The 243,793-nt window shown below is 43.0% G+C and overlaps 2 protein-coding genes across 2 annotated transcripts; both read left to right on the forward strand.

Annotated features, from left to right (window-relative positions):
• Positions 1-22,156: 22,156 nt before the first annotated feature.
• Positions 22,157-80,975, forward strand: LOC124622960 (cytochrome P450 4C1-like). The gene is given in 12 exon segments (XM_047148751.1): positions 22,157-22,322; positions 45,088-45,194; positions 47,062-47,152; positions 47,232-47,417; positions 52,048-52,117; positions 58,705-58,831; positions 63,117-63,189; positions 63,274-63,383; positions 67,636-67,704; positions 67,781-67,949; positions 75,328-75,507; positions 80,773-80,975. Coding segments are annotated over 12 exon segments (1,551 nt in total).
• A 29,404-nt stretch (positions 80,976-110,379) lies between these two features.
• Positions 110,380-242,711, forward strand: LOC124622099 (cytochrome P450 4C1-like). Its single transcript, XM_047147701.1, has 12 exons — positions 110,380-110,590; positions 146,814-146,920; positions 171,390-171,480; positions 179,444-179,629; positions 191,075-191,144; positions 192,005-192,131; positions 195,082-195,145; positions 195,229-195,338; positions 201,705-201,773; positions 224,867-225,038; positions 226,050-226,229; positions 242,430-242,711. Exons 1-12 carry the CDS (start codon positions 110,425-110,427, stop codon positions 242,585-242,587), a joined length of 1,500 nt encoding a protein of 499 aa, XP_047003657.1. The 5' UTR covers positions 110,380-110,424; the 3' UTR covers positions 242,588-242,711.
• Positions 242,712-243,793: the final 1,082 nt, after the last annotated feature.

Raw genomic sequence — 243,793 nt, forward strand, 5'->3', positions numbered from 1 at the left:
TATTGAAACCACAATTTGCATGGATACATATCAATATTGGCCCACTGAATCCAAGGGTATGAGAGACAACGATAGGAAACAGGAGAACAAAAAATAATTATCTAAATGAAGTACTTCTTAATATAGCACGTTAATGAAACAGATTAACCAGTATACAATAATTTCTCCTAGCCCCGTGCAGGTTCCTGAAATCATGCAGATAGATCAGAAAATTTATATTTGTGAAATTTCAGTAGCTATGAATGTACTTGTAAAATTTAAAACGAAAAACCTAGGCGCAAGCAATACATAGTCAATGCATGAGTATCCCATCTAAGTCACTCACAGTTTTATTGCCCTTGCACTGATATTTTTCTCTGTGACAGCTACTCTCTACACTCCATACTGTCATGTGTTACATGCATCCCACGGTTTTCGTTTTAAATTTTACACGTATTTTCATAGCTATTAAAACTTCACAAGCTCAAATTTTCAGGACTGTCTGTATGGAGTTAAGAACCAGTAGGGGACTAACAGAAATTATTTTATAGTTTGCAGTCCGTTTGAAAAAGTGTTACATTAACAAAAACAGTCGTAAAAATAAATATGCTTTTATGCAACTGGTGCCCCAATTTAAGTATTTTAAATGGCAGGAGAAAATCTTAACGGTGGTCACATTCCATAGTTCTTTAACATAGTGTGGAAAAAGGTGATAAGCTTAGTTCTGTGCGTGTGAAATTTATCAATCGATCTCAGACATTTGATTAGATTACAACCAAGAAAAGTGGTACATTTGAGGTTTATTTCAGCTTTTCTTCAACTGAGTCAACAAATACATTTCTTGCCCCTACGTGAATCTCGTGGAAACACCGTGGAGGTAGTTATTACGGAGTATCAATCGCACACGGAGGCTTAAGAGCAACGGTTGTTGGCTTGAAACATTCACGACTGGAAAAGGTGAAATAGCAGTGGTCCACAAAGCACCCCCCACCACATACCAGGCACGAAAGCCAGTTAAATACTACATTGTCATCCAGTTCTGAGCTAATTTATGAACTCTGTAGCTCATCAGAAAGTTATTTTCTACATGTGCATCAGTACTCTGTGTGGTGTCACCGCCAGACACCACACTTGCTAGGTGGTAGCTTAAATCGGCCGCGGTCCATTTAGTACATGTCGGACCCGCGTGTCGCCACTGTGTGATCGCAGACCGAGCGCCACCACAAGGCAGGTCTCGAGATACGGAAGAGCACTCGCCCCCAGTTGTACAACGACTTTGCTAGCGACTACACTAACGAAGCCTTTCTCTCATTTGCCGAGAGACAGTTAGAATAGCCTTCAGCTAAGTCCATGACTACGACCTAGCAAGGCGCCATTAACCGTATCTGAAGATAGTCTTATTTGTATTATCAAGAGCGATGTACCACAAGGATGGAATAAAGATAAGTATTCGAGGAGCTGCATATTTTTCTTGTTAGAATTCACTACTTATCCTGTTCCAGAATACACGCCCGTCTGCTTAGATAGCGTGCATTTAGGCCGCCTCTATCTACAAGGTGTTGGCACATTTACCAACACATCACTCTGCAAGCCATCTAACCGTGTGTGGCATAGGGTACTTCTGGTACCACTAACTGATCCCCTCTTCTCTTTTCCACTGGCGAATGGCGAGAAGGAAAATTGACTGTCGGTAAACATCCGTGTCAAATCTAATTTCTCGAATTTTCTCGTTGTGGTCGTTTTGCGAGACGAAAGGGAGGAGGAAGAAATGTGTCTCCGACTCCTCCCTGAACGTACTCCCTCGGAACTTCAATAGGAATCCACACTGTGGTCCACAACGCCTCTCTTGTAGTGTCTGCCAGTGAAGCTTGTTGAGCAGCTCTATAGCACCTAGTGCCGACTGAAAGACCCTGTGACGAAAGGCGTCGCTATTCTTTGGATCTTCTTTATCCCTTCTGTAAGTCCTACCTGGTGGGGGTCCAAGAGTGATGATCAATACCCAAGAATCAGTCGAACAAGACTGCTGTAGGGCACTTTTTTCGTGGATGAGTTATTTTTCCTTAATATTTTTCCTATGACTCTCAGTCTAGCCACTACTTCTCCTACTACCGTATTTGTTTTATGTGGTCATTCCACCTAAAGTCGCTCCTGAGGCACGTACTATTTCCAGTAATTTTTCATCAATTGTGTAGATGTACAGTATTAGATTCCTTCTCCGATGTTTACGCAATATTTTATATTTATTTACGTTCAGGGTCAATAGCCGGTCCCTAGACTATATCAACGTCTTGCAAATCGCTAGTCTTTTGGAGTTGCTCCCTTTGCAAATCTGATCCGATACTCCGTTAGCTAGTATTTCCTTCCCTAAACGGCAGTGCGATACGCTAAAATGAATTGCAAAATTTGTACCGAACAGACAAACAGACAGAAAAATAAAGTACCCTCTGCCACACACCATACACGAAAGAGAGTTGCATTGTTATCCAGTCATGACCTACGCTGAAAGTTACAAATCGGTAGCTCATCGGGAAGTTAGTCTAAAATTAATTGCAAAATTTGTACCGGTAACACAAGAAAGCGATCTAATAAAAACGCGTTCGTTAAAAAAAGGCTTACTTCTCAACTCACACTGAGTAATCAAGTCTGTCTTAAATGAATGTAGTTTCCTAGTTTTCTGTATTAGATCTACATCAATGGACGGAAAGTTGCAGATATTTAAGAAAGTAGAGATCGTTTCTTACAAGTAGGAGCGAAAATGTGGCAAGCTATCGATTCAAGATAGTTGAACGCAACTTACGCAATAGCAGATAGTGAGATTACTTTATCACTGGATAAGTTTTTGACTTTCGGTTCTTGTCAATAAACTATGTTATCAAAAGTATCCGGGCAACTAAAAAACATGTTGTTGTTGTGGTCTTCAGTTCTGAGACTACTGTATCCTGTACAAGCTTCTTCATCTCCCAGTACCTACTGCAGCCTACATCCTTCTGAATCTGCTTAGTGTATTCATCTATTGGTCTCCCTCTATGATTTTTACCCTCCACGCTGCCCTCCAATGCTAAATTTGTGATCCCTTGATGCCTCAGAACGTGTCCTACCAACCGGTTCCTTTTTCTTATCAAGTTGCGCCACAAACTCCTCTTCTCCCCAATTCTATTCAATACCTCCTCATTAGTTATGTGATCTACCCATCTAATCTTCAGCATTCTTCTGTAGCATCACATTTCGAATGCTTCTATTCTATTCTTGTCCGAACTATTTATCGTCCATGTTTCACTTCCATACATGGCTACACCCCATACAAATACTTTCAGAAATGACTTCCTGACTCTTAAATCTATACTCGATGTTCACATATTTTTCTTCTTCAGAAACGCTTTCCTTGCCATTGCCAGTCTACATTTTATATCCTCTCTACTTCGACCATCATTAGTTATTTTGCTCCCCAAATACGTTTTTCAATTAGGTGCTTTGTGCTGCCACCTACTGCCAGGTACTCCGTATCAGCGACGTCAGTAGTCATTAAACATCATCAGAGAGCAGAATGCGGCACTCAGAGGAACTCACACACTTCGAATGTGCTCAGACGATTGGGTGTCCCTTGTGTCATACGTCTGTACGCGAGATTTCCTCACTCCTAAATATCCCTAGGCCTACTGTTTCCGATGTGAGAGTGAAGTGGAAACGTGAAGGGATACGTGCAGCACAAAAGCGTACAGGCCGACCTCGTCTGTTCACTGTCAGAGGTCGCCGACAGTTGAAGGAGATCGTAATGTGTAATAAGCAGACGTCTATCCAGATCATCACATAGGAATTCCAAACTGTATCGGCATCGACTGCAAGTACTATGACAGTTAGGCGGGAGGTGAGAAAACTTCGATTTCATGGTCGAGCCGCTGCTCATAATCCACACATTACGCCAGTAAATGCCAAACGATGCCCCGCTTCGTGTAAGGACCGTAAACACTGGACGATTGAACAGTGGAAAAACGTTGTGTGGAGTGACGAATCACGGTACACAAAGTGGTGATCCGATGGCAGAGTGTGGATACGGGTAATACCCAGTGAACGTCATCTGCCAGCGTGCGTAGTTCCAAAAGTAAAATTCGGAGGCGGTGGTGTTATGGTGTCGCCGTGTTTTTTCATGGAGAGAGCTTCCACCCCTTGTTTTGCGTGGCTCTATCACAGCACAGGCCTACATTGATGTTTTATGCACCTTTTTGCTTACCAATGTTGAAGAGCAATTCGGGGATGGTGATTGCATCATTCAACACGATCGAGTATCCGTTGAAAATGCATGGCTTGTGGCGGAATGGTTACACGACAATAACGTCCCTGTAATGGACTGTCCTGCTCAGGGTCATGATATGAATCCTATAGAACACCTTTGGGATGTTTTGGAACGCCAACTTCGTGGCAGGCCTCACCGACCGACATCGATACCTCTCCTCAGTCCAGCACTCCGTGAAGAATGGGCTGCCATTTCCCAAGAAACCTTCCAGCACCTGACTGACCGTGTGCCTGCGAGAGTGGAAGCTGCCATCAAAGCTAAGGGTGGGCCAACACCATACTGAATTCCATCATTACCGATGGAGGGCGCCACGAACTTGTAAGTCATTTTCATCAAGGTGATCCGATACTTTGCACGTCCTCTGCACCCGTTTTTTACGTTTATTTTTCACTCGTAATTTAATGGCACAATTTTATCTACCATCCTTTTCTTAAATTTTATAGGTTTTTCCCTTCAGCTAGTTTATATTTTAATAGATGTAATCTAACCACCTGTGAGTGGTTTATGAGTTTTTAATACCAACATGTCAAAGGTGTAAAGATGCTCTGAAAATCGGCTGCTCAGTGCATGAATCAGGCGTTACATTATTCATTTGTTCGTTATTTGGCGTTAATTAACGCCTCATTAATTAACGCGACCCATGAAACGTTCCTCCTCGTCTTTGCTCTCGGAGTTTCCGTACTGTCGTGCAAATTTCCACTCCCGGCAGCGGTCAGATTCCACGTTGTCGTAGCGCAATCCGGTGAGCTATTGCTCCACTGACTTCCTCGGAAACGTTTGGCGGATACGGATTAATTGTGTGTACCACTAACCGTGTAGTACCAAGCTTAATAAGATCCTCCAGCCTAGCTCCAACCAGCGAGACAGCGTTATTATAGCCACTAACCAAAACCCAACAACACTCCAGCTACTTTCAAAAGACTAAGTTCATAAAACAAACAGAAGTTCACTAGAACAGCCAATTTCTCGTAAATTCGGTTCATGTTAACCGTGAACATGCGTCTAATTACGTAAAACAATCAGACTAATGTATCTTCTTCTGTGTATCTGAAGGAGACCAGACTAAAACAGGATTCGAAGCACGGTTCTCTGAACAAACAAAATAGCAAATTGTACAATTATATTAAGCAATACGGTCTCCAGTTGAAATCTAGCACATAATTACAGCACAAATAGTAAACTCTTTGACATTCCTGGATGGAAGCTACACGCTGTATCTTCCTTAAGTTTGGTTATCAGCTATACTTTCTTTACGTTTGGCTATCATAACAAGAACAGAAGAAGTTCTAGCATCATCATTTGCGTTAACAACGCATCATTAATAGTACACTGAATGTTTTACACTAACGTGTGCTAGCTGGAAGGCAAACAACCTGCGTGTTCCTTAACTGTCAGTACTGACAAGCGACAGACGAAGTGTCGTATGGGGCCCGGAATTTAATATAGTGCCTTGATTTGCTTTCCACAAAACAGTACCTAACGTAGTTGATGAACATTAACAAAATATTCTCAGACATTTGCTTTAGGAGCCAAAGGCCCACTCGTGTACGTTTGATGGCTCAATGACACGAAGCTTTACGCCTTGCCCGGGCCCGTCAATACAGATTTTGGGCTGTTAATGACTGGAAACATGTTGCCTGGCCGGACCAGCCTCGTTTCAAATTGTATCCAGCGGATGGGTGTGTACAGTCATCGAGACAACCTCATGAATCAATGGATCCTGCATGTCAGCAGAGGACTGTTCAAGCTGGTGGAGGCTCTGTAATGGGGTGGCGCGTTTGCAGTCGGAGCGATATGGGACCCTTGATACGTCTAGTTACGATTCTGACAAGTGAGACATACGTAAGCATCCTGCCCGATCAACTGTATCCATTCATGTCCATTGTACATTCCGGTGGACCTGGGTAGTTCCAGCAGTACAATGAGACACCCCACGAGTCCAAAATTTCTACAGATTGGCTCCAGGAAAAACAGTAGGCCCGTAAATTGGCATACTGCATCGACTATTCTTCAACACTTTTCATACTCAGATTTATATATTAACGGAATTATTTTTAAAAGCACTACTCTGAGAAATATTCAGTAAAGGCATTTATGATATGAAAGTTGTAATTATCATTTACTATAAAGTGCAGGATTTGAAACAAGCAGAAGAAGTGGTAAAAAATGTTCTTAACAGTGTCATTGACTGGTTTTCAGCGAATAGTCTCGCTCTCAATTTTAAGATTACGCAACATATTCAATTATGCACACCTAGGAGTACTACACCAATGATAAGTGTACACTTGGTGACGAAATAGTAAATAGGGTGCAATCTTTAACATTCTGAGGTTCCATATTTGCGAGAACTTAAAAAGGAAAATGCACTTTCTGTAACTCTTGGAGCAAATTAATTCAGCCACATTTGCAATCAGAATCACTACAAATCTTGAAGGAGGAACAAATCAGAAAGTTTTCAATCAATAACATCATGTGGAATAAATGTTCTAGGGTAACCCAACTTATAAAAAGAAAGCCGTCAGTGCTCAAAACTGTGATGTAAGAGTAATATGCGGTGCTCACACAAGATCGTCTTGTAGACATCTGTTTATGGAGTTGGAAGTTTGTACTACTGCTTAACAGTTTTTTTATTCCCTCCTGAACTTCGTTGTAAATAGTCCACTGCAATTCAAAAGGAAAAGTGATGTACAAAATTACCGTACCAGAAGAAAAACTGACATTCATTGCTCCACATTGAGGTTCTCTTTCACACAAAAAGTGGTGTACAATTCTGTAACTCAAATATTTGATCACTTAACAGTGACATAAGACGTCTGAGAGACAGTAAAGTGAAATCTGAAAAGAAACTGTAAAAGTTTCTACTTGACAACTTCGTCTATTCCACAGAAGAATTTCTGTTATTGTAACGTGTAAAATGTGGTGGGTAGGAACTAATAACTCACGTTCGTATATTTAAAAAGAATACAAATTATAAATATTGAGCGTCATATTTACAAATTAGTTTCCCATGTGACTAAAATTACTCGTTCCACATAATTACGATTTGTCTTGCACATGACCCATAGAATCTGAAACCAATTAACCCTCTGATTCTATTACTAACTCCTCTTAAGAATTAACGTAATTAATGAAACGCTTTAAGTAATGTTTTAATAAGTACTTGCACTTTAGTGAAATCTTTCATTTCGTAAAGGAAAGTATTGTATACTTAACGCAGGTAATACAAACCAAATGACTAAAGTGGACCTGACACAAATAAGTTAACTTTCATGCGTATAATACGCAAATATTACAAAACAGTATTTCATGCTGATGGTATAACCCTAAAACATACGTAGTCTGAAAGTAGACGAAGTACTGAGATGCTTTGGCAGTGGTGCTGACAATGACCGTGCCAACGCGGATCTTCCAGTAATATGCTCTATTAACCTCTTCTTACAGTCGGAATACTATCCAGAGCATGTAATTAAATACCACGTTGCTGAGGATTCCCATCAGTTGCACGCGAGGCCAACTTGGAATCATTTATGAGCAGCTTAGCCTCCGTTGTTAACTTAGATGGTTCTCCCTCTGATGCTGGCCAGGAATTAGTAGTCTTTCTTCTACAACTGGAGCGCTCTCTGCACTTCATTTCAACTTTTCAATTCCACGCTCGCTTCCCAGGCTCTGAGGGAGTTCCTGCTTTCTTGTTCCTATCGATTACAATTTTAATACCACAAGTACGAACTAGTGAGATTACACAAAATATAATTTTCAGATTTATATACACACTCAAAACATACTGCGTCAAATACATTAAAATACATCACAGAAAATATACAAAATCTTTATGTAAGCAGTAATATATAGAAAAAAATTGATAAAAAATGTTAAATGTTACCTTTTATAAATACAGTATAGGTATTACAAGATCCGACCGCTGGATTTGAAAACGAACTCTACAGGTTTCTCGAATCGGTTTCCAGCATCTCCTTCACCAAGAACACAGGATCGCATTCTAAAGTCAAAAATGGTAAGGACACACACAAGATCTCCACTCTCAAATTTACGCTCTAGAAAAATGGAAATTGTTATTATCATAATTGATTTTTCTGCTCTGTTCCCGTGCTTGCTGAAATTAACAGTGAATTAGGGCCTAAAGAGGGTTCGCCTTTTTGCAAAATGAGAATTTTTGTTTTATTTAATCCCCAAACACGTTACACCACAGAAGCATCGTTTTCACTTCTTCAATGTTTTCTTTTTCTTTTATTGTTTCTGAAATATATTCAGGGCAATTTTATACAGGATAGCACTATATTGACATAAAATTTTGCTGTTGTTCAAGCTGATTACATATTTTGCTTTCTTTTACAGAATGTGTACATTTTGGCTCCCACCAAAAATAATCAGCCACAACTCTGAGTTGGTATTGGATGTAATCTGCAACACCTGTATTTTAGGGCAGTTTAGGAATTGAATTTTTGTGTACAATGTAACTTCTAACTACACTCCTGGAAATTGAAATAAGAACACCGTGAATTCATTGTCCCAGGAAGGGGAAACTTTATTGACGCATTCCTGGGGTCAGATACATCACATGATCACACTGACAGAACCACAGGCACATAGACACAGGCAACAGAGCATGCACAATGTCGGCACTAGTACAGTGTATATCCACCTTTCGCAGCAATGCAGGCTGCTATTCTCCCATGGAGACGATCGTAGAGATGCTGGATGTAGTCTGTGGAACGGCTTGCCATGCCATTTCCACCTGGCGCCTCAGTTGGACCAGCGTTCGTGCTGGACGTGCAGACCGCGTGAGACGACGCTTCATCCAGTCCCAAACATGCTCAATGGGGGACAGATCCGGAGATCTTGCTGGCCAGGGTAGTTGACTTACACCTTCTAGAGCACGTTGGGTGGCACGGGATACATGCGGACGTGCATTGTCCTGTTGGAACAGCAAGTTCCCTTGCCGGTCTAGGAATGGTAGAACGATGGGTTCGATGACGGTTTGGATGTACCGTGCACTATTCAGTGTCCCCTCGACGATCACCAGTGGTGTACGGCCAGTGTAGGAGATCGCTCCCCACACCATGATGCCGGGTGTTGGCCCTGTGTGCCTCAGTCGTATGCAGTCCTGATTGTGGCGCTCACCTGCACGGCGCCAAACACGCATACGACCATCATTGGCACCAAGGCAGAAGCGACTCTCATCGCTGAAGACGACACGTCTCCATTCGTCCCTCCATTCACGCCTGTCGCGACACCACTGGAGGCGGGCTGCACGATGTTGGAGCGTGAGCGGAAGACGGCCTAACGGTGTGCGGGACCGTAGCCCAGCTTCATGGAGACGGTTGCGAATGGTCCTCGCCGATACCCCAGGAGCAACAGTGTCCCTAATTTGCTGGGAAGTGGCGGTGCGGTCCCCTACGGCACTGCGTAGGATCCTACGGTCTTGGCGTGCATCCGTACGTCGCTGCGGTCCGGTCCCAGGTCGACGGGCACGTGCACCTTCCGCCGACCACTGGCGACAACATCGATGTACTGTGGAGACCTCACGCCCCACGTGTTGAGCAATTCGGCGGTACGTCCACCCGGCCTCCCGCATGCCCACTATACGCCCTCGCTCAAAGTCCGTCAACTGCACATACGGTTCACGTCCACGCTGTCGCGGCATGCTACCAGTGTTAAAGACTGCGATGGAGCTCCGTATGCCACGGCAAACTGGCTGACACTGACGTCGGCGGTGCACAAATGCTGCGCAGCTAGCGCCATTCGACGGCCAACACCGCGGTTCCTGGTGTGTCCGCTGTGCCGTGCGTGTGATCATTGCTTGTACAGCCCTCTCGCAGTGTCCAGAGCAAGTATGGTGGGTCTGACACACCGGTGTCAATGTGTTCTTTTTTCCATTTCCAGGAGTGTATGTATATCGTTAAAATAAAGGCATGTGCCCATTCTTTTTACCCTTGCCTTTGCTACGGTTGACGCTTCCTGAACAGTACTTGGTTATAATTTACCTGCTAAATATGTTGTTACTGTTTTTATGTATAAAATGTCATGTGGACATCAGTCAAATTTCGTGATGTTTTGTTTCGTAAGACTGTTTGGTATGCTCTGCATTTTATAGAATGTGTTACGGATTTTTAGAAGCATCTGCTAACGTTTTCTCGGGATTAATGGTGAAAGCGAAATGTTACTATGTTTCTGTTACTTAGGGACACTTTTCACTGGTCATTTACGTTTCAGATACGCTCTTGATAGTCCTTGGTTGCACAGTCTTCTTTTCAATTGGGGACCGCGAAGTTTTAATTTGTGCTGATGTGTTTCCATTTTATTTCTTTGTGAATGTGTGAATACGTGAATGTGTACGCGCACGCACACGCGCGAGAGTTTTATTGTACGTTATTTGATAGCTCGCTTAGAGCGGTGACTCATGTTCTGTTGCAGAGTGCTGTTTCATTTGACGCCTCTTTTGCTCTGCTCTTTGGATGTGATAATTTTCCTCTGTTGTCAATAACTGGTACAACTGATTACTGTATTTTGAGACCTGTAAGTCTGTCTCCATGCTAACTAAGGCCGGGGCTGCTTTCAGTGAGTGGTGTGCAAATGTAGAATATGTGCTGTTGCTTTTCAATGCTGTTAAATGTTGACCCATCTTACTCTGAAATTTCTACGTTTCTGTCCGACGTACACGAAATCACCATCTTTGTAGGTTAACTGGTACACATTTTTTCTATGATAGTGTTGAGTGGTTTTAATATTTTCTGTAGTGTACTGTTTTTTCTTCTCTATGCCACATATATTCTTTGTTTCCTATTCTGTGAGGAATTATTTTGTCAAATGTCAATGTGCACCATGTTTCCCTGTAGTTTTTGATTGATTTCTCAGCCGCGGGAGTGGCCGCGTGGTTAGAGGCGCCATGTCACTAATAGCGCGGCCCCTCCCGCCGGAGGTTCGAGTCCTCCCTCGGGCATGTGTGTGTGTGTGTGTGTGTGTGTGTGTGTGTGTGTGTGTGTGTGTGTGTTGTTATTAGCATAAGTCAGTTTAAGTACTGTCTAAGTCTAGGGACCGATGACCTCAGCAGTTTGGTCCCTTAGGATTCACACACATTTGAACATTTCGAACATTTGATTGATTTATGTTGACAGCTAAATGGCACATCTAATGTGAAAAAGGAGAATTACATATGTAATCTAAACGCCAGCAAAATCTGGTGTCAATAAGCTCCTTGTCTATATAAAAGTGTGTGTATATTTCAGAAGCAATTAAAAAAGGTACTACTGACGAAGCCATTGCTGTGATGAAACATATGTGGGGATTAAACAATACAGAACTTGTTTTCTTGCGAGAAGGCGGATCTACTTTAATTCAGAATTTATTATGTTCTGTAAGACCTCATCAAGTTAGCTACCGTCGTTGAACGTCACTTCCAGCCACGCCCTTCTCTGTAATGTCTCCCTGCAGACTTGCTGTACGCATACAAGACAGCAACACCCGCTTTCAGGACACACGAACGACTAAGACGAAACCTATACGGGCACATGGGAACACAATCGAAAAATCTCGCGAAACTTTCCACACGCAGCGAACCACTTTATCACTATTACCAAATTCCAGATCACAGTTCGCAACACCACAGTTGTTTGACATAAGATGGAAATACCAAAAATACATTACCATGCCTAATATGGTGCAGGAAATCCGTTGTCATTCAAAACAGATTCCAGTCCTCTCGGTATGGGTAAATACAGGTTCTTTATGGTTTTCAAGGAAATCCTATACAATTCTTCCTGAAAAATAGTGACAAGTTGTCCAAAGAAGACCACAAAGGCTCAATAATATTGAGGGGAGATGCCACAGTTCACCTCGTGTTTGCAAAACCAGTCCTTGATGATGCCGGTTGTGTGAACTGGGGCCCTGTCTTCTTGGAACACAGCATCACTATTTTGGGAACAAATAGTGTATCACAGTTTGGACCTTATCCACAAAGTTTCTCACTTAATCCTTGGCAGTAATGCGATGTAGCAGAGTAACCATGGGGTCCATGGAATACTGGAATACTACATGGCTGCTCAAATCACCACCGAACCCCACCCTTGTTTCACTCTTTGGACTTAAACTCGGCCATAAGTTGGAGACAATGTGAAATAAGACCCATCCGACTAAATGACTTTCTTCCACTCCTCCGTAGCCTAGATATCATGGCATCATGTTACGGGCATTTGCATCACTGATGTGTGGTTTTCAAATTGCGCGTCGCCTTGCAGTTCCCTGCTTCTGAAGCTCCTTTTCGCGTTGTTTTATTATTGACAAGGTTCGCGAGTTAGACATACAGTTCTGCAGTGGCTTTTGCAGCTATTGTCCTCTTCAATGACAGTCCGTCACTATCACCGAGCTCACAGTTTGAGTCTGCGGTATGAGTTAGTGGATGACGTTCTGCGCTTTACCTGTATGCATTATAAATCATCGATGCGGTGAAACACCAAACACTACAGGTCTCTTGGTTACGGAAGCACCCACCACACAAGCAACAACACACCACGTTAGAATTCGCTTAGCTCCGACATAATGCACTTGCAACTAGACAGAACGGTGTACTGATCACGAATGACACTTGAAACATATTGAGCACATCGCACAACTGACGCTTTTGATCAAATGCAACAGTGAAACTTTCAGGCCTGGTTAAAATCTGAATGTTTGCTGACGCATGCACTTCTCCTAGTGTTTCCATATTTTTCTCCAGCCCTTCTATCTCTGCTTCATCAGGCACAAGACTAGCCTCGCACGACGAACAGGCCTGCTGGCCACCTACTGATTTCCAATCGATTTCGGTCATTCAGCCTCCAGAGCAGACTTTGGCATTCCAGTTTGTCATTTCCTGCTTAAGCTCGTTGCGCTTGCTGTAAGGTGCTGCTTCCTGGCGACACTTTCAGGAATCGCTTTTCAAAAAAATGGTCCAAATGGTTCTGAGCACTATGGGACTTAACATCTGTGGTCATCAGTCCCCTAGAACTTAGAACTACTTAAACCTAACTAACCTAAGGACATCACACACATCCATGCCCGAGGCAGGATTCGAACCTGCGACCGTAGCAGTCGCGCGGTTCCGGACTGCGCGCCTAGAACCGCTAGACCACCGCGGCCAGCTCGCTTTTCAAAAGTGTATCAGAAAACCCCGGCCATCCTGTAGAAATCAATCGCCTTCGAAGACAACAGAATCACCCCAGACCACCACACATTTAGCCTGATTAGGTTGAGACTGCAGATTAGTCCGCGTGCCCTAGGAACCGGGAAATCCGCACTGGCGTTCACAAGAGCAAGTGACACTAGCCGACGGTCGTGAGCAGGAAGTGATGCGTTGCACCAGACCAGGCTGAGATCTATGCTCCTGGTGTGCAAAGACAACCGTGCTCCGCGCGCCGGCTTCCCCCGCTGCTGCGATATTCCGAGCAGGTGTGTTACACGGCTATATGCTGAAGGCTATAGACACGGTAAGCTTAAGGACAATCTGAAACTTCTGGGCAGATTTAAGCTGGGTGCCAGACCGAAACACGAACTCGAGACCTTTACCTTTCACGGGCAAATGGTCCTCCAACTACCCTACCGAAGCACAACATTAGACCCGTCCTCACAGCTTTATTGCGTTCAGCACCTAAACTCCTTCTTTCAAAACTTCACAGATGGTCTCCTGCGAAATTTTCTGGACTAGCACTCACACAAGAAAGGATATTGCTGAGACATGGCTTAGCCATGGCCTGATGGACGTTTTTACTCTTTCGCAGCAGCGGTTGTGCACTGATGTGAAACTACCGGCAGATTATAACTGTGTGCCAGACTGACACTCAGATGCCGCACCTTTGCCTTTCGCGCGAAAGTGCTCTACGAACTGAGCTACTGATGCACGATTCATGACCCATCCTAACTTGGAGTACTGGTGGAAGTTAAGTCGTATTTGGGTAGTTCAGGTGAGGAACTGAGCAAGTGAAGCGATCAACTACAAGAAACCGTTCGAGTACAAGACCGTGGAAAACAGAACGGATGCAAAGCCAGCAGTAGAAGCTTTTTTACTTTTTATTTTGTACGTAATTTTTGAGTTTTTTATTTGTTAATTATACTTGTGAGTTGTTGAAGGATGCTGGAGGCGACCCCACCTTGTTATCTTCCTGCTACGTGATCGGAAGGCAGCGGGTTCCTTCCAGGACAGTTATAAGGTTATCAGACCATACTAGGGTTTTGTGAATAATAATGTTTCCGGTTCCTCCTACTTTCCTATACCCAACACGCTCGATGGCGGTGGCGGGGACACTGCAGCCAGACCTTCAGTTCGACCAATTGAACTCCAACTGGTACGTAATAAAAAAAAATGTTGTTGTTGATGTGGTCTTCAGTCCTGAGACTGGTTTGATGCAGCTCTCCATGACTGTATAGCTGCATGCCCTCGGGAAAAATTACGGCTGTAGTTTCCCCTTGCTTTCAGCCGTTCGCAGTACCAGCACAGCAAGGCCGTTTTGGTTATTGTTACAAGGCCAGATCAGTCAATCATCCAGACTGTTGCCCTTGCAACTACTGAAAAGGCTGCTGCCCCTCTTCAGGAACCACACGTTTGTCTGGTCTCTCAACAGATACCCCTCCGTTGTGGTTGCACCTACGGTACGGCTATCTGTATCGCTGAGGCACACAAGCCTCCCCACCAACGGCAAGGTCCGTGGTTCATTGGGGGGGATACAATAATAAAAAATAGGAGGCACAAAAAAAAGAAAATAGGGATAGAGCGCTAGTCTGTGGAAAGCACAGGCCCAGAGTTCGAGTCTCCGTGCGACAAATAATTTTAATGTGCCAGATAATTTCGTATCACCCCGCCGCACAGTGAAAAATTCTTTTCATAAACTACTCTATAGGTGGGGCAACCACAGCTAAAATAATACATGACTGATGGAACTGAAAGTTTCATACCATAATGCTACGCAACGTGTTATTACCAAGTTAGAATTAAAAAAGAGTGAAAGTCCGTATGACCGCATTAACTGTTTATTGTAGTCCTTTCAAAGACCCGTGGCTGGTTTCGCGTCTTAAAGGTGCTTCCTGAAGGGTACTTAAGTAATCACTTCATGCGGTCATCTGGACATTCATTCATTTTAATTCTAATTTGCTAGTAACAACTTGCGTAATATTATGGTATCAAAGTTACAATTCTATCAATCATTTATGGAATATGTGTTTGTACCACAGTACGACTATTTCTAAGACGCAAATACAGCAGCATATTTATTTCATCATGATTTCATCAGTAATGTTTATTTTTAACCTTTTCCTTTTTTTAGAAAGCAGTGGCTTTGTTACTTAGTTAAATAAGCACACTAGATAGTGCTAATAAGGTGAGCAAAACTACAAAAGGTATTACGTGTAACTACACTCCTGGAAATGGAAAAAAGAACACGTTGACACCGGTGTGTCAGACCCACCATACTTGCTCCGGACACTGCGAGAGGGCTGTACAAGCAATGATCACACGCACGGCACAGCGGACACACCAGGAACTGCGGTGTTGGCCGTCGAATGGCGCTAGCTGCACAGCATTTGTGCACCGCCGCCGTCAGTGTCAGCCAGTTTGCCGTGGCATACGGAGCTCCATCGCAGTCTTTAACACTGGTAGCATGCCGCGACAGCGTGGACGTGAACCGTATGTGCAGTTGACGGACTTTGAGCGAGGGCGTATAGTGGGCATGCGGGAGGCCGGGTGGACGTACCGCCGAATTGCTCAACACGTGGGGCGTGAGGCCTCCACAGTACATCGATGTTGTCGCCAGTGGTTGGCGGAAGGTGCACGTGCCCGTCGACCAGGGACTGGACCGCAGCGACGCACGGATGCACGCCAAGACCGTAGGATACTACGCAGTGCCGTAGGGGACCGCACCGCCACTTCCCAGCAAATTAGGGACACTGTTGCTCCTGGGGTATCGGCGAGGACCATTCGCAACCGTCTCCATGAAGCTGGGCTACGGTCCCGCACACCGTTAGGCCGTCTTCCGCTCACGCCCCAACATCGTGCAGCCCGCCTCCAGTGGTGTGGCGACAGGCGTGAATGGAGGGACGAATGGAGACGTGTCGTCTTCAGCGATGAGAGTCGCTTCTGCCTTGGTGCCAATGATGGTCGTATGCGTGTTTGGCGCCGTGCAGGTGAGCGCCACAATCAGGACTGCATACGACTGAGGCACACAGGGCCAACACCCGGCATCATGGTGTGGGGAGCGATCTCCTACACTGGCCGTACACCACTGGTGATCGTCGAGGGGACACTGAATAGTGCACGGTACATCCAAACCGTCATCGATCCCGTCGTTCTACCATTCCTAGACCGGCAAGGGAACTTGCTGTTCCAACAGGACAATGCACGTCCGCATGTATCCCGTGCCACCCAACGTGCTCTAGAAGGTGTAAGTCAACTACCCTGGCCAGCAAGATCTCCGGATCTGTCCCCCGTTGAGCATGTTTGGGACTGGATGAAGCGTCGTCTCACGCGGTCTGCACGTCCAGCACGAACGCTGGTCCAACTGAGGCGCCAGGTGGAAATGGCATGGCAAGCCGTTCCACAGGACTACATCCAGCATCTCTACGATCGTCTCCATGGGAGAATAGCAGCCTGCATTGCTGCGAAAGGTGGATATACACTGTACTAGTGCCGACATTGTGCATGCTCTGTTGCCTGTGTCTATGTGCCTGTGGTTCTGTCAGTGTGATCATGTGATGTATCTGACCCCAGGAATGTGTCAATAAAGTTTCCCCTTCCTGGGACAATGAATTCACGGTGATCTTATTTCAATTTCCAGGAGTGTATATAACATTAAGTTGTATTGTTTGTAAGTTTATATACATTTCTACTTTAAAATAAGTAACACATTCGGAACTATGGTCCGTGAAACAATGGTACGCACGGAACTAAGCAGATTAGAACTGGTTAAACCAGAACGCTGGTGGGACTTAGTCAAATTCATAAGGAACAAACAAATTCGCTCAGCTACGATGAACCAAACATAGAAATTAATGTAACGGGTTGTCTGTACCGCCGAGGACATTACTCTTTGGAGTACCGTTTTGGAAAAGTCTTCTAAATTCCTGGACGGGAGAAAGAGGTCGTTGATACGATGCTACACTGTACGTCTGTCACCTCAAGATGGAGGTAATGAGGTACATCAGCAGCCAGAACCGAGAATGGCCTAACAGATAAATCAAAGTTAGTCTACAATCGTTCAAAATCTTTGACTCCCTTTGAGAAGTCACGATAAAATGTTTCAAATACTGAAATGTAGCCGATCATGTCTAGTCCACAGATAACTGACTCCAGTGCCAGGAAACGTTCCATGTCATGAACTTCGAGATGATTTTTCCATTGGATTAATTTTTGTTGATATCATCAATCTCTTCCAACATATCCGTTACCAACTGGTTCTAACCTTACGTGAACAGACTAATGAATACAATGTCGACCATAAAAGATCTTGTCACTGGCTTACTTTCCATTAATATTTCACTAATGGCAACCCTTAAGTTCAGGCAGCATTCACTATCTTTCGTCAGAAGATAAGTGCATAATATCCGTACACATGAGACAACATGCGCTACCTAATACATTCCAAAGCGCCGTGCATAAAAACGGGTTGTATTGGAATTCAAGTATTTTGGGTAACTCTAGGGCTAGGGACCATTTGTATAACTAACACAGGGATCATTTTACTGCACCTATCCTAAGAACAGGGAATCAGTGATCATAAGGCCGTTGCAGCATCCCTGATTATGGAAGTTAGTAGGAATATAAAAAAAGGGAAGAAGGTTTATCTGTTTAGCAAGAGTAATAGAAGGCAGATTTCAGACTACCTAACAGATCAAAACGAAAATTTCTGTTCAGACACTGACAATGTTGAGTGTTTATGGAAAAAGTTCAAGACAATCGTAAAATGCGTTTTAGACAGGTACGTGCCAAGTAAAACTGTGAGGGACGGGAAAAACCCACCGTGGTACAACAACAAAGTTAGGAAACTACTGCGATAGCAAAGAGAGCTTCACTCTAAGTTTAAACGCAGCCAAAACCTCTCAGACAAACAGAAGCTAAACAATGTCAAAGTTAGCGTAAGGAGGGCTATGCGTGAAGCGTTCAGTGAATTCGAAAGTAAAATTCTATGTACCGACTTGACAGAAAATCCTAGGAAGTTCTGGTCTTACGTTAAATCAGTAATTGGCTCGAAACAGCATATCCAGACACTCCGGGATGATGATGGCATTGAAACAGAGAGTGACACGTGTAAAGCTGAAATACTAAACACCTTTTTCCTGAGCTGTTTCACACAGGAAGACCGCACTGCAGTTCCTTCTCTAAATCCTCACACAAACGAAAAAATGGCTGACATCGAAATAAGTGTCCAAGGAATAGAAAAGCAACTGGAATCACTCAACAGAGGAAAGTCCACTGGACCTGACGGGATACCAATTAGATTCTACACAGAGTACGCGAAAGAGCTTGCCCCCTTCTAACAGCCGTGTACCGCAAGTCTCTAGAGGAAAGGAAGGTTCCAAATGATTGGAAAAGAGCACAGGTAGTCCCAGTCTTCAAGAAGGGTCGTCGAGCAGATGCGCAAAACTATAGACCTATATCTCTGACGTCGATCTGTTGTAGAATTTTAGAACATGTTTTTTGCTCGAGTATCATGTCGTTTTTGGAAACCCAGAATCTACTATGTAGGAATCCGGAAACAGCGATCGTGTGAGACCCAACTCGCTTTATTTGTTCATGAGACCCAGAAAATATTAGATACAGGCTCCCAGGTAGATGCTATTTTTCTTGACTTCCGGAAGGCATTCGATACAGTTCCGCACTGTCGCCTGATAAACAAAGTAAGAGCCTACGGAATATCAGATCAGCTGTGTGGCTGGATTGAAGAGTTTTTAGCAAACAGAACACAGCATGTTGTTATCAATGGACAGACGTCTACAGACGTTAAAGTAATCTCTGGCGTGCCACAGGGGAGTGTTATGGGACCATTGCTTTTCACAATATATATAAATGACCTAGTAGATAGTGTCGGAAGTCCCATGCGGCTTTTCGCGGATGATGCTGTGGTATACAGAGAAGTTGCAGCATTAGAAAATTGTAGCGAAATGCAGGAAGATCTGCAGCGGATAGGCACTTGGTGCAGGGAGTGGCAACTGACCCTTAACATAGACAAATGTAATGTATTGCGAATACATAGAAAGAAGGGTCCTTTATTGTATGATTATATGATAGCGGAACAAATACTGGTAGCAGTTACTTCTGTAAAATATCTGGGAGTATTCGTGCGGGACGATTTGAAGTGGAATGATCATATAAAACTAATTGTTGGTAAGGCGGGTACCAGGTTGAGATTCATTGGGAGAGTCCATCAACAAAGGAGGTGGCTTACAAAACACTCGTTTGACCTATACTTGAGTATTGCTCATCAGTGTGGGATCCGTACCAGATCGGTTTGACGGAGGAGATAGAGAAGATCCAAAGAAGAGCGGCGCGTTTCGTTACAGGGTCGTTTGGTAACCGTGACAGCGTTACGGAGATGTTTAACAAACTCAAGTGGCAGACTCTGCAAGAGAGGCGCTCTGCATCGCGGTGTAGCTTGCTCGCCAGGTTTCGAGAGGGTGCGTTTCCGGATGAGGTATCGAACATATTGCTTCCCCCTACTTATACCTCCCGAGGAGATCACGAATGTAAAATTAGAGAGATTAGAGCGCGCACGGAGGCTTTCAGACAGTCGTTCTTCCCGCGAACCATACGCGACTGGAACAGGAAAGGGAGGTAATGACAGTGGCACGTAAAGTGCCCTCCGCCACACACCGTTGGGTGGCTTGCGGAGTATAAATGTAGATGTTGATGTAGATACTGGGTCGAAGTTTGACTATTACTCATTTCCTCCAGCTTTGGACCGAATCGGTTGGTTCTTTTTACTTTGCATGTGATCTAAGGTGCGCCTTAATGAGCTTAAAGATGCGCCATTTAGTTCGTAGTGGGTTCCTGAGAAAATCTGGAAAATATGTTATTTTTTGGTACCAAAACCGAGTCACGAATTCTAAGACGCTATGCAAAGGAAGTTAGTGTAATTTTCATGCTATGTTGCTAAGCTCTCGATTTCCATGCACTTTGAAAATGTAATTCTGGAAGTTACTCTACTTGTCACGAATAACAGGCACGCAAAATTCTGTGCGAAGTGAAAACGCATTTCATAAAGTGACGTAGCCCGGAGTAATATGCTGTAAAGCGTCTCCTTTATCTTCAGAATCATTCTAGTAACCCTGTGTTATTCTACTGCTGGAGCACATGCAAAATTTTTGGAACAAAAAAAAAACCGGTCTGAATGTAAAATTATATAGCTTTGCGTTATTTCTGTTTAAAATAAATTTTGCTGATTCATAAAGATAAGTGACTTGCTCTGGTGTAGCAGGTGAAAGACAGAAACCAGCGGAAAAATTCTCCTATCGGAGCACAAAAAGGGAGAAGATGCTCCTGTTTAAAAGACTGCCAGTAGCCTAATTCTACCATCGTCAGTACCGTTAAAAATATCTCCAAAAATATTGGCACGCCAATATATTCATACTTTTTTATGCTAAGGGAGAAGGAGAGAGTGGCACTGGAGAAAAATACGGAAGAGTAATTAATACCGGAATGTTATAGAAAGAACAGAGTAACAATGGCGTTATGAGACAAAGAGAGGAACACAATGACATTGGGATACAGCTGACAGTGGCAGAACAGTGCCAGGAAAAAAAGTGAAGAAGACAGTTTCAGTAAGAGAGGTACAAAGGAAGAAGAAAGTGGAAGTGAGTGAGAGCCAGTGATAATGAGAGACAGAGTCTATGACTGAAACGACAACGAGGGAGAGTTGGATAGTGGCAGAGAGAAGTGACACCAGCAGAGGGAAGGAATGAATGAGGTAAAAGTAGTAAGAAACAGAAAGAGGGAGACAGTGACTCTGAGCGGAGACTATCAGGACAGAACGAAGCAGACTATGACTGTTAGATAAGGAGACAATGACAGGAAGACACCGACGATAAGTTGGGCTGAATGAATGAGTGACAATAGGCAGGCGGGAGTGGGTAAGTATGAGTGACTTACTGCGATGGACTAGAGGTTGTGAGCGAGTTACAGTTAGGGGAGATTGTTGGAGTGAAATTTGAACTGGATGTTAAAATAGCACGGATATGTTCACATGCCAAAATTTTTGGGAAGTATTTTGAAGGCGCCGAGGAAGGTAGAATGAGGCAGCTGGTAAACCCACTTTTCAGGCAGCCTTTTAATTGACAGGAGATTATTGGCCCTTTTTTGTGCTCCGATAACAGCATTTTTATGCTGGCCATCTTAATGACTAGTTTCCCAATGAGGTTCCAGTGAGTGTTTTTCCTGCCCATAGTAGTGCGATGGCATATTAATCACTCTGAATTGCCATCAAACTATACGAAAAGAAAAGCAATTCCAATTCCGCATTGACTAATGTACCTTCACCACCCATTTTTCTTTTTATTGGGGGGGGTGGGGGGGGGGAGGTCCATTCTCCTCCTCACCCTGATTCTCAAGCCCACCTGCGACCGGTGCGCCCGCGCCCGTGGAGCGCTATCTGGCCAGGCCTGCGCGTGGGTTTGGGGAACGGGAGCGCTCACCGACGTGGTTATCAGCAACCTGGCCAGCGCTCCACCGACGTAAGCGTTTCAAGAACGTGTTGCTCGCCGAGAGCTGGACTCATAGCATAAAGCGCTGAATCACTGGCCAATTTAACTACCGGACAGATAAGATTTCGGGCGAACTTAGCACTTTGTGGGACAGAGACCAGTGTGAGGTACGGTCGCCTCCGGTGTGGACTCGCTGTAACTGAAGGCTCCGGGATGCTGGAAGTCACGGCGCTCCTGGCGGTGACTGTGGTGGTAGCGGTCACAGCCGTGGTCGTATCCAGGAAATGGCGCCTCTGGAGCGAGATAGACAAGCTCCCTGGAGCGGTGGCCATACCCTTGCTGGGCAATACCTACAACGTTCTCTTCCTCCCTCGTGAAGGTAAGGGACGCATAGTGTGGCGGGATACACAACGTCTTTTAATCATTTTATGCCCTATCCTGATCAAGTTTAATATATTTGTATCCCGTTTTCTCAGGAACCATCCAAGGTAACAAAACAAAAATTTACCAAGGTATAGAGTCATATGTAATACCCTCACTAATCTACTAAAATACATCTAATCAGAATATGAATATTTTATGGAGGGTATTAAAATTAACGTCATTTTAAAAAATATATTTTTTATTATCAAACTGTGAATGCTATCTCCAAAGCCTTAGCTTAAGCAGTTTCTGACATAATGGGAAACATCTGCAAAAAAAAGCAGTTTTTCAGAAATCGCACTTTAAAGCTGAAGTACAGAAAAACTCAATATTGAACGAAGAGACAGTCTAAAACTCCACAGATTTGTGATCTTTATTTTCTTGAGGATCAACCATATCAGTGTCTAGGGATCATGCGACTTGGGTCGTACTTTTTACCACAATTTCTGCCTTGCAAACTCGCTTCTTGTAGGATTGCTTCTGCATTTTGGCCAGACTTAATTCGAAATTACTTCAGAATATTTATACTGCCAGCATTTTCATCACTGATGGTGATGACAGCATTATTGACCGCCGTCTTCAGTGACCAAATACACACAGGGTAAGGTGCAATGCGTCTTACAAAACGTGGATCATACCATGCATTACAGCACAAACAGGAAGTGATATCACAGCAACTAATGTAGCCAGGCTGTGCAGCAGAATGCTTATTGTAAATCAACATAAATCGCCGCCTTCTAGAGCAGTTACCGAGATACCTTGGCGTAACTGAACAGGGTCTCATGGAACCTGTAGAAGTTAATTGTGCTGTAAATTATTTCAAAATAACTTAAAATACTTACAGTCATCCAAAATTAACGAAACAGACGTCAAACTAAAGACAAAACTCCAAAGAACAGTTTTCCTTAAAAAAAGTAAAAATCGACATTTTATATCCACAACACATTTTGTACTCCACTCAACTCAGAGGAGCATATAACAATCGGAATTATACTGTCGTGATTTGTTGAGGACATCCACGGCTAAGACTAAAACGAAACAAACTTTTGGAATAAGAACTTGTACAGAGTTAAAATTCTTTATTCCCACACTCAGTAGGCAGATGAACCGTCAATAAAAATAAGAAAGTAGGTTAGAAGAATAATAATCGAATTTTCCTGTATATCGAAAAAAAATTTGTTTTACTGAAAGTCCATCAGGAGACAGTACAGCATGCTTAGTTCCTATACCAGATGGCTATTTCGTTTCGCGGAAGATGTAATTGTCTCTGTTAGGACGTACTTATTTCTTCGAGCCGTTAAAAGTGAATTTTAACATTTCACTAGGCTGTAGAGACGATCACAACTCATATGGGTTCAATTTTGATAAAATTTTAATAAAGTGAAGTACACATCTTATTACATGCGTAACTTCAGTTAATATCCTTCGTTCTTCCAGGAGCTTCTGTTCCAACTCTATGAATATGTTCCTTCTTTGACATAAATATGAACAGTCCTACTAAACGCCTTACTACAGAACAAGTTTTAAGAATTATTTTACACTTGTTACAGAAACATGGGAAGCAAGCTACCTTTACAACGATATCTTTGTATTTTGGGTAATGCTATGAAAGGAAGGGGCAACTACTCAAAAAATAAACTGGTCCCCAACCATTTCCCGATAAATAATGAAAACCTTAAATGGTAAACAGAGAGAGAGAGAGAGAAAACATTTACAAAATTATAACAGTTCCAACGTCAATGTACGGTTCCGAAATGTTGCCCATTAGAAAAGCTGCCAAGAACATCCGATAGCGGAGAAGGAAGTCTCTTAGAACAGACACCAATTTACGACTAGCAGAAAAGCTGGATATAAAATCAAAGCTAAAAATGATCTCAGGAAGTAAGTCACGTTGGCTACAAATAGTACATACTATGAGAGAAGTAAGACTCTCTAAAGCAGTAACAAGATATCAAAGGAAGTATCAAACCATGCAAGGTTGAAATCGGAAACAGCCGGAAGATGATAATTACGAGGTTTTCTGTGCAGAGGTCAGCAGTATACTTGATGACCATGAGGCTTTCGATCTTTACCTTCCCTGCAGCTCACAAACATTCCACTCATAGTAATCTGCTGGTCGTGTCGTATGCATCTCTACATCTATATCTATACTCAACAAACTGTCTTACCCCTCATGGTATTTCTGGTACCAGTATCTCCTCCCCATTTGTCTCTGTTCATTCGCGAATGCCACGTAGGAAGAATAATTGTCGGTAATCCTCTGTATTAATTTCACTTTCTCTGATTCTCCCGTTGTAGTTATTTCATGAGCTGTTTTGGGGGGAAGTAATGTATTGACTGACTCCTCCCGAGACGAATCATATCTAAATTTTAATAGTTAACTGCTCTTGAGATTTCTGATTATATCCGTAGTGCTTCGCTCTGACTAAAATGTCCCGTGACGAAATGCGTCACTCTTCAACAGATGTAGTCTGTTTCTACTGTTTATCCCACACTGACGCGCAGCACTCTAAACCTGTCGAACAAGAGTTTCTTAAACTACTTCTTTAGTGTATGAGTGACATTTCCTTAATATTCTTCCGATGAATCTCAGTCCTTTACCTGTTTTACCTGATTTTGTGTGGTCATTCCATGGCTCCGGATGGTCAATACCTTGTATTTCAAGTAGTTACTGTTTCCAAGTACGAGGCGTGTTTTTTAATTAAGCACCGTTCTGAAATTTAAAAAAAGACGTGCTAAGAGATCTCACTAATTTCATTTTTACATGAAAGCCTGTACCTTAATCTACGCACTGATGCCAATACAGTCTGATTTTTCCTTGTTTACGTTGTGTACTGATTGTTTAAGATGCCTCCGATAATCGTGAGTGCCGCCGACTGTGAAGTGCGGGCTGTTAAAAGGTTTCTTAGTGCTAAAGGCCTAAAAGCGATCGTTATTCATCGTGAGATCTGTGCAGCTTACGGAGAAAACATTATGAGTGATGGAATGGTAACAAAGTGGGTGAGAGCATTTAAAGATGGCCGCGCAAATGTGCATGATGATCAACGGAGTTTGCGTCCTTCGGTCGTTAATGAAAGTTTGGTGTAGGAAGTGGACAATAAGGTGAGAGAAAAGAGACGCTTTACGATTTCTTCCTTGTGGGATGACTTTCCTAATGTTTCTCGTAGAGTTTTGTATGGCATTGTGACCGAGCACTTGAATTACCGAAAATTGTGCGCACGTTGGGTACCCAAAAAGTTGACGGATGTGCACAAAACTAAACGTTTAGACAGTGCATTGACTTTCTTTGAGCTGTACCACAACGACGGTGATGATTTGTTAAGCCAAATTGTTATGGGCGATGAAACATGGGTGGCCTATGTCACACCAGAATCAAAGCAACAGTCCATGGAAGTTGAGGAAGGGCACCGTTTTACTGTAAGACAATGTCCGTCCGCATGTGGCGAATCAGACGAAAGATCTCATCATATCTTTTCGATGGGAAACTCTAGATCATCCTCCGTACAGCCTCGATCTTGCCCCCAGTGACTACCGTCTGTTACTGCACTTGAAGAAACACCTGGGCGGTCAGCGTCTTCAAGACGATGACGAAGTCAAAACAGTGGCGATGCAGTGGTTAACAAATCAGGCGCCAGACTTCTACGAGGAGGGTATTCCAAAACTGGTACAATGTTATGACAAGTTCCTCAATATTGACGGAAATTATATAGAAAAGTAGATTAAGGTACAGGCTTTCATGTAAAAATATTTACTATTGAGATATCTTAGCACGTCTTTTTTTTAATTTCAAAACGGTACTTACTTAAAAAACACGCCTCGTAATTGTACAGCAGTGCATTTCTTGGCTTACTTATACTATTAGCTGACGACGTTACGTGGACAGTACGAGGGGCGTTAAGTAAGTAATTCAACACTTTTTTGTGTGGTCATTGCATGGCTCCGGATGGTCCTTACAAGGTATTTCAAGTAGTTTACTGTTGCCAACAAGTAATTGTACAACAGTGCATTTCTTGGACTACTTATTCTATTAGCTGACGTCGTAACGTGGACAGTACGAGGGGCGTTAAGTAAGTAATTCAACACTTTTTTCCTTTCCAATTTCGGTTGAAAAAATGCGGAATTTGTTGTGGGATATAGTGGAAGATCCGCGCTTCATGCCCTACAGTATCACGAAGTTCCTTACATGTAGACTTCAAAATGACGTTCCAGGCAGAGAGCTGTCACTGAGTTTCTTCTGGCGGAGAACCAGAGCATCGATGATAATCATAGGCGCTTGCAGAATGTCTAAGAAGACCTGGCAGTGAACAAAGGCGGGGTGAATGTTGGGCGAGACGTCTGTCATCGTCGCAACAAGATCACCCAATCTTGTCCGGTCTCCCTCGTGCCGGCCCGCCGCACACAGCTGTGACTGGATACTCTCATACGAGGTGATCGACAGACCACAATCAAACACCTCGCGGCACAACCGGACGTCTCCGTTGGTAGTGCTGACACACTCGTCCACTTGTTCAGGTACTCCAGGAAGTGTGCAGGCTGGGTCCCTCACCGCCTAACACAGGACAACAAAGAGCAAGGAAAGATTATCCATGCGGAGTTGCTTGCGCGTTGCGAGGCTAATCGTGACATTATTTATAGAACATCGTCCCAGGCGGTGAAACATGGATTCACGACTTCGAGCCGGAAACAAAACAGCAATCCATGGAGTGGAGCCTCACCGTCTCTCCTCCAAAAAAAAAAAAAAAGTTCTATGCCGCACCCTCTGCCGGTAAATTCATGGTGGTGGCTTTCTGGGTCTCTGAAGGGATTACTCTGTTTCATGTACTACCTCGTGGTGCAACGATCAACTCTGTAATGTACTGTGCTACTCTCAGTAAACAGAAGAAATGGCTTCAGCGTGATCGTCACCACAAAAATGCAAACGAATCTACACTACTGGCCATTAAAATTGCTACACCAAGAAGAAATGCAGATGATAAACGGGTATTCATTGGACAAATATATTATACTTGAACTGACATGTGATTACATTTTCACTCAATTTGGGTGCATAGATCCTGAGAAATCAGTACCCAGAACAACCACCTCTGGTCGTAATAACGGCCTTGATACGCCTGGGCATTGAGTCAAACACAGCTTTGATGGCGTGTACAGGTACAGCTGCCAATGCACCTTCGTCACGATACCACAGTTCATCAAGAGTAGTGACTGGCGTATTGTGACGAGCCAGTTGCTCGGCCACTATTGACCACACGTTTTCAATTGGTGAGAGATCTGGAGAATGTGCTGGCCAGGGCAGCAGTCGACCATTTTCTGTATCCAGAAAGGCCCGTACAGGACCTGCAACATGCGGGCGTGCATTATCCTGCTAAAATGTAGGGTTTCCCAGGGACCGAATTAAGGGTAGAGCCACGGGTCGTAACACATCCGAAATGTAACGTCCACTGTTCAAAGTGCCGTCAATGACCGAGACGTGCAACCAATGGCACTCCATACCATCACGCCGGGTGATGCGCCTGTATGGCGATTACGAATACACGCTTCCAATGTGCGTTCACCGCGATGTCGCCAAACACGGATGCGAACATCATGATGCTGTAAACAGGACTTGGATTCATCAGAAAAAAATCACGTTTTGCCATTTGTGCACCCAGGTTCGTCGTTGAGTACAGCATCGCAGGCGTTCCTGTCTGTGATGCAGCGTCAAGGGTAACCGCAGCCATGGTCTCCGAGCTGATAGTCCATGCTGCTACAAGCGTAGTCGAACTGTTGGTGGAGATGGTTGTTGTCTTGCAAACGTCGCCATCTGACGTGGCTACACGATCTGTTAGAGCCATGCAGATAAGATGTCTGTCATCTTTGCTGCTAGTGATACGAGGCCGTTGGGATCCAGCACGGCGTTCCGTATTACCCTCTTGGACCCACCGATTCCATATTCCGCTAACAGTCATTGGATCTCGACCAACGTGAGCAGCAACATCGAGATACAATAAACCGCATTCGCGATAGGCTACAATTCGACCTTTATCAAAGTCGGAAACTTGATGGTACTCATTTCTCCTCCTTACACGAGGCATCACAACAACGTTTCACCAGGCAACGCCGGTCAACTGTGGTTTGTGTATGAGAAATTGGTTGGAAACTTTCCTCGTGTGAGCATGTTTTAGGTGTCGCCACCGGCGCCAACCTTGTGTGAATGCTCTGAAAAGCTAATCATTTGCATCTTCTTCATGTCGGTTAAATTTCGCATATGTAGCACGTCATATTCGTGGAGTAGAAATTTTAATGGCCAGTAGTGTACCTTCTCCATGACAACGCAAGCCCTCACACAAGTCTACTCACCCGAGAGGAGCTCACAAAACTCCATTGCACTGTTCTTCCTTATCCATATAACAGTCCGCAACTCGCATCTTCGGTTGTCCATCTGTTTGGCTCAATGGAGGATGCCTACCGCGGGAAGCAATACGTTGATGTTGGGGAGGTTACTGATACAGGAGGACGTTGGCTCCGACGTCTGTCCTTTTTGGCATACAGGCCTTCCTGGTAACGTGGCGTAAGGCCGTCGCATTGGACGGAGAGTATGCTGAAAAATAGGGATTTGCATCAAAAGAGTGGTGCATTATTTGGTGTATTGGAATGCTGAATGAAATCAATCTGTTTTTCAGAAAAAAAAACGTGTTGCGTTACTTATTGAATGCCCCTCGTATCGCGGATTTGGAGATACCTTAGATAAAATGTGATTAGTGACTATCTGGACATCCGAAGAATATAATCAATCTTTATCTGTAGTAACACTGGGCAATTCCCAAGGTTCTCAGATCGTATCACAAATGCGATATTTTTCTCGTCCTCTCGAGGACTTTGGCCTTGCCGATAATGTTATACGCTGACTGCCTACTTATCATGGATAACAGCATTATCCACTACGACGTTATCTCCATTAAACTTCACCTACATTTTGATACAAAATTCATATCTGAAGCGACTACAACAATAGGCATCAAACACAGAAAGTAGAACTTCTTAATTTTACGTCAGCTGCCATACGAACAAATCTGTAGGTTCTTTTTTGCATTCCAAAACAATTTATCCACAGCATTATACATGTTACCACCATAGTTCTCAGTATTACTCACGAATTTCAGTTTTTGTTTTACTACTGTACCTTTTGAGTTCCACTTTCCCTTGCTTTCAGTTTTTCAATCATATGACTTATTTTCTCGGTTTATGTGTACAATTAGTTTTTTGAGAAAGTTACGTATATTATGATCCTGATACTGCCCCTTAATGTGTAACAGAGATGTTTACTATTGTTTATTATGGGCTTTAAATGCCAAAGACAGTATTGTGACTCAAGAATTCTTGGACCGATATACTAGTTTTTTTCTTATTTCAGCCTTCAGTCACTAAATATAAGCTAAAATTATTTCGTATGTCTAACTAATGAATAATAGGTCTCTTGAAATGAACCTTCCAACTTTTTGCTTACGTCACTTTTCCAGAAATCAAATATCGCTTAGGAGTGTCATATTATTTGTATATCCCACTTAAAAGTTATGAACTACATTCGAAGGCGTTTTTTAATTACGTTTTTTGTCCCCATCACGTACACTGCTTTATTGGCAATCGTGTTTTGTATGTTTCGTCCAAGCAGAGCAAACCTAGATTAACTGATCTAAAACTATGTGTCGTCACTTTTATGGACTTGTTTCTTTCAGATAGTCAACTATTTCTTTCCATTACTGTGCTCTTGATGAGACACCTATCACTGGTTTCCAATATGATTTTTTTAAACTAATGACTTTTCTTTCTTGAAAGCGTTTATAATTTCCAGCATTGAGCTTAAGTTGTTACTATAGCTATTTTATATTAAAGGTCTTCGTATTTTTGTCATTTTTTGCGGTCGCCAAATAATTCTCCATAAGTGTAGACCAATTAGAACAATTGATATTATTTCTATTATCCAGTGGCAATCACTGTATTTGTCGTTAACAGCCACACTTACCTTTCGATGACTACTCCTCCAAGACACTTATCGACCAAATACACAATGTTAACCTTTCTATTCCGAGTGTACCTCTTAGTATGAACATGATATGGCAGTAGTACTGCATTTAACACGAGATAATTGTTTTCATGCGGTGGATTACTATCGACGTTCAGTGAACTTGATGGATGACAGGCATTGGATGAAGCTGGGAGCAGACAACACTGGTGAAAGTAACGCATCGATTACTAAATGTTTTTATTTCTGTTGGTTGTGTTTGGGATCCTCGACATCGAGTTAATTGGTAACCGAATGTATGGGTGTTAAAAAGTATCAAATATCATGAGTAATGTTAATAGGGAAGCACTTCACGCCATCAAACAAATGCCAGTTATGAAAGAACTAGATGAAATGCCTACTGTGGAAGAACAAAGTCGAACAATAGATTCCCTTACTAATGGAAAAGCTCCAGGTGAAGAAGGGATCCATGTATAGGTTATGAAGTATAACAAGTCTGTCCTTCTCAAACATGTACACTCTCTTCTCACAACTAGCTGAAAAGTTAGTTACGTCCCTCTAAGTATGCGGAATTCGAAGATTGTTACTTTGTGTAAACAGAAAGGGAATTAAGTGACTACAACAATTACCTAGGTATTTTACAGCGAATTGTAGCCGGGAAGGCATATACAAAAGTCATCCGAATGCTGTAATGAGTCCCATCTTGCAGAATATACCCAGAATCTCAATGAGGCTACAGTCCTGCCCTATCAATCGTGGATATGACATTCTCTCTTCGACAGAAGCAAGAGAAGTAACGCGAGAAGCAGGGACACTTTATATTAATTTTAATGACGTTGTTAAAGCATTTGATTTAGTGAGCAGAAATGGGCTCTTCAACAAGCAGAAGAAGATTGAATACCCAACTAAGTTACTATAAATAACTGTCTCCTTCCATGAGAAAACGCGAGCGACAATCTCCTGCGATGGTAAAACATCGGAAGAATCCCCTGTTAACAGCGGTGTAAAGGAGTGGTATGTCTTAGCCCCTGATCTACTTGAAATCTTCCTTTGCTTTCTGTTGGGATTGACTTTGGAGACTGTGAGAAGACACTGTATTTACCTGCTAGGTCTGACGAAAATCCTTTCAAAATTACCTGCCTCAAGGCCAAGACCAAAGTAAATACTGTTGTTATATCGCGTATATACAGTCAGACGATGCAGCTCTGGTAGCAAACACAGATGAGCTGGAGCATCTAATTAACAAATTATCACACGCGAGCGAAAAATTTGGTCTTATCATCGACTTCCAGCAGACTAAGATTATGGCGCAAGGCACCACCAATCATCCATCCATCAGCGTTGACGGCTATTATCTGCAGATATTGATGACTTTACCTGCTTGAGATCTACAATATGCAACAACTTGTCTGTGGACACTGAGATTACTAAGCATTATCTATGGTGACAAAAGCATTATCTATTACGGCTAGATTGAAAAAACAAAAGTATGGGACAGTGGACTGCTCACACACAACTACTGCTAAGCACGAATCTCAACAGAATAGCGTTCATCTCCGCTGTCTCCGAGGGTCCTTCAGATCTCTTGGAGAGATAGAGCTCCCAGCACCAAAGACTTACAGCTCGCTAGTACAACTAACAATTATGCACTCCTGACCCATCGACGTCAAAGGTGGCTGGGACATATCGGGCGGACGAATCCAGAGCGAATACCGAAGAAACTGTTGTACGAACCGAGTGTGGCCAGAGAGAAAATCACACCTTCGCTTCAAGACTGTCTGCAAGAGACAACTGCCCAAGGCTAGTATTAGTCCAAATTGGTGGGGGAAGTACTGCTGATAACCTAGTCAAGTGGCAACTAACTGTGCGAAATTGGGCCAAGGTTTCAGAGGACGAACGCACACAAGTTGAAAACAGGAAGAGGACGAAATGGAGTCCTTCACGTTTCAAGCGCCAAACTGCAGTAGGATCTGCCACTCTCGAGTGGAACTTTTCAGCGACAGCAGACGTTGCAGACTTTGATCCAAGTATGCTACACCATCATATAATAAACATGGGTCCGAAAGCCCACACCTCACTTCTAACTACTTGTGTATAGGATTGGCTCGATATGACGTCGGTTCCTTTCAAAGGACACGGCCGATTTCCTTCCCCATCCTTCCCTAACCCGAGCTAGCGCTCCGTCTCTAATGACCTCGTTGTCGACGGGACGTTAAACAACACTAACCTAACCTAACCCTCTATATGACGTCGATTCATAACACCTTTTAACAGGAGATAATCAACTGACTACCATCCATAACACTGCATCCGCCGACACTTTGGTAAAAGGAATTGTGCTATACACATGAAGTATAACAGTCGTTCTCAAAGAACCGCTCGGACAAAGATTAGATTAGATTAAGTATGATACACACATTCCTGTAGTGACAATCGCCATGCATCGTACCCCGAATTTTCCTCCACTACATGCAGCTCACACTGCTGCGTCTCAGGCTTGCTACGTGGCTGTTTTACTTACATTTGCTAAACCATAGTAGAAAATAATGTCCGCCTTATCGTATGTGGAGTAGAAGGCTTCTATTGTTGACAAGTGGTGTAAGAGAGAAAAGAAAATGTACTAAACAGTTTGCACACACAACCAGCATCATCTATTTAAGTTGTTAACATTCTAATATGAGTTGCGAGTGATGTACAGTAACTAGCAGTTATAAACAAATCAACCGCACAACTGACTGCGGAGTACCTGACTTCCAGAACAACGTGCAGCTTGATGCACAGGATACTGTGATGGAAAAAGATATCAAAACACACTGTTGAACAAGTTGACGGAGGCGTCAGTGCAGCGACTGTGTCCCTATGCAGAATAAAGTGTACACAGTACATTCAAACGACGTAAACAACTCGATCTAGGTAGTCCCGCTGCGTCCGGAATGTGTTTAAATCAGGGTAGTTTGGTGGCCAGTGCAATGCGGTAAACTCTTGCTGGTGCATTTCGGACCAGGCACGTCCACTGCGAGCTATGTGACACGTTACCTTGTCCTGACGATAAACGAACTGCATGCACTGGTGTACAAGACACCACAGGATAGATGCACACTTGTGTTGATCCATTGTGTCTCACCGAATAACGAGATCACCCAGGGAATTCCACGAAAACATGCCCTGGGCCATAACTGGTGCAGGGTGACAGGGTGTTTTCTTTCACATGTTTCACGTTGTACGCGTCAATGGCCATCTGACCGATCGAGTATAAAACTTAATTCATTTGACACATCACTCAGTGGACGTTCATTTGCGGTGTTGTTGTGGCTGTGGTCTTCAGTCCGAAGACTGGTTTGATGCAACTCTCCAAGCTACTCTATTTTGTGCTAGCCTCTTCCTCTCCGAGTAGCTACTGCAACCTACATCCTTCTGAATCTGCTTACTGTATTCATCTCTTCGTCTCGCTGTAAGGTTTTTATCCCCCGCGCTTCCCTCCAGTAATAAATTGGTGATCCTTTGGCGTCCCGGAATCTGTCCTACCAACCGATTCCTTCTGCTAGTCATGTCGTGCCACAAATTTCTTTTCTCCTAAATTTTATTCAGTACCTCCTCATTAGTTACGTGATCTACCCATCTAATCTTCAGCATTCTTCTGTACAGCACATCTCAAAAGCTTCTATTTTCTTTTCGTCTAAACTGTTTATCGTCTACATTCCACTTTCATACGTGGCTACGCTCCATGCAATTACTTTCAGAAAAGAGTTCCTGACGCTTACATCTGTAGTCGATGTTAACAAATTTCTCTTCTTCAGAAACGTTTTTCTTGCCGTGGCCAGTCAACATCTTATATACTTTCTGCTTCGGCCATCACCAATTATTTTGCTGCCCAAACAATAAAACTAATTTTGAACTTTAAGTGTCTCGTTTCCTAATTCAATTCCTTCAGTATCACCTGATTTAATTCGACTATTTTCCATTGTTCTCATTTTGCTTTGTTCATGATCATCTTCTGTCTTCCTTTTAAGACACTGTCCAGTCGGTTCAACTGCTCTTCCAACTTCTTTGCTACCTCTGATAGAATTACGTCATCAGCAAACCTCAAAGTTTTTATTTATACTTTCTGCACCTTAATTCCTACTCCAAATTTTTGTTTCCTTTCCTGCTCGCTCTGTGTACAGACTCAATAACGTCGGGGGATAGGCCACGATCTTCACTCATTCCCTTCTTGATCACTGCTTGCCTTTCGTGCCTCTCGACTCTTATAAATGCCATCTTGTTTCTGTACAAGTTGTAGATAGCTTAGCGCACTCTTTATTTTACCCCTGCTAAGAATTTCAAAGAGAGTATTCCAAGTAACATTGTCAAAAGCCTTCTCTAAGCCTACAAATGATATAAACATAGGTTTGCCTTCCCTCAACCTATCTCTATGAGAGTCACTATTGCCTCGCGTGGTCCTATATTTCTCAGGAATCGAAACTGATCTTCCGTGAAGTCACCTTCTAGCAGTTGTTCTATTCTTCTGTAAAGAATTTCTTTTAGTATTTTGCAACCGTGACTTATTAAACTGATTGTTCGATAATTTTCATATCCGTTAAAACTGCCTTTTTCATTGGAAGTATTATATTCTTCTTGAAGCCTGAGGATATTTCGCCTGTCTCACACATTTTGCTCACCAGGTAGAAGAATTCTGTCATGGCTGGCTCTTCCAAGGCTATCAGTAGTTCTAACGGAATGTTGTCTACTCCCGGGGCCGGCCGGGGTGGCCGATCGGTTCTAGGCGCTACAGTCAGGAACCGAGCGACCGCTACGGTCGCAGGTTCGAATCCAGCTTTGGGCATGGATGTGTGTGATGTCCTTAGGTTAGTTAGGTTTAAGTAGTTCTACGTTCTATGGGACTGATGACTTCAGAAGTTAAGTCCCATAGTGCTCACAGCCATTTGAACCATTCTACTCCCGGGGCCTTGTTTTGAGTTAAGTCTTTCAGTGCTTTGTCAAAATCTTCAATCAGACCTCTTGTCAGCTTGTTGCATGAGAATGCTGCCCTCAAGAAATGGACGTACACAGAGATTATTTTATCACTTGAAATATGTTTTTCGATAAGCCGTTAAATTTTTGTTTCGGCATTTTAGTAACTTTACACCCATGGACAAACGATAGCGTCTTTGATTGATAATCAAACGTCCTCGGTCCCGGGTTCGAGCACCTCCACCGCTTAAATTTTGAATAAAAATCATCAGCAATGAGGGACGACTTCTGGCATAAGAATTCACCCTCATTCAGCCAACGGCCTTGTCAAAGGCGGCGGAGGAGTGGACAGAGGTTCAGGCACGTTGGGAAACTCCCACCAGGAGCGGAAGAATTAGCAGTGATAAACGGTATGAGGATACGAAGTGTAAGGATGATCTCTCCATTCGTAAAAGATTACAGCTGAGTCCTCCTTTCGGATTTCTGGGAAGGGACTGCCAAGTTGGAGGTGACCATGAAAAAAAGATTGAATAACCAACGAAAGGATAACGTTCTACGAGTCGGGGCGTGGAATGTCAAAAGCTTGAAAGTGGTAGGGTAGCTAGAAAATCTGGAAAGAGAAATGCAACGGTTCAGGCCAGATATAGTAGGGGTCAGTGAAGTGAAATGTAAAGAAGACAAGGATCTGGTCAGATGAGCATAAGGTAATAACAACAGCAGCGGAAAGTGGTGTAACGGGAGTAGGATTCGTTATGAACAGGAAGATAGGGCAGTGAGTGTGTTACTGTGAGTAGTTCTGGGATAGTGTTATTCTTAACAGAATGGATGGCAAACCAACACCGACAACGACAGTTCAGGTATACATGCCGACGTCGCAAACTGAAGTTAGAGAGACAGAGAAAGTACATAGGATACTGAAAGGGTAATACAGTATGTAAAGGGAGATGAAAATCTGATAGTCATGGAGGACCGGAATGCAGCTGTAGAGGAATGAGTACAAGAAAAGGTTACAGGAGAATATGGGCTTGGGACAAGGAATAAGAGAGGAAAGAGACTAGTTGAGTTCTGTAATAAATTTCAGCTAGTAATAGCGAATACTCTATTCAAGAAACACAAGAGGAGGAAGTACACTTGGAAAATCCCGGGTAATACTGGAAGTTAGACAAAGATTCCGAAATCAGCTACCAGATTGTAGTGGGTACCCAGGAGAAGATATAGACTCAGGTCACAATGTAGTAATGATGAAGAGTAGGTTGAAGTTTAAGAGATTAGTCAAGAAGAATCGGTACGCAAACAAGAAGGGTACTGAAGCACTAAAGAATGACGAGATACGCTTGAGAATGTCTAAGGCAATTGATACTGCAGTAAAGAGTAGTTTAGAAAGCAGTACAGTTTGACAGGAATGGACGTCTCTAAAAAGGGCAATCACAGAAGTTGGAAAGAAAAACATGGTACAAAGAAGGTAACTGCGAAGAAACCGTGAGTAACAGAAGAAATACTTCAGTTGATCGATGAAAGCAGAAAGTACAAAAATATTCAGGGAAATTCATGAATACAAAAATCCAAGCCGCATAGGAATAAAATAAATAGAAAATGCACGGAAGCTAAGACGAAATGACTGCATTAAAAACGTGATGAAATTAAAAAAAATGATTGTTGGAGGGAATGACTTGGTGAAATTAAAAGCAGGGCTGGTAACATAAAGAGTGCAAGGGGAACTCCACTGTTAAATGCAGAGAAGAGAGCAGATAGGTGGAAAGAGTACACTGAAGGTCTCTGTGAGGGGGAGGATTTGTCTGGTGTGATAAAAGATGAATCAGGAGTCGATGTAGAGGAGATGGGGTCCGGTATTAGAATCAGAAGAGAGCTTTCGAGGACTTAAGAAGGAAGAAGTCAGAAGGGATAGAAAACATTCCATCCAATTTCTAAAATCACTGGGTAAGTGGCATCGAAATGACTATTCACGTTGGTGTGTAGAATGTTTTAGTCTGGCGACATGTCACCTGATTTTTGAGAAAAATATCGTCCACACAATTCCGAAAACTGCAAGAGCTGAAAAATGCGAGAATTGTCGAACAATCGGCTTAACAGCTCATGTGTCTGAATTGCTGACAAGAATAGCATACAGAAGAATGAAAAAGAAAATTGAGGACGTATTAGCTCACGACCGGTTCGGCTTAGGAAAGGTAAAGGTACCAGAGAGGCAATTTTGACGTTGCGGTAGATAAGAGAAGCCAGACTACAGAAAAATCAAGACATGTTCGTAGGATTTGTCGACCTAACAAAAGTGTTCGACAATGTAAAAGATATTCTAGATTCTGAGATAATTAAGGGTACGCTGTAGGGACAGATGGATAATATACAATATGTACAAGAGCCAAGACGGAATTATAAGTGAACGAAGAACGTAGTGCTCGGATTAAAAGGCGTGTAAGACAGGGATATAGTATTTCACCCTCATTATTCATTCTGTGCTGTGAAAAATCAATTATGGAAATACACGCATCAAAAAAGTTTTACATCACCCTGGTTCCTAAAACTCCTGAAGATAGATGTTGACTGTAGACAATATATCACAGACACTGTCCCTTTGACTGTTCAGAGATGTCATTAAACCCGCCCACATATTTAAACAACCACGCATGAGCAGTGCCTATTAGACGGAGGGGTCCGACAAGCGAACAGTTCCAGTCATTCCACCAGGTAGGAGGAACACGGCCCGTGTTGTCTGTAGTTCAACCATGTCTAGACGGTTAATGCCGCGGTTCGATCCCGTCCGCATTGTTATTTTGTGCCAGGAAGGGCTCTCAACAAGGGAAGTGTCCAGGCGTCTCGGTGTGAACCAAGGCGATATTGTTTGGACATGGAGGAGATATAGAGAGACAGGAACTGTCGATGACATGCCTCGTTCAGGCTGCCCAAGGGCTACTACTGCAGTGGATGACCGCTACTTACGAATTATGGCTCGGAGGAACCCTGACAGCAACGCCACTATGTTGAATAATGCTTTTCGTGCAGCCACAGGACGTCGCGTTACAACTTAAATTGTGCGTAGTAGGCTGCATGATGCGCAACTTCACGTCCGACGTCCATGGCTAGGTCCATCTTTGCAACCACGACATCATGCAGCGCGGCACAGGTGGGCCCAACAATATGCCAAATGGACCGCTAAGGATTGGCAAGCATGTTGTCTTCACCGATGAGTGTCGTATATGCTTTCAACCAGACGATCTTCGGAGACGTGTTTGGAGGCATCCCGGTCAGGCTGACCGCCTTAGACACCCTGTCCAGCCAGTTCCCTGCTGTTTTGGAGTGGCATTATGTGGGCCCGACGTACGCCACTGGTTGTCATCGAAGGTGCCGTAACGGCTGTACGATACTTGAATGCCATCCTCCACCACATGGGCAGCTTATTGGCGAGGCATTCGTCTTCATGGACAATTCGCGCCCCCATCGTGCACATCTAGTGAATGACTTCCTTTAGGATAACGACATCACTTGACTAGAGTGTCCGGCATGTTCTCCAGACATGAACCCTATTGAACATGCCTGGACTATATTAAAAACGGCTGTTTATGGATGATATGACCCACCAGCCACTCTGAGGAATCTATGCCGAATCACCGTTGAGGAGTGCGTGGTTACAATCTTGACAAACAGTGCCTTGATGAACTTCTGGATAGTACGCCACGAAGAGGACGTGCTACTGGCTTTTAGAGTTACCGGTGTGTACAGCAATCTGGAGCACCACCTCTGACGGTGACGCTGTATGGTGGTACAACTTGCAATGTGTGGTTTTCATGAGCAATAAAAAGGGCAGGAATGATTTTTATGTTGATCTCTGTTCCGATTTTCTGTACAAGTTCCGGAACTCTCGGAACGAAGGTGATGCAAAACTTTTTTTTAATGTGCGTAAATAAAAGGGTCAGGAGTGCAAATAAAATTCAAGGTGAAAGAATATCCATGTTACGATTCGGTGATGACATAGCTGTCCTGAGTGAAAGTGAAAAAGAGTTAAATGCATTTGCTGAATGGAATGAACAGCCTAATGAGAACAGAATATGGATTGAGAGTAAATCGAAGAAAGATGAAAGATATGGGAAGTAGGAGGAATGAGAACAGCGAGAAACTTGAACATGAGAATTGATGGTCACGAAGTAGATGAACTTAAGGAATTCTATTACCTGGACAGCAAAAGAACTAATGACAGACTGAGCTAGGAGGACATCAAAAGCAGACTAGCACTGGCAAAAAGGAAATTCCTGATCAACAGAAGTCTGCTAGTGTCAAACATAGGAAAGAAGAAATTTCTGAGAATGTACGTTTGGAGCACAGCATTGTATGGTAGTGGACCTGGGCTGTGGGAAAACCAGAAAAGTAGAGAATGCAAGCAGTTGAAATATGGTGCTACAGACTAATGTTTAAAATTAGGTAGAATGATGAGGTGATGAATGAGGAGTTTCTGCGCAGAATCGAAGAGGAAAGGTATATGTCGAAAACACTGACACAGAGAAGGGACAGGATGATATGACAGCTGTAAAGGCATCAGGGAAGGACTTCCATTGTAGCAGAGGGAGCTACAGAGGGCAAAAACCGTCGAGTAAGACAGAGATAGGAATACATCCAGCAGATAATTTAGGATGTAGGTTGCAAGTGCTACTATGAGATGAAGAGGGTGGCACAGCAGAGGAATTCGTGGCGGGCTGGATCAAACCAGTCAGAAAACTGCTGAAGAAAGAAAAAAAAAGAGTTGATTGAAACGGGTTGATATGAGGGTACATAAGGCAGAGCATATAAAAACTCAATTTAACAGTAAATTGCCAAAATATAAATTGAATAGCGTTTTATTATTACGTGTGCTCAACACAACAAATCTACACTACTGGCCATTAAAATTGCTACACCACGAAGATGACGTGCTACAGACGCGAAATTTAACCGACAGGAAGAACATGCTGTGATATGCAAATGATTAGCTTTTCAGAGTATTCATACAAGGTTGGCGGCGGTGGCGACGCCCACAACGTGCTGACATAGGGAAAGTTTCCAACCGATTTCTCATACACAAACAGCAGAATGACCGGCGTTGCCTGGAGAAACGTTGTTGTGATGCCTCGTGTAAGGAGCTGAAATGCGTACCATCAGGTTTCCGACTTCGATTAAGGTCAGATTGTAGCCTATCGCGATTGCGGTTTATCATATCGCGACATTGCTGCTCGCGTTGGTCGAGATCCAATGACTGTTAGCAGAATATGGAATCGGTGGGTTCAGGAGAGTAATGCGGAACGCCATGCTGGATCCTAACGGCCTTGTATCACTAGCAGTCGAGATGACAGGCATCTTATCCGCATGGCTGTAACGGATCGTGCAGCCACGTCTCGATCACTGAGACAACAGATGGGGACGTTTGCAAGACAACAACCATCTCCACGAACAGTTCGACGACGTTTACAGCAGCATGGACTATCAGCTCGAAGACCATGGCTGCGGTTACCCTTGACGCTGCATCACAGACAGAGCGCCTGCGATGGTGTACTCAACGACGAACCTGGCTGCACGAATGGCAAAACGTCTTTTTTCGGATGAATCCAGGTTCTGTGTACAGTATCATGATGGTCGCATCCGTGTTTGGCGACATCGCGGTGAACGTATATTGGAAGCGTGTATTCGTCATCGCCATTCTGGCGTATCACCCGGCGTGTTGGTATGAGGTGCCTTTGGTTACACGTCTCGGTCAGCTCTTGTTCGCATTGACGGCACTTTGAACATTGGACGTTACATTTCAGACGTGTTACGACCCGTGGCTCTACCCTTCATTCGATCCCTGCGAAACCCTACAATTCAGCGGGGTAATGCACGACAGCATGTTGCAGGTCCTGTACGGGCTTTTCTGGATACAGAAAATGTTCGACTGCTGCCCTGGCCAGCACATTCTCCAGATCTCTCACCAACTGAAAACGTCTGGTCAATGGTGGCCGAGCAACTGGTTCGTCACAATACGCTAGTCACTGCTCTTGATAAACTGTGGTATTGTGTTGAAGCTGCATGGGCAGCTGTACCTGTACTCGCCATCCAAGCTCTGTTTGACTCAATGCCCAGGCGTATCAAGCCCGTTATTACGGCCAGAGGTGGTTCTTCTGGGTACTGATTTCTCAGGATCTATGTACCCAAATTGCATGAAAATGTAATCACATGTCAGTTCTAGTGTAATATATTTTTCCAATGAATACCCGTTTATCATTTGCATTTTATCTTGGTGCAGCAATTTTAATGGCCAGTAGTGAATTTATTAGGAACGTATTTGTTTTTGATTACGTACGTTCTTATTGCCCCTTTGTTGGTTTTATTATTTATTACTGTGGGTCAAATCCTTCTTTTCTTTTACGATTGCCTCATTCGAAGTTTACAGAATACTAGATTAATGGGCATACTGAAAAATTTTAATGGCCAGTAGTGTACATTCTACTTTTGTCAAGGCAGTGTTCTTTAAAATTATCGATTTCATGTTAAGTACATCAATTTTTATGTGAAATTAGTTATCGTGAATTATATTAGAATGTTGTATATGTGAGACATTTGATGAAAGTGAATTTGAGAATTCAGTTGTGAAAAATTAAAATAATACACAGCTGAGGTAACGACATATGAAGGAGCGGAGAAGCAATATCTAGAAAAATCTGTTATCTACAAAAATAATACCGCCTTATAACATGGGCAGCCACCAGTGCTTTACCTCGTGACAGCCGACTACGGGTGCCTCATCCCCTACGGTATTCGGCCCAATGTTCTGCCTGTTATCATTTGTTGACGACTTTCCCTCTTCATGGGGTTGGATTATGTGACTACGAAAGCTGGGGGTGTCTCCATGTGCTAGCCTATGTGGCACTACTAACCACCTGAAGATGCTTCCTTACCGCAGCGAAACTGGTTGTACATAAATCATCACTTAACAGCATCACCATGCAGCATCGACAACCAGGTCTGATGGTCTGCGGTGTCACTTCTTTTCAGAGCATGACCCTTTTAGTTGTCATCTGCGGCACCCTTGGAGTACAGCGGTACGTCGGCTATATTCTACGCCCCGTTTCGCTGCCCTTAGTGGGAAGTCTGTAAGTAGGCTGTTTAGGTTTTCTTATTGGTAACGCCACGTAGCGCTCTGTGTGAAAATCACTGGCTGTGCTGTGTGCAGTCTGTGGCTAGTTTGCATTGTTGTCTGCCATTGTAGTGTTGGGCAGCGGCAGCTGGATGTGAACAGCGCGCAGCGTTGCGCAGTTGGAGGTGAGCCGCCAGCAGTGGCGGATGTGGGGAGAGAGATGGCGGAGTTTTGTAATTTGTCATGAACTGCTACATATATTATGACTATTAAGGTAAATACATTGTTTGTTCTCTATTAATATCTTTCATTTGCTAACTATCCCTATCAGTAGTTAGTGCCTTCCGTAGTTTGAATCTTTTATTTAGCTGGCAGTAGTGGCGCTCGCTGTATTGCAGTAGTTCGAGTAATGAAGATTTTTGTGAGGTAAGTGATTTCTGAAAGGTATAGTTTAATGTTAGTCAGGGCCATTCTTTTGTAGGGAATTTTGAAAGTCAGATTGCGTTGCGCCAAAAATATTGTGTGTCAGTTTAAGGACAGTCGTGTAGAAATTGTTCTAAGGGGACGTTTCATAAGTCATTATCAGAAAGCTAGTGCCCGCCTGCACACGGCTAGAATATCTACTGCTTGTTTTCGTGCTTGCCAAACCCTACCTTAGCCAACCTGTTCACCGTATCTCTCCCTAATTGAGAATGTTTGGAGCATTACGGGCAGGGCCCTCCAACCATCGAGGGTTTTGACAACCTAACGCTCCAATTACAAAGAATTTGACTTGTTATACGTCAAGAGGACATCCAACAACTCTATCAGTCAATGGCAAGCCGAATAACCGGTTCTAAATAACCACGTATGAATCAATGCGTAATTAACTTGCTCAACTTGTGAAGGTACTTGTCTGGAATAAATCGTTCAGTTTTTCAGAAATAATAATCATTTGTTTCCAGTACATGTACAACACATCTACCCATTTCCGCCCCATTCGTATAATTCCTTGGAGGTACGTCTCCTTTTTTTCTCTTTTTCTCGCAGTACATTGCAGCTGTTGCTTTCTCTCTGAAGGAACTTATTATAATCATACAAGCGTGAGTCAAATGAAAACCTTAAATTTGTAATAACAACTCGAAATTTCGCGCCGTTATCATGTAAGTTGGTAAGCGTGCTACAAACAGCGTACAGAATGACCTGTAGGTGGTAGCATAGTGCAGATGCACACATACCGTCGCAGTATCAGTATAAAGATTGCCGCTCCACTTACGATTTGCACCAGAGAAGAACAGCGTTCTGTTATTCAGTTTTTGCGCAGTGAAGGTGTGAAACCTACTGAAGTTCATCGACGAATGAAGGTTCAGTACGGTGATGCATGTTTGTCACAGCAGCAAGTCTACGCATGGAGTAGGAAGTTCGCAAATGGTGTGACTTCAGCGGAAGATGCTCCTCGTCCAGGTCAAGCACAACGAGTTGTGACTCCACAGAACATTGCAGCAGTTGAAGCCATAGTGAAGGAAAACCGCCGAGTGACACTGAATGACATTACAGCGAGTTTACAAATTAGTCATGGGTCAGCACACCACATTGTGCATGATGTGCTCCACTTTCACAAAGTGTCTGCAGCTGATTCCTGAAATGAGAGAACTACGTGTTGATGGTTGTGGAGAACTTCTTCGGCGCTTTGAACGAGAAGGTGATGGCTTCCGTGCAAGAATCTTTACTGGGGACGAAACCTGGGTTCACTTCCACCAACCGGAAACGAAGAGACCGAGCACGGAATGGCGCCATTCCTCATCACCAAGTGATTTCCATATGTTTGGACCACTCAAAGACGCAATGGGAGGAAAGAAGTTTCGTTCTGATGAAGAGGTGTGCCAAGCGGTGCATGAGTGGTTGCGCGGACTACCAACAGAATTTTTTTCTGCGGGAATTTATGCACTTTGTAATCACTAGAGGACTTGCATTGAGCGTGAGGGAGATCATGTTGAAAAATGATACAGCTTTGTACCGCTTCTGTGCAATAAATAATATTTAAAAAAATATTTAAGGTTTTAATTTGACTCACCGTCGTAGTATCGTTTGCAGTAAGTACCAATTCTGCCTCTAGCATGTTAAGTGGAAGGTCATTCACATATACTAGGTGAAGTCTAATAAAACCGAAAAATTCCAGGGACAACAGATTCCTGATTGGAAATGGAGGAAAAAAGGTCCAATGAACAGAAGTCCGGAAACGAATAATTGTCGTGGTTGATGGCGTTGACGAATGAAAGTTCCTCTGACCACGTGCCGTGTGTTCCTTGTGTGTTGCAGGCTGTGTGATTGGTGCAGCGTGCTGTAAGCAGCAGAATTATCCGGTATTGTGGAACAAGCCGAGATGGTGTTTGTGTACGGCCAAGCAGATGGAAACGGTCGAGAGACAGCACGGCTGTACCAAAATAAGTACCCTCACAGACACCAACCACATGACGAAACATTTCAAGCCCGTTTTTGGCGTTTATGTGATCAAGGGTCCATTTACAGACAGGAATCCGTCCCTGCAGTTTGTCAGTTCGGTTAATGTTCACCGTGTACAAGGAATAGAGTGAAGAACTGGTTACAAAAATACATTCTACCACAGCGTATTTGATTCCTTTCTGAACAAGTTAAAAAATGACTGCATCCGCAGTACCGTGTGAATTTTTGTTATAGATCTAATTGCTTTCGCGGACGAACAAACCAAGAAGTACTGGCCCATACATCGGACATGGATTGGTCCTAAACCGGAAGTCCACATAAGCAAACCAGAGCATCTTGAGGTAAGTAGTGCTACAGAATCCAGTCCACCTTAGCAAACCAGCCCAACTTGAGGTAAGGAGCGCTGCAAAAGCCAGAGACATGCGAAAAGCAAATAGCGTAATGGTTACGTGCTGAGACAAAGAGTCACATCCCTGACGCAGAGGAGTTTTGATACAGGTGTCCATAATTAAAATAACGAAACAACCAGTTGTCGAATCTGATGCTGGTAAAACCAAGCTGGTGTACAGCAATGGCAAAGAGTCATAAGAGCAAAACCGAATGTATTCGAAAGTGGAAAATGTTTGAAATGCACAAAATGCTTTATATCTCAGTAATGTGACTGCAGTGGCGTAAGAAACCAGATAACAAAACCTCAATTTCCTGATTAACTGCTCTGTGGTGCCTCAGAACGTCTAGTATCAGCCTATCCATTCCTTTATTAATTCCTGCTACAGTACCCCTTCATTAGTTAATCTATGCCCCTAGTCCTCAGCACTCTCCTGTAACGCTACATTCCAAAAAGTTCACTGCTTAACATGTCTGCACTGTCCATATTTCAGTTCCATATAAAGTTGCTCTCCAAACGCTCTTGCAGAAGATTTCTGAAAACCCAAATTTATACGCAATGTTAACGTAATTCTGTTTTCCAGAAAAGTTTTGTTTGTTATTGCCGGTATGTGTTTGATATTATCTGTAGCTCCACCGACATCAGGTATTTTGTCGTCCAAAAAGCAAGATTCTTCTACTGCTTTCAGTCCTACTAATTTCCCCTCATACCATAACTAAATATGAAAATGCTCTTGTTTTACATTTACTTATATTGATATTCGTTCTATAGCCTTTCCACAAATATCTATCAGTTTCCTTTAGTTGATCTTCCTGATCCCATAGTGTCTCGGACGCCATTACAGTGTCTTCGGCCACCGTGAAAATTTTACTTTTTCGTCTTCAAGATTGATTAATTTTCCTAATTTTACCTTTGCTCCTTTGATATTGTGGTCGGTGTGCAAAATTGTGAGGTCACCATTGCTGTATCTTGATCAACATGAGAAAAAATACAGCCTCTGTTAGGTGCGAAAAAGAGGTAGTTTGCATCTATGGACCCAACAACGAATTCTACGATTGCTTTTTTCTCAGAGCGAGCTAATGTGGCATTCCTTAGAACACACAGATGCCAGGGGCATTCACTCGGAGAAAGTAGTTGAAGGGAAGCCAAGAAGTGCACCAAATTTTAAGGTCGGGTGTCGGTAGAATATTGAACAGTAATTTGCATCTAGGGAAGGCTGTCCAAGATTAAAGAATTCAACGAAGTTGAAATTTTATTCGAGTGTCTTGGCATGATAACATTCGACAAAGCATATAATAATTCGTGGCACGTCAATACAATATACTTAATGAACTTCATCAAATAATACTAAAGACGAAACGCTCCATCGTCGACAAAGTGAGGAGTAAACATCAGCGAAGTCAGCAGCCAGCAGGAGTCTCACGAAGCGGATACACTGCGACGCTGGCTCTCTGCCTTTCAACTGCGTCCTCTATGTCATGTCCTGCGACTCTTGTAACTGCAATTCGATTTCTGCTGGAGTTGCAAATAAACTTCCACTTCCTGTATTTTAACCCTGAAAACTACTTTTTTTTTCTTGAATGCCAGAAGTAGGTAGTTTAAAAACTAGTCCAGTTCCATCCAGTAACAGAGAATTATATAAACATTGCTGGGTCATACTAATATCTAAATAGTATGTTAAGATAAGTCTGTTGCCATTTGGTTTAGAACTCGATGTTTTAATCTACGTGTTTGTTCACAAAAAGCATTGAGCAAATTTTCTTCACTTGAAGCCATAGCTCAAAACATTGTCGTAATGTTCTCTTTGCCCTATATTTCAGAAAATAATGACGAGCAGCGAACTGATAACTAAAGCAGACAGCTACAGCTTCCTTCACCCGTGGTTGGGGGACGGCCTTCTCACTAGCACAGGTGAGACTCTTTCGATATATGGTGCCAATACGCTTCAACTGCCTGCAATAATCTCTCATGCTACTTGTAAACTTTTCAGGGAAGAAGTGGCATTCTCACCGCAAGATGATAACGCCCGCCTTCCACTTCAGCATCCTGGACAATTTCGTAGAAGTATTCGCAGAGAAAGCTGAGGTTTTGGTAAACTTACTCAAGTCGAAAGCTGACGGGCAGTCGTTCGACATTTACCCCTACATCACACGCTGTGCTCTCGACATAATATGTGGTGAGAATTGGTTTTAAGGTACTTGGGACATAAAGAAAATTTGATAATATCATCTCACTTCGCCTTCCCGTAACACAGATCTCACAATGTGATCTTATGCTTCAAGAAATTCGTGAAGATTTTATTGCAGTGTAATAACTGTTTAGCATTCATTCTATGGGATGCAGCTTGTAAGCAAGTCCATCCCACCAAAAGACGACAGCCTGCTGAATTTTTGACAGAGAAACCCACCGTAATGGCTGGGGATTCCTTGGACCCATTAATACCGAACTGTTATTCCTTTCCTCTTTTTAGTGAACTTCAGCAGAATTCTGTCTCTATTTCCAATAATCTTTTTTTTACCTTTCATTTCAGTGTCGTTGCTTCTGTGTTCCTAATGTGGTGAGAGATGAGGCCATCGTCAATAGTAAAATTTGTTATAAAGCATAGTACTTTACTAAGTACGATACGATTGGCATGTCTTCCTCCGATTTTAAAGATTCTTACTTAATTATGAGGGAACCAGCGGTTTGTTAGCGACTCCTAACATCTATTTATATTTTATTTTGTGTGTCCTGGGCTTAGTTAATACGAAATAATAACAACCATGGGTCTGTGCGAAATTTTCGCACTTTTATAATTTTAAATAATGGCAGTATTTGGAATAAATGTAGTCGCTGGGATAAGGGTAGTTGTAGGAATGAAGAGGAAACATCTTTAAAAATGAACCGAACGATGTGAAAAAATAATCATGAATTTGTGATACATTTTAGTGTTCACGTTTTCATGAATATAATTTTCAACAAAACTCTTTACAGAGCATTACAGTCCCTCTGTTTAAACGGTATTCGAGATAAGAATGTGGCTTTCGTTTTTCATTTTCCTTAAGAGATAAAAAACGTTAGTTGATTTAGTTTCCCTTGGAGAGCTACATATAGTTGCCCGTAACTAAAGAATGGATTTGGTAAACAGATTCCTTCTCTTTGAAGGTTTGTCCCTGCAACTTGTTTATAGCGATCGCAAAAGCAATCTTAATAGGAAAGTTTCTGCTTGTCAATTGACAAGGCATGTTTCGATCAGATGGTGTTAAGTTTAACAGCTGTATTACAATAGTTTTCCCGATGTCAATAAGCTGAGGATTAATTGTAAACAGGGCACCTGTGCGAAACTGTCACACTTGGATAGTAGTAAATAATGACGTTATTTCGAATAAGCGTAGTCGCTGCTATAACAGTTGGCGACAATGACAATTTTGTTTCTCGTTTGCGAAAGTATATTTGTTTAGAAAAGTCAACTTGCACGAAGGCAGATATAATGGACTACCGCAGTGATCACAATTATTATCTATCGCAGTATTGTATTCAAATTGTACAGTTAATATGTACTTAAAAACAAATAAAACGATATCTGTAATAAGATCATATGAAAAAGGAGTCCCTTGCTCTTGGTTAATCAGTTAGTTTCCTAAAATATAGGTATGAGGCAGAGCGTACATGATGTCCATTTGCTTGTGATAGTTAAAAGCGGCCTCTATGGGGCGGGGGGGAAGACGTCTGATGACTTGAAAAACAGGAGTCGGTATAGAAGAGAAAGAGAATCCAGTATTAGAAGCAGAAATTAAAAGAACATTGGAAGACTGAAGATCAAATTAAACAGAAGGGATCAATAACATTCCATCAAATGGTTCAAATGGCTCTGAGCACTATGGGACTTTACAAAAAAATGGTTCAAATGGCTCTGAGCACTATGGGACCCAACTGCTGAGGTCATTAGTCCCCTAGAACTCAGAACTAGTTAAACCTAAGGACATCACAAACATCCATGCCCGAGGCAGGATTCGAACCTGCGACCGTAGCTGTCTTGCGGTTCCAGACTGCAGCGCCTTTAACCGCACGGCCACTTCGGCCGGCATGGGACTTTACATCTGAGGTCATCAGTCCACTAGAACTTACAACTACTTAAACCTAACTAACCTAAGGACATTACACACATCCATGCCGGAGGCAGGATTCGAACCTACGACCGTAGCAGTCGCGCGGTTCCGGACTGAAGCGCCTAGAACCGCTCGTCCACCGCGGCCGGCCACATTCCATTTGAATTTCTAAATTAATTAGGGGAAATGGCAACAAAATTACTATTTGCGTTGGTGTGTAGAATGTATGAGACTGGCGATATGCCGACAGATTTTCGGAGCAGCATCATCCACAAAATTCCGAAGACAGCAAGAGTCAACAAGTGCAAGAATTATCCCACAATCAGCATGAAAGCTCATGCATCCAAGCTGCTGACAAGAAAATACACAGATGAATGAAATGGAAAATTTAGGATGTGTTAAATAGTGATCAATTTGGTTTTAAGAAACGTAAAGACACTAGAGAGGCAATTCTGAAGTTTGGTTGATAATGGGAGCAAGACTGAAGAAAAATCAAGATACGTTAGGAAATTTAAAATGGTGCAAGCTGTTCGAAATTCTGGGAAAAATAGGGGTAAGGCATAACGAAAAACGGGTAATATACTATACGTACAAGAACCAAGATGGAACAATAAGAGTGGGAGAAGAAGGTCAAAGTGCTCGGATTAAAAAGAATGTGAGACAGGGATGTAGTCTTTAACCTCTACTGTTCCATCTGTACATGGAAGAAGCTATGGCGGAAATAAAAGCAGTTTCAAGAATGGAACCGAAATCCAAGCTGAAAGGTTATCAGTAAGAACGTTCGCTGATATCATTGCTATCCTCAGTGAAAGAGAAAAAGAATTACAGAATCTGTTGAATGGAATGAACAGTCTAATGAGTACAGACCGAGAGTACATCGAAGAAACACGAAATTAATGAGAAGCAGCAGAAATAAAAACAGCAAGAAACATAACATCGGGATTGTTGGTCAAGAAATAGATGAAGTTAAGGATTTTGCTACCTAGGCAGTAAAATAACCCATGACGTTCGGAACGAGGAGGACATCAAAAGCACACAAGCAGCCGGCAAAAAGGGCATTCCTGGCCAAGAAGAATCTACTACTAACAAACTTAGACCTAAATTTGAGCAAGAAATTTCTTGGAATGTAAGTTTGAAGCACAGTAGTGAAACGCAGACAGCAGAAAAGATGAGAATCGAAGCATTTGAGAAATGGTATTACGGAAGAATGTTAAAAATCAGGCGAACTGATAAGGTAAGGGGCCGGCCTGGTGGCCGTGCGGTTCTAGGCGCTTCAGTCCGGAACCGCGCGACTACTACGGTCGCAAGTTCGAATCCTGCCTCGGGCATGGATGTGTGTGATGTCCTTGGGTTGGTTAGGTTTAAGTAGTTCTAAGTTCTAGGGGACTGATGACCTCAGAAGTTAAGTCCCATAGTGCTCTGAGCTATTTTTTTGATAAGGTAAGGAATGAGGAGGTTCTCCGGAGGACAGGCGAGGAAAGGAATATATGGAAAACACTGACAAGAAGAAGAGACAGATGATAGGACATTTGTTAAGACATCACAAATGACTTCCAGTATACTAGAGGGAGCAGTAGAGGGTAAAAAATGTAAGGAAAACAGAGACTGGAACACACGCAGCAAATAATTGAGGACATAGGTTGCAAGTTCTACTCTGAGATGAAGAGACTGGCACACGAGAGGAATTCGTGACGGGCCGCAACATACCAGTCACGAGACTGATGATCTCAAGAAATTAAAAGACTTTTTTATGTTAAAACTTTCCACAAATAGTAAGTTTTAGCGCAAAATCATCATTTAACGCCACAAGTCGGCTTAAAAAAACCTTTCTAACGAGACCTCACACATCCGTGAACGATTAGTATGTGTTGAGAAAAAGGGATGTTGATTTGAGAAATAATATAATAGTAAAATGCTGCCAGTCACTGTTCATTTTCTATTAGATGGACCATAAGTTCCAGAATATCTCTACGTTGCTGGCCTTATCATTCTCTGCATGCAGATTTTCTGTGGTACAATGATCGGGCAGGTTTCAGCAGACCATTATATGTGGATCATGCAGGTCACCACACCCTTCAGCCACGAACCTCTCTTTCTGAGGTACGCCCTGCATCATGACACTCCTCTCCCCAGTCGTATGTTCCTCTTTGATGTTCTCCCAAACCATTTGTGTTGCTGAATTACTCAATAGATCTGTTGGGCGACATCGCCTGATGTAAATACTGATGTTGTGCGCCTGATGCTCTTCCTTGATTTCAACCTAGGATACACCAGCGTCTTTACGGAATTTGCTTTTAGATTGTTATTATCATAATAATAATGAATTAAGGATGGATCTGCCTTTTTGCAAGTACACGAATTATTGTTTTGTGTTTTCACCCAAACATAGTTTTGGTGTCCTCACTCTTTTTTTCGGTATTTTCCTTTTATTTTACATTGCGCGTGTCCTGTGGCTGCCAACTAAAATTAGTCACAGTTCTAAATAAGTACATCATCTCATAACTGTAGTACTCTGCTAGTCCCTAGCTGTGACGTGATCGTTTTTATGTACGGAACGTGTGTTTGTACCGTTGAGCTTAACGTTTTCTCCTGCTCGCTTGTAACTATTGCGTCCTGATATGTCGCTGTGACGTACACACACGTTTCACCCTCAGTACAGAGTGATTTCTATTACGCTACCCTACTAACAACCATATCCTTCCTTCTTTTTTTAAATAGAAACTGCTATGGGGACCTCAATCGACGCACAGCACAACATCGATTCTGATTATGTAGCAGCGGTGTACAAGTAAGTTACTTAAATTACAGAGTATACAAAGTATTGTTTGTAAAAATTAATATATTTTTAAGGAATGTTCAAATATATTAAATTCTGATACGATATGAAATATGAATATTGATAGGATATGAAATTACGGTCGGAGGAAGGCAATGGCAAACCACCGCGGCTAGGACCTTGACTAGTACGGTGTGAGAGTCCCCACATCGTCCCCTACGCCCTGTCAAGGAGTATGGGGCCTCATTATCATCATCATCATCATCATGATTATCATGATGAAATGGTCAACCCTGATGCAGAAAGGATGACTGAATTTTCAGAGAAATAAAGCCACATTACCTGCCAAAATGAGTGTTTGGAGAAGCATGAAGTACTGTTGTTCAATCCTCTACGCGTGGGGCACTGAACAAAAGAAGAACTACTGTATTCCTAAGGAAATAAGTACTTGCTGCCAACTGTCCGAGTCTCCAGGCCATCTTTGTCGGCAGACGGACATCTGAAACGACTGAGGAAAATCTAGATCCTTCAGTGAGCTACATTTCAGCAACTTGAGGGGCCGATGATAAACATCTCTATCACTTTTTCCAGCTCGTGGCCTAGCGATAGAATAAAAACACGAATATGAGCTGCATAAATGATAGCGTCTTAGGTTGGAGAACTTTACATTGTAATGGGCAACAGCAGTTTATTGTGAGCAGCCGTTGTTGCCCATGTTACCAAGTGCGACCCAAAGGTGGTGCACCATACGTAGAACGTTACTGTTGCGAAAGCCAAAGCGGGAGCGCCACTGGTTTGTGATACCAAAGCGTCAGCAACTAAGGTTCAAATGGCTCAAATGCCTCTGAGCACTATGGGACTTAACATCTGAGGTCATCAGTCCGCTAGAACGTAGAACTAACAAACCTCAGGACGTTACACACATCCATGCCCGAGGGAGGATTCGAACCTGCTACCGTAGCGGTCGCGCGGTTCCAAATTGAAGCGCCTAGAACCGGTCGTCCACTGCGGCCGGCAGCAAATAAGGGCACGGTACAAACTATCACTACTTCAGACGGCCCCCATGAAAGACGAATTATCGTAGGACAGTAAAACCTGGAAACATTTGTAAGGACATGCGGTAGAGAAATAATTAATAAGCAATTGAAAGAAACACATTTTAATTTCCACATGGGAGATAAACATGTGTTGATTCCCTACCTGTTTACGTCCCAGGTCACAAACGTTGCTCAGTGTGACGACCAAGTGCATCCACGACAACGTGAACCTCACTTACTGATTGATCTACTGATGCGGGAAACAACGGTGGACCACGGAATGTTCAGCTATCGTAACACAGGTCGTGCTGAGCTTGGAGATCTCACATCAAAAAGTGGCTCAATTAGCCGTCGACCCCTCACAGGAGCATATTCCTAAATCGCCACTTAATTCCAACATTCGAATCACGCTCGTCAACAACGGTGCGGAAGGATGACCTCTCCGTATTCCTTTAACACGTCGACACTCATGAAGAGCAGCAGCACTATTGCTGTAGCTTTGATAAAACAGTTTTACGAGTATGGCCCTGCTCACCTTGTCCAGACCCACGTTGACTGATGCTTGTGTTTCAACCCTACGTCGACTTACCAGTACCGGCGCCTGATGGCAAGTCATGACACCAACATCACTATCAACGCAAGTCCTCCATGGCACAGTCAGAAAATTTGTCCTATAAAGTGAGGTACCCACACAGTAAATAGTTTTCCGTGTACACTGAATCAAGTAGCGAAAGTTTAATCATGCACTGATCAGCCAGATGATTGTGACTATCTATCTAATAGCCCATATGTCCATCTTGGCACGGATAACAGTGGCGACGTGTCGTGGCATGGAAGCAATGAGGCCGTGCTAGGGCGCTGGAGGAAGTTGGCACCACACCTGCACACACAATTCACCTAATTCCTGTACATTTCGAATAGGGGCGCGATGAGTTCTGATGCCAAGTTCAGTCACATCCCAAGTTTATTCGATCGGGTACATATCTGGCGAGAGGGGGGGCCACCACATCAACTGACCCACCACTGTGTTCCCTGAAGCACTCTATTCCGTCACACTCCTGGCCTTGTTACACGGCACATTACCTTGTCGAAAAATGTCACTACTGTCGGGAAACATGATGGTCTTCAACCAGCGTACGAAACTCGTTGGTCGTCGTGGTGCCCTGCATGAGCTCCACTGGACCCATGGAAGCCAATACGACTCTTCCCCGGAGCATAATGGAGCCGCCTCCAGCTTATCTCCGTCCCACAGTACAGGTGTCAAGGAGTTGTTCCCCTGGAAGACGGCGGATTCGCGTCCTCTGATCGGCATGATGAAGAAGGCTTTGGGGTTCATCATACCATGCCACGCTCTGGCATTGCGCAACGTCCTTTGCCGATGATAACGTGCCCATTTCTGTCGTAGTTGCCGAGGTCGTGGTGTTGGCATTGGCACATGCATCGGTCGTCGGCTGAGGAGGCCCAACGTTAGTAGTGTTCAGACTAACATATAATCTGCCCGGCATTAAAGTCTGAATTAAGCTCCACCACAGTTCGCGGCCTGTCCTGTTTTACCAGTCTGCCCAACCTATGACATCCGACATCTGTAATGAGGGATGGCCGGCCAACTCCCCGACGTCTGGACGTGGTTTCACCTTGATTTCCCCACGTATCGAAGACACTCACCACAGCACTCCTCAAACACCTGACAAATCGTGAAATTTCCGAAAAGCTCGTTCCAAGCCTTTAAGCCATCACAGTCTGCCCTGCACAATCTGCCCTCGGTCAAACTCATGTCGCTTGCCTTCCCCCTCTAACACACGGTCAGTGCGCTAAATGATACTACATGCACAGTGCATGTCTGACTAGTTGTAATTCCATGCCATGGAGGCGGTGCTTTGGCCTGGATGGGTTTATATCGGTAGTAGGTCGGTGGTCATAATCCTCTGGCTGATCACTGTAACCATCCTACAGTTTTCAGAGCACTAATCGGTCATGAGTGCGCCAACGTTCCGTTCACATGCGTAGTCAGAGTGATCACGGTAAGGAAAGAAGATAGTTGATAATGCACCTGTATTTAAAAGCAGACACCCACTGCAACGAAGAACGAATTAGACGACACCTGACGGATATTTCTTCTCCCTCTCTCACTGTTATATTTCCTTCATAGACCATGATACGCTCGCTAAGCCCGCGGGGCAGAACAGGTGATTTGGATTGTTGAAAGGGCCAAATAAGGTGGCGCTCAGTTTCACTTCAAAATTGTAATTTATTGTAATTTAACAACACATTCAAACAAAAACGGCACATAGCTGAACCTTTACAACTACTGGTTTCAAAATCCAGTTCTTTCATGGCTAAAAGTCTCCAAACAAGAAATCTTAAAAATCAACAAGATTGCCTCAGAGCAAAAGTGGATAGGACAAACATGAACAAGGTGCAATACAAACGGCTAAAGGCCACAATTAAATTTCAAATTTTTAAAATATATTACCATAATCTTTTAAGGTAGAAGGCCGCAATGTGTTCGCTTAAGGGGAAATTTTAAGAATAAGGCATTAAGTGGCTGAAGGCCCACAGATTATTTTCCAAAAAATCAAAAAAAACTTCAACCATTAAGTTTTAAGTGGCCGAAAGCATACTAAATGAAAAGCAACGCAACTAAATTTAAGAATAACGTTTTAAGCGGCAGCAGGCCCACGCCTGATTTTCCAAAAATTCAAAATACCTTATACCTCTAAGTTTTAAGTGGCTGACAGTGCACTAAATGAAAAGATCGCACAACAACCTTCAGCAAAATATCCACTTGCCAGAATTCAAACTTACTTATATGGCCTGAAGGCCTTTAATTTACATAAAAAACAATATTTTTTTTGTAAGCCTTGGCTATAATAGATTACCAACAGACCATTAAACATCCATTAAAAGGATATTATAGACAAAGGCACTCAGGTGCCTCCAAGGGAGCGGGGGGGAGGGGGCTGGGCCTGCCCTCAAAACATTAATGTTTACTTAGGTGAGACAGGTGGTGGGCCCAACTACACTTGATCCGTCGGTAACCCAACCAAGAGACAGTCCTGGACCTACCGACCAAAAACTTACTAGCCACCAATCGTATATGAAAACTCAAAGGCCAAACTATTACGGACGTGATTATCCACAATGAAATACGTATTAAGCTGTCAAATTTACACACCGTGTTGGGCACCGACAACAGGTGAGGAAAGGACACTGCCTGAAATTACATTAGTGGCCAGGGCAGGCAACCGGAACACTAACGGCCACAAGGCAGAAAATTCCGCTGGTGCACTTGAATTGTAGTGGACAAACATACTTAATTCCAGCGCACGGCGGCTCAATAACACCACTACGGCCACTCGGTGTTGCTCACAGGAAAAGCTCCCCAACAGCGAATCACCGAAATGAACGACACAACATGAACAGAGGTGGCTTGGGTACTTAAGACACCACTCAACGTTGACGTCCTGGGTCGGTGAGCCACGAAGTTCGTAGCGATCGGACAGCTCCACACACGCTCCTACACTGCGCAGGGACCGCTAGCTGACCCAGCCGACTGCGCCGCACGAAGATAACCTCCCTGGTCCGCACCAACAGACCGACTACCCTAAGAATGCCGACATCTAAAATAGTCGTCAGTGGATATAACGCCAACTACACACATAACCTGACAAACACTTATACCAAGTTTCCTGGCAGATTAAAAGTGTGTGCCCGACCGAGACTCGAACTCGGGGCCTTTGCCTTTCGCGGGCAAGTGCTCTACCATCTGAGCTACCGAAGCACGACTCACGCCCGGTACTCACAGCTTTACTTCTGCCAGTATCTCGTCTCCTACCTTACAAACTTTACAGAAGCTCTCCTGCGAATCTTGCAGAACTAGCACTCTTGAAAGAAAGGATACTGCGGAGACATGGCTTAGCCACAGCCTGGGGGATGTTTCCAGAATGAGATTTTCACTCTGCAGCGGAGTGTGCCCTGATATGAAACTTCCTGGCAGATTAAAACTGTGTGCCCGACCGAGACTCGAACTCGGGACCCTTGCTTTTAGCGGGCAAGTGCTCTACCATCTGAGCTACCGAAGCACGACTCACGCCCACTACTCACAGCTTTACTTCTGCCAGTATCTCGTCTCCTGATTTCCATGTCGATTTTCGTTCCCTCTCCCAGGTTTCAGCTCTCGGAGCTGCTGTCAGCTCCTATGGCTACATTTGTGTCTATAGTGACGGGTCGCGGGGTTGTCACGCCTTTTGCGGATATAAAATTGGTGTTTCTTTAACATTATATCTATATATTTTTTAGCCTAAACTGATATGGGCCTTAAGGCCTTCTCTTACACCTGGCGAGGAACAGTGCATACAAAAACATTACATAACAATCATGTTGCCCGATTACATTACTGCAACATTAAACTGATGGAGCTGGTTCGTTTGTTAATATATTAAGTCACTGGCATTTCCTTCGAAAATGATGTATCACCAGAAGTAAGGAAGAGCTTTCAAACATCTCCTTGACTAAAATTCATTATCTATTAAAATGAACCTGTTTAATCGGCCTTGTTTAAAAAAACATAAACATAACCTTTGCCTTCCAAATAACGAATTTTATATGCATACAAGCTAAATGACTGCTCATTTTTTCCCACATACTTCAGTCAGTGCAATCCCCTAGGTTGAGAACAATGCCAGAAGGTTGTCCATTCTTAATGTGCTTATGGACAGACACTGACGGCTACTGCTTCTGTTCACCCCTCAAATTAAGGGAACTCAACCCTCTATTTTCAATGAGCCAAAACGCAAGTTAGATAAAATTATACTTTAAAACTGAACTTTTGTTTAACGAAGCGGGGTTATAAATTAGCTTTCCATATTATTACGTTAAAACATCACAATTTAGATTGGTACTTACAGGTAAGGTTAAAAATAAACAAATCGGATTTTTGTCGTAGAGTGAACAAAACATCAATTTATAGTGCTGCCGACGTTGAAATTTGTATTTCTCTATTACGTTGCTTCACCACCAACCTAACCATACTAATCTATGAGTGATATTACCATTTGTCTTTCGACGCACTAGCACAGAACTTTTTTGGAAGTTCCGGTTCTATTCGCTCCATTGTTTGTATTCGTCCCGTTTTACGGCATGAAGCACGCGTATAAAACAATGAGTCCTCTTAATAAACCTTCTGTGACACTGGTCGCGTACTATTTACACACGTACAGGCTATTCTCTTTTCATTCTTATATCTCGAATCTATTCGGATCTATTAACATTTCTAACGTCAGCTCAAGACACCGCCGCTATATAAGATTGGAATAATAGAGTATTTTGAAGGTCGTTCGATGAACTCTCTGCCATGTATTTAAATGTGATTTGCAGAGTACCCATGTAGATGTAGATGTAGAATGGTATGATTTAAGTCAGAACACTGTAGCGTGTCTTACACACCAAACAGTAATGCAACAGAATAGTCTGTGTACCCAATGACGATAATAGTTTGCATAAAAAGAACCTACACTGTACTTGAGAGAGATTTACTATGTGTATTTTTATGTTTCGTTTCAGTATTGCCGAGCTTACGATTAAGAGAGTCGTCAGGCCATGGCTTCTGAGTGACTTCATCTTCCGCTTGTCTCCGACGGGGAAGAAGTTCTACAAGCAGCTGGATGTTCTACACGGATTTACCAGGAAGGTAATCCTCATTAACATACAGAAATGGTTGAAACACACAATGAGCCAAGGAACAGTTGAAATACTTCTGTTGTGGAATTTGTTATGTACAATGCAAAATGGCCGGCAACATTCGAAAGCTTCAGATCCATGTGTCGAATAGGTTACACTGTAGGGATAATGTGGTACTCACGAATCCTCAAACCACACACACACACACACACACACACACACACACACACACACACACACACACTATGTAGCTCAAGGATCTGACAGGAAGCCTGTTATAGTGTGTCTCACCTCACTGTTTTCGCGGGGACAAATAGGGCACAACAATTATTGTTATCAGCGGTTAGTAAACTTCTTGTGAGTAATAAGATTAAAATTGCGTATGATATCGTTTCATATGGAATATCGAATCTGTTAGCGAAAGCTGGAACAACGGCTGCTTTGTAGAATGGCCTCATGCTATGTACTATATGCAAGATTAGACGGATGTGCGAAAAAGGTACTTCCGGTAGGCTACAAACAAAATACTGGAGTAGTTAAAGAAAATTTACTTAAAAATAAATGTACGTATCTGTAAATCTTTTGTCCACACAACTTTCATTCCTGCTAGATACCGTATTTGTTAAATAACCGAAAAACTTCCGCTTTGCAAACCTGCTGACTGTGGTCGTGTTCAATCCATGACACTGTCTTCTAGTTATCCGTCAGAGTTACGCCATTGGGAGACAATTTACTTTTCCTCTGTGGAATGAGGAAGAAATCACTTCGACACAAGCCGGGACAAGATTCAAATGGCTCTGAGCACTATGGGACTTAACATCTGAGGTCATCAGTCCCCTAGAACTTAGAACTACTTAAACCTAACTAACCTAAGGACAACACACAGACACCCATGCCCGAGGCAGGATTCGAACCTGCGACCGTAGCGCCGGGACATGAGGTGGGTTCTCAGATGTCATTTGAGCTGAGATATCAGATCGCGAATCCTATCCTGAATGGCTCATCTCAGTTTTGTTAATGTCACACCGTAGGATGCAGCACATGCCGTTCCGAGTTCAATAGAAAATGTTCAAATGTGTGTGAAATCTTATGGGACTCAACTGCTAAGATCATCAGCCCCTAAACTTTCACGCTACTTAACTTATCCTAAGGACAAACACACACACCCATGTCCGAGGGAGGACTCGAATCTCCGCCGGGACTAGGCGCACGGTCCATGACTGCAACGCTTTAGACCGCTCGGCTAATTCCGCGCGGCAGTTCAATAGAAACCACATTCAAAATTCCTTTAATTCTCCAAAAATAACTACAGCCATTCTAGCTGGAAAAATGATGTACTCTTTTTTCCGCTTGCTAGACGAGGGGATGGCGTTTGAGCTTATTGATCCCCCTCCCCCTCAACCCCCGCTCCCAGTTAGCGTAGAAAACTCATATCTTATCGCGGGTCGCTAATTTGTTTTGTACGCCTTCCCCTCCTGCAGCGTGATGAAAGTTAAAATTCTTAGGAGTAGTCATCGGTTGAGTTTCTTGGCTCTCAGATGGTTGTTTTGTAACCCGTCGAGCACGGAAGTTGAGACATTGTAAACGTTAACTCATGATATCATAAAAAAAACTTTTAACTAAAATCTGTATAAAGTTATTTGAAAGTTTAGATGTTCTGAAACGAACTGGTTTGTTAACTACGGCTCGTATTAATATCTCTCTGACAGATATCCGTAAGCCAGAAGCCCGATGGCAGATAACGAATGCACCGCAGTCTGATACGACTGAGGTGCCGCGTCGGCAGAGCTCCGAAGTGCTTCCTAGCACTCACGTCGGCAATGAGATTCTGACCCGCCTCAAACCTACTACCCCTTCTGCGATGATTGCGTAGCCAAGCTTTGCAGACACGCTGCAAAATTATACAACGTGTTCATTCTACCTTATAGGTCACTAAACAGCAAACTATCCCTGAAAAACTTCGTGCGGATACGAAGGACCAACGGATACTGTTGCTCTCATTACACGTCATATTCTGCCTATTATGTTTTGATAAAGCTGACACTAGTGAAGCTCAAGAAGCGTCCCCTTGTGTCCAAGTATGTTGATAATAAGTGTGGTGGTCCAGATTGCTGTACACACCGATACCTCTAATACTCAGTAGCAAGTCCTCTTGTATCGATGCGTGCCTGTACTCCTCGTGGCATACTATCCACAAGTTCATCAAGGCACTGTTGGTACAGATTGTACCACTCCTCAACGGCGATTCGGCGTAGATCCATTGCTGTGGGTCACATCGTCCATAAACAGCCCTTTTCAATCCATCTCAGGCATGTTCGATAAGGTTCATGTCTGGTGAACATGCTTGCCACTCTAGTCGAGCGATATCGTTATCCTGAAGGAAGTCATTCACAATATGTGCACGATGGGGACGTGAATTGTCGTCCATGAAGACGAATGACTCGTCAATAAGCTGTCGATATGGTTGCACTATCCGTCGGAGGACGGCATTCACGTATTGTACAGCCGTTACGGCGTCTTCCATGACCCCCAGCGGCGTACGTCGGCCCCACAGAATGCCACTCCAGAACAGCAGGGAACCTCCACCTCCCTGCACCCGCTGGACAGTGTGTGTTAGGCTTTCGGCCTGACCGAGTTGCCTCGAAACACGTCTCCGATGGTTGAAGGCATATGCGACACTCATCGTTGAGGAGAACGTGATGCCAATCCTGAGTGATCCATTTGGCATGTTTTTGGGCCCATCTGTACCGCGGTGCATGGCATCGTGGTTGCAACGAAGGACCTCGCAATGGACGTCGGGAGTGAAGTTGCGCATCATGCGCACAGTTTGAGTCGTAACACGACGTCCTGTGGCTGCACGAAAAGCATTATTCAACAGGGTTCCTCCGAGCCGTAATCCGTAGGTAGCGGTAATCCATTGCAGTAGTAGCACTTGGGCGGCCTGAGCGAGTCATGTCATCGACAGTTTCTGTCTTTCCGTATCTCCTCCGAGACGCCTGAGCCCTTCCCTTAGCCCTTCCTGGCACAAAGTAACAATATGGCCACGATCGAACCGCGGTATTGACCGTCTAGGCGTGGTTGAACTACATACAGCACGAGCCGTGTGCCTCCTTCCTGTTGGAATGACTGGAATTGATCGGCTGTCGGACCCCCTCTGTCTATTAGGCGATGCTCATGCATGGTTGTTTACATCTCTGGGCGGGTTTAATGACATCTCTGATCAGTCAAAGGGACAGTGTCTGTGATACAATATTCACAGTCCACGTCTATCTTCGTGATATAATATCCACAGTCAACGTCTATATTCAGGAGTTCTGGTAACCGGGGTGATGGAGAACTTTTTTTGGTGTGTGTATGAAAATACAAGTGAAACTGGCCACACCAATATTCTAAAAAGGTGCAAAATAGGTAAACATAAATGGCTAGAGGACAAGTGTAAGTCTAGCGAACTGCGGGAAAGATAAATACCGCCCTTAGGAAAATTTAAGAGGTTTTTGGAGAGAGGACAAGCAGCTGTAAGAAACTCATAAGGTCAGATGGAAAACCAGTACTAAGCAAAGAAAAGAAAGTTGTAAGGTGGATGAAGAGATAGAGGGAATTTACAGTGGAAACGAACTTGTAGACAATTTTATAGGGAGGGGAGAGGTTGTAGATGAAGATAGTATGAGAGATATAATATTGCAAAAAGAATTTGGCGGAGCGCTGAAAGACCTAAGTCGATACAAGGGCCCGGGAGAAGAAGAACTGCTGATATCCTTGGGGAAGCCAGCAGTGAAAAAACATTCCACATGCCACAATGAAATTTTCACCCTGCGGATGAGTGTGCGGTGATTTGAATCTTTCAGGCGGATTAAAACTGTGTGCTGGACCGAGACTCTAACTCGGAATCTTTTCCTCACTGTAGAGTGAAAATTTCATTCTGGAAACGTCCCCCAGGCTGTGGCTATACCATGCCTCCGCAATATCCATTCCTCCACGAGTGCTAGTTCTGCAAGTTTCGCAGGACAGCTGCTGTGAAATTTGGAAGGTAGGAGGCGAGATACTGACAGAATTGAAACTGTGCGGACGGGTTTTGGATTGGATATGGATTGCAGGAGTTATTCGGAGATGGAGAGGCTTGCGCAGGTTACAGTGTGTCAAACCAGTCTTCGGAAAAATGGCCACAACAACAACTGTCATAGAATTATATTTCATTGATATCGACATGGCTCATAATGGGAATTAGATACTGGTAATCTGCTTTACAACTCCACTGTATCACTGCCGAGTGCATAATCACCTGGTTTCTTTTGCAGGTCATTCAACAGAAAAAGCAGTCGAGAAAGACCCAAAAAAGTGACGAAAAGGCGGCACAGTACGATGATCTTGGTACGTGACTTTGATTGAACAGGGAGGCTTCTTATTGTTGTTGCACTGTGTGCATCACCTCTGTTGTGGTGTCAATGTTCGCAGGGAGAAAGCGGCGTGTGGCCTTCTTGGACATGCTCCTCGTCGAGTCTGAGGATGGGCAGAAACTAACTGACAAAGAGCTGCAGGAGGAAGTGGACACTTTTATGTTTGAGGTGAGCCCGTTCTGCCGGTGGGAATTTATCTACAGAATACAGTTACCAGCACAGAGTTTTCAGACAATCGCACATCAACTCAAAACACCAAGATTGAAAACAAGTATCATTGTTGTAAATTATTCAAAAGGTAAGGAACACCATTCCTTTAGCTGTGATGTTTCTCACCACGCTGAGGAAATACGAGTATTTTCTTCTGACTCGTTAACATACATCATTACTAATAAAATTATCTCGAAATTCCAGTCGCATCATTTGACCATTACCAGTCCAACATTTCGTAATGAAAGTTAGCATCGCTCAAAAAATGAATATTTCAACTAATTTTTGTTATATCGTCAAACAATGGAAAATCTAGGATGGAGTGTAATAATATTATGCAAAGTACAGTTGCTACTCACCATATAGCGGAGATGTTGAGTTGCAGAGAGGCACAACAAAAAGACTGTCACCAATAAAAATTCGTCAAAAATAGACAACAAATACAAGTACACACACTCACGCAGACGCAACTCACACACACATGACTGCACACTCAGGCAACTGAAGCCACATATAGTGTCGGATATTAACGTGAGATCATTAGGTACACGTAAAGTCCTTCCGAGAACAGAACGACCTTTTGAATGATAGCTGGCGCAGTGTACTGCGACTGCACATGTATCACGCAATGGTGACACAAAAATGGACATTTTTGATTCTTTTTTCATATACAGTCGGATGTTAATGTGGGATTATCGAGTGCATGGAAACTCCTTATGAGAACAGTATGACTTTCACTAAAATAGACAGCTTCGAGTATTGCGACTGCAAATGTGTAACGTAACGGTACATTAGAAACTATTTGCTTCGACGGAACAAAAAACAGGCATAAAAGTCAGCGTTTACAAGACCAGTTTCGGCACACGATGTTGTTAATACATTAAACGGTGGTCGGCACATCCCTCTCCTGGGTATTTTTTAGGTCCAAGTGACGCAGTACAACATTTGGCAATCAGCGGGAAAAAGGATACATTCGATACAGCGTTAAACGAACATAGTAGTTACCTATAGTAACAGATGTGGACACGTATTTCTCATTTTTAAGATTTAATAAAAAGCACACCGTATTTGTTCTAGTGATTTTTGTTTATTCCATGCTATTTTACCGGCTTATTAGGCCATCTTCAGGAAACAACTGACAAGCGTCTTGAAGGGACACCAGTTCTTTGGTAACCAAACATTATAAACAAAGATACAATCCACTTAACATTTTCTCAGCCAATGTCAAGACCCCACAGACTTAAGCATTGTAACCATTTAACCTGTAATATTGTGTAGTTTAATTATTCCTTGAGCTTAATTTTTTGTCCGTTGGGTAAAGCGTAATTTAGACGTTATGAAATAAGTATGATACACAATACCCTATGCAACTGGATTTTACCTTTGCTTATAATTTTTGGTTACCTCAGAACTAGTGTCCCTTCCAGACGCACTCAGTTTTCTACATTAAAATGGCCCTATAAGTCGAAAACTAGTTTGAAATAAGCAAAAATTAATACAAAAAACAATTATTCAACCTTAAATATCCAATTGTATTATCGCGAAATATGGGAGAGAGTGTCACAGAAATGATACAGGATTTGGGCTGGAAATCGTTAAAAGAAAGGCGTTTTTCGTTGCGACGGAATCTTCTCACGAAATTCCAATCACCAACTTTCTCCTCCGAATGCGAAAATATTTTGTTGACTCCGACCTACATAGGGAGGAACGATCACCACGATGAAATAAGGGAAATCAGACCTCGTACTGAAAGATATTGGTGTTTATTCTTTCCGCGCGCTATACGAGATTGGAATAATAGAGAATTGTGAAGGTGGTTCTATGAACCGTCTGCCAGGCACTTAAATGTGATTTGCAGAGTATCCGTGTCGATGGAGATGTAGATGTAGAATTTTTCTACCTAGAAATACCTGAAGAATCAATGAAAAACATCGTACTCAATTTTTTAAAAGAAATCGCTTGCCACTCATATATCTGCAAGGCACTGTGCTGGATTGTCTTGCATTCTCATATTGTGACGCCGCACGCGATCATCATAATTTTCTATATCGTCCACTGTGCCTTTATCAACAACGGAGGACAAACGTATGTAACCTAATCAATGTATATCACCACTCTATGCCACCCCTGCTGTTTTTTTTTTTTTTACTTATCTCATACTCTATATTCCCTGCGAACATTTTAACTGTTAGTGTAGAGGTTTCTGTTTTTAAATGTTTACCCCGTCCACTATATTTCTTTTTATCTTTCCACTTTGATACCAGCATAATTTTATTACACTAAACGAAATAAAGTACTTTTTTCACATGAATGTATTTGCCAAGTGAGCCGTTTTCTTGTACGATTTTTAAGCCTAATCTGTTGGAAGTAATATATGTTAATTGTCGAACAGTTTCAAATAATGATTATATTCTGCGAAATGGTGTCTGCTACGCACACGCACGCACGCACGCACGCACACACACACACACACACACGCACACACACACACACACACACACACTCCCACACACACACACACACACACACACAGTCAGACACACAGACAGACAAACACATACATGCTCGTAGACACAAACTATGCACTATATAGATATAGATCACGCACAACACGATGTGCACTTTGACCTCTTAATGCTGTTTGTTTCACATTTGATCCATCGTAAATATTTTACCTTGTTTACTTTCTATACGGACACCGCTCATCTACGAAATCTAACAAGCTTGTTTTCCCCGTTCTTGATTTCTGATACCTTTTTCATGTTGTGATGTTTTGTAGTTGTGATGCTATAGTTGTGAACTCATCGTTTTACAATAAAGATATAGGTACAACTTCACACATTCTTCAGTTTTATACACTAAGATATTAAGTTCGAGATTCGACTCTATGTTTGTCGCTTACCAATGACGTACCAAACATATATGATACAAACAGTTATGTTATGTCGACGAAACACGTCTTGACATTTGTACGAAAAGTGTCTGTGCTGGTGCTCATATGAGGCACCAGCTTTGTATATAAGTATCCGCGTCTCCCACGTTACTGTTCGTATAAGACAGAGGTATACTATTAAATCGTATCAGTGTTACAGTATGAGCTTTTATTTACTGACGGATATTTGAAATTTTCTCACGCATTCAAGCACATGTGATAATCATATGAACAGGTCAATACAGTATGATTTGTTGTAAGCATTACATGGTTCGTTTCCCTGGTGCTTCTGGCTAGATGTGGCATTGTAATGTTATTGTCTTCAAAAGCACTTTGCCTGTGAAATACCTTATGTTTTAGATGATTACTGTTGACGAGAGGGCTGTGCACAAATATTCTTAGCATGCGATTTTTTTTTAAGGAAGTGACAACGATGAGTCGCTATAGGTAACTAATATGTTTGTTTGAATCTGTATCCAATGTAGTTATATCACTTTAACGGTTTTGCTCTCTTCTTTTGTTATGGTGATTGGTACATTAGTTAGATGCATTTGAAAATGAATGGTGTCTGAAGGTAGTAGTGCAGAATAATTTAAAACATAGAATCGTGGAATCACGTCATTTTTCAAGAGTTATACAGTCTCCACACCGAAGCTCATGAAGGCAGATTATTACCATTGATGTCATTGTTGTTTGTCGAGAACGACTTTGTAACTGTCGGGACGTCACTGTTTCTTTGGACGCGGCGATTTTGTGCCATGAGCTCTTCTGTCGGCCTTAGTGATGATAATGTAAAGTATGATTTTCCTCGTGAAGAATATTAATTAAGTAGCAACAAAGAATGCGTAGGATGTACCTCCTCCTACCTCTGGTTGTCCATTGATTCAGCATTTTTTCTCTCTTCATGATGGTAGCTACGTGAAGTAATGAATGGTGGAATATAATACGAATATGTCTACATAACGAATGTCATCTGCAGTCATACCCCTCCCATCCATCGTAAGTTCATCTCTTCATCTCACCCTATCCCAAGGGCCTAATGTGCCTTCACTCAATGTGAAGGTCAACGGGATGGGTTTATTTTGTAATGTAATGACTGTTTCGCACGTCTGGCAATTTAATTTCGTCGTAAATGTGCCACGAAATTCGGAGTGTGAAGGCCTATTCTAGCATACTTGCTGTCAACGCTATTGTTTAAATTTGCAAAATGCACTAACCACTTATTCAAATGTGTTCCATTCTTCCGAACTCTCGCATTAAGAGATATGTCTGTCGTAGGGTCACGACACGACCACAGTTGGCATGTCCTGGGTTCTCATCCTGCTGGGGCACCATCCAGATGTACAGGTGAGTGTTACCAGACAGCTTGACAGCGTGCCGAAGCGGCTGCGGACGTTACGATATCGTGTTTCTCTGTTTGCAGGAGAGAGTTTACGCCGAGCTGAAAGACATATTCCAAGACGAGCAGAGGGCACCGACAATGCAGGATCTGAATAACATGAAATATCTCGAAATGGTAATCAAGGAATCCTTGAGAATTTATCCAAGTGTGCCTTTCATCCAACGCAGGGCCACTCAAGATGTACAAATAGGTATGTACATTAGGTGACTGAAGACGACTGTATTTGCATGAAGCTGTTATTCAAATTAATTAGCTCTTTAAATTTGAAGCTTCAGTTTAATGTACGTGTAATTACAATAAGTAGTAAACAAGTTTCATAACGGAATAACTCCATTATACTCGGAGCAATTGTAACTTTTATCCTGCCGTTTCAGTTTCTTTTCAGTTAGCATTTTGTCGATAAGAATAGTTAACACTCGGTTACGACTGCCTTAACTAGTCTCGAGCATTTGTCATCGAAATGTTCTCCACTTCAGTGAGAGACCAATGAACTTGATTGTGTTCTCCTTTGTTGGAAGTTGAGGTTTCTAAGACAAGACTGCATAAAGCTACAAAATCTGTTGAGAGGACTCTACGCCTACAATCTATCTGAATTGTGATACGCTTAATGACGAAATTTTCTGCCCCCACGTTTCTTGGGGTATTTTATAACTACTAGTCGGTGAAATATTCCAGTAAGTGAGATGTTGCTGTATCGTGTAATGGCGAGAGCTTGTGTAAGTATTGTCCTTAATAAGAACTGAAAAGGAGGGAGGAGACCAACCTCAACGACAACACATACATACCCGTAGACACGGGTATCATTAGAGACTGCTAAGTTCTGTTATCAACACCTCAACAACTGAGCTTTATTTTAAGAGAAGATTCAATACGGCTACAAAATACAATGAAAAGAACTCTATGCCTACAATCTGTCTAGTTTGTGGTACATTTCACAACGACGAAACATAACGGCGCAGCCTTTGTTCGAACAATCCAACTCTACTTCAGCAGCTGGCCACGCAGGTGTATCTAACGTAATATAAAAACAATTTGTTCTAATTGGGAGGCAGTAACGCATGCTACGTGTCCTGTTGTTCAAATGAATAAACGGCAACATTGTGCACGAACTACATGGTCTTTCCACCATGTAGGCAAACTAGGCGTCTTCCTAGAACGAAGAAATATAGGAACCGCCATATATTGGGAAGATATCCAATAAATGTCAATAGAGTGGGCTCTCCGTCTGCTTGTGTTGTTAGTAGTTTTATGACCAGACTAGTATTTACTATAATATAAAATTATATAAGTATATTTGTAATTCATGTATTGAACGGAATATATGCAAAAATTGAGAATATATTGACTGCGTAGATGCTTAATTGAAATACCAGTGAATTGTCAACTTTAATATCTGAATCGGATCTCGACTTACATTCTGCTGGTTCTTTAATCCGTATAAGCGAGAATGTGTTTGACAAAATAATAGGTTATGGTAGTGGTAACCATTTTCGTACTGCCACTGGATAACTGGTTCAACTTATTCACACTTCACCAGCGAAAGTCGTAATTTCTATAAGGACTTAAATGCATGTATGTTAGTACATTAGTGGCAGGACTGATCTCAGTAATAATTCTGAAGTCGAATGTATAGATCTTTCATTGTATCATTAAACACAATACACTATGGCGAACAAATCATTACAATTTCAGAAAAATTGGATGAGCTATTCAAGGCCAAGTCAGTAACGAGTGGATCCACCTCTGGCTCCTAAGCAAGCAATTATTCGACTTAGCATTGATTGATAGAGTTGTTGGATGTCCTCCTCTGTTTGGTTGGTTGGTTGTTTGGGGAAGGAGACCAGACAGCGTGGTCATCGGTCTCATCGGATTAGGGAAGGATGGGGAAGGAAGTCGGCCGTGCCCTTTCAGAGGAACCATCCCGGCATTTGCCTGGAGTGATTTAGGGAAATCACGGAAAACCTAAATCAGGATGGCCGGACGCGGGACTGAACCGTCGTCCTCCCGCCTCCTCAGGTATATCGTGCCAAATTTTGTCCAATTGGCGCTTTAGATTGACAAAATCCCAAGTTGGTTGAAGCATCCGGCCCATAATCCTCCAAACATTCTGAATTGGGGAGAGATCCATTGACTTTACTATCCCAGGTAGGGTTTGGTAAACATGAAGACAAGCAGTTGAAACTCTCATGGTGTGCGCTCGGGCGTTATTTTGCCGAAATGTAAGCCCGGGATGGCTTGCCATGAAGGGCAGCAAAACGGGGCGTAGCCGACATATCGCTGTGCTACAACGGTGTCACGGATGAGATGGCGCCCCAAACCATCACTCTAGGTTACCGGCCCATATGGCAGGTGAGAGTCAGTATGGTATCCCACCACTCTCCGGGGCGTCTCTAGACATCTACATCTACGTGATTACTATGCTATTCACAAAAAATGCCTGGCAGAGGGTTCAATGAACCACCTTCATACTGCCTCTATACCGTTCCACTCTCGTACGGCTCGCGGGAAAAACGAGCACTTAAATTTTTCCGTGCGAGCCCCGATTTCTCTTATTTTATCGTAATGATCATTTCTCCCTATGTAGGTGGGTGCCAACAGAATGTTTTCTCAATCGGAGGAGAAAACTAACGATTGAAATTTCATGAGAAGATCCCGTCACAGTGAAAAACGCCTTTGTTTTAATGTTTGCCACTCCAATTCACGTATCATGTCTGTGACACTATCTCCCCTATTTCGCGATAATACAAAACGAGTTGCCCTTCTTTTTACTTTTTCGATATCATCCGTCAGTCCCACCTGATGCGGATTCCACACCGCACAGCAGTACTCCAGAATAGGGCGGACAAGCGTAGTGTAAGCAGTCTCTTTGGTAGACCTGTTGCACCTTCTAAGTGTTCTGACAATGAAACGCAGTCTTTGGTTTGCTCTACCCACAATATTAACTATGTGATTGTTCCAATTTAGGTTATTTGTAATTGTAATCCCTAAGTATTTAGTTGATTTACAGCCCTCAGCTTATCGCGTAGTCGAAATTTAGCTGATTTCTTTTAGTACTCATGTGAATAACTTTGCACTTTTCATTATTCAGGGTCAATTGCCACTTTTCGCACCATACAGGTATCTTATCTAAATCGTGTTGCAAGTCGTTTTGATCATCTGATGACTTTACAAGACGGTAAATGACAGCATCATCTGCAGACAATCTAAGACGGCTACTCAGATTGTCTCCTATGTCGTTAATATAGATCAGAAACAATAGAGGGCCTTCAACACTTCCGTGGGGAACGCCGGATATTACTTCTGTTTTACTCGGTGACTTTCCGTCTATTACCACGAACTGTGACCTTTCTGACAGGAAATCACGAATCCAGTCGCACAACTGAGGCGATACTCCGTAAGAACGCAGTTTGATTAGAAGACGCTTGTGAGGAACGGTGTCGAAAGCCTTCTGGAAATCTAAAACTATGGAAACATTTTGACATCCTCAGTCGATAGCACTTATTACTTCATGAGTATAAAGAGCTAGTTGTGTTTCACAAGAACGATATTTTCTGAATCCGTGCTGACTATATGTCAATAAATCGTTTTCTTCGAAGTACTTCATAATGTTCGAATAGAGTCTATGTTCTAAAACCCTACTGCAAATCGACGTTAGTGATATAAGCTTGTAATTCAGCGGATTACTCATACTTCCCTTTTTGGGTATTGGTGTGACTTGAGGAATATCCTAGTCTTTAGGTACGTATCCTTCTGTGAGCGAGTGGTTGTATATAATTGCTAAATATGGAGCTATTTTATCAGCATACTCTGACAGGAACCTGACCGGTATACAATCTGGACTGCCTTTATTAAGTGATTTAAGCTGCTTTGTTACACCGAGAATATCTACTTCTATGTTTCTCACCTTGGCAGTTGTTCTTGATTGGAATTCAGGAATATTTACTTCGTCCTCTTTGGTGAAGGATTTCGGAAAACCGTGTTTGATAAATCTGCTTTAGTGGCACTGTCATCAGTGACTTTACCGTTGCAGTGAAGGTATTGATTGTGTCTTGCCACCGGTATGCTTTATGTATGACCAGAATCTCTTTGGGTTTTTGTGCCAGATTTCGACCACAGAATTTCGTTGTGGAAATTATTAAAAGCATCTCGCATTGAAGTACGCGCCATATTTCGAACTTGTGTAAAACTTTGCCAATCTTGTGGATTTTGCGTTCTTTCAGATGCCTGCCTAGACATGTCTTAGCTGGTCATAGGAGTTCATTTCGAGGCGGGACGCATCACAGAAGACTGTTCTACTCCAGTAAATGAGATTCCAGGCCGAATGTGCTCGACACCACTGCAGACGAGCTTCTTGGTGTACAGAGCCGAATGATAGTTGGCGTAAGGGGTAGTCGGCGCAAGGAGCTCAGCGGCCTTTCTGAGAGACATCTGTCAATGGTCCTTAAGACTACTGATGCTCCAGTGCACGTCGGGTCGATGATAGTGATGAATTTGCTGCTCTGAGTGCCTCTGACAACTGCTTGGTTCTCATGTTCTGTCGTCCCTCTAGGTCGATTGCTCCCTTCTTGACGCTGTATTCTGCCATGGGTCACCCATTCCTGCCAATATAGTCGAACAGTGGCATCTCTCCTACTCAAATGTTGAGCGATTCGTCGATTACTCAAACCAGCTACACGTCCTCTCTCAAATGCTGACATCCGCACCTATTGTTCACATGCCTGCCTGCGAGGTACCGTTACGGTCCTACTGAGCAAAAGTAATGAAATGCGCAAAGACCTTATGCCCTGGTATCGACATGTTTCCTGTTTACTATCACTGCCTCAAACTGCGTTGCAGCGTTACCCATACATCCATCGGCCGCCAAAATTTACAGTTTTACATTTTCCGTAGGTAGTTGTTTTGGCCTTCGCGTTGCGTTATTCTTTTTGTCTCACAGTGTATATCGACCAGTGTCAGTGCCAGTTCGAATAAAAGGCAAGAGTAGGCTTGAATGATTCGGATAATTCATTTTATCGTTTACGCTATAGCCTTAAGAAGGTAGATGGCGGAAAGCGATTTTATTTATAAAAATCGTGCTTGTTACTCTTTGGAAACTGTAGATATCAGTGAATCCTCACAAAGCAAGTTACCAGTTTTGTTTTTTCGTGGTACTACATTATTAAAAACGTTGTTCTTACGTCAAAGGAAGAAATACATGCGTTTGGTTACATTCGTTAAGGTTTCCAGTAGAACATTAATAGCTGCTATATTATACATACAGTCTAAAAGAGGTTATTAGTCTTCAGAATACCCTATCCGTTAATTTTAATTTCCGTCACATAAATTCATCAGTTCTTACAATTAGTAAATGAAATCAGTTTATGTATTGAAATATGTTCAACGTCTGTTTGCTTTTCCCTTCGTCTTTTAGCAAAGGTCTCTGAAACAATTGTGAGACCCCTGTGATTTATTTTTGAAAAAAATTTAAACCATGAATTTTGCGTCCTAGTCATTACTGGTGTCATATACATTTAACTGTTAAAAATTATTGGCGTAATGTAACGATTAAACTTTCATACAGTAGCCTATGTCTTGCCTAATTTCTCTTATTGTTTCTTCAACCCCCGTAACTTTAATACTTCGATTACTTCAATCTGTTCTGCTGTTTATGTTTCTCATCATCAACCCTCGTAAAATTTTTACACCAACTGCTCTTGCCTTATAACTGTTGTTCAAAAATGGTTCAAATGGCTCTGAGCACTATGGGACTTAACATCTGTGGTCATCAGTCCCCTACAACTTAGAACTACTTAAACCTAACTAACCTAAGGACATCACACACATCCATGCCCGAGGCAGGATTCGACCCTGCGACCGAAGCGGTCGCTCGGCTCCAGACTGTAGCGCCTAGAACCGCACGGCCACTCCAGCCGGCTATAACTGTTGTATTATCCATGATGTACGTATGTATACTGTTTATAATTGTTGTATTATCCATCTTGGCAATATACTATGGTAATTCAGAATTGAGGGAGTAGGAATGAGAATTGTAAGCGGGAGGGAGGGGGGGGGGGGGGCAAAGGACGATACATGCAAAATACCTGGAACCAGTACTGACTACCCGGCGTGTGTAGATTATGTTCATTTTGCAATAACATGTGACAGCTGCGGTACACATATGATCTCATGCATTTCTCTACTCTTAAAGATACGTAGTTGTAATGTTTCTTTCGATAGCCATTTATTTATAGCATGTTTGAGTACCTGGATATATTGATGATCTACATTATATGAAGGGCATCCATGTAAGAAAGCGAAAATTTCCTAGCTTCTTGAAGTATGGAACAAACTTCTTGCACTATTTCTTTACACACTTTAGTAAAGTACTGCGTGTGTGAAGAAAGTTACAATGCTTATGAGAAAGGACTGAAAGATTTGGAGAATAAAAGAACCCTCTTTCCCTGTAACTTGATACTTATGTGGTGAGAAACGAGTGTGTATAATGGGCTGTATGGAGAAATAACCTGCCATTCCTCGATACTGTGGATATATACAATTAGTGAAAATATAGTTCACATACAACAGTATTCGGACGAATAGCGTGCACAGATTCAAATCGATACCGCCTTTGTCTCTAACGTTCAGAATTACAGTGTTGTTTGTGGATTATTATTCTTTATCTATTAAAATTAGACTTGCTATCTCGTTTCATATTTTTAATAATTTTCCTGACATGAACCACCTAAGTATTGAAACTGGGTACCGTACTGCAATTGTGTATGAGTAGAAGACGACAACGATGATTGCTGGCAATTTCGAGATGTGTTCTAGCGCTCAGTTGTGAAAGCTCAGAGTTTCTCGTGCTGGGTTGAATAACTTACAACTATCAGAAGCCATTTTCCACCATATTCATCGATTAGGGTGGCACAATGCTTACGGCAGATCGAATCACCATCCATCCATTCAAATTTTGGATTTCTGTGCATTCCCTAAAATGCTTAAGAAATATTCCTGGATAGTTACCATCAAAATAATAACCTTCTCACATCCGAACTTGTGTTCTGGCCCTAATGGCGTCGTTCGTGACGGGATGAAAAAACTAAGGCAGTTTTCTTTCGCACTCCATACTCTCTTGGTAATCTCTTAGAAGTGGGGCAGAATGCTAATAACTGATAGTTCTGAATGGTGGGCTCCATATGGTTCCCAAGTTGTGCATCGACGGTAAACAATAAAATTATGGTAAATTTGTATGTGTATTTTAAATGGTTTAATGCGTCTATATACATTTAATTGGTTTTACGTTGCTTTATGTACATTTATTCATTTAGTCACTGTTATTAATTAGTTTTGTTCTTGTATTTGTAGCATCGATGATGGCTGTTAATCAGTTGAAATCGATTTGGAAAAGTAAATAAAGAAAACATGATCTTGTGACTGCTTGTTGCTGCTTATTTGGTAATAACTGATAGCTCAGAATTTAAAAGCACAGCCTATGAAGAGTAAAAAATTTAGTTCATATTGACAAGGTAAATTCCTTATCATGGACTTCCCTCTGGGCGCAGTCTAAGCCTACCTGTTATTCTTGTCAGCCGGCTACAACATCCCAGAGGGGACCACACTGACGCTGCACATCTACCATGCCCACCGTGACCCCGACCACTGGCCGGATCCGGAGCGCTTCGACCCGGACAACTTCCTGCCGGAGAGGGTGCAGGGCAGGCACCCCTTCGCCTACGTGCCTTTCAGTGGTGGCCCGCGCAATTGCATTGGTAAGAATAATGATATGTACTGAAAATTCCCTCAAGCTTCCAGCAGCGTTAAATGGTTTAAAATCCGTAAGTTCTCGGCCATAGTCTGAGTGGAGAATGTCTTTTGGTTCCTGCTACCGTCCGCATATGTGCTGACGTCCTTGTCGCAGTGGTCACACCGGTTCCCGTCAGATCACCGAAGTTAAGCGCTGTCTGGCTGGGCTACCGCTCGGATGGGTGACCGTCCGGTCTGCCGAGCTCTGTTGGCAAGAGGGTTGCACTCAGCCTTTGTGAGGCAAACTGAGGAGCTACTTAACAGAAAAGTAGCGGCTCCGGTCACTAAAACTGACAACGGTCGGGAGAGCGGTGTGCTGACCACATACCCCTCCATATCCGCATTCGGTGACACACCTGGGCTGAGATAATGACACGGCGGCCGGTCGGTACCGTTGGGCCTTCCAAGGCCTGTTCAGACGTAGTTTAGTTTCGTTTCGTTACCGTCCGTACATAGCCGCTATGAGCTACCTTCTGTGACACATTTACAGCTTTCGTTACATTTTTAATTCTACTTTTTGCCAGCCAGACAAGAACATTCAGTAGCAGGGAGTTATGCAGAGGCCCGTGCACTCAGTTCTTCGGGAGATGGTTTCAGAGCATGGGAACGCACCTGCTAGTGGTGTCTGTATCACGCTGGAGTACCGTATAAGCAGTCAAGAATCACATACTGATTACGGCGCGAAGCAGTACAATACTGTTAGGTAATATTCATTATTTGAACACTGCTATGCTCCTCCAGCCATCCGGTCAACATTAGTTGAACTGCTGAAGGATTAATAATAATTTCCTAAGTTCATTAACTATAATAAAAATTTAAACGAGAAAAACATTTTAGCTTATTCATTGTTGGTGAAGATGACGGACCAATCAGAAGTGCGCACTTAATAAACGGTCACTGAATAGTTGCTGTCAACTCACTGCGAGTCTTCTAGCGCGCACGAGCGAGACAACACGTGTCGGGACGGTCAAGTAGAATGCGATGCCGATAATTATGCGTCGCCGTCAACAGTATCTTGGAAAACTTTTATGTATAACAATTCACTAGAAGTTTAACATCAGTCATGAACAAAGGCAACATGCGCTTTGGACGGTGTAGTGGGACGAGTTTCTGATAATCCACTACGGTGTTGAACTGTCGTGTGAAATTCTGAACATCTCGTAATGCTGTGAATCATTAAATTGTGTCTCGTTGCGGTGCTCTGAACACAGTTCCTTCCGCAGAATTAGATTTAATGAATGGGCATAATCAGGCTTGCTTTCTTGATTACGGCTAAACATTAATGAATAAAACTCAAGTGGCATCCTACGTTTTGATAACTTTATTTCGTAGCACTGGATTTTCTCCCACCCTACCACTTCAACTTAGCACAGTTTGTTGTTTGTACGTCTTAACCTGCTCTTGTATGGACAATAAACCAAGCAGGACGAGAGTTACGAGACAACCTTAGAAGTCTCCAGGTAAGCAAACCAAAGTCAGTGATGCCAGGAAGTGAAGAGACATACCCTCATAAACTGTAGTATTGATAGAACCTGGCATTTTGTATCGTGGATACACAGGCGAACACTGTAGTAACAGTTCGGCGTTAGCATTCTTTTTCTTCTCAGTCGTTACAACGGGTGGTCGCTCTAGCGCCGTATAAGTGTCACAGAAGGCAGCGCGACTATATAAGGACGGTAGCAGCACCCAAAAGACACTCACCACCTGACAGTGACCCTAGAGTATTCGACGGGAGTCATGGGTTTCAAATGAGTTGACGCTGCTAATGTTGAGGATGTGTTACATGTCGATCAGTTTGACTTTAGGGGGTGATAAAGGCACCAGAAGAGGCGTTCTGACGATGTCCCTAATAATAGAAGCGAGACTTGTAAAAATCAGAATAGTTACATACGATTTTTCTACCCGCAAGTAGCGTTATATAATGTAAAATGATGCAAAATGTTCGAAATTCTCAGTAAAATATTTGTAGGCAAGAACGGTTAAAACACAATATGTACACGTACCAAGACACAAAAAAATGTAAGAGCAACAATGAAGTGTTCGGATTAGAAAAAATGTAATACACCCATGCATTTTCTCGAACCCTACTGTTCACCCTACACATCCAGGAAGCAATCAAGGAAAATAAATGTTCAGGAGTGGAATTAAAATTCAAAGTGAAGGGATATCTATGAAAAATTCGCTGATGAAATTGTTACCTTGAGTGCAAGTGAGCAAGAGTTGCACGACCTGCCGAGTGTAATGAACAGTCTAATTAGCACACACTATGAATTGAGAGTAAGCTGAAGAAAGACGAAGGTGGTGAGAAGTAGCAGAAGTGAAATTATCGGTGAATTTAACATCAAAATTTGGGAGCGAAGCATTGCCATACCTGGAGTAAAACTGCACATGACGAACGAAGCAAGGAGGACATAAGAAATAACCGGGCGAAGAGGGCATTCTTGGCCGGAAGAAATCTATTAGTATGAAACTTCGGCGTTAGTTGAGGAAGAAATTTCTGAGAATGTGCCTTTGGTGTAGATCAATGAGTCATGGACTGTGGCAAAACCACAAAAGAACACGATCAATGCGTTTCAAATGTGCTGCTCCAGAAGGATGTTGCAAAATTATGTGGACTGATGACAAATGAGGAGGTTCTCCGCAGAATCGACGAAGAGTGCATCACATCAAAAATGTTGACAAGAAGAAGGGAGAGGATGATAGAAAATGTGTTAAGACACCAAGGCATCACTTTCATAGAATTCGTTGCTGGCCGCATCAGAGCAGTCAGAAAAGTGACGACCAACCGTCACCGCGCCCCCGTCCCCACTCACACCCCACTCTCCAAAAAAATTAAGCCTTGTACAAAAATACGCAGCTCTAAGGCTGTTAGCTTCAGACATGATCTTATGACAACACCTGAACATCTCACATTGCGACCTACGTACTTAATAACGTAGAAAATGTTCTTGGTAATATTACTGATGGTAATATCACGGTGGCTTCTTTTGTTGCATCATGCATTTCCTGTCAAACGGGCGTCATAGTAAGCGCTCATAAGGATCGGCGGGTGCTTTATATTATCCGGAATTTGTAAGATAAGTCAGTTCTAAAGGAACAGCCCAGGTGCTGAAATGAAGTACTTCACTCTTTTCAGAGCGTCTCAACAGTGCCACATCGTGAGCTGGGCTCTTAGGAGCACCTTTCAAAAGGGACACTCTTCCAACTGAGCCATGGGAGTATAATGTACTGTTGTTGTACTCAGCTGGCGCCTCCTTTTATCCCTCGTAGGCTCATGCAGCCATCGCTAAGGTTGATTCAGTCGGGAGCTGTTTGAACGATAGCCTATGTTATGCTTGGGAAGAGAAACTGTTGTGTTAAGATGTTGCATGGCTAAATTATAATAGCACTGCCCAAAAAGTCAATCGATGATTTCTACCTTTTAATTTTGTAATACTGTTTTACCAGTTGAGGGTCACATCTCACGACTACCGTGACTGTGACATCTGAGCTCGTTTCGCAACTAGGCTTTATTCTTTTCTTTTCATAAAATGAACTTGGGATTTTAGTAGAAAGCGTTACAACAACTTAATTTCGTCTATCCCTCAGTTTAAGTTTAAGAGACCTTAAGTTTGATTTTCGATAGGTTCCACCTTCAGCAAACTATGTTTAGTTTTTGTTTTTTACCCGACGCGATTCTTTCAATTTCAATATTATCCTTAGGTTTTCTGTTTGCTTTCTGTCAAATAATGGGAAATGTTGGTTTTTCACAGTCAGCATACAGAAAAATTATTTACATGGTATGTATGGGATATTACGCCTTTAAAGTTTAACTCTTATGTTTCACATTATTTTACGTGATGTGAAAGACTGTGTGTCTGTGTGTGTGCATATGCAATGTGTTTACATATCCTTTTACAGCCTTCAACGACTCTGCATGTTTACAGGACTTAAAAAAATTTCTTTTTCGATTTGGTGGATGTTATTGTTGTTGTAGTAGTTGTTGTTGTGATCTTCAATCCGGACACTGGTTTGATGTAACACAAAAGCTACTCTGTCGTGTGCAAGTCTCTTAATTACCGAATGACTATTGTTACCTTCTCAGTCTGCATACTATATTCGTCTCTTGATCGCCCTCTACGATTTTTACGTCCCCCTCTCCCTCGCCCCCACACTCCCCTCCAGTACTAAATAGGTGATTCATTGAAGTCTCAGAATGTGTCCTGTCAACGAGTCTCTTCTTCTAGCCCGGTTGCACCACAAATTTCTTTTCTCCTCAGTTCTGTTCAGTACAGCACCACATTTCAAATGCTTCTATTCTCATTTTGTCTAAACTAGTTTAGTAAATACTTGACTGAAAAACGGAAATTATATATGTAAAGTCAGTAAAAACAATTTTTTTCCTGTTATTTGAGAGAAAGTAAATGAAAAAGGCAGTGATGATACTGTAATTTCACAGAAACAAAGTCTGGATAGAAGAAGCATAAAAGTTAGTGTTTGATAAAGGCGGAACCTATCCAAAAACAAGTTTGTTTGTTCGCAAACAGGGACGCAACTGTGAGCTTCAACCTAAAAATTAAATACGTTTATTCGCCGTACAACAATTAATTTAATCAAATCCCGAAACTTTTGCATGCACAAATCAACATCCTTCTATAATACGCCGTGTTTTATCAAGTAGTAGAGGCTACAGCAGTCAGTCGCAAATGATGTTAATTGCATCTCTAGATTTCAAGCATTGTGTGGCCATCTTCAGTGCTTCGTGTCAAATCCTTTGCGATGCATTTCTTTTTGAAGATGATGTCTAGTTTCGATAACAGCGAGTTTAGTTCAAGTAACTTTATAGTATGTACTACATACTGTACGTATAAAAATACTCTAGTTAAACGTGCTGTTTTGAATCAACACATCAACTTCAATAAGATATGCATCGCATGAAATTTGACACCAAGCACTTAAGATGGCCACACAGTGACCGAAATCTGCATATGTAATAAACATCATTTGCGACTGACTTCTGTACCCTTTACTAATTGAAATGAATATAGTCGCTGAGTACAAATGTTTCCGTATGGAATCAAACCTGCTATACTTTATGTTACGAATCGCCAAGTTTCCAAATGTTACCCTGACAACAGAATATGAAAATTAGAGCATTTTTTTTTTGCTTCATCATATTTAGTGTATCTGTTATTTAAAACATTCCTGTAAATACAAGTCTTGTTTCTGTATGTTTTTTAATGTTCCGACAGGCCAGAAATTCGCCGTCCTCGAAGAGAAGACAGTGCTGTCGTACATCTTACGCAACTTCCGCGTGGAGACGGTGGAGAAGCGGGAGGACCTGAAACTGATAGGCGAGCTGGTGTTGCGGCCTTTCAAGGGCGTCTTCCTCAGGCTGACTCCGCGGTAGAAGGGTTCCTCCTGGTGGCAGCCGGGGCAAAGAACTGAACTGTAGCCCACCGTGACCAGGGCACCAGACGCACCGCGCGAAACGAACCTTTTAACTAACGAGACAACAATATACTCGATCTTTTCAATTAGACAGAAAGTAGCATTTCATCGATCCCAAACTGTGCATTAGTTGATACTAGGGTCTTTAACAAGGACACACAAATTTCTAAGCAAGCGCCTTCTTCAGTGTTTCTTAAATCTTCTACATTATATCCAAGCACTGGGGACGATGTTCAGAGGCAATACCTGACGAATAAATTTTGTGTCTTATCACACATTTCACCAACAGAAGAACTGTTTCACCAGCAGTGTATAGTGTCTTGAGTGGAGTGTCGGATGACAAAGAAATCGTCTTTGCTAAGTCTTCTACTGGCGCGCCACCTAAAGACAGCATAAAAAGAAAAAAAGGAGTTGCCGCAACCTCTTTTTCACTGCTGGACTACACATCACATTTTTGATCGAAAACAACGGCAGCGTTCAAAAAAAAAAAAAAAAAAAAAAAAAAAAAAAATCAGTGGAACACTGGCTCATGTACTCTGCAACTGTCATCTTTGATGGTGGCGAGGCCTCATCCGCCACACGTTTTTCATATTACGTTTCTGAATCGAAAGATAAAGGCCAGTTGTCACAAACAGAAGCACTAACTTACACTACCAACTAAATGTATGGAATTCCAACATGAATTACAGTGCTGTGAAAACTGTCTCTACCTTGCACTGACAAGTATCAGATTAATACTGAAGCTCTGCCTCTTTCACATCTAATTTTTGAAAAGTTACAAGAAGCATGTGGACTTTTAAGAAATTAATTATTTGTACTTTTTATGTACTTTGCCTCTGTTCTTCGAAATTTTATGGAAAACATATCAAAGCCCCATTCCGTTTGTCTCATTCGCATATTAGTTGTTTTATGGGTGCCAAGAAAATTACACTACAATCAGTATTCAGTGTTTAAGATTATAGGACTACATTTTAATGGTCGAAATTACGAATGTATCTAGTGTCCATGTTTTTGGAGATGATGTATGACATTTGATTTTCATTATTATATAAGGTAATTGTGTACAGTCTACATATGTTCGTAAAATCGAAAGTATATGGCAAATAAGGTAAGGCAGTAGTACTACGATTATAGTTATATGAAACTGAAATTACACGTAATCTTCTATGTATCTTGTATATTCAATACATACATAATTTATACTACCCTGCTGCAATTTCTACCTGTATGTTCCAGCTAATCTCATGAACTACTCTAAGGATTTTGATACGATTATTACTAATAGATAGACCGACTGAAGAGAAATGTTTCTGTGTATAATTTGCCACTGCTTAGTAGGGATGAGTGTGTCACATATGTATTAACTGTTGGATATTTAATTGGTGTTTGGAGTGACATCACGTGCAAATGATGGGAGCTAAAATCCGGTGAGCTGCACAGGAGGCGTTATCTGGTGAAAAATGTAGTAAATTAAACAGCGGCCAAAATACTACAGAGCAGCAAAACTTGAGCAAAACAGATTTTTCTCTTTTGGTCTAGTAACAAATCGCATGCTTCTAAACTGTAAAGTTGTGTGATCGAACCGCAGTCTGACAGCGAATTTTGTAGTCTGCCCTTTAATCTAGTATTCCGTTAACTTCAGATAAAGCAATCGTAAAAGTAAAGAAGTATTCTACCCACAGTAAAAAAAATAATAAAACCTTCAAAGGGGCAATAAGAACGTACGTAATCAAATACAAATACGTTCCTAAGGAATATATCTTTCGCGCATAGGAATTTACATTTGGCACAATAAGTATACTTCAGAACGATGCTAGTTCATCAGAAAATACTCAAACATACAGTTACAACCAACGTTAACCACACACAAAATAGACAACAAGTAAACAACACAGTATACACTGGCAAAACAAACTAACATACTGAGACCTGGTGGTCAAGGAAGGCAGGATTCGGCTACGATTGTGGACGGGGCCATAATCAGTTACTATTGGTTGGCCTTTATTTTAATCACATACAATTTATTTAAAATCAACAACAAATTAAAGTAATGGTAGTAATTTAAGAATTGTTTCACGGCTGAAGGCCGTAACGGCATTAAATTAAGAATTGTTTAAGTTGTTGCTGCTTACAAACTACAGTTATTAAAATACTGAAAACAAATCATCAAGGTCTTAGAGTTTAACTACTAAAAAATAATGGCCACATTAGAATTCTAAGACAAGTAGCGGCAGTCACAGCTGGAGGCCTTTAATGCCAAGAATGGCAATTATTAAAAAAAAATTTAACGAACATACTGTCAAACACCAAGGGAATAGCAAAAGTTAATTTAAAAGACAGCCAACTGATCACCAAACACGTGAGACAAAATGATAGTAAACTTGGTAGCACATCCGTTTAAACTTGCTGTAACGCCAAGAATGGCAATTATATTTAAAAAATTTAGAAACATACAATAAAACTGCAAATATAATAACAAGGTTAATTCAAAAGGACAAGCAACTGATCACCAAACAGGTGAGACAAATGCTGGTAACTTGGTAATCCAATAAAAAAATAATAACACAATAATAAAACACAAGGACTAGTCACAGACGGTGCTCCAGGAATCGACCTCTGAGTAGGTCAGGTCAAAAACACCTTCGCGAGCGATGAGAAAGTCAGCCAAGAGTCGCATTCACTTCAAAAGATGGTAACTCAGACTAGTGGCAGTCTAACGAATGACTAATGATAATCTGCTGAAGCTACCTAACGTCCGATAACCAATGCAACGATGGAACACCACGCCAAAGCCGGAAACGGCGGTCAGCACTACGTCCTCAGAATGCTGTGTTTAGAGCATCCGAAAGGAGCCACTACTACCAGAGTAAAAGAAACACGAACCGACCTAAAAATCAAGGAAACTGTCAAAACTACACGCCTTACCGGACAGCAGCGGCATGGCGAGGAAACACATACACTGCCGTTACATACACTAACCTCCCGGGCAGGTCACTGCGGCGTTAGCGGCCACCAGGCAGGGAAACTACCACTCGTTGAACTTAACAAATAGTAACACATAGAATGCAGCAATTAGTAACAAGAAGTCGAGGAAAGCTAATTAGATCCGCCTTCCCCAAGCACTCCACTCGCTGCTCTTCGTCTCGGCGACACTGCGAGGAGCAACACGAACCCAAGTCACTGGAGAATCGCGAGATATCACAATGGTGGAGGTTTCACAGCTAGGATTAAGGTCCACTCAACTTAAGCTTGTTGGGTCCGGTTGATGACTAGGCCGTGTACCCTTGCCATCACAGCCCTTCCATCCGGCAGTGCATGCGTGCCGCCAGCGGTCCTGGCATGTTCTCACACTGCCCTCTTGGCTCCTCCGGAGTTGCCAACCGAACTGCTTACTCACGTGACCCGGACGAACAACGGAGTCACCCCAAAGATAGGGCCATAGTTACTACATATCGATAACGTCACCGCTGCCACTAGCGGACAGGCAACGCTTGCGAAACCAAGTGGCGCCACTCAACACAAGAAGAATACAAACAACCGCAACCATGTCAACTAAACGACACAGTCTGGCCTCGAACAGAGGACGGAAACCTACAACGGCACCAACGCGAGCCGCAGCACGACTCACATACAATCAAGCGTAAACTCGTGATTGAATTACAAAGTTAATCACAAAATCAGACACACTATAGCCTCGTCATGCCTTTCATACATAATATAATTACAGTACAATCAGAGCACACTATGGCCTCACCGTGTTTTTTCAATTGAAGTACGACTATATAACCATTGTTCTACGAGTGCAAACACGACACAGCTGCATTGCGTTTTCACAACAAAAATCCTTGTCACTCACTAATGCCAACACATGAATGAAGCTGCGGGCACACTCAATGGAACAAGTCGTTCTGCAGACCCACGTCGGAACGGTAACTGTGTTCCGCAGTTCCTCCAAGAGTCCAAGCTGTTGTATCTTCTAGATATCTGGAGGTAACACCGTCCTCTGTCCCAGCCAATCAATGTTTGCAGGACAGACTGCCACGCCCTGTGCTGACCATTACAATCCCACTGCTTTATTGCTTTCGCTATCTCCCCGACTCCACGACGCTGTCTGTTTCTACATCTACATCCATACTCCGCGAGCCACCTGACGGTGTGTGGCGGAGGGTACCCTGAGTACCTCTATCGGTTCTCCAGGTCCTGGCTCGTTTTGCCGGTGTAAAGTAACGGCTAAATCCAACGTAGCGTCCGTGGCTGACGACTTTGTCCACTTACGCTGATAACATAGGCAAGCACGGCGATGCACCATGCCAGGCCTGGCGACGAACGCATGACTTGTCCATCACTGCCTACAGCGGTCCCCAGTGCTAGCTCAATTTAATGTGGCCGCTACCCCTGCATACTGCTGGCACAAAGTCCAGCTGCTATCTTTCGCCCACGCCCCCCCCCCCCCTCCACCTTCTCCATGAACAGTGTACCGATGCTCTCAGAGCCGGTAACTGCTGGCAGTAAGCACGATATGGTGGTGCGCCCTGCATGTCCGAGTAGTGCACGCTAGGTCTTTTGCTAAACTGCTGCCCATGAGATCCCGGAGCTGGCTTCAATTTCTTGCTGCTTTCAGATGTACTCTCAGACTGCTAACAGCTGTGTGGAGACGCCACAGCCTGAGAGTAGCGAGTATACAGAAAGGAAAGGAGAGGGAGTCTCCCTTGATTTGCTGTAAGGTCAAGCACGGCGCTCGACGCCATACTGAAGCCGAGTAAATGTGAAACGATAACCGCTTTCTACATTCTTATGAAACGGAAGCAATCTCACCGACGAAACCGAAACTCTTGCAGCAAGTAACGCTAATGAAAACAAGATGTGATAAATCTTTAGTTAAAAATTTATCAAATAAGCTTTTAAATTCATTACTGTTCACATGTGCAAACTGTGAACTGTCTTTGCTTTTAGTTTCAGGTGGCAATGAAGCTACTTTGTTTTATATGTATCGGTTTTCTCCACACAGTAATTTTATTTTACTTATGAATTTTTCTTTTTTGCGACTCCGAGTTGATAAATCAACGTCACTTCCAGTTCTAACAGAAAAAAACCGGTTATGGTATGTCCTGGAGAGTTGGAGCATTGGGTGAGCCGGACGGGTGGCGTATTTCACAAATGCGAGGCTAGTCAGTAGCTCCTGCTACTTGTAAGGAGTTCGTTTTGCAAACAAACGTGGTACGAAGGTATTACTGTTGTTTTCGTCTTAGTTCTGGAGGAAAATCACATTCTCTGTTATGGTGAGCCGAAAATTTTTATTGTGTAGTTAATCAATTTTAATTTTAAGGATTATTTTTGCACAATATCCACATAGTTTTTTTACCGAGAGCTTAAAAAATATGTAGGCATGAAATTAACTTCAAAGGGCCACCGAGTTCGCTTCCTGCAGACAGTAGTCGGGATGGTCCATCTCTCCGAGACAATCGAGAGAGAGGTGAACTAGTACTAATTGGGAGAGACGGATCACAGTTCAATTTGGTTTAGGTGACAATGGAAGTTTCATTTATATTTTGAAAAACGATTGCATAACATGTGTTTTTCTCATATTTGGCAATGTACTGGTTAAAAACGCATTTCATATCGAAGAAAAGCAGATGGAATAGTATTGCTTATATTTGATGAGCACACGTCTCATGCAAGCTGTTTGGAAGCATGAGAGTTTGCAGAGAAACAAACTTTTATTTTAATGGTCTCCAAATAAGTCCCACTGGTTGCAGCCTCTGGAACACCATTCATTTTTCAAATAAATGAAAAGCTATTTTTATAACGCCTGCAGCACTTTCATGACGAATCCATCCAGGAAAATTAACCGTCTCCAGTTCTGAAAATGCTCAACTCAGCGAAAATGGTACTCGTAATTTCAAATCAAATTGAATAATACTGTTGCAGATGGCCGCAGCTGCAAGCCAAGCTTACTTGTGGGAAGATGCGTATGTGGTAACAAGTGGAAGAGTTGAATGTCACAGACAGGCCACCCAACCACTCGAAAGTTCATCGAAAGACCTAGTGAATCCAAGCGAGTCGAAATAGCAGAGCTATCTGCGCAAGTCAAATTCCTTCACCGACACAAATTTGTACTCCACTCCTACTAAACCTAAAACTTCCGAGATGACAACTTCGATACGTACTATTCCTAAACCAATACCTACAAAACGGTTAGAAGAAATATCATCTGTTCCTTATACTGATACAATCGCGAATTTTAGGAGGAAGGCGACAACTATATCCAAAGTGCTAAATTCTGCTGAAAAGATTGAAACCGTGAAGGAAAAGAGGGACGAGAAAAGAAAGGAAACAGAAAACACAAACAAAAAAGACCGACAAAACAAATTACTAGTGTAGACAAAAAGAGACTGAAGAAGCTAAAAAAGAAAAATACTCCAAATAAATCACAGTACTCATCAAATGCAGAACACTGGAGACTTTTTCGAAGATTACGAAACGAGCTTTGATGAATAAAGTCAAGATGAATCTGTTGGGTACGGTGAAACCTATTACGAAACTAACAAAAAAGACGTTTGGATTCAGTGTGATTCCTGTTCACGACGTTGTCAACATTTAATAATAAGAGTAATTGCTGTGATAACTGGAAGATGGGCTAGTGCTTGAACAAAACGAGAAGTTCGTTATTAAAACCAATGTTAATTCAACTTTTATAATAAACTGATAAAATAATTTTCGGGTAATATACTTAGTAGTATAATTCTGTACTCATTACAACATACTCCAAATGGAAATATGTAATTTCTATTGACCCATTTCCTGATGTACATTTTTTTATATGGTCTGTCTCACACACTACACTGCTTCGTCTCACCCATACACCTACAGGTGAGATGGGCCGCTCATGCATACTTTCATTTTATCACTTTTCTTGAATTTTAAGAGGCAATACCTTAGTAATGTAATGTACTTGGTTATATGATGCTCCATACTATCATGTTGCCAGAAGTCAAAAAGAAGTTTAAAAAATTCACACAAATTGTGCGTTCCAACTCTCCTGGACTTACCCTATGAGACGCTGCAGCAGTTCTAATGTTTTTATCATTGCTAGAATTTTCATTAATGTTTTCAACCTGAAAGCAAAACACAGGTATTATTTGGTTGTATGTCTGGATGAGTAGTCATTAATGATGACTGACAACCGTCCGAAATTAATTGGAAATAAACTGGCGTGCACGGATAGTCGTAGTGGTTAAGGTGACCATTCACTACAGGAGGGAAATCCGGCTTTGAGACAGGGTCTGGCACAAGTTTTCGTACGTCGCTAAAGGGTAGTATATTTATATCTAACACAGCTGATGCCAAGATACTCGCAATCACCTAATTTATGTCGAATTTACATAGGTATTACTTTAAACGAAGACAGAAGACTGCATTAAAATTTAATTTGTACAAATGTTTTAAATTAGGTCAACACCCATAAGTTTATTCCTGCAGTTTATTTAATATGAATAATATTCGTTTCATAAATGACGACTGGTAAGTGTCGCAATGACACTGTTCTACCTTGTCCTAAACATGTGATGTGTTTCAGCTTTTTCACTTTGTAACTGTTGATCTGGAATGTCTTCTTCTTCATCTTATTCTTCCTGCAGTAAGTATGACAATAAACTGTGATCACTAATTTGGAAAACGTCTTCTACTTCCACCAGCTGTTCACGACTGAGCTGCAGGCTATTTTCACGCGGCGCCATCAGTCATCCCACACAAATAAAATACTTTTTTTTTTTTTACTTTCGCTTTCACCACACTGTAGTAGGATGTGGCTCTCCTGCCAACTTTAGAGACGTTTGCAATGTGTAAGGTATATTTAGAATACAGCAACATATCACCTAAAATGAACCAAACATAAAGTAGCCGGAGAACAATTTTACATTACAAACCCCTCAAATTTTATGCTGCAGTGGTAGGAAATGAATTATCACAGTAACAATGACCGATACCGAAAAAATAGAGACTTCATCACCTAGTTGTAATATGAAACTATAAGATACGAACGAAATCTGCTTTACGCACCGATTAGTTTCCTCATAAGCGAATTGTATAGAGAAGCTAAGAAAACGCGCAAGTGAAAAAGAAGTCATTCTTTATTTTTTCAACGGAAAACAATAAGCTCTACTGAAAAACTAACACTAGGAATTGATGTCGCTTTTCTTTTTTTACATACAGTATTTTTTACAGTTTAATAAGCTTTCACTATTTACAGCAATAAAGTCTGGAAACTTCTTTTTTCTCATGTGCTGCTATTAACCGCTTTATGTGAAGCTCTCGGTACTTTCCTGTGTGGTCTTTTCTTTTACTGCCACTCATAACGTATTTCTAACTTTAAAAGTAGATCAAACAATTGTTTACTTCAGCTGGGTGGGCGAGAACACAAATGTGAGACGAAATCTCAGTTACACGGCACAGCTACAGGAAAATGTAGGTAATATAGAATATGTACACACCCAGGAGGGAACGATAAGAATGCAAGACCATGAGAAAAGTTTTCGGGTTAAAATAGAAACGCAGTGTTCCTCGTTTTCATCCTTTATATCGAAGAAACAGTGAAGAAAATGAAAGGTTCAGAAGTGCACTTAAAATCTAGGACAAATGGATGTCAATAGAAAGAAATGTAGGTGCCATTGTTGTCCTATGTGAAAACTAACGGGAATGACCGGACCTGCTGAATGAGTAGGTGTAATTAGCACAGAATACGGATTGGTGGTAAATAACAGAAGGAGCAAAAATGATTAAAATGACTCTACTAGTATCAAACATTGCCTTGATTTGAGGGGTAAATCTTTGAGAATGAGCGCCTGAACAACAGTACTGCATGGAATGAATCACAGACAATTGAAAAACGGGAAGAGAAGAGACTCGGAGTGTTTGGTATGTGGCGCTGTAGAAGGCTGTTGAAATTTAAATAGTCTGGTAAGACAAGAAATTATGAGGTTCTCCACCGAATCAGCGGGAAAAGAAATATTTAAAACCATTGACGAGAATAACGGACACAACGAGAAGAATGGTGGTAATACAGTCAAAAATAAGTTGTGTGGAGCTACTGGGAGCCACAGAACATCTAAATTATAAGGGGAAGAAGATAAGAAAGTATAGCTGAATACGTAACGTGTAAGTGCTATTGCAAGTTGAAGAGGCAGGAAATCATGACGGACTGTATGAAACCAGTAACAAAATTAAGGGCAAAAAACAAGAGAGAAATGAAGACCTCTCCACCCAGACACACAGATCGAGATCAAATCTAGTAGACGTAAAATCTACAATCGGCAATTTCAAAATAAGGGTAATTTCTCAACTACCATTTCCTATTACACTACACACTCAAAGTGTCTGACACTTTCTATGAATGTGGGATACCATGATACTATTCCTCACATAACGTAAACAAACATACAAGTATTACTGTTAACTATTAATAATATATCACACATTTACGTGAACTTTACCCAGCGACATTTCAATAGCACCGACTTGCTCTAAAACCAATACAACGTGGATGCAAGGCCATGTCTCGACAATTCAGCGAAGGAAGAAATGGACACAATTTTAATAAATAAATACTTACACTAAATATAAAATAAGGCAAAAGCTAGTAACACTCGAGAAAAATATTCCGTTTGAGTAAGTTATTTACTTTTAACACAAATTTTCGGACTACTTGTAAATGAAATATGGGACGTTTTCAAGTATTTTGCAAACTACAGGTATATGAAATCTTTAGCACTTGATCAGTAAAATCGTATTTCTCCAAAGCAACCCATTTAACATTACAGTACAGCATTAGATTAGGAATCGAATCATATCCCAGCTTTATTAACATGTTTTTTTTTCAGATTGATGGAGTCTCACCATATCAGTTTTCGGCAAAATATAATTATACGTTAGGCTGAAGCAAGTTGTAAGGTTTCTAACATATTTTTGGTAGCAAAGGAAACTGCTGTATAAACTCTATTATCATTCGATGTGTCATACTTCATATCCATATACTGGATATTCTGCAGAAAGAGCTTTTTAATAGTCGATATTTCACACCACAGAGGTTCTGAGTGCAAGGAATGTGATTTTTGGTTGCTAGTAGCATTGTCATTGCTGTAGTATTGCAAGAGAAGCTAGTGAGTGAGTTGGATGTTGGTCATGCAACTGAACGGTCTGTAAATAGATTGCAGAGTACGGAGATAATGATAAGGATGGTAAATTTTGGTGATATGGTTTGGTAAAGAATAATTTGAGAAGTTAAGATTTTCAGGTACTGGAGTTGTACTGCTTGGTTGTGAGTAGTTTATTATGTGCTAGGAAAACGAAAAGTTTTAGTAGAATTTCTCTTTATTCGTTTGTGTTAGTTGGTTTCATTCTTCAGATACAATAAAGTAAAGTCATCAGTTTTCATGGCTTGCGCTCAGTAATATCGATTTACCACTCCTTTACCATTTCAGTAAGTAATTTCATGGTAGAGTCATATTTTTGAATGAGAAGTAAAGTTTGTAAAGATGATTGACATAGTTAAAGAAAGCGTTCACAGTATAGTTCCTTAAAAAAGGTTAGTGTTCTCTCAGTTATTCAACAAACGTAAATTCTATCACTGTCTCAGAAAACATTATTTTATGGCTTTGTGTGTTGCCGCATTGCACTGAGCGGGACACATTGGCTACGACTGAAGCATCATCTGCTTAGCATAGTTGCACATGCTTGCGATTCATTGGGTAACGCTTTCTTTCCTTCCTTTAGCTAGTCTGCCACTGCGTTGTATTTTATTACATTCATCACTTCGAGCAGTACTGAGTGTCCGTTGCCACGGGTAAGGCATGAAACTTTGTAGCCAAGATAGTAAGATCATTCACAGTTAAGTGTTGCATTTCAAAATTAATGTCAGGGTCCGATTAGGTAAAGTTCATTTCAGTTCTCATTTATTATTTTGACAGTGCAGAGTTAAATTTGCGTGCTTATCAATCAGTGTTTGGAAATATGTTTACTCAGTCTGCGTTCGTAAAATTACAGGGCATATTCATACAAACATTTTGGGTTACTTATTCCTTTAAAGTTCGTTTTGTAATTTGATGTAGCATTTTTGTTCTGTTAATCTAGTTTGTTGAAATTGCAAGTCACATAGTGTAACATTACGCATTGTAGTTTATACAGTTTTGCACTTTGGGCAAAGTTTATTCAAATACAGTTACACAATGTCAGATAGATTTGGCGACTCACCTAGTGAGACAGCGTTTCCGTAATTACACAACTAGCATTGTTCAGGATTACAACACAGACACAAGGAGTTCAAAATAGGAAATCGCTCTAGTCCAGGCTTGGTTCACAAGATAAATAACATTTATTATTCATAAAAGTTACAAGATCTGACAGACATGGAATACTTAATAGTTATATTGAAAACATTAGTAACAAAATGGCCATGAGATTTTACTACTTCGTTTCTTCACTTTCTGTGTCCGAGCAAGAACACCTAAACTCTCTGCCTCAAAAACTTCTGCAGCTTTGATGGCCTTGTGACTGCACAAAAATACAATTTCCGCTGTACAAACAAACTCCATCCGTAGGAACAATAACAAATGTTCAGTCGTCTGTGTTTCTTCACATTCATACTAGTCATCTTCAGAGAAGCCCCACTTAATCATTTTCACTTCGCATTTTGCAACTCTTGTTCTTAATCTATTCACTGCTCTTCATGTACTATACTCTAGTTGCTGCCCTTGTGTGATTTCCTCTTTGTGGGTCCTGGTTTGTATTTTGCAGACAGACCAACCATAAAGACAGGCGGCTGGTCTCAGGTCGGTCTTCGAATTGTACTGTCCGCTGGATAAAGCTCTTCAGTGACTTAAGACGAGTTGTGTTAGTGGGCTATGCATTGAGTGCTGTGGGATGATTTTCTGCTTTCTCTTCTATATTTCATTGTTCACTCTGGGTCGGATATTTGGTGACGTTAGGCAGCAAGTGGGTAAATTTTGTGGGCCAGTGTAACTCTTGAGAGTTTCATTTGAAGTGGCATTTACTTGTTTGGAGGGGCTAGACGCATACTGCTGCCATATATTCTCCGGCTTAAAATCAAAGTCCCATTACTGATGATCGAATGTGTTCCGATTGTGCTACACATGCTGAATTAACCAGTTTACGCATAACACTGTTTCTTGCACATATTTTTCCAATGTATGATCTAGGGTGACTCCGAAGTATTCTCATTTGGTGCGGTGTTGTAGTCCGGCGAAACGACAAACGCCAGCACGAAGATGACGATCGCAAGAGCAGAGAAGGCTGCGAGATGACATCAGCCAATAGTTCGCTCACTAGGACCGCACCACGACAGGAGCGGCCTCTACAAGAAGAGAATATAAGCACCGCTCCTGCCGGCCTCCGCAGGACAGTGGAAGACGGACACTAGTAGAGCCAGACTTGTGATCCATATCTGTTACTTGCGCCGACGTTATAAATAGCGAAAGACACTGATTATTTGAATGTCGCCAATAGCTTGTGACACATTCTCGTAACCAAAGTTAAGTATCGTCAATCTTCTTTATGGTAGTAAAAAAGCATTAATGTGATTTGTTTGAATTGTTAAGCTAACCGAGAAAGCAGCATCCTTTAGGCACCCTGTAAGAGACAAGTGGGCAGGGCCCTACATTGGCGGTAAGAAGCTACAGACAAACCCCGCGCATGACGGCCATGGAATTTTCGTTTTTGTGTTTGCTGGCGCCTTAATTCTCTCTTGTCCTTACTTACAGGGGCGTTTGCTTGCTTTAACAGTCTCTTTTGCTAATTGGTGTTTTCAGGTGGGCGTTGCAGAAATTTTCTTTGCTTTTGTCATTTTGTTTGCTTGCCTCGTCTGTTGCATTTGTCTCTTCCAAAATGCCCACCGTGTCTATCAACCCCCCCTCCCCAACCTGCTCAGGCACCACAGCCACAACAAGCGTTAGATGCTACACTGCTAATGCAAATGTCTCAGTTCCAGACGCAGCAAATCTCCACCCTGCTCAACACGGTGCAGTAGCTACTAGCCAACGCTGCGCGCCAAATGCAACAAGTACCACCTACTGCTATACCGCCTTTTCGACAATTTTCTGAACAAGAAGAGCAGTGACTCGGGTGGTTGTCCCAATTTGAAGCTCACGTAGTCGCACACAATGTACTGTGAAACTTTCCTATCTATTATCAACGGTAGGACATGCAGAGTTCTGCGCAATCAACAAACTTTTTCCTAACACCACTCCGAGTTAACTAAGTTACTAACAGGTGGTACAGTCGTTAACTGACTACTATGACCAACAAGTGAATGTGGTAGCAGCTCGGTATTAATTCTTTAATTGCAAAGAACAGCCAGAACAAATTTATCGCTAGTGGGTAACAGATTTGCAGGGTATGACAAGGAAATGCAGATTTCAATGTGCTTGCGGTGCTTTATATTCAAATGTTTCAGTATGTTCGTGATGCGATCGTGTAAAGCATACCTGATGTCAAACTCAGAGAACAGATTTTGAAACAGTCCAATCCATCATTCCAGCAGGTACTGAAAATACTGGATCAGTACGATTCAGGTGGCCTGTCGGCAGCTAAATTTGAGCAGCCAGATATTTATCGGGTTGAGTCCCTCGTTTGCGATCGGCCCATTTAGCGGCAGCTTGCGCTAGTCGCCCCGAGTGAACAACGCTCCACGCCACATAAGCAGTTAGCTAAGCAGGCGGCTACGCAAGCGAACAGAATTATGTCTTTCCCTCGGTGTTATTCAAGGCATAAACGACAAGACTGCCCCTCCTGACAAGCTCAGTGTTACGCTTTGGTTGGAAAGGACATGTGCAATTCATATGTTTGAACGGAACAAATATAATAATTCGGCCCACTCACAGAAATCTCATCACAAGGCCCCTGTCATTAATGCAGTATATTCGAAGTCTGCACATTCGCAAAACTGGCACACAAGCAGTTTCTTCAATGATACGCCAGTCGAACAATGTGTTGTTCATTTACTTCTTTGTGGGAATATGTGAAATTTCAGTTGGACAAGGGTGTCTCTGTCAAATTACTAAATCGTCAGACACATGAACTATTAGACTCCCCACGTCTGTCTAAAACTAGCACACAACTGACGGCTTGTAATGGACAAGACATTCCCATCCTCAGAACATGTACATTGCCTGGCATGTATCACTCTCGTTCGCGAACAGTAACTGTAGCAGTGCTACAATCACGTGATGGTAAGAACATATTTCGTCTTGACTTTTTAGCTTTGTTTGGCTTTAACATTCAGGACAATGTGTTGTCAGTGTCTCCATTCAATGCAAAAGACAGTGTAGCTAGCTTTCTAAAAGAGTTGCCGGAACTCTTTTCTGAAGTTTAGGCAAGGCTAACAGTTTTGATACACATATTACGCTGAAAGACAGCCCTCATCCGAAATTTTTCCAGGCCCGAAATGTTCCTATTGGATTACAGGACAAAGTCTTTGCTGAACTTAAAGAACTGCAAGATAGCGGAGTTCTTGCTCCCGTATCAGCTAGTCAATGGGCAAGTCCACTGGTTTTGCTCCCCAAAACTTCAGGTCGCTTTCGCCTCTGTGTTGACTTTAAGTCTACAGTCAATCCAAAAACCTGTGATTGGTATTTATCCATGGCCACGTCGAGAGGATCCCTTGGACAGATTATGCGCGGGACGCTACTTTTGAAAAATTGATTTTTGCGACGCGTATCTTCAAATACGGCTTTATGAAGAATCTCAAAAAGTGTGTGTAGTGAATGCTCATTTGGGCATGTTTAAATATTTGCGTTTGCCTTTTGGCAGTGCTTCCGCACTTTCCATTTTCCAATGGTATTTGGAAAAGCTGACTACGCAAGTACCAAACTGTTTAAACTATTTGGTCGATATTGTAGTAGCGGGTCGTACACCTGAAAAAAACATATTAAGAATTTACGTGCTTTGTTTCATGTGTTATTAATGCAGGACTAAGTGTGAATTTTTAAAATCTGAGTTGCAGTGTCTTGATCATATCATAAACACTCAAGGTGTACATCTCTTCTGTCGCATTTGTTAGCCGTACGAGACTTGCCAGTTTCTCGCAATGTCACAGAATTGCAGTCAGTCTTATGGAAAATGAACTATTATATTCGGTTCATAGCGGATGCTGCGCAAATCGCGGCTCCATCGCATCGCTTGCGTCGCAAGAATGTCCATTTGTTTAGACAGATGAGTGCCAAGTAGCTTTTCAAAAACTTAAAGATGCATTGCTCAGTGATCGATGCTTAGTTTACTCTGATCCTGACAAACCAGTTGCATTGCAAATATTGGAAGTTGAAGCTTCCTCTTACGGAACTGGTAAAGTGCTTTCGCACAGAATTGGTGATAAAGACAGGCCTATCGCTTTCGCATCAAAAGTGTTGTCCAAAGCTCAGTGTAACTATTCACAAATTGAGAAAGAGGCTTTAGCTATAATGTATTGAGTCACCAAATTCCACTACTGTTTGAATGGCAGAAAATTCTACTTAGTAATGGATCACAAGCCATTGCAGTCCTTGTTTCATCCTATGAAATCGGTTCCTGTACGAACTACCCAAAAATGGCAAAGTTGGGCTTTGCTGTTATCTCAGTGCCAGTACGAGATTCTGTTCCGTCCGCCAGCTCAACATTGTAATGCGAAAGCACTTTCACGTCTTCCGATCGGCCCTGATACAGACTTTGACGCTTCTGCTGCATCTTGTTGTCACATCGATGCTCAGGATTCAGAATTGCTTCAATCTTTCCCGCTGAACTATAGGAAAATTGCACAGGCCACAGAAGCTGATTCAGATTTGAACATTTTGGTAAAATACTATTCGCACATCTTGGCATCATTCCTTGCATTTCATAAAGAACATTGTAGCGCGCCGATACTTTGCACGTCCTCATAACTTCGCTGTACAAATAGGTGTGATTTTTGTTCAGAATGATAGTGGACAGTCACGTGTGTTGATTCCTTTGCCAAAAGAAGTGTTGCAGTTACTTCATCAAGAACACTGGTGGATTTTTCGTACGAAACAGTTAGCGCTTCCATACTGTACTTGGCAGGGTATGGACGCCCAAATAGAACAGATGACGTCACAGTGTCACGCAAGTGCGGAAAATCATTCCGCTCCGCCACAAAAATTACCTGCTTGGCTTAAGTCACAATCGTAATAGCAACGTGTGCAAGGAGACTGTGCGGGGCCTTTCTGGAACACTCACTGGTTGATTGTGCTTGACTCTTATAGCAAGTTTACTTTTGCTGTGCCAATGAACTCGACAACGTCACGTAGCACAATTCAGGTGTTGTCCCCTATCTTTTGCATCGAACCTTCAAGCCGCAAATGGCCAAACTTCGCTCCGCACACACCAGCGATCAAGATTTGCAAATTGTTTCTCGCCTCCTATCGTTCGCACCAACGTCACGGAGCATCGCCGGCGGAATTGCTCACGGCCGCCGCCATAGGACAATGCTCCACCTGCTCCACCCTCCTCAGCATCTGGCGCCGACGGACGGCCGCAAGTGTCGCTTCACGCCGCAAAATATTGTCTTGTACAGGGATTTTAGTGGCAGCAGACGGTGGGCGCGAGGCGAGATCGCTCGTCGACTTGGCGCTTGTATGTATCTTATTTCCGGTCCAGATGGCTTGCAGCCCGCCATCAAAATCAGCGTCGCCTCTGTCATATGCGAGGTGATCTTTCAGTGTCTCTTCCCAAGATTCACGGATCCGGTGGACAGCGCAGCCACAGCAGCCGCCAGAGGGTATAATCACGACACCGAAGGACCCCACAGAGACGGAGCCTTCGCCTCCTCCACGTACTCTCGTCCTACGGATGGAGCTGGAGCCGCCCACACCGCAGCAGTCGCCGCCTTCTTCATCTGGTTCATGGCTTCAGGAGGTGGACGCGTACTCTTATGGTCGTTTCCCGGATGACATTGAAAGTTTACCGTCTTACCTCCTAGCCTAGGGACGCCAGATGAAAGTTGATGTCGTCAAGCTCTGAATCAAAATTGTGCAACCGATAACTGGGGAGAGGAGCTTGAGAGCGCTACCTAGAGAGCGTGTCCTTTCTGTACGATACTAGGCAAGGGGCTGGAGGGCTCACACGCTGATGTGTGGGTCCCTGCATTCTATAGCTTTTATTTTAAATAAATTCCTTTAACTTGACTTCTTTGTGAGTTTTAAGGTATGTTAAAGATTGATGGCAGTTGATTACCTATTTATTTTAAACATTATCACTCGACTTTACAACGATAGCAGCAATTGTTTCAGTTTACAGATATTACAATTTTACAACTTATAGCTCGGATATATTGTATGCTAATCTGCACGCACATTTCTACGGGTAATACGGAATTGCGTTGGCCAAATGTATACCACCGAAGTCTCCCAATGTTTTACATAGGACGCTCACTATGTGAGGAGGATAACGGGCAAACTGGGGACCAGATACTTTAACACAGGGGGTCAAATTTCCGGAATTAAACGAGCAAATTCATTACCTTACACAATCCGAAGCTGGAAACAAAAGAATTAGTACAAATATTCAAATACCTCTCTTCCATACCTGAACATTGAGGCAGACGCACTGAGGGCACGTCTGCTTACTTACCCGTCTCCTGTAACACACCACAGAAAATGGCGGGCACCCGGAGGTCTTCCTGGGCCCCAGTTGAGGGGGTGGTCAAACCACTTGGCCGTGACCAACCTCTCCACCCCAAATCTTGTGACACTGGAAAGTCTTTGACTTTTACCTGCCTGTGCTGTCTCTCTGATCCCTTAGCCAGGAGTAAGGTTGGCACTGCTGTACTACAGAACTACTTCCCAAGAAAGATTTGGCCACGGTTTACGGAAAGGTGTGAGGAGAATTAGGAAAGTTCATGTGCAGATTCACATCCACGTACAAGAAATGCATAATACACGACATATATAAATACGCATTATGAAGCCTGAAACATTTCTTTCCACCCGTCCACATGGGTTCTGTTGCACCCGCGGCCGGCCGCGTCGTGTAATAGAATTGGCTGCGGAGCCGCCTCTGTTTCCCGGTGCGAGTGAGCAGCGAAACCTGCTGCTTATAGAGCGGAAACTACTGTACCGTTTCAACATTTCCGCCAGGGCGAAGGCCGGATGGTGTGGTAGACTGGAAGCCTGACGTCCCCTGCAGCCGCAGGTTTCGGTCCAGCGATGCGCCCACATTCCTGCCTCCCCCGCCGTGATCGCACACCTACACGACTAGGGTCCGTCGCTTTTGGGGGAGGAGGAATGTTCCGGCGTAACGACAAACGCCGGCACGAAGATGAAGAACGCAAGAGCTGAGAAGGCTGTGAGACGACATCAGGAAATACGGTAGTTCGCTAACTAGGAACTCACAGCGAAAGATTATGTAAGCGCCGCTCCTGATAACCTCTGCCGGACAATAGAAGACGGACTCTAGTAGACCTGGACTTGTGATCCGTATCTGTAACTTGCATGAACATTGTTGTTGTTGTGGTCTTCAGTCCTGAGACTGGTTTGATGCAGCTCTCCATTCTACTCTATCCTGTGCAAGCTTCATGTCCCAGTACCTACTGCAGCCTACATCCTTCTGAATCTGCTTAGTGTATTCATCTCTTGGTCTTCCTCTACGATTTTTACCCTCCACGCTGCCCTCCAATACTAAACTGGTGATCCCTTGATGCCTCAGAACGTGTCCTACCAACCGATCCCTTCTTCTAGTCAAGTTATGCCACAAACTTCTCTTCTCCCCAATCCTATTCAATACCTCCTCGTTAGTTATGTGATCTACCCATCTAATCTTCAGCATTCTTCTGTAGCACCACATTTCGAAAGCTTCTATTCTCTTCTTGTCCAAACTGTTTATCGTCCATGTTTCACTCCCATACATGGCTACACTCCATACGAATACTTTCAGAAACGACGTCCTGACACTTAAATCTATACTCGATGTTAACAAATTTCTCTTCTTCAGAAACACTTTCCTTGCCATTGCCAGTTTACATTTTATATCCTCTCTACTTCGACCATCATCAATTATTTTGCTCCCCAAATAGCAAAACTCCTTTACAACTTCAGGTGTCTCATTTCCTAATCTAATTTCCTCAGCATCACCCGACTTAATTCGTCTACATTCCATTATCCTCGTTTTGCTTTTGTTGATGTTCATCTTACATCCTCCTTTCAAGACACTGTCCATTCCGTTCAACTGCTCTTCCAAGTCCTTTGCTGTCTCTGACAGAATTACAATGTCATCGGCGAACCTCAAAGTTTTTATTTCTTCTCCATGGATTTTAATACCTACTCCGAACTTTTCTTTCGTTTCTTTTACTGCTTGCTCAATATACAGAGTGAATAACATCGGGGAGAGGCTACAACCCCGTCTCACTCCCTTCCCAACCACTGCTTCCCTTTCATGTCCCTCGACTCTTATAATTGCCATCTGATTTCTGTACAAATTGTAAATAGCCTTTCGCTCCCTGTATTTTACCCCTGCCACCTTTACAATTTGAAAGAGAGTACTCCAGTCAACATTGTCAAAAGCTTAAGAACATTATAAATAGCGAAAGACATTGATTATTTGCGTGTCGCCAATTGCTTGCGATACATTCTTGTACGCCAAAGTTAAGTATTGTCAATCTACTTTATTGTAACAAAAACCGTTAATGTGATTTGCTTGGCCGAGCGGTTAAAGGCGCTACAGTCTGGAACCGCGCGACCGCTACGGCCGCAGGTTCGAATCCTGCCTCGGGCATGGATGTGTGTGATGTCCTTAGGTTAGTTAGGTTTAAGTAGTTCTAAGTTCTAGGGGACTTATGACCACAGCAGTTGAGTCCCATAGTGCTCAGAGCCACTTGAACCATTTTGTGATTTGCTTGAATTGTTGTATAGCTGTCCGAGAGAGCAGCACCCCTTAGGTACGCTGTAAGAGGCGAGTGGGCAGGACCCCATACCCATCTCCATTCTACCGCCAACTGTCTCAAGTCGCAGGTAATTTTCTTCATAATAGGTTGTAAGGGGTTCATTATGTAAGATGTTTACTGTTCACTACCCTACTGCAGCAAATGTAATTTCGATGTATTGCTCACTCGCCGCCTGCGACAGAAAACATCTCTGCTGCAATAGAATCGCAGGTCAGAGCAGTGTCGGCAACAGTATTAATCGCTCGCTCCTACAGAGCTTCGCAATAGTTCGTTCTTATGGAGCAGTCGCAATAGCTCGCTGTTACGGAGAAGTCGTAGCAGCTCCCCGCTACAGTACAGTTGCCAGCCGCGCAAGTGTAATAGCAGTCGCCGCTGCTGCAGTTCATTGCCTTGTAGTGTAACGTAAACTTTATTATTCTCCATCGCCATCCGCGTTCTTAAATGTGTCGTCTGAGATGTTAATATGAATTTGTTTCAGTCTTTTTGAGATTTGTCAGCACTAATTAAGTCAGACTTGTAATGTTCAGTTTTTTGTGTAATTGTTTGCAGAAATGTTTTCAATAATAAGGTTTTTCAGAACATATTTTTTTTACCTGTCATTTACTTGAATTTAAATACCTTACAAATTTTCCCAGATCATAGTCATGTGTTGTTTAATAATCGGAGGACCAGCTATGCAGCTATATCAACAATCAAAGTCAGTTTTTTTTCTAATACTGCAAATCTCAGACAAACGTTGTTCAGTAGAAGTAGATAGGCCAGCATTGCACTAAGCTGTGCTATTTAGGAGCAGATATATAGACAGCGCTATCCGGCGATGCCATTATGAGGTAAGAATTTTTCAGTTTATTCAGGTTGATTTGACAGGGCCATGACATAGCGCTGCTTACGCCCAAAATTTATCAGTTTCAATACTCAGTCAATTTTGTACCTGAAATTTTTATATACGGGAAGGTTACAAGGTCCTCAAGGTATTCAAAGTCTCTGTCAATTTTCCTTCAAATATCTTTCAATGTTCTTCCTTCAGCAGTAATAGCAGTGTCGCCTGCATATATGAATCTCTTTACTTCCGGCTCTTGTGGTCCGTCTTTTCTGCATATATTGTGTGAAATAGGGGAAAGAACACCGCATTGTGGTAATCCATTCTTTTGGTTTCTCCATCTACTTTTCTTCCCTTGGAGGGTTACGTAGAATCTTCAATTCTGCAACATGGTTCTTGAAATGTAACTCGAATTTCCTGCGTTGTTTCATAGACGATCGTGAGGAGTCCTTAATGGATTGCTATACCATATGCAGGAGAAAGGTCCATAAAGACAGCAGCAGTTTTCAATTTCCTTTCAAAATCGTCTTCAAAGTGTTGAGTCAGATTTAGTGTTTGACTATAACGCACTTTCCCAGGCTGAATCCAACTTGTTTAGGGATAAGTTTTGTATCGATTTTGGTTGCTGTTCCCGACTGAATTATTCTTTCCAATGACTTATATAGGTGGCTAGTTAAGGAAATAGGGTGGAAGTTTTTTGGCTCGGTCAGCTATTTGCCAGGCTTTAGTAATATTACTACTTGTGCTTTGCTCCACGGTTTGCGAATCCAAAATGTTTCCAAACATTTGTTCATCGTCCTCATTAGCCGTTCATTAGTTTTTGGATCAGATTGCTTCATTTGTAAAGTATGTCATCAGAGACCGCTGCTTAATTTTCTTTCAGTTCTCGCACTGCCCCGTTCTTCAGATGAGAATGGAATTCCTAGAGATGCTCTCCCTCCCTCCCTCCTACCCCTCTCTCTCTCTCTCTCTCTCTCTCTCTCTCTCTCTATATATATATATATATATATATATATATATATATATATATCCTCCAACGTTTCGCTTGAGATTCAACCCAGTCGCCTGTTGTCTTGCGACTGAGAAGCAGTTTGTGAGCAGTCAGTTTCGGAGTGACGTTTGTACTCAGTGGCGCACCCTTGGATCACTGCTAAGACTTTTTATCAGCTTTCCCGCTCTTATTTTATTCTGTTTCATGTCTAGATCGGATAGTAATTTAGCTCATATCAACCTTCTTTGTACCATTATGTTTCGGATTAGTTTTTTTCCTGCTTCAGTTGCATCTGTTGGGAAAGGATCTGCGTTGTGTGCGATAGTGGCTCGAGAAGTTTTCTGAGTTTGAGCCAAGGCCAGATACAATTAGGTCCTGCATCCACGAGGAAAATGCCTGCTTAACGTCTTCTGTACAAATTAAACAAGCTCTTTGTAGTTTTTGGGTGTGCTTCTATGTTTTCAAATTCGTGATCCAGTTCTTCTCTGAAAGACTTCCATTTCGCTTTCTTGAAGTTCGAACGGCTTTTGAAGTGTACACTTTCTACTAGGACAACTCCAGAAACCGTAAAACATATAGTGCACATGTTGCATACTGGGGAAAGGTACTTCCACTAGTTTTGTAACATGATGATCAACGTTCGCAATGATGAAGATCTTGTCAGAATTGTACCCTATTTGCCATCTGCGGCTAGTAAATAATGGTCTTAGTTTAGGATCAAAAATAAGCTTCAGTCCTTCTCTTTCTGTCGAACTTTCTAGTTATTTCTCATTTTTATCAGTTGAGTTATATCCCCAGTTGACACTTTGACAGTTAAAATCTCCCAATGCAATCTTGATATTTTGGTTATGAAAGTTATTTGGTCAATAGAAACTAAAATCTGTATTAGATGGTTTGTAAACTGATCTTCTAGTACACGAATTTCAGTGTTGCTTGTGACCCGTGACTTCCTATATCTGGTCTTACAAAGGTAGCACTACCACATTACGCATGCGAGCGTTCTAACACCAACTTCATGCCTTCAGTTTTTGGTCTTCGTTCGTTTAACCCTATGCGTGTTTCTTGCAGAGCTAAAAATGGCAAGAGTGTTGTCTGCACTTGTGTGATAGTGAGACTTTCTTCTCTTGACAACCCTTCAGTATTTAATGAAGTAGCCACAACTTTTGGCATTGAAGAGATCCAATTCTGTATGTTTGCCATTTTTCTCCGATGTTACCGGGATAGTTAGACGTTTCCAGGATACGCACGATTGTGTTCTCTTTCCAGCAAACATTCGCTGAGGCTCCTTCCATGTACCCCAACATTTAACTAATGGAAGATGGTACGGTTTTCCGAGATGGTTATGATAATCTTCAGCATATTGTGAGCTAGCATTGATATCCCAATCCATCAGCTGAAACATACAAGTGCTCTCATACATACGAGGGGTAGTCATAATGCTTTCATCACCATCTTTAAAATGAAGAGCTATATTACTAACATTTGTTTGTTTGCAGGTGTGGTCTGCAGTCCTATCTTTTTATTTTCAGTGTGAAAATTAGAGCTACATCTACATGCCGCAAGTCGCCATATGGTGTATGGCGTAGGCTACCTCGTGGCGTTGTCAGTCATTCCCTTTCTGTTCCACTCACGAATCAAGGAAAAGGAAAGGTGACCTTCTACAGGCCCCCGTTCGAGTCCTGATTTCTCTCATCTTGTTATCGCGGTTCATACGCTAAATGTATCTTTCTGCTGGCACGTACTTTCTGCAGTCTGTCGCCGATACCGGTTTCCAAGATTTCGCAACAGTGTTTCGCTATAAGAACGTCTCGTTCCCTCCAAGGATTCCCTTTCGAGTCACGTAGCATTTCCGTAATACTTCTGTGCTGACCGAACCTGTCAGTAACAAAACCAGCACCATGATTCTGAGTTGTTTCGATGTCTTCCTTTAACCAGACCTGGAGGTGATCCCAAACACTCGAACAGTATTCAAGAACGGGTCGCACTACACTTCTGTACGTGGTCGAATTCTCCCAATAAACTGTAATTGACCATTCGCCTTCCCTACAGCCGAAGTCACGTTCTCGTTCTATTTCATGTCGCTTCGCAATGTTACGCCTAAATACTTAATCTGCAAGTCTATGCCAAGAGGAACATCACTAATATTGTGCTCAAATATTACAGGATTTGAAACTTCCTGGCAGATTAAAACTATGTGCCGGACGGAGAATCAAACGTGGGACCTTTGTCTTTGCCAGCAAATGCTCTACCGCCTGAGCTACCCAAGCACGACTGAAGACCCTTCCCCACAGCTTCAATTCTGCCACCACCTCTTATCTTGCCTTCCAAATTTCACAGAAGCTCTCCTGTGAACCTTGCTGAACTAACACTCCAGCAGAAAAAGATATTGCGAAAACATGGCTTAGCCACAGCCTGGGGAATGTTTCCAGAATGAAATTTTCACTCCTCCGCAGAGTGAAAATTACATTCTGGATTTATTTATTTTTCGTTCTTCTGCATTAACATACATTTTTACACATCTAGAGCAAGCAGCCATTCATCACACTAAATAGCAATTCTGTCCTAGTCATTGTGTACGTTCCTACAGTCACTCAATGAATACACTTTTAAGTACAGTATGACGTCCTCAGCAAGTAGTAGCAGGTTGCCGCTCATCCCATCCGTCAGATCGTTCATGTACGAACGATCAAGAGCGGTCTCATGACACTTGTCTCGTGCACTCATTTCGATACCTTCTTGACGGATGAACATTCGCCTCCAGGACAACGTACTGGGTCCTATCTTTTAAATTCTAGCCAGTCACATATTTGAAATTCCGCGTGCTCATACCTTCGTAAACACTCTGTAGTGTCACTGTATCAACGGCTTTCTATAAATCTACGAATACGGAATCTGCCAGTTGCCCTTCATCCACGGCTCACCGTAAATCGTGCAAAGCGTGGGACTTCGCCTCTTCTTCTTAGCCTCTATTAACTGAGAAAAAGACCTCCACATTTTGAAGGCGACTTGCTGATTAATTAATAACATTTAAAGACCGGTGATTGAACTTCAGAAAGCACAAGAGACTGAGATTCAACTATTCATTTTTTCATGACTCTGCAGATGATAGTTTTGAAATCATACCACAAGAATCTATTAGCGTTGCGTTCTGAAATGGTTGATTCTGGGAGACATTACCAGAATCACGCTAACGATGGAAATGGAAATGCCGTGTGGCTAAGGCCTCCCTCCGGGTAGACCGTTCGCGTGGGGCAAGTCTTTCGAGTTTACGCCACTTCAGCGATTTCCGTGTCGATGGGGATGAAATCATGATGATAAGGACAACACAACACCCAGTTCCTGAGCGGAGAAAATCTCCGACCCAGCCGGGGATCGAACCCGGGCCGTTAGGTATGACATTCCGTCGCGTTTACCACTCAGCTGCCAGGGGCGGACACGCTAACGATACACATTACGTATTCGCTAGACAAACACTGAACCACAGCCACGACTACTGTGCTGCGCGCCCAAAACGAGAAACATATTTCGTGATTGTTGTAACCACAGAGGTTTAACCACATGTTACCGCAGCCCACAGGGACTATATTTGTTATCCGGAAGAAAGAGGAGCAACAACGGGACCTCAGGAAGATCTGAGTTTTTAATTTAATTTAATTTGTGGTAAGATCTTATGGGACCAAACTCCTTAGATCATCGGTCAATAAAGTTGAGTTTCGCACGACCGATGATGTTTAAATCATTGTTGAGTTGTGGACAGAAGTTTCTCTCTTTTATGGAAATTTATTACCGGTGTATTCGAACTTATTATATGCTCCAGAATTTTGCAGCAAAGCAAGTTAATTTTGCCGGTCCGTTCTTTCGCCCTTTTTACATAATTGAAAGCTTAAGACTCTCCTCCGTAGTTGTAGCTAAATCAGAGTTCCCGATGAAGGAATAATTATGCCCTAACCACTTTAGGACTGTGTAACAGGTAATACCAAGTTTGAATTTCGTTGTGTACTGAAAGTCTTCATTTCATCCAAGTTCTCTACTTTCTTCGTGGACTATGCATTCGCCGTGCCCTACTGCCTCCACTGAATCACTTGAATCTGAAGCAGAGACAATACATTTCATGTACGCATCAGTCGTTATATGATGTTTGTTCATGAATTTCACGCAACTCTTACCACTGTTTTACAGTACATGACAGATATTTGCATGTGCGAACGTTAACGACCGTCAGCTGAGTATTGAAATGAGAACAATGAAAATTTTTTCCACACCGGAACTCGAACCGGCATTTCCCGCTTATTGCGATCGGTCGCCTTATCATTTTTCATTGTTTTTCTTTTTTTGTTTTTCCCTAATTACCTGCAGTTGGTCGGGGCAGACACTTATTCTAGTAGATCGCTGAACATTTTACTGAGTTGATACAATGTTGCGGCGACCACTAGGCTATCCGAGCACAACCCACAGCCAGATCCACATATCCCTATGTCACGAATCATGTGTCTACAATCTGCACTCGTATATTCATTATGTATATTCCCATACAGGGGAGACATTTTAATTAAAAGCCGCTTGTGCACTGTCGGTGGATAAATACTACATTGAAGTGCCTGTGTTGTTCAGAAGTACGATCTAAAGTTCCTTCGGACATGCATGCATCCGTCGACTTTCAACTAGAATGTCTGCCTGTATGCGAGCATACAGTAATATGATCAAAAGTATCCGGATACCCCCCAAAACAAACGTTTTTCATATTACGTGCATTGTGCTACCACCTACTGCCAGGTACTCCATACCAGTGACCTCAGTAGCCATTAGACATCGTCAGAGAGCAGAATGGGGTGCACCGCGGAACTCACTGACTTCGAACGTGTTCGGGTGACTGGATGTCACTTGTGTCATACGTCTGAACGCGAGATTTCCACACTCCTAAACATCCCTAGTTCCACTGTTTCCGATGTGATAGTGAAGTGGAAACGCGAAGGGACACGTACACCACAAAAGCCTACAGGCCGACCCCGTCTGTTGACTGACAGAGGTCGCCGACAGTTGAAGAGAGTCGCAATGTATAATAGGCAGACATCTATTCAGACCATCACACAGGAATTCCAAACTGCATCAGGATACACTGCAAGTACTACGACAGTTAGGCGGGAGGTGAGAAAACTTGGATTTCATAGTCGAGAGGCTCCTCATGCGCCACACATCATGCCAGTAAATGCCATACAACGCCTCGCTTGGTCTAAGGAGGCTAAACATTGGACGACTGAACAATGGAAAAACGTTGTGTGGAGTGATGAATCACGGTACACAATGTGGCGATCTGATGGCAGAGTGTGGCTATGGCGAATGCCCGGTGAACGTCATCTGCCGGCATGTGTAGTGCCAACAGGCGGAGGCGGTGGTGTTATGGCGTGTTCGTGTTTTCATGGAGGAGGCTGACACCCCTCGTTGTTTTGCGTGGCAATATCACAGTACAGGCCTGCATTGATGTTTTAAACACCTTGCTTCCCGCAGTTGAAGAGCAATTCGGGGATGGCGATTGCATCTCTGCACACGATCGAGCACCTGTTCATAATGTCTGGCATGCAGCGGAGTGGTTAGACGACGATAACATCATTGTCATCGACTGGCCTGCACAGAGTCCTGACCTGAATCCTATGGAACACCTTTGGGATGGTTTGTAACGCCGACTTTGTGCCAGGCCTCATCGGCCGACATCGATACCTCTCCTCAGTGCAGCACTCCGTGAAGACTGGGCTGCCATTCCGCAAGAAACGTTCCAGCATCTGATTGAACGTATGCCTGTGAGAGTGGAAACCGCCATACAGGCTGAGGGTGGGCCAACACCATATTGAATTCCAGCATTACTGATGAAGGTCGCCACAAGCTTGTAAGTCTTTTTCAGCAGGTGTCCGGATACTTTTGATCACATAGTGTACATAATGAACACAAGAGTGCAGGTTGTAGACGTTGTTGATGACACACGAAAGTTCGGGTGTGACCATGAGTCGTGCTCGGATAGCCTAATGGTAAGGCGACCTCTCTCGGTAAGCGCGAAATCCGGGTTCGAGTGCTGGCCTGGCCAAATTTTCATTGTCATCAATCCATAATACAGCTAATGATTGTCTATATTCGCAAATGCAGGTGGCTTCCATGTATTGTATAACGACTGTTATCACCAAGTGTCTGTTCCTTCGGACATGCATGAACATGCAAAGGAACTTTGCATCGTAGTTCCGGACAAGACAGGCAATACCCTATCGTACCGTCGTTTTAGAATAAGCGTAAACAGAATCGCCAACATTTTCAAAGACGATACACATGTCTTAAGTTAATATTAAAGAAAATAATTTTGCTATGTTTTCTCTAATTGTGCACGCCTGTGTTCGTGCGCGTGCGCGCACATGCGTGAATGTGTGTGTTTGTATGTGAGTGTGTGTGTGTTATTGTCTCGTCGTGTTTTAAAGTGTTTATTTTTTCTGAAGACAATGTCGTAGTTCCGTATATACTATAGAATTAAGACTTTGCATTTGCAGGCTTTGGGGGAAACAATATTCACCGTTTTCAACTCGTTTTTTTTTTCTTTTCCATAGCCTTCGCCGCTTTGTCAGGTGCACCAAATTTTTCAGTGTAACGGATTGTGTGTGACCTCTCAGGTATATTAGGAGTGATTGATTAATCCTAGAACACTAAAGAGAGGAAAATATTACATGGTTACCAAACCAACGTTAATTGTACTGCTCCATATTTTATTCAAAGGAAGTAATAATTAACAGTTTACGCACTAGTTAATTACAGTTACAGGGTCGGCAATGATACATCCATACAAAGTAAGAGTACAAAATGTCCTGCTTTACACCAGTGATACTCAAGCTGGTCCATGCTACTACTGGGTGTTCCAGCTGTCGTGGCGGTCGGCACACAGCAAGGATTTTAAAATAATTTTCATTAGATTTCCATAAAATTTCGATATAAAATATTTCGTAAGTAATTATTATTATATGCTTTAACTTGCTGTATCTCTAATTTATAAATTTTGTGAAGTTAACTTACATTCTCGACTAATAAATCGTCATTCCTGTGGAAAGAGTGAGCGGTTGAAAAATTTTACAATTTTAGGCACAAAAGTGGATGATAGGTGAAACAGCCCGACAACGTGTTTTACACCCAGCGAGATGGCACGGTGTTTAACACGCTGGACTCGCATTCGGTAGGACGACGGTTCGAACCCGCGTCCGCCCAATCTCATTTTGGTTTTCCATGATTTCCCTAAATCGCTTCGGTGTGGGGCCGCGGTGGGGTGAGTGGACTGCTGTAGCCTGTTGTGGGGTTGTGCACCACTGAGGGCTACGGCGGCGACGAAGCCTCTCAATCGTTTCTAGGTCCCCAGTTCAATACAGTGCAATACAATACAATCTAGGTTAAATACTGTGCGAGGTAACACAGTCTGAAATTAATGTGTATGTGTGTGTGTGTGTGTGTGTGTGTGTGTGTGTGTGTGTGTAGGAGCGCGCGTGTGTGTGATTCAGTGCGTGCGTGTTTTGTACGATGACCTTGTGAGAAAATAAGGATGTTCGTACGGTTGCGTGACAGAAAATGATTATGGCAGCCAAGGCACGGAATTGCGGCGTTCAGGAAACATCGGGCAGTCCTGGAGTCGTTGACAGTACGAGCTGGAGGCACGGCTGGGCTACAGCAGCTGCGCAGAGTACTGTAGAATGCTGACAGTGACGGGCCTGTTGGCGGCGGTGGTGGTGTTCGCCGTCTCGGCGATGCTACTCTCCCGCAGGTGGCGCGTCTGGAGGGACGTGGAGCGTATCCCGGGCGACCTAGCCCTGCCCTTCCTGGGCAACACCTACGTCTTGTTCTACACGCCTCGCGAAGGTAAGCTACAGCCTCACCGAGGAATTTTGCATCAAGGCGGAACTGCTGCACGCATTCAAATACCATAGAAAACACGCAAAATATTACAAATCGGATGTACTGAATCAACCTGCACATTGAATCTGATGGAAAATACTTGGTTCCTACATTCAAGGGTCAGCATTGTAAAAGTCATCCAAATCCACATATCGCATTCCTGCACACTCCTAAATATACATATTTCTTCCAGTTGCTTTCCCTTTGAGTTAGAGCACAAATTCATTACTCTTCTATAGTTGCCATGGACTATTGTCAATACTTGTTAACGATCAGTATCAGTTCAATAGTGGATAATCTTATAGCCTCACGAATTATTATTTTCCTGCGTCCATAGTCCACCAAGTGAATTCTCACAGGTAGCCACTAGCTTTAAGTCTTACATCGCACTTATAACAGAGTGCAACGGCAACTGCAACTGCGCTCGAGAGCTCCTACTTACAGTCAATTCTGCCACTCAGTGGTGTCAAAGATACAATCTTTTCTACATATGACAATCGTTTCAGGCCATTTTTCATGAATTACATTACAAAATCGGGCTCCACGTACATGTGGACCCCTCACACAACTTTAAGCTGCAACTTATCTTTACACAGTAGTATAGATTTGTCTACAGCTGTACTGCAAGTCTTATATTAGTAAAACGTGATTAAAGAAGGAAATACTTCCGTTACCAGTGTGTCGAAGTATGTGATCAGTTTGAAGGATTATCTGAAGACCTCGGATTTTTATGACGTTAAAGTGCAATCGATGAGAAAGTGTGATATTGCGTGCAAAATGTCCATGGTGTCCTTCACTCATGTTCTTGACAGTTCCAGGATAAATCTAGGAATGGCAGACACTGTTTATGTAATCTCTAACTTCAGAAATTATGTCTCTGCTACAGGTCATTTACACTTGTCTCGAAATAAATGAGATTTCTCATCTTTTGGCAACTGTCATAGGGAGTATATGCAAGAGGCATGCTCGCACTATACAAGAGACATCGTTCAATATGTGCGCTGTATTAACATATATCCAGTGTTGCCGACATTGGGATACAGAGGAATATTATACACTAGTCGTCGGCTTTGGCCAGTGACATAGGAAACATTCGACAAACGCCGTAAATAACATCTCGAGATTTTTGCTAACAACGCTTCATCTTTACGTATTACACGTATATTTATTTAAAATATATTTAAGAATAAGTAGCCTATGTCCATCCGAAACGTGATATGAGTGGCTGTGTTTTGAGACGGTCTAAGCCACAGATCAGTCTGGCACCACGAACAGATATTTTTCTCTTAACATTCGTTGGCTTCGCCGATTAACAATCAAACTGTGAACCACCACTAAGTGACGTCGATGCAGCCATTTACGTCAGTGGTCAATGCCGGCGACTATTATCGAATATTCCTCTTGTACCGTACATTGTTTCAAGAAAATCATCGTAGTGCTATATCTCCTCAAGATTAGCACTCAGAAAGCAAAAAATATAAAAGAAGTGTAGTGGAGCAGTACACCTGAGATTTGGGAAAAAATATATTTTTTGTATTATATTCTAAGCACTACAATTAACGCGAAGTGTCGTGAGACACTCAAAAATGCCAGAATGAACTGCGTCCACACCCATAATGTTGACTGTAGTTTTATGATTTTTCATATACGCAAATGCAAACAAATGCACAATTTCATGCCCATTTCTGCTACCCATGGAATATGTAGGTGTTAAAGGAAAGATTACATACCTCCTAGTAAGTTATGAGAGCTGCATAGCCATGACGTGTCAGACACACACACACACACACACACACACACACACACACACATACATACACACAAGAAAAGCCAGCATATTCAAGACGAACATTTGAATTTTGCCTGTTACGTTCATATTGGGAAAATGTCTTTTTGGAGGAAGTGCAATGAAAATCTGACGTTTTGCTGAATCAATGTTTGATGTACAAAGATAAACACTTAGTTTTGCTATTTGTTTCTCTAAAAACAGTGTATTTCATACTGATGATGAGTTACACGACCAGTAATACTAAAAGGCGTTATTAGTGACAAAGTCAATGTTAAAGCAGCAACCACACAGATTTTGACCAGTTAAACTTTCCAGAACTAACCTCTTGCCAATGAAGTACTCAGTTAAGCGAATCATCCTCCTTTAACGTAACTTTTCACGCGGTAGTGAATGTTTCGTGAGTAGGGGCATAATACTAAACTAAAACTGGGTGCTGGTAGATGCAGTACTATGTACAAAATTGTGATGTGCAGTTGGCTCATGGACAACAATGGTTCATACATCTATTAATGTATGCTGTATCCTACTGTCAAGCACAGGTTTTAAGATGCGATGGGATCTGAGATTTTAGACACTTTGTAAGCCCACCGTGTATGTGAAAAAAAATCAGCTGTGTTGTCTTCTTATGCCACATTCAGCAACCGGTTCCGTGTAATGTGCTGTGTATACTGATTCTCAGGTATGAGTGTAGAAATGCATGGCACTTCCAACAAAACAAAGCACTGTGCCGTTAATAATACACAACTTTATAATTAAATTGAAGTATTGCTGCAAATGGATCCATTTTACCGAGAAAATGTTTGATACATGTAGAAGAAATTGCAAAGACTCGAAATATGCAAATTTTTTTGTGGTATCTTTGAAAATAGTTTCCCGAAACATAGAAGTACTAATGAATCGTACTTCTGGTGTGTATGACTGAGGTATGTCCTATTTCTACACATGTTGTGTCATTTCAGCCTTCGGAAATGTTCAATCCTTGGAAATGAGTTGTCCACAGTGGAACCCTTATCACAAGATATACGGACAATCGAAGTTCTTCTAGAACTGAGAGTACTTTACAACTTTCTGATATCGAACTTACTTTCGGTAATTAATTGGATTACGCATCTCATATGCAATAATAACTGATTATATTAAGTTCCACTATCTTCAGTACCTCACCGGTTACTCAGAAAAGGAGCGTACTGCGCATAGCTGTAGCTTACGCTTGTGAGAAGAGTTAAAAATGTAGCAGTGATGTAATTTAGCCAATAAAAAACATCCTAAGATGCTGGTTATTGTGAGGAAACTGCAGAAGAGTACAATATGAGAAGTTACGTGTCAGTAAGGGAATGAATGTCACCGTTTGATGTCCCGTTGGTATAAAGACTTATTCGAGGCGGACCAGTAACTCACACTCGACAAAGGATGGGAAACGGGATCCCCAGTGGCCTCTGTGAAGTAAGCCTCAGGCATTTAGCCTCGATGGTTTGAAGGCACCAACCAGGGACTAGATCAGGCTGACTGAACAACGGATTGAAGGTTTCCACTTACAGACTACAGTTTCTTAGTGCGCCACGTCGATCCATTGGAAGAAGTGAGGATACTATCGGAACTGAAGAATCTTCGCAAAAGAAGTCACATTTGTAACTAAAACCAGAAAGGAAAAAAAAGATAGCTCTGTACTGTCCTTTAGTGCACAAGACATGAGCTTACCGAGTATAGTACCAGACTTGTGACTGAATTCAGTACTTCCTAGCAGACAGAACACAATACTATGTTGCTAACGTGGCTATACCGACCAGGGTAAAAGTAATGTCGGGAGTACCGCAGGGAACTTTTATGCGGACATTAATGTTCATAACATATATAAATGATGTAGTTCGGAGTTGCATGAAGCTGTTCGCAGACAGTTCTGCTGTATACAGTAAGGTCAGCATGAAACAGAGCAAGATGGAATCTCAAATCTGATCTTACTGGACCCCTCCTAACAATTAATTTTTTTCTTTCACCGGTTTTCAATTTACGTACATTTTCTAACCAATACACGTGTGGTAGGTGCTCAAATACTTCAAAACATACCCTAAGCTTTTTCCTACGAGGGTTCATTATGCAAGGTATTATTTTCACTGTGCTGATTCCAATGACGCATCTAGTTCTACTGGAAACCTTGTAAATGAAAAGACAAAATTCACTTAACGTTTTACTGCACTGTATTTATGGACACAGTGACAACACTCATTAGGGAGACTGCCATTTCGACTTTTCAGTGACGTACTTCAATTTCTGTGTAACTAATTAACGTACAAGATAATTAACATTTTCCATTGTACATTTTGCTGCAGTGCTTGTTAAAATGGTTCAAATGGCTCTGAGCACTATGGGACTTAACATCTGTGATCATCAGTCCCCTAGAACTTAGAACTACTTAAACCTAACTAACCTAAGGACATCACACACATCCATGCCCGAGGCAGGATTCGAACCTGCGACCGTAGCAGCCGCGCGGTTCCGGACTGAGCGCCTAGAACCGCGAGACCACCGCGGCCGGCAGTGCTTGTTAGATCCTGGCCTTAGCCATTATACTTCTGTTGACCTGAATTTTATACACAAGCTGAGATATTTCACTAATTAATTAAGCCATAGTTTAAGATTTTTGTGTAATTCACCGTAATTTTTAATGCGGCACTTGTAATTCTAAGTAGGGTATTTCAAATACGGATGCATAAATTGGTTTCACAAACTTTTCTAATTTCCTAAACCAACACACATTTCACAAACCGAGTTACTCTTAATAATTATAGTAGAGAAATCTAGCTTAGTCATTTTTTAAAATGATTACGTAGTTTTCGAGATCGCAGTATGTTTATACGCCAGTCTTTAATTAGTCAGATGTAACCCTCCACAATAGTCCCAGGCGAACTATTAAATGGGAAACATCTCTGTCGGTATTCGCAATTGATCTACGCGAGATGTCGAGGAACCGCGGCTAGGCTGGAAAATGTTAAAGATGATAACTGAGTCCTCACATAAACATCGATCAGGCAGCACTTTAAAGTTATCATCTATTTATTTTGCGTGAGTGTCTGTGTGTCAACTAAACACATATCCGTGTTTTATTGACTGTCACGGTACAACCTAATGTTTTTAGTAACTGTCTAGTTCGATACCAACTTGAGAATGTACATACGTCAGACTCCAAATAAAAGTGCGGTGTGATTGTTAACGGATAGTTTGGTACTGTTTCATAGGAGAGTGCGCATCTCTACTTCCATAAATATACTTAATGTGAAAACGAATTTGATCATCATAGCGTTTGTGTCGGCAAAAAATGTGGAAAAGAGCCACATCATTCGGAACTCTGTATAGTGTATATCACTTGCACAATTTCCAGAAGTCAATTTAAAGATGCTACATAAGACGTTGACCACTGGGAATCCGAGGTTTAATGTATAATGCAGTTAGGTACTGTCGCAAGCCGGCGGTAACGAAATGCAGAAAGGCCTATGGAGCATCTATGACTGGTGCAGGTGATTCTGAACGTAAATAAATCTAACGTACTGTGAGTAAATAAGCGACGATATTTAATACCGTTCCATCACGCTACTGGCGATGAGTCAATGGAATTTTTAGCAACGTAAAATATGTAGTAGTAACTGCCTGGAGCAACCTAAATTTAATGATTCAGTAACACTTTGTCACGCGAAGAGACACCAAAGAGGAAATCAGAGGAATTACAGCTCAATCGAAGACTTGACGACAATTTCCCGGCGCGCCATTCTTTAATGAAACAGAAATAGTGAGAACGGATAGTGGTACTAGAATTACCCTCCGCCACACACTATAAGGCAGCTTATGGATTATAGCTGTACATGTGCATAAAACAGAAATAGACTGGTTGCGATTATTTCATGAATATCTAAAACATATTCATTTTGTGAGGAACCAGTTTCGAGCAGAGGATGGAGTCTCGCGTTTAACTGAATCAAATGGCTCTGTGCACTATGGGACTTAACATCTGCGGTCATCAGTTCACTAGAACTTAGAACTACTTAAACCTAACTAACCTAAGGACATCACACATATCCATGCTCGAGGCAGGATTCGAACCTGCGACCGTAGTGGTCATGAGGTTGCAGACTGAAGTGCCCAGAACCGCTCGGTCACAAAGGCCGGCCGCGTTTAACTGAGCTGTGTAACATGGGCAGCTCATGTATGCTACAAAAGCTATAAAAATTGTAAATTTCAGTAACAGGGTGCTACTACAAGGGACGATGCGGCCTGCTGATATGATAGATTTATCCTGTATACTGTGAAGGTCCAATAAATTGGCAAATGAGCAGTCTTGTTGCACACATTCACAGCTGTCGCTTGTCTGCGGAGTTCCCCCACCACTACGCCACGCTGTGTGTGTGTGACGAGGCGGAAAAGGGGGAAACTGCGAAAACGGCGCATTTACATGTCAATGCACCTGCCCTTTATTTATAGCACACTGAAGGCACAATGCAATTTTTATCTAGTATAAACTGTTGGCATACAGACAGACACAGAACAATTTCACAGGTTTCCACAATAGGTTGCAACATACTTATGGTTTATTTAATTTCATAATAGAAAAAAGTCTTTTGTAGAAATATGTTGATCAAAATATTTTATCGCGTTGTAAACTCCTTATGGAGTAATGGAAACTCTTGTCAAAGCAAAAGACATTGACTTCCTGTAAAGTTTTAATGTAAAAAAATGGTTCAAATGGCTCTAATCAATATGGGACTTAACATCTGAGGTCATCAGTCCCTTAGAACTCAGAGCTACTTAAACCTAACTAACCTAAGGACATCACACACATCCATGCCCGAGGCAGGATTCGAACCTGCGACCGTAGCGGTGGCGTGGTTCCAGACTGAAGCGCCTAGAACCGCTCGGCCACTTCGGCCGGCTTTTAATGTAAAAGATTTGTCTTTTAAACTGGCAGTACATCACAAATGAATCAGTCCCATCTAAACATGCACAGGGGTGCTTTCAACTGGAATAGCAAACAGTCTCGAAAACAGATGTAAGATTGGCAGTATCCTCAAAACGTTTAGAAAACTATCCTTGTAATTCTTCCAAGGCTACAATGAATTCTTCAGAACTCACAATGCGAGTTTCTCTTTAAATGCATCACCATCAAACCAGGCAGTTTTTTTCTCATCTTGCACCCTGCTATGTCTTACTGTAGGCAGTGTGAAGTCAAATCCACATAAAGTGCGAGGACTGCAATCGATTACGAAAATTCTAATATTCAGTACCGGTTTTTTTTTATTTAATAAATTTAACAACAGGGGGCTTTAAAGCGAAAAATCGTTCCAGGCGTACCCATAGACTTAACCAGCGTACTTTGAAGCGATGCATAAGATCTCCATGCACTTCGTTTCAATTCCACTGAAAACTGTTGGAACTGACAATGAAATAATGTGTGCAGCTTCAGAAAATTTATTTTTCGTACCACCATTTTCTTCGCTAGCTCCACGCCTGCAAATATAGCACAAAGTGCTGACTGATATACAGGACAATGACTCTCGCCTGTGATTGTTGCAACTTTCTGCTCTTTCATCATCAACTAAGTCTTTAATACGGTAAATAGATCCGCCACGGTTGTATAGTGCTTTCATTGACCGAAGTCTTACACGACGGAAGTCGCTGTATACTACCGCGGTTTCTGGGTCCTAGTCACATCATCAGGTGTACCCGAAATGTAGCAGTAGTAGGACGTCATGTCCTTGCCCAGACAAGTATTAGGCAAATGTCTACCGTATATAGAACACCATAATAGCATCCTAAACGGCGGTTACACAGTTGAGTTATTTGCTGTCCCAATTTTGTATGCTATAATGACGGCCAACCTACAGAGGATGTTTGCCTACTACTTGTTTGGTCATAGACATGACGTTCTAGTTCCCAAGGGCGCTCGCTGCTCTTTGGTGCGTTCGTGCTTTGCTATCACAGCGCCCCAGCCTTTGCAGCATCTTTTTCCCTTTCGTGCTCTATGTCTGTCCTCTCGCTATTCTTTTTCCCCTCTCTTGATGAACATGTCTGAGATGTTTTTGGGAATGTTTTCTACATTTTCAGTAGCTGACATCAGAGTAGTCTCTCCACTGTTTTTCAATCCATTTTTCCTTTCTTTGTTCACCTTCTCTTATCCTTTCTCCGCTTCTCTTTTTCTTCTTCTTCCCTATGCGCTCCAGAAGGCCGACCCACGCATCTGACGCGTAACAGGTGACTGGGTAACGCGTAATTCCCAGCCGTGAGTCCACAGGCAGGATTCGCACGTACCCTCTGGTACAAGCCAGGCCCAGGGAGGAGTGACTGCCTGAGCTGATTTTCTACCTTCCCAAATAGCCCTTTGGTCCCTCTCACGTGTTCGGGAGGAGTGACCTGAAGTTTGAACAATCACCTCAGGCAGGTGCTCCAAGCTCTGAGACGGAGGTCCCCAGTTGGAAGGAGTGCACCATCAGAGACGCTAACAATCATGGTGGATTTGAAACTTCCTGGCAGATTAAAACTGTGTGCCGGACAGAGACTCGAACTCGGGACCTTTGCGTTTCTCGGGCTAGTGCTCTACCAACTGAGCTACACAAGCACGACTCACGCCTCGTCCTCACAGCTTTACTTCCGCCGGTACCTCGTCGTGCTTAGATAGCTCAGTTGGTAGAGCGCTTGCTTGCGGTGGCAAAGGTGGCGAGTTCGAGTCTCGGTCCGGCACAGAATTTTAATCCGCCAGGAAGTTTCATATCAGCGAACACCCCGCTGCAGAGTGAAAATCTCATTCATGGTGGATTCTCCCACATTGAGCCAATCATCATCTTCGCAGTCAACGTCAACCAAATGTAAACAGCTCATGATTCAATGATCCTCCCAGCTGCACCACGGTTCCTTGTGATTTCACGTACTGAAGACGGTCTGTCCTTTGCTACAGTAAATCCGTTAGGGATTATTCAGAAAGGTGTTGATGCAATTGCCGGCCCTGTGAAATCCTGCTCTGGTTTACGCCGTGGCACTTAGCTTTTTTAGACTACTTCTGATCCTCAAGTTCAACAACTGCTTGCTGCTGAGCTCCTCCATGGCTATCCTGCTTGTGTCGAGGCCTATGGATCACTGAATTCTTCCCGTAGTAGTGATTCTACAATATAACTGGGGATTCCCGTTTGAAATTTTAAAATTCCCTCCCGCCCCACTCCCATGGGGCCGGGGTGGCGGGCTAATTTTAGCACCAGCAGATGTCCCCGTCGAAAATAATTGACTTTGGATTGTACACATTATTGCGTGTGAAGATTGGTTTACTCTAGGCTGCTCTATGGTCATACTGAGGCAGAGATTCAAGGTATCGTTGCAGTCACCGGGTGATGAAGAAGGTAGATGCATCCTTAGTGCCCACATGCACTCCTTTTCTCAATTTTGATAGAGTGGTGCTTCTGTCAAAGATCAAAGCAGAATATGAAGTTATCATAGTCCAACCGACAATTCCGAACCCAATGTGCTGCCACTAGTGTCATCGTTTCAACCACATTCGAACATCCTGTTGACATCTGGCCAAATGTGAAACCTGTGGTTGGAATGCTCACAAGGTCAATTGTTCGCCTTCTCCTCTCCGCTGTATCAATTACAATGGAGACCATGCCGCCTCCTCTGGAGATTATTCTGTGTATCTCGATGAGCGGGCTGTCCAGGAGATTCGGCTGAAGGAAAAAGTGTCTTACCCGGTCGCTCGCAACTTGTTGGCTAGTCACAAACCCTGTGTTCTACCATGTGGCACTTACAGTGCTATTCTTGCTACATCTCACACGCAGACCTGCGACCTCAAATTCAGCACTGTGGTTATAAAATCCCCCAGTGTCAACGTAGCATCCCCATCTCGTCCACCAACCTTTCGCCTCATAGGGTGAAGTCACTTGCTACACAACCAGCAGGGCAGAAAGGATAGAAGGAATATCCCCTCAAAGACTTCCCGTATCCCTGTAGCTAAAAATCGTCTGAGTCTTGCTGTTCCAACCGGAAAGGCTTCAAGAAGTCAAACAAAGGCAAACGATCTTCTCCTTTACCGACTCGGAGTTCCTCTTCGACGGTGTCGCCACGTGATACTCTCACCCAGTCGACTCGACCTCTGTGTCGCCAAGGTGCACCGCCTACCGTCTTTCTGCCCTAGGCTCCGCAGACCGACAGAAGGAGAATGTCGAAGCCCCTGAGATCTCATGGAACAGGTTTCTCCATCCTCTGTGTGCTGTTGCAGTGAGTCTTAGAAGTTTGGCACTCGGCAGCCGCCGAGGTGACACCCCTTTCTTTTTTCCCCCCTCCCCTTTCATCATCATAACTCTCCTCCAATGACCTTTTCCCTTTGCGCCGTTTACATCCCTCTGTCCTTTGATGTCACCAGGGTAGTCTTCCACCGGCTTATTGTACAACTTCCTCACACCTTTCTGCTGCCCGGTGACTTTAATGTACACCATCCCTTTTAGGGTTCTCCCAGAGCCTGTCAGAGAGCTCCCTCTTGGCTGACCTTCTCAATCAACTTAACCTCACCTACCATAACATGAGCACCCATGTCCCTTTGAGACTCTGTGCATACCTGTTCCCATTTGGATCTATCTTTCTGCACTGCCCAGCTTGCCCATTGTCTCGTGTGGTCCATTCTCTCTGATTTTATAATGGAGCGACCATTTCATGTGTGCTGTCCATTTGCTGACTCCCGTCCCATCTACATGCACACCCAACTGGCAGCTTTCTAAGGCCGACTGGAGGCCTTACTCCTCCCTGGCGACCTTCGACGAACAACATTTCCTCAGTTGTGATGACCCAGCAGAATATCTTACAAATGTTATCCTTACCACCGCAGAACGTTCCATTCCTCGCAGTTCCTCTTTACCGTGCCGTGACCCTGTTCCTTGGTGGACTGAGGCGTGCTGCGACGCAATTCGCGCGTAGAGACGTCCTGTCCACGTTTTTAACCGTCATCCTATGATGGCAAACTGTATTCGTTATAAACAGTTGCGTGCACGGTGTGGTCGCATTCTACGGGATAGCAAAAAAGGTAACTGGATTTCATTTACTAGTGCTTTCAACAGTTCTACTCCCTTGTGTCGGCCAAGCTCCGACGACTCTCTGGGACGAAGGTCCATTCCCCAATTTCCGGCCTGACAGGAGCAGATGATGTCATAGTGGACCCTATTACAATATCCAACACTTTGGGCCGCCATTTTACAGAGATTTTGATGTCCTGCCACTATCACCCTGCCTTCCTCCATCGGGAAGAGCGGAGGCGGCTCGGGCGACACCCTTCTCCTCTCAGAATCATGAGTGCTACAATGCAGGCTTTCCTATGAGGGCACTAGGCCATGTTCCCACTTCATTCCGATCCTCCGCCCCAGGGCCAGACGATGTTCACCTCTCTCTTGCGGGCAAGCACGATCTCCTTCTTAGGTACAATCGCCTTTGGGCTGGTGTGAAGCCACTGTTATACCCGTACGTAAGCCTGGTAAGGACAAACTTTTTACTGCTAGTTATCGCCTCATTTCTCTCACCAGCTGTGTTTACAAGGTGATGGAACGTATGATTCATGCCCAGCTGGTGTGGTGGATCGAGTCTCACAATATACTGACCACTGCATGGTTTGGATTTCGAGTGCGCTGTTCTGCAGTTGACCATCTCGTCACCTTGTCAAGCCATGTTATGAATGGTTTTCTGTGGAAATACCAGGCTATGGCTATGTTCCTCGATCTGGAGAAAGCCTACAACACCTGCTGGTGGACTGGTTTCCTCCGAGTTCTCTACACGTTGGGCTTCTGTGGCCACATGCCCCATTTACTTTAGGAATCTTTAAAAGACCGAATTTTCAAGATACATGTGGGTCTTGCCTTGCCGGACACCTTTATCCTGGAAAAGGTCGTACCTCAGGGTTCTGTCCTGAACGTCGTCCTCTTTGTTATCTCAATTAACCCCATTATGGCCTGTCTCCAGCCGGGCATCTCCAGCTCCCTTTTCGTTGACGACACGATTTTGCCCTCTACTGCAGTTCTCCGCGGACTTGTCTCACTCTGCGGCGTCTTCAACGATTCCTCGATCGTCTTTACTCATGGAGCATTACAACGGCTTTCGCTTTTCCACTGACAAAACCATTTGTGTGAATTTATGGTGGCGCAATTGTTTTGATCCGAAATCTTTACATCTTGCGCCTGTTACTCTTCCCTTCGTTGAAACTACGAACTTCCTGGGGCTCATGCTTCCTAAGGACATTACTATAAACCTCGCTCTATCGCCATAAGTACGAATATCGCGACCTTTGCACGGAACTTCGCAAGAGTACCTTTGTGTACACTAATGGCTCTCGGACTGACTGTGGTGTCAGGTGTGCCTTCGTATCGTCATTGACACCGACGTTTTTTGATATCAGCTTCAGGAACACTGACAGTACTTACATCAGAACTCTTCTCCCTGTATCAGGCCACGCAGTACATCCGGAGACACAGGCTTTTTGATTACGTCATCTGCTCCACCTCTCTGTGCCCTTCATATCCTCTGTGTGCTGTACACCACCCAGCCCTTAGTGCAACGGGTCCAGCAAGGCTGTTACTTGCTCACTCTTGGTAGACCCACTGTGATGTTTACGTGGGTTCCCGGTCAAGTCATCGACGGGAAACGAGGCTGCTGATGCTGCTACCAAACTGGCAGTCCTGGTACCTCGGCCAGATAGTTCTTCCATTCCCTCTGATGATCTCTGTGTTGCCGTCTGTAAGCAGATGATGTCTCTTTGGCATCACCACTAGTCCTTCCTTCATGGGAACACGCTCCGGGAAGTGGAACCTATCCCAGCGGCTTCGACGACCTCCTCTCGGCCATCTCGCCGTGAGGAGATCATTTAGTTAGGTTGCGTATTGGGCATCGCCATTTGTTAAGTAGCGCTCCCGCATCACTTTGTGCTCATTGCCCTCAACCTCTGAGGGTTCCCCATTTCCTGATATAATGCCCTTTTCTTTATAACCACTTACGTTCCAACTTATATTTACCGCATGAGTTATCGGCCATTTTAGCGAACGACGTGCTGGCTGTCGAGCGTAGCAATATGGCGAAGGACATTTAATCTTTAGCTCAGAACCTCAGTTTCTCTACGGCGTATTTCAGTGACCTCTCTCCAAATACCTGTTTTTGGCTGTCTTTCCTTCCGTCGATTGGGCTTAAAGTGTAGTTGTTTTTAAGCATTTTTTTTTCTTCGAGTGGTACGGTTCTAATACGGGTGCGTATGAGCCTCGTTGCTTTTGAGCCCTAAAGAAAAAAAAATGACTTTCTACTAATGCAAGATTTCAAGTACACCTGATGGTAGGACTGAGACACCGAAACCATGGTAGTGTATAGAGGCTTCTGTCGTGCAACTCTTCAGTCAATAAAAGCATTTCACAACAGTGACATGAACATGTTGCAGAATAATTATGGATGTTCCACAAATATAAAATCGTAAATCCTTAAATTCTTTGTGAATGGTGTTGCAGCCTCACTCTATAGCAAATGCAGCACTCGTCGACTGTTGTCAATATAGGTCGGAAGACTGATCACACGCAGTTCTTCACGCTACTCTATCCAGTTACAGCCGTATCATCTCCCCACAGATCTCTCACTTCTTAAAATTTACTTGTCAGTCTGACGACTAGTTTGATGTGGTCTACCACAACTTATCTCCAGCGCTGACCTCTTCGTCTCAGAGTACCGCTTGCGCCCTGCCTCCTCAATTACTTGTTCAATATATTCCAATCACTGTCTTCTCCTACAGTTTTTACCTTCTACAGCTCCCTCTAGCACCACGAAGATTATTCCCTTATGACTCAATACGTATCCTTTCATTCTTTCCCTTCTTGTTGTCGGTGATCTCCATATCTTCCTTTCTCGTCACTTCTGCGAAGAACGCCCTCATTTTTTATCTTATCGGTCCAACTGATTTTCAAATCCTTATGTAGCACCATATCTCATACGCTTCGGTTCTTTCCTTTTCCTGTTTTTCCATGATTCAGTACTGTACAATGCTTTGCTCCAAACTTCCATTCTCATAAATTTCTTCGTTGGAATAAAGCTGATAATCGATACTATTAAAGATCTTTTGTCTGCCTAGTCTGCTTTTTTCCCTCCCTGCTTTAGCCATTCTATGTTATTTTGCTTCCAAGCTAGCAGAATTCCTTCGCTTGATGTAGAAGATAACTACCAATTTAGATGTTAAATTTATCGCTGCTTCTCTTACTTTTATTGTCAGTCCACATCTTGTGCTCAGTATACTATTTATTCCATTCAACATGACAGCAATGTCATCAGCGAATCACTGATATCCATTCACACTGAATTTTAATTCCACTACTGAACCTTTCTTTTACTTCCTTCATTGCTTCCTTGATGTATAGAAGAGTACCGGCGAAAGACTGCAACACTGCATCATACCCTTTTTAAGCCAACACTCCGTCCTTGGTCTTCCAATCCTGTCTTTCCGTTTTGGTACTCCCCTGAACATAACCATGACACTGCAGCTGGGTGACGTCGTCGACAACCGCCGATACTTCGATAGGTGACCACCCTTCTATTTTCAAAGCAAGACTGTAGCAAGAAAGCGCTGTACAAGTGTAATATCTGTTTATATTCGATGAATTATTCTGATACAATTCTACCCTTGAATGACGTTTACTAATTTTCTATCTTCATACTCGCAGAATCCACGCGCAAAGTAGTTTCATACAATAGCTATGCCATGAGCGCATAATTATTCTTTGTAGTACTCTCTCTGATGGTTGTTAGAAAACAAGCTTCCGAGATTGTCTTCGTGGCGATTAGCCTGAGCATTGTTTGAAGAATATTGAGATTTATGACAAAAGATAACTGATACGAAATTGTACGATTAAAAGGGATATATATATATATATATATATATATATATATATATATATATATATATATATATATATTGCTCCTTCATACAGAAGGTGTCTAACAATTTACATTATTTGACATTTGAGAATTAATGATATTCATCGATATATTGCGTAGTTGTTAATCAGAAGGGAACTTCCGAAAGACTGGATACGAACCTGCATTTAATAATCCAAGAGCTCCATTACTTCTTCGGAACGTTAAACTTCATCAAAGCCAAATAATCGCTTGATCTGAGGTTTCCCGACTGATTAGACAACGCTCCCAAAAATACGAGGCATTTTATTTGTACAGATTAGCAGACTGCCGCAAAGCACGAGCCTGCAGAGAAGAAGAACATCGCCTGATTTCATTCTAGCAAGTAAAGTTTCTGAGTCATTTTGAGTGACTGAGTTATGACTGTGTTTCCTATTATGAATGATTGATTGCTCGAATGAATTGAGAACTACGTAACTACATAATTACATAAATAGGAGGAAAAATTACAGTGGCGCCGGTGTGACAGGACTCTCTTGGATTGTTATATAATATACGTATTTTTTATATCATGGAAACCAACGAGAACGAGAGGTAACTAATCTGAAGAGAGATTCGGTGCCCATAGTAAAAGATTGTTGATACCGAGGAACCATTTCAACTATTGGACAAGACCTATACTGCAGAACAAGGCCATATAATTCCAATTTTTACATTTTGTAGTTAAAATAGTTTGAAACTAATTTAGAAAGTACTTTTTTCCAGATAGTAGTTAGATTGTAGAACTGTACATTGTGTGATTTTCGTCTCTGGACATTGAACTTTATACCATCTGTGAAGTAATTTGAAAGTTAAGTGTGTCTACGACAGTAAATTTGAAACTGTATTTAGTGACTAGAGCCTGATATTGACAGTTATTTAATGGTATTGACTAGAGCGGCATTTAAAATGTCATTGAATCAGCAACGAGACGTGCAACAGCCTTCACCTGTTTGCGCAGAAGCAGAGGCCACGGATAGCAATTCTGAGATTGTTGTGGCTAGCGGTAGCAATATAAATAATCCCGCTAGTTCAGAAAACATTCATACAACAGCTGATCAGAGTGTTGTTGACCCATTAGTTGTTATTATGCAACAGTTGTCTCTATTAGCTGAAAATGTGTCAAACCTTGCGAAGGCTCAAGTAGAAATTAAACGAGATTTTGCACAAGCCCAAGCGGAAGTAAAACGAGACTTATCCATTATACAGTCTGAAGTAATACGAGACTTGTCCGTTGTACAGCGAGATTTTACAGAAGGCCAAGCGGAGGTAAAATGAGACTTATCAGTTATACAAAATGAACTCCAAAAATCAATTAGCCGAAAATCAAACAGAATTATAAAATCACTTCAGAGCAACCTTTACCGAATTAGATCAGAGATTAAATACCGAGACACAGGAAATAAAAGAACAGGCAGAAAGGACCGAACAGAATCTTATTGCTCAAATTGAGCAGGTCCGCCAACAATGCCAAGAAAACAATAGTAAATTAAAAACGGAACTAACCGAATATGTATTCGTCAAAATTGACACAATACAAAAACAGTTAGAACTGTTTCCTCAAGTAATACAAGCTCAAGAGGACATACAGTGTTCCGTAGCTATGATACCAGAAATTATAGAATCCCAAGATAATCTAATGAAGCAATTTGACGAAGTGAGGGAAAAACAGACGACAGTGGAACATAGAATGAATGTACTTGCGAGAAAGTTTTCAGAAATGACATTACAGCGGCAAAGTTTTCCTTCGGAAACGATAGGTTTTACAGTCAATTTCAGAGAGTTCCGAAGAGAATTTTTTTAACAAAGGGTTACAGGAAGTTCGTGAACAACTTGGCGAAGAATGCTCGCGTTGGAAAGAAAATATCGAAAGATCACTAAATCTCTCGCAGGAGGATTTAGAAACAGCGAGAAGTAGGAAACAAAATTCTCATTCTCAATCTGCGCGTGACATTCCGTCCACGTCAAGATCCGATGTAGACTGAACTGGAACGTCACAAGGTAGATTCGATAGAACGCATAGCCACAGGAAAGAGTACGAACAGTATGATTTTTGGAATCGTAGTACCGTTGAGGAAAAGATGATTAAACAGAGACAATTTCAAATCTTTAACCCTGACAAAACGAATGTTCATCCTGTAGTCTTTATTCGAAGTTTCAGAGGTCTATTTCCAGGATCTTGGACAGAATGGCAAAAGATTAGTTTTGTATCTGGATATATACAATGATCAGGAGCACTGTGGGCATCCGAACAAACATCTTCTTGTAAATGTTATAAAGAATTTGAGCAGGCTTTTCTAGCAAAATGTTGGTTTGCTGGAATACAAGAAAGACTTAGGCAGGAAATATTATGTCCTTGGCCTTTCTCATTTTCTAGAGGATCTCTAAAGAGATATTTTGTATAAATACATTAATAAATCTTTGTATAGGGATGTACCGATTCCTTTGCCGGATATACTTAGGACACTCAAGTCCAGACTACCCACTAGTATAAGGAATCTGCTGTTATATATAAATGATAAGGATATAGCCTCATTTATGACTACGCTTGATCAAATTGATATAATTAAGGAGGACAATAAAAGGTCAAGAGAAATGTCATATCAAAGAAGAGCAATAGAAGCGAATCCGAGCTGCAACTCGAATGGGAATGGCAGTAATGGTAGCAGTAACAATAATCATAACCAACTACGCTATCCGAGGAGACTTAGAAATGGACAAAATGCAAACAATAATTATTACCATGATGGAAACTTTAGTAATGGTGCAGCGAGGGGCTATTTTAGGAATAATAAGAATTTTAATCGATATAATCCAATGTATGGCAACACAAGACAGTTCTACCAACACCAGCAGAACAACAACAATAATTACACGAATCAAGCAAGACAATATAGACCGAATTCGCCACAACAACCGAAAATCACTGAAGTAGCTGAAGAGACAAATACCAATCGGACCAACAATCAGTCAAACTAAACATGACCGCATCGTGCCCCAGAGGAGCGGTCAGGGGATGTGTTAGGGGCGAAACAGTAAAATTACAATTGTTAAGATGTAATGATGGTGAGCTGTTGACTGAAGAGTTAACAAAGGATTTAATAACGTGTCATAATGACAGATCGAGTGTTCCGTTATCGGAAGTATTTGTTGAAATAGAGGAAGTTCCAACGAATGTGATATTAGACACCGCCGCTACCGCCAGTGTCATCTCAGGCGCTCTTTTTAGGAGAATTATTAGGAAGAAGAAGGTACCAATTTTGCCGATACAAAACTGCAAAATCATCGGAGCTGTTGGAGCACGCTCTCACAATGTCAAAATACAAACATAATTAGAGATGAAAATGGGAAATGTAGCAATAAAATGCACGTTCCTTGTAGTGGAGAAGTTATTAGTGGACTGTATTCTTGGTATTGGTAGTATGCAGGAGTACGACTGTCAGATTGATTTTTTGTAAGGAATAGTTAAATTCAGATTAAATGGAGAAGAGATAGCACTGCATTTAAATAGAAAGGAGACAGTGCATGAGAAATAAATGTCGCGGTGCTATAATTCAATTAATTGACACTACAAACGGTCGTTGGTAGGAGCTTTCAAAGGATTTAATACAACACGAGGACTTTAACCAAACAACAATGATAAAAGCTAGTGAATCAAATCAGCTTACCGGAGAACAAAGGCAGCAGCTTTATTATTTGTTAGAGGCATATGAAGAGATTTTTTATGAGAAACCAGGAATTATTTAAGGGTATATTTCTCACCTACAAGTGAAGCCACATCAGAACTTACTGTTACGCGCACTATCCGATCCCCTGGCGTTTAAAACAATCTGTTCAAAGGGAGATAAATAGAATGTTAGAATGGAACTTGATTGAGCCATCAACTAGTCCATATTGTTCTCCGCTCTTAGTCGTTCCAAAACCTGGAGGCAACGTAAGATTAGTTCTGGATGCGAGAGAGATTAATAAAATAATAGTACCTGTAAGAACTCATCCGGAAAATATAGATGAATTAATTTAAAATTTCCAGGATGTTTCGTACTTAACTAGTGTTGATTTGATAAGTTCGTACTGGAAGGTCCAAATGGATGAAGAATCTAGGAAATATACCGCATTTATCTATGCCGGGAGAAGTTACCAATTTAGAGTTGTCCCGTTTGGACTTAATATTAGTGCAGGAATATTTATTTCAGCGTTGGATTATGTTCTTGGACCAGAATTGCGTAGTCGTATAACTGTGTTTGTTGACGACTTACTAATAGCCACGAAAACATAGGAAGAGCATTTGCATAGTTTGGAAAGGATTTTTGCTGTTTTCATGAAAACCGGAATTACAGTAAACTTACAGAAGTCTCATTTTGCTTTACCACAGATTAAGTTCTTAGGACATATGATAGATGTGAAAGGTATCCTGCCTACCGAGAAGAAGATAAGTGCAATTCGAAATTTTCCATCACCACGGAATAAAAGACAGCTGAAGGGATTTATAGGTATGGCATCGTTCTTCCGTCGTTTCATAAAGAATCAAGCCATGAATTCTCAGGCATTAAACTGGCTTCTACGGAAGGATGTGCCATGGCAGTGGACTGAAGAATGTGAACTAGCTTTTCGAGACATTAAAGGCCAACTCGTTAACGCTTCCTTATTATATCACCCTGGTATGAATTGTGAGTTCTGTCTGTCCACGGATCCATCGGTTGTTGGATTAGGTGCTTGTCTCTTCCAAATAAGGAAAATAAAAGGGGTACCAACATTCTGCCCGATAGCATTTGCTAGTCGAGTGTTATCGCCCTGTGAAAGAGCCTATACGATCACAGAACTTGAAGCACTTGAAATTATCTGGGCATTCAAGAAGTTTAACTATTATTTATAAGGTTCGAAAACGATTGTGTATTGTGACCATCAATCACTGACCTTTTTGCAAACATATAAATTATTACATCCCAGACTGTCACGTTGGACAATGACACTACAGTAGTACCAATTTAAAATTATTCATGTGTCTGGCAAAGAAAATATTATTGCGGATGCACTGTCAAGATCCTCAGAAGGTTTAACGCCGGAGATAGAATCAGTAAATACTTCGGATTTTACAGTATTACTGTTGCAGGACAATATCTACAAAACTTATTATGTACATCTTTGTAGAGATATGGGAAATTTACAACGAAAAGACCCTCGATGGAAGAAGGTAATTCAGCTAAAGGAACAACAAAATTCAAGGGCTAGTTTAGATCATTATAAATTAGTAAATGGAGTATTATTCTTCAGATGTGGGAAGGACAACAATCCACGGTGGTGTGTATGTATCCCAAAGGAATATGAGGAAAAATTAATTTGGTTTACCCACTTATCATGGGGACATTTTGGTGTGATCAAATGTGCCAATAAAATAGGAGCATACTGTTATTTTCCGAATATTCGGAGAAAAGTGCACCAAACAATGCAAAACAGTTTACTCTGTCAAAAGGCAAAACCGGATAATAGAGGTAGTAAGCATGTTCTGCATTCAATTATTCCACGAGAGCCAAGCGCGTTAATTTCGTGTGATATCTGCGGCCCTCTCCTACGATCAAGAGGAGGAGACAAATTCAGTGTTGGATTCTTTGACGTATTTACAAAATATGTAAAACTATATCCATTAAAGTGTGCTACTTCCAGAGCTGTTGTAGTGAGATTGGTGCGTGACTACCTTCCGCATGTAGGTTTAACGAAATCCATAATTACTGATAATGCCAGAATTTTTACCGGATTTAAATGGAAGCAAACATTAACACAGCTTGGTATTCGACGAATTTTGACTTCATGTTATCATCCACAAGGTAATCCAATAGCACGAGTTTTCCAAGAATTAAACCGATTCATGCGTACATACTGTCACAGTAAACAAACATCATTGGCTGATTATTTGTCAGAATTTGAACAAATATTTAATAATCTGACACATACCTCAGCTAACTTTACTCCAACAGAGCTTATATTTAGTCAGATTGAAAAGAACTTCTGGATAAACCATCTGCCAAAGTATGAAGGTCAGAATTTAAAATGGGAGGAAAAGATTCGACTCGCACTTGTCAATTTAACTAAAATGGCAATACAACGGAAACTGACAAACGATAAACGGATTCACCGGATTCAGACGTTTCATCATGGAGAAAAGGTTTTATTGAGGCGACACATCCATTCCTCGAAACTGATGAAGAACATAAAGAAATGGAATCTTATTTATACCAAATCCTGGATCATACTTGTTGGCATATCCCGAATCGAAAAGAATAAAGGGATTATTCCCGCATAATGATATTAAGAAATTTTTTGAAAGATCATAGATCTGTGATACCAAATATGGAGAAGAATTTAGAGTGGAATTTGACTATGAGTCGAATGTGTACATATATATATCAAGATGTTTATGTTGTTTAGTGGGTAAGAGACAGTGAGATTACTCCTGTGATGGGTTAAGAGACAGTGAGATTACTCCTGTGATAGGTTAAGAGACAGTGAGATTACTCCTGTGATAGTTTAGCACAAAATTTTAAGATAGATAGAAGAATTTGTTAATTACTCGTGTTTGTAAGTGTGGACTATGAACAGAAGCCATATTGATATACAATGAAAGTGCATCTACATTTCCTCAAGACACGGCACTTACGTGAAAATTGCATGTGAAACTTGAATAGTGCGGGATATGTAGGTAAATACGCTGTGTGTATGATGTGTGCTGTTCGCGCGAGTTAACAAATGAACTGTGAAATGAAGCAACAGTCGATAATGTCACTGCTGCAAACAATTGAAGAAACTCTGTGGTTGCGCGAGAGAAAATTATTATAATGTTTAGATTTTTCATTATGCCTTCTCTACCAGGAGAATTAATTTAAGAATTTTAACTAACATTTTAAGAATAGCAGTTTGTCTGTTTCATATTATAGACATAATTGTTGAAATATATTTCCATAAATGTTCATGAGAGAATGAAGAAGATTCTGCGAGTGGATGATTTGTTAAATGAACATACGTCATCATTAATGATATTTATTTGCAGGTGGATCTATAAATCAATTGATTATAAGAATAATGAAAATTTTTCAGAGAATTTTTTCTAGAAATTATTCCTTTTGTGGAGTCAGTGTCTCATGACTATGTTTAAAATTTTTCGTCAGGTGTAAACTTAAATTTTATCCATAATTTCGTAATTGAAAGCAAACCTCGGACAGATTCAATGCTCTACTTCCACCTGCACTATAACAAAACGAAGATTAGCTTAAAAATTTTTTTGAGAGGAATGCCCACAGTCTATTTGGCAATGTTCTGGACAATCAGCAGTTGTAATGCAAAACAACTTTGGTGTTGAGAACTACAAAAAAATTCGCGATTGTCAGGACTGATGGATGTTCCAGTCTGGTACAGATGGAAGAATATAAGAATCCACTCCGATTTTGAGTTCAACGATGAAATATGGATTTCGTTGCTTTAATCCACTCTCTTCCAGGGATTTATTCAGTCAGAACCTTTTCTTATTCCACTTTAAACCTGTTCCATGTTCACGTCCCTTACCATCTGTTCCTGAGATCATCTTGCTGTTTCTGCGGCACATTACCAGCTTCTGTCCTGTACCATAAGCCATCGCCTGTCCTCCGTACCGCCTCCACCAAACACAGTACGTCGCCTACCCGCTGTCCGTACCCAGTGTTCCTGTTCCATCGACTTCACAACGCGATCGCCGGCTACATCGTCGAAAGAAGAATTTTGAAAATTTTTTTGGAGCACTATTGAAATATTTTTTTTTTTGGCTATGAGGCACTTTTCCTTCGATCTAATCTATGGAGCTTGTACATATTTCAAAATTACTGGATTTAGGCTTTCCTATATTCTTTAATACCTGAGCTAGGGTCTATTCTTCCGGGTTTTCCAGGGTGCCCTGCGAAGGCCAGTTCCCAAATGGGTAGACCTTTTTAGTAATTACACCAATCTATATCTTTCCTGGATACGTACTCGGGATGGGGGTATACCCCGGTACATGTAAAAGCTAGAGCTTAGGTATTCTCGTAACTCACTGTCTTAACATGTTACCCATACTCACTACAGTAAAATTCTATTAATTCAAAATATTCCTCTTTTGAATAAACAACCCAACAAATTTTTTCTGTTAGCTCGCAAAGTGTATTATCATTAACTTTGCTCGCTGCGAGGGGCAATTGTAATATCTCTTTATATTCGATGAATTATTCTGATACAGTTCTACCCTTGAATGACGTTTACTAATTTTCTATCTTCATACTCGCAGAATCCACGCGCAAAGTAGTTTCATACAATAGCTATGCCATGAGCGCATAATTATTCTTTGTAGTACTCTCTCTGGTTGTTAGAAAAAAAGCTTTCGAGATTGTCTTCGTGGCGATTAGCCTGAGCATTGTTTGAAGAATTGTAATCTGAATATTGAGATTTATGACAAAAGATAACTGATACGAAATTGTACGATTAAAAGGGAAATATATATGTATATATATTACTCCTTCATACAGAAGGTGTCTAACAATTTACATTATTTGACATTTGAGAATTAATGATATTCATCGATATATTGCGTAGTTGTTAATCAGAAGGGAACTTCCGAAAGACTGGATACGAACCTGCATTTAATAATCCACGAGCTCCATTACTTCTTCGGAAGGTTAAACTTCATCAAAGCCAAATATTCGCTTGATCTGAGGTTTCCCCACTGATTAGACAACGCTCCCAAAAATACGAGGCATTTTATTTGTTCAGATTGGCAGACTGCCGCAAAGCACGAGCCTGCAGAGAAGAAGAACAACGCCTGATTTCATTCTAGCAAGTAAAGTTTCTGAATCATTTTGAGTGACTGAGTTATGACTGTGTTTCCTATGATGAATGATTGATTGCTCGAATGAATTGAGAACTACATATCTACATAATTACATAGATAGGAGGAAAAATTACACAAGAGAATTTAAAACCTCGATTTGCAGAGCAATTCAGGAAACAAAACAAACATACGCACACACACATACACACACACACACACACATACACACACACACACACACACACACACACACACACACACTCACACATACTCTATACACTAGCGCGAGAAGTTATCATTAGTGAAAATCACTACACAACGGGTGAGGTAGCATTAACTCCGTCCCTCCGATTTTGACACGCGAGAGACAAGGATTCCTCGTAGAATTTAAGAAATAGTTTCATCTCTATACACAAAGTTCTTTGCTAACTTAATTTCATCTGATTCCTTAATACCACTATCCAATTAGCGGGAACTGCATACCAGAAAGCCTTGTTGTTATATTCCATAGTACGACAGGTGCCAAGCTGTTTTGCAATAGTAGGTTTTCTCGGCTGTTGCAGAGGTGTGAGACGCTTATGCTCAGTAAACCGGTCCTTCACGGTCGTGATAGTCTGACCAATACGTGACATGCCACAACTGCAAGGAATGCAATAGACACCATGCTTTCGCAAACAAAGGTCATCCTTAATGGAGTCTAAAAGGACTCTGATCTTAGATGGAAGTTGTAAACACATTTCGCAATATATTCCAGCAAAAGACGAACAATGTTCTTGGAAATGCTTCTTGCATAAGGGAGAGAAAATCCGTAAACTTTGGTGCCAACTCGATATTCTCGTCACTCACCCGGTGCACGGTTGGTCGATAGCACTGTGCACGTCTGATCTGTCTTTCACTATATCCATTGTGAAAAAAGATGACGTCAGGATGGAAGACCGGTATAGTGACAATAAGCGTCGCTCACCCCTAAAATGGCTGATCAAACACTGCAGGGCAGTATCTTGATATCGGGCATGCTATAGAATATAAGAAGTTGAAGGTTCTGGCATGCACTTCCCGCTATTGGAATAGTGTTTTTAAGAGATCGAAATTAAATTAGCAAGTAACCTTGTAAATGAACATGGAGGTTGTAACCTCCCCACAGAATTTTGAAATGACAGTAATTAAATGTAAATGGGCATCGTGCTAAACGCAACCTCCCAACAAATTTTTACAAGATTATACTAATGTTAATGTGAATAGGCCCAAGTGTAACCTCCCCCCAAATGTTATAAATGACAATAATTTTTCCGCAAATAATGTAAATGACTATAATTGAATGTTAATCGAAATAGAGGCAAATGTTGTTGAGCTCCCACAAAACATCGTTAAATTGAAATAAAAGCGACTGTACCTTCGCTACAAAAATATTGAAAAATAATGGCCCAATGTAAACTCGACACAAAAATTAAGAAATGAAGATTGATCATTAAACCCACAATAATAGGGCAGCAGCGCTGACCTTAGGCCCTGTGCAATAACTAATCTGATAAATTGATTCTGGGAGGAAAAGCATAGGAAATATTGTTTCAATTGGAATGATTCTTTTCTTAAAAACGATTGCTTTAAAAACAAAATTATTATTGGGGCATTTCTTGAACAAATTAATTACAATTAACATACATTACATTATCAGATGTGCGCAATGCTGCTTCATTACCTTATTTAACAATATACCTCGTCCCGAACTTTGACCAGAGATGTAAAGGGCGCACGCCGCCGATCCATGCCGACGCCCGCTCAGTACTACCGTCCACTCGGTACTACAGTCCTCTGACTACTTCCTCTCGCGACTCGCTACACACAACATCCTACTCGCAACTGAACTCTCGCGCAGTCAAGCGCAGACTAGACACGATAAATAACTCTCTGGTCAGAGATTCTGTCATGCCTCGCCATCACTGGTAATGAATACATATGAAACGTACGCGTTTCAAGGTTTCTGTTTAAATTTTGCGTAGAATCCTTGTCAAAACATCGAGGGACAGAGTTCAGTGCTGGCTCACCGGTTATTTAGATATTATCGCTGTCGATATCATCTGGCGTCTGTCACCTTCAGTTGTATGGTGGTGCTACTGTTCGCATCACCTGGCTGGATTCCCGCAAGTTATTGAATTCCAGCATTTATTTGGTTACTTCGACCCACATCCACGTAAATCATCGTTCTGTGTTTACACATAGTTCTCCTTTTACGATTAGGATCCCATCCAGTCTCCGGCATTACCAAAGTGACACTCCCTTACTTCTTGAGTAAATGTGCTATCAACTGATCCCTCCTTTCAATAAACTTCTGCCATAAATTTGTGACAGCTGGTAGCTTTCATCTTCCATGTTCTACGACTTTGCGGCACCACCTTAGGCGAATTATCTCGTTCCTTATTCCGATCTGGCTAACTTAGCACCTGAGGCACCATGTGCTTGGCCTCACAGAATCCGTGATAGTGTAATATTTGGAGGCTGAGTTCAGACAAGAGAATGTAGTCAGATTCTTAAAGATTCATATATCTGACTACACGGTAAATCCATTCAAAAAGGTATGAGAAATAAGTATGTTACAAAAACACAGTAGATGTCGGAATGAATGCAGGGATCAGACTCAAAGTCTGAAAACTGAGTCAACAATAGGTTGGCATTACTTCACAAGGCAAACTCATCGTCTGCTGATTCCTTTGATTGCCTACTCATCGTTTCAGCCTGTTTGTTGGCTGTCTACTCTCTAACTAACCACTCGCATTGCTCACTGGCTGCCTGATTGCTGTCTCCTTCACTTAGTATCCATTGCCTGATTGATCACCTGATTGACTGCCTGAACTGTGCTTGATTGTAGCCTACTGCTGTTTGTCGGTTTTGTCAATGGTCTCCCTCACTCTGGCCTCCAGTGAACCGAATTTTCGCATGTCCAATAGAACAGACATAACTCATATCTATAAATGCATGGGTACAAAGGCTGTGTGATGAAAAAGTATCAATTCTGATGCACAACCAACGCCCGATCTCCTACGAGTATCAGAGATCAGCAAGCAGAGGGTTAATTGGAGGAGTCGTTGCGGTGCGGCGAGCAGGATGTTGGGAAATTGGACCTGACAGAAAGATTGCCAGGATGGTCTAGACGTTTACAGCAACCATTCTAGAGAAGTGGAGCGTCCGGGTTAGAGTCTCGATCCGTCCCAAATTTTCTACTCTTGGCGTTGCATTGCCACAGTAACTTGTATGGCTGGAAGTTATTATTTCCTTCTTATCTCCTTCCCATCCCATTTCCTTTCTATTCCCTTCACTCCAATTACTCTTGTGTTGCCACATGTCGCCCTGGTGGAATTGATTATCGTAGCTTGCATCATAGCCAATCTGTGGAATAGCACCTTTAGAATACGTTTAAGATGTAGCATCGAAGCTGGCAACTAGCTGCTGGCACATTGCATCACGCTTCTTGCCGGAATCTTGACACTGCAGCTGTTCACATTGCTTTTTGATTGGATTACTTGCAGTATATGAAGCAAAAACTACGTTTTATGCACCGTCTGACGATAGTAAGAATGATTCGTTCACGCCAAAAATGTTACTGAAGGGGAGAAGGAGGAGGAATGGGTGCAATCTTTGAACGTTGGCTTACACACTGCAGATACTTTCCCCAGTTCTAAAAAACATCTCAGAATTTATCCGAAGTACTTTATCAGGTAGTTACGAATGTTGCTATAAATTTTCCAGATAGTTTTAAATGTTACTGAAACAGGTTAGTTTAAAATACGTAGATTCGGCCCAAAATTGTTAACGTGATTTCATTTAAAGAGTAAGCCGTAGGCCTACTCATACTGAAGTAATATTTCATCTATTTTTATCCTTATAACTTCCACACAGTACAGCCTGTACTTGCAGATTTTCGCGCTGCTATTCTAATGAAAACAAGAACATGACAAATCAGGTAAAAAAGATGAACTAATTTTCAAAAATTATTACACCTATTATCATCCATCACGAGGCACCTACGATTATCTATATTCCCCTGGTAGTAGTGGGATAAGTGCGGTAGTAGTGGGATAAGTGCGGCATGAGGACACTTTTCATATCAAATTGATACGCAAATTAATTACATTGAACAATTAATTACTTCCTACCCAACCCCAGCCTTACCCCCACCCCCAGATGATGCATGTTTTTCCCCAGCCAGTATGTGTGTCTCCACCCCCTCCCTACCCTCACCTATACTATCGGCGGGAGTTTCTAATTTAAGCAGGAGTTTTGAATTTAGGCGGGAGTTTCGAATTTAGGCGGGAGTTTCGAATTTAGGCAGGAGATTCGAATTCAGATGGGACTTTCGAATTTAGGCAAGAGTTTCAAAAATGGTGGGAATTTCTGCGTCCCAGGGCTGTGCTGAAGTCCTTCCCCCTCCACCCACTCCCACCTGGGAACTGGGGGGAAATCAAAATGGCAGTGCCCTTTCAGGGATGCGAAACCCAGTCCTTCTGGACAGAAAACCCAATTTCAGCCCCAACATAATTATATCACCAAATTCGCTGGAAAAGGGTAGTAGCAAATATGAGCGCAGCATCTGATCACATCGGTGGAATACGGTGGGCCCAGCAGCACTGCAGTCTCAGTTGCAGTCAGTCAGCGTGAAGCACCAGCCATCATTCATCACTGCCCAGCCACAGCAGCAGCAGAATAGGAATAAGCCGCAGAAGAGTAAGTACACTTGCTGGACATCTGTGTTCACTGTCGTGGCTGCAACCTGGGATCCTGTTGTGCACCTGGTCAGCTTATTGAAGCAGGTCAATTACTTGTTATTGTTGGCTGAAGACACTCAGCCAGCCCGATTTACAAAAGGACACCAGTGGTCCTAATAAGCCTGATGAAGGTCACTTCTGGACCCCATCCTATGCGCCATTGAAGAATATTCTAATGATTTTGCGTGGACGAAGTGAGGATGTAGTGGATGAGAAGATGTCAGTTATGCCCTGTGCACCACTACTGTTCACTTCAGAGTATACTTTAACTGCTAATGGTTCAAAGTGTTTACATGTCGGTACAGAAGCATCTGCAGACAATGACTGGTGCTGTTTTCGGAGGTGGAATGGGATGATATGTGTCGTGCAAAAATCCTACATCAAGCAGTTCTTGACCGTCGAGTATCATCAGAGCCGCCCTCCTCCGGACTTTTCTGTGCTGCTCTTACTCTATCCTTTACAACAGTGTATGATGACTCTGCAGTCTGTGTGAAATCGGTTGACACATCCATTTACACTACTAGCCATTAAAATTGCTACACCACGAAGAAGACGTGCTACAGACGCGAAATTTAGCCGACAGGAAGAAGATGCTGTGATATGCTAATGATTAGCTTTTCAGAACATTCACACAAGGTTGGCACCGGTGGCGACGCCTACAACGTGCTGACATGAGACACGTTTCCAACCGATTTCTCATACACAAACACCAGTTGACCGGCGTTGCCTGGTGAAACGTTGTTGTGATGCCTCGTGTAAGGAGGAGAAATGCGTACCATCACGTTTCCGACTTTGATAAAGGTCGGATTGTAGCCTATCGCGATTGCAGTTTATCGTACCGTAACAATGCTGCTAGCGTTGGTCGAGATCCAATGACTGTTAGCAGAATATGGAATCGGTGGGTTCAGGACGGTAATACGGAACGCCGTGCTGGATCCCGACAGCCTCGTATCACTAGCAGTCGAGATGACAGGCATCTTATGCGCATGGCTGTAATGGATCGTGCAGCGACGTCTCGATCCCGGAGTCAACAAATGGGGACGTTTGCAAGACAACAACCATCTCCACGAACAGTTCGATGACGTTGGCAGCAGCATGGACTATGAGTTCGGAGTCCATGGCTGCGGTTACCCTTGACGCTGCATCACAGACAGGAGCGCCTGCGATCGTGTACTCAACGACGGACCTGGGTGCACGAATGGCAAGACGTCATTTTTTCGGATGAATCCAGGTTCTGTTTACAGCATCATGGTGGTCGCATCCGTGTTTGGCGACATCGCGGTGAACGCACACTGGAAGCGCGTATTCATCATCGCCATACTGGCGTATCACCCGGCGTGATGGTATGGGGTGCCATTGGTTACACGTCTCGTTCACCCCTTGTTCGCATTTATGGCACTTTGAACAGTGGACGTTACATTTCAGATGTGTTACGACCCGTGGCTCTACCCTTCATTCGATCCCTGCGAAACCCTACATTTCAGCAGGATAACGCACGCCCGCATGTTGCAGGTCCTGTACGGGCCTTTCTGGATACAGAAAATGTTCGACTGCTGCCCTGGCCTGCACATTCTCCTGATCTCTCACCAACTGAAAACATTTGGTCAATGGTGGCCGAGCAACTGGCTCGTCACAATATGCCAGTCACTACTATTGATGAACTGTGGTATCGTGTTGAAGCTGCATGGGCAGCTGTATCTGTACACGCCATCCAAGCTCTGTTTGTCTCAATGACCAGGCGCCTCAAAGCCGTTATTACGGCTAGAGGTGGTTGTTCTGGGTACTGATTCCTCAGGATCTATGCACCCAAATTGCGTGAAAATGCAATCATATGTCAGTACTAGTATAATATATTTGTCCAATGAATACCCGTTTATCATCTGCATTTCTTCTTGGTGTTGCAATTTTAATGGGCAGTAGTGTATCTACAGCACTCCATGGTTACAAACTTGTTCCGTCTACAGGTGGTTCTATCCATTGTGTTGGAAAGACTGAACAGACGGCTGCCATATGTTAAAGCTGTGGATAGGGGCATTGCCGAGTACCTCTTTATGAACAGTGTGCATGTAGACGACTAGAGCAGTGGGTCGACATGGTGCCAACGGAAACTACTGTACTGCCAATAAGGTTGAGAGAAATACATGCTGAATTCTGTGCTTACAAGAACGTTTTATTTCCGACATGCTGTATGGGTGTTAGGATAAAGAAAGAACCTGTTGAAGTAGTGCATCCCTTGTATGATTACTGAATAAATATGTATATGAAACTTCCTAGCAGATTAAAACTGTGTGCCGGACCGAGATTCGAACTCGGGACCTTTGACTTTCGCGGGCAAGTGCTGTACCATCTGAGCTACCCAAGCCATGACTCAGGACACGTCCTCACAGCTTCAATTCTGCCAGTACCTCGTCTCCTACTTCCCAAAACCCACAGAAGCTCTTCTGCGAAACTTGCAGAACTAGCACTCCTGAAGAAAGGATATTGCGGAGACATGGTTTAGCCGAATCTAAACATTTTTAGGGCTACTTAGAAGTGAATATTCGCCTTCCAAAATATTCAAAGTACACTATCCCCCCCCCCCCCCCAGTTCTAGCCCCCTTCCCTTACAAATTATTGTATGGGCGCCCTTAATTGTATTATCCAGCTGCAGACTTGACAAGAACATAACGAAGAATAGGTATAGGCTGATATTCTACGTATTAGAGAACAGTGAGTTTGTGATTAAGTGTAATAACGAAACTATACGACACAACAGAAAAATTTAAATTATTCCATGTTTCGATCAATAAATCAATTAAGACTGGAGAGTAGTTCATTACGAGAGAAGTGAAGTGTGAGGAAGGAATTACGTTATTACGGCGGGACAGGTAATCAATGGTCCATTAGAAGCAAGAACAGTATTTGCCTAAAATCAGAGCTTTTTATAGCTCTGATAACGAATAAGCCGACAGTTGTTGAAAGCTTGATGTTGAATTTGATCTGATATGACTCAACGATTTAGGGGACTTTACACTGACACAAGGTCGTGAAATACGCAGAGGGCACATGCATTTTTAGCTACTGAAGGAGCAGGAAATCTATGAGGTTTTTTATAGAGTATTGTGGACACTCAGAAACCAGTTCCACTACCCTGCCTCTCCCTGCATACCGCAACCCTCCCCTTCCCCTATCTCCACCCACCATCCCAACCCTCACAAAAGAGCAAGGAAAAGCTTGTTTCCTTCGTTCTCCGCATCGCTTTCTGCAAAAAGTGCGCAAGTGGTAGTTGCTATCTCATCTGTCGTGTCTTTACAGTATATCCTCCAACGTGTTGTGGACGGTCATTTCGCTGGCGTGCAAGAGCGTAGCGGAAGCCCTTAATGAGCGGTTGGGTTCCTGGAAGATGAAATAACATATCATTAGAAATTGCTGGGAAGTTCAGTGTTCACGTAACCTAGGAGATTCCGCTGTAGAAGAAGCAACCGAGACAGGTGTTCCTCTAATGTCCCCTAAACGAACATAATTCAAGTTAAAAACTAAATAATTGTCAATTACTTTAATTTAACAGTTTTTTATTTATTCATTTATTTCACCCGACAAATTTATGGCCTTCCGACGCACCCTTGCATCTAACCACACATCCTTAGTGAGTCGACATTACAATTTTGTAGAACATGGGCTATATCCAATCAATATACCGCTAATACTACGAGAACTACTGCTAATACTACTATTAGTAATAATAATAATTCATAATAATTAATATTACATTGTTTTTGTTGTTGTGGTCCTGAGACTGGTTTGATGCAGCTCTCCATGATACTCTATCCTGTGCAAGCTTCTTCATCTCCCAGTACCTACTGCAACCTACATCCTTCTGAATCTGTTTAGTGTATTCATCTCTTGGTCTCCCTCTACGATTTGTACCATCCACGCTGCCCTCCAATACTAAATTGGTGATCCCTTGATGCCTCAGAACATGTCCTACCAACCGATCCCTTCTTCTAGTCAAGTTGTGCCACAAACTCCTTTTCTCCCCAATTCTATTCAGTACCTCCTAATTAGTTATGTGATCTACCCATCTAATCTTCAGCACTCTTCTGTAGCACCACATTTCGAAAGCTTCTATTCTCTTCTTGTCCAAAGTATTTATCGTCCATGTTTCACTTCCGTGAATGGCTGCACTCCAGACAAATACTTTCGGAAACTATTTCCTGATACTTAAATCTATACTCGATGTTAACAAATTTCTCTTCTTCAGAAACACTTTCCTTGCCATTGCCAGTCTACATTTTATATAGCCTCTCCGTCGACCATCATCAGTTATTTTGCTCCCCGAATAGCAAAATTTCTTTACTACTTTAAGTGTCTCATTTCCTAATCTACTTCCCTCAGCATCACCCGACTAATTCGTCTACATTCTATTATCCTCGTTTTGCTTTTGTTGATGTCCACCTTATATCCTCCTTTCAAGACACTGTCCATTCCGTTCAACTGCTCTGCCAAGTCCTTTGCTGTCTCTGACAGAATTACAATGTCATCGGCGAACCTCAAAGTTTTTATTTCTTCTCCATGGATTTTAATACCTACTCCGAGTTTTTCTTTTGTTTCCTTTACTGCTTGCTCAATATACAAACTGAATAACATCAGGGATAGGCTACAACCCTGTCTCACTCCCTTCCCAACCACTGCTTCCCTTTCATGTCCCTCGACTCTTATAACTGCCATCTGGTTTCTGAACAAATTATAAATAGCCTTTCGCTCCCTGTATTTTACTCCTGCCACCATAAGACTTTGAAAGAGAGTATTCCAGTCAACATTGTCAAAAGCTTTCTCTAAGTCCAAATATGCTATATATTACATTATAATTATTAATAAGTGTAGTAATTAATCCCCACATAAACCATGCACTTTGCTGTTGGTGGAGTGGCTTTCGTGCCTCAGAGATACAGATAGCTGTAACGTAGGTGCAGTGACAACGGAGGGGTATCTGTTAAGATGCCCCAGAAACATGTGGTTCGTGAAGAGGGGCGGTAGCTATTTCAGTACTTGCAGGAGCAACGGCTCAAGTGATTGTCTGAACCCACTTTGTAACATAAGCCAACATGGCCTTACTGTGGTAGTACTGCAAACAGGTAGCGGCAACATAGCCCCCCACCTCTCCCCAATTCGGATAACAGGGAGGGGACTACTCGGCAGGATGTCCCCATCAGAAGAAATAAAACTGGCCTTCTACGGATCGGAGCATGAAACTTTAGATTCTTTAATCGGGCAGATGGATTAGAAAATATAAAAAGGGAAATGGACAGGTTGAAGTTAGATATACTCGTAATTAGTGATGCTCGGTAGCTGGTCAGGTGACTACAGGGTCATAAACACAAAATCAAGTAACGGCAATGTAGTAATAGATTTAATAATGAATAGGAAAAGATGAATGTGGGTTAGCTACTATGAACAGGATAGTGAACGACAGACACGAAGCCAACACCCATCATAAGTACAAGTTTATATGCCAACTAGCTCTTCAGATGAAGAGTTACAAGAAATCTCTACTAAGATGGAAAACCAATACGATGTAAAGGGTCGACCGATGTGGCCGAGCGGTCCTAGGCGCTTCAGTCTGGAACCGCGCTGCTGCTACTGTTGCAGGTTCTAATCCTGCCTCGGGCATGGATGTGTGTGATGTCCTTAGGTTAGTTAGGTTTAATTAGTTCTAAGTTCTAGGGGACTGATGACCTCAGATGTTAAGTCCCATAGTGCTCAGAGCCATTTGAACCATTTGAACGAAGTAAAGAAGAGAAAGCTGATAGGTGGAAGGAGTAGGTAGAAGGGCTCTACAAGGGAAATGAGCTTACAAGACAATATTATATAAAGCGAAGAGGACATAGATGAAGATGATATGGGAAATATAACACTGACAGAAGAAATTGAGAGAGCACTCTAAGACCTAAGCCGAAACAAGGGCCACGGGGTAGACGACATTCCGTCAGAACTATCTATGTCTTTTGGAGAACAAGCCATGACACACCATTCTACCTAGAGTGCAAGGAGTATGAAGTAAGTGAATTACTCTCAAACGTCAAGCACAATGTAATAATTCCAGTTCCAAAGAAAGCAGGTGCTGGCAGTTGTGTGTATTAACGAAGTATGATTGCAAAGTACTAACACGAGTTCTTCACAGAAGGATGGAGGAAGCCGACCTCGGGGTTGTTTGTTCCGATTGCGGAGAAATGTAGGAACGCACGGGGCATATCTGACCCTGCGACTTCTCTTACAGGTTAGGTTAAAGAAATGCAAATTTATGTTTATAGCATTTGTAGACTTGAAGAAAGCGGTTGACAATGGAATAACCTCTTAGAAATTATAAAAATAACAGAAGTCACGTACAGGGAGCGAAAGGCTATTTAAAATTTGTAAGTTGTTTACCACCACACATATTAAAACTGAAAATTAACCGCAATGTTCTTCTTAGAAACATAAATAAGGAAGATGGCTAAGTTAATGGAACCAGAATGCTTGTAAATGTTTATATAATAATTCTATTCATAGGCATGTTTTAACGGGACTCTAACAAAATAAGTGAATTTTGATTCTACTTGTGCATAAGACTTACTCGGGCACTATTTTTTCTTTTCATTTTCAGACAAAACAATCCCCAATTATTCCTGCAATTGTTGTTGCCATTAACGAGGCACAAGGACAAACATTCAAAAAGTTTAGGGTTTCATTAAGACAACCGTTTTTACTCACTGTGTATTACGGTGGATTATATGTAGCAACAAATAGAGTCCGGTCTTTCTATGATTTGAAATTTTATATTTGTGGACATAGCGAGCCACGACATTTAGCTAATGATGAAAGAATGTTTACTGAAAATATTTTTTGTGCTGTTTTGTATCGTTAAATTGTAGAATGAAGCAATTATTTCTTTCATATGTGTCTTTCATTCTCCCATGCTTCCTGTCCACCCTGTCTTACCCCTTTCCTAGTAGCGTTCAAATGAGGCCTAAATATGTGCGTAGTGTTCAGGTAAGAAGTAAGGATCTGCATGTGGATAATCTCCAATTACTTACGTTACAAAATTAAGTTATACATTACTTTATAAACTCAGTTGGTCAAATTTCGACCACAGGCGATACTAGTTTGTTGTTACTTGTTCTGCGTTTTATGGTGAGACCTCCTACTGACGCTAGCTGTAGCTTGAGTAAACACACAGAGACACTGATGAGTTTTCGGAGTAAGCATTTGTGTAAGAGTTACACAAATTCAAATCAATGTGAAAAAAATTCATTAGGTAAACAGTTTCACAAAAAATTTAATCATAAAAATTACGATAAGCAGGCCTATGCTTAAGTCAGCAATGATAATTTTAACCACCGAGGTGTATGTATAGCAGTGCAAAAGAGATTAGTCGGTCACAAGCTGCGACACAGTCGGGAACTGAACAGTGACCCGAATATGGAATAAATTTCCTTTACTTTACGTCTATGGTCACAAATTTTTGTCATCAGACTACAGATTTCTGTCGATAAGGACCATCTTCAGATCTGTTTAGGACATGTTTTTATAAAACAGATATGAAGATGGTCATTGTAGACCGAAATCGGTAGTCTCATGACCAAAGATTTACGACCATACACGTAAAGTAAAGAAATTTTATTAGATTAGTCTGTTACTTTCTGCAAAAACGTGGTTGGTGTACTCTTTTTGAAATAGAAATCGCTACCTGAATTTAATTTTCGCTCCAACATGAATCTAACAGCGCTGTAACTTTCAAACCTTGGTATGGTGGAGGTGGTGGGGGGGGGGGGGGGGGGGGGGGTGGAGGGGGATCGGTATGTTTGACTTTGGAACGCACAAGGGGAGCACAATTTAATCAGGAAAAAAAATTCTATTGTGTTACAGATTTTATGGAATTCGTGAAGAAGACGACTAAGAAATTCTGGCCTATTCATCGATTATGGCTTGGTCCCTTCGCAGAAGTAAGAATAACTAAACCAGAGCATATAGAGGTAAGTGGAACATGAAACGCTGTGCACATAGAATTTTCAATTGCCGGTCGTATTACCCCCAATTCCAGGTAAGCGAAAGGCTACTGAGAGACACTTCACAGAACTACCTATTTTATAATTGCGTAGGCTTCCGCGGCCAGAGTCAGTCGACATAAAAGTTTTCTAGGTATGGTACCGCGTCATAATGTATAAAACTACTGCTGCTGGAGAAAAACCAACGTTTCGGCCACGGTTGCAGCGGCCTTCTTCTGGGTCTAATGGTGCATTCTAGCTATGCAGTGTCCTTTATATTTTGTTGTTACTGTTGACTGCGCATGCCATTACGTCATAATTTTAAAAAGGTAGTAAGTTTCATTGGTCACTTAAGGAAGAAGGAGAGGGAACTTTATTTTAATAGGTTATTGTCGTGGAGGGAGAACGTAACCTTGGTTGTCTGTTGGCTCTTATGTTATGTGCCGTGACTGGTGGTCACCGTCGAATGGCTGCTGTTTACCAACTACTGGTCGTCGGATGCGCGGCGGCAGTTACTCGCCGGTAGTGCTCGTGCCTCGTGTTGACAGTGCGGTCTGTTGGGCTCTGATTGCTGGCACCCAACATGGGGAAAGCCTGAGTCCATCCACCCTGTTCGTGTTATTAGGGTGTTTAAGTATTTCGATGGCCTCTCTGGTTTTGCGTTTCGTCATAACCGGCTGCTTTGCGAACACACAGGCTTCGCTGAATTTTATTTCTTTTCCGCAGTCTTGCTGATGTTGTGCCACTGCAGATTTGTTGTGTTGCCCTAGACGAATATAGCGCTCGTGTTCCCGAATGCGCGTTGCTATTGGCCTACCAGTCTCGCCGATGTATGCCTCTCCACATTCGCATTCCACCTTGTAAACTCCTGCAGTGTGTAACGCTTCCACCTTGTCGTTAGTGGAGCCTAGCACGTCCTGGATCCTGCGACCACTATAGAAGACAGGCTGCACCCCAAGACGGCGAAGGTGTTTGCCTATTCGGTCAGTAACATTTTTCACGTAACGTAAGTGCACTGTTGACTGCAGTTTGTCTATTTCTTGCTTGGATCGACTTATGGCTGTAGCCATTGGCTAGAAACATTGTGCGTAGCCTTCTAAGATCAGGTGTTATGTTTTGAGCATCACTTAGGCGCTGCGCACGGATTGCCAAAGAACGGATGACGGAGTGCTTCTGCGCTGGGTGATGGTAGGATTGGGCGTGCAGATACCTGTCTATATTTGTAGGCTTGCGATGTACTCTGTGCCCCATTGTGCCCTCCGTTCTCCTGTATACTTCGACGTCTAGAAATGGAATTGCACCATTCTTTTCTACTTCGAGCATGAACTGTATCTTTCTGTGCATATTGTTCAAAAACTCGTGAAAATTGTGTAGTTGCTTTTCACCATGGGGCCATATAGCGAACGTATCGTTCAAGTATCTGAACCAGCAACGTGGGCGTAAAGGAGCTAAACCGAGGGCCGTTGCTTCATAGGCTTCCATGAATATGTCGGGTGCCAGTGGAGATAGGGGAGACCCCATTGTTAGGCCGTCTGTCTGCCCGTAGTATTTTCCTTGCCATTTGAAGTACGTTGCAGCCGGCCGAAGTGGCCGCGCGGTTCTGGCGCTGCAGTCTCGAACCGCGAGACCGCTACGGTCGCAGGTTCGAATCCTGCCTCGGGCATGGATGTTTGTGATGTCCTTAGGTTAGTTAGGTTTAACTAGTTCTAAGTTCTAGGGGACTAATGACCTCAGCCGTTGAGTCCCATAGTGCTCAGAGCCATTTGAACCATTTTTTTTAAGTACGTTGCAGTCAGGTACAACTCAACCAGGTTGCATATGTCTGGCGGGACATGCTCCTGAAGGATGCGGATAGTTTCATCTACTGGCACGTTCGTAAATAGTGACTTCACTTAAGCGTCGATCAGTTTCAGCTGAAAGATGAAGGAACCTTCTTTCACAATGTCCTGAAACTCCTGGTCTGAAAGTTCTGCTTTAGCGAGTTGAGCATAATCTATTGCATTCGTTACGCTGTTTACGAGGGTTAGGCAGTCGGCTACGGTGTAAACAATTCCTGAAATTTGGTGTGCATATTTGCTGAACGGAGCGATAAATTTCACCTGAGTGTACTGCCGTGGGGAGCGTTTATCGTTATTAGGTCCGAAGGTTTGTGGTCGCTGAAAGTCGTAAACTCTCTTGCCTCCAACTGTGAGTGAAAGAATTTAATAGCTTCATACACTGCAAGAAGTCGGCGACTTAATGCACTCCATGTCTGATGTGACAGAGTGGCTACCACACATCATCTACATGCTGCGACTGCGGTTTGGCTTGCATCCAGCACCAGCGAGAGAGGAGCTTCTAATGTGGGTTGTGTGATGAATGCCGCGTTTGCTGTAGTTAATCTGCTTCAAAAGCAGAGCTCATAGCGTCCGTCCACTAGACTGTCGTTTTGGCCTTGATTTCAGGAGCACACAATACTGTGGTTAACGGTTATTGAAGCTCAGTTGAATGGGTTAGACGACGCCGGTAAAATTTCACTATTCCTAGAAAGAGACACGGTTCCGTTGCGGCTTCCTCAATAGAGCCTCTACCTTTTGAGGAAATGTTAACGACCCTGAGTGCGAGATTGGACGGTCAAAAAAAAAAAAAAAATGTCATGTGGCCCAAGAACACACTTGGCAGTATTTAATACAATCTTGTAATGATCCAAGTGTTTAAGGGTTTCTCCCAAGTGGTGTTGTTTGTGTCACTGTGCTGAAAATACAAGGACGTCATCAAGACAAACTTTAAAGCGCTGCGTTTATAAATATCTGCCAAGTCTGCATAGCATTGTGTACGTCGAATGTCATGAAGCGAGTCTCAAAGTGACGAAATGGCGTAATTATTGTCGTCTTCAATGTGCCCTATTCAACCACAGGAATTTGTGTGTAGGTCTTGGCAGAGTCTAGCACGAAATGCGATTGTGCCACATAAAGCATAGCTATAGTCTCTCAACAGTAGTGTAGGATAACGATCTAGCACCCTTCTACATCTACATCTACATGAACACTCTGCGAGCGAAGGAGCTGTGCTGACGGAGGTACCCTGTGCCACTACTGCTCATTTCCCCTCCTGTTCCATTCGCAAATAGAGCGATGGACAAACGACTGTCTACATGCCTCCTCATGAGCCCTAATTCCTCGTATCTTATCTTCGTGGTCTCTACGCGGCAGTACAATCGTTCGGCAATCAGCTTCAAATGCCGGTTCTCTAAATTTTCTCAATAGAGTTTCCCATAAGGAACGTCGCCTTTCCTCCACGGATTCCCATTTAAGCTACCGAAGCATCTCCGTTACATTTACGTGCTGTTCTAGTCTACCGGTAACAGATCTAGCAGCCCGCCTCTAAATTGCATCGATGTCCTCCTTCAGTTCGACCTGGTACGAGTCCCAAACACTCGAGCGCTACTGAAGACTAGGTCGCACAGCATCCTATATGCAGCCTCCTTTAAAGGTGAACCAGTCTTTCCTGAAATTCTTCCAATAAACCGAAGTCGACCATTCACCTTCCCTACCACAGTTCTCACATGCTAGTTCCATTTCGTAACGCTTTGCAACGTTACGTCCAGCTATTTAAAAGAGTTCACTGTGTCAAGCAGGATACCAGTAATTCTCCAACACTGCAGATTTGTTCTTCCTACTCATTCGCATTAACTTACATTTTTCCACATTACCACACTACCATCAGCAAACAACAGCAGATTGCTGCCACACTGTGTGCCATATCATTTACGTATATAGAGGACAACAGCGGTCCTATCGAACTTCCCTGGGGCACTCCTGCCGGTACCCTTGTCTGTGATGAACACTCGCCATCGAGGACAACATACTGGGTTCTTCCACTTCGAGCCACTCACGTATCTGTGAAATTATTCCATATGGTCGTACCTTCGTCATCAGCCTGCAGTCGGGCACCGTGCCAAATGTTTTCCGGAAATACAGAAATATGAAATCGGCCTCTTGCCTTCATCCATAGTTCGCGGTAATGGACAAGCTGAGTTTCTCACGAGCAATGCTTTCTGAAACTATGTCGATCGTGGACATGAGCTTCTCAGTCTCATGAAAGTTTATTACGTTCGAGCTGAGAATACGTTCACGGATTCTGCAGCAAACCGAAGTCAAGGATATTGGTACGCAAATTTTCGAATCTGTTCAGTTACCCTTCCTATATATTGGAGTCACGTTCGCTTTTTTCCCCAGTCGTTTGGGACTTTGTGTTGGGCGAGAGATTCATGACAAATGCAAGCTAGGTAAGGGGCCAATGCCGTAGTGTACCTGTGATTTATTTGTTTTCAAATCCTTTAGTTGTTTCTCTATGCCAGGGATGCTTGTTACTGAGTAGTCCATACGGGATTCTGTCCGATGGTCAAGTGACGGTACGTTCGTACTATTCTCGTGTGTGAAAGATATCTTGAAATTTAAACGTCAGGCTTTCGATTTGCTATCTTCAGCGGCCACAACGTGGGACTGAACGGAAGCGTTAGACCCGCTTAGCGATTTCATTAGGACCAATACAACAAAATTGTAGGAAAGAAATGGCACTTGTACTAACCTCAGCCACCCGACCGCCACGTCCTCCTAGGAACCAGAGCCAAGTTTGAAATCTGCCAGTAAACAAAGCTCACTTGCGCTCTCGCCACTAACCTAAGAAAATTGTTACAAACGAAGCTCATCACCACTAAACTAAGCCACCAGCACTCTACCTCTTCCTACACGTTTTGGGTAAAAGGACTCAACCTGCACTACGCCCATGGATGGAGGAACCAATTTACATTATTTGGGAATGGGGTGTATGTATGACACCGACATGTTCCACACCATCCACACGTGCAAAACACTCCTACATAACTCATTTATATTGCTCTAGACACACGCTTGCTAATTGTAAACAGTTGAAAATAACTCATAGCACAGCCTACAGACATGCGAACCGCTCGTAAATAATGCAAAACGTCTACGTCCAAATAGCCAAACAACTCCTAATTTTCGGAAATAATTTCAGTCCATAGGCTGATGGAAGGTGGAAAGAGTGTACTTTATTTATTTGGGACATATTGAAAGGTAGCTACACTGAGCCACAGCGCAAGAGATTGCGCCAAAGAGTATTATTCAGCCGCCTCCACTGGCAGTTCTTATCGAGAAGTCGTGGTGGAGAGTGCTTTTTGAGATGTAGCAGTGATGAGTCATTGTTGAGAAGTTCCCATGGAGAGTGCTTGTTCAGAACTTGTAGTATTGTTTTGATGGGCTAGACACCAGATGTTATTGGATTGGGATGCTGTAATGATCAGAGTGTGCTTTTCGTCAATATATATGAAGGTAAAAAAAACCCGTTTTTTTTATTATTTCAATGTCTTAAACAATAATGCCTCTTTGTCACAGGTTCAGTCAACAAAGCATCTGGCTCGTGTTCTTGTATCAGACTGTATTTCTGGTTCCTATGTGCAATTATAGTATTTCTGGTTTTTTTAATTACTTCAGTATAAATGGTGTTTAAAATATCTGGTCTTATTGAGGAAGAACCGTGCCAGATGTGTACGATGAATCACACTTCCACATACAGAACAGCGACACTTGTGCCTTGTTGTTTCGTAGGTTTTATAGTTGCTGGGGACTTAATTAATTAATTGTGTTAACGGAAGTTTTCTTTCGTTCTTTGTTGTTATTCTATGCAGTGAGATTGCGTACTATACCAGACAGGGCCAACCGGTTACGAGACTCGTAATCGGACAGACAGCGACTAAAATTAAAAAGTATTTGCATTCTATGAATGGTGGCTACACTGAGCCGCAGCGCCAGAGATTGCGCCAAAGAGTATTATTCAGCCGCCTCCACTGGCAGTTCTTATCGAGAAGTCGTGGTGGAGAGTGCTTTTTGAGATGTAGCAGTGATGAGTCGTTGTTGAGAAGTTCCCATGGAGAGTGCTTGTTCAGAACTTGTAGTATTGTTTTGATGAGCTAGACACCAGATGTTATTGGATTGGGATGCTGTAATGATCAGAGTGTGCTTTTCGTCAATATATATGAAGGTAAAAAAATTCCGTTTTTTTATTATTTCAATGTCTTAAACAATAATGCCTCTTGGTCACAGGTTCAGTCAACAAAGCATCTGGCTCGTGTTCTTGTATTAGACTGTATTTCTGGTTTCTATGTGCAATTATAGTATTTCTGGTCTTTTTTTAATTACTTCACTATAAATGGTGTTTAAAATATCTGGTCTTATTGAGGAAGAACCGTGCCAGATGTGTACGTTGAATCACACTTCCACATACAGAACAGCGACACTTGTGCCTTGTTGTTTCGTAGGATTTATAGTTGCTGGGGACTTAATTAATTAATTGTGTTAACGGAAATTTTCTTTCATTCTTTGTTGTTGTTCTATGCAGTCAGATTGCGTACAAATACAAATTAGGGCCAACCGTTTACGAGACTGCGTAACCGGACAGACAGCGACTAAAAATTAAAAAGTATTTGCATTCTAAAAATATAATTAAGCCCCCATGCAATACCTTTTTGATACTTTTGCATCTCATAGGTTTCGATATGTAAGGCTGACATAAGGCAGTTTCTGAACTCCAGTAGTGCACTACACTTGGCAACACAACCGCGCAAACCAAGGTATTCATTCCAATCCAGACCTCTAACTCCTCCAGAGATAAATTTGTCCAGTTATTTGTTGACTGATTCACAGTCTGACCAGATTGCAGTTTTTGCACAACAACCACTCAGACTGCGTTGTGCTGCTCGGGGAAGTAAGGAAGGGCTGCACTCTATTTATTTGGAGCCCTTTTATTTAGTTGTGGAGTATATTTGTCACAAAACACCCGCACTGATCCGACTGTGGTCATCTGACACAGGCCACAAACACGTAAACAACTAATAATTTCACCACACAATATGAAACAGCTCTTAAATAATGCAGTACACAATATCAGCAGACGAGCTCTGTACTCTTAAACTCTCCAAATAAAGCACCGCACAGTGCACAGACATGCTCGCAAAATAGTGCAACAGACGCGCCCAAACACCCCCAGCTGCCAAATCGACCAAAAGTCTCTGCTCGGCCTCCCCCAAACATGACCTCAACAGTCGCATTCGCACCTAACACCGGAGAAATTGATATCGCCTATGCCCCTTAGATTACGCTCCAAGGCAGGCAGCGCGCGCGTGCGGTCGGCGGGGAAGGGGGTTCCAGAGTCTCCAGCCAAGTTCAGCTTCCGAGCGCACGTGACAGCCTACCAGAAAGGGCATTCTCCTCTGTCACATGTGAAAGCTGCGTTGTTCTTCTCATGTATACCGCCGGCGTCTCAGGTCTGGATCTGCCTTCACGTCTTTTGTCAGAATAGCTCATAGCTTGTTGACACACACAATTAACGTGTCCGGGAAAACATTTACTACTCGCATGCAACCGAGATGGTGACGGAAAACCAATCACTCTGATCTGCGCTGCAGGCACGTGTAATCACTGAGAACCTTTTTTTATTTTTCGAACAACTTATTTGGTTCAAAAATGGCTCTGAGCACTATGGGACTCAACTGCTGAGGTCATTAGTCCCCTAGAACTTAGAACTAGTTAAACCTAACTAACCTAAGGACATCACAAACATCCATGCCCGAGGCAGGATTCGAACCTGCGACCATAGCGGTCTTGCGGTTCCAGACTGCAGCGCCTTTAACCGCACGGCCACATTGGCCGGCGAACAACTTATTTAACCATACAGTATATCTATCACTCTATCACAAAACACCCATCCAGATGTGCCCTGGGCCATGTTGCACAGCCCACAGACACGCACCCAATCATAATTTCAGTACACACTATAGCAAACTGCTGCTAAATAATTCCTCACACAGATGTGTAGATACGCTCAGTACTCGTAAACTATCCTAATAACGCATAGCAGAGCCTGCAGATCCGCTCTCAAAATAACTCAGCAAACGTGCACAGGTAGCCCCCACTCCGCACCCTGCCCACAGGATCGTGAAGTCACCCACCCGTCTGATTTCAGACATCGCACAGCCCCTCCTCGGCTTCCGCAAGCGTGAGTTGGCGTGGTCAACGCGCTCGTCAGCTGTCAAAGCACACACACACGTCCGTCCAGGACCGCGATCCGTCACAATCCCGAGCCGCGACCACCGAACGCGGGTGAAAGTCAACTTTCTCTCAATCGATCGTCCCGTACATACTCTGTTATCATTTAACGCAGATGTGAGTAACGGTGATCCCGTACTTGTGTGCAAAAATGACCTATCACCAGAAATGGAACGCAGAGTTATAAACTATTCGGTCACTGCGACATATGAGTTTAAATGTACAGGTGGTCAATCACTTTCGCGGGAAGTCGCTACAACGCCAGCAGGCTCTTCTAGTTTCCTTCTGTTGTGGCTGTTCCTTATTTAAAATCATTCAATGTTATGGTATAGACTGTAACAATATGATTTACAAGGTGCAAGGTATAGTTTCCAGTGAGAGGCCGTGCATCAGTCTATGTTAATGTCTGTTTAGAATCAGACACTGACTTCGAAGTCGCGGCAGAAAGACGAAATGCTCAGCAGTGTGCAAAAGCATGTTAGAAAACATTGTTTGAACAAGGGCCAGAGGTAGCTTCTCATTTGCTTAGAGTATGGGTGATCAAACTTTAAACGGGCCTCTGCAGCGTGTGTATATTTAATATGATCTTGCTCATATAGGCATCTTTAGTTTGAGGTGTTGGACTTGGTGAGCTGTTAAGAATTCTTGGATGGTCGCACTCTGTGTTATTCGGGGGGAGTATTGTGAATTCCGTTTGTCCGCACTGGAGGTGGAACGCATTGGTGCCTTCATGACTTTTTCACTGTTTTATGGTAGAGGATAAAGATGATAGGGTTGTTGAGGATCTTTTGTGCTTGTACCTAGTTTGAGGCATACAACATTGCGCGCATTTCCGGCGAATGGTCATAACAAGGTCCTGTTGTAGTAACTGAGATCGTTCTGTTTATAGACAGGTTGCAGAAGGTAATAGATATGTCTTTCTCCGACTTAAATTGCAGAGATCAAATGGGTGAAGATAAATGCATACTCATTATGCTTAGAAAGGGAGAATGCTTTTTTATTGTTAATTGAGTTTTTGCAGGAGTGAATATGGTTTTATATATGCGAGTGTTTAAGATTTGTGAGTGGAAATTCTCAGCGAAGGGTGAATGATGTCAGGTTCGCTGGCTGGGGGAGACACTGTTTACATGTCCTGTTGGAGATGCAAGGGGGAGATAGAGATCTGCGCTATTCAGTATCCATTTGTGCACTGTATGTCGTTAACCAATAGCTGGAGAGCAGGTATAGGGAGAGCCCACTTCAGCATTCTGGTCCTGGGGCTGGCTGTTTAGATGGACAGCTATGTGGCTTTGACATGCCGCAGGCGGCCCTCGGACACTCACTTTGTAAGACGCTATGGGATTAGTTTGAGCATTTAGTACTCGTTTCGGTGATTGTTGGATTAAGAACTGTAATATTGAAGGTCATGTCCTCATCAGGACCGCTGTGTAATTGAGTAAGTGTGTTTACGTATTTGAATATATGTTTCGCGAATGGGGATGTTTAGTTGATGGCGCAATTTAGCTACCACTGTAAAAAAATAACTGTCTGCTGCTGAAAGAAAGAAAGAAAGTGGTGACCTTGCCCCCAGACCTGATGGATGAGTTATTAGATAAGAGCAAGTGATAGTTTAATGATGCTATGTGCTCGGATATAGAAGTCTCTAAACGGCGGGGCGAGATTTTTTTTATGTGGAAATTTATGCAATCTATAGATAGTGATATTTGACCGCTAGTGACAACAGTTAAGAGAGGAAAAATACGTACAAATCGAGCGCTGGCAGAATGTTGCGGCAATGGTAATAATATTTAATTTAAGGTGAAGGTGGTAAATATGGACCAGGATTTGAATATTAGTGTGAGTATCGTATGTGTTTGATGCTCTGTATAAAAGTTTGACTCTTTAATTGCGTTTGGTATTTCTGGGTGTGTGTAAAATTAATTTTACTGTTGAAAGTGCGAGAAAGATGAGTTGATTGTTGTTTACTTAGGGGCTACGTTTGTAATTCGAAAACAGGGGATGAGAATGGTAAATTGATTCATGGACATGGTTTGTGGGGTGATATATGAGTTTCAAGATAGGGTTGAGGACACATGCGTATGTTGATGGTGGGACGGGTGTGAGGTTAGGTGTAGTGGGAGGTGTAAATTAGATGTTATTTTTTAAAAAAATGTTGTAAAGTAAGAATAATATTGAGAAGGTTTTAGATGGCTGGACACGCGACGAGGCGACAGCAGGGATGTGTAGTTATGTTTAGTTAAAGGGCCGCGTAATGTCGTGTGAGGAGCAATGCGCAGTGTGCTACAGTGTCATAGGAGGTAAAGACACGTGCTGCAATGATGTGTCTAGCGTATGGAGGCTGCGCTTTGGAATTATGCTACGTTGATATAAAGTTGACTTTTACCCGCGTTCGGTGGTCGCGGCTCGGGATTGTGACGGACCGTGGTCCTGTACGCACGTATGTGTGTGCTTTGACCGCTGACGAGCGCGTTGACCACGCCAACTCACGCTTATGGAAGCTGCGCAGGGGCTGTGTGATGTCTGAAATCAGACGGATGAGTGACTTCACGATCCTGTGGGCAGGGTGCGGAGTGGGGGCTACCTGTGCACGTTTGCTGAGTTATTTTGAGAGCGGATCTGCAGGCTCTGCTATGCGTTATTAGGATAGTTTACGAGTACTGAGCGTATCTACACATCTGTGTGAGGAATTATTTAGTAGCAGTTTGGTATAGTGTGTACTGAAATTATGATTGGGTGCGTGTCTGTGGGCAGTGCAACATGGCCCAGGGCACATCTGGGTGGGTGTTTTGTGATAGCGTGATAGATATACTGTGTGGTTAAATAAGTTGTTCGAAAAAATAAAAAAAAGGTTCTCAAGGATTACACGTGCCTGCAGCGCAGATCAGAGTGATTGGTTTTCCGTCACCATCTCGGTTGCATGCGAGTAGTAAATGTTTCCCCGGTCACGTTAATCATGTGTGTCAACAAGCTATGAGCTATTCTGACAATAGACGTGAAGGCAGGTCCAGACCTGAGACGCCGGCGGTATACATGAGGAGAGCAATGCAGCTTCAACATGTGCCCTTTCTGGTCGGCTGTCACGTGTGCTCGGGAGCTGAACTTGGCTGGAGACTCTGGAACCCCCTTCCCCGCCGACCGCACGTGTGCGCATCCTGCCTTGGAGCGTAATCCAAGGAGCATAGGCGATATAAATTTCTCCGGTGTTAGGTGCGAATGCCACTGTGTTGAGGTCATGTTTGGGGGAGGCCGAGCGGAGATTTTTGGTCGGTTTGGCAGCTGGGGGTGTTTGGGCGCGTCTGTTGCACTATTTTGCGAGCATGTCTGTGCACTGTGCTGTGCTTTATTTGGAGAGTTTAAGAGTACAGAGCTCGTCTGCTGATATTGTGTACTGCATTATTTAAGAGCTGATTGCTATTGTGTGGTGAAATTAGGAGTTGTTTACGTGTTTGTGGCCTGTGTCAGATGACCACAGTCGGATCAGTGCGGGTGTTTTGTGTCAAATATACTCCACAACTAAATAAAAGGGTGCCAAATAAATAGAGTGCAGCCCTTCCTTACTTCCCCGAGCAGCACAGCGCAGTCTAAGTGGATTTTGCGGAAAAACTGCAATCTGGTCAGACTGTGAGTCAGTCAACAAATAACTGGACAAATTTATCTCTAGATGAGTTATAGGTCAGGATTGGGATGAATATCTTGGTGGGTGTGGTTGTGTTGCCAAGTGTAGTGCACTACTGGAGTTCAGAAACTGCCTTATGTCAGCCTTACATATCGAAACCTATGAGATGCAAAAGTATCAAAAAGATATGTCCCAAATAAATAAAGTACACTCTTTCCACCTGCCATCAGCCTATGGACTGAAATTATTTCCGAAAATTAGGTGTTGTTTGGCTATTTGGACGTAGACGTTTTGCATTATTTACGAGCGGTTCTCATGTCTGTAGGCTGTGCTATGAGTTATTTTCAACTGTTTACAATTAGCAAGCGTGTGTCTAGTGCATTATAAATGAGTTATGTAGGAGTGTTTTGCAGGTCTGTATGGTGTGGAACATGTTGGTGTGATACATACACTCCATTCCTAAATAAAGTAAATTGGTTTCTCCATTCATGGGCGTAGTGCAGGGTGAGTCCATTTACCCAAAACGCGTAGGAAATGGTTGAGTGCTGGTTTCTTAGTTTAGTGGTGATGAGCTTAGTTTGTAACAATTTTCTTAGGTTGGTGGCGGGAGCGCAAGTGAGCTTTGTTTACTGGTAGATTTCAAACTTGGCTCTGGTTCCTAGGAGGACGTGGCGGTCGGGTGGCTGAGGTTAGTACAAGTGCCATTTCCTTCCAACAGTTTTGTTAGGTTGGTATAGAAAGTGGAAGTGACTTTTCTTTACTGCCAGAATTCAAACTCGGCGCTGGTTCCTAGGGTGAGGTGGCTGTCAGGTCCTCGAAAAGTAGTTGAAATTAGGTTGTTGAACACCTTTGCATACATATATGAAATTGTAAATTGAATTAGTTAATATGATTAAAAACGAAATGGGATTAAGTACTTAGGTATTTACAGAAGACTATATCCGTCGCGTGTATGGAGGGTGTGTGACGTAAGCGAAGCGGCGGCGCAGCGATTGTACAGTTATTACGCGCGCGCGAGAGAGAGTCAATTACTGAGTGTTCTAGTACGGACCAAACGTGCTGTTATATAGTCATGCCGGATTCCACTGTCGAACAAACTTTGCTGCCAAAAGTGTAGCACTGCGTTCTCGCTCGCACAGGGACACGTGGTGGACGGTGAGCGGTCGGCATCGACAGGTTTGAACGTGCCCAGGGAAACAACTTTGCCGCCACAAGGGTGGCAGGGAACGGCCGACCGTTGTGTGATTCAGCTCCGAGGCAAACAATTTTGGCGGGAAACGTGCGGAGGCGACGATAACACGTGGTGAGCGGACAAGGGACCGCTGTGACGTCAAACTCGGCAAGTTCCAGCGTGTCCAGCGAAAACATGTTTAAGACGTGGGAGCGATCACTGGGCTCGCCCCCAGCGTACCGGCAGTCCAGAGCGAGTGGCCGGCCACCTCACGTGACAGGCGTCGGCGGTGTCTCCGCACGTTGTCCTGGGGGTGGCGAGGATTTGAACTAATTCGGTTGCAGCGCGGACGTCGTGGTGACTGCACTGCGATATGTTTGTGCTGACTGTGTTGGAGAACAAGTGATGACCGTTCTGCTTGAAATAAAGTCTTCAGTCCCTTTCCCCCTGCAAAATCAAAGGACGTGACTTACGTTACTATAAGTGCAGTTTATTATTTGACACGATTATGATAGGCTACCAGCGAAAAAAGATAAGTGACGGAGAAAGTTGATACGTGTGATCAATTATGGTGTTGGGATTTGAACTTGTGATAGATTTTTGTTATGGATGTAAGGAAAATGGCTTTCTCGCCGAGAAAATCGCATATCTTGAATAAATAATAAATGATAATAATAAAGAGAAGTACAGTTTTCGTGACACTATCGTGTTGGAATTTGAATTTGGCGCAATTTTCTAGTGGCGGTAGGCCTATAATAATAAATAAAAACAATAGTAGATGATAATGAGTGATAATAAATGATAATGAATGATAATAAATGACAATGAATGATAATAAATGACAATGAATGATAATGAATGTTTATAAATGATAATGAATAATAATAAACAAAAGTAAGGTTTTGCAGCCATTATCGTGTTGGAATTTGAATTTGGAGGGAATTTTCTAGTGGAGGCAGGTCAATAATAATAAATAATAATAAATGATAATAAATAATAATAAATGATAATAAATAATAATAAATGATAATAAATAATAATAAATGATAAACAATAATAAAAAATTATGATGAATGTTAATAAACGATAATCAATAATAATAAAGATAAGTACGGTTTTTGCATGCATTATCCTGTTGGAATTCAAACTTCCCGCCATTTTTTTTATCCGGAGGCTTAGGTTAGTGGACATTGCACAATTGGAATATTTTCCCGCCAAAATTCAAAATCCCTCCATTTTTTCTAGAGGTTAGGTTAGTGGACGTAGCACAATTGGCCTATTTTCTCGCCAAAATCCGCCATCTTGGATGACGTCATGCGCTGTTGCCAAGTCTACATGCCGCCATCTAGGATGACATCATCGCCGCCATCTTGAATAAATTTGGCTACAATGGAGAGTGGGTTGACACCCCCCTTGTCCCCCTATTGCTGGGATGCAGTAATCTCCCTGTGGGGCCAAGCGCAACACCTTTTGAGCAACACGTGTAGAGGAGTCGCCCATGGAGTTCCAGAAGTGCGAATGGTACCCTCCTTCAACATAGTATCGAATTCTACTTGGCAACAGCCAAGGCGTGTTGCCCTGCGTGAAATTGGTGGGGCTGTAGTAGTCTTAATACAATGAACAATGCTGGGACGTACCTCTTTCTGAGCGCGCAATACCAGGGAACTGTTCTAGCAGCTCGGCGTATCTGCTCCCAGCCGATATGCTCGGCACTGTGAATCGCGGCGCAGCGTCGAAACCTTCCAGCTGCAAGGCTGGTGATGCTACTGACGAGACCTGCGTTGATGATACCCAGCAGCAGACGATAATGCACCAGGAAATCAGCTCCAGTATTGAATTCAGTCACGTCTGCTACGTTAAAGTTCCCATCAGAAGTGCAGAGTAATCCCAAATTCAGTTCTATATGTTACATGCCGTAGGTCGCTATGGTCGAATTCTAGATGCAGCGAAGTAATACACAATCGGCGGTCAATACCTCTGCAACATTGTCCATGGGTAGGTATATAAATCAGATTTATATCAACCAGAAACTCCCGATCCCTTATGAAGAGGTGCACGGACGGCGACTGGCAATAAGATGGGCGTACCTCCGATTGCCATTGCTGTTTCTGAAAATGCACGGTGAAACACATTTGCGCTCCTAATCTCCGAATTTCCGACGACACCGACAAATGTCAGACGGCGGTTGTGCTGTGCCACTCGCTGCTGAGAAGTTCGTGGAGGAACGACTTCTTGACCTGTCTTCTAGCGTCTCTGCAAGAGAGTAGTTCGCTGATTTGTTTCCTCAGGGTGTCAACTTTGTTCACGAAGCTGTCATAATCTGCATGCTTACTGTAGCTGTCAACGCACTGTTGCACGCCGCCGCCTCCGCCGCCGCTGCTGCTGCACTGCACGGGGACGGCACCATTGAGAACTGAATTCTGTCTGCCAGGGCCACTATGGTGTCTAGTGGCATCACTATCTGCGACGCTGCAGTGGCCTTTACTTGAGCTGGCAATAGGCTACTCCATAGTGTGCGCAGCAATGTGCTTCCCACCGCGCCCGTGTTGACCTCGCTGCCCAGATGTGGGAGATATTGAGACGGCATTCCGAACCCGACGTCCTCCTGTGTAAGTATTTGCCTCGTACGCTGTTCCTATGAGACGGACACAATACCTTGAGCTTCTCGTATGACTACCTTGCAGGAGGTGTTATTATTATATCGTGGACTTCTGCAGCTTAACGATGATCTAGTATGGAGTCTGTGGTTACTCCAGCTCAGATAACACTTGTCTCGACTTGAGTAAGCAGTAGTACCGTCGAAGTGGGGTAGTCGCACTGCGAGTCTTGATGTGGGCGAATAGTCTCCCATCGAGGAACATTTCCACTCTTGAGAAGTTTCCTGGTATTGCTGGTCTATTCGCACTGTCTGGTTCACATCACCATTGCTGCAAGTCAAGATGATAGTCTTCAGAACCAGATATTATAAGGATTCGTAAAATCAGCCCGTCACAGACACAGATTATAAATTTTTTTTTTTTTCTTTATTGTATTTCAATTCCCCATCGGGGCGGGCTGGCAGCAGCATATGCGCTGCTCTGCAGCTGAAAGACATAGAACAAAACAATAGAAGACATTTAAAAACAGCAAAGGAGAGAATAAGGCGAACATAGATATAAAAAAGGGGGAACAACATGGAAGGCAATAGACAAAAAACGGGGTGACTAAAATGGAGATAAAAAACTGTTTAAAAGTAGCACACACAAAAAGCCACACACTGTGACGATTAAAAGAACACAAGGCACAGTATGACTGGAGCATAAAGGTGTCGACAGGTGGCATAGCACATAACGTAACACTGACGGCGAACCTCAAGGCAGTACACAATTAAAATCACACCCCTTGACGCACACGAGAAACAGCACTAAACACAACACTGATGTGGCACACTGATGATGATCAATACAGAGGATCTGCCAGGTTCTAGGAGATGAGGGAGACCTGAAGAAGGGAGGGAGGGGAAGAGATGGGGGAGGGGAATGGGGGGCGCGCAGAAGAGGGCCAGGTAGGGAGGGATGTGGGAAGGAGAGAGGCCAGTATGGGGTGCAGGGTCTCAGAGGAGGGGGGGATGGAGGAAAATCCGCTCTGGGAGAAGGAGGAAAGAGGAGAAGGGGGCCCTGGGGAGGGGAGGGGGGGAACAAGGCCGGGTTATAGTTGGAAGGAAGGGTAGATGTCACGGCGAAGTTCGTCATCCGGGAGGGGGAGGTGTTGGAAACTGCCCTGATGAAGGAGATGGAGGGTGTGGAGGTGGAGAGAGGGAGGGATACAGCGATAGAGGCGCGGCAATGGGCGGGGGGTGGAGAGGAAGGAGGAAACCAGAGGGTGGGGGGGATCAACCCTGCGAACAATGTAAAGGATGCAGAGATGTTGGAGGAACAAGAGGAGGTGGGGGAAGGGGATCAGTTCATACAGGAGCCGTGTGGGGGAAGGAAGGCGGATACGGAAGGCAAGGCGGAGCACATGGCGTTCAAGGATTTGGAGGGCCTTGTAAAAGCGGGTGGGGGCGGAGATCCAGGCAACGCTGGCATAACAGAGGATAGGACGGATGAGGGATTTGTAGGTGTGGAGGATGGTAGAAGGATGCAATCCCCATGTCCGGCCGGACAGGAGTTTCAGCAGGCGGAGGCGGGAATGGGCTTTCTGCTGGATGGTCAGGAGATGAGGGGTCCAGGTGAGGTGTCGGTCAAGGGTGAGGCCAAGGTATTTCAGGGTGGGGGTGAGTTGGATAGGATGACCATAAAGGGTGAGGTAGAAATCATGGAGGCGAAAGGAGCGAGTGGTGCGGCCTATGATGATTGCCTGGGTTTTGGAGGGGTTGAGACGGAGGAGCCACTGGTTACACCAAGTGGTGAACTGGTTAAGGTGGGTTTGGAGGGTACGTTGAGAGCGTTGAAGGGTAGGATAGAGAGCCAGGAAGGCGGTGTCATCAGCATACTGGAGAAGGTGGACTGGTGGGGGTGGCTTGGGCATATCAGCTGTATACAAGAGATAAAGGAGAGGGGAGAGGACAGAACCCTGGGGGACGCCAGCCGTGGGATAAAAGATGCGGGAGTTGGTGTTGTGGAGGGTGACATAGGAAGGACGGTGCGAGAGGAAGGAAGCGACCAGACGGACAAAAGTGATAGGCAGGGCGTAGGTTTGGAGTTTAAAGAGGAGACCGGGATGCCATACACGGTCATAGGCATTTTGGAGGTCAAGGGAAACAAAAGTGGCGGAGCGATGGGAGTTGAGCTGGAGGGACAGAAGGTGAACTAGGTTGAGGAGTTGGTCGTCAGCAGAGAAAGAGGGTCGGAAGCCACACTGGGTAAGGGGGAGGAGGTGGTGTTGAGCAAGGTGCCGATGGATACGGTGGGAGAGGATGGATTCAAAGACCTTACTGAGGACGGAGGTGAGGCAGATGGGACGATAGGAAGAGGCGGCAGAAGGGGGTTTGTTGGGTTTGAGGAATAGGAGGACGCGGGAGGTCTTCCACAGGTCAGGGTAGAAGCCAGTAGAGAGGATGACATTATAGAGATGGGCGAGGACAGTTAGGAAGGAATAGGGGCTTTCTCGAAGGTGACAGTAGGTGACACAGTCGTGACCAGGGGTCGTGTTGCGTTTGGACTGGAGGAGAAGTTTAATGTCTTGTGCTGTGATGGGAGTGTTGACGTCGGAGGGGGGCAACTGCCCCAAGTACTGGAGACTAGGAGCAAGTGGAGCGACTGAGGTATCAGCACGTTCCATGACGGTGGGGAAAAGAGAATAATCAAAGTGGGGATCATCGGGGATGGAGAAGACCTCGGAAAGGTGGGAAGCGAAGTGGTTGGCCTTACTGAGGTTGTCTGGAAGGGGGCGATCGTTATGGAGAAGGGGGTAGTGGGGAGCGGAAAGGGAACCAGTAAGACGATGGAAGGCGGACCAGTACTTGGAGGAGTTGATAGGGAGGGTGGCATTGAGTCGTGTGCAGGTCTGGCGCCAGTCCCGGCGTTTCGTTGCTGTAATAAGGTTCCGTACGTGTCGCTGTATTTGCCGGTGGCGTTGGAGTGTATCCCTGTCACGAGTGCGGAGGAAGGAGCGATAGAGGCGGCGGGATTCACGGAGGAGGAGGACAGCCCGCAGAGGGAGAGTGGGACGGTGTGGGTGGATGGTTTTAGTAGGAACATGGGCCTCCACGGCGTCAGTAATTACCGTCTGAAGGAATGACGAGGCGCGGATGATGTCGTCAGGATGGCGATAGGTAAAAGGGTGGCTTTCGACCTGGGTGGAGATGGAGTCCCGGTAGGCATCCCAGTTGGCACGGCGATAGTCATGGACGACCTTGGGACGGGGTGCAGGTTGCGGAGCCGGAGGGGGGCAGTTGGCAGACGTTATGGTGAGAAGGACAGGGAGGTGATCGCTACCTGTGGGGTCAAGGACGGCGACAGTGATACGCCCAAGGAGGTTGGCGGAGGCAATGACAACATCGGGGGTGGTGTTACTTTCGGGTCTGGTGTGCTGGGGAATGGGAACAAGGTCACCCTGGATTGTGGAGAGGAACTGATGCCACCGCCGAAGGGCAGCAGGAGTGCGGCTATGGATGTTGAGGTCGGCGGCAATCACATAGGTGGAGAAGGTGTGGTCAATGCGGGAGATGAAGTCATAAGGAAGAGGAGCAGTGGAGAGGACATAGATGGTGGCACAGGTAATGGTGAGGGAGGGGAAGAAGACGCTAAGGATAAGGTGTTCAGTGGGGTCATTGAGGAGAGGTTGTGGCCGGACGGGGATATGCTTAAGGTGGCCAATCGCGACTCCACCCTGCGCACGAGGACCAGGAGCATCAGTGCGGTGGAGGATATAGGGGGAGGTGCGGATAGAATGGTGGGGCTGGAGAAAGGTTTCGTTCAAGAGGAAGGTGTCGACCTGGTGGTGGGAGAGGGTGTGCATGAGGAGGTATTTGTTGGAGCGGAAGGAGCGAATGTTCTGGAAGAGGATGCGAGACTCGTGCCGCGCCATGACGAGAAGGAGGGGGGGAAGAGAGGGAAGGGAAGAGACTTAAACTAGGGTGTCGAGGCTGGTGAAGGTGAAGTGGGCTTGGTTGTGGGAGTAAGTGGCGAAGGTGTTCAGGCGGAAAACAGAGCGAGCAGCAAGGGATATTTGTTGGAAGGTGTACGGGCGCTGAAAAGGGTGAATGTTTTGGAGTACAACGGTAATGAACCGGATGATGTCCTCGGCCGTGGGGGGTGGACAGAGGGAATTGTTAGGATGGACAGGAGGATCGACGGGACGAACTGGGACTGTAAGTTCAGGGGTGGCTGGAGGGGGTTTAGCTTTACACTTGTGGGAGTATGTGGGATGGGGACCATTGCAGGTATGACAGGAAGGAGAAGCAGCGAGGTTGGGGCAGTTCTTGAGAAAGTGGGAGGCCTTGCAATGGGGACAGGTGGGGGGGGTTTTTGCAGTTGGGAGTCAGGTGGTCATTGTACATCAGGCACCGCTGGCAACGGTAGGATTGGGGATGGGATTTGGAGGATTCAACAGGGTGGCGACGGTGGTATATCAGGGCACCCTGGGTGAGGAGATGGTCTATGGATGGGGCGGACTCTGAGAATACCCGCATGAGATAGGTGGGACCAGAGGCATTGTGGATACGGCGGGCAGAGCGGATTTCCAAGTCCGGGTGGGAGTTCAGTTCTACCAACACTTCATCCTCTGTGATCACCGGGCTGAGCTTGGTGATCACAGCGGTGTAGGTGGGGGGCCGACGGGGAGGCTGTGGCTGACGAGGAGTGGAAGCGGAAAGGAAGGGTGTCAGAGAGGCGTGGGGGCCAAACATAACTCGTGGGAGTTTTCGCAGGAGGTCTGTGTGAAAGGATGGGGACGGGGACTTGATAAGGACTGAGTCCCTGCGGGGAATGAGTTGGGAGGTGGGAGCACCAGGCAAGTACTTTCGTATTTCCTTGGTGAGGGTACGAGCGTCGAGGAACTCAGGATCGGGAGTTGACAGGACAAAGGTGTGGAGGGTGGGGGCCAAGGTAGGGGTGGCAGGAGGAGGGGTGGTGTCCATGGTGACGGCAGGGGGAGGGGGAGGTGGTGTTGATTTTTTGTGGGAAGTGGCGGGAGCAGAGTCGGAAAGGACGCGCTTTTGGGGTTTTATGGAGACTGGAGGCTGGGAGGAGGGGAGAGGGACGGGGAGGAGAGGGAGGTGGCGGGTGACAGATCCCTGTGGCGTAGTGGAGGCACCAGGAGAAGCAGCTGGTTCAGTGGTGGCGATGGTGGCTCGGCGCAACGTGATGCGTGCGGGAGATGCAGAAGACGAAGCGACAGGGTCGGTGAGAGAGGGGAAGCCAACCACCTGAGGGGCGGCAGCAGAGGCGGCAACAGAGGCGTACGTGAGGGCGGGGGTAGTAGTGGGAGCTGTTGAGGGTGTGGAGGCTGGAGGAAGGGTGTAGAGGTGTGGGTATACAGCAGGGGAGGAGATAGGGGAGTGGGTAAGTGGGGGAAGGGAAGGGGAGGTGGAAGGAGGGAGGCCAGAGGCGGCACTCCAGGAAGTGACTGTGGGAGGGGGGGAGGGGGAGGTGTAGATGACGGTGGAGGTGGGAGTACTCATTGCAGACGAACGGCGACGGACAGACGGACGTGCAGCAGGCGGCGACGGCGTCGGCGATGGGCAGCGGCGAACAGACGGACGAACAGCAGACGGCGTCGGCGTCGGCGGCGAACAGACGGACGAACAGCAGGCGGCGGCGGCGGCGGCAGCGGTTACGACGACGGCGATGGACAGCCAGCAGGCGGACGGACGGACGGACGGACGAACGAACGAACAGCGACAGCAGCAGGCAGACAGACAGACAGACAGACAGACAAACACACACAATCTTCGAAGACGGAGATTCCACCCTGAGAGTAGCCCAGGCTTTGCAATCTGACGCTTTCGAAGGAGGGGATCCAACCCTCTAGATGCAGATTATCAATTTTTTTTCCATTTATTGAATTTCAATTCCCCCCGAAGGGGGCGGGCTGGCAGCAGCTTAGTACGCCGCTCTTCAGCCGACAGATTTTGTGACAAAGATCAAGAGAACAAATAATAAAAAACAGGCGATAAAATCGGAGACATAGAGAGTAACAAGGCGAAAAGAAATCGTGGAACTTAAAACAACAACACAGGGATGATGACGCTAATAAAAATACATACGAAGTAGACAGGGAAAACAATAGACAATTAAAAAAAACACGGCGACAGTCTGGATTCTGTTCGCAAAGGAAATAAAATTCACACCGAGCGACAGCATGGTTTCTGTTCGCAACACGAGAAAGACAAACAACACTGAATAGTCACTGGAACACTGCACTAAAAAGTTGGCAAATGTGACACCACAGTCGAGAGCAGGTGGGGGGAAACTGGACAGAAGATGGGAAAACAAAAAAGGGGGGGAAAGGAGAGTAAAAGCGAAGGGGGGAGCCGGGAAAGGAGCTGAAGGAGGATGAGGACCCATAAGAGGGGTGGGGGGCAGATGCGACAGGGAGTGGGGTAGGCAGAGGAGGGGAATACAAAAGGGACTGGGGGGGAGAAGGGAGGTAGGGAGAGGTTTAGTGGGGAGAAAAACAGGACAGAAGGGGGGGGGGGGGAGAGGGAGCCCAGGGAAAGGACAGAGGTAAGGAGGGGGATTGAGGATCAGAGTTGATAGGAAGGATAAATGGAGGGAGAGAGGGCATCATCCGGGAGGGGGAGGTGACGGAAGCCACCTTGGGAAAGGAGATGGAGGGTGTAGAGATGGAGGGTAGGGGGGACACAACGGTGAAGACGTGGCAGGGGGCGGGGACGGGAGAGGAGAGGAGCAACCAGGGGGTGAGGGGGTTCAAGACGGCGGGAGGTGTAGAGGATGCGGATATGTTCGAGGAATAGGAGCAGATGGGGGAAAGGAATGAGATCATAGAGGATCCGCGTGGGGGACGGGAGGCGGATACGGAAGGCGAGGCGGAGTGCATGACGCTCAAGGATCTGGAGGGAGATTATCAATTCCGGGACACTGTTATAAAAACAATTATTTTAAACAAACCACAGATAAGCTTATAAAGACCGAACAGTTGTGTTGAGCGGTAATCTGAACATGATTTTAATTTAGGAAGTGACAATTGCTACAGAACTAAACTGGATCGTCCAAACTTGAATGATAACTAACAGAAATTCTATACCGGAAATTAACAGACACAGGGCGTCGCAGGACACCAGAGAGAGAGAATAATAACAGCGTTCCTGGCGGTCAACGTGTGAACTCCTTTGACAGCTACGGCGAACATATCAGCTGACGGCTTGTTGACGATGCGTGCCGATGTATGCCGCTACACACTGTATAAAATCGTCTAGTGTACGAAGGAGAATGTTGAAAACTAGCACCACAGAAACTTATTAGCATAGGCGTAATCGCTTTGTACACCAACAAAATGAATTTCGCAGCCAGGAAATATTTTTGCGTAACAGAGCCATAGCAGCAGCAGTGAAATCACAAAGCTTGGGTACGTAGGTTCACTTAATAATCAGGACAACCTAGATAGCCCTCAGTTGTTCTTAGGAGCTTCTTTTCAGTGATCTGGCCTGCAGTGGGGAAAGGGTGTGGAGCGGAGAAGAGCCTGGGATTAGCAGGAAAGCGCTTCACTGTGTCCTTTATAATATTCCAACCACTGTGGCGCTTCGAATTTGTAGCGACAGGAAGCGCTCTACAAGAACGACCGGCAACGGCAAACGCCAAGACCACTTTTGAATTGCCTGAGATTGCTTGCACTAGCTCCGTATGGCTCCAGTATGTATTATCTCCGCTGTTTCCATCATGGCACATGGACGTAGCGAAAGGACCCAACTAGCTCTTCGCCAATGCGTGGAAGCCAAATTGCAGTACAGCTATGCAAATGGAAACCTTTTGTGCCAGTGGACAAACACAGTATTATTAACTGATGTAGTGATCACCACTCTGTTACCATACTGCACAGTTGGCGCTTAGTTTTCTTTTTTTGCTCGCCGGCCGGTTTGGCCGTGCGGTTCTAGGCGCGTCGGTCTGGAACTGCGTGACCGCTACAGCCGTAGGTTCGAATCCTGCCTCGGGCATGGATGTGTGTGATGTCCTTAGGTTAGTTAGGTTTAAGTAGTTCTAAGTCCTAGGGGACTGATGACCTCAGAAGTTAAGTCCCATAGTGCTCAGAGCCATTTGAGCTTTTTTTTTTCCCCTCCAGTCCTTAACGCTTCAAAAATTACACCGAATTACTGTCACATGACACAAGACTACCCAAAACGTAATTACCTCCTCACATCTATAATGAAGGATGCTTAACAGTTCATGTGGTCGTTTTTGCCAGCCATATACCAATTGTCGGCAGGCGGTGCGCGTTCGTCACAGCTTCGGGGTATATTGTCCTTCCAAAGTGTACGTGACCGGCACTTCTTGCTACTCCGATTTATATATTACGAAAGACAAAAACGATTAAGATGTCCACCTTACATGAAGCCAGTGTAAGTTGGAAGACGGAAATGTGTGTGTGCTTGGGGGGGGGGGGAGTTTATCTTGGCACTTAAAGTGACTTATCCACAGCGCTTTACGTATGCGGAAATTTATGAAGTGGTTTGTTTCTCGCACTGAAGTGAGTGACGTGTTCCTCAAATCGCGAAACAGCAGCCCTACTGCAGCTCCGAAAGTCCAGTGATTAATGAAACACTGTGGTGACCAAGCCGACGGTAGATAGGAGCCTGATTTACTTTTTGTGTGAAGCCAATTCAGGTCGTTACATGCAACAGTCTTCATGCAATACCGACATGTGGGAGATGATTCTAAACTACATTAGGCTTACGCGATTACAAATTAAATTTAAAATAACGGGGAATTAAAACAAATTTTTCCGAAATGGGACTCTGAGATTTAGTCCCATGATATACGGAGTGTGCAGGAAATAGAAAGTAATGGTTGTTGTTATACGACCGGCTTTGAGTATTTACTCGTGCCTTGCTTTCAGTGTAAAACTCCCAGTGACAGTTTACAACGATGGTGTGGGCTAAGTGCACTGGGTTCCCGTTTGTTTCAGATTGTCATGGCTAGCAGTGATCTTATTACTAAAGCTGACCTCTACGCATTCCTGCACCCCTGGCTGGGAGAAGGTCTTCTCACGAGCACAGGTGAGTACTGGAAACTTCTAGTATGTACCATTAACGTCATAGGCGGAAAGAGATACGGTTGCGTATGTGGTCGGCAGAATATTATCGCCAGGTAACTACTAACAGTGCCATTACATCTTTCTTTGTTCTAATCATCTACTTTTCGACTGCTTTGTTAGCCTCCTCCATTTTAAGTACTCTGCGCAAGTTACTTCACATGTTAATTCAGTCTGTATCGAACTAAACATTCCTTTTTAAATATTTTCATATTTGTGCTTCTTTGGGTACTCCTCAAGCAGAAAGAAAGAACATTCCATGGATGTACTGCCGCCACTCGGTGGTCAAGGGGCACAGTACCAATCATCTCATCATTAGATGCTCTGTCGACAGTGTCGGATACAGAAAAACCTCAAGGAGTGGGCGCTAACGACGTCTTGCGCTACCTTCACTTTTATCCTAATACAAAATAATCAAGTTTATGAAAGTTTTATTTAAACTGATTATCCACATACAGGGTCGTCCATTGATCGTGACCGGGCCAAATATCTCTCAAATTACGCATCAAACGAAAAAACTACAAAGAACGAAACGTGTCTAGGTTGAAGGGGGAAATCAGATGGCACTATGGTTGGCCCGCTAGATGGCGCTGCCATAGGTCAAACGGATATCAACTGCGTTTTTTTAAAAATAGGAACCCCCATTTTTATTACATATTCTTGTAGTACGTAAATAAATATGAATGTTTTAGTGGGACCACTATTAGCGCTTTGTGATAGAGGGCACTGTAATAGTCACAAACGTGTAAGTACGTGGTATCACGGAGCATTCCGCGCGGGCGGTATTTGCTTCGTGATACATTACCCGTGTTAAAATGGACCGTTTACAAATTGCAGAAAAGGTCGATATAGTGTTGATATATGGCTATTGTGATCAAAATGCCCAACGGGCGTGTGCTATGTATGCTGCTCGGTATCCTGGACGACATCATCCAAGTGTCCGGACCGTTCGCGGGATAGTTACGTTATTTAAGGAAACAGGAAGTGTTCAGCCACATGTGAAACGTCAACCACGATCTGCAACAAATGATGATGCCCAAGTAGGTGTTTTAGCTGCTGAAGCGGCCAATCCGCACATCAGTAGCAGACAAATTGCTCGAGAATCGGGAATCTCAAAAACGTCGGTGTTGAGAATGCTACATCAACATCGATTGCACCCGTACTGTATTTCTATGCACCAGGAATTGTATGGCGACGAATTTGATCATCGTGTACAGTTCTGCCACTGGGCACAAGAGAAATTACGGGACGATGACAGATTTTTTTCGCGCGTTCTATTTAGCGACGAAGTGTCCTTTACCAACATCGGTAACGTAAACCAGCATAATATGCGCTATTGGGCAACGGAGAATCGACGATGGCTGCGACAAGTGGAACATCAGCGACCTTGGCGGGTTAATGTAAGGTGCGGCATTACGGGAGGAAGGGTAATTGGCCCCCATTTTATCGATGGCAATCTAAATGGTGCAATGTATGCTGATTTCATACGTAATGTTCTACCGATGTGACTACAAGATGTTTCACTGCATGACAGAATGGCGATGTACTTCCAACATGATGGTTGTCCGGCACGCCGGCCGAAGTGGCCGTGCGGTTCTAGGCGCTGTAGTCTGGAACCGCGAGACTGTTACGGCCGCAGGTTCGAATCCTGCCTCGGGCATGGATGTGTGTGATGTCCTTAGGTTAGTTAGGTTTAACTAGTTCTAAGTTCTAGGGGACTAATGACCTCAGAAGTTGAGTCCCATAGTGCTCAGAGCCATTTGAACCATTTGATGTCCGGCACATAGCTCGCGTGCGCTATTAGCGGTATTGAATAGCATATTTGATGAAATGTGGATTGGTCGTCGAAGCACGTTCACCGGATCTGACGTCCCCGGATTTCTTTCTGCGGGGAAAGTTGGATATTTGCTAGCGTGATCCACCGACAACGCCTGACAACATGCGTCAGCGCATTGTCAAAGCATGTGCGAACAGTACGGAAGGCGAACTACTCGCTGTTGAGAGAACGTCGTTGCACGTATTGCCTAATGCTTTGAGGTTGACGGACATTATTTTGAGTATTTATTGCATTAATGTGGTATTTACAGGTGATCACGCTGTAACAGCATGCGTTCTCAGAAATGATAAGTTCACAAAGGTACGTGTATCACATTGGAACAACGGAAATAAAATGTTCAAACGTACCTACGTTCTGTATTTTACTTTTAAAAACCTAGCTGTTACCAACTGCTCGTCTAAAATTGTGAGCCATATGTTTGTGATTATTACAGCGCCATCTATCACAAAGAGAAAAAAGTGGTACTACTAAAACATTCATGTTTCTTTATGTACTACAGCGATATGTAATAAAAAATGGGGGTTCCTTTTTTTTTTTAAAAAAAAAAGCTGTTGATATCTGTTTGACCTATGGCAGCGCCATCTAGCGGGCCAACCATAGCGCCATCTGGTTTCCCCCTTCAAGCTAGACCAGTTTCTTTCTTTTGAGTTTTTTCGTTTGACGCTTATTTCGTGAGATATTTGGCCAAGTCACGATCAATGGACCACCCTGTATACAAGACAATGCCATCTTATGACAGGAAAAAGTTACATTTGTTGTTCTCTTCCATAAATGATGAACTCTGTGCGCCTCTTCTTCTACTCGATAACTCGATTCAGTCGAGTAGACTGACGAAAAAACGAACGATTTGCGTGCGGGCTGACTGGAGGGGGCGGCGCGGGTGGCAGTGCGGGCGGTCCCGCAAGGGGAAGGGGGGGTACCGAGGGGGGGGGGGGGGGGGGGAAGCGCCCCATGCGCCCCATGCGCCCCATGCGCCCCTCATGTGTATTCACCAATGCCTGTCGGGTTGCCTCCTGAGAGCGTATGTGTGACTTATGTCCGCTCCCATTGCGTCTCTGGGGTGGAATTCCATACGCCCGAAGGCGGGCGCCGGTGGAGTCGATGGCGGTGTTTACAAAGGCGGTCATAGAGGCGGTATAACGTCGGCGGTATAGCTGTTGGCGCTCCACCCACCTCTTACGTCAACTCATTGTGTTTGCTAAATATGTTACTCTGCACCTTAATCACACAGAGAGCGGATTCCCAGACCTTGCTGAGAATGTAACTGCAGTCATTGTTTATCAGTTGGTTCTTGGTCCGTAACTGGATGGCTGCTTTTACGATAGCGTCAAAATGTAGATATATGTCCCAAAATCCTTTTACGGTTGTATTCCACAGAACGACGTGACACTATACTGTTGGACACCGAGTACAGGCAATATACAGGTGGATTATTCTTTCATTGCTGTATTTCTTCATACCAGAATTTTCTACGGACCAAAATCCTTTGTCCCTTACGTTATATATTAAGTCGTAAAAATCTTTTTCTTCTTATAAGAGGCCTCTAACATGGAAGACGCTGTGATGGAAGCCCGTCAGTGGCGAGTCAAAGTAATGATCCTGGCACCGGGCGAAACTTGGTAGTCGACTACGCTCGTGCTGCCGTGGAGTTATTTCCTTACTTGTGAAACATCCACAGCCCTGAAACGACACTACCGACAAACTTTGGCTTTCAATTCCACCTTCTGATGACGCTGTCTAGCATACAAAATAATGTACAAGCAGTTCAGTTATGTGAATGATCAACGGCACTAGGATGGAGAAAACATTGGAAACCACCGCATTAAGGACACATAACGTGTATCCCCAGGAAGTGTGGTCTGTAATTGAAAACATTTCGTAATGATCTCTCCTTTGGCTAAAAATTCCGGATTAGTCCCCCATTCGGATCTCCGGGGTGGGGAGGAGTGCCAAAGGGACGGTGGCCATGAGGAAAAGATGGAACAATCAAAGCAGAGATAACATTCTACAAGTCACAGCTTCGAAAGTCGGAAGTTTGAATGTAGTACTTAAGCCAAAAAATTCGAAAAGTGAAGCGCAGAGGCTCATTTGAGATATACTGAGTTTCAGTAAAATGAAACAGAAAGAAGATACCGTCAGACGAATGTGGGGTAGTATCAACAGCACCAAAAAGTGGTATAACGGGAGTGGGATTCATTATAAATAAGAGAGTAGGCCATAGAGTGAGCCACTGTGAACAGCTCTGTGATAGGGTTGGGGACTGATGACCATAGATGTTAAGTCCCATAGTACTCAGAGCCATTTTTTTGTGATAGGGTTGTTCTCATCAGATTCGATAGCAAGCGAACGCCGGCAACAATAACTCAGATATACGTGCCGACGTCGCAAACAGAAGACGAAGAGGCAGATGAATTATGAGGATACTGAACGCATAATTTCGTGCGTAAAAGAGACGAAAATCTAATAGCCATGGGGGATTGGAATGCGGTTATACGGGAAGGGGTAGAAGAAAGGATTACTGGACAATATGAGCTTGGCAGTGGGAATGAGAGAGGAGGGGGAGTGAGTTCTTCAATGAATTTCAGACGGTAATAGCCAATACTCTATTCAAGAATTACAAGAGGAGGAAGTATACATGGAAATGACTGGAGATGCATGAAGATTCCAACTGGAATACCTCATGGTCAGACAGAGATTCCGAAATCAGATATTGGATTTTAAGGCGTACTCAGGAGCACATATAGATTCAGATTACTTTTTCGTAGTGATGGAGAGTAGACTGAAGTATAAGAGAATCGTCTGCAAGAATGAAGTGGAACGAAACGGTATACTGAAGTACTAAGAAATTATGAGGCGCGACTGAAGTGCGCCAAGGATGTGGATACTGTGATAAGGAATTCCAGAATAGAGATGGGGCCCCTCCACGCCCGCACCAAAGTGGTGGCCAGACCAAACGCTCTACTGTCACCTCCGTCAACATGTTAGTTATCTAATGGGTGGATCACAGGATGCTGGGCTGTGATGTTATCCAGGCGCCTGGGCAAGTCTACGCATTAACACGGTCCATCAGGTAATAGATAGTGGACGAAACGCGAGTGAGGGTAGCAATTTGAAGAGAGTAGGCAATTCAGTTAAAGAGGACTGTACATCTCTGGAAATAGCAGCCACGGATAATGGACAGTCAAACGTCGGTACAAGGAAGGTAACTGCGAAGAAACCTGGGTAACAGAAGAAATACTTCAATTCATCGTCGAAAAAAGAAAGTACAAAAATATTCAGGTGAAGACGGGAATACAACAGTATAATCCTTAGGAATGAAACAAATGGACAGTGCAGGAAAGACAAGGTAAAACAGCTGCAGACCTGAAGAAATAGACGAAGAAATGATCGTCGGGAGGACTGACTCAGGATATAGGAAAGTCAAAGCATCCTTCGTTGTAGTTAAAAGCAGTACGATAACATTAAGAGTGCAATGGGAATTCCACTGCTAAACACAGAGGTGATCATCAATAAGTGGAAAGAGTACATTGAAAGCATCTACCAGGCGGAGCAATTGTCTGATGATGTGATAGAAGAAGAAATTGGAATTGATTTGAAAGACACAAGGGATCCAGTATTAAAGTCAGAATTTGGAAAAGCTCTGGAGGATTTGAAATCGAATAAGGCAGAAGGGATTGATAACATTCCATTGGATTTTCTAAAATCATTGGGAGAAGTGGCAAGCAAACGACTGCTCACGTTGGTGTGTAGAATGTACACTATGTGATCAAAAGTATCCTGACAGCTGGCTGAAAGTGACTTAACAAGTTCGTGGCGCCCTCCATCGATAATGCTGGAATTCAGTATGGTGTTGGCCCACCTTTAGCCATGATGACAGTTTCCACTCTCTCAGGCATGCGTTCAATCAGGTTCAAAAATGGCTCTGAGCGCTATGGGACTTAACTTCTAAGGTCATCAGTCCCCTAGAACTTAGAACTACTTAAACCTAACTAACCTAAGGACATCACACACATCCATGCCCGAGGCAGGATTCGAACCTGCGACCGTAGCGGCCGCGCGGTTCCAGACTGTAGCGCCTTTAACCGCGTGGCCACCACGGCCGGCGTTCAATCAGGTGCTGGAAGGTTTGTTGAGGAATGGCAGCTTATTCTTCAAGGGGTGCTGCACTGAGGAGAGCTATCGATGTCGGTCGGTGAGGCCTGGCACGATGTCGGCGTTCCAAAACAACCATACCATAACACCACTGCCTCCGAATTTTACTGTTGGCACTACACACGCTGGCAGATGACGTTCACCGGGCATTCCCCATACCCACACGCTGATATCGGATTGCCACATTGTGTACCGTGATTCGTCACTCCACACAACGTTATTCCACTGTTCAATCGTCCAATATTTACGCTCCTTACACCAAACGAGGCGTCGGTTGGCATTTACCGGCGTGATGTGTGGCTTATGAGCAGCCGGTAGACAATGAAATCTAAGTTTTCTCAACTCCCTCCGAACTGTCATAGTACTTGCAGGGGATCCTGATGCAGTTTGGAATTCCTGTGTGATGGTCTGGATAGATGTCTGCCTATTACACATTACGATCCTGTTCAACTGTCAGTCAAAAGACGAGGTCGGCCTGTACGCTTTTGTGCTGCACGTATCCCTTCACGTTTCCACTTAACTCTCACATTGGAAACGGTGGACCTATGGATGTTTAGGAGTGTAGAAATCTCGCGTACAGACGTATGACACAAGTGACAGTCAATCACCTGACCACGTTCGAAGTCCATGAGTTCCGCGGAGCACCCCATTCTCCTCTCTCACGATGTCTAATGACTACTGAGGTCGCTGACAGGGATACCTGGCAGTCGGTGGCAGCACAATACATCTAATATGAAAAATGTATGTTTTTAGGGATGTCTGGATACTGTTGATCACATAGTGTATGAGTCTGGCGATATACTATCAGACTTTCGGAAAAATATCATCCACACGCTTCCGAAGGTAGCAAAGGGAAATAAGTGCGCGAACTACCGCAGAATGACCTTAACAGCTTATGCAACCAAGCTGCTGATAGGGAAAATGTACAAAAGAATGGAAAAGAAAACTGAGAATTTTTTAAATGACGCTCAGTTATAATGTTAAGCTTGATAATTGGTGTTGAACATAATAAAAGTCGAGACTGGCTCATAGGATTTGTCAAGCTGGAAAAAGCATTCTGCAATGAAAAATGGTACAATGTCGTCGAAATTCTGGGAAAAATGGGAGTTAGTTACAAGGAAAGAAGGGTGATATATAATATGGACAATCGAGAGTGAACAACAAGAGTGGAGGACGAAGAACGAGGAATTCAGATTAAAAATCATTGTATGGTATTGACTCACTGCAGTGGGCAAACGGGAGCAGAAGAGAATCGAAACGTTTGAGATATGGAAGAACGCTGAAAATAGGTGGACTGTTAAGATTAGGAATGAGGAGGTTCTCTGCAGGATCGGCGAAGTAAGGAACAGAGGGAAAGCACTGACAGGTACAAGGGACAGAATGTTAAGACATGTTCAAATTCAAATGCCTCTGAGCACTATGGGACTTAACTTCTGAGGTCATCAGTCCCCTAGAACTTACAACTACTTAAACGTAACTAACCTAAGGACATCACACACATCCATTCCCGAGGTAGGATTCGAACCTGCGACCGTAGCGTTCGCGCAGTTCCATACTGTAGTGCCTAGAACCGCTCGGCCACTCCGGCCGGCTGTTAAGACATGTATTAAGACATCAGAGAATAAACTTCATGTAACTATAAAGAGCTGTAGAAGAAAAACTTGTAGCGGAAGACAGACTGGAATATATATAACAAATAATAGAGGTCGTAAAAGTTCTGTCATATTTGATATCATCAAATGTGCTTTCTGGCATTGTTTTGTTTCTCTTCGAGCATAAGTGTTTTCTGTTTTTTGGCTACAAACTTCAGCTTTAAGAACTTTAATTGAAATTTGTTGTGACTTGTTCAAACGATATTTGAGATATTTAGGAAGACATAATCTTCCCTATGACACAAATAATGTATCGTCTATTTGCTGTAATAGTCCTTATATTCCAGGAACAAAGTGGCATTCACATCGAAAGATGATTACGCCCGCCTTCCACTTTACCATTCTCGATAATTTCATTGAAGTGTTCGTGGAGAAGGCAGAAGTATTGGTAAAGCTTCTGAAGTCGAAAGCCGATGGGCAAGCCTTCGACATTTATCCGCACATCACACGCTGTACCCTCGATATCATATGCGGTAAGTTATCGTGGAAAATAAGATACAGATAACTGAAATGAACGAACCGCACTATAATAACACCACACTTGCTTATCTTACAATTACTTTATTTTAGTAGTTAATACAAAGCACATTTGTGAGTGTAAATATGAGCTGAGTTTATTACATCGTTTTGGTGATACGTAACTCTTAATCGACAGTATGGTACATAAAATACTTCCAGTTACACCTATAACTGAGATAAGTATCCGAAAGATATTTCACAAGTCACCGTTGCAACTAACACTTATTCATGAAGTTAGGTGTGTTATGGATTCACTCTGACTTTGGAATCAGAAATTAAAATACTCATCTGACAGTAAGACTGTTAAAAATGTATTTATTCTCATTATTTGTTCCATTAGAGTCATGCTTAGAACGATGGATGAGCTGTGATATTTACAGCAACAGATATGGACCACAACAATTTTGAGTGGCTGGTATATAACGGAGCGCACTGCCCTTCTCGCTTGTTTGTACCGCTATTGGTAGGCGTGGATAAAAATTTCGATGTAGTTGGTGGGAATAGTATGATTAAAATGGTCGCAGACTGCTGGCTCTATATTTATCCTTGCCATTAACTGCCAATACTACCATGCCACAAAAGTTCATCTTGATAGGAAAAGAAGTACTCATCCTGTAAAACAATAAGTACTCAAAGAGAGTTTTATATCTCACCCTTTAATGATGGAAACATTTATTAGTATCTTTCTCAGAGCACAAATGTTGCTACAGTATTCATATCAGACATAATGGTGATCTCAACGTTGAAAGTCTGAAAACGTCTTCCTTTTTGCTCTTCCACAGTGGAGTGAGTAAATCGTAATACATGCATTAAAACAGATAATGGATTCAAAACAAAAGACGGGCAGCAGTGAGAACAGTATGCATCATGCGCTTTTGTCACATAGACTGTTACCTACTTTGACGAACAGAAAACTCATAGTACGACTTGATATACCATAGATCAGTGTTATCCGTATAAAGTACTGCTCAAAATGCTGAAAAGTCCATTTTAGCGTGTAAACTCACTCCCTCCTTCATTTTTTTCTCATGTTGCTTTGCAGTAACTTCGTTGGTGTCGATGGTGCATGGGTAAGGAATGGTCAACAGAAAGATCTCGCCTCGTTGCAAAACCTGATAGTGTTGACCAACGATAACTTGTCTCCTTATGAATGTTTATGTACCTGAAATTTAAGTAGAGAAATGTTGCTTTCTAAGGATAACAGTTGATACCATTTTCCTTCATTCATTGATATCGGATGTGACACGCTTCTTAACGGTACCTAGATCCAATCATTCTTGTTTTAACAATGAAGTTTATTCCACTTTGACACTGATGTTTACTATTGGTGTATTTCTTACCGATATCGCTGGTCCAGCCTGTTGCCTGTGCTTTGGCGCGCATAAGATTGATTTGTTCTGCTCGTATATTAAGAATCTGTCTAGGGTACATTTATCCCCTAATTCTTCTTACTCTCGTTTACACTCTTCTCATCATAACAGATACTTATACAGATATTGTAATTTGAGACAGAAAAAGGTGGGTGAGGAACCAAGTCAAAGCTAAATTCATGCACTTTCCCCATTGTTATAGTTGACGTGTGAGATGGTGCATTATCTTGATGAAAGAGCACTTTTTCCGTACCAATCTTGATGTCTTTCCAACAAACACAAGTTTCAAATGATCCTTCAATGAAGCATTATTTGGTTCAGCTATGGTTCCGCCTTTTTCCAAGTAATTCATAAAGATTATTCCCTGGGACCCCAAAAAAAAAAACAGTGGGCATCACCTAACTAGCACACAAAATGATCTTCACCTTCTTTGGTGAACTTTCACCAGCCTCTGTACATTATTTTGACTACCGTTTTGACGCTAGTGTGTAATATTGGTCTCAACAGTCACAGATTGATGCAAAATGGCTTTCGGATTGCGATTAAACGTCGCCAGACATTGTGTTGAAACGTTGTGCCAGATGCGCTTTCCCTCGAATCTGGTTAACAGCGGCACTCACCTCGCCCACAGCTTCTTCACACCCTGTTCTCCATGCAGGACATTGTGCACTCGCTCAGATTCTGCCTACAATTTCAGTAATCTGTCGAATTTTTATTCGGCGGTCTTGCATTACCTGCGCTTGGTTTTCAGTGCTTGTCTGACAACACTCAATTTCATTAATCTGAAAGTAAATGGTCTTCAGTGATGGTGCAGATTCCACGTGAACTTCATCCAATCCTCTTTTAATTCGGGAGACAGCCCAAGCCCTCAGATGCAAATGTTTAATAGCAGTACAAAAGTCGGTTTTTTCCATTTCAGTGACAGTCAACACACTGACCAATACTGTTTGCTACCAACAACGAACTGCAGGCTGTGTACTGTTGAACCTTGGAATAATTAAGCTTACCGACCATGAAGGTTCTCTCATGGAAATTTGCCAGTCTTATCAAACCATTCTCACACTTTTTAATTTCCAAACAGCGCAGATGAAAGTGAAGGAATTAAAAGCGTTCCGTTCTTACAAAGTGGAATATCATACTGACGCGTAGTAGGAATCATGTAGCACACGACATCAGTCTGCCCATAACTCTCAGGACGTTGCCGACAGACTGTAGACGCCCCGAAGCGTAGCCCACGACATACAGGGTTGAGGACTGCAGGCATAATGCAAATCGCAGTGGGCTGGTGAACTGTCATGGTGGCGGCTGGCCTGCTATAACACAATAGCCCGCTGTCTGTGGCGCGGCGGGCTGCACTGCTGCTGCGCCACCCAACAACAAAGCCCCACTGCCCGACTGTGACACCTCACACTCCAGGCGACGCTGCTGCTAGCGTCAACCCTGACTTTCACCAAACCGTTGTGTTACACACCGCTTTGGAATCTGATAAATACCAGGTGCTAAACGACGTTATGCCGATGACCTGATAATAAATGAAATTCTTCTTGTTCTTTTGCTTAGGCCTTTGTTCCGCAGTTTTTGCAGGGTTGGCGTCGTTACAATCGGATTTGGCAAGGTTAATATGAAGGGATGGCCGATGCCCTTCCTGCTGCCACCCTCTACTCCGCGGGACGGAATCAGTGTACCCCAGCTGTCTGCGTCTAGTGTAAATCAAGAGATTTTGCGAACGTGTTTGAAATGTCTGCAAGTCGTGTAACTGAGGCGGGATGTAGGGACCACCCCGTTATTCATATAGTGGGATGTGGAAAACGGCCTAAAACCACATTCAGGGTAGCCGGCACATCGGCCCTCGCTGTTAATCCACCAGGCAGATTCGATTAAGAGCAGGCGCGCCTACCCGAATCCAGGAAGCAGTGCATTAGCGCTCTCGGCTAACCTGTTGGGTCATAAAATAAATTCAATTACTGAGAGATAATTCGCTATCATCCTTGAAACAAAGCGTAAGCTTCAAAATTTTTGGCTACAACGGACGTGGAATAAGAGATGTGATACATTAAATTGTACCAAAAATTTACTTAACTGACCTAGTTCCACTCTCGCAACATTTCCATAACAGACAAAAATTTCAAAATACTTATATACAGTTAGTATTGACCAACAGTTTTGACGAACATAAAACACCATGAATATGACAAATAGTTTTTATAGCCTACTGCTGGCTAGAAATTGGATTTTATCTTTGCTATTGAAAATAGCATGCTGTGGAATTCCCCACACTGTAGGAAACCATGTAACTGGCAGATTTCAGTGATCTTGTTACACTCTGCTATAACCACCGTAGGTATGGGACTGTACTCCACTTCCTCCAAACACTGTGAGGACAATATCCATTTTCTTATGCAATATGTGATCAGTGAAGACAGCGCTATAGTCAATGGTTGAGGCGATCAATTTTATTATGTCTTACTCTGCTTTGAAATCTTCTTTGGATATGGGAGCAGATATGAGATGGTGCACCCTTGAGTGGAAAGATACAAGTTTCTGTGTTACTGGGTGTTGTGAGCAAGAAGGTGTTACTGCATCTATAACTATAGTTTTTCTATAAATGTTGAAACTATATGTTTGTGCACTTATGTCAAGTTTATGGATTGGCTGCCAATCTCTATTGTGAACTGAGTATTCTTAGGTTGACTGTTTAACGTATTGTAAAATGTCTTGAGCTGTCTTGTAGTGCCTATCCATATACACAACACATTATCTACATACCTGAAACAGTATTTAATATTTGCAGTCAAAGGTTCTTTGTTCAAAGAAATGTTGTTCCAGATTGTCCATGAATGTTTCAACCGAAAGTGGGCCAAGACTAATGAAGCCATCTAACTGTTTATGCAGAGATCTTTCGAAGCGGAAATAGTTTTTTGCTAAGCATGTCTGAGTGGCCAGTATCAAGTCAATCATTTCCACAGCATTCACGTTAGAGCTGTATACTAACTCTGTCAGAACATCAACAAATTCTCCTAGTCATATCTTGGAAACAAACTACAGTTTCAAAGGATAATAATTCAGCACAGTGTGAGGCAGACCCTTTATCTTATTTACAAGGTCCGCTGAGTTTAAAATATCATGCTTTGGCTTGATTTTTGTCTTATTTTTAATTGAAATGTCCTATTTACTAGCCAGTTTGTATGATGGAGCTATGAAATAAGTTACAACTGGAAAGATGGGCAACTTTTGCTTATGTAGTGTTGGGAGCCCCTAAAGTCCACGAGGCACGTTAGCTATGATTGCTGAGAACAAGTGAAATCAATGCCATTCAACCGAGGAAACAAACAAGACAAATCTTTCTAAGTGTAGACGATGTTACAAGTGACATCTAGCGCAGCAAAAAAGTATATTTTCGCCGATATCAGGCAAGAGTCCACAGTTTTGTACTGCCATAACTCCATGAATCATAGAACCAATCACTTCACTTTTAGCTCTTAAATGTTAAAAGAGGAACGAAACACTGAATTCAGTCATCAAAAGTATTCGTCTTATGAGGGAGGTGTGTTAAGAGAGTTTAGTCTCTCGTTTTCATCGTAAGTTATTTACATTACTAGAAAAGACCTAATAAGAAGGCTTGAGCTCCTGAATAAGAATGGTTCAACAGAAGCATTCATACAATGATCAGTTAAAACATTATGCCCAACTGCTTAATGGCTTGTTGATCCACCTCTGGAATGCAGCACAGCAGCGATATGCAAGGCACGAATTCGACAAGTCCTTGGTATGTTTTCAGAGCTGTGTGACACCAGATGTCAAAGCACATGTCATGCAGTTATGGGCTGGTGGTCTGTGGGCGCAGAGCAGGCACCCAGTGGCTTCTCAGGTGCGATTAGCCGAATGTGATGCTCAAGACACAATGTGAGCTCACTCTGACGCTCGTCGCACCACATAGCCACGATTTTGGCTTTGTGACATTCACAGTTACGCTGCTGAAAGATATCTGTACTTTGGGAAATATATCAAGTGTGAAGAGATGCACATGGTCCATAATAATGTCGAGGTAGCCAACAGCTGTCATTGTTTCGCCAATTATTACCATAGCTCCAATGGCAGTCCAGGTGAATATCCCCCATAGCACAACACTATCCCCCTGGTCTGTGTCCTAGGTACGGTGCATGTGTCAGACAACTGATTGCCAGAATGACGGCATATCTGGACATAACCATCGACTTCACGTAACAAGAAACACGATCGTACCTTTCAGGTAACATATTTCCATTGACCAAAGATGTAATTTCTACGATCCCGTGGCTACTGCAATCGCAAATCACAATTCCGTTCGGTCAATATGGGAAAGTACAGTGATCATCTGCTGTGGAGCTGTAACTTCAACAATATGCGCTGAACTGTATGCTCTGAAACACTTGTGCCCCTGGATTCGCATTCGGGAGCATGGCGGTTCAATCCCGCGTCCGACCATCCTGATTTAGGTTTCCCGTGATTTCCCTAAATCGCTCCAGGCAAATGCTGGGATGATTCCTTTGAAAGGGTACGGCCGACTTCCTTCTCCGTCCTTCCCTAATCCGATGACACTGATGACCTCGCTGTTTGGTCTCTTCCCCCAAACAACCCAACCCAACTTGTACCTGCTCCCGCATTGTATATAATTAATAAAAGAAAAATCACTAAACAGAAGATATTTTATTTACAGGACCCGTTTTGGCATCTCATTAATGCCATCTTCAGCGCCATGCGTGTTAAAAATGAGTATACCTGTAGCATACGTCAAGGTATATCAGTAGTTGACAGAAAATGAAGCGTAGGAATAAAAGTCCTTAAAACCGACAAAATGTAACATGCAACACTAACAAGAGTACCTGGGCACACAAAGTACACTAAAGCAGAATATGTGCACATATTAGTCAGCATCTAAACTATTTTAACATAGCAGAGATATAACAGAACTTGAACATTTTACAAACAAAAAAAAAAACAAAAAAAAAAAGACAATAAACCAAATCGAACGCAAAAACGAATGGAGCTTGACTAGTCTCACTTTTGCATACATATAAACAAATTTCCATAACTCACATAGATGAGAATCCTATAGCTCTTAGGAAAAACTATCCTCATTCAATTGAATAGTAGCGATTTGACGTATGAAGCACACAACAGTGTGCATATCTATCGCCCAAGTAATATCGCCACTAGTGATATACGAGAATTAGTTGTCGGAATATGCGAAACCCTGCGGGCGACAAAGTGATAATCGGTAAGCCAAGAACTTGCGAGGTATACTCATCAAATACATAGAGGGCATAATGTTATACATTAAATTAAAAAATTGTAAGATTGGATTTGTTGGGGGAAGAGACCAAACAGCGAGGTCTCATCGGATTAGGAAAGGAAGTCGGCCGTGCCCTTTCAAAGAAACCATCCCGGCATTTGCCTGGAGCGATTTAGGGAAATCACGGAAAACCTAAATCAGGATGGCCGGACGCGGGATTGAACCGTCGTCCTCCCGAATGCGAGTCCAGTGTGCTAACCACTGCGCCACCTCGCTCGGTATGTAAGATATGGCATAGAGTACCTAAAGCATCAGTTAATAAGCAGACAAATATTATGGTGGAACAAGTAAGGAAATCAAATACCGTATTAACCAAAGGAAATTCCCTGTAAATCTCCTTTAATTTTGTGACTACTGTTCCCTTGAGAATATAAGGTATGACACTGTCGATCTATTTATAGAAAGACAAAACCATCCAAATATGGACCAATACATAGGAAGCTGTTTCACGAAAGGTAGTGTGGTGACAGACAAGGCTAAAATCTGGGTGAGTATGCAAAAACAAACAAGAATACAAAGTATAAACACACTAGTTAAGGAACATACTGGCGCAAAAAGGAGCAATATTTATAACTGGAAAAGGAGTGGATAAATTACGTTATACAATGAAATAGAGTAATAATAAATCAGTGTCTTCTAAATAATGGGGTAAACAAAGTGAATAAAACAACCTATGCAGTTGCATGAGACAGCATATTCCTGGAGTCTCGAGCTAACAGTAAAACTTGTTACCCACAATGCTACCGCGTAACATACTCAAAACTCATAGCTATCATCAGGTCGACATCAATCAAAAATCATTAAGCATCAGATTCTTGCATATTGTAAGATCATCATCATTGTAAAATTCCCCATAAGGTGTATGACGAAGCAAAGATCACACAGTTACAAAGATACTAAACGAACCGAAACCCAACTCATGAGATACTGTACAATCAAAAAAACATCGAAAACACCACGTATGAAGCTGGAAATATGTCAATTTTGGTATAAAAATACACCAGACCGAAAAAGGCATGCGGACAAACTGATTACTACAAATCGAACAATAGAGTAAAAACAACCAGTTCACTATTCTAAATCTCAGAGATATATTGCTGTTATAAGAAAAATCCTACCTTCGATTTGCACAAGCTTACAAATAACCAAAAGATGGTCAGCAGTAAAAATGTGCGACATACCAGTAGTATGGAGTGTTATAACTCGAGAGTCGGACGGTTGTAGAAATATCTATATCTAAGAGATGTACAAGTACTCCTAATAAGGGGACCCATCGTATGTCACAGCTGGATGAACCAACACACTGTCACAACAGTAACATGGGTCATGCATGCTAAGAATAGAAGACAAAAATATTGTTGGCAGAGAATAGTGTAGCGTATCGAATGCATAATGGTCTAAGACATAAGAATTTGGGTTAATAAGAAAGTACACAAACATGTGTAAAACGAGGTGACAACTACCAGCCTAAAGAGCACAAAAAAATACAATGCGTTAATATAGTCAAATGAAATCGGTAGTATAATGTCAAGTACAGAAATGTCCCTGGGGGATTTACATAATATAATACTCAGGTAATCAGCTAGATACCACACTCACAGAAAAATTATACCAGGATGAATTTGCTATTGAGCATAGTAAATAGGAGTCGTCAATGAATGTAATAATGGAAGCCCAGCCAGTGATGGCAAGCCCATGTACTCAAACAAAATGGTAAAAGCCATCGCCCCCTATCGAAAGTCAAACCGGTTACGCCAAGGTATTATATGAAAAGTACTTATGTGCCACAAAGTACCCTTGGAATAGTGACAGGAACACCCAACCGACAGATCCAGCTCTGGAGGAACGAAACCGCTCTGTAATGTAACAGAATTTCGTCATATGTTTGCAAAAAGATTTGATCGTATAGATATGCACACTACTGTGCACTTCATAAGTCAGATCACAACTTTTGAGTGAGGATAGTTTTTCCTAAGAACTATTATGATTCACATCTACATGAGACATGGAAAATATAGGATTAGACAAACTTTCTTTGTCTGTCTGTCCGATGGTGTATATTGCCTATTTTTTCAGTAATGTTTGGCATGTTCTATTACAGCTATGTAATGTCAAAGCAGTTAGCTTCGGCGCTAACCAGTACCTGTGCTAAGCGTGAACAGGCTCTCTCCTTAACGCTGCATATTGCATTTTGTAGGTTTTAAGATCTTATATTATTACGCTTCATTTTCTGTAATGTCAACTAGCGAAATACCATGACATATACTACATGTATACTCGTTGTTTTTAACATGCAAGAGCCTGCATGTTCTGAAAACATAAGGCTCTTTGGTGGCTTTTCTTCGGTAAGTATACGATCGGTTTCTGTCCCGTATACACGAAGCATCAAGAAAGCATTGTACTTCGTTGTTCGGTCTGCAACAGAGCGCCGCCGACCATGCTTTGCAGAGCTGGTGAGACTCATAGCGTCCACATCCTGTGTTGAGCTGTGGATGTGTACCACCATGCCACCTACTCGTGGTTTCAGCATCCTTCAACCACTTTCCATAGATGCTCACTACAGTAGCACGCCAACAGCCGACCGGCTACACTGTTTCCGAGATGCTCGCTCCCAGGCGCTTGGCCATAATAACCTGCCTTTCGTCATACTGGCTTGCACAGTGGATTACACAATTTGCAGCCCTTGTAATTGCTATAATTCTTCCCTGTTGGTCTCTACTCTGCTTATGTGCTTTTTTCACCACGTCACGTGACCGCAAGACCACTAAGAGGCACTACATCTCGTGGTGGGCTCTCGTGACATTGTTTCGATTCATCGATGTAGGATCAACCCGCCAGGTTAACTGAGAGCGCTAATGCGCTGCTTCCTGGACAAGGGTAGGAGCGCCGGCTCCGGATCGAATCCGCCCAGCCGATTAACGACGACGGCCCGTGTACCGACCATACTGGATGTGGTTTTTAGACGGTTTTCCACATCCCACTAGGTGAATGCCAGTCTGGTACTCATGTCCCACCTAAGTTAAACGTCTCGCAGACATTTGAAAACGTTCACACTGTTTCATGGCTTACACTAGACACAGACTACTGGGTGCACCACTTCCGTCCCAGAGGGTATGGGGTGGCGACAGGAAGGGTATCTGGCCACCCTTTGACACTAGCATTGCCAAATCCATAGTAACAGGACCGACCGCACGCTGAAATCGGACAAAGGCCCAAGAAAATTATGATGAATGTAGGATCACATACCCAAAATGTTATTTCTTCACTTCACAGTGAGAAGACTTACTGCTTATTGCAATACCCTCCATCTATGTGACAGAAAGAAATAGCATTTCTGTGAATAGATAAAAACTAAAGCAATAGACTGTTATTGACAGAATACATTTCTCCATTTTTAGACAGGCACGTTGCTTTATCGATTACAATTTGACAGTTGAGGGAGACCCAGTAAACTGATCATCTTAGTGTTTTATTCAATCAGTGCAGTGACACGCCAAGTGCAAGGTACAGTGTATCTTGCATTTTAATATGGTATAAAATTTAGTTTATAAATAATACTTTCTTGGTCTGTACTAACACAGTAATTTTAAGGTTCCATATCTTCACGGAAAGCGGTGTGTAAAAAATTTTTCCCCCAACCTTTAATTTGTTTCCTAACATGCTTGTGTGCTCTGTACATACATATAATGATTTTAAGGAACTTTACTTTATAAATATATACTATACTTTTATGTATTATGAAGTTTCCTTAAACAGTTTTAAAGGATTACAGAAAGTACAATTAGTGATATACCTTTCTCTTTCTTTTTTAGCACGTCGCGCTATCTATCTTGGCTGTTCATGCTTACTTCCACTTTATCAAACAGCATTAACGTGCGGTCATGACGTTCCTGAGTTAGATATATATAGACTGTTGACACTTTTACTTTGTATGTGCCACAATCTGGATAGAATTGATTGGCAGAGTAGTAAAGTAAAACTGTAATAGTCGTAGAATGACTCTATTTTTATCTTCCTCATTTGATATCAATTCATTTTTCTATAACCGCAAATCTGACGATTTAATGTAACAGTTATTTTTAATCTGTAACATATCTCTCTAAATTACTCGAATAGAAAGGAAATTAGCTGCCATGGATTGGTATTCGTGGCATAGAGTGGTGTAGCTTTCAAAGATATTAACCATTTCAGCTGTACAATTAATATATGGCACAAGGTCCGAGACAAGTCAACCGTCAAACTCAATAACTGCTGGTGAATATGAAGGTACATAAAAAAAAAGAAATCTGTTGCTGTAAATAATATATACGAAGAACGAGCCATTGCCTTGTGATATATTTATTTCCATGTTTACGAGAACAGCTGTATTGCGGGAGAGCTTCTGAAAAATTGCGAAAGGGAAGAGAGATACTGGCAAAAGTGGAACTGTGAGGGGAAGGGGGATCTCAGCACGTGCCTGAATAGCTCGGTAAGAACTTTGCCACGGATAGGCTAGCTGCAGGTTTGAGTCATGACCTTGTACATAGTTTTATTATCATGAGAAACGCTAATATTTACCCAGTTTCAGTGATAAATTGCATATCTGACGAATGAACAGACATGATACATCATATAATTATTTTGCATTTCTGGAATGGAGTCTCCGTTTTAATGATTTTTTTGCATTTATTAAAATGTATCACTTCATCTGTTAACAGAAACGGCGATGGGCACCCCTGTCGACGCACAAAACAATGATGAATCTGCTTATGTGAACGCAGTTTACAGGTATATAATCCTCGACTGTAATACTTCCGTATAAGGGCCGGGTGTCAGGTGTTAACGATTGGAGAAATTAGAGGATAAGAATAATTGTTTAATTGTTGTTTGTCACGAGCTTCATGCTGAATATTTTTAAGGAAGAACAGATTCACCTGTGAATTTACAGCTAAAAACCAGCTATTCTCCAGTTGAACTGGAGATTCTCGCAAAATTGGTTCTCAGTAGATTCATATTACTACTTGTTTATGTCTTAAAACAGTTTACATTTATGTACTAATTCGTTTTAGGATTCTAAACAAACAATGGTTAGGTAATTTGTAACAACCAATTGCACCAGTAAAAATGTTTCTTATTGTTTCAGAACTGTCCCATGATTTGTCACCCACTAATCAAGACTTCAATTAATGTTAAGAACTTAGTGCTACCAATGTGTAAACTGTTCTGCAGATTGTAATAAATGTAACACTCTATTTGCGACGACTTCATTTTTACGAAATAGTCGGTGATACATTAGGAGTTTCTGTAACTAAAGCTGCCATTTACAAACGACATCAGAATACACTCATTTATTTTGAGCTTGTCACTACGGATGAAACATTCTCTTGGGATCTTTGTACTGATTGTTTCTAGTATATTAACCTGAGTGCTTTACTTGATACCTCTACAGACTCTTTGTAGACTCGTACCAGAAACATCGCACTAAATCCCACAAGCAATGTCACTGTTACCATCCCAACTACCTGCTGAAAACCCTCGCCATTCACACGTAGCTGACACCAGCAGCTACGGTTACGACTCAGCAGCAGTCTCGTCATACAGCAGCCACGAGTCATTGCGTATCATTTACTTTGCTTCATTGTTTACAGCATCGGCGAACTCACCATCAAAAGAATTTTTAACCCGTTGCTGCACAACGACTTCATTTTCCGAATATCTAATACTGGAAAAGAATTCTACAGGAAACTTGACATTCTACATGAGTTTACTAGAAAGGTAATAGATTTAAATCTAACGTATTCCACTAAAAACATTTCCTAAATGATGACACATAATTAAATTACGCACATAAGTTTCACGTCTTGCGTAGAACATCTCAAACTGATTCTCGAATGTCATTCGCATCGTTCTGCACAATGAGAGATGATCCGCTTTTCTTTTAGAATCTTCCTATTTAAGCTAACTGGGTAGCAGTAAAAAAGTTGAATTTACGGGTGTTGGAAGCACGTGAAACAGTCGATTTTTCAACAGCACCGGGTAATTATAATTAGAGAGCAGCTTCTCACAGAGGCCGAGTGTGGGCTATAATTATCGTACGGCAGAAAAACTTGATACATATTCTAATGCACAACGATGGAAAAAAATTAGTTCCAATTTTGGCCACCAAGTGCAAATCTGGCGCCGTGAATGCAAGAAATACATATAGAAATGTTGCCGTACGTAATGGGTCGGAGGTATTTTTTTCCAGTGTAAACTGGTTCCACATCAACTCATTAGCACATCTGCCAAGTTTCGCTGCCATACGATAACTACAACTTATACTGGACCTCCGTGGGTAGATCTACCGTAAGTGTGCCTATCCAGTACTGCGTTGGTGGAAGATGTAGAACCATATCCACACTTGGAGACACTTTAGAGGTTAATTTTAGAAGAAAGAGAAACTTTGGTTTCGTAAAATAATATTTAGGCCCAGGTGACTGGACTGTAACGCAACTTTAATACTGCCAACCTATGACGCGGTATGAGGAGTACGAAGCAGTCGCTACTGTTTAGGCTGAGATCCTGTAGCGATTGAGCGTCTGGAACAGTTGCATAATCTAAAGTGATATACTGCTTAAATTTTAGAATGTAGGAAAAAACGTTTATTCTAACCGTTCCGAGAAAGCTATTGCGATTAATTTCCAATAGTTATCACGGTTTGACTTTTGATAGTTTTATACCAATTTTCTATGAATCAGGAGAAGTGTCTCTTAGTCATGTCGTTCTTTCTCACGTGAAATGTGGTGCATCTAGAAATTTTGCACCGTGAATAACAAGAGAGAAATGGGAGCTTCTCTCTTGCGGTACTTTCCTATCCTCTTTAGATAATTTAAACCCTTAAAATAAGAGTATAATCTAGCAAGGCTTCTAGCTACGAGAACGTAAAACCATCTGAACACTTTCTTAACACCTAAGAAAGACAGCAAGGGGAAAACACCATCCATGAATATGAACTAGGTGGTTAGTATGAGCACTTCCTAACAGAAGGGGCCGGATTCGATTCACAGCCAGGTCGGATATTTTCTCTGTTTGGGGACTGTATGCTTTGTTGTCCTAACGTTCATATCGTCACAGTTGACATTCCACGACTGTGATGACTGTGAGGGCTCGTCCTGAAATCCCTGATAGCTAGCAGTGCTCTGGAAAGTTCTCAGCTGAAAACAATAGCCGTCCACAGAGCAGCGACGTGTTGCCATAGAGGCGTTTGCAAAATCGCGTTAAGTGATTGGCTGAGATAAATGTGTGAAGCTGCTGCGCTCAGTCCACTGCAACTCTGAGACCTTACGCGACTCGAATATAGTGTGTGGACACTGTAACCAATTACATGAGAGATGTATGCCAACATAAACAAACGAGAACTTACAAACCACTTGGGAGACGAGCGGAGCGGGATAAAAAACCCCACCTGCCTCTCACATTGCAGGCAAATTATGTTAGTGTTCATGCTCCTGCAAAAGCCGAACAGACCTACCCGTCGAAGAGATCGCCGATCTCTTTTGGTGTTGTGAGGGTTGTACTCTGACCCATTCATGGACCTAGGATTAGTCTCTTCGCTCATTTCAGTACAAGAAAAGAAAACAACGTGAAACGAGCAATACAAACCAAATTGGTGTATACAAAGTGTTCGACAACGGATACAGCGCAATTTTTTGTTGAGGTTGGCGGTGGCGTAAACAGAGCCAGTTTTAAGGCCCAAGCGACACAGCCTCCTCTTGGGTCGCCAAGCTGATAGGGGAGCCAGGGGCACCTAAGTACATGATTTTTAAACAATGCATATCACAATAGAAGTGAGAACTGACGCAGGTGAAAGTGAATGTAAATGGAGGCAGGGGGGATGGGGGACCAAAGATATATTTTCCACATGTACCGAAACTAGTAGCCTACTATTCAGCCATTGTTGTATACCAACATGTCTTAAGTTACACGTGGTACAGTGGAGGAGCACCCCTTGTGAAAACATTTTGGAAAACATTGAGTTTCCCTTTTTAATGTCAAACTTCTATCGCTAAACAGATTAATACATGTGGCTGTGGTTTAACTTTTGATGCAGTATGAAACTGGCTAGCATTTAGTTTTATATTATTTTATGAATGAAAAAAACCCGCAACACTGGTGTTTTTTCATTCCTGATGTTAAAATATTTTACCAAGGACCAACAAAAGAGAAAATTTAGAAAATGTATTACCGCCTTGAGCTGCTGGTAAAATACTTCATTTATACAACCTGTTTCAGTCGTATAACCTTCATCAGGTACATAAAAGTGTTCACAGGATCATATAAGGCGAAATGTAAAATAGTTATCGTCAGGTGCCGTCACATCCTAGTATAAATTACGTCGACATTCGTTAAAAACTGTGCTAAGGAGTGTACACATCCATGTTAAAACTGTAATCAGTATTAACGACATAATTTATTTTACGTATGATGACAGTGTATTGTTCGTGGTTTTATCACCTGACGATAACAATTTCATGTTGTCCCCCCCCCCCCCCCCTTCATGATGCTGTGAACACTTCTGTGAACCTGATGATGTTCAGATGTCAGATGACTGAAACTGGTTGTATAAATAAAGCATTTTACCAGCAGCTGAAGGCGGTAATATGACATTTTTTCAAATATATGACTGCTGTGGGGCATTTCCTTCTGAAAATATACTGAACAGTCGATTATTTTATGTTATTGGCAGGTCATTAGAGACAAGAAGCTATCGAAGATGATGGAGAAAATCGACGAGAAGACAGATGAAATAGGTACCAGAATTTAATTACCAGTTTTGGATTGGTTTGTGTTAATGTAGAGCTGCAGTCGGGTTGATGAGTTCGTAATTTCACAGGTAGAAAGCGGCGAGTGGCCTTCCTGGACATGCTGCTCGCCGAGTCTGAAGATGGCCAGAAGTTAACCGACCAAGAGGTACAGGAGGAAGTGGACACTTTCATGTTTGAGGTGAGGTATAGTAATTTTAGCTCCAGCAAGATTCATTTGGAAGCAGTCTGTAGTTCCATTGCTTAGTCTGAGTATGTATTTAAACACCAAAACAACAGCCAATATATTCTACTTTTTTTCTATCTCAAAACCTCTTTGTTTAATTGTTTTATTTGGAAATGAGACACTAAAAGTGGCATACGACTTCCTTTATTTGGGAAGCAAAGTAACTAGCAAGAGCGAGAAAAGGGATTCTGGAAAAGGTGATACTTTAATTCGTAATACAAATCAAAATATTAGGAAGTTTTTTCGGAAAGAACATGACTCGAGTGTAACCTTTTACCGAAGTGAATCATGGGCGTCAAACAGAAAATACAAGTAGCGAATACAAGCTTTTCAACTGTGTTGCTACTGAAAAATGTGGAAGATTCAATGGGTAGAGCAGTAACTAACCCAGAGTTACTGAACCGAACGGCATAGGAGAAAAGAGAAACTTACTGCACAGTTTCACTGAAAGAAAGATTAAGTTGACGGAACATATCCCAAGACACGATATCACTAGGGAGACACCCAACAAACTAGTAGTAGACGCTACGGAAGAGGGATAATAAATGTTACAGTGTCCTAGAAGAGACTATCTGCCTACGTCGACGGCAAAATTTACATTCACTGTGAATCACACTCACCAAAAATTCACAGATAACGATTATTAACTGGCTGAATAATCAAAATGTCTAAAATAACTATAAATTGTTTCAAAGATTAAGTTTTCAGAGTACTGAAAGTAAGAAAATAGTAAAAAAATTGCTATGTATTTGTAACTCGTCTTTCTTACCTCATATAGTTTAAGTGTCGAAAACATCATATAAACACTTTCCTACACAAAGCTACAAATTGCATGTAAGAAAATGTTTAAAGGCTTCTGGTGAAAGTTGCTCTCTTATCTAGTACAATATTATGAATGATATGCTGATGAAATGTGCAGTATAAGAGGGAGAGAGAGAGAGAGAGACAGACAGACAGACAGAGAGAGAGGGGGGGGCGGGGGGAACCCTGTCATTTGATATCTTCTTGCCACACATCTGGGCCTTATCACTTCACTCCACTAATACTACCACCCATCTTCCTCGTTCTTGTTGTTGTTGTTGTCTTTAGAGACTGGTTTGATGCAGCTTTCCAAGCTACTGTATCCTGTGTGAACATCTTCATATTTGAATAACTACTGAAACCTACGTCCTTCTGGATCTGTCTACTGTATTCATCGCTTCATCGCTTGATCTGTCCCTACGATGTTTACCCCCCATACTTCCCTCCAATACTAAACTTGTAATTCCTTGATGACTCACTATGTGTCCTGTCAACTGATTCGTTCTTTTGGTCAAGTTGTGCCTCAAATTTCTTGTCTCCTCAATGCTGTTCAGTGCCCCCTCTTTAGTCACGTGATCGACCCATCTATAATTCAACATTTTTCTGTAGAACAACATTTTGAAACCTTCAGTTCTTTTTTTGTCTAAACTGTGTATCGCCCATGTTTCACTTACCATACATGGCTACACTCCGTACAAATAATTTTAGAAAAGACTTCCAAACACTTACATCTACACTCCTGGAAATGGAAAAAAGAACACATTGACACCGGTGTGTCAGACCCACCATACTTGCTGCGGACACTGCGAGAGGGCTGTACAAGCAATGATCACACGCACGGCACAGGGGACACACCAGGAACCGCGGTGTTGGCCGTCGAATGGCGCTAGCTGCGCAGCATTTGTGCACCGCCGCCGTCAGTGTCAGCCAGTTTGCCGTGGCATACGGAGCTCCATCGCAGTCTTTAACACTGGTAGCATGCCGCGACAGCGTGGACGTGAACCGTATGTGCAGTTGGCGGACTTTGAGCGAGGGCGTATAGCGGGCATGCGGGAGGCCGGGTGGACATACCGCCGAATTGCTCAACACGTGGGGCGTGAGGTCTCCACAGTACATCGATGTTGTCGCCAGTGGTCGGCGGAAGGTGCACGTGCCCGTCGACCTGGGACCGGACCGCAGCGACGCACGGATGCACGCCAAGACCGTAGGATCCTACGCAGTGCCGTAGGGGACCGCACCGCCACTTCCCAGCAAATTAGGGACACTCTTGCTCCTGGGGTATCGGCGAGGACCATTCGCAACCGTCTCCATGAAGCTGGGCTACGGTCCCGCACACCGTTAGGCCGTCTTCCGCTCACGCCCCAACATCGTGCAGCCCGCCTCCAGTGGTGTCGCGACAGGCGTGAATGGAGGGACGAATGGAGACGTGTCGTCTTCAGCGATGAGAGTCGCTTCTGCCTTGGTGCCAATGATGGTCGTATGCGTGTTTGGCGCTGTGTAGGTGAGCGCCACAATCAGGACTGCATACGACCGAGGCACACAGGGCCAACACCCGGCATCATGGTGTGGGGAGCGATCTCCTACACTGGCCGTACACCACTGGTGATCGTCGAGGGGACACTGAGTAGTGCACGGTACATCCAAACCGTCATCGAACCCATCGTTCTACCATTCCTAGACCGGCAAGAGAACTTGCTGTTCCAACAGGACAATGCACGTCCGTATGTATCCCGTGCCACCCAACGTGCTCTAGAAGGTGTAAGTCAACTACCCTGGCCAGCAAGATCTCCGGATCTGTCCCCCATTGAGCATGTTTGGGACTGGATGAAGCGTCGTCTCACGCGGTCTGCAAGTCCAGCACGAACGCTGGTCCAACTGAGGCGACAGGTGGAAATGGCATGGCAAGCCGTTCCACAGGACTACATCCAGCATCTCTACGATCGTCTCCATGGGAGAATAGCAGCCTGCATTGCTGCGAAAGGTGGATATACGCTGTACTAGTGCCGACATTGTGCATGCTCTGTTGCCTGTGTCTATGTGCCTGTGGTTCTGTCAGTGTGATCATGTGATGTATCTGACCCCAGGAATGTGTCAATAAAGTTTCCCCTTCCTGGGACAATGAATTCACGGTGTTCTTATTTCAATTTCCAGGAGTGTATATTCAATGTTAACAAATTTCTCCTCTTCAGAAATGCCTTTCTTGCCATTGCCAGTCTACATTTTATATCCTCTCTACTTAGACCATCGTCACTTATTTTTCTATCCTAGTAGCAAAACTCATCTATTTCTTCAAGTGTCTCATTTCCTATATGATTCTCTTAGCATCTCGTGATTTAATTATACTACATTCTATTATCCTTGTTTTGCTTTTGTTCATGTCCATCTTTCAGCTTTCCTTTCTTTGCTTAGGACTCCTTTTCCATCTGAACTCTTGATGCTCATGGAACTGCTTCTCTTTTCCCCCCAAAGGCCTCTTTAGTTTCCCTGTGTGTGGTATCTACCTTTCACCAAGTGAAATATGCTTCTAAATCTTTACATTTGTCCCATATCCAATTCTGTCAATTTCCTTTTTTAGAGGTATGTACTCCTTTTCGCCTTTTTCATTTGTTGCATTTTTAAATTTTCTCCTTTCCTGAATTAAAATCAGTATTCTTGTGTTATCCAAGGATTTATACTCGGCCTTGTCTTTTTATCAACTTGCTCCTCTGCTGCCTTCACTATTTCATCTCTTAAAGCTACTCATTCATTTCTGCTATATGCATTTCCCCTGTTCCAGCAAATTGATGCCTAATGTCCCTCTGAAACTCTCAGCAACCTCTGGTTCTTTCAGTCTATCCAGGTCCAATCAACTTAGTTTTCTACATTTTTGCAATTTCTTCTGTTTCAATCTACAGTTCAGAAACAATAAATTGTGGTCATACTCCACATCTTACCCTCGAAATGTCTTCCAATTGAACATTTGGTCCCTAAATCTCTGTCTAACCATTATATAATCAATTTGAAACCTTCTGTTGTCTCCAGGTCTCTTCCACATGAACAACCTATTTTCATGTTTCCTAAGCCAAGAGTTTCGAATGATTAAATTATGCTCTGTGCCAAATGCTACCAGACACTTTCCTCAAGTCCATACTCACCTATTACTTTTTCCTCTCTTCCCTTTTCTGCTATCGAATTCCAGTCCCCCAACACAATTAAATTTTCGTCTCCTTTGACAATCTGAATAATGTATTTTATCTTGTCATACATTTCTTCAATGTGTTCATCATCTGTGCAGCAAGTTCGCATGTAGACTTGTACTACTGTGGTAGACATGGGCTTCGTGTCTTTCTTGGCTCTGGTAGTGCGTTCAGTATGCTGTTCATAGTAGCTTACACATATTCCTATTTTCTCATTCATTATTAAACCCATATCTGACTGTTTTTGTAACCCTGAATTCACCTGACCAGAATCCTGTTCCTCCTGGCACCAAACTTCACTAATTCCCATTGTATCTAACTTCAAGCTATCCATTTCCCTTTTTAACTTTTCTAACCTACCTGCCTGTTAAGGGATCTATCATTCCACGCTGATCTGTAGAATGCTAGTTTGGGTGTTCTTACCTACCACTAGTGTAGACTGTATCTTCACTACCTCCGTAAGTCTCAATTTATCTCTTCACATTTTCCCTTTATTGGCTCCATAATCGCTTTTCAACTCTATTACTATGTACATTCTACAAAATTCAAGCTATTTGGCTTTCCCCACTTAATGTTTTTCATTTATCTAGATACTTATTCTGTGGTCGCCACATACTTTAATAACCCGCTAACGCCGAGTATTGCGAATTTTCATCATATCAAAGCCGATAGGTGCACGTACTACACGAAGCTACAAAGTTTCTGACGTGTGCTGCCATCTCTTGAGAGTTTGGGGCACTACATGAGACACTTGCTGTTCAAGCATTTGTTCACACATACGCGATAAGTTATCGTGATTGTTTGGAGAATTATAGCTCTATGTTGAGATAAGTAGAGTTCTGAAATTTATTTGTTTATACTGCAGTATCTATGACGAACATCACAGTTTGATGTAAGGAATAGATGCACGTGCAAGTGAATTCGAAACTACTGTCTGTGTGAAATACGCATCATAAGGCGTTTTTGTACCTCCGTGGCTGCATGCACCTTTCATTAGTAGTACCAAAAAGCTTCAGTGACCAGCTGTGTTCATTATTCACATATATTTTCTCTAATTTGTTGCAAGTTTCAAATAATACTTTTGAACATCGAACCTCAACTCTGTTTTGACTGCGACATTATCCCTTTCATTGCGATGTGGAAATTCAAAGCTCGTGTACCACTTGAGAGAGCGATGACAGCTGCCTGAGTGACATTGATGAAAGGGGTGTGGAGTACGTTCAGCCTGCATTAACATACACATCCGTCACAGATGAGAAAGCAGAAAATTCAGTTAAGCAGATAAGATTTTAGCTCTTCTTTCCCTTCGTATTTATTTTTTTTCTAGTTCCTACAACGTCTTGCGTTTTTTCGGAAGGTTGCCGTACGAATGATGCTGATAATATATTTCGAGGTCATGGAACTGCTCTCTGTACAGTACCAACAGTACAGTAAAAACAACAGTTACATGGAAGACTATGTAGGATGACTGTAATCAGACAATTGTTCCTCCTCGAAGCAGCACCTTGCCTGAAGAAGTCTTGAAAGCTCCAATAGATTATTATTATGAATTTTCTTATGACTTTTTGTTGAAACATAGATGCTACCTCACTAAAAAAAGTGATGGACCCTGGATACGTTGTCGGATGTCAATGTCAATAAAAATTTGTACACACACACACACACACACACACACACACACACACACACACACACACACACACACACCATCAGAGGGTATGCAAATGTTTCAGAGTTCCAGTTCTCCGTGACAGGTAGAATGACCACCCGAGTGTATTAGTGTTGTTTGTGATCAGTGTTGTTACTGGGCCTTGTGGGGCAGATGCGGTGTGTAAACAGCGCCAGATGCTGTGTGATCACTGTGCTACATACTCTTGTGAAACAACTTTACCAGTACTTGACATAATTCGTGGGCTTCCGTTTGGGAGGCTGGTGGAATCGCACAGTATCCAGATTTCCAGATTTATGGGGCATTTGGCTGTATCAGTGGCCGGATGTTGAACTTCATGGGAACATAGGGTAGGCACACTCTTCAGTGTTCTGGTCGACCACATCTGCCCACAACAAGAGAAGACCATAGTACTATGCACCAAGTACATTATAACCTCCTCATATCTGCAATTCCCATCTTATTTGAGCCGGCCTTGACTGAATTTATCGCTGGTTACTTTACACTGTATTTGGTTAATTTTTTTATTTTTTGTTTTAACCATATTTTCTGTTATTTTTTGTTTATGAATGTAACTACGATCACGTTATCTATTTTTATGAACTCTGACTGTTGTTTTCTGTTTTTAAACTTCAAGATGTTTTGCTTTTTATTAAAACACCGATTTTGTTTAAGGGCCACGATACGACCTCGGCCGCCATATCTTGGGCTTTAGTCTTACTCGGACACCACCCAGAGATACAAGTGAGTAACCCCAAGATATCCTGTTATTCTAGCCTTAAACACAAAATTACTCCGTCGTAAGTCCAAACAGCAGTTACAATGTCAGAAAAATGAAAATCGCCTTGTAGATTCTAGATAACACAAAAGATTTCCTTGATCGCTATTTGAATGAGAATTTGGTGGAGCGTTTTGTTCATGGATTCTGACTTTGAATCACACTTCGTTCTGTCTGCCTCACATCCCCCCCCCCCCCCTCCTTTCTCTCTCTCTCTCTCTCTCTCTCTCTCTCTTTATCAGTCCCCTGGTTTGATGCCTCCCGCCGCGGTTTCCTATCACACGTAAACCTCTGTACCTGAGAGTATTAGTTACACCTTGACCCGCCGGAGGTTCAAGTCCTCTCTCTGGCATGGGGGCATGGGCGTATGTGTGCCATCCTTAGCGTAAGTTAGTTTAAGTTAGATTAAGTACTGCGTAAGCCTAGGGACCGACGATCACAGCAGTTTGGTCCCATAAAAGAAACTACTTAATGGTCTGGTTATTTGTAATATGTAATCCGATCTCAAGTTCTCGTACAATGTTTCCCTCTGACTTCCTCTGATCATATTGAAGTTTCTTCCTTATCTTTCCTTTCATTAAATATTTTTTCCTTAATACTTTGTAAAATTGAGCATTATAAAACTTTAATACCAAGACAGAGGCTGATAAGGTTACCTATAGACATAAACTTCAAAATATGTTTAATAATGTTAGACTACACTAAATATTATCTGACTGTAATTTGTTCGATGATCTTTGAATCGTTTATTTCAAGTGCGCCATCTTACAATTATATGAATCCTTTCTGTCAGTTTCGCAGTGCTGCCTGTGGTCTGATTTTTCTACTGATCGATGACAATGGCGGTCAACAAGTGAACTAATTCACAAATACTCTAATGTTCGTTAAATTTCTACTCAGATATGTTCATTTTAATACGATTATTACATATTACCGCATTAATTTCTAACACGATGTCGCCAGAAAGTGACAGATATATTACACAATCATATTTTGCCGTCTTCTCGTTAATATTCTGTACGTATTCCTTTCGTCGCCGATTCTGCAGAGACACTATATTTTATCTACCAATCAACTTAATTATTAACATTCTTCTACGTCATCATATTTCTACGGATTCGATTATCTTCTCATCCGTGTTTCTCACAGTGCTACGCTTAGAAACAATTTTGCACATCAGCTGTAGATCCTCGGCGATATTTGATACTTGTAGACCTGTTTCGGCAAGGCATGTTCTCTTTGTCTGTACTGGTCTGTATATTGCGTTCATGGTCCTTCGTCCGTGATGTGCTGGTTTACTTTCTTCACATCGTCTAGTACGTAGTCTCCAATTTTGGTGCTTAGAATTGTGGAAAGGGACAAATAATGTTGGGGGCAGTTCCACCTTAAAATTGTAATTTATTGTAATATAATAACACATTTACAACTAAAGCGGCACATAGCAGAAACTTTACAACCACGAATTTCAAAATGCAATCCTTTCACGGCCGAAGGCCTCCAAACAAAAAATCTTAAAAGTCAACAAGATAAAAATGCAGTTAAAATAGCAAATAAAATAATTAAAATATATAAGGTGTCACAGCTAGGCTGGAAGCCTCAAGGCAAGGGTGGATAGACAAAAAACAAGATGCAATACAAACGGCTGAAAGCCCACAGTCAAATTTTCAAGATTTTAAAACATATTACCATAACCTTTCAAAGTCAGAAGGCCGCAATGTTTAAGCTGGAAAGGTAATTGTAAGAATAAGGTTCCAAGGCTAAAGGCCCACAATTAATTTTACAAAATTAAAAAAAATATATAACCACAAGCCTTAAGTTTTAAGTAGCTAAGACCAGACTAAAAGAAAATACAACGCAACGGCAATAACCTTTCAGCAAATATCCATTTGCCGGAATTCAAACTTACTTGCATAAAACACAGTAAAACCAAGAATTTTTTTTATCATTGGCTATGACAGATTACAAAAATGTTCAAATGTGCGTGAAATCTTATGGGACTTAACTGCTAAGGTCATCAGTCAAATGGTTCAAATGGCTCTTAACTTCGGAGGTCATCAGTCCCCTAGAACTTAGAACTAATTAACCCTAACTAACCTAAGGACATCACTCATTTCCATGCCCGAGGCAGGATTCGAACCTGCGACCGTAGCGGTCACGCGGTTCCAGACGGTAGCGCCTAGAACCGCACGGCCACTCCGGCCGGCGTCATCAGTACCTAAGCTTACACACTACTTAACCTAAATTATCCTATGGACAAACACACACACCCATGCTCAAGGGAGGACTCGAACGCCGCCGGGACCAGCCGCACAGTCCATGACTGCAGCGCGGCGACAGATTACAAACCGACAATTAAACACCGGTGAGAAAACCAGTAAAGACTCAGAAGCCTCCAGGGGATCGGTCTGCCCTCGTTCACTTATGTGAGACAAGTGGTGAGCCCAACTACACTTGATCCGTCGGAACCCAACCAAGGGACAGCCACGGACCGACCGACAAAACGACTTGCTTGCCACAAATCGGTACATGAAAACTCACACACAAAATGTTACGGACGTAATTATCCACAATCAAATATGAATGTATTAAGCTGTCAAAACTACACACCGTGTTTGACAGCGACAACAGGTGAGGAAAGCACACTGCCGGAAATTACGTTAGTGGCCAGGGCTGGTAACCGGTACACTAACGGCCACAAGGCAGAAAATTCCGCTGCTGCACTTGAATTGTAGTCAACCAATATAGTTAATTCCACCGCATGGCGGCTAAATTTCAGCTGGTCCGCACCAAACGACCGACTTCTAAAAAATGGTTCAAATGGCTCTGAGCACTATGGGACTTAACGTCTATGGTCATCAGTCCCATAGAACTTAGAACTACTTAAACCTAACTAACCTAAGGACATCACACAACACCCAGCCATCACGAGGCAGAGAAAATCCCTGACCCCGCCGGGAATCGAACCCGGGAACCCGGGCGTGGGAAGCGAGAACGCTACCGCACGACCACGAGATGCGGGCGTTACCATTCCGTTATACAGGTTATACACAGGTTGAACAGCAGAGGGTACAGACGACACCCATACCCTACACACTATTCAGCCCAGCCACTACTCTCTTGTTCTTCCATTCTTATTATTCATTCTTTCTCAATCTACAGTGTAAACTGTGTGTCAGTAGCGAATGGACAATTATGGTTAAAGACTGTGCAGTCTAGAGTTGTGTTTCGGCAACTGTGTATGATTAAAGAAAGTAAGTGAAGGCATCTCGTAAAACACATAACTGCAACGTGTCTTCTCCTTTGAAACTGCAGAGGTTAACACAGCCATCTAGTGAGAGGGTAACGCTAAGATGTGATACTGGGTAGACCTTCGGCACATTGGCTGGCAGTTTTGTTATCAGAAACTGTATAGTACCACACCTCTTAATCTTGCATGTTGAAACTCCCTCTGGAAATGTTGGGTTGGGGTTGGGTTGTTTTGAGGGAGGAGACCAGACAGCGAGGTCATCGGTCTCATCGGATTAGCGAAGGACGGGGAAGGAAGTCGGCCATGCCCATTCAAAGGAACCATTTCGGCATTTGCCTGTAGTGATTTAGGGACATCAAGGAAAACGTAAATCAGGACGGCCGGACGCGGGATTGAACCGTCGTCCTCCAGAATGCGAGTCCAGTGTGCTAGCCACTGCGCCACCTCGCTCGGTCTGGAGATGTCTTCAAGTTGAGGACATCTGTTGATGTGCATTAGTGACGTTAGATACCACGGCGGCTGCATCCAACATATCTTTCAATATCGGCGTTCATACGAGGTTGAACAGTCAAGGCTGCGTTTAAAACAAAACTACAGTTACGCAGAGGCATCAGGGATACGAAAAACATTTTGAATCTCTTTTTGAAATCCGACGATTCGTTGTTACAGGGTGAGATTTAGAGTAACGAACTAACCTCTCTACTAGCAAGTTACACACATGTTCAGAGATAGAAAAATGCGACGAAATGTCTTCTTCAAAAATGGTTCAAATGGCTCTGAGCACTATGGGACTTAACATCTGAGGTCATCAGTCCCCTAGAACTTAGAACTACTTAAACCTAACTAACCTAAGGACATCACACACATCCATGCCAGAGGCAGGATTCGAACCAGCGACCATAGCAGTTGCGCAGTTCCTGACTGAAGCGCCTAGAACCGCTTGGCCACCGCGCCGGCTGTCTTCTTCGTGAACGTGATTGCGAAGGGTCAAAAGAACATTAAAATTCTTGATTGGATGTCATGGTTCTTAAATAGTGAAAGTACCAAAATTTCAACTAACTGCCTCATCGATATTTTCATACGCTATGTTACCAGTTTTAAGATTCTTGTCTCACTTTAAAGTACAGGGTGATTCAAAAAGAATACCACAACTTTAAAAATGTGTATTTAATGAAAGAAACATAATATAACCTTCTGTTATACAGCTTTACAAAGAGTATTTAAAAAGGTTTTTTTTCACTCAAAAACAAGTTCAGAGATGTTCAATATGGCCCCCTCCAGACACTCGAGCAATATCAACCCGATACTCCAACTCGTTCCACACTCTCTGTAGCATATCAGGCGGAACAGTTTGGATAGCTGCTGTTATTTCTCGTTTCAAATCATCAATGGTGGCTGGGAGAGGTGGCCGAAACACCATATCCTTAACATACCCCCATAAGAAAAAATCGCAGGGGGTAAGATCAGGGCTTCGTGCTACATTTTCATCACTCGTTCTCGGCTGTCCAGAACTTTTCCCTTTGCACAAACACCCATTCTCTGTAAACTGTTTATACCAACGTTTAATACACCACCTATCAGGAGGTTTAACACCATACTTCGTTCGAAATGCACGCTGAACAACTGTCGTCGATTCACTTCTGCCGTACTCAATAACACAAAAAGCTTTCTGTTGAGCGGTCGCCATCTTAGCATCAACTGACGCTGACGCCTAGTCAACAGCGCCTCAAGCGAACAAATGTACAACTAAATGAAACTTTATAGCTCCCTTAATTCGCCGACAGATAGTGCTTAGCTCTGCCTTTTGTCGTTGCAGAGTTTTAAATTCCTAAAGTTGTGGTATTCTTTTTGAATCACCCTGTATATCCACTTAGCCTCTGAAATTAGTTATACAACAATATAACAGTCATGTGCTACGAGCTGCCTCATATTTGTTCATGTTTCAACGATAGCTTCAAACAAAATATTTACGTTGTCATGAAATAACCCCGCTTTTTCTGTTTCTGAGCTTGAGTTTTAGGCATTACAAGTAAATTAATTTTTATTAATGTTAATATTTTAGGCCCCTTGCAAAATGGCGTTCCCCAGTTAGTAAAGCGGAGGGCTGCGCCCTTCTTCAAAAAACAGTGCCCACAAAGGATTGCCATATCATCCCATACCAAGCGGTTTGGCTTTCGCAAAAAAATCCTCGTTGTGACTCTCTTGCTATCACACAGACTTCAGTGGTTTCTCATTTAAAAAGTAGAGAGATGTCAAAAAGAAATCGTAGTTGAAGAAGTAGACCATACGACCTAACAGTGTTTGTAAAAGGGGCAGCAATCACAACTGCAGACGTACTTGTGGTTGGCCTTCGGGGCAGTTGCTTGCGTCCCGTTCACGTTGATTTGAAGGACGAAGCTTCAGCCGGCCGTTGTGGCCGAGCGGTTCAAGGCGCTTCAGTCTGGAACCGCGCGCCCGCTACGGTCGCAGGTTCGAATCCTGCCTCGGGCATGGATGTGTGTGATGTCCTTAGGTTAGTTAGGTTTAAGTAATTCAAAGTTCTAGGGGACTGATGACCTCAGATGTTAAGTCCCATAGTGCTCAGAGCCATTTGAACCATTTTTGAAGGAAGCTTCAGTCCAAGTCCAGGCTGACAATTCATTTTAAGTCGTGTCGCCAAGGTTTCAGTGCTTTGGTAAGTAGAAGTCTGCAAATTGAGGGTTTCGCTCGCTCGTACTCGCTCGAGCGCGCCGCTCTCGGTCACGGCTTCCCCGAATGCGAACGCTCGATGTGGGAGGGCAGAGGCCTGATGGCCTGGCACGCTCGCCGCGCTGCTGTTGCCACCGTTTTAATAGCAGCACTCTGTGTCTGCAGTGTCTGCGGTAGAGGTGGCCAAACGGTTATTCCGGAGTAACCGTTATCAAGATCACAGTTATTTGTTATAGCTGTTATTTTATAACCGTTATAAATCTTAGTTATTTTTCACTACCAAATACTCCAGACGGGGTCACAGTTGAATAACGAAGTAGGTGGAATCCATCAGATTAGATGTCAGTATAGTTATAACGGCGAGTAGTGCAAAGTGGCAGTACGAAAATATTTTGTTCATTCCAGTAACTATCCTCTCTGGAAATATCTACGACCTTTAACTGGAGTCAGGAACACAGTTACCAACTCCCAGGTTACCTGTAGTGGTAGCCCGTTAGCTGCCAGAAAACAAAAACTATGAACAAATGCAACTGCCACAGAAAAATACCGATCTCTGACAGCTATTTCCATAGTCGCTCGAATTCCTTATTGTAACTCTCTGTACTACCCGCCCAAACTGAACTGACACACACAGCGGTGACTCAAGGGAAGGACGGTACTTGTGCAATGCCTTTACTATCGTTCCGATCAAGCACCACGCTAACATTAATTGTATTTTAATTGTTTGTGCTTAAAGTAGTGCGAGCGCACGAAATAGTACACATTTCTATGAACAGATACTATTAGTATCATATGAGCGGTTATCACAGTAACTGCTGCTTTTCAATAACCGGTTATTTCTGTCAGTTACGTAATTTTTTGCCATCTCTAGTCTGCAGTATGGTGTCGCTCCTGACGTACTCCCACCTGCTGATGGAACTATACTCAGATCAGTTTGTTTGCGCTGTAGACGTATACTCCTGACTGGCAAGTTATTACGACCCATAAGAGGTAACGAAATTGTGGAAACAAAAATTTGGAATTTCTGAGGAAAACTGTGTGTCTACCAACTTTTGTCGGTCTCATAATGCTTATTAGAACATCATGTCTTTATTGATGCAAATGCACTTATGTGAACTCAACCAGCTAAAAAATGAGAAGTCTATCAAGGACAAAATTGTCTCCAAATTATTCCCTGTTGGTCTAATTACAGTACATCGACTCGTTTCGGATCAAGTTCGCTTCGTCAGTCACAGATAACGCTCCAAAGTGTTCAGAATTTTTTCCTTTTCTTTTTCTTTTTTGTTCTAACTTATCAAAAACCGATACTTCATCACACATTTCACCCACCCAATCTAACGCCTCATCTCTGTCACAAGCAAATATAATTTCCAATAACTGGAATTATTACTATTCTGTGCTAAGCCGGATTTTTGACTCTCTCGTTGTGAGATGGAGACGGCGATGATAACTTACAGTTTATAGATGACAATACGATCGTTGTAGTGTACTGACAAAATACCGGTAACACTGTAAACAACGTTTTGCAATTAACCGCAATTTCCATTTACCGGACACACAGCGTATATTCACCTTTGTATATTCTGATCCTATATTACAATGACCCCCGCCCCCGCCCGTGAACCATAGACCCTGCCGTTGGTGGGGAGGTTTGCGTGCCTCAGGGGCAGCAGCCTTTTCAGTAGTTGCAGGGGCAACAGTCTGGATTATTGACTGATCTGGCCTTGTAACACCAAAACGGCCTTGCTGTGCTGGTACTGCGAACGGCTGAAAGCAAGGGGAAACTACGGCCGTAATTTTTCCCGAGGGAATGCAGCTTTACTGTATGGATAAATGATGATGGCGTCCTCTTGGGTAAAATATTCCGGAGGTAAAATAGTCCCCCATTCCGATCTCCGGGCGGGGACTACTCAAGAGGACGTCATTATCAGGAGAAAGAAAACTGGCGTTCTACGGATCGGAGCGTGGAATGTCAGATGCCTTAATCGGGCAGGTAGCTTAGAAAATTTAAAAAGGGAAATGGATAGCTTAAAGTTAGATATAGTGGGAATTAGTGAAGTTCGGTGGCAGAAGGAACAAGACTTTTGGTCAGGTTAATACAGGATTATAAATACAAAATCAAATAGGGGTAATGCAGGAGTAGGTTTTATAATGAATAAAAAAATAGGAGTTCGGGTAAGCTACTACAAACAACATAGTGAACGCATTATTTTGGCCAAGATAGACAGAAAGCCCACGCCTACGACAGTAGTACAAGTCTATAAGTCAACTAGCTCTGCAGATGACGAAGAAATTGAAGAAATGTATGATGAGATAAAAGAAATTATTCATATTCTGAAGGGAGATGAAAATTTAATAGTCATTGGTGACTGGAATTCGATTGAAGGAAAAGGAAGAGAAGGAAACGTCGTAGGTGAATATGGATTGGGGGGAAGAAATGAAAGAGTAGGCCGCCTGGTAGAATTTTGCACAGAGCATAACTTAATCACTTGGTTCAAGAATCATGAAAGAAGGTTGTATACATGGAAGAACCATGAAGATACTGACAGGTTTCAGATAGATTACATAATGGTAAGACAGAGATTTAGGAACCAGGTTTTAAATTGTGAGACATTTATAGGGGCAGGTGTTGACACTGACCACAATCTATTGGTTATGAACTGTAGATTAAAACTGAAGAAACTGCAAAAAGGTGGTAAATTGAGGAGATGGGACCTGGGTAAACTGACTAAACCAGAGGTTGTACAGAGTTACAGAGAGAGCATAAGGGAACAATTCACAAGAATGGGGGAAAGAAATACATTAGAAGAACAATGGGTAGCTTTGAGGGATGAAGTAGTGAAGGCAGCAGAGGATCAAGTATGTAAAAAGACGAGGGCTAGTAGAAATCCTTGGGTGACAGAAAAAATAATGAATTCAATTGATGAAAGGATGAAATATAAAAATGCAGTAAATGAAGCAGGCACAAAGGAATACAAACGTCTCAAAAATGAGATCGACAGGAAGTGCAAAACTGCTAAGCAGGGATGGCTAGATGACAAATGTAAGGATGTAGAGGCTTATCTCACTAGGGGTAAGATAGATACTGCCTACAGGAAAATTAAAGAGACCTTTGGAGAAAATAGAGCCACTTGTATGAATATCAAGAGCTCATATGGAAACCCAGTTCTATGCAAAGAAGGGAAAGCAGAAAGGTGGAAGGAGTATATAGAAGGTCTATACAAGGGCGATGTACTTGAGGACAATATAATGGAAATGGAAGAGGATGTAGATGAAGATGAAATGGGAGATACGATACTGCGTGAAGAGTTTGACAGAGCACTCAAAGACCTGAGTCGAACCAAGGCCCCGGGAGTAGACAACATTCCATTGGAACTACTGACGGCCGTGGGAGAGCCAGTCCTGACAAAACTCTACCATCTGGTGAGCAAGATGTATGAGACAGGCGAAATACCCTCAGACTTCACGAAGAATATAATAATCACAATCACAAAGAAAGCAGGCGTTGAAAGATGTGAACATTACCAAAGTATCAGTTTAATAAGTCACGGCTGCAAAATACTAACGTGAATTCTTTACAGACGAATCGAAAAACTGGTAGAAGCCGACCTCGGGGAAGATCAGTTTGGATTCCGTAGAAATATGGGAACACGTGAGGCAACACTGACCCTACGACTTATCTTAGAAGGTAGATTAAGAAAAGGCAAATCTACGTTTCTAGCATTTACAGACCTAGAGAAAGCTTTTGACAATGTTGACTGGAATACTTTCTTTCAAATTTTAAAGGTGGCAGGGGTAAAATACAGGGAGCGAAAGGCTATTTACAATTTGTACAGAAACCAAATGGCAATTACAAGAGTCGAGGGACATGAAAGGGAAGCAGTGGTTGGGAAGGGAGTGAGGCAGGTTTGTAGCCTCTCCCCGATGTTATTCAATCTGTATATTGAGCAAGCAGTAAAGGAAACAAAAGAAAAATTCGGAGTGGGAATTAAAATCCATGGAGAAGAAATAAAAACTTTGAGGTTCGCCGATGACATTGTACCTCTGTCAGAGACAGCAAATGACCAGGAAGAGCAGTTGAACGGAATGGACAGTGTCTTGAAAGGAGAATATAAGATGAACATCAACAGAAGCAAAACGAGGATAATGGAATGTAGTCGAATTAAGTCGGGTGATGCTGAGGGAATTAGATTAGGAAATGAGGCACTTAAAGTAGTAAAGGAGTTTTGCTATTTGGGGATCAAAATAACTCATGATGGTCAAAGTAGAGAGGATATAAAATGTAGACTGGCAATGGCAAGGAAAGTGTTTCTGAAGAAGAGAAATTTGTTAACATCGAGTATAGATTTAAGTGTCAGGAAGTCGGTTCTGAAAGTATTTGTATGAAGTGTAGCCATGTATGGAAGTGAAACATGGACGATACATAGTTTGGACAAGAAGAGAATAGAGACTTTCGAAATGTGGTGCTACAGAAGAATGCTGAAGATTATATGAGTAGATCACATAACTAATGAGGAGGTATTGAATAGGATTGGGGAGAAGAGGAGTTTGTGGCATAACTTGATTAGAAGAAGGGATCGGTTGGTAGGACATGTTCTGAGGCATGAAGGGATCACAAATTTAGTATTGGAGGGCAGCGTGGAGGGTCAAAATTGTAGAGGGAGACCAAGAGATGCATACACTAAGCAGATTCAGAAGGATGTAGGCTTCAGTACGTACTGGGAGATGGAGAAGCTTGCACAGGATAGAGTATCATGGAGAGCTGCATCAAACCAGTCTCAGGACTGAAGACCACAGCAACAACATTACAATGACTTTTCAGTTTGTGCACCCATGATAAAACCAACTGAACTGTAGGAAAGCTCTCTCCTTCCAGCATTCCTATTGAATCTCCGAATGGCTCTAAAAATGTCATGAGTTCTTTTGCAGTGTCATTGAAATCAGTAAGTTTTTCAGAGACACCTCTCTCCGGAAGCAGTTTCGTGACTTTGTCGTACTGCCTTAGTAGACAGTGTAGCGTTCTGAACAATTTGTTACACTCATTCTACTTTTCTTGCTCAAGCTTGTCTATTTCGATTTCAGGTCACCAGTTTTCTTCATAAAACGGTCACGATCTTTAGCAGCATCAATCGTCTAATACGCTTCTCCAAGCCCATTTATTAAATAATTATCATCTAACATGTGTTTCAGGACTACGTTAAATCATGTGGAATGCGTACATAATGCTGGAAGGATTGCAGTGCCTTGTATACATTAGCTCATTCGTCAGTGGCAAATGAAATCTCATTAAAATGGTGGGGATTTACTACTAAAATATTGAATAAAGTTTCGTCGATGTAGTCCTTAACAAATTCCCCATCCTTTCTTTTTTTCTTCTCACAAAAGTGCTTTGTCACCGATGCCATATTTCGTAGAGCCTAATCTCGATAAGCAAAGTCCACACTACTATTTAGGTAACATATTTCACGATAGCCGTCTGTCCATATATCCGCTGTACATCCACATGCATTCACGCCTATGGCCTGAATAATGCTGGACATCATACTCGCTCGTATTTCATCGGCTTGTCTTTCAGTGTTTCGTAATGCTATGATAGGAGGAGGCAAAATCTTGGAAACGTCTACATCTCTCAGTTCTGAACGACATTTACAAGCTCCTCTTATAAAAGGCAAAATGCTAAACTTAATGTTAATGTATAGGGACGAACGTCTGTGACACACATTTCTACGCGCCATTTTAATTACTGTAGCTTACACTGAAACTGCTAATGCTTCATAAATTGCACTTTGTCGTAATCTGCAAGCGCGTCCCTCCAGATGTGTAGTGGCGGATATGTAAGACAGGAGGTTTCACTTTCACACTCTCCTTCTTTTCGTGTTCATGCGCCTTGATCTACAGAGGGCTACTCAGCGGCGCTCGGGTAACTATAGCAGACGGCCGAACAATTCAATGATGCGCAGCTCGCACGAGCGTCATGAAAGTCGAGTGCGGTTGCCCCCTCAGTCCAAAGCGCTGTATTGACATCTGACGGACTTACGTGGAACTACATGCTCCGAGCAATTCATGCGAGCGTTAACGACAGATGCAGACCTCTAGTGATTATGACAGTAACTAATCGAATTCGAAGAAGAAATTGCAGTTCTCTCCACTTTAAATGCCATTCCAGTTTAGATCCTAAATCGTTTCAGATTCAATAAAATATATTGCAAAGCAGTCCAATACATACGAAGGAGGAACTAATCATCGTCATCATAATGTCTTCTTCTTCTTCTTCACTTGAAGGAGGAACTAATCATAAACATCATAATCTCTTCTTCTTCTTCTTCTTCTTCTTCTTCACTTGAAGTACTAAGACCTTTTTTTGTATGTTTTGCCCCACAACAAGCCCACCGCCCTTCCGGTCCACCTCCTGCAATATACCGATGACACCGTCTTCCTCGCCCTTGCTCTACCCTTCAACAGCCCCAACGCCTTCTCCCGAATCAGTTTGACTTTTTTGCCACATGGTATAACCAGTGGCTCCTCAAAATCAATCCTACCAAGACCCAGGCAATCATCGTAAGTCGCACGACTTGCTCCTTCCGGCTCCTTGATTTTTCCCTTACCATCTGCGCCCGTCCTGTCCATCTCTCCTCCACCCTCACCTACCTTAGACTCACCAATTACCTTCACCATCTCCACTCTGTCCAATCCAAAGCCCACAACTGCCTCCACCTCCTTAAACGCCTCTCTGGCTGGACATGGGGATTGAACCCCTCTACCATCCTCCACACCTACAGATCCTTAATCAGTCCAATCCTCCGTTATGCCAGCTCCACCTGAATATCCGCCCACCCCCACCCCCACCCCCACCCCCCAGATTCTATAAGTCCCTCCAGATCCTCGAGTGCCATGCACTCTGCCTCGCCTTCCATATGCACCTCCTGTCCCTCACGTGGATCCCCTATGACCTGATTCCTTTCCCCCATCTGCTCCTTTTCCTCAAACATATCTGAGTCCTCTACACCTCCCACTAACTTCCCCCCCCCAATCCCCTGGTTGCTCTTCTCCTCTCCAACCCCCACTCACTGTTGTGCCTTCACTGTTGTGCCCCTCTACCCTCCACCTCTACACCCTTCATCACCTTTCCCAAGGTGGCTTCCGTCAACTCCCCCTCCCAGATGATGCCCTATATCCCTCCATTTATCCCTCCTATCAACTCCGATCCTCCCCTACCTCTCCCTCCCTCTGTCCTTTTCCCGTGCTCCCTCTCACCCCCTTCCATCCTGTTTTTTCCCCACCTACCTTCTCTTTGACTCCTTTCTCTCCCTCTAGTCCTTTGTCTTTCCCCTTAACTGCCCCCCTCCCCCATTTCTCTGTATCCTCTCCCTTCGTCGGCTCCCCCTTTTTTCCCCTCCTCTGTCTGGGTCCTCCCTGCTCCTCCCCCCCCCCCATTTGCCTTCGTACTCTGTAGTGTAGTGTTTCTGTGAGTGTTCAGTGTTGTGCATCCCCTTTCTCAGTGTTGTGAACAGCCACCATACTGTCACTAGGTGTGTTTTTTTAACTGTTGCGAACAGACGCCAAACTGTTGCCATGTCTTTTTAATTGCGACTGTTTATTTACTATGTGTTTTAATCAGCATCACCGACCCTTTGTTTTTATATTTTGTTCGCTAGTTTTTCGCCACGTTTCAGTTTTTAACAGTCACAGTTTTGTGATGTCTCCTGATTCTGTTACTTAACTTTTCTGTAGGCTGCAGAGCGGCGTGTTATGCTGCTGCCAGGCCCCCTCCCCGAGACGGGAGTGGGGGGGATCGAAATTCAATACAGAAAAAAAACGAAAACAAAAATGGTTTGCCAGTTACCATACCCACAGCTTCCTCGGTCGTCCCTGACTTCGAACTAGCTTAGATCTTCTAATCTGCAAAGGTAATCTTTCTTCACTCATTCTTTCGAGCTGTTCATTACAGTTTCTTCTATTTTCTTCTACTTTATTAAGAATGTTAAATACATTCAGCTCTTCCACAATTTCTGAATTTCTGAATCTGTCGGCGCTTGTGTATCTCTTCACTGCTCCTGGATAACTCATGTGTGTTGCCTGTATGCGGCTTTCTAGATATTTATAACCCACGATTCACTTCCGTAAACAAGCATTGGAACTGGCACTGATTCATAATATTTCGATCTTGCTTCTCTCCTTGTTTTATTTTTGACACATCTGTTTATTGTTCCACATACGTTCCGAAATTTTGCTAATTTCTTCGCTACATCTTCGTCATATTTATATGTGATGTTACCACCTAAATAATTAAAATGATTGATTTGTTCTATTGTTGACCTCAATGTTTGTCCGTACAGGATGTTTCCAGTTGAAAGCCACCGATTTTGTCTTCTTTTCTGAAATCGTCAAATGGTCCGCTTTGCAAACCTTACCTAGTAAATGTGTTGCCCTTTGTAGCTCACCTTCGTCACCCACCAGCATTATGGTGTCGTCTGCATATAAAAGCAGTTAAAGCAGGAGTGGCTGTTAATCATAATTCCCCCGTTAAAAATCTCCTTTCATTTGCGAATTGCTTCATCAAAATAAATGTCGAAAGTGTGGGTAAAATGCTGCACCCTTGTCTTACTCCTTTTTTGTGGTTATAGGCCGTGCTAGAGAGCCATTTAAATCTAATATTACAGTCGTGTGTTTGTACAGACTTTTAAAAATGTTTACTAGGTGTTTTGAGTCTCACCTTTTCCTCATAGTTCTTCACAGTTTCTATCAACATTATGAAATGCCTTTAAAAACTCATTGAGCGCTAAATGGGTTTTCCTTTTCTGCTTTCCCTCTTTTTCGGTTGTTTATTTTATTGTAAATACTTACTACATCTGTCGTCGATCTGCCCCTCCGAAATCTCATTCGTTCTTCGCCTAATGACCTCTCAGCTAGAACCTCTAACCTCTTATTCACTATTCTTGCAGAAACTTTCCATGCAGTGTCACGTAAGCTGGTTCACCTATACTTGTCGCAGGTATTGCGGTCTCCTTCTTTCAATAGTGATGTCACCTTTGCTTGTGACCATACTTTCAGAACAGCTCCGTTTCTCCAGCACAAACTAAATAAATGTAGTAGGGCGCCTCCATACTTAAGCATTTCAGCGTTTATGCCATCCATACCAGCAGTTTTTTTCCCCAGAGTTGAGGGTTTCTCTTAATTCATCCATACATAAATCATTTACACATTGTATTTCGAGTTCGTCCTCTATGTTTTTGTTTTCCTATGGAGCAGTTTTCTTCACCACAAGTTGCTGTAATGTTGTATCAGTTTTTTTTCCTGGGTGTTATTTATGTGAGCATCTGCTTTTTCTGATTGATTTAGAGTTTTCATTGTTTTATAACCCATCATTTGCCATCGTCTTCTATTACAGTTGTAAACCTATCCCAAAATTCTTGGCGAGCTCGTTGCACTGCTCGATTTGCTGCCTTTGTCTCTCTTGTTTGTAAATTTTATGATTCTCCTCTGCTGTTTCATTCAGATACTTAAGATAAGCGTCTTGTTTCTTCCTGAAACCCTAATCTAATCCTGGGGACCAAATTTGAACCCTTTCTTTCTTCTTACTTTTCTTTTTTCTCCTAAGGCTTTTTCAGCACCTTTCTTAACTGAAACTTTTATATTTTTCGATTTCTTCTCTATTTCTTCCGCTTCTTCTTTCTTTTCTACTTCTTGATTAAGTCTCTTGTAGTACAGATATCATATGTAAATCGTGTTTCACAACTTGCTCCTCGTCTTGTACTTTTCAATGAGATCCGAAAAGGAAAACAAAAAAAGGCAAAGTGTAGGAGGCACTAGGAAGTTAAGCAATTTTGCACTTATTCGCTCTATTGCCAATTACATAGTCGGCAGAATCTGGGGAATTTCACCGACTGTGAACAGCATCACGAAATGTGGCAGGGGCCCCCGTGATAGCTATAGTGTTTTCTTCCTGTACCTCTGCAGGCGGCTACAATTACTGCAGCAAAACAAGTGCAGCTAAATAACCCCGCACTGTCGCAGTCATCATAAAGTCACATTTCCAGATGGCATTAGGTTGCAGATCTTAAACATGATTACCCTGATGTAGCAGGTGAATGTTTGTCGTCCAGAAACGGCGCAGTGAGGCATACGGACATATTAATCTTCGTGTAAACTTTACAATTGCAAATTGTTATCCTAAGTTATCTCTAAAAATGATCAACATGTCCCAGATGCCTCCACGCCTGCACACTGGCTGACTAACAGAGATGTAAAGTAGCTTATTTCATGGAAAAAATTTCCCCGGATTCGAAAACCATCAGTTTTTTGTTCCTCTTTCGTTTCACAGCGTAACTGCGCCGAAATTTCGAAATATTGATGTTCTCGCAGAACATAAAAGCTCATAATGAGCTAGTAGTTTCCTCATAGACTTCTGAAGGACCTGCCACTTCCCTTCGTAGATTAGCGCTTCCAGCAAGACTACTGTTAATTTTCATCGATGAGTTGCCGTGGTTTCTGTGAACATAAACTGTGGTTGCCTTCTGCATTTTTCCTCCCTTGCTTATGGACGCCGCTTATGGAATCTCCACCTATCTCGGAGGCAGCCCCTATGCAATCACCGTAGGAGTTACATTTATCCTAATTCACCAGTATATGTTGACTAGAATTATCGTCAGGTTTATAATGACTCTCAGTCTACGTCGTGCATAATATCTCACTCCTCTCCTGATCTAACGTTGCCTTATTACCCCAGGTCTCTCGTTTCTTCTCCATAACACTCTCTGTTACTAAATATTAATTTCATCAGTTCAACGTTAAATGTTCTGCTTAATTTAATGTCCTGCGTCTCATCTGTCTTCTTTTGTCTTTATCATCTGTTGGGATGCTGCGTTAAAAAAGAGCACTACTGGAATGTGGAACGGGATTACCCCCTTCTTCTACATTAACTGCCCTCTTCCATCACACATTATTTCGACTCACTGCTTGTAACGATTAAATACTGCTTCAAGTTAGTCAACCATTGTGTACACCTGTCACAACAATATTAGAATGGCAATACCACAGTAACTTCCACTGCACAATTTGCTAGATTCATTTGCTGCTGTGGCTTACACCCAAGCCCATTTTTGTATGTATATCTGCGCTTCTCACTACGCCAAGAGTCACTCAGTTTCTACGGCGTTGTTTGCTGTCTTCATCTGCTTTCCCCAGTGAGCTGCACTATCTGCTGCTTTCAGTTCACCGCCATTCCGCATCGTTGAACCATTCGTATAGCTGCCAGATGCGCTCTCTCAAGCCACTGTCTGTCGCCTGATTCACGGTTTAAACTCTTTATCAGGCTTTGAAAGATTATCACCCGGTACGGTCAGTAGTGTTCGATTTACGAGCTCATTAGTCCTGTCATAAATGATGGTGACGTAAAACTCTCACGAAACTATCAGATGCACTACCGCGTGCGTCAAGGTAATGAAGGCCAATCCATCTGTCCTAGAATTAATCAAAGAACTTTCCAAAGTAAAGCGCATATACTTCAACGATGAATTTGAACCGTGCTTCTGTTGTATACTAGCCGCTAAACAGATCACACTCGTTAACTTTAGCAATATCAAATTTCAGCTACAAATTCTGGCCTCTTATGTCTCCTACTTTAGCTAATTCCTTATCCGCTACTGCTTCCGTCTTCCGTGCTTTACAGCCATGAGTCCGTCCGATTCGGAAGGCAACTCACTAAGTGACGACTACAGCAATTAGGCAAATCTGTATTGCGTCTACACGCTCCCGACTATGGGTACGACAACACGAATCTTTCTCCCACGTCTGATAAAGTAACACGTGGTTGCTGTCAAAATATGAACAGAAGCCATACTACACGAACTGTTGTATGTACTTGCGTGTGCAGACTACTCAAACTTGACTTTAAGTTCAGCGATAAGTATTCTGGCTAGGAAATTTTTAACAATTCTGCACTAAATTTACTACAGTGTATCTGAACACTGATGACAGTTACTGACTTTTTAAGCGCAATTTTGAGCAGTCTGAAATGAACTGAATAATTCAGATCAGAATTTATTGGGATACAAAACTGTCAATAGTAGTACCCTTCATGGCTCAAATCGCAGGCTAAGAGTGAACCAGATTGCCAATAACATTGCCATGGTAAACATATTGTTATCCTGTGGAGGCAATCAAATTTTACTCCTAAGAACTCTGATTCTTGGAAGTGCTGCGACTCTCAGAAACAGCAAGATTTTAAGTTCCGTACTTCGCTCCAAAAACGTAATCATTATTCAGGAAGACACATTTTGATTAACGTTCCAGCAACCACACACAACAAATTAAAAAATGCTTAAAATTTTTTTACTTATTCCACGTCGTCCGGAGCCGCGCGACTGCTACGGTCGCAGGTTCGAATCCTACCTCGGGCATGGATGTGTGCGATGTCCTTAGGTTCTACATCTACATCTACATTTATACTCCGCAAGCCACCCAACGGTGTGTGGCGGAGGGCACTTTACGTGCCCCTGTCATTACCTCCCTTTCCCGTTCCAGTCGCGTATGGTTCGCGGGAAGAACGACTGTCTGAAAGCCTCCGTGCGCGCTCTAATCTCTCTAATTTTACGTTCGTGATCTCCTCGGGAGGTATAAGTAGGGGGAAGCAATATATTCGATACCTCATCCAGAAACGCACCCTCTCGAAACCTGGCGAGCAAGCTACACCGCGATGCAGAGCGCCTCTCTTGCAGAGTCTGCCACTTGAGTTTATTAAACATCTCCGTAACGCTATCACGGTTACCAAATAACCCTGTGACGAAACACGCCGCTCTTCTTTGGATCTTCTCTATCTCCTCCGTCAAACCGATCTGGTACGGATCCCACACTGATGAGCAATACTCAAGTATAGGTCGAACGAGTGTTTTGTAAGCCACCTCCTTTGTTGATGGACTACATTTTCTAAGCACTCTCCCAATGAATCTCAACCTGGTACCCGCCTTACCAACAATTAATTTTATATGATCATTCCACTTCAAATCGTTCCGCACGCTCCCAGATATTTTACAGAAGTAACTGCTACCAGTGTTTGTTCCGCTATCATATAATCATACAATAAAGGATCCATCTTTCTATGTATTCGCAATACATTGAATTTGTCTATGTTAAGGGACCGTTGCCACTCCCTGCACCAAGTGCCTATCCGCTGCAGATCTTCCTGCATTTCGCTACAATTTTCTAATGCTGCAACTTCTCTGTATACTACAGCATCATCCGCGAAAAGCCGCATGGAACTTCCGACACTATCTACTAGGTCATTTATATATATTGTGAAAAGCAATGGTCCCATAACACTCCCCTGTGGCACGCCAGAGGTTACTTTAACGTCTGTAGACGTCTCTCCATTGATAACAACATGCTGTGTTCTGTTTGCTAAAAACTCTTCAATCCAGCCACACAGCTGGTCTGATATTCCGTAGGCTCTTACTTTGTTTATCAGGCGACAGTGCGGAACTGTATCGAACGCCTTCCGGAAGTCAAGAAAAATAGCATCTACCTGGGAGCCTGTATCTAATATTTTCTGGGTCTCATGAACAAATAAAGCGAGTTGGGTCTCACACGATCGCTGTTTCCGGAATCCATGTTGATTCCTACATAGTAGATTCTGGATTTCCAAAAACAACATGATACTCGAGCAAAAAACATGTTCTAAAATTCTACAACAGATCGACGTCAGAGAGAAAGGTCTATAGTTTTGCGCATCTGCTCGACGACCCTTCTTGAAGACTGGGACTACCTGTGCTCTTTTCCAATCATTTGGAACCCTCCGTTCCTCTAGAGACTTGCGGTACACGGCTGTTAGAAGTGGGGCAAGTTCTTTCGCGTACTCTGTGTAGAGTCGAATTGGTATCCCGTCAGGTCCAGTGGACTTTCCTCTATTGAGTGATTCCAGTTGCTTTTCTATTCCTTGGACACTTATTTCGATGTCAGCCATTTTTTCGTTTGTGCGAGGATTTAGAGAAGGAACTGCAGTGCGGTCTTCCTCTGTGAAACAGCTTTGGAAAAAGGCGTTTAGTATTTCAGCTTTACGCGTGTCATCCTCTGTTTCAATGCCATCATCATCCCGGAGTGTCTGGATATGCTGTTTCGAGCCACTTACTGATTTAACGTAAAACCAGAACTTCCTAGGATTTTCTGTCAAGTCGGTACATAGAATTTTACTTTCGAATTCACTGAACGCTTCACGCATAGCCCTCCTTACGCTAACTTTGACATCGTTTAGCTTCTGTTTGTCTGAGAGGTTTTGGCTGCGTTTAAACTTGGAGTGAAGCTCTCTTTGCTTTCACAATAGTTTCCTAACTTTGTTGTTGTACCACGGTGGGTTTATCCCGTCCCTCACAGTTTTACTCGGCACGTACCTGTCTAAAACGCATTTTACGATTGCCTTGAACTTTTTCCATAAACACTCAACATTGTCAGTGTCGGAACAGAAATTTTCGTTTTGATCTGTCCGGTAGTCTGAAATCTGCCTCCTATTACTCTTGCTAAACAGATAAACCTTCCTCCCTTTTTTTATATTCCTATTAACTTCCATATTCAGGGATACTGCAACGGCCTTATGATCACTGATTCCCTGTTCTGCACTTAAAGAGTCGAAAAGTTCGGGTCTGTTTGTTATCAGTAGGTCCAAGATGTTATCTCCACGAGTCGGTTCTCTGTTTAATTGCTCGAGGTAATTTTCGGATAGTGCACTCAGTATAATGTCACTCGATGCTCTGTCCCTACCACCCGTCCTAAACATCTGAGTGTCCCAGTCTATATCTGGTAAATTGAAATCTCCACTTAAGACTATAACATGCTGAGAAAATTTATGTGAAATGTATTCCAAATTTTCTCTCAGTTGTTCTGCCACTAATGCTGCTGAGTCGGGAGGTCGGTAAAAGGAGCCAATTATTAACCTGGCTCGGTTGTTGAGTGTAACCTCCACCCATAATAATTCACAGGAACTATCCACCTCTACTTCACTACAGGATAAACTACTACTAACAGCGACGAACACTCCACCACCGGTTGCATGCAATCTATCCTTTCTAAACACCGTCTGTACCTTTGTAAAAATTTCGGCAGAATTTATCTTTGGCTTAAGCCAGCTTTCTGTACCTATAACGATTTCAGCTTCGGTGCTTTCTATCAGCGCTTGAAGTTCTGGTACTTTACCAACGCAGCTTCGACAGTTGACAATTACAATACCGATTGCTGCTTGGTCCACGCTTGTCCTGACTTTGCCCCGCACCCGTTGAGGCTGTTGTCCTTTCTGTACTTGCCCAAGGCCATCTAACCTAAAAAACCGCCCAGCCCACGCCACACAACCCCTGCTACACGTGTAGCCGCTTGTTGCGTGTAGTGGACTCCTGACCTATCCAGCGGAACCCGAAACCCCACCACCCTATGGCTCAAGTCGAGGAATCTGCAGCCCACACGGTCGCAGAACCGTCTCAGCCTCTGATTCAGACCCTCCACTCGGCTCTGTACCAAAGGTCCGCAGTCAGTCCTGTCGACGATGCTGCAGATGGTGAGCTCTGCTTTCATCCCGCTAGCGAGACTGGCAGTCTTCACCAAATCAGATAGCCGCCGGAAGCCAGAGAGGATTTCCTCCGATCCATAGCGACACACATCATTGGTGCCGACATGAGCGACCACCTGCAGATGGGTGCATCCTGTACCCTTCATGGCATCCGGAAGGACCCTTTCCACATCTGGAATGACTCCCCCCGGTATGCACACGGAGTGCACATTGGTTTTCTTCCCCTCTCTTGCTGCCATTTCCCTAGGGGGCCCCATTACGCGCCTGACGTTGGAGCTCCCAACTACCAGTAAGCCTACCCTCTGCGACCGCCCGGATCTTGCAGACTGAGGGGCAACCTCTGGAACAGGACAAGCAGCCATGTCAGGCCGAAGATCAGTATCAGCCTGAGACAGAGCCTGAAACCGGTTCGTCAGACAAACTGGAGAGGCCTTCCGTTCAGCCCTCCGGACTGTCTTTCGCCCCCTGCCACACCTTGAGACGACTTCCCACTCTACCACAGGTGAGGGATCAGCCTCAATGCGGGCAGTATCCCGGGCAACCACAGTCGTAGTCCGATCGGGGGATGCGTGGGACGAGCTGGCCGTCCCCGACAAACCCCCATCCGGATCCCCACAGTGATGCCCATTGGCAACATCCTCAAGCTGTGTGACCGAAGCCAACACTGCCTGAAGCTGGGAGCGAAGGGATGCCAACTCAGCCTGCATCCGAACACAACAGTTGCAGTCCCTATCCATGCTAAAAACTGTTTTGCAAAGAACGTCTGAACTAATCTACAGAGAGCGCAAACAAATCGACAAAATTTAGATGGTTATTAAAATAGAAGATTGCCTAGTGAATGCGGTAATGCTGCTACTTGCGCACTGCTGACACTACTCGGCGGCGGAAGGAGACTACGCGAATTTACACCATTCAGGTACTAAAACGCGATGCTACACTCTCAAACACTATAATACGCCCGAAATTTATGAATTAAACAATGCAAGTACCAAAAACACGTAAAGAAATTAAGAATTAAACTATGTAACAAATGAGTGAGCTAGGAGTATACGACTTGCTGCTGCAGCTGCTTATCCAACGGCGGCAGGGAGCACACTGACTGTGACCAACCGACACTGGCCGTTCAAAACAAAAACAGAAGACAAACGACTACGCGAATTTACACTATTCAGGTACTAAAACGCGATGCTACAACTCTCAAATACTATAATACGCCAGAAATTTATGAATTAAACAATGCAAGTACCAAAAACACCAAAGAAATTAAGAAATAAACTATGTAACAAATGAGTGAGCTAGGTTTAAGTAGTTCTAAGTTCTAGGGGACTGATGACCACAGATGTTAAGTCCCATAGTGCTCAGAGTCATTTGAACCATTTTTTATTCCACGTCCGTGAGAAATATTTCACTTAGGATCTGTGGAAGGTACTTTTTTTCTAAATTTGTATCATGTGTTCTTGTTTCACGCATATTCCTCACCCTTGAGGATACCCTCGCTATGGTTCTGTGGAAACAGTGTATAGCTGATCTAATAATTAAACAAGAAAGCGTGTGTTAATATCATTATCTTTTTGCAGGAGAATGTTCATACCGAGTTAAAAGATGTATTTGAAAGAGATCGTTTTAGAGGCCTCACAATGCAAGATCTACATAACATGAAGTACCTTGACATGGTAATTAAGGAGGCATTGAGGCTTTATCCAAGCGTGCCATTCATCGCCCGCAAGGTCACCAAAGATGTGCAAGTGGGTAGGTAACTGTTATCTGATTCAATTTCACACGGACATCTATTTTGATGATTGTAAACGTAATCAGAAGGATTGTGGTGTTCAATTAAATATAAGTGCTCCATTTTAGGTGACACACTTCATGAATTTATAATGTAAGTTACGTGTTTTCAGTACTTCAGTTCAGCTGACCTGCTATTCAGACCGCACACTCCATTAGTTTGCGTCCATAAGGTACAGGTCCATCAGGTGTTCTACCTAAAAATAGTGACTTCTGACAAAACAAAAATTTTACGGTAGGATAATGACGTTCATATATCATGAATGATACATTTGGTCCACGCCTTGTGTTCTAGCGTAGTTACTGTAACTTCCTGGCAGATTAAAGCTGTGTGCCGGACCGGTGATCGAACCTGTGAACTGTACCTTTCTGAGGTAAGTGCTCTTTCAACTGAATTACCCAAGCAGAACTTACGACCTGCCCTCACAGTTTAACTTCTGCCAGTATCTCATCTCTTACCTGCCAAACTTCAAGGGTTTCTCGTGCACACCTTGATGGCCAAGCATTGCAGGACGAAAGGATAATGTGTATTCATGGCTTAGCCAGGGTCTGGGGCACTGTTAATTTACATGTTCCACAAAACCGGTTATGCATAAAACAATAGTAACGCAGAATCTGACAAACAACGTGGTATTTAGTTCACCAAAAGCAATCCATTCAATCTCTTTACTATTTATTTTCACATCTATCTAGTTACTGTCATCTGCAGCTGTAAATACGAAATCTCATCTGTTGATTAAATCATTTCCTCTTTAATGCAACATGTTTGTTAAGGCGTTAAAGATGATAAACGTAAAGTGTCATTCTATGATTACGAACAGACATTTACAATCACAATTTCTTCGATATTTGTCCTTGGTAGACTCTCCTACATTCTGTCTGTCGGTACGTGGCGTACTGTGTGTTAATCTTGCTATCACCCATTGAGTTTGGGTGACTTCTGTTGTGTGTAAACACTTCGCATGTTCGCAGGTGGGTACAGGGTACCAGAGGGCGTAACAGTAACGATGCAGATCTGCCACACCCACCGCGACCCCGACCACTGGCCGGACCCGGACCGCTTCGACCCGGACAACTTCCTGCCGGAGAGGGTGCAGGGCAGGCACGCCTTCGCCTACGTGCCCTTCAGCGCGGGGCCCCGAAACTGCATAGGTAAGCCTTGCCCGAGGGTCGGACGGGGCCGTCAGAGATCGTTGCTCCCAAATAAAATCTTTCATGTCGGTAACAGGCAACAATAATACACGATGCGTTGTTATCTGTGTATAAAGATAATTACGAAGCCTTAGTATGGTCGTATCTTTGTTGCTGGGTAAGCACAAATATATTTTTATCTACACTACCATGCCAGTTGTTCTTATAATGATGTTGCTACACAGAACATACAGGGTGTTAAAAAAAGTATTACGTATTTTCAGAGGTGATAGTGTGGAACAAAACAAGAAAAATATGTACAGTAAACGTGGGCTCTCAAATACATACCTTAAGAGCTGCGAGCGCCTGTTAATTTTCGCTACTGTGAAAAGTATCTCTACTACTGCAAGCTCTTTGCAGTAAAGAAATACCTGTAGAATACACAGGAAACAAATGTGTCAATAATGAGTAAATAAAGGAGAACACATTATTACGTTATTCTTTCAACAAAGATGAAAACCAGTCGACAGGTGCTCAAAAATTTTGTCAGAATCAGTGTATCTGTTTCAACAGTTTAAAATTTCATAGCCGCAAGTGTGAAATAGGATCAAATCAAAGTCGACATCAAATAAGAAACGGGCGATAATATCCTTTCTTACAGTATCAATAAATAGTCACATAGCAAAAGAGTACATGATATATGCCATGAGTAGCAAGCATCAGAATTTCAGGTCCCATATCAAACATACATAAGATGAATGCCAACCAACATACAACGATGTAGACCTGCATTTATCCTCCAGCCATTCCCGCTTAGCCATTTTGCCCTTTGCATTCCACCTAAGTCTTTAGACAACTGTATTCCCTGTCATTTTTATATTTTCTCCTTTCGTCAGTTAAATTCAGTATCCCCTGTGATATCCAACAAGTTCTACTAGCTACGCAATTTCAACTCTTTGTTGATGTACGACCAGCAATCCTTTTATTTCGTGAACAGTTTATTATAAATCTGTCACAGTTGCAGTACATATATTTTGGCGACTTGTTTCGAACCGACGGGTTCATCCCCTAGCCTGAACGACGGAGACTGCACTAAAGTGCCTATTCGTAAGCACAACCATCTCAAATTGGCAATAGATGCATCACACGTTGACGGTAGACAAATGCACAAGTGACATACGCTCACTGTACAAGTCAGGATCAACCTGCTGCTTCACCATTGAGTAGAACTGCATGCCATCGGCGAAAATGATCACGACTGTACTTTCCCCTTGCTTTCTGCTGTTCATAGTACCAGCACAGCAAAGCTAAGTTAATGGCACAAGGTTAGATCAGTCAATCATCCAGACTATTGCCCCTGCAACTAATGATAAAGTTTTCGGGAACCACATGTATGTCTGGCCTCTCCACAGATACCCGTCCGTTGTGATTCACGGTTTATCTGTATGTTTGAGGTATGAAAGCTACCCTTCCTGGGGAAAGTCAGGCGTTCATTGTAGGGAGAGGGAGGGGGTCCTTTGGGTATACTTTGGATATAGTAATGAAATATGCTTACCTCTAAGGTATAGCAATAACGTGCCTTGAAACAAAATATTGACTGAGTAACTACCAATCGTTTAAGAAATAATAAGCTTTGTGTACTTACCGACAAATATATTTTTTGAGGCCCATACATCCTCAAACTCAACCAGTCAGTTGTACGTGAAATGGAACTTCAGGAATCCTACAACCACTTGGATAAATTTGTGCAAACACCCACGGATCCTACCGTAAATATCTTTACGTGGTATAGACAAACTAGTGTATCCTGTACTCGCTAATTTCACAGACAAAATGCTACTCGTTCAGCCAAAGACAAACAAGCAAGAACTGTCGCTGCGTTTACGTTCAATTTGACGATGGGTTTGAACCAAAAAAAAATGAACCAGTTCACAGGTAGGCTGCGAAACATTACGTAGTGCTTCATGTGGTGCCACGGTGCACTATTAACTGCCATAAAGTGCCCTCCGCCACACACCGTTGGGTAGCTTGCGGAGTATAAATGTAGATGTAGATGTAATAGATATTTTATGTAGTCATAGCGGTATCCATATAAGTGTGTGGCGTACACAAGTATAAAAGGGCATGCATTGGCGGAGCTGTCGTTTGCACTCACGTAATTCGTGTGAGGCTTCCAACATGATTATGGCCACACGACGGGAATTAACAGGGTTTGAACACGGAATGGTAGTTGGAGCTAGACGCACGGGACATTCCATTACGGACATAGTTAGGGAATTCAATATTCCGAAATCCACAGTGTCCAGAATGTGCCGAGAATATCAAATTTCAGGCGTCAGCTCTCGCCACGGACAACGTAGTGACCGACTGGCTTGATTTAATGACCAATAGCAGGGGCGCTCGGTTAGAGCTGTCTGTGCTAACAGACCAGCAACACTGAATGAAATAATCGCAGAAATCAATGTGGGACGTACAACTAACTTATACGTTAGGGCAGTGCGACGAAATCTGGCGTTGATTGGCTATGGCAGTAGATGACCGACGCGAGTGCTTTTGCTAACAGCACGATATCGTCTGCAACTCCTCTCCTGGGCTCGTGACCATTTCGGTAGGACCTTAGACGACCGTAAAACTATGGCCTGCTCAGATGAGTCCCGATTTCAGTTGGTAAGAGCTGACGGCCGGGTTCGAGTGTGGCTCAGTCCTCACGACATCATGGACCCAAGTTGTCAACAGCGTACTGTGCAAGCTGGTGGTAGCTCCATAGTGGTGTGGCTGTGTTTGCGTGGAATGGGCTGGATCCTCTTGTCCAACAAAACCGGTCATTGACTGGGAATGGTTATGTTCGGCTATTTAGAGATAATTTCCATTCATTAAAGGACTTTATGTTCTCAAACAGGGATGGAATGTTTATAGATGACAAATCGCCATGTCACCGGGCCACAGCTGTTCGCGATTGTTCTAAAGAATATCCTGGACAATTTAATCGCCCATCATGAATCCCACGAGCATTTATGGGACATAATCGAGAAGTCAGTTCGTGCACAGACTTCTGCTTTGGCACCACTTCCGCAGTTATAGAAGGCTCTATAGGCAACATGGCTCAACAGGGACTTCCAACGATTTCTTGAGTCCATGCTACGTGGAGTTGCTGCACTAAGCAGGCAAAAAGGAAGTATGAATTGATATTAAGAGGTATCCCACGACTTTTGTCACATTGGTGTACAGATTCTTTGACAGTGAAATGGTTCGTGTTTGGTTTTGCACGATACACATTTGCTGAATTTGTATTCGGTAACGTGCCTATTGTGCAGACAACATACACATCCACACACAAATCTGAGGAAAAGATTAAACACTGATGTGTATATAACGGGTGGCCAGAAATAAGTTAAAAAGGTTGTAATGATTTTGCAGGGTAGGTTATGCTGAAAAATAATTGGTACGAAAAACATTCGTTACTTTGCACCATTTCCAATGTAATTAGCTTTGATGTTAGCCAAACTGATCACCGGGCGCAAATTCAAGCACTTGCATGCGCTAAAATTCGCTAATGTGCAGACATCTGTGGGTCCGTGGGGTTAACATTTGTGGAATGCTCATTACCAGTTAAAATTTGCCTTTTTCAGGAGTGATAAATTCAAGCTACGTGAGCAAAAGCTACTTTTGTTCGGTCTGTCGAAACCAAGTGAAGAACACGTTCGGCAATACTGTCTCTGGCAGGCTACTTGAAACTGCCACGACCTGATTGATTCGTGCCCGCCTCAGTGTTTCAGTTTTTTCTCTGTGTCTGACACTCTTCCTATAAACACATCAGAAAATTTGCTACCTGTCGTTTCCTGCACGGTTGTAACTGCGCCGCGAATTTGACCGTGCCTGTCTGTGTGAATTGTCCGTTGTGCGTCCACGTGTCCACATTTCAATACCTACCTGCAGTCCAGAGGAAAATAAACATTCATGGTTTGTTTAGGCCAAGCGTATTTGGTGCTACTAGCCTACCTGAAAGTATACTACTCGTAAAAGCTATAAGTATCAAGTGAACACTGACGTAATTTTGTTGAGTACACTGTTCTCAGCCATAAACAACGTTGGTAGGCGTGATTTTTATACTTGGAAGATGATGTCTACTCAGATTTCGTGCCTGTCGCATAAGAGTGGCACTATCAGTGACACTACCAGGATGCAGATCAGGTTTGCTTTATAAATACACGCTGTAACTGTAGTGACAGTGAGGTCGGACGTGGTGAGTTGCCGTTGGTCAAGAACGCCTTTAAGGCGACAAAGACGACATTATCAACACCTCACTGACTTTGAAAGAGTTCATGTAATAGGGTTGCGAGAAGCTGGATTTTCCTTCGCGATATTGCTGAAAGTTTTGGCAGGAATGTAGCCGCTGTACATGACTGCTGGCAACGGTGGTCAACGGAAGTAACGGTAACAAGAAGAGCGGGCTCCGGACGGTCACTTGGTGCTACCAAGAGGGAAGACCATTGTGTTCGGCGTATGGCTGTGAAGCATCATATTGTTTGCAGAAGTAAGTCGAGCAGCAGTTCCACCACAGTGACACACTGAACTGTTACAAATCGGCACTTCAGGGGCAGCTCCTAGCCAGACGTTGTGTAGCGTGCTATCAACGACCCAAAACCACCACAGTTTGCGACTTCGGTAGAATCAATCGAGATCTCATTGGAGGGTGGTGTGCAGGTCTGTTGTGTTGTATTATGACGACTGGTTCTGCTTCGATGCTACTGACGGCCGATATTGGTTAGGAGGAGGCCAAATGAGCTTTCTGCGGCTTAAACGCACTGACCTATTCCTCGGGTGATGGTGGGGGACAGATTTCGTATTACAGCAGGAGTCCTCTCGTGGTTATCCTACGCACCATGACTGAAAATCTGTAAAATTAGTCTGGTGATTCGACGGGTTGTGCTGCCATTCGTTAACAGAATTCCAGGGGGTGTTTTCCAACGGGATAAAACTAATCCACATACCGCTGTTGTAACTTAACATGCTCTACAGAGTGTCGACATGCTGCCTTCGCGTGTTCGAACACAAGATCTGTCTCCAATCGAGCACATGTGGGACACCATTAGGCGACAACTCCAGCGTCATCCACAACCAGTATTTAACCGTCGCTGTATATACCGGCGAAGTGCAACAGGCCTGGAACTCCATCCGATAAACAGACATCCAGCGTCTATACAACACAATGCATGCATGTCTGCATGGTTACGTTCAACACTCAGACGGATACACAGGTTATTAATGTACCACCATTTCACATTTTCAGTGGCTTATCTTTCGCTCACATTAACCTGAGATGTCGCAGTGTTAATCATTGAAACATGTTACCTAGACAGACGTATTCACGAAACACAAATACTTGTATAATTTTTTGGTGCTGCATTTTTTTTCGTCAGTGTGTAATTTATTTTGTGTGCGTTTACGTATTCTTTATTTGGGTAATATAGTATGTTACATCCAAGTTCTCCTTACATTTAAGGCTCAGTCACATAATTCTGTGACAACAGAGACGCTTGACATTGGCTATCAGAATAGTTTTAATATTTCAGATACTTCAAGAGCATAATACCGGAATTTGGTTGGTGTGAATGATGACGTCTTTGTTTTTCTGTGAAATTTTAAAGGGAGTATACTCGCACATTGGAAAACATGAGTTACAGACAGAAAGTCAAGTAATGTACTGTGACCAGATGCTTACTCTCATTAATTTCATCATCAACATTTAATTCAAGCCTTCCATAGGTAAAGTTAGGCGTGCTTAGTAGAAATTACTCTTTCAATCTGAAGCCTGGTATCCTTTTGTGCGTGGGTGGTTATACTGTAAACTTTTTACCTACGTATGTAATAGCCATATAATAAACTGATTCAGCAGAAAGGCGGTTTAGCTACGTAGTGAGTTAAATGTTAATCTCATAAGTAAACGTCCAGCCAAAATTGTTGACCCTTTTCCTCTGACTGGCTGTGTTAGCGTTACCTGGTCTGCGTCGGAAATCACGTATTTGACCTATGTAGCACAAAAAGTGTTTCACTTATTTCAAATTCAAATGAAATTAAAAAACGTGCTAGACACAGTTTATCTGAAAGCAGTTCTCTTGTAAAACTTTTCTTCTGAACTATGTTCTTCTCCGAAAGTTGCGGATTACACATTCATACATACGTCTCTATTTTTCTTTATGGGTGTATCTTTTTGTAAGACAGGGTATACCCAACTTGTACAGAGCTACAGTACTTAAGTGTAGGTGTTACAGCCACTGTTGAAGAACGACGTATGTCAAGTTGTCGACCGCAGCAGTTTAACTTCTGGCTGTAACTGCCGAACATGAACAATTATTGGATATTATGTCACAATTTCTTAATACATTACCTACCGACAACCCACTTCACGGCAATCTCCTGCTCCGAAAAAATGTTGCTAACATACTAGCTTTCGTGCAATTCACTCGGTGCCGGAGTACCTACTGGGCATTGTGTCACTAAACCACCAACTTACCGCGCTTGTGTTCGCAGTGGCATCTTACGAGAGACAGCGGCTCCAAGTATCTCTGCCAGCATGTTAGAAGTTCTCACCATCTTCCTTGATTTAATTCGTGGTTTCGGTTCCAGCTTTGGGGAGAGATCAATACAGAAGAAATAAAACACAAAGTAACGACAACATTTTATTTCAGTTAGATCAAATAATATACAACAGCGATACCATGTTAGAGAATTCCCGTGTCAGCGATGTTCTTGTTATTCATCGACATCACCTACATTATGCTTTTGATATTTTTTGTTCACCTCCAGTAAACATAAACTACACCAAAGGATGGAAAATTTAATAGAGTACCATTCAAAGTATGCCTGAAAATAATAGTAATAATAATAATAGTAATAATGATAAAAGCAATAATTTGTTTAAGACTTATGTAGTCACTAAAAATGAAAATTGTACTGGGAACGTTGGAGACATCTTTACTGGAAAATACTAGAAGAAAGAGTTATATAGAAATATGGATCAGAAAACAGACTGGAATTACTATGGCTATAAGGCAAATGAAAAGGTGAGCAAGGTAGGCGAAAAGACGTCTACGGACGAAGGAAGTTCTTACCTGGATTAGAAGAGATCAGAAAAGTCAGAGAGTACGACTCAGTGAAACGCCAATACTTGACATTGGCAAACATTTACAATCAAACTCGATGAATACCTAAAACTTGCACCACAAGTATTGCGGAAATAGAGAGTGATACTGATGTATAGTTTTCACAGAATGGAATAATAGTCAGGGGCCCTAACTGCTAGCCAATAAATAGATAATGATATTTCGAAAGTGCATTTTTTGTGCAATCGTAAACTACTCGTACTTAAAATAGGACAATGCTTATTGACATTAACAATCTAATAGTAGGATCAATTAGAAGGCCAATGGCGTTTGTTGCAGGATTCTAATGCGAGTCCTTTACGAGATACCGCATTTTGAAAAGCTCATACACCGACACTTACACAATACCTGTGGTAGCACACACTAAAGAACAACACAACACGGTACACTAGCTAATTGGATTCTGACCAGTAAAGGTACAACTGACCATCACACGTTTTGGTCAAAATGACCACCGGCAGCAGCAGTACACTCTTCCAGTCTGGTATGGAACGATTGCTTCACACGTGCTAGCGTTTCAACGGAGATGTCGGGGCAGGCTGCACCAATAAGCCGTTGCATAACATCAGCTGTAGTTGTTATGTCGTTGTAGACGGCGGCTTTCAGCTTTCTACATAGGAAAAAAGTCCTCAGGCGTCAAATCCGGCGAACAGCCGGGACAAGGCGCAGGTGCTCTGCGTCTAACCCAAAGAGTTGGAAACAATTCGTGAAGACATGCTTTAGTACTTCGTGTACAGTGCTCTGGACAACCATCACGTTGGTACCACAGGTTCTTCCTAGTCTGCGGAGGAACGTCTTCCTAGCAGCCATGGAAGATGGATGGTCTGTTAGGAGGCTGCGATACTAGTGCGCCTTCAGTTTTCCGCCTATGAAAAACGGTCCATGGGCTGAGCTTCACTATCCCATAATACACGTTTACACTCCACAGACACTGACGTTCCGCCTGACGAAGCCAACGGGGATTGTCACCGGACAAGTAGTGCATGTTTCTCTGTTTACCTGGCCGTGATTGGTGAATGTGGCTTCATCACTAAACAAGATACATGACTGCTTGAACTGTCACACACTAACTGACTAGCAAGTCGCGATGCTTTCAAGGAACACAGGAGCACCTGTAGTCAAATATAGCCGCGTCGTACATAGCAACTACTCAGGCTGAATGGCACAAACAAGTGTCGGTGTGGGAACTTTGCACAATATGATATCTACATAGTAAAAGTCTTGCACTAGACTCCTGCAACAAACACCACTGACATTCTAATTTACCCTACTTTTAGTTTGTTAGTGTCAATAGACACTTAAAGTGTTTGTTTGCACAAAAATACGCTTTCTATTTTTGCAATCTGTTTATTGGATAACAATGCGAGCCCCTGCATACCAATATATTCGGTGAAAACCGCATATCAATAGCATTTTCTATTTGTGGAATTCTTTTCACTGAAAGTTTCAAGTGATTCACCCTATATATCTGGAGATTGTGATGCATGCAGTAGTGTACAGGAGACTTTATCAAGTGGTGGAAGTAAAATGGCTGACAAACACGATGATCGCTGTAACCTCATTTGCAATGATTCTGTTATTATAGCCTGTTTCCTCACAGTCCTTGTGTCACACATAACTGTGCTTGTGACGTATGATTTCAGGATCTTTTTCCTCGTACGCGCAGTTTACTTTTGCGCCAAATATGTCGTCTTCCATTCCACCGAACCTCTTCTATTACGATTAATTCCAGCGCGGTGCTTGTAGGATAAACTGTAGGAGGTTAGAAATAACTACCAATACTCATGTGAGTTACATCTGTATCAGCCATCCATCTTACCATGTCAAGGCTGTATACGTTTAAGCCTCCCGTCTATTGTATTTAATTGGAATTACATGAAGCTGTGTCTAGTGAATACGCTATTAATTGAAACGCCCTCTCATATGCACGAAGGTAAAAAAGGTCGTGGGATACCTCCTAACATCGGGTCAAATTCCATTTTGCCCGGCGTAGTACAGCAACTCGACGTGGCATGGTCTCAACAAGTCGCTGGAAGTCCCCTGGAGAAAGCTTGGATCATGCTGACTCTATTGTCGTCAACAGTGGCGAAAGTGTTGGCGATACAGGAATTTGTGCACGAACTGACCTCTTCATTATATAACATAAATATTCGGTGCGATTCATGTTGGGCGATCTGGATAGCCAATACATTCACTCAAACTGTTTTTCAAACCAATCGCCAACCACTGTGACCCGTTGACATGGCACATTGTCATCCATTAATATTCCGTCGTTGTTTGGGAACCTGAAGTCCACGAATGGGACCAAATTGTCTCCTCGTAGCCGAACATAACCATTTCCAGTCAATGACCGGTTCAGTCGGACCAGAGGATCCAGTCCATTCCATGTGAGCACACATGGAACCAACACCAGCTTTCACGATATCTCGTTGACAGCTTGGGTCTATGACTTCGTGCTGACTGTACCACACTCGAACTCTAACACCATCTCTTACCAACTCATATCGGGACTCAGACGGTCTTACAGCCGTCTAGGGTTCAACCGACATGGTCACGAGCCCTGGAGAGGCACTGCAGGCTGTTAGCAAAGTACTCGTGTCGGTGGTCTGCTGTCTGGCACACTGACGCCAGATTTCGCCGCACTGTCCTAACGGGGACGTTCACCGTAGTTCGCACACTGATTTCTGCGGTTGTTTCAGTCAGTGTTGCTTATCTACACTACTGGCTATTCAAATTGCAACACCAAGAAGAAATGCAGATGATTAACGGCGATTCATTGGACAAATATATTATACTGGAACTGACATGTGATTACATTTTCACGCAATTTGGGTGCATAGATCCTGAGAAATCAGTATCCAGAACAACCACCTCTGGCCGTAATAACGGCCTTGATTCGCCTGGGCATTGAGTCAAACAGAGCTTGGTTGGCGTTCACAGGTACAGCTGCCCATGCAGCTTCAACACGATACCACAGTTCATGAAGAGTAGTGACTGGCGTATCGTGACGAGCCAGTTGCTCGGCCACCATTGAACAGACTTTTCAATTGGTGAGAGATCTGGAGAATGTGCTGGCCAGGGAAGCAGTCGATCATGTTCTGTATCCAGAAAGGCCCGTACAGGACCTGCAACATGCGATTGTCCATTATCCTGCTGAGATGTAGGGTTTCGCAGGGAACGAATGCAGGGTAGAGCCACGGGTCGTAACACTTCTGAAATGTAACGTCCACTGTTCAAAGTGTCGTCAATGCGAACAACAGGTGACCGAGACGTGTAACCAATGGCACCCCATACCATCACGCCGGTTGATACGCCAGTATGGCGATTACGAATACACGCTTCCAATGTGAGTTCACCGCGATGTTACCAAACACGGATGCGACCATCATGATGCTGTAAACAGAACCCCGATTCATCCGAAAAAATGAAGTTTTGCCATTCGTGCACCCAGGTTCGTCGTTGAGAACACCATCGCAGGCGCTCCTGTCTGCGATGCAGCGTCAAGTGCAGCCGCAGCCACGGTCTCCGAGCTGATAGTCCATGGTTCTGCAAACGTCGGCGAACTGTTCGTGCAGATGGCTGTTGTCTTGCAAACGTCCCCATCTGTTGACTCAGGAATCGAGACGTGACTGCACGATCCGTCACAGCCATGCGGATAAGATCCCTGTCTTCTCGACTGCTAGTGATACGAGGCTGTTGGACTCCAGCACGGCGTTCCGTATTACCCTCCTGAACCCGCCGATTTCATATTCTGATGGTACGCATTTCTCCTCCGTACACGAGGCATCACAACAACGTTTCACCAGGCAACGCCGGTCAACCGTTGTTTGAGTTTGATAAATCGGTTGGAAACTTTCCTCATGTCAGGACGTTGTAGGTGTCGCCACCGGCGTCAACCTTGTGCGAATGCTCTGAAAAGCTAATCATTTGCATATCACAGTATCTTCTTCCTGACGGTTAAATTTCGCGTCTGTAGCACGTTTTCGTGGTGTAGCAATTTTAATGGCCAGTAGTGTAGAAGAACTGATAACTCCACGCAGAGCCGTTGCTCTCAGTCGTTAAATGAAGGCCGTTGGCCACTGCCTTGTCCGTTACGGGAGGTAACGTCTAAAATGTGGTATCTCGGCGCATTCTTGAAACTGAGGTTCTCGAAATATCGAATTGTCTAACGATTTCCGAAGTGACTGTCCCATGCATCTAGCTACAACTACCACTACGCGTTGAAACTCTTAATTCCCGTCGTGCGATCATAATCACATTATAATCCTTTTCACATGAATCACCGAGTAGAAGAGACAGTTCTGCCTATCATTCCCCTTTTGTACCTTGGGTAAACGATACTAAAGCCATCTTTATACATGGAATCGGTGTCCTTACTTTGTCACCTCAGCGTACACTGGTATGCAAAACCTAAGAGGGGGAAGTAATTTTTGCGTGATGTGTCACTGCCAAGTAACGTACGAGGGTAATCCCAAAAGTAAGATCTCCTATTTTTTATAAGTACAGAACTCTGTTTTTGTGGCTGTTGGGCACACTGTTTTGAAGAGTGTTTCACGCGCTGTGTGTGAGCATGCGCACGCCGCTCTTAGGCGCCCAGTCTTGGCTTCGCAGCCGTTGAGAATGGAGTTCCCGTTGGATGTTACCGCCAAGTGCGAATTGCTGGCAGTTATTCGGTTTTTGAACGCAAAGGGCATTGCGCCAATTGAAATCCATCGCCAATTGACAGAAGTGCATGGTGAGTCGCTCATGGATATCAAAAATATCCGTTAGTGGTGTAGAGAGTTTGCAGCTGGTCCGACCGAAATTCACCACGAACAAAGGAGCGGGAGACCGTCAATTTCTGAGCAGACAGTGTTGAAGGTTGAGTAAAGCTTGCGTGAACATCAGCGGATCACCCTGGAAGATCTCTGCACGTTGGTTCCTGAGGTTTCTCGAGGCACCACTCACAGAATTTTAACGGAAACATTGAACTACCGGAAGGTGTGCGCAAGATGGGTGCCACGCATGCTGTCTGAGGAGCACATGTGGCAACGAGTTGATGCTTCCCGCGCATTTCTTCACCGCCTTGCAGCCGAACAGGACAACTTTTTGTACTCAATTGTCACAGGTGACGAAACCTGAACATACCACTTTACACCTGAGACCAAGCAACAATCACGCCAGTTCGTAACTTTCTGAACAGCATGGCGGCGAGCTGGTGTGACATGGGCATACAAAAACTGCCACAGTGTCTACAAAAATGCAGCGACAGAAATGGTGATCATGTCGACAAATACCTAAATGTTCAGGCTGTAAAGTGATGTAAACCATTGTAGAAATAAACGGGTCTATGTTCTTATAAAAAATAGGAGATCTTACTTTCGGGATTACCCTCGTAGTTCGATGAAACTTGTGACACAGAGAAAGAACTGCTTCAGTATAGTACAGAATGTAAGTGAAAGAAATATGCAGTGACACTAGCAGAGCTGACATTCCTGTTCAGAGACAATTATTACACTGAAGGCATGGTGATTCGTAACGGTCTCGTGGACATTACAAACGATGCGACATGCTTCTTAATAGTGCGTGTGTTCACTACGGGCGGCAGTGCTTGCTCAGTAGTGACTTCTCATGCTGGCCACAATGTTGACAATGAGTTCTTGTGGTAGGCCGTTCCATTACTCGACCAGAGCGGCTGACAACTGGTAGATGGTCTTTAGTGCGTGGAAACCTGCTTCAATTCGGCTCTCCAACGCGGCCCACATGGGATGTAAGTCGGGAGATCTTACAGGCCATTCCATTCACCGAATATCCTCAAGTTCTGAGAGCTCACCCACCTGCGCTGTTCGATGCGGTCGTGCATTATCATCCATAAAAGAGAAGTCAGGATCACATGAACTCGTGTGGAAGGAATACAGTGTCACAATGACGTCGACCAGTGAATGTACCGTGTTCCTAGATTTGGTGGTCAGTGCGCTCACGCAACATTATGCCTCCGCATAGCATAAGACCAGGACTACCAAAACGATCATGTTCGACAATGTTCGTGGCTGCAATGCGTTTTCGCACCGCTCGGCACATGAGGGTGCGTAGATAACTACTACGCTGTTAATCTGCTCTCGTTTGAGCAGGCCACGCGATCCCACTCGTTGTTAGTGGTGTCCCTCTGCTCTTGGCACATGAGTGCTTTCGAAGGATGCATTCGGCACTGACTTCATTGTTATGGATGACAATGAGCGACGACATCGGACAGTGAGCGAAAGAGGAGGATAATTTGGAACGTGAGAATGTTCGGCGAATAGAATGGCCGGCCCGTTCCCCCCATTGAAATCCCATCGATCACGCGAGGCATGGGATGGGAAAGCTTATTACAGCTCGTCCACATGCTCCGACTACCCAGCAGTTGTCAGCCGCACTGGTCCAGGAATAGAAAGACCTACCACAGGAACTCCTTACCAACTTTGTGGCCACCATCGGACCACGTTGCGCAGCGTGCGTTGATTATAGACTTTATTAAGAATTACGTCTTGTCTTTGTAATATCCAGAGGAGGATCGTAAATCGCGGTGTCTTCAGTGTAGTTATTGTCTTTGAATAAAAACGTCATTTCTGTTCGTCTCATTGGGTATTTATTGGAGCTATGTTCTGTTCTATACTGTAGTAGTTTTTTCTGTGTATGGTCCAAGCTTCAGCGAGCTATGTTGCTCGGCAGTGACACTTCATACAAAGGTTAATTTTGTCCTTAAGTTTTTCTCAACATTATGTTAAGTTCAGACCCATGAATTCATATAGTAACGCTATAAGAGTGGACCATTAAGAAAATATGACAAAGGAACAGAAGGAACTAGCTTCACCCAATGTACTTTCAATGCCTATAATTAAATAGTTAATTTAATTACGTGAAGCTATTAAACAGTGGTAAAGGTATAAATTCACATGAATAACGTGTAAACAACTGGACTTATACGTAAGTTGTATGCATTGGGCATGCTTGGTTCAGATTGTAAGCGTAATATGTCTATTCTTAAATCTGAGAATGCAAGGCGTGAAGTAATCACACTTTGTTTGACGTGAACAGCTGCTAGATACATCAGCAACTGCATCGACAGACTTGTCTTCAGTTCTCTAAAATCATGCAGAGGGAGTAGTCGTTTGAGACCGATTTCACAACTTCATCTACATACTACTCAGCAGTTCACATTTAAGTGTGACAGAGTTAATCGGACCAACTACAGACTTTCTCTATCTGTTCATTCTAGAACACTCCGTGAGATAAATGAATACTTAAGCCTTTCCGCGCTAGTTTTGGTTCTTCTTATTTTATTAGTATGATAATTCCTCTGTATGTAAATGGACGTCAGAAAAATATTTTCGCATTCAGGGGAGAAAGTCGGTGATTGAAATTTCGTGAAACCCTCTGGCCCAGTAAAAAAATGTCCTTGTTTTATGTTCGTATCGGTTATAGAACCAGGTTTTGTACCGTGCTTCGAAAATCTCCCCATTTACAAAGCTACGAACATATCATCCCAAAATAGAAAGCATTCACTAAAGTTCTGAAAATATTGTGAATATAGCCATTCCAAGCTTTCAGTACGAACCAATAAACAGGCACACATGAATAGTACGATGTGTGCGACTCGCCAGCACGTTCTGACTTCCACTGTACTCAAATCTTTACACAAGTGTAAAGCATCTTACCACAGCTGCATGTCTCAAAAGCAGCGCGTCCGCAGCTCGTGGTCTAGTGGCTAGCGTTGCTGCCTGTGGATCATGGGGTCCCGGGTTCGATTCCCAGCCGGGTAGAGCAATTTCTCCGCCTGGTGACTGTTTGTGTTGTCTTCATCGTTGGGGAAAGTGGCGAGGCTGTACAGAGAACAGATTGGGACCTTGTACGGGCGTTGATAACCACGCAGTTGAAGACCCCACAAAACAAATATCATCATCATCAAGAGCAGCGCGCAACTATATTCTACATGAGTCTCCCTCCTATTCAAACACACCGTTCTGCTCCCGACTACATGCCGCGCTCCGTTCTCATTGGCTCGCAAGCCCGAAACCTGGAAACGTTTCCTCCTGTTCTGCTGACTGCGTCAAAGACGGTCGTGGTTTCAGAGACCTGTAGCTAGGTACAGAATATATCATTACATAATGTATGCGATTTAAGAGCACCACAAAGAAATTTAGCAGTGATCGCTGTGTTTGTAACAGACAGCTCACAACGTCTGGTTAGAATGGTTGAAACCATACAAATTGATTAACACCGCTGTTATGTCTACTTCGTCGGCATCTCTGTGTGCTAATTCTCACATTATCACAGATTAACTACGTATCATCTCAGCATGATCGCAGGACTTATGTAGTATCCTTGGTGTCATTCACTACACAATAACTTAACCAAATTTTTCCCCGTTGCTCTTAATCAAATTTTTCCCCAATGCTGCAGTTGCCCTGATCTCAAGGCAGAATTTCAGTTTCCTGTTGCATTTAAGATAAGGCTGGAACATCTCTTGTTATCTCCGTAACTGTTCCCTAAAGGATAAACGTACATGACCAGTTCTCTCCATCGAACATCGAAGTGATATTCACTTATTCACCCAGTTCGCTTCAATCTCTTTTCGTTTCTCAGTGAGTAATCTCTCTCTCTCTCTCTCTCTTTTCATTGCTCTTAGTTATCTATTTATCTATGATTTATGTTCCTCTTCTTCACCACGCTCATTTCTTCCCCAAAGTTAATTGCTGCTACGACGTACAGCCTAAATCTATTTGCTTGCAATACACCTCTATTATTCTTGCACTTTTCACTGAAAACTCTCAAATGTAAATTATTTTTGTTATAGTCATTACTGCTCTGATTATTCGTGTCATAACTATTTCTAAGTATTGAATCTCATACAAGACGTAAGATGTCATAACGAATGTTATGTAAAATATGAAGAGTAGCTGAGTAGCTGCTGAGATATAACAAAGAATTATGTGGCCCTATATTTGTCAGGACAAATAAGTATATAGACTTTCTTCAATGCTGTTAATTCACACAGTCCAAAGTGTGGCGCTACTTCCGTTGTACTCCTTTTTTGCAGGCCAGAAGTTCGCCATCCTGGAAGAAAAGACAGTGCTGTCGTACATCCTGTACAACTTCCGCGTGGAGACGGTCGAGAAGCTGAAGGACCTGAAGCTCCTGGGCGAGCTCGTGTTGCGATCTTTCAGCGGCCATGTCGTCACGCTGACGCCTCGGTAGCAACTAGATGATGTACAGCTACACAGTTACTTATGGTTCACATCTGTGCATGAAATGTACATTAAAATAATGTTTACTCCAAAAAAAAAGCTGCTAATATAATAACGGGATCCAGACAGCTGCACATACCGGTGTACTAATTGTGGGCCAAAATCCTTACATAACACTCCTAGTGACATTAAGTATTACGTAAGCCTCACACAATAGTATCACACTGAACTGTATTTCCATCACTTATTGTTCATAGACACTACATGTACACACTGATTAGCAATGAAAGACATTATGAAAAAAATGTGGCCACTCAACAATGAGGATTCCAATAACCTTTCTACAGGGACTGGAAAAAGGTAAACTACTGAGCGTTACTTGTCACAAATGGAGAACAGTTGACAGTTAACAGCAACGAGAACAACGATTTATATGCAACACAACTGTGGAAGACACTGATGTCTTTGGAGGAGGGTTACTGTAGGTGGCCAGAGGCGGGTTCCCCACATCATACGAGGACTATTCAGAAAGTAGGGAACATTTTGGCATTGAAAAAAGAAACTAAGTACAAGAAGTACATTTTATTACACGCATCTGAAAGAGCGACTGGCATACTACTTTTCCACATAGTCACCAAATTCATTGAGGCACTTATCATAGCGGTGGGCAAGCTTTGAAAGACCTTTGTCGTAAAATTCTGCCACCTGAGACTTCAACTCGTGAGTCACGCCCGCCTGGAGTTCTGCGTCGTCATGTAAGAGGTGCGTTGCAAGCCTGTTCTTCATCTTGGGAAACAAGTGGAAGCCGCTTGGCGCAAGGTCGGGGCTGTAGGGCGGATGGGGGAAAATTTGCCATTTCAATGAATTAACGAATTCTTTAGTGCGGCTTGCCATGTGAGGTCGGGCATTGTCGTACAACAACAAAATTTTGGATGTCAGCATTCCTCGGCGTTTGTATTGAACTGCTCTTCTAAAGCTGTGCAAAGTTTGACAGTACCGGGCAGAATTTATGGTTGCTCCACGTTCGAGAAAATAAATAAGAAGCACACCTTGCCTATCCCAAAACACTGTTGCCATCAACGTCTTTGCTGACAATGTCTGCAAACATTTTCTTGGTTTTTTGGGGGGACCATATGTGCCCACCTTCCATGGACTGTAATTTTGTCTCTCAATCGACGTGTTTCACCGAAGTTTCGTCACCGGTTACAATTCTATC

Source organism: Schistocerca americana, chromosome 7 (genome assembly GCF_021461395.2).
Source record: "Schistocerca americana isolate TAMUIC-IGC-003095 chromosome 7, iqSchAmer2.1, whole genome shotgun sequence".
In the NCBI taxonomy this organism is placed as follows: Eukaryota; Metazoa; Arthropoda; class Insecta; order Orthoptera; family Acrididae; genus Schistocerca; species Schistocerca americana.

Coding starts and splice junctions, on each gene's coding strand:
- LOC124622099 (XM_047147701.1), top strand. CDS start 110,425: ATGCTGACAGTGACGGGCCTGTTGGCGGCGGTGGTGGTGTTCGCCGTC. Junction 191,145..192,004: donor TATGTGAACGCAGTTTACAG/GTATATAATCCT, acceptor CATTGTTTACAG/CATCGGCGAACTCACCATCA. Junction 192,132..195,081: donor TACATGAGTTTACTAGAAAG/GTAATAGATTTA, acceptor TGTTATTGGCAG/GTCATTAGAGACAAGAAGCT.